Raw genomic sequence first — 250626 nt, forward strand, 5'->3', positions numbered from 1 at the left:
CGTTACGGCACCTTTGTTTTCAATCCAATCACAGAATATGAATTCTTTAGCGTTTTCATAACTTATGTGACATTTCCATATCATAACAAATGGGCTGAAATATTCCTTGTGCTTTGGAGCCAATGCCATTCGGAATAACCTTACAATTTAGTCTTCAATCAGTCCGTAGCGCTGCTCTGTTTGGCTAAAGTGCTAACTTATTTAAAAACCTGCGGTGAGTGCTTCTGAGCGTCTGCTAAAGAGGAACAAGGAAACCAAACTGGTTATCAGCGCACTGCTGGGAGAGGAGAGAGTGCACACACACTGAAGGGGCCCTGGAGTAGACTGCAAAGCCTATCAAAAATGTATTAGTACCATTTTTGATAATTTCGGAGGAAAAATAAATCAAAAAATGGTTTGTTTTCCAATTATTTTTTTAGTAGCTTAAATTATATTAATAAGAATCATAATCATAATAGTGAGTAGAAAAAAATAAAGGGTGAGAGGATCAGCCTTAGTGTTTAAACTGAATCTCACCTGGTATGACAGAGATAGTTTTCAATGCTCGGAGAACTCTGAATGTTCTCAGCGCAGATACATTGCCCAGGTCCACAAACTCTGTTATATATCTGAAAATAGGGGAAGGATCACACAACAAAACACCAATGACAAAAACCACACACGCAAGAGCACGACACCACCGGACCAGGAAGAATGACACCACTCACAGAGCCTGTCCACTGAGGAAGGGGGGGGGAGGAGAAGAAGAAGAAGAAGAAGAGAGAGGAAAGGAAAGAGACGCACACCCAACACCGACCCGGCCCCCCCCATACACCCCCCCACCGTCCTGTCTTACCTGGAATAACAGAAATAGTTTTCAATGCCCTCAACACCCTGAACGTGCGCAGAGCTGAGACATTGCCTAGGTTTACAAACTCTGTTATATACCTGCGGGGTCAAAACCAAAGTTACAACAACTCATTATTCACATGCAGGGCTAAAAAACAGAAAAGAGTAACGCTAATAAGCATACAGATCATCATGTTTGGGCATAGGATTGCATGTAAGCTCTCCATGTAAATAGGAAAAGAAACAGGAATAAAATAAACAGATGTTAGTGGTAAAACTTTGCTGGGTCTGCTAACTTTCTGGATACATTATGGTCAATACAATTAAATCCCTGTTAACGGCTTTGGCCTTGAAATCGGTTCTTGCGGTCTTGGACAGAGAGCGAGAAAGGAAGAAGAAGGAGAGAATAGGCAGGAGTTAGAGAGATCAGATACACTGGTCACTGGGCTGGGGACATTATGTTTCCCTAAGGGAGGCCAGAGGGGTCTCCGATTAATAGACAGAGAGAGAAAGACCATAACATCTACGGTATATAGACAGAGAGAAGGACAGAGCTCAATAGAGGAAAAAAAAGGAGGAGAGAAAGAAGGCTAGATCCAAAGACAAAACAGATAAAAAATAAATAAGACAATAGAAAAAAAGAAAGAAAGGAAAAAATAAAGAAATATACAAAGAAAGAAAAAATCGGAGAAAAAGGAAAGCTTTTATACAAAGAAAAGAGAAAGAAAGAGAGGGCGAACGAAAGAAAGACAATGGAAAGAAATAAAGACAAAGAAAAAGAAGGAGAGAAATACTTACGCCATAGAAATGACCATGAAATCCAACCAGTTCCATGGGTCTCTGAGAAACGTAAAGCCGTCTATACAGAATCCTCGTGCGCAGATTTTTACAAGGGACTCAAACGTATAAATTCCAGTGAATGTGTACCTGAAAGAGAAGAGCATTGACAGAATCAGGCAGATGCTACACCAGATAAAGCTACTTGTCTCTCTCATTAGTTGGCAGAAAGGCCCAAAAACCTGGGAGGTCAAATGTAGAAGTCAGATAAAGTGTGCATTAGCTCAATCTCATAAAAGCTTGTCAAAAGCTATTGTTCAACCCATAAAGTGTGAAAGAAATAAGCGGGGTGTGCTATATAATGATAAATATACATGAAGTGTATACTTACTCTACTTGTTTTGACCACTCGGGAGGGTCACTAAAGGTCATGAATATACAGTTGGTCAAAATAGTACACATAATGATCATGCTGAAAAGAGTGAGGAAGCAGTTAAGGGAAAAACACGGAAATGGCAATTACATTTAATACTTTACTGTCTATTCATAAAGCACTGACACTCATCACATACACTCCACCATTGCTTCTTACTACAGCACCTATAGAGTACTATGTGTTTACCAGAGGCTAGCTGATAGCATGTCATATTTGATGACAGAACCGCCCACTAGCAGCACTTAAGACGCGTGGCTATAGGCCACGTCGAACACCGCCACACGAAGGCCATTATTTATCCGGTTAAATATTTTAACAGTATATATATTAAGCGGAACTGTATGCAGCTCTACTCTTAGTGCAGTGAAAACCATAGCACATTTTGACAGCCTTTTCTTTGCAAAAGTGTATAGTATATGAACCACGAGCATGAGAGGCAGGCGAAGGGGGTCAGGGTGGTCTTGCGGACAGTATGGGACCAAGATCAGGATGCACTTCTATTGAACATCTCATCCTGACACCAATAACAGTATAACGGCTACAGAGCAAAGCATAACTATACCCTATGGAAAGTAATAAAGAGTAGCTTCGCTGTATAAATGCTTAAATGTCACTTTCTGCGTTGTGCCAATCAATGGGTCAACGCTTCACAGGAGTACCTTCTCAGATCACGCCCCAGTGGTTCATTCATAATTTCTCTTATAGTGCATCTAATTGAAAACCGTTCTCTGACACAAATGAATGGTTCAAGGCCTCTTTGTGTTTTGCCTTGTATCCCCAGAATCCAAAACAAGACCAGTGTTTACCCGCTGTGCTCATTGAGGAAGGGCGGGGGTTAGCTTAGCATCATGGCTATATCAATCAATGTGATCCAATCTGTTAAGTATGAATTAATTCACCACAGGAATCCTGTGCTATCGGACACCTTCAAATAACATCAAATTCAACCACCCTGGCAGGGAACGCGTCGCGTAGCACATGGCTTAAACACGTCAATATCCTATGTATTCAAACACACATAAACATCAAACACGGCTGACTTTTAATAGCTAGGACAGCAGGGCCATATCATCATCTATAATCATTAATAATCTGCAGGGTTATCACAGGTTACAGCTGGCAAGTCGGTCTCGGTCAAAGGGAGCATTTGAAAAGGATATGAGTGTATCAAAATTTTAATAGACATTCGCCTAGCAAAATTTAAAGGACTTATGAAGTACAAGGCAGGGTTGGCACTAAACCGGAAGATGGTCTTCCCTCGGTTTAGCACTATAAACGTCTGTGGAGAGAAGAGCAGAAGAGGGAGGGAGGGAGGGAGGGAGGGGGGGAGGAGGGAGGAGGGCGGAGGGAGGGAAGATCATTAAATACAAGCACTGCTAGGTTTAATGTTATATATAACACTGTACATTGTATTTTATACAATATATATATTCTGATAATATGTGTCAATAATTTAAGACAATAAACAATATATACATTATATTATATTATAACATAATATGTTTGTTCAATAACATTCTTGCATAAACGTTTGTAGTGATAATAGACACTAAGATATAATACACATTGCAGAAAATTGCAGTAGAACCGAAAGAAATACAAAGAAATACAAACAACAATCAAACACTCTTTTCCATGGTGAAGCAGCTTCCAACCAATCCTGGACAACAAGGTTTCATATTTCCTTGTTAACCAATCACGCATGTTTTTAGATACTTCATCGGGAGTGACTGGTGGGGGCATTTAAAATGTGCACATGTTTTGGAAGTTTGCTCTGCGCCTGCCCTCCATCTCCATCTCCGTCATGTGTGGTGCTGGTTCTTCTGAGGGGGGGGGAGAGCTCCCGAAGATGGTCTAGCAGAACCTCTTCCAGGAGAAAACCTCATCATTGTTTAAATAAAACATGGCCATCGGAATGAATGATTAATGATACTCCCTGTGCATTTGCAAAAGTGATATAGCCTTGTGCTTTTAACAAGGCTCCCCTCCCTGGCCCTGCATTAAGCTTCCGAGAACCCTTCCACCCAACAGTTAAAGCTGATAGCACTGGACTCCAAACACAGAGAGAGAGAGAGAGAGAGAGAGAGAGAGAGAGAGTAAGTGAAAGAGGATGGGAAAACCGGAAAACCACATTGCCAAGAGCTATAAAGATAAACAAAATGAGAAGGCATGCCAACGATGGAGAGAGAGTGAAAGAGCAAGCGAAAGAGAGAAAGAGCGTGCGAGAAGGAGAGAACGAAAAAGATGGTGGAGGAAGACCAAAAATGATGGACGCAGGCATAGGGAGTGCATGAGAGGAAATGAAAGGGTGTTTTAATGACAGCGAGGAATGAATGAGGAGTGACTACAAAAGAGACAAAGCAGAGGCAGCACAACACCACCTGCTGTAGCATCACCTACAGATACAATCCAAACCACCAAATCACGCCCAACCCAGTTGGCATAAGCATCCCCTGCAGGAGACACCATGCCAATAAAACACGCCGCTTAGCAACCCAGACACCCGGATCACATGACCACCACCCCCTTTGACGTTCATTTGAGTGAAACTCATGGCCCGCTCGCATTAGGCCGGTTGAGTAGCAATGGGTTAGTCATGCTCAGACGATCTGATATAGCCCTGTCCTACTTGTCTATATTACGGGTCACAAGAGCAGGTCCCTAAGCTTGGCTGTCGTACCATACATGTGTTCGTGTGTGTGTGTGTGTGTGTGTGTGTGCACGTGCATGTGTGCGTGCGTGTGTGTGTGTCCAAACACACGCTGTCACCTGCACTACAGCACCATGGCACTACCGTGGAGAGCAGCAGTAGCGGTGATCGGCTTGGAATCGCCCCAGTGGCCATATGGAGAAGTCAAGCATGCCAGCATGACATTTCGGTTGAATGAAGCTTCGGTGTGTGAGTGCTGCATGCATATGTACCACCACCAGCACAAAAACACATGCACACGCACACGCACACACACACACACACACACACACACACACACACACACACACACGGTGTGGCAAACCACCACATACATGGCCGGCAACACACACACGCACACACATGCACACACACACACACACACACAGACACACCAATATTATGTAACATGAGTACGAATGCAATCTGTACTATGGACACAGGGATACATATGCTTTGTTTGTTTTCATCTCTTTCTGTCTTTGGCTCTCCCTTTCGCCGCCTCTATCCGTCTCCAACACACGGGCACGAGAATGCCATGTATGTAGGAGTACTTTTCAGTAATGCATGACTAAACTGCTGCAAAGCTACTGAAAATTTCATAATCCACAGCTGAGCAGAGAGCAGAGCGGAGAGCAGAGGAGAGGATGGCAGGAAGGAGAGAGAGAGAGAAAGAGAGTGAGAGAGGGAGAGAGAGAGAGACAGAGAGAGAAAGAGAGAGAGCAAGAGAGAGAGAGAGAGAGAGAGAGAGAGAGAGGGAAAATGTGAATGAGAGAGAGAGAGAGTGAGAGAGAGAGAGGATGAGAGAGAGTGGGAGAGCGAGAGAGGCAGGCAGACATGCAGGATGGCATCAGCTACAGAAGAGGCAGCAGACTGAAGAGAGAGAGAGAGAGAGAGAGAGAGAGAGCGAGGTGGAGGCAGGGAGTGAGCGGGCTGAGTGGGAGGGAGAGGGAGGTAGGGAGGGGGAGGGGATGGGCGGAAGAAGAAAGAATAGAACGAGAGAACGAAAGAGAGAGCGAATGTAGTGCTCAAGATCCAGCCCTCAGCTAGAGGTTTCTGCATCCTCTGCATCGAGAAGTGAAGCTCTAGCATCCAACCCCCCCCCCCCCCACACACACACACACACACACACACACACACACCAAACCGCGCTTCATGCACTTCCCTCTCTCCCCATCCTCCTTCCTCTATTCGTCCCGCTCTCCACCCTGACTGCTTGTCCACTATTATCTCATTGAACAGCGCTGTGGAGCTCATGCACACTGGGAGACATCTGTGTGCTTGTCGTGCGTGTGTGTGTATGTACAGTATAAAAGCCATGACGAACACCAGATGCAGAGGAGCGGAGCATCCTTCCAGCAACGCACGCTTGTCTACACGGGCTGTACGACAACAAAATGTAAATGATACATTCCTGCACACGCCTTTTCATTCTCCCCCGTCCACACCTCATAACTCTCTCTCTCTCTCTCTCTCTCTCTCTCTCTCTCTCACTCACTCCCTCCCCCTCTCTCTCTCTCTCTCGCTCACTCCCCCCCCCTCTCTCTCTCTCTCTCTCTCTCTCTCTCTCCCTCCCCCCCCCCTCTCTCTCTCTCTCTCTCTCTCTCTCTCTCTCTCTCGCTCTCTCTCTCTCTCTCCCTCCCCGTATCCCCAGCAGGACTCACTGGGTGGGTTCAACAACGCCCTTCACCTGCCGATCCCATCATAGGCGAGCACAGCCACCCTGATCACCACGGTGACCCAACCCAGCAGTGGCCCACCCAGCCCAGCCCCGCCCCCGCCCCTGCCCCCCGCCCCCTCTCCCCTGCCTGGGCTGAATAAGGGTGGAGGAAGGGTGGAGGAGGAGGGGGCGGATTTTTCTAATTGCGTCCCGGACAATATGGCCAGCCGTGTCCCTCAGTGCCTGGCACCCTCTCAGAGAGAAGAGAAGAACAGCCAGCGCCTGATTCATCACCCAGAGCTGTCAGGAGGCACGGCGGCCCGGAGGAATGGTCGCTCTCCCCCACCACTCCACTCACACACACACACACACACCCTTCTGTTTCTCTCCCCCCACCGGGAGGAAGCAGAACGCTCCGACACCAGAGTCTGGGCGTGGCAGGCCTGGCATTCAGCGACAGGGAGAGAGAGAGAGAGAGAGAGAGAGAGAGGGAGAGAGAGGGAGAGAAGAAGAGAGGGGAGAGAGGGGGAGAGAGACAGAGAAAGAGACAGAGCTAACGAGAAGGAGGAAAGACAGAGAGACAGACCAAGAGACAGAGAGAGAGAGAAAGAGAGAGGGAGAGAAACACCCTCTTCCATTCAAGGTCGCTACCTGGCCTGATGTCACGGCAGCTCTTGAGGAGTCACCACTGCCGCACACACACACACACACACACACACACACACATGCACACGCATTCGCACACACACACACGCACACACACGGATGGATGGATGCTAGCACTTGAATATTAGCATTAGCAGTAGCTCAAGGGCTGTAACTAGGTCCGCCTGATGCAGGGAGCCGATTGGCTGGTTTGACTGTTGAAAAAGCAGGGGCCACCGACTGGGTGAGACGGGGGGGGTAAATAAACGGTATAAATAACAGACGTATACAAGGCAGGAAAACAAACAGCAGGCGAGAGCGTGTGTTAGGACACGATGAGGAGTGTTGTCGCAGACAGGCTCCCGTTCCTCCCCGTGCACTGCTCTGGTGGTTACATAACTGTTTCACGTGCGCGCTCTCAAGGCGAGAGGAGAACGTGTACATGGATGGAACTGATGCACCGAGCAGAAGACATATTCACATATGTATACACACACACACACACACACACACACACACACACACACACACTCAGACGATCCTCACAGAGCTTGCCAAGGTGCCATTTTCTTGTGCTCATTATTGACGGACTTAGTAGTTCGTAAAAAGGGGAGGGATAGGGGAGGGGAGCAAACTTTATTTGAAGGTGGCCATTTAAAAATCGAAACGATCCAAAATAGAGCCATACTACCAGATCAATAACACTGATGTTGTCAAACACTATCTTATCCTAGAAATGATGGTTAGGATGGTTTACAAATGATACTATATATATGGGTAAGAATTAGGCCTGGGCGATATGGCTGAAAGATATGATATAACTTCATCATATTGATCGATATCGAACTATTGATAATTTTAATGACCTAAAAAGACTAAGAATTACCATGCTGGGTTTAAACACTCCTGTTCAACACTTAATATGACCTTCCACTCTTCATTGATAAAAACTCCAATATCGATACAACAATGAAAAATATTGTAAATATGTATGGAACCGTGTTTGTGTTACAAACCCATTTTGGCCGGAACATTGTTTTAATTTAAATATGTGAAAGTGAAAACAAGGAAACATTTCAGCGAATCAACCTAAATGAAATGTTCTTCGTCAGGAATAATGTAAAGATCATACAATGTTCATACAGCATCCATTTATTTCCCCGAAACAAATACAACTAAATATAGATAGAGAGCAATGCTGTTGTCAGAACATGCATGTCTTCTGTATAATATCTAACCCATTCAGATAGATCATCCCACCAGCACTCGGACTTCATCCACCGTGTCAAGGTCATTGTGACAAAGCAGTAAGCCAGAGCTTCAGTGTGGACAAGCCCAGCGGGGTGGGGGTGGGGGGGCACTCCTTAAAGACTACCACAGCAAACTCTCTCCACTGCCCTTTATCTTTCCCTGGCAAATTAATTTCTGAACAATTAGAAAAAACCCTTCATGTGGAACCACCGTCTTCCAATGGTTACCAGCCATGACCTTTCCCCCAAAAGCCCAGGAGCCACAGAGACATGGAGCAACCTGCGCAACAACACCAGTACTACCCAGCTCCCCGTAGGCCGCTCAAGGAAGAAAACATAATGACATTACACCACCTCATCAAGGAATTAGACAAGAAGACGCCCTCAGCCTACCTGCCTGTTCCACCGACTCAAGCCATCGAGTGATTGTGATGATGATCTCCGCTTTGACGGCTTCGGTGTGTTTTGATTTTTTGTAAAATTCATTCACAAATCATGTTGATAATAATGTCACTACTAATGTATTAGCCACAATTGCAACATGAGATTATTGTTGGTGTCAGAAAAATTCATATTGCTATGGTTGTTGTTGTTGTTGTTATTAGAGACATTTCAGACAGTTCAGGAGGGAGAGATTGAGGGCGAGAGAAAGAGAGAGAGAGAGAGAGAGCGAGAGAGAGACAGAGACAGAGAGAGAGAGAGAGAGAGAGAGAGAGAGAGAGAGAGAGAGAGAGAGAGAGAGAGAGAGATCAACTAATAATAATGAATGTATCGGGATTCTAAAGGATGGGCAGCAGACTGCTTCACCATGAAAAACAGTGTGCACTGCAAAACAAAGACCAGGCGCCCAGCAGAGAGAGAGAGAGAGAGAGAGAGAGAGACAGAGACAGAGAGAGAGAGAGAGAAAGAGAGATCAACTAATAATAATGAATGTATCGGGATTCTAAAGGACGGGCAGCAGACTGCTTCACCATGAAAAACAGTGTGCACTGCAAAACAAAGACCAGGCGCCCAGCAGAGAGAGAGAGAGGAAGGGGGAGGAAGGGCAACTCACTTTCTGAGTGGCCGCGTAGAAGGGGTCGAGGTCCTCCAGGGGTACTGCCACCAGCCCTTTGGGGATCTCCCCGTAGATGAAGGGCAGGCTCTTCCCGGCCTCCAGGTCGCTGTTGGGCTTGGGCTTGTTCTCGTCGTCATCGTCACGGTAACTGCTGTCCTGCCGGGGAGGCTTCTTGTTCTTCTCATCCTTGAAGCGCAGCTCGAGGTTCGCCAAAGACTCCAAAGTGAACTCCTTGATGCTGTTAGGGCCTGGGGGTGCGAGAAGGGGTGCGGCCATGTTTTCATCCTGTAGCTACTTGGGTCCTTGGGGTCTGAACCATCCGCCGGGCGGGTGCTCTGGAGGAGGAGGAGGAGGAGGAGGGAGAGAGGAGGATGATCAGTGAGATAACACGTGCACTCATGTTGAACAGTAGAGCAGGGGCCAGCGGGAAGACCGGGATGTCTAAAGTGTAGTGAACCTTCTGCCTCAGCTCAAATTAGAACCCTCCTGAGGGAACCTTCCCGAGGGATTTATCAAGTCCCTGTTGTTTTTTATTTAAAAAAACAACGTTTTGGGCTGAGAGTCTTAGGAAGGAGGGGGGGCGTGTTATCCCCATGGTTACGAACCCATGGCGACTTTTTGATTGTTTTGTACTCATTTTCTAATTGTATTTTTTTGTATTTTGCACTACTGTCATCTTTATTTCTTTATTTGCACTATCGTCTTTTCTCTTTGCTGCTGTAACACTGTAAATGTCCCCACTGTGGGACTAATAAAGGATTATCTTATCTTATTGTGTATGAGTGTTATTAATGAGCGACGTACATGAAATCCGCCACATATGTAGAGTTGCACTATAAGTGTCGAAGAAGCGTTATGGACGCTTTTGGACGCCAACATCCGAATCAACCGCTGGCCAGACGGAGCTCAACACACACCGTGACTTTAAGGGCCCGAGCAGCTTAACCCTCTCTCCCTTAACAACCGCTGCCTGGACGGAGCTCCAAACATCCACACACACCGTCCCTTGGTTGTGACATAGAAAAATGACTGCCTTATTTCAGGAACAGTGATATAATTGCATAGATTAAAATGTTAGTAGGCTGATGTAGGCCATATTAGTAATTCAAAATAAATAAAAAGTATGTTCACAACCCCTTTAATGTAGACCTATGGACAGAAATATTGTGGGTCTGAGCGAGGGCATAATATATGATGCAATAATACTATAGGTAAAAGTGATTTCCTTTTGTGTATATATTTGTAAAAATGTAATATGCTTTATATATCTTATATATGTAATCATCTTATAATTATTATACTACCAGGTACCAAGTCAATACAGACAATCTAAATAATGTATGTGTGTTTAATATGCTGTTCATTACACTGTAGCAATGTAAAAGTCCAAAGGACTAGCTTATTCAAGAATGCTCTACGCAGACTAGTCTGGTATTGTACTGGTTCTACAACATTTAGATCAGCCTCAAGCTTAGCCTGTTGGTTTTAAAAATAATGTGGTTAAAATGTTTCCCTAAAGTCAACTTTCCACTACTAACATCAAATAAAAGCTTGAACTAACCAACTAGCAACAATTTTTAAATCTAGCCATAATAGCAGTGTTTGTTTGTCAAACACTTTGCCTCAAATAATCCATTATTATTATCCTCATTACTAATCGTTTACTCATCCTGATTCATCCAAAAACACGTGTGCAAAGTGACAGCGAGGAAGACGAAGAAACAGCAGCTTCCTCGCGCCCTTTGAGCTGCCTTGCTGTGTCTCAACATACACATTGTGGACGTGCGTGCTGGAAACATGAATGATAGGTATTGACTCTGCTGAGCAATGCAACGGGGCGGCTCTGTGACTGGTTGTAATCATAATAAAATAGCGATAATCTACTCGAGCGTGCACGTGAGGAGCAGTCGGTTTTTTATACTTGTTGTTCATTGGCCATGAGACAAGATAAGAAGATAACACAGAATTGTTGCAGTCATGTCTTTACAAGGGATTTCCTGTTTATATTGCTCTTTTGATAACTGAAAACAGTCCTTCGGTATATATACAGATTTTGTTGATATGATATAATGACAGCATCTACCATGGTAGTTATAATAGGCATGTCTGTTTAAAGGGCACTGGGGAATGGGGATGCCTACTAAATGTCATACACAAGCTCAATACTCCATTCATCTATACAGTTTTTTAACAGGCTTCTTGAAAACAGAGATGTTTAGACTAGTGACAAAACCTAACTCTGGATGGTGGCTTGCTGCCCAATACAACATATCACTAGCAGACCTTATAGGACAATTGACATTACAACTGCTTATTAAAACCACAATTAGGGCCTACACTAATATTTATTTACTTGAAGCAACATACTGCTACACGCCCAAATCGACTAAGGATTTCAATAAGACAGAATAAACAACCTAAACACAGACTTTGACATCTTGTCAAATCAGCCATCACCGGAGTAGCGATAAAATTAGCATCAGAGAGTTCCAGCCTTTCACACTCTGACACATGCCTGTGTAATCTGGGAGGATATCCATCTCATGGATGCTAATGGATATAATCGATCGAAGAGCCAAACGGATGCCAGGAAAAGGGTAACCTAGGACACAGTTCATGCCTCCCATGTGAGGGGACCCGAGCGTCTGTTTAAAACGGGTTCCGGAACGTTCCGGTCCCCGGAGCAGCGCTTCTTCTGCTGCTGCTCACGGGCGCTGTCCGTTTCAGCACCACACCACACACACTCGACCTAGTTCTGACTGAGACGACACCAAATAACAAATATTGCATTCCCACTCACGTCGGCCTCAGACAACACACAACACACACACACACACACACACACACACACACACACACACACACACACACACACACACACAGACACACCCACTAACGCACGCAAACACACACACACACACACACACACACACGAACATGCGCACGCACACACACAGACACGCACGCACGCACGCACACAAAAACATAGCCTACACACACACACACACACACACACACACACACACACACACACACACACACACACACACACACACACACACACACTACCCGGTAAGCAGCGTCTAATGAAAAGGAACCATTTCACACGATCGCCTTGTCTTGGTTTTAAGCAGTCCTAAACGGTCATGATAAGTGATCCGTACTCCAGGATGAGCTTATAGAGGCCTATCGTTGGAGTTGCTAGCGTCGTGCAGGCCTAGGAGGCTCGACACGGTCCTTTCTCGCCGACAAGGCCAATACCCTTCACCGATAGGTGATGATGCCTATGTGATGCTCATAATATAGCTTCCCATATAACCGAGGGCTAGGCCTGCCTGTATCCATGCGGGCTTCACTATTTACATCGCCGCACATATTGTTCCCTCGTTCTAATTCGCCATGGATGAACGGTGAATTGTTTTGCTATTTTCCCCGATAAGGACACCACGCTGAACCCCATTCTATTAATGGACATACAGCTTACACTGGACGGTGTTTCTGTCCAGCAACCAGCACGGTGGAGCACCACATGAAGCAGCAGCATTGCGCACATAGCCCCTTTACACCAAACTGGCCGAATTACCGCTTGCTGCAGTGGGTGGAATCTGTTGGACATGTCCTGCTGTGATTTGCTAACCTGAACGAATCCAAGTCAATGGTCTGATAACGTCGATAGATCGTCAAGCCTGAATGAAATGCCATCCCGTGGGCATGTCGTTGAACGCACCTGGGTGTTTTTCTCCCTTCTATTCTTTAGGTTTCATTTAGCGTGGAGAGCCGTGCACCACACCCGGGGTCCGCGTCGACCACCCGATCAATACGCTGCTCCATACGGGGAGAGATGGCATGAAACACGAATAATAACGTCTCTTATCCCGAAATAACAGCAATTAGATTAAACATGGTTTAATCTAACCTGAGACGATGAACGACTGATACACCCATAAGAGCATTTAGGAAGATGATATCGATGATGGAGGTATCGCCTACTCACACACCAGCCACATATTCCAAGCCGTATGGAGTGACATCATGTAAAAGATGAATTAAATATTTATTGACTGATGAATTGGCATTGTAAAGCTTAAGATTACATCGAGAATGTTCTCAGCCGGCCCGCTTACCGTTTTGAATGAATCGGTCCATCCAGCTTACACACACCTCGGATTTGTTTTCCCGATATCTAATTCATGCCTTAGAAAGGATGATTAAATTGAGCTAAAGACATATACCGAAAACAATGTTCCCAAACGATCGGTATTTTTTTTTTCCTCCACACGCCAAAAATAAATAACCTACCCATGTATATTTGACACGCATGGAGTCTTATTCCCATTCACCTGGAAGATGAAGACCAGCTCTGCGACATTTATTTATGCAAGCATATTGACGCGATGGAAAAACATATTTCCTCACGAAAAATCGTCCTCGGGTAAAAGAAAAAGAAAATACTTACTTTGTCACCGTTACAGAGAATCCAGAAAGGCGTTGTTGGACTGCAGATGTGGAAAAGATTGGGGAGAAACTGCGGTTGTCGCCATATTGTTGCTGGTATCCGTCCCCTACATAATTGATGACTCTCAGCTAAATGTAAGGGAGCATCGCCAAGTGCGTTTCTTAGAATCACGAAGGGAGTGTCGCCAAGTGTGTTTCTTAAAATCACAGGTAATTTGAGCCATCGTGTTAAGGTTTTGTACATCAGAATGCATCATGGGATGTTTTGTTGGAGAAAGGGCTATTTAAAGAGGAAGAAATTGAGAATTGTAAAGGTTGAAATGCTGTGGAGGTTTTAGACCTAACAGTCTTCCTGTAACAACAAATCATTTCACGATAAATAACAATGACCAAAAAACTTCAGACCGAATACACGAAAAGTAGACTGAAGGAATAATAACAGCCTAATTAGTAGTCTACGTTTTCAAATATATTATCAAATACATTTGTTGATATGTCATATCCCACACAATTTAAAACTAGAATCAAATAAAAAAATTAATGCAAATTTCCATTGTCCATTTACTTGATTTCTACCTCATATGGAACACAGTTCTTTAGGTCTATTTGCAGAGTAGTATCTTCAGGTAGGCTATGTGCTGAGGAGGGCGGCAGTGCACCTGCCAGGTCATTCTAGTTGTGGAAGTCGGTGGACTGAACAACTTGCTTGAGGTACATTTTAGGGAGTAGTTGAAGTACTTTGAGGAGTCCAGTAGTGATGGGCAGTTCATGAATGAGTCAGTGCTACAAGCTGGCTGCTGGAGATGAAAGATGGGAGCCAACTCGTCTATCTGAAGTGCTGAAAGAGCCATGTTTTGGTTTTATAAACATTATAGCAGTGAAGTGTGGGAAAGTCAGGGTTAGGGTTAGGTTTAGGGTTAGGCCTGATTTTAGACCTGAAATATAGGCTATTAACCCTAACCCTTAGATCCAGCCATGTGTAATTTCAGCCAACAGAATTATGCTACAAAACAAAAATGTCATAGAACAAAGACCCAACCATCGACCATTTTGGACCTGAAAAAGCTGGCTTCTATTGGTGAGCTGAGCCAAATGATCTGAGTCACTGAAAATAGCCGGAAGGCCCATTACTGTAGTCCAGTGACAAATGTTGAATTTGAAAGCATGGTTGTACTCCTTAAATGGTCTTCTAACCAGGGACAAGGTCATAAAAAAATCTCATTGCCATTTATTAAAGTGGATATTTCTATGGTTTGTTGAGGATAGGATTTTGCCACAACGCCTGATTCAGTGTGACTCTGCCCTGGGATTGCTTTGGTCAGAATTCAAAACAATATTACTTTTCATCATTCATCGATCCTGGCCACGACGTCGGCGAAGCCATTTTCAAAGAGGCCTTATTAGTGTTTGTATTGTACATCAACGTCAACGCATATTTTAGCGGCAAAGATTAAAAGCTCTGGGTGTTGAGGGGCTGTCATGGTTGACACGCCTATTCAACATTGCGTGGGAGTCTGGTACAGTGCCAAAGAAGTGGCAAACCGGGGTGGTGGTTCCCCTGTTCAAAAAGGGGGACCAGAGAGTGTGTGCCAATTACCGGGGTATCACACTTCTCAGCCTCCCTGGGAAAGTTTACTCTAAGGTGCTGGAAAGGAGGGTTCGGCCGATTGTTGAACCTCAGATTGAAGAGGAACAATGCGGTTTCCGCCCTGGACGTGGAACTACGGATCAGCTCTTCACTCTCGCAAGGATCCTGGAGGGGGCCTGGGAGTATGCCCATCCGGTCTACATGTGTTTTGTGGATTTGGAGAAGGCATATGACCGGGTCCCCCGGGAGAAACTGTGGGAGGTGCTGCGGGAGTACGGGGTAAGGGGTTCACTCCTCAGGGCCATCCAATCTCTGTACTCCCAAAGCGAGAGCTGTGTTCGCGTTCTCGGCAGCCAGTCAGTTCCGTTCCCGGTGGGTGTTGGCCTCCGCCAGGGCTGCGCCTTGTCACCTATCTTGTTTGTGATATTCATGGACAGGATATCGAGGCGTAGTCGTGGTGGGGAGGGGTTGCAGTTCGGTGATCTGAGGATCTCATCACTGCTCTTTGCAGATGATGTGGTCCTGATGGCATCATCGGCCTGTGACCTTCAGCACTCACTGGATCGGCTGGCGGCCGAGTGTGAAGCGGCTGGGATGAGGATCAGCACCGATAAATCGGAGGCCATGACTCTTAGCAGGAAACCGGTGGATTGCCTTCTCCGGGTAGGAAATGAGTCCTTAGCCCAAGTGAAGGAGTTCAAGTACCTCGGGGTCTTGTTTGCGAGTGAGGGTACGATGGAGCATGAGATTGGCCGGAGAATCGGAGCAGCGGGGGCGGTATTGCATTCGCTTTACCGCACTGTTGTGACGAAAAGAGAGCTGAGCTGCAAGGCAAAGCTCTCGATCTACCGGTCGATCTTCGTTCTTATCCTCACCTATGGTCATGAGGGATGGGTGATGACCGAAAGGACGAGATCGCGGATACAAGCGGCCGAGATGAGTTTTCTCAGGAGGGTGGCTGGCTTCTCCCTTAGGGATAGGGTGAGAAGTTCAGTCATCCGGGAGGAACTCGGATTAGAGCCGCTGCTCCTTTGCTTAGAAAGGAGTCAGTTGAGGAAGACCCAGGACTAGGTGGAGAGATTATATCTCAACACTGGCCTGGGAACGCCTCGGGATCCCCCCGTTAGAGCTGGTCAATGTGGCCCGGGAAAGGGAAGTCTGGGGCCCCCTGCTTGAGCTGCTGCCCCCGCGACCCGACCCCGGATAAGCGGATGACGATGAGGATGAGGATGAGATTGGCCCGTCGGCCTAATCGAATACATGCATGGGGACCTGCATTTTTTGTCGATAAAAAGGACTAGTTATGCACTAGTTATAATTCTCAATAGATCAATGAGTCCTTTTTATTGAAGGGTTTGTGAGTAAAAGTACGTGAGTAAAACATTTATTTCATATAAAATATATATAATATGATTAAATATGAACATAAAAACGATTTATTTAAATCTGATGAGAAATATAAACATAATAGTACCCAAATTTGTGTCCCAAAAAACGTAGCTCCCCATTTACTTTAACTGTTTCCAGGCAGTTGCCTGCAATATGGCGGTTACGTTAACGTTTCGACGTTAACGTATCGTAGCAACAGTTCGAAGCACTCAATGCGGCCTTTCATAGGCCTACGCGTCGTTTCAACCTCCCAACATGGTCCTAATGTTGGATGAGAATACGGGGTACTTTTACTTTGAAGTAAAGTACCATAGTAAAGTATTTTAATATATTTAGTTGTTAGATAATTTAGAATAAAATACGATGTGTACGGTATTCCTTTAAATCGACCAAAACGTGTTGTGCTGTTCTGTTGCCAAATTCAAATTTATGGTAATCTGGTCGTAACGCATTTATCCAACGATTTAAAAAAAAGTAGACCTACTCACATGGATTGTAGGACATTTATCAAGATCGTTTGTGTGATCGTTATATTTTCTCAAGTTTCGTCGCACGGTAGGCAATTAAGTAGCTAATCTGATCAAACAAAAGTGGCCTACTTGAAAACGAACGGAATATAATCGATCTTGTTATGTCTTCAATAATTTGATAGAGCAGGCTGTGGGAAACGGAGCCTGGTGGCCCCGCCGGGTGGATCGCGCATCGTGGGGGGTCGGGAGGCCCCCGTTGGGGCCTGGCCCTGGCTGGTGAGCATCCAGATCAAGGCGAGGCACCTCTGTGGGGGGACGATCCTCAACAGTCTCTGGGTGCTCACAGCAACCCACTGCTTAGAAAATTACCCGTAAGTAACGTCTGTGGATCGACATTCCTAAAATGGTATTGTTGTTAACGGTAGATACACCTTGCTCGATACACATCTGACACTATTTGTTCAATAATACACATTTCAATACATGTACTGTTTATACAAATACAAACATAAGGAGCTAGCCTTCTCCATTCTCTGTCTGCCTCTACAACTCAGTTATCTATCCCTATCCCCGTCCACAGCAGGGGCTCACCTTCAAGGTGCAGTTGGTAGAATTTAGGGGCATTTAGTGGAACCGACTTGGGAGAAGTGGCTTATAATTCATAAGTATGTTTTTATTACAGTAATACAATGGTTAAATTTGCTCTCTTAACTGTAATAACTGGCCTTAAACTGTATCTATGTGCTATTCTGTTTCCAGCACTGCCAGCCACAGATACTTTAAGGTGGTGGCCGGACTGGACGCGCTCTCTGCGCCGGGAGAACACTCTCAGAGCCGGTCCGTGCACAGAGTGAGAGTGCATGAGGGTTTCAGCGCGGCCACGTTCGACAACGACGTGGCGCTGGTGCGTCTGGCCTCTCCTTGGACCTTCGACGCCTACGTGCAGCCCGCCTGCACCCCCCACAACGTGACCCACGAGCTGGGGCTCAACCTCAGCCTCTGCTTCGTCACGGGGTGGGGGAGCATGTCCTACAACGGTGGGTGTGTGAGGATGTAGTAGGATCCAGGCCCAACTCACTGAGGCCACAAAGATCAACTGGTTATGCACACGTTCAATGTTTTCTGTAGGGCAGAACGCAGATTCTCTCTGTTGAGCCAAGACGATCTGCTTAGCAGTTTCATATTGGTTGTTATAAATGGACTGCATTCATATAGCGCTTTTTTTTTCCAGCGGCCACCCAAAGCGCATTACAATATTGCGTGACATTTACCCATTCATGCTCACATTCACACACATGACGGCGGCGTCAGCCGTGCAAGGCGACAGCCTGCTCGTTGGGAGCAGTTAGGGTTAGGTGCCTTGCTCAGGGACGCCTCGACACTGAGCTAGGAGGAGCCTGGGATCGAACTAGCATGAGCTACATGCCGTGCATGAGCTACATGCCGTGGTTATGGTTATGGTTATGATTGAACCGGGCATGGATAGTCAAGAGGTTAGCGTGGGTTTTTTTTCTCCCTTGTCAAAAGGTTCTGGGTTCAAACCCCAATGTCTGTATTCTACCTGTAGGCATCCTTAAGCAATATGCCCTCTAACCCCTACTGGCTCAATAGTGACATGCATCTAAAATAGTGTGAAACAGTGATATTGCGGTGGGGCGTCGTCTGTGAAGGTGTGGCCGTGGACAGACTACAAGAGGCGGAGGTGGAGATCATCCACACCTCAACGTGTAACCGGGCAGACTGGTACAACGGTGTCATCTCAGACAACATGATCTGTGCCGGCTCAGAGACAGGGGCTGTGGACACGTGTCAGGTGACCCCATCATCCGACCAATGAGGGCGGAAATCTCGCAAGACAAACTGAAAAAGAGAAGTCAATACATTTGTTTGTATTGTAAGTATGGTGGTTGTTTCCAGGGGGACAGTGGAGGGCCCCTGCAGTGCTACAGTGAAGACGAGGACAGCTTCTATGTGGCCGGGGTGACCAGCTTCGGGGAGCAGTGTGGGCTGCCTCACAGACCAGGCGTGTACGCCCAGACCAGCAGGTTCAGCACCTGGCTGGAGAGAACCCAGGCGGAAGCCTCGTCTGCACTGGCACGTCGCCTAGCAACAGCTGCCTCCATCACACTCCTCGGCACGATTTGGATGCTGGTCTGAGGAGAAGGACAAAGTCACCTACAAACCACTTCAATGGTCCAATGTCTGAGCGTTTAATGAATATATATATTAAAGGTTCTCAACCATAGCTGGATTAAATGTGATCATGAGTGTCAGTATCAAATAACAGTGAGAGTGGTGTAACTATATGAAATATATCCATACAGCATTTTGTCTAGAAAGTATATAGTTTTCAGAATGCTTCACTGTTTTAGACAAATAGTAAACATTTTGTGAATGTTTTGAATGACTACCCCAACAATTTCGAAATGTATACTACATATTGCACATAACTTCTCAACACATGTTATTTGACATAAGATTATGTTTAGACATGGTTATAATCTGCCACAACAATCTTGAATAACCGCTTTGGATCAAAATCACAATTTCTTGATTACATATTTGTATTCATAGTTCTTCACAGATTAATACTTCTAAAGAGTCTTGTTTTATAAGGTTACTTTTATACATAAAATACAATTAGATTTTCAGCAATTCCATCAAACCCATCCTTATGTAAACCTAATTTTGAAGCCGAGATGTGAAGTGAGATATGTTCTTCAGTCACATAATGACTGCGGAATATATTAGTTATATCCACCTCAATGGAGCTATAATAAAGCCTCAAGGTGAAGTTAAATTCAGAAAAAAACTAATGTAATCACCGTGGAACCATAGCTAGTTGAAACAGCGCGCATTACTGACACCTAGCGGAGAAAAAGAGAAACTCTTGACCTGAGCGCAGCTTTTGGTGCTGTTCATGTCACGTATCATATGTTGCATTACTAAGCAACTTGAAAATAAATATAAATATGGTTTGATCTTTGGTTAACATTTTGGATAGTTATATATAGATGGTATATTGAATAAATCGATATATATATAAATAAATAAATTCAATATTCACTTACTTCATGACACCAGCCTTATGGGCTCGATAAACCAGATAAAAACGTATCACTGGGCTGCGGAGATGTTTCATCTTCTAAATCCATAATTAAGAACATGTGAAACCAGGGGATCTTTAACATTAGACAGGTTTACAGTAAGGGGCCAAGACATTTTTGACAAAGCCTTTTTTTTATTTTACACGAAACATCAACTGACAGCATAACAGTGTTTGACAAGGATGTACTTTCAGAGTTAGAAGTTTTTGCACCATTGACTATTTTGGGACATCTGGTTGATGCACCTTGACAATGCATAGTGTACAGACTGTTGAGGTATACATTTTTGGGCCCTTGATATGTGTAACCCTAACCCTAGTTTCATGACCTCACAGGTACAACAATACAGACTGATGATGTGCTTACAATATTAACTTTGGAGGCTACTTACGCTCTCAATTCTACATTAAGTTTGGCGTGAATTAAAAATAAGATTTTAAAAGAATTTAAAAATAACTTGAGAAAAGATAGAAGTGTAGCAATAATTGTGGTCGAGTGCAAAAGGTAAAAAAGTGAAGGAAAACCCCACTGATATTTGGCTCATTTGAGCCCACTGAAAAAGTGATAAATGTTTAAAATTGTTCCGACCCCTGGCCTAACTATTCTCTATATATAGCACCATAGTCCATGAAAAAGGCTTCTAGGCCGTTTTGAAATTATAAAACTTTATTCAAACGTGATGAAGTAAAACAATAGCAACAAACAAAATAACATAAAAAAACATAACACCTGTTGCTATAAAGGCTTTAATTACAGTTATTTATGAATTAACCAACTTTGTTCAAAAGACTAGCTTGCAAACATTTCAATGTCTGCCAGTGAAGTAGTTAAACTACTTCTGTGTTACAATCTTTCGTAAATGTGCAGGTTCTTAGAAAGAATCGTGAAGAATAACTGCTGAAACTCACAGAATATATTAAGTTCCAATTTAGATGGAAGAGTAACGAGTAAAACTACAGTGGGGGCGACATGAAAAAACATGATAAAAGAAAAATACCATTTGTAATGAATGTTTTCAAAAGTTTGCTTTTTTTGTTGCGGCATAAAAATGTATACTGTAACTTAATGTGCACTGTAACTGAACAAATAGTCTCCCTCTGACACTCACACAATGTATTATGAAATAGGGAAAGTGCATTTTCACTAATTGCCAATTATGTTTCATTTTCACTCCTGTAAAGTCCTACTGTGAAAATTACGATGCATCAATAATTCTGTCAAGTGTGAGAACGGTCAAGTCATCAAAAATGTAATGCATACAATAGAACCAGTCCGTTTTCAACCTCAAACGTATGGTACAGACAACATTCTCACCCTCCTTAAATAACAACCTGCCCTCCCCCTTCAGAAGGAGGATTTGATCTTTGTATGACACACCTTGATTGCTGTAGATTTCCTATGGTGAGGGTATGTTGTTTCAGTGTAATTGACATTCATAAACTATGGGTTTCAATGGCAACGGCCAAAATGTGAACATCATTTTAGACTAATCCATCCTGCATAAAAAAATCTACAGGGAAGAAAATGGGTGGGCCAAAATGATGGAGCCCTCCATGGGGGATCCACACGTGAAAGCTTTGACCAACGGAAATATCTCTTTTAGTTCCACAGGTTTAATAAGGCAAAGTTCAGTCCTCATTCTCGTCTTTGCACCATTAAAAGAAAAAGGGTAAGGATCACCAGTGTGTCTTCAACGTCATGCATGCCGTGATGGTCCGATACAAAAGGCACTGACTTGCCTTCAAATAACCAACGTCTTCCTGGTCAGCTGTGACGCTAATGGGGGGTTTTAACTGCTTAACCATTGAACATGATGAGTATATGACTATACTTTGTGTTAAAATGTGTTAATGAGTAGTTTCAAAGTTAGCCCTGCATACTGACCTGTATGGCTGCCAATAGTCATTAATACCCTTAACATTGGGTGGGTACACAATCAATTCAACATCTAATAACAGCTGGAGTTAGTGTGTTTTAAGCCCATGATTAGTACTATAACAATTATTCTTACAACTATTGCATTATTAATACTCCTATTCTTACTATGCTATCCATGTATTGCAATTCTCCACATCCAAGAGAGAAAATGCTTGCATTTTATTCATGATGTAGATTTTTTTTTCCCCACGCACTAACAAATCTTAATTCAGATGTTCTTTATAACACACCACAGGAATAATGGATTTGCACCTCGTCGAAGTATTTTGCGGTTGCTGTCGAGTTCTTATGAAATCCATGCTGCGGGCAGAAGGTCATGGAAAGGCGCGTGTGTACTTAAATGCAGTACTGCCGTACTTTAAATCAAGTATCGTAGTACTCTTTTGGATGAAGGCTTTGTCCAGGGGAGCTGCGTCTGCTGGTGGTACTGCAACACTGTGACGTGAATTGTTTTGAGTGTTTTTTTTGTAGAGCACCAAAGGGGAGGGGGGGGGGGGGGGGGGGTGATGATGCAGGGGTGTCTTGTGACTCCGGTCACGGGTGGGATGGGACAACGTAAAGTGCATGAGGAAGGGGTCCAGGTCCTTGCACTGGTGACCTTCCTGTGGGGGAGCTGGGGAGGGGCACTGGTGATAGACTAGGCTCAGTTGGGTGGGGAAAAAGTGACCGAAATGAAGGAATGAAGGAGGCGACAAAGACTTTGAACCGAGGGAAATCCAAGTAATTAATGTCTAGTTAAAAAAAATCTAAAACAGCTAAAATCATAACAAACGACCAATGTATAAAATAGTAAATCGAGTGGAGCAGTGGCGGCGGAGAATCGGGCGAAGGCCACCTTCCTACAGTTTATGAAAGATATGTCTTATCAAAAGAGGAGGAAGAACTCTTTTTCTTTTCTTAGAACCCAAAGTAAAACTCGGCAGCGGCCAGGGTCACCCACTGCATAGTCACCAAGAGAGAGAGACAGAGAGAGAGAGCGAGAGTGAGAGAGAGGGGTGTGCTTAAATCTGTGCTGCCCCTCCCCACCCCCACTCTCACATGTGCCGTCCTGTGCTGCAGTGTCCAAGTTTACATACTGGGTCTAAATAATTGTGCACACAATCTCCTCCCCACCCCATCCACCCCTCCCCCCCTCCCTTCTCCCCTGCCCTCCCTCTCCTTTCCCACCCTGGTTCCTCTCCCATGTGTGTCTTGTGGCTCAGTTTCCCACCTCTTCCCCCCCCCCCCCCTTTCACCCTCCACGTACTCCCCCTCCCCCCCCCCCAAACGAGGGGGTGCCCAGAGGGTGGGCGGGGCAGGTGGGGTCTCACATGTTGTAGGCCACGTAGATGGGGTCCAGCTGGTCGGCCAGGAAGGAGTCCCGCAGGTGCATGCGTTGCTTCTCCCCCCGGGAGTTGATGGGGATGACGCCGGGGTCCACGATGACCACCACGCCCACGATGAGGTGGTGCTCCTCCAGCACCACGTTGGTGACCAGGGGCACCAGGTCCAGCGCCTCCTGCTCCGAGCCGCTCAGCTCCGCCACCACCACCAGCAGGTTGGTCCATGTGAACACAGCGCTGTGGGAGAGGGGGGGGGGGGTAGGGATTAAAAGGAGCCGTGGTGGGCGAGGAAAAGTGGCATTCTGCCCAGTGTTTTTTTTCTGTTGGTTTTTTTTATGTTAAGTTGCATATAAATCTGCTTTCGGTGCACATAAGATGTTTGTGTCTTTCTCTTACATCTATTTAATGTGAAGTACATTTTTTGGTACAGCCCTTAAATCACAGTTTAATTAGGATTTACAGGACCAGATAATATTACGCCCCCTTGCCCTAAACCCACTAAAGAGCAAAGGGGAAAAGAATCAAACAAATCCAGGTGAAGAAACCGTGAGGAAGAAACCAAGCTCTCTCCTTCCTTATTTAAATGACTGCATCATCCATAAGGTGTCAGCAGCATCCCGGCCCCTGCATGTAACATACGAGTGGTCCCCACGCCTTTCAACTCGGACACTTTGCTTCAAAGATTTTCAAGTGAATGTAAATATTGGTGTGGTGGGTCGGGGTGTAGCAGGCGGACCTCTCAGCGATGCTGCGGTGGGCCCGGGACACAGAGGTCTCGATGTCGATGGGGTGATACCTCAGCCCCCTCAGCTCCAGGGTCTCGTCCAGGGAGCCCACCACGAACAGGGCATCGTGCAGATCTGGTGGGGTGGGGGGGGACACCAGGTCCAAGAGTCAAACGCATGTCCACCACGGAACACAGAAATATGTAACAAGCATGCAGCAAGACTTTACGGCTGCAGCAAGACAGCAAGAATTTATGGCTGCATCTACTTCAGTGTTTCTCAAACCTTTTCGGTCGTCCCCCACTTTGGACAAGGGGGAATTTTCAAGCCCCACCTGCCCCCATCGCCCCAACACAATGCTACTGAAATAGCCAAGCTTAACATTTACAAATTTATTGAAGTAACATCAAGTTACATCATGTTGTATCTAAATTCTAACTCAATAACATCAAATAACAACAAGTTCAACAATAGAGAAAATAAAAGTGCAGCTGTGTCATAACTTGCATCAAGTTCAAAAATAGAGAAAATAAAAGTGCAGCTGTGTCATGACAAAAATAACTTATGAGACCTATCCCTGCTTGAGTGGCTGCAAAGCTGCAAGCTTAAAATGTTAAAATGGAGGCCTATTTCAAATTTAAAAAAAAAGCATTATTAGTGACACATCTACAAAATATGCGAGCAGTGCCCCCGGCCGAGAAGCGAGCTCGAGTGTCAGCGGACACACTATCGGACGTAGAGGACTCCAGCGATGAGGCTCCGCAGCATCGGGACGAAGCTGCTGCTTGATTACAAAACACCTAAAGACGACTCTCTTGGTGTGTGATCGTGGTGGGGAGAGCACGGTCGTTCATTTCCCAATATCGCTCAGATTGACAGATTTATCCTCGCCATCCCTGCTCAGCGCATCCAGCGCAGCAAGCGAGCGAGACTTCTCCGGTGCTGGATCTGACATTCAGGAGCGGAGGAGTCAAACAGAAAACTAAAACCGTCAACAGTGGATGATGTGCTTTTTTGCACGGCAATCTAAAGCACCACGCCAAACACCGCTAGTGTTATTCCCCGGCGTTCCATCTTATGTGTCTAATTTTCCTTCGGGTGCGGGTCGGGCGTCAGTATCAATTCATAGCGGGTCTGGTCGGGTGTGGAATGTAAATCACGCTACTGTCGGAACACGGGTCGGATGTGGTTTTAAGTTTTGTGGGTAAGGACGGGTGCGGACGGGTTTGCAAAATAAGACCCGTGCAGGACACTTTTTAAAATCCCCTTCAGCGCGAAACATGTATTTGCCACATCTTGCTCCGACTGTTTTTGACTAGTTGGAAAATGTTTAGCTACCCTGGCCTACACCCAAATTTAGGATTGAGTTTGCAATCAGCAAGTCAGGTTAACGAGCACAGCGACGCGGCGCCCCCGATATAGAATGACGAGTTGGAGCGCGGCGACGGCACCTATTTTATTGCATGAACAAATATTGATATATATCTTATATCGACATTCTGCTTGAAAATACGAGATATGACTTTTGGTCCATATCGCCCAGCCCTACTGTCAAGCTTTTGCTCCTACCATAAGAAATATGGAGTTTTCAGTGAAATTTCCTCCCGTTTGCGCCCCACCTGTCACGTCTCTATTCCCCACCAGTGGGGCGCGCCCCACACTTTGAGAAGCGCTGATCTACTTAAACCCCTAAAACACACAAACACATTGAACTGATTTGGAACAGCTCATGGGTCCCCCGATACCCCCGTCCGGGACGGGTCAGTGACCCGGGTGAGATGCCTTACCCCCAGTGGAGTCCAGCAGCTCCGTCCTCTTGACGAAGCCCAGGTAGCCGGTGCGGGCCCACAGCGTCTGGGGCTCCCCGAAGCTGAGGGTGGTGTTGAAGTGGTCCGCTTGCAGGCTCTCCTCACCGTAGATGGTGTAGTAGCCGCTGGCGCTGTGGGTGCTGCTCACCCAGATCTACACACACAACCACCGCCACATGGTCAGGACTTTCACAGGGCTTTCCTGGTTTATATTCCGATACTTGAACGCACTGCATCTTGACGGTGACGAATCGGAGGAACGGCGAGGGAAAATGTTCCCTGCAGTGATTCCTTTAGGTTAACTGTCTTTGCACACTATGATAGAACACATTGAAATGATTGGATTTGCACATATGCAAACAAGGATCTAGGTTTGGTCACTCACCTCCCCGAGGTGGGAGTCTCCAAGAGGCCCTCTGGTCTCAGGGTTCACGATGATCACCCGGACTCCTGGTAAGATCTGACCACCAGAACACATTCATTTCAGTTCACTCGTTCAATAGTCTATATTTATGTGACGACGTTATCACATTTATCTCAATTCTAGGCATTTCAAAGACTACACAGCCCCAATCCTTCGGTGAGGCTCCTTGATCATACTTTTTAATACCAAATAATAACTTTTCAATATTGTTCTGATAGCTCTATACTTACAGTGCCGGACTCCATAAGAGGCAGACTCTGCGGCGCCCCTCTCTCCACCAGCCTTACCCTGAAACAGAAAACATGTTAACCATGTGCTCTCATTAGGATTACCCAGGTTCCCCTTGGGTGGTCTCTGGGGTTGGTTTGTGTAGTTACCGGTCTCCGGGTATTACCTGTCATGCCGCAGAGACTTCATGTCCACATAGACAGTGGAGGGGTCTGGACCAGCCGTGCCCTGCTCATGGAGATACAGAACAAAACACACACTGCCACCATTAATACATTCATGACTTATTTGAATGTTGCATTATTTTCACTAGGGTCACTTTGATGCCTTGTCATGATTTTCCATGCCGATAATGCTCTTTTGATTTTGATTGTCAGAGATAGAGTCAGACAAAGATAGATAGTTAGAGATAAACAAACAGACAGAGTTACAGAGAGATAGAGACAAATACATGGAGAGATAGATAAAAAAGAAACAGAGACCGACAAAGACAGACAGTTATAGAGATAGAGACAGAGAGCGAGAGACAGACAAAGAGACAAATAGAGAGATATAGACAGAGAGAGAGAGAGACACACCGACAAAGAGACAGTTAAAGAGATATAGATAGATATAGATATATATATAGGGACAAAGATGGAAAGCAAGAGAGAAAGAGACAAAGAGACATGAACAGCGAGGTAGAGCTAAAGAGAAAAGGAGAGAGATCAGAGTTCGGGACAGCAGACCTGCATGCAGAGGGCCAGGTTGACCCTGGAGCCAAAGGCGGTGCTGACGGCCCGGGGTGAGAGGCCCAGGTCTTTGAAGAGCTTGGAGAAGGACTGGGTCAGCAGCAGGCGAGGACGCTCCTCCGCTATCACCACACAGCTCCGCACACACGAGAGGTTCAGCCCCCGCGCCTGGAAAGACACAGACACACGTCAAGTCATGTTTCAATTTCATTTGTTTTTAGCCAATGTATTCAATGTACATAAGACACACAAATAAGTCATATCAATATATGCACACAGTATATATGACTTATATTTTGCGGCGTGGGACAATACGTGGTACTTTTTATTACATTAAACCATGAAACAAGGAGCTCAAACCACAGCCATATTAGCCACATGATAGCCACAGTGTTTCAAAGCAGGCCGATCGGTGGTGTGAGCCTGACCTTGAGCATCTCGGTCTGGGTTCCCAAGCCCTTGGTGCACAGCTCCATGACCGAGTAGGAGCAGAAGGTGTCTCTGATCTTGTACTGGCTGAGGGTGCTCAGCCACACGGGCAGGGAGCTCTCCAGCTCCAGAGGGGGGATGAGGATGGACTGGTGCCCTGAGTAAACGCTGAGGGATGAGAGCAAAAAGCTGTTGGTGAGGATCCCTTCCTGTGGGGATACGTGATGTGCATGCGTGGTCTGATCTCGGCTGTGTGTGGACAGTGGGAGTTTATGAATACGTTGAAAGTGTTTTGAAGTAACTCTCTTGAGAGGAACAGTTTATTTCAGGGGGGGTCCACAAAACACACACTTCTTATGTGCCTCAGAAGAAAGACACCACTACATATGGAAATATACAAGATCTGCCCTTTCTGCCCCATTTCACATATCACCCAAACCTTTCCCCTCAAATTGAATTAAATTCAAATGCATGGAAACAGTCATGGACAAAGACTTGTGTGTACGCCTGTGTGTGTGTGTTGGTTACCTGGAGAGACACCACAGGACAAAGCCCAGGCCACAGTAGGGGTCCAGGCAGATTGCTATTTGGCGAGAAGAGTAGAGCTCACACTGGAGCTTGATAGAGCGACAGAGAGTGCTGACGGCCGCGTGGGACATCTGGGGAAAAGAGCATAGCGGGCAGTTGGTGCTATGAGCATTCCAAGGTATCATCTATCTAGTGTTTGGATACGACCATTTAAAAACAATACTAAACTCATCTTATTGTAATCAAATCTACAGATATTAAACTGCACAGTATTCTTTTTGCAGTCCTAGTTTTACATTGCACGGTATTATATGTATTTAGTTGTTACCTTGACGCCGGTCAACATGCCCGTGGTGGACACACTGAAGTCCAGGTAGGCCAGCATCTCCGCTGTGGGGGGCTTGTAGATCTGTGGAGGACGCTTTCGAGGGAGGTCATCTGGGAACGGAGGGAAGTCAAGACGTTACAGACTTATTATTATCTTAATATATTTCAAATTGCAATCTGTGGAAGAACCTTTAATTTACTTTTGATTGAACCAACAATAATCTAATAAAAAAAACATGTGCTGTTGACCCTTTGGTCATTCCTAGACCCAGTAGTATATGCTTTATATACCTGCCAGGTACCTTCATCTTGCAGGATAAGATATGGTTCAGTCAGGTGCCATACCTGTGTCTATAATGGTGGGCCAGGTCTTGATGTTGACGCTGGCAGCGGCCTCCCTGGACCGGAGTATCCTCATGAGGGGCTGGGTGGTGAGGATGCAGGCTGCTTTGCTCACCTGGGAATCACAGCATTATGTTTGGTTAACCTCATTCAGATCCAGTAAAAATGCATCACATAGTACAAGAAGAGTGTTGTGCAAGAAGAAGAGGAGACTTGATGTAAAGGAAAAGGAAAAACACAATCTCAACCCATTTGCTATGCTACTCTGATCAAATTCAACCATAACAACTTAAATACATCATGAACAACACAGTAAGATACAAGATGGGGAACTGGGTTGCTATGTTGCACTGCATAGTGGGAGAATCAGAGAAGAGGGCATGTTCTGATATAACTGACATAGATGGGCTGTTTGCACTCTTGTTTGCGTGTTGGGAAAGGACTAGGTGCAGGACTTACATCGATGATCATACGGACGGTGGGGAGGGTAGCAGTCAGGTTTTGTGGGTGGGGGGGTCTCACTGTCACCGGGACCACCCCCGCATACAGACAGCCATAGAAGGCAGCGATCAGGTCAATACCTAGAAAGGAGAAGAGAGGAACCAGGAAGGAAATCAGTGCCTAATGCCAATTATCTAATTGCAGTACAGATGAATGAACCAGAGTGTATGTGCACGTGTGTGTGTGTGTGTGTGTGTGTGTGTGTGTGTGTGTGTGTGTGTGTGTGTGTGTGTGTGTGTGTGTGTGTGTGTGTGTGTGTGTGTGTGTGTGTGTGTGTGTGTGTGTGTGGGCAGATTACCTGGGGGATAAAGCAGCACCACGTTGTCTCCCGTGTTAAGGCCTCCTCTCTCCATCAGGGCAGCGGTGATCTTCTCTGCTCTCTTGTGAAGCTGGAGACAAGTGGATGTGCACACTGCTACTCCCTAGAGGACAAATGGAGAATGTTAGGAGGAAATATCATAGCAGAAAATATTAAAACAATGCACATATCCAACAAAGCTAAGAATACATCAATGAATTACATTGAAGTGAGTGTGCATGTGTATCGGTGTGCGTGCGTGCATGTGTGTGTGAAATACCTTGGCATTTAGCAGCACATAGAGGACATGATCCGGGTCGGTCTGGGCTCTCCACTGCAGGGCTTCAGACAGGAACTGGTGCTGAGGGTAACACCAGGGAGAACCAATCAGACTCCATGCACAACTTCCATGCATCAATCAGAGTCTGTTAATGACCATTTAGGGGATGACTAGGGGATGTTTAGTCCAGTGAGTTAAAGGAGGATGAAACATAATGATATGAGTCTATGGTATATGTATTCCATATGGCTCGAAGATGGCTGAGATGAGTGGACAGGTCCTTTTAGATAAGATGAGTAGTAAATGGCCAATGCGAAAAAGCGATCCTATGTATTTAGAGGACTCAATAATGGAGTTAAACTATTTTATCCAATTTGAAAGTGTCTAATGATATTAATATCTCATCTTTCCTATTATTTCAGTTTCAGTCTGTTTTTCAACAATATGATTGCTATGGTGACCACATTGCAAGGCTGGCTGTTTCATAATGAAAAAAAACATTGAATTGATTTGGTTTCATCCACCTTTAAGAATTTTCCATTACATGGCCGACTTCCAGAGGGAAATCACACAAGAAGCGTACAGTCAACACTACCCAGAGAAAGGATTGACAGGACAATAGTCAAACAGGACTACAAGACAGTGTTTATAACCAAGTGTAGTACACGTACGTGACACTACAGCACAGTACATATAAATAAAAACAAACACTACATGTGTGACACACATCCACACAGAGCGATCACTAGCTGCTCCTTGGTGCGATCCACACACTCTGGTTAGTTAGACAGAGAGAGGGACTCCGGGGGGCACACACACACAGTAGAGGACACCATGCAGGCTGGCTGCCCTGACCACGGGCCAGGCCATGGGAGCAGAACAACAGAGCTGTACTGATGCAGCAAAGCACAATTGCACACCAACAGGCCCAAATGGAGCGCTTGAAGCCATTTCCCTATTTGAGTCATTTTATGTACTAGCACTACTCTTGCAATTTTCTGTATCTTCATGGTTGAGTGCACGTATTGTGAGTCACTTCTGATAAATGCGTCAGCTAAGTACATTAAAAGCGTGTGCCTGTAAAAACAGGCACACTGGTATGCTAATCCAGTCATCACTACTACCCTTAGGCTTCTGAATTAATAATGACTGGTGGAATCCTCTATAGATCTGTAAAAGAGGCAATAGTCCAGCTGTCTATTGGTTTCTTCCATGTTTTAGGCCGTAGTTAATATAAACAATTATAATAGTGATGATGCGAGTGGGTTATGATAATAAAATCATGAAGTGTTAATGAACAGAATTTACCAACTAGTTTATATTAATTAAAAGTTCAACTGCATGTCTTACATGGAAAATGTAACTTTATACAATGCATTGTAGATACTAGTTAACCCAACCATTTGACTGTATATCTAACTGGTGGAGCCCATTCAGCTTTAACACGGTGTGCTTCAGACCATTAGTTGTCCCCGGGGGCCACACACAAACACACACATCGGATAGACAGCAGCAGCACAAGCAGCAGCGACTGGTGCCAAGCTAGAGCCTTACCATTACTATTGGCCACATATTGAGCTACATTGGCCAAAAGGAGAACACAGGCAGAACAACCACAGAATCAATGTCAAAGGATGATATATCGACAGCCATCTTCTTTGACAGACACTGTCTTTAGCTGGTGATGTGTTTGAGTGGAGGTTTCAATACAAATGACAGATGCTGAATCCATTACTTACATACACATTGCGGAAGAAAACAATCAATTTTTATGCTGTGTGATTTTAATCCTAGTAATATCAACCATACAGTAGTCCAGCTACCGTTTAAAATGGTAACGATAGTGTATTTAAATGCACATCCATCTAACAGTACCTAGTATGAGTCAGCCCTACTCTGTGGAGGTCAGCTACTCTGTGGAGGTCAGCTACTCCGTGGCTTGAGGTTTTGTGTGAGGCCGGTACCTTTCTGATGAGATCCTGGTCCTCGACCATGCCCAGCTCTCTACCTACAGCCTGGGCCATCCTCTTCCCCGCCACCAGGTTCCCCACCATGATGGAGGCCGGACCCACGCCCACTGCACCCAGGAGAGGCCCAGACAACAAGCTTTAGATTCTATGCAGCACATATTGTAGAACACCTGACTCAAAACTTAATAAAGTATACATTTGATCATGTTAATGGTCATAACCTCTTATAGTTGTTGTTCTAAAAATTTCTCTTGAATGATTCAGTGATTATTGTATTTAGTCAGTTTCATTGGTTGTCCTTCAAATTCACTTCTATTAACTTCTATTCACTTCCTTCAAGTTCTCTGAACAGCCCTTGTGTTTGAAGGGTGCAACATACATGTTTCTTTAAGAGCCACAAACACAATTCTTGATGACCAACTCCTTTGGATAATGAAAATGATTGTTCAGTCATATTTTCCATCTCAGTGGCACAACAACAGTACAAATCACCGGGATCCTGATGGTTGACCCAACAGCACCCTCACCTGGCTGTTTCTGGCGTGGCTTAGGCAGGTTGGTGACGCAGGTGTGGGGGCACAAGAGGATGTTGCAGGGGTGCAGGTTGCCCTCCAGGAAGTTCTGCTTGGTCTCACAGATGTGGATGCCACCCAGGGGCGTCTTGGGGAGGGTATTGGCTGGGACCAGAGCCAGGCAGTACAGCCCCACCTGGTGGATACTGTCGATTGCCTGCAAACACAAACAAACGGACAGACAGTTAGAGAGGTTTAAAAGATCCCCTTAGGTGTGGCTTGGTGGTTCAGCATATAACGTCCAATATACATTGGACGTAACAAGGACATAATGTGGAATCCCAGCAGCAGAGGTCCTAACCCTAACCCATCTCAGCCTATAATCAACTGAAGCTGGATCTCTTAATCAATCTCTATTTTTGCATGGCTGGTCTATTTTCAGTCACACTACGTGCTGCTACGTGACACTGCTAGGTGAAACCTTGATATAACCGTTATAAAACTAGTACAATCTGTTTGACAATGACCTAAATAAATACCTCGTAGCCGAGGCAATGCAAAGCAGCCTCAAGGCTGTTTTTACATTACACATTAGAATACATGAGTCAAATAGATGTGAATCCATGATCCGCTATTTGAAACCATCTAGTTAATTAATTCGGTACCAGTTAATGTAACCCAATGCTTAACACCTTCGGAAGTATCCTACTTTAAATCTCCTTGGAAAACCACAGTTGACACACAACCACATGCTACACAGTCAGAGTGTAGCATGTGAATGACAAAAGTGAAGGTATATAAAATGGACCACCAGTGATCAGTGTATACAGCTTTCAGTAGTGAGTGAAGGGTCAGACCTGCAGCACTCGGCTCATCCACTGGAAGCTGTCCTCCTCGCTGGCGTCGGGTCTCTGCTCTGCCACGACCACAATCCTCTCATCGTAGAAGGCCGTCACAGAGAACACCGCAATCCTGCACAACACAGTGTTAACACACTGCAAGACATGGATATAGACACACACACACAAGCACACGCACACACTGCGAATACAGAAACACATCCTCGGTTTAAACTGTAAGTGTAACAATCTGGCCTTGCATTTCATGACCTCCATCTGTACTCCCAATGGGCCTAATGCTGGGAATTAGCCAGGTCTAATCCCAGAAAATTGCTGGATTAACTTTTCTGGGATCACAAATCTGTGTTCAAACATGACCACAGCCTGGTAAACTGCCAGAACATTTAGCTGAAGGCATGGGAGAGGCTTTCATAGTGATTTCACATAGTTTCACCATAAAAATGGTCATGGTCACCACACTGAAGTAAACACTCTCTCTTATGTTAGAGAGTGAGTGTGAAATTCAGAGTGTGAATATCTGTTGAATATCCAATATCTTTCCAACAAGATTTATCTTAAAATGAATTGATTGACCTGGACAAAAATAGACACAACATACAACCACGTTCAATGTAAAAGGAACTTCTTCTCCCGGTGACTTTTAATCATCTGGCATTTCTAGGCACTCCATAACGCAAATTGACGTTTGATGGGTACGTTTATATCATTTATATCGATCTCGTAACGTGGTCCTGCCCTAGCGACTCGCCTTCCTCTGTAAACGGTTTTGACCGGCTCCACCGCCAGCGCCGTGGCAACCAGGTCATCAGCGTTGTGTCGACGCCCGCTCACAGACAGCAGCCCCTCGATCTTCCCAACCACAAACACCAGGCTGCCCTGTGGGGGGTGAGGGGAACACACAGAGGGGTGAGTGAGTGAGTGAGTGATCGAGTGATGGATCAAGTGAGTTATCGAGTGAGTGATCGAGCGAGTATGTGAGTGAGTGTGCGAGTGAGTGATCGAGTGAGTGATCGAGCGAGTATGTGAGTGAGTGAGTGTCCTTACCGGTCCTACGAAGCCAAGCAGGCCTGTACGAGTGAAGGCAATTTCTCCAATGGGCGCACCAGCCTGGTTCACAGGGATCACCTTAACGACAGAAACACAGCAACACACTGTTTACTAGATGATTGACATATTTTGTTTGCCATTGCTGGATGTAGCTTGAACACGTTCTGTCCCCCATGTTAGCGGTGGTGTTACATGATAATGAAGGTATAATAGAATAATATTTTATGTGTCGTGACCATACAAAGTTGATAGCATGGAAAAAACAGTTACATAACTGAGGCAAACTCAGCCTTTATGAAGTGTGACTAAACAGATCCCGGAGGATATGGGACTAAAACCAGTATGATAGCTGGTTATATCTGGAAGATGATTACAATATTTTGATCCACTTTATGTTTTTGGTTCTGATGCCTGGATTCAATTTTTTCTTACAGCAGAATGCATATTACCTGATGTTAGCTGCTATATGTACTGTATATGTGTATGTACTGAGACTCTCTTGCTAGCAGCACAAGCCTTTAAATAATGAATGCTTCATTGTGTGTTTTCAGTTGGGTGGTTGTGTGCACCATAATGAAAGAGCCTTTGCTGGCGTGTCAGACCTCAAAGGTGTTCTTGGTGACCCCCGGCAGGCCGTAGTACATGGTTCCCCCAGCCCGCGAGTTGAGCACGATTTCCCCGATCTCATCCGTCTTACACAGCTGGGGAGGCCCGTCCGGTTTCACGATACACATGAGAGCTGAAACACACACACACACACATCAGAATTAAATTTAAGTAAGTTACGGGAAGATGCTGACTCCTCATACAGAGAAAGGTAAAACAAACAGGAAGACAGGAAGAAGGCAGCACTGTCAAGAACAATCGCACCGCTCTATCAAAATCACAGAGGAAACAAGCGGGGGTGCGTATGTGTGGGGCTCACCGCCAGGCATGACGTGGCCCACATCCTGCACGGTGAGGGCAGAGTTCTTGTCTTCCGTGTTGACCCTGATGACGCCGTGGCTCAGCCCGGCCATGGAGAGGATGGCCCTGGCTGGTAGGGGGGCTCCACGGGCTCCGGGTCTGGAGAGCACGGAGAAGAGACGTGAATAAACGACACACAGGACGGGGACAGTGCCCCACTTTATCCGGGAGGAGAATCAGTTCTAAACTGATATTGTTGAAGATCGGTTTAATGTATAAATATGTGGTGGCTAGGCTGGGAGCTTGACCAACCGAAAAGGTACCGGTTTAGATCCTCAACGCCTGGTGTAAATCTCTCTAGTCATCCTTGAGAGATATGTCTAGTCCCTTAATCACATGTATCTGAATCTAGCTCCTTAATGACTTTCTATTCCCGTGGGAAATCTATTCCCACGTTGAGGATGAAGTGTGTCCTAAATGACTGAAGTAGTGAATGGTTACAAGGGAGAATAAATACTAAAGCAAGTGAGGACTGCCTGGCGATGAAGCCACGCATGCTCTACATGATGGGCAGTCAGTACTGCACGTTTTTGAATGAGTAGCTCCCATTAGTAGTGCACTGAAGACCTACCTGCGTATGGCCACGGTGAGGGCCTCAGGAGAAGAGGCACATGGACAGATGACCTCTGGCTTCAGACCGTGAGCCTGGAACACGTTCAGGAAGGCGTCGCACGACGACACCGACCCTGGTACACAGAAACACACGAGGGAAGTCTTTAGAACAACATGGTGAGGCATGAGTCATCCACAATACCGCATTGCACTTGCATTTGTTTTGAAGAAAACAATTAGGAGATGTGGTAGAGGAAAACCGCTAAGTGGCTGTATCATTCTTTTTTATCGTTGCATTTCTCCATCCTATTACCGCAGTGAACGTTATCCAGTTGCAGCGATCCAAATTAAATTAGATCTATTTGAATGCAGTCCAACTTGGAACCTTTTTAACTTGGAACATCATTCCAATGGCATTAGCATATGCTGTCATTTGCATCACCTTACCTGCCAATTAAAATAGGGTAAACAGAACTTAACTCCTCAAAGGGCATTAAAAATAGCACACAGTTCTTTTATAGGGCATAATGATGTGTGTGCCGATGGGGTTGTGTGTGTGTGTGTGTGTGCCTACGGACGCGTGTGTGTGTCTAAAGGAGTGTGTGTGTGTGTGTGTGTGTGTGTGTGTGTGTGTGTGTCTATGGGCGTGTGTGTGAGTGTGTGTGCGTATTTGCGTGCGTGTGTGTCAGAGGACTAACAGGGGTTGGCTCCGTCAGCCACTATGAGCATGCGTATGGAGGAGAGGTTGGTGTCCTTCTGCTCCCGGTGGGCCATCATGGCCCAGTGGAGGTCTCTGCACTTCACCAAGGCCACACGTGCTGCAGGGAGACCGAGAGAAAACTGCATTAAAGCGTGGTACAGGCCACTGGTTTATGAGGTGTTCCCAGAGCATCTGTGGATACCTATTGTTATGGTCTTATTATACTTAATAAATATTTTACCTAGATTTTATGTCAAGCACTCAATTACATATTTTGTACAAACTGTTATGCAGGCATAGGAGAGAGGGAGAGAAATCGGGCTTGGAACAGAGTCCTACCTTTGTGGATGTGAACTCTTTGGACCCAGGACATAGGGCAGGCCTTCATAACGGCGTAGGGCACGGAGATGGTGTGGATTCTGTTCATGACACTCTGCAAATCAAACAGACACAGCTGGTCAAACGTGCACTGCAACACACCACCAAGACATTAAAGTATAACACATGAAGTGCAGTTCAGTCAAACAGGTATATCAAGACTCACGGTTAAGACCCCATGCCACAGGCCCATGTCCTTCTTGCAGTCCAAGACGTTGACCAGTGTTTCCCCTGAGGAAGGACACACTTAATATTAATATATACATATTAATTGATGAACCTGCCTTGAGTGCTTTCTACTTAATTTAGTTGAAGTAGGTTGAATGATATTCTAAATGTGGCCACACTACATGGCTGCTGCCACTATGAAGCTTAGCTGATCTTCTCCAAGTCAAGAGGAGGCTAATCTAACATTGGTTTATGAAGAACTACCTTAAAAGCCAAGTGAGGGGGAGGGAAGGTGGACGGATAAATAAATAAGGAGGACAAAACTCTATAGTGACAGCTATCTTGCAGTAGAGTTTCAGAAGGTGATAAGGGATCAATTGTTGAATTGATAGCTGCTCTTAAAACTGTCCGAGAACAGGGTTCGGTTCAGACATCTCAGGCCAGACTCTTCACAATGGCACCTTGTATTGGGTCATCACGAGTTGCCTTTGTACATTGTACATACATTGTACCCTGTGTGATCTGTTCAAATAAACTGTCTACGGTAATGGCTGTATATGGGTGGCTCTCTATTGCTGGGTCTTCATGATCTCAGAGAGGTCTTACCCTCGCAGTAGTTACAGGCTTGTGTGAGTGCCTGGCAGTGTGTCAGCATGGAAATCTTGGAAACAGCCACACCCATCACGGTCCCCTCCTTCGTGGCCTTGTACTGAAAGAGGGATGATGAGAGAGTCAGAGATACATTAGATTGGAGAGAAAGTCAGAGTCACCCTTAACCATCCTAATAGAGTGGCCCCTGAAATGTTGTGAATATTGGCCTGTGAAGCGTTTGAGACGTCGATGAATGTCTGCAGAAAGTCCAGTCGGGGTCATTGCATTTGTACAGCCCTGTTACAATCTGAAAGGGCTTCACAGTATCACACTGCTACAAAACATAACACATGAAGGAACTCTCACCTCTATGTAGGCAGTGTCTGTGTTGGCAGTTGGGATGTGTGGCTGCCAGTCCTTGGAGGGTTTGGTCAGGTACTTTGTGTCCGTTACCACCCACTTCATCCTGGGCCATCCTGAACAAAACAACGACACAAACAGTGTGTCATACACAACATGGGAGATACATATATCTCTGACACATCATTTCAGTACACAAATGATAAATGATGAAACAGGAACATTTCCAACCTGGGAATTCCTTTGTTTTTTTGTAACTTTATTTTTTTTCTTATGATAAAGCAGATACAATAGAAAAAAAGAACAAAACAAACAAACAAAAAAAAAGGAAAAGGAAACAGAATAAAACATTTAGGTCACCGAAGGCAGGGCATAATAAAGCCTAACATCTACAATCAAGACACATGTTACGGGTTACCTCCATTGTATTTCTAAGAGGGGATGGGCACAAAATCAAAGTATCACCAGCATGTCATCACAGTTCAGATAAAGTCATTAGGGTCCAAATTAAGTAAATCCAGCATAGGAAACCAAAGTGGCCGATTCTTTATGGCCTTTTTTTTTTTTATCCAAGAAGCATGCCTCAAAGTCCAGTGTAAATTCGATCAGACCAGACACAAATGTAAAAAGTAATTTGGAAAATCTAATCTAAATAATATTCTCATGTGATAACCATTTCAACCAGTACTTCTGAAATTTATTAATACAAAGTCTAAGGGTGAATGTAAGCTTTTCCATCTCGTTTATTTCTTTTACAATTACTAACCACTCTCTTTTGGTTGGTGGTTCCTTGTTTAGCCAATTTTTGGTGATGGCTTTTTTACCGGCTACAAGTAATATTTTGAGAAGATATTTATCTTGGTTGTTAAGATCAGTTGGTATATTACCTAAATATACAGTGCAAAAATTAAAATTGATCTCAAAGCCCAAAATAGATTTTATTTCTGACATTATGTCTAACCAGTAGAGCTGGATTGCCGTGCAATTCCAAAATATATGATAGCGGTCAGCCTTTGTATTGTTACATTGTCTCCAGCAGTGTCCAGAATCTGCTATGCCATTCTGTAAATACTTACTTCTTGGAGTAATAAAAAACCGTACAGCGTTTTTCCATGAAAATTCTCTCCATTGGCCCGAACTGGTGGTGGAAGAATTTATTTGACATATATTTAACCAATCTTCCTCCGTTAAGGTTATGTTTGCTTACTTCTCCCAATTAGTTTTAATATAAAGTGTAGTGTGTTTCTTGGAATGTTGTAAACAGGAATATAATCTTGACACTAGTTTCTTACGGATTTTGCCTCCATAAGCATCAATAAAGACTTTGATGAGATTCAAATCAGCTTTATCATCGTTTATCATCATTTTAATGTTTGTCAAAATGATGCCTAATCTGTAAATATCTGTAGAAGTCCTGTCTGTCCAATTTGTGGGATTCTTGAAGATGTAGGAAGCTTTCCAAGCCTGTATTGGTCGAAATTACACAGTATGATGTGATGCCCTTCCTGGTCAGTTGTTTAAACCTCAAGTCTAGCTGTGCTGGTTTAAAATCATCATCATGTTCAACCCATCTCAGCATTTGTGTGTTTCTCTCCAATTTTAGATTCTTACATTCTTTAAACGAGATATTGAGAGGAACCATTGTAAATGTACTTATTTTTTCAAAATAAATGGTCTAAAGCTGACCCCACACTACAAGATAAATGTCCCGATATCGGGGCCGATTTGCCCCTTACGAGAATCGGGGTGGCGTTCCCATGGCAGCCGAATCGGGATGAAAATCGGCCAAGATTATCCTGTCTGCCGTAGTGTTCTAAGATAGAATCTCATAAACTTAAGACCTCCCGATCTCAAAATCGGGGTTATCCAACATGTTAGATATTTTCAGCATGTTGAGTGTGTAGTCAACATAATAGCGACGCACGCACACACAAACACACACGCAAAACACACACACACACGCTGACCCGAAGGTGCTCCATCATGCCAAAGCGCATTCAATTCTCACTTTTAAATTTTCGTTTCCAAATATTTATTTAAAAACGAAAATATCTGTTTTAGTGCGTGTGTGTTAAATTAAATGTTTTTATATCCTAAACAAATTCCGTTGCAAATAGGAGGCGCGCAGCATCAATATCCTAACACAGACACATTTTGCAGATTGTAAATTGACATGATACATTGTAAACGTTCACAATCCTGCTCTATGCTCTGTGATATTTTGTTTATCATCATTTCTATTAACTTCTGCGAGGCGCATAAAGTGGTCATGTAGATCGGTCGTCTGCCCGTCTATTGCGCGTATCACACATGAGCAGATCTTGCACACAACGTCAGTCGTGTCCCTTGGCTGTCCTATTTGTTGTATATTTGTTGATGTTGTTATTGTCATGCGTGTTCTGGTTATTTGCGCATGATTAAACATGAGTCTTTATATGGCGATAAAACAAAGCTTTGTTGCGTTTTTTTTCCTTCTTTTTGAAGTGGGGATCGGGGGTGCGCCAACTCGGTTGGGACGTAAAGGGGGTGCGCAGGAAAAAAAGTTTGGGAACCGCTGCTCTAGATCTACCATCTCTTGTCTCTCGATCTCTTGTCTCGTGCTGGATGACGTAGCCTACACGGCTGAGAATCGGATAAGATTATCCTGTAGTGTGGGGTGTTCCGTCTTGTGTTCTAATCTTATGTCGGATCGGAGAGCAAAAATCGGCTGCGATTCTCGTTAAGTGTGTGGTGTACTCCGACTCAAAAATCGCATAAGATAAAAAAATCGTGTAGTGTGGGGCAGCCTTTAGACTTTGTATCACCAAGCAAGGATTGAAGTGGGATATGAAGTTGGTTTATTTCTAGTTCTTTCCATTTTGCTTCGTAATCATTGATACACCAGTAAACTAAATATTGTAATTGTGCTGCCTTATAATAGTCTTCTAGACAAGGTAGAGACATGCCTCCCTTTTCTTTGGATAACTGTAGTGTTTTAAAACATACTCTCGGTTTCTTACTCTGCCATTTGAACCTAGAAATCATCCGATTCCATTCAGTAAATTGTTTAGTCGGTATCTGTACCGGTAGGGATTGGAAAAGAAATAACAGTCGCGGCAAAATTATCATCTTTATAGTCTCTATTCGATTATGCATACTAAGTGTTAGAGGAGCCCATCTATCCAAATCTATCTTTATTTCTTTCGTGATAGGGTGATAATTTGTATTATATATTTCAGTTAGGTTTCTCGGTATATTTATACCAAGATACTTCATAACATTAGTTTTCCATTTAAAATTATATATTTTATGTACATTTTCTTGTGGGAAAAAGTTATAAGAAAGGGTTTGGGTCTTATGTACGTTTAATTTGTAGCCTGAATAAAGACCATATTGTTCAAGACTGGACATGAGTTTGGGCAGGCTTAAATCTGGCTCGGAAATGGGAATTCCTTTGTGATATCAAAATAAACATAAACCGCAGAGCCATCAATAATCCATTTCCACAGCGGGCTCATCAATTCACCCCCCCACACCCTCAGGCAGATAAACCAGCCAAGATACAAAGTATTGTCTCTTTTTAAGTCGCTCTAATGAGTCTCGATGAATCCTGATGAGAGTGTGCTGAGTATGCGTTGTCTGTGTGTGTGAGGGCCGGGGTTGGGTGGGATGGGAGGCGGGAGATGACTCCGCATGAACATGCTGACCTTTAAACTGCATGATCTCTCCGTTGGGGGTCTTGGGGAGTCCCTTGAGACACACCTCGCTGGTCAGTGCCAGGCCCACGCCACAGCTGCCCAGCAGGAAGCCTATCTGCTGGCTGCCAGAGTCCTGTGGTGACAGAGAGGGAGAGACAGACATGGAGAGAGAGACAGATGGATAAACAGTTCCAATCGATTTCCCAACTGTGTCAATATACCCGCAGTATGATGAATGTCTTTGTTATGAGGGTTATGGAAGCAGTTATTCACAAAAATAATAGATTGATTAAAAGTGCTTTTGAGGTACTTTTAGATAAAAGAAAGGGCCTAATTTATTTTATAAAATACAGATATTAATCTACTATGTGACAACTGGTTCATGCAAGCGTATGAAGTGAATTGAAAATGACTGGTTCATTAACGTTGTGATGACTAAAAACCTTAAAAAGTACACATCTACAATCTTCAGGCCACTCAGTGGTGTCTGTGCTGTGAACCGTCTACCTGTCGTGACAGTGGGACCTCAATAGGTACAGGGATGACCTCGGCCAGCAGACAGCCGTAGAATGCCACCCAGAACATCCCTGGGTCACTGTTGGGGTACACCAGCGCCACCTAGGAGAATAGCACATTATCAAACGTCATTGTGGTTAAGGTCCACCAGCAGTTCTCGCGCACACACACACACACACACACACACACACACACACACACACACACACACACACACACACACACACACACACACACACACACACACACACACACACACACACACACACACACACACACACACACCTCCTCTTGGGCAGTTACAGGGAAGGTGTTTTGCTCAAGAGCAGGAGGACTGAAGTAGCAACCCTGGGGTGGACCCTGACTCTTACCCGGTCTCCAGGTTTGAGGACCGGCTCCGCCTTTGTGCCCAGTTTGTTCAGCAATGTGTAGGCCAGCTTTAGACTGCGACTCCATAGTTTACCTTTGGACAAATAAAAGAGTATTGTCACCGCTGTAATCATTGGAACACAGGAGCACATTGATTTGGTTGATTCGACTTTACTAACAACTTTAGAAAAGTAATCATGAGCAATTGGGAGACAAATTACATTTTCTTAAAGCTGCTGTAGGTTAGAGGAGAAGAGAGCAAGAATTTGTAAACTAAACAACCAAAAACATTTCTAACAAATTACAAAAAGATTACAATTATTTCTAACCAACAGTACTCAAATAACCGTTGGTCAGAGTGGCGGTGCGGCTCACCATAGGTCAGGGTGTAGAGAGGCTTGCCGGTGATGTCCAGGACGCTGAGTGCGGGGCTCTTGGCCTGCGTGGCCCCCCAGCGTGCCAGGGAAGCCTGGAGGGCTGGGGGCCAGTTACTGACCACCCCGAGGGGCTCGCCCTTCACCGGGATGATCTGACGGCCCTCCGGCTTGGGGGTGTTGGGGTCTGGCTGTGGCACTGGACCACCGGACAGCAGAGAGGACAAAGCGTATGAGAAAATAGCCCCTTACATAACCTAGTCTTTAACTGTAGTAGAGTATAGTTTTTAAGTATTTAATATTATGTTTTAGACAGTATATAGTATAGTTCAGACTAAAATCTAAAACAGAGTATAGTTGAGACTAAAATCAAAGTGAGTGGACAGACGTATGCATACAGGCATTTGTGTTTAAAAAAACATATTACATAGATATTTTCGCAAAAGATAACACACACACACACACACACACACACACACACACACACCTTCTACAATCTCCTCCGAGTCATCGAGGAAGAACTCGCTGAGTGGGGGTCTCTTCGGCCGCTTGAGGGTGTTCAACAGCTGCTGGATCTTAGTGGACACCCTGCTGTTGACTGGCACGCCTAAACAAACAGAGGTAACAACCATATTTATCACTACACACACAGATACACAGAGGTTCAGGAACACAATCACTAGCAGAAAGGTTTGGAAAAGGGCTTGCTACGACTTTGGAAGACACAAAGACGGTTGAAAGTTTGCAGCATGACACAGACGGAGACTGGAGAGCTAGAGGGAGCACAACACATCTACGGCTAGGACACGGGACAGACAGACAAGGCACGGGGCACACACAGATGGGAACAGTTGGAAAGAAAGGGAAGCTTGACAGGATCTGGTCGGCATCCCCTGCCCTCAGCCCGTTTTATGGTTGATATTACCTTTTCTCTTTCCTTTTTATTAAATGAACAGGGGGGGGTGGATTAATGGTACCCAAAAAAAGAACAAAAACATCCGTTAGCTGCATCAACCACACAGTAGCCTGGAATGAGGATAGTGTTGAGATCCAATGGATATGAGCAGAACAACACACCTCGGTACAGTGTCACACAATGCCATCAAAAACGCACCAAAATCCACACACACAAAACAGGATGAATAGATATGCAAATGAGAACATATTAACATTATGTACTAATTATTGTTTTCAAATGAACCCAAACTAATTGTACATAAAGTAAAGTAAAGGAAATGGATAACGCTGGTGCTCCGCATCGTTGGCTTGGTACCAACCAATCATTTCAGGGCGTCAGACTTGGTATGGCAATGTAAAGTGTATTTTTGTTTCAACATCAGCGTCTATTACTTTAAACAGTGTAAAGTCATCATGTTTAGTGGTGGTGGGTGATTCAGAGCAGGAGGGATCGACTGTCAGACGGAATTGCATTACCCCCATCCATTAAGGCTTTTAACTTAAAGATTTTGGACCGTACTTGAACGGTCCTCAACAATATCCATTTATGAGTGACCGTTTTGTGCAGACTCCAGGCTGATTACTTAAGGACCAGAAGTGGATGATGTTAATGTTTGATGAAATATATTGCAATATTTTGCAATATAATTTGGCATCCTAACAAATTAAGATGACCAGGGCTTTAAAGCCACAAATAAAACTCATTCTATAGTAAGTAAGTAAAATGGGGAACTTTAAATAGATGATAGAGCAGTGTATACATGTGTACGTGTATGGCAGGTGTAAGTATGTGTACACCAGTGTGTGGGTGTAGGTGAGCGTGTGTACCATCAGCGGTGTTATCCAGCATGCTGCAGCGACTCTGTCCCCGGCTCATGCCCTTGACAGCAGGGGGCAGGTCCAGCCTGGAGCTGGAAGACGTAACATCTGGAGGAACGCTGTTCTCTGGGGGAGAGTGAACAGGGAACACCAATGATGTTGTAACTAAGGAAGCGTATTTAACAATATGATTAAAGAATAAAGATGAGATATACTTTATCAATCCCAGACGGGAAGTTAAAGTGACACAGCAGAAAGTAAGTGCAGAACTGCAATAGGAATTTAAAAAAGATTAGCGGAGAGAGTAGAGCAACAAAAAGGCATATTTAGCATTTGAAGCATCAAGAACCACCGTTTAAATTGTTAGCATAGTAAAGCAGCCCATTGTGCATACGACACAAGCCTATGAAGCACATCCCATGAGCAGCAGGTCTCGGGATGGAGTACCTATCCGCAGGTGGGCCAGGACGTCAACGATGGCGGTGGAGGGTTGGGGCTGGGGCTGGATCTTGGGCTCTCCGTGGGAGAGGGTGGAGGAGGCGGAGGAGGAGGTGGAGGAGCCCTGGAGGGAGCGGTTGATCCAGTAGTCGGGGCTCTGCAGGCTCTGGGCCAGCGCCACACTCAGAGCCGCCTGCCGCCGCAGCGAGCCTTCGTCCTCCGACGCCGAAGACGTGTCTGTTGGGGGGGGGGAGAGGAGAGAGGGCCGGTGCATGTCAGGATGGAGCTCAAGCAAAAAAAAAAAGCACCGGATACTTCTGGAAAGCCCTGGCACTCATTTGAAAAAGGTGCCGTCTGTAAGATTTAGGAGCGGTTATTTGAGTGCGATTTGTTGGAAAACGGCATAGCCAGCCGTCGGGTCTTAGCATTTCGTTAGCTCTGAATGATTGTAGACCACTCCCGGCTGATTTCTGACCAATCAGGGGATGGCTTACGTGATTGGTTTGGGACATCCATCTTGCCTGTCAATAACAGGTGTGTGAAATGCACCACTTCTCAAAGGCAGAGAAAGCCTGTCTTGTAATCAAAGATAAGGTAAACATGATAGTTTGCTTCCACTGAAAAAGGAGTGTTATGTCTCCCGGAAGCAGGCAAATGTCACCATTGTTCACTGACCTCAGGATTGGTGACACATTCATACATTTAAAAACCCAAGGAGGTGTACCTGGAGGTGTGCAGTTTTCCACAGGAGACTGGACAAAGGCAGAGCGTCTCTTGGTAGGCATGGGCAGCCCCATTTTCTCTTCTTTGTGCTTGGCCAGCGCTGCCTGCACCAATTCTGTGTGGATGTCTGGAAGAAGAAGAAAAAGCTAATGTTTATGTGTGTGTGTTCCTGTGTGTTTGTTCATAGGACTGGACGAGTACATTGTGAGGTGTATTTGGTTCTGAAGGTGTATCGGTGTGTGTTGCATTACCTGATCTGTAGCGGTCGTCCCGGGTCCCTCCACTGCGGTGTGCACGGTGGCTCCTGGGAGCTGAGGAGGTAGAGGGCCCCGGGGCCTCCGGACTGGGGCTGGGCTCTGCGCTGTGTCCCGGGGTGAGCTGCACATCAGGCAGAGACAGCTCCACACCTGGGGAGCAACAGAGAGAAACTGAATTTGCCGGCAATAGCAAGGTTACATTGCCAATGCTATTGTAATGGAATAGGTTAAAGAATATTAAAGTTTGGTTCACTTTGAGAGCCAATTTGTTATGTGTTTTGATGTAATTCATGACTGGTATTGTACATCGTCTGGTTTAAATCCTACTTCAAACAAATCTCATTAAAGTTTAAAAAAATAGAAATTATAATTTTGCGCCAAAACATTTCTTAGATACACTGACACACTGTCTTGTAAGTGAGTTTCATTGACCAGCGTAGCTGCCGGGCAAAGATATTCCATTCTCATGTTCCACAGCGAGGCCCACTCCTAACAATCAGAGAAGCTCAGAGAAACAGCACAACCCCTGGCTGTCTTTCAACTTTGTGCATGTGATTCAAGGCTAGCATAGCTTAATGAACATATAGCTTGCTAGCTAGTAGCAGTAGCTGGTTGGAAATATATTTCTTGGTCTGATAAACATGGTTGGGAAACAAAAATCTTACCCATTGCAGCTTCTGATAAGATGGAGATTATACTTCAAAACTTTTTTATTTTCATGAAATGTTCACACTGATATAGTCCAAAATGTTCATAAAGTTGATGCATTCCTTTATAAACAAATATAGACAAAAGAGTAAGGGAAAATAAGAGAAAAACTAAGTTTACGGAAAATTATTTACAGAGCTGTAACAAAGTCTTTACAATGTCCCCTAGATTCTAGAAGGAATGCTTTTTGCCAACTATCAGAAGTGAAAGGGGGGCCTAGCAGAATCCTGCAGAGATGAAGGGCATGGAGGCCCGTGGAGACTGACCCAAGGAAAGGAGGTGATCATTCAGCTTTAAAGCCTCCCAAATACCAGCTCCGGCCAGAAGAACAAGCCATCATAGACCGAAATCCATCAACCGTGTTCATTAAATAAATAAAAGCCCTGATAAACCAAAGATTGATTACTAGATTGAGATATATTTATATTATATATGTGCAAGCAAACATTTTGCTAAATAAATACAGATTCATTTTAAAAGGCGGCGCTAGTACTAGGGTGGAAAAACACAGTCACAGATTATGAGCCATGATTTATCCTTGAGGCAATATGTAGAAACATAAATCTAATGCACAACTCTGCCACAAGATGGCAGACCAAAGCCATTGGGAAAAGTAACAACCCAGCCGATGAGTTACAAAATGTTTCAAATACAACCCAATTAGTTTACTTTACCTTTTTAGACTCCCGTGGCAAAATACAAAGATGCCAACATTTATGTATATCACCAGATTAATCTCAACACAACTTATCACAGAGAATACGTGGCGGGACAGTGTAGGGAGGGGAAGATGCCTCTGGGAGGGAGGGGGCCTTACTTGTTATGTGAGGGATGTAGGGGGTCAGTAGCCTGGATCTCTTCTTCTCATATCCCTTCTGGGTGATGTCACCTAAGAAAGAAGACAATACAGCACTATTTGGTCAGTCAGAGCAATGCACTCACAAACTTAAGACAGTGAGTGCACATGAGCAGTGTGTCTGAACATGAGCAAATACATACTCTAATCATATAAATTAACCCAGGCAGACAGTTGTTGCACAGAACCAAAATGACACACACACACACTCCTTCAGCTAGCACATTTCCAGGGGGTTGAGTCATAATAATCCTCTTTGGCCAGAGTCTGGTTAACGGCGATCGGTGGTTTAATTAACCCCCCCCCCCCCCCCACACACACACACACACACACACACACACACACACACACACACACACACACACACACACACACACACACACACACACACACACACACACACACACACACACACACACACACACACACACAGTTGATTAGACCATTGTTTTACCGAGCATAAGCTGTGGCGGACAACATGACAAGAAGCAAGGACACAGACACACACACACCTCAAAAACACGATTACTGTACTGGCTGACACTCAAGCTGGTGGAAAACAATAGCGCCGGGGAGATAGCAGGTCGACCGAGAACAGCTGTGGGGCAGTCACCAGAACCCTGAAGGAAGCCATGACACGCCGGTTCACATGGGAAACCTGCCTGCCTAGGAAGGGGTGACGCTGGGCAGGGGTGATGGGGTGGTTGGGGGGAAGGGAAGGGGAAGGACGCGGGAGGGGGTGTTTGTCCTTGGACCGGCCAGAGAGGGGCAAACAAGGAAAGTCTGCTGAAATGCAAATACACAAGCGGGGAATGGTGTTGTCTTGTTGTATCAGAGGAAATGGGTACACACAGCAAAGCAAACTGAATTTACCCAAATAAATAACACAGATCTGCCGACAGTACACACACACGACCCCATGTTCTCTGCCTCTCCAGTTGTCCCTGCCTGCCCCATTTTTGTGCATCCATCTTTAAAAAAGTCTTCCTGTATGCCCCAGGGATATCCCTGCACCTACTGCTGAGCTCTCCCTCTTCTCCCCCACCCTGCACTGCTTTCTCCCCGCCACCGGCCCCTAGTACAAGTCAGGGTTAGACAGTCAGCAAGAGAGAGAGAGAGTAGTTGTGAGGGTGGAGTTTGGAGAACACACGTGTGAAAACAACAATGGAACAAAAATCTGAAGGAGACAGGATTGTCAGCTTCAAATATGTGAGAGAGTTTGGTATCAATGGAAGGTTTCCTCGATTCAGGTTCCTTCTACAGGCCAATGGAACAAGGCCTTGGGTACAAGTCTGAACAATATGCCAATCCTAATCTAAAAACACACACACACACACACACACACACACACACACACACACACACACACACACACACACACACACACACACACACACACACACACACACACACACACACACACACACACACACACACACACACACACACAGGCTGAAGACAGTGAAGTCGGGCAGACTTCACTGCCCGACTGATTGAAAAAGAAACAAAGTTTCAGTGAGCATAATGAAATAATGTGTCAGGCTAATGGGGTGGAACAAGACAAAACAGAGGAGGAGAATAGAACAGAAGAAATTTAAAGTAAGAGAGTGAGACTAAGCAGGGGGTCTGTGTTAGAGAGAGATGGAGAGATGGACTGGGAGAGAGATAGACTGTGAGCGAGGGGAGACTGCTTTGTTATTATCTAGTGGGGAGGACAGGCAGCATTCAGCAGAGTTCATGCCCGGCTACACACAGGCCTGAGAACCTGGCTATCCTGGAGTGCCAGAAAATAACCCCTGCTAGAGTCAGCATGTCCAAGATAGCCTGTCTGTCCGTCTGTCTGTCCGTCTGTCTGTCTGTGGTTCAGCTTAGAACAGCCCGTCTGTCGTTCACATCGTCCGACTATGACAGCCTGTCTGTCTGTCTGTGTATGATGACCCGTGTGTCTGTTTTTGATTGTCCGTTTGTCTCCATCTGTCCGGCCGTCTGTTTGTCTGCCAAAGACCAGAGGAACACATAAGCAAGCACAGACAAGCACATGAGAAGTTGCCGAACAGACACACACACACACACACACACACACACACACACACACACACACAAGAACACTGTAGCCCCATTGTCATCGGACTGCTGGGTTCTCCCAGGCACTTCACAGCACCATGGCCCCTTGGAATGATGCAAGGAGAGAGAGAGGAATGAGGGATGGAAAGATGGAGTAGGGCAAGGGGGGGAGCGTTGGTGGTGGTAGAGGTAGGAGATATCATTGAGGCAGACAGAGGTTCTCTGTACGCGCCGGGACAACAGACACAGAGTGGCACAGAGGCCGTTAGTGGTCAGACCGCGTGGGTTGAGCTTTAGGCTTCAGAATACAACATGAGTGTCAGTGACAGAGGGCCAGCTGTGGCAGCTACTTCAAAACAACAGGGAAAGATGTGGTCTTTGAGAGGGCTTGGTCCTGTGTTGTTTTGAGGGGGGGTGCACAAGCTCAGGCAAATAGTGTGTGTGTGTGTGTGTGTGTGTGTGTGTGTGTGTGTGTGTGTGTGTGTGTGTGTGTGTGTGTGTGTGTGTGTGTGTGTGTGTGTGTGTGTCTGTCGAGTGTGTGTAAGTAAAGCGGGAGGTCAGGGGGACAGGATATGAGCCTTACTCCACCCTGCGGTGAGCAAAGCCAAAACCTTCTCCCTGTGTCTGTGTAGAAAAGAAGGAATGTGCTGATTGGAAAACGGCCTGTTAACGGACTGGGCCAACTGGCCAGACACAGCACCCCATTGGCCAAGAGACCCTCTGCAGGAACTGTGTTCTCTGTGTGTGTGTGTGTGTGTGTGTGTGTGTGTGTGTGTGTGTGTGTGTGTGTGTGTGTGTGTGTGTGTGTGTGTGTGTGTGTGTGTGTGTGTGTGTGTGTGTGTGTGTGTGTGTGTGTGTGTGTGTGTGAGAGAGAGAGAGAGAGAGAGAGATCGGGAGCATGTGTGCGTGAGTCTGTGTGCACAGCTGGTGCGGGTTAGGTGGTACTACAACACCGTGAAAAAGAATTGCTGATTGGCCTGAAAGGGGCAGGGACAGCCCAATGACAGTGAGATGTATGTCAGTGTGTCAAATCAGCACACTGTGTTATGTTTTCTTGTCAACATTAGAATACGACATCAGCTGAGGTTTGAGGGTGTATACAGAATTCATGGATGCACACACGGACGTGCCAACACACAGGGTGTCTCCTGTTGTACAGTACACCTCTATGGATGCAGATGGGTGGACTGAGACAGCTGTCCAGGAGCTCATTAAAAAGCAACACGACGGTGACCCAGTGATTCCTCCCTTAAGCGGCTGTTGTTGACCCCTGACCTCTTGGTAAAAGGAAGATGCATGGTCCTCACTCATTGCTGACAGACTGGCCTAAGTTGTGGCGCACGCACACGCACGCGCACACACACACACGTCATTATTGACGTTTAATTTTGTGACTTCATTCGTCTTGAATGAAAATGATTAGCCAAGGCGGTATGCACTTAATTTGGGGAAACCGACCTTTAACAGAGGGCAACCCTGACAGCAACAAAGCACAATAACAAGGGGGTAACAGCAAGGGCGGTGGGCCAAGTAATAAACAAAGGCAATTCAATAAATTCAGCTGGGAGATGAGCGATTTTGCAAAAATGATCAGTCAGTATATTCAGAGGGAGTGAGGGACCCAAACTTATGCTTATTTGAGAGGGGAGAGTTTAACATGGAGACTCAACATCTAACCATCAGTCCTTCACAAACTGTGACAGACCTGCACTTGCGTCTTTTGGAGGGGAGGTTCGGGCACCAGGGTTGCCTCTGAATGGTGTTATGGCCATGTTTATAATCCATGTTTATGACCCATTATCCTGCAAGAGCAACGACTGCTTAGAGGCACAATTATTCCAAACGACTGCGTGTACGACCCTTCACCCCCATTATTCAAACTGAAGATACAAAAGGTTATTGTTTCTGCAGTTTGAAAATAGGGCTTCATGCTAAATAAAGAGGCGTCTTTTTAAGTCCACATAAGGCGCCAGCCCTCATAATGCAACATGTCAGCTGATCTAATTTGGTCCGTCCTACAATGTTAAGCTCACAAACACGTGTCATGTTTGCCAATTGCATTTACATGCAGAACTGGTGATGACCCTCCTGGCCCTAACACACACACCTTTTTGTTTCTGCAGGATTTACAACCAACCATGACAGCTCAATAATTACAGTAGAGGGATGGAGGCTTTGGGCTCTGGGGAGGAATTCACATCTCTTTCATTTCTTCTAATTTTTATGTGAAAATTTTGACTGAATTGGCAATTGTAAAAGCCCAAAAGGAGAAGAAGTACTTTTCTATTGAAAACACATTGGGTGAGAATGATCCCTCATAGGGCTGGTCCTAATAAATAATTCAAGCTTGGATAAATATTCGGTTTCCCCATCGAATATTAGAATATTCTGAATTTGTTTTTCAAAAAGTGTATTCATAGTGCTCATCTTTCCCTGCCTGAATTTGAGCCTGTGAAACCTGTTCTGTTCATGTTTATCAAACCATTATTATCAATAGGTGGAGTACTTTTTGATCTCTTGACTTCGTTTAAACATTGAAATATATTTACGAAATACGTCCATTATTCAAACCCTTCTGAAACCATTAACCCTGCGGCTTTCTTCAACCTCTTATTACTATGCGTGCAACTGACTACTGGGAGGGCCACCATGAAAAACGAAATCCTGGGGAGAACAAGAAAATAAATCTGATTATTATTACAACCAGTTGGTTCAAAGTCGGTCGATCTCTGTCGGACTTATTCTCACACTGGACGGCACGAGTCAACGTTCTACCAAAGTATTGGAATAATGTTCTTGTATCCGAAATACAACATTAAAGAACGATCATTTGGTTATCCCATGTTAGGCCAGGCCATTTTGACTATGGCTACTGTAACCTCCACCTAAGTGTTGATGTAAAGTGTTCTCAGACTTATTAATTGTTTTATCCCTAGGATATTCAGATGAAATGTTAACTAGCCTACTACCTGCAATTCAAAAATGCATTAAAAAAAATATTGAAAAAAATATATATAATTTTGTATTTAAAAAAGCAAATTCAAATCTTGAATTGAGATTTGAATTCTAACTTACAAACAAATACCAGAGTATTCAAAATTCAGGTTCAACACTAATCCTTGAAGATCTTCCCTAATCGGTAATCTCAGATTACATTAACAACATAGGTTTACTAGTTTCCATACAATCCAATCTCTCCATCTGGCTATAGTAGTAAAGGACGTGTTGAAGGTCAAATAAAGAGTAATATCATCCATCTTCTAAACTGTGATGCAGGACTGCTGTCTGAAAATAATAGGGATGTATGTGTGATGTTATCTTGTGAGTAACCATGCAAAAAAATAAAAAAGCCAGGACATCGCAACACTGAAGAATTTACACAACATAAGACAAACAAACAAACAATCAATCGACTTGCTAATAAAAGTTGGATTGACACAGAGCAGTGGAAAAGTAACCGTCTGAGGTCCAATGAGAGTACTTTATTTAAGAAATTAGAGAACTGGACAGATGTCAGTTATGTGGATATGGTGTGTAGGTTAACATCCTACCTTTATCATTATAGCTTTCGGTTATAAAAAGTCAAGTACACATCTCATCATAGGATGGTGATGAGGGATTAATCAGACCACAAAATGATGTATGACACTATGTTGTTTAACTGGAATATGAATCCATAATTAGATACATGCCAAATCTAATAGTACTGACATTTCAGGTATTGCTGTGTAAGTTGAATGGCACGACAACACTGTGAAACAAATCATCACATCCAGTTAAACATATCTTGATCTTCACTAAATCTTATCTTCATTTCACAACAACACAGTGAGTCAAGTCAGTCAACCTGCCATACTGTTGAATCTTAACACAGAAAGATATCTGCGGCTCTAGTTTACTTGCTTATGACTAAAGCCAGACAACGTCTGTCATTGACTTTAATTTTATTAAAAGAGACCATTTATCGTTGAAAAGTGGCACTCAACCACCACAGAAGGCATTAACCACTGTTAACATTAACAATAACTGAAAACACACAGAAATACATAAACACAGTGGACAGGCGAAGAGGGTGTCACCCGCAATTGAGCCGACTATTGAGCCGAGAACGAGGCAGACTAGGAACCAAAAAGAACAAACAACATTATCCAAATAATGTGTCCAAACCAGATGCTGTCAGCCGCCACCTGCATATTAGTCAAGAGGGTTGTGTCATTTCACCATAGTTACCATGCAAGGTTAACAGAGGGGTGTGTGTGTGTGTGTGTGTGTGTGTGTGTGTGTGTGTGTGTGTGTGTGTGTGTGTGTGTGTGTGTGTGTGTGTGTGTGTGTGTGTGTGTGTGTGTGTGTGTGTGTTTAGGACACCTAATCATGCTGGTATTTTTAATGCAGGGAAAACCCCCATAGGTTTACTGTACTTCATAGCCATTAACAGACTACTTAACACCGATATATTATAATAAAAAAAGGGCTGGTTCCAAGGCCTCTCTCGCCAGAGTATGTCCCACTTAAAAAGCAGGCTACAAATTAGGGATCGACTGATATGGATTTTTTAGGGCCGATAGCGATACCGATTAGTTTTCATCAGCCTTAGCTGATGACCGATACACCAAACGCCGATTTTCTTGAGCCGATATTTGGAGCTGATACTGCTTTTGCTCCCTCAATTTACATCATAAAATTGACACAATTATGATAACAAATGTTACAAGTCTCAAATTAAAAAAGGAAAATGTATTGAACCGTCTGTAAATAAATAAAAATCTGCAAAAATAGTAGGTTAGAGAAAAACCATTGGTTGGCAGAGCTGGAGAGGGTGAGTGAGTGAGAGTAAGAGAGAACGGTTTCAGCCTAGAAAAGCCTCAGAAGCATGCATAAAACCTTTAAGTCCTAATTGAGTCACACTGAAAATACTTCTTGACCATGTGAGTTCAAAGCCCAGCTCACTCTACCCTTCCATGCAAGCACATATTGCCACATCCCGATTAAAGTAGTCCGTTTACTTGGAGCATTCCCTGGATAGCTGTGGCCTCGCAGCAATTTAAGGCTTATGGCAAACCAAAGCTATATAACTGACATATATGAGAGTGTCACGATGACAGGCTGATACATGTAACTGAAGAATCTGGAAAACACAAATGGCTGAAAGTAAAAGCCGAGATGACTCGTGGAATAGGTCATAACCAATAGAAGGGAGGAAGGAAGGAAGGAAGGAAGGACAGAATGAGAGAAACACCAAAAGGCACTGCCAGCCAGCAATGCAGACTAGTCCGGCACGCCAGAACGAAGCATGAAATCACTTGAATAATTATAGCCTTCTGCTAAGAGGAAAACAACAAACTAGGTCAATTGTGTGGGGTTTATTAGATTAAGTTGAAGATCTGCAATGTAAACTCAGTCAGGCCGCTTGGCTCTTTAACAAGGCTGTATTCAGCATACACAGTATAAATATACCTAAATATTATATCAACCTCATGGGGAAAATTATGTTTCTTTCAGGCTTTTGAAGACACATTGTGACTTTTGGGATTTAGATTTGGCATCCTGGCCCATGCAGGGCTCTTTTTAAGCCTAGATGCGGTGTGTGTACATTTTGTAATGGCTGAGGCAGCACTTTTAGATCACAGCTGTTTGTACGATTCGGAGACTACTCTGGAGACTATGGAGAATAGAACAGTTTAAATAAAAGTGCACCTGACCTGTGAAGATGAACTTGCATATTATATTGACAGTAGCAATGACTGCCAAACCAACTGACGACTCTCGCCCTTCAAGATATTCCCCGTAAACAAGTTTGACCGTACTTAAAGTGGGACTTTTTTCAAAAAACAACATTCAGAGCAATCATCTTACAACTTTATCTGACTGAATGATGATTTTTATCTATAATGTGTTCTAGTAGGGGTGTACTGTATAAGCGGTATAGAAAGTACACCAGTGAATTTGCGCTACGGTATGGATTTTGACCATACCGTGAGACTGGTGTGACCGTAAGTAACGTAAATACAGTAACGTAACTCATTTTTCATGTGAAAAGTAAAGTTAAGCAAAACTACTGAAAATATGGTAACGAAACATAGTTCCTTTTTCAATTCGGCGCAACGTTACTTTTCCCAGGGACCGATTTGACAGCGGTACTGCCTTCTCAGGCAGTATGCTATTGTGCAAGCACGCAGGCGCACAGCGTGCGCAATAGTCCCTTCACGAGCTCTCATTCACCGTACGAGACAGACACTGGTAGCGTGAAGCTGTCTCTGCATCTCAGACATCTCTTCCACAGGCATTTTCAAAGCCAGTCCTTAGGACAAAAAAGCTAGCGGTGGAATGAGATAACAAACGCTGTCACTGTTTACCTGTGTAAGGACATGGTTCCCTTTCAAAATGTCGATAGAAAGGGCTTTAAAGAGATGATCAAAAGACTCAATCCCAGGTACGCATTACCTGCCCGCACACACTTCAGCCAAATTGAGATGCCAAAACTATATGGCAAGGTCCGCGACCAAGTGGAGAAAGAAATCCATACTATCCATACTGGAAGTAACTTAAAAAAAAAGAAAAGATTTAGCATTTTTTTCTATTGCAGTTTTGCTCAATAAATGTTATTAAAATAATTATTCTATACAAAAGTAGCTGCCTAACCAGTATTTTACCCCTTCAGAAGCATTTATATCGAAATTAGAATATAAAATTAACATACCGTGATATAATACCGTACCGTCTATGCCTCAAATCATACCGTGATATGAATTTTAGTCCATAGCGTACAGCCCTATGTTCCAGTGTTCAAAAGTAGCCGTTTGCAAAGAGGCAATGATTTTGGAAAGAATTGTTTTGTGTCGAGTTTGTAAATAGGTCTCACACTGGGTATGACTTAATAAAGAAAATGATAACAAGACATTGCAGGCACACACTGTTCCATAGAGATAGTCTATGACTAGTCTAGACTAGTGGAGTAAACAATACATATCGGTTTTAATGAGAAATGTCTTAGCGGTGCTAAAGATAGTGGCACGGAAACCGTCACCACAATATGTAGCCTGCGAAGCTTCAAGGAACCGATAAAGAGCTATACAAATATAGATGAGCTTACACTGAGTCATCATTCATTGAAATGGAAAAATACATAGAGAGATCAATGTGTATGGCATTTTACTGCAAAATAACTTTTATTCAGTTAACAGTGAACTTAAAAGTGCAGTGATGTTTCTAAGGCAACCGAATGGCTATCCATCAAACTACATGTACACCATTCGTGCTTCAGACATTACACATTAGGAAACGGCCGCCCTTTTCAGCACCTTCGCACTGCAGTACAATACCACAATGAATCAACTGTGTTACTCAGAAGAACACCAATATTTGGTTTTGGGATTCAAGATAAAATTTAAAAGCTTTTACAAAGAGATATCACCAACGTGTTGTACGTGAACGGTGGGGGTGGGTTGGGGGGGAGGAGGGTTATGGATGGTTAATCACTGAGTCAGATCAGTAACATCATACAAGCATGGACGATGTACAAGTTCTGCTCCACGTTAAGAGATAAAAGCTAAACAATGTCCTCTATGTATCACTTGATGGAGGTTACTGCTGGTCAAAGGAGCCACACTGTTACCTGGACACATTCCAAGGACATTCCCCAGTTGGCGTTTAGGAATAATGTTTAAGATATTTTTAGCGTGATGGATGAATAACGTGCAGTCATTGCTGCTCTCATTGTGCTTTATCTTTGCTTTTCATCTTTGTGGAGCTGATGTAGTGGGCTTGCAGGGTAGTTATATCTCCCCCAGCATTGGGCCCAAGTAATATTTTATTATTCTAGCAGGCTAATAGGTTACTATACGGTAGGCCTGGGCGATATGGCTGAAAGATATATCACGATAGAACTTAAATCATATTGATCGATATCGATAACTATTGATAATTGTAGTGACCTAAGACTAGGAATTACCATGCTGGATTTAAACACTTCTGTTTAACACTTAATATGACCTTCCACTGTTCATTGATTAAATACTCCAATGTAGATACAACAATGGAAAACACTAAAATATTGTAAATAAGAATGGAACCGTGTTTGTGTAACAAACCCAGCTGCTAGATTCGGTGGTCCAGTCTCTTATTGATAAATATTGAACATGTTTTATATTGATATTGATCAAAAGTCTATCACGATACGATAATTTATTGTTTTATTGCCCAGGCCTACTATATGGCCATTCACGGCGAGTTAACAAAACTTTGGTGACCTTTTAGAAAACCCTTATCAGCCTGCCATTGTTTGCAGTGTATCCTTTTAAGCTGAGGGAAAAGCTGGTCGCAGTTATATTGGCACGGCAATTAGTTCCTCCACTATCCACATGTCCAGCTATGACAGGTGGGTCAGCGTCTGTATTCAGCATGGTGAGGGTCACCCAGTTAAACCCCCTGTAAAACAAATACTGTGTCACAAGGAGAGTCATTTAAAAGTACATAAATAGGTTTGAAAAGTGTACGGTTAGCATAACAAAGTCCGGTAGCCCCATGGCACCGGTTCCTTTACGACTGGTACCTACCGGAATAAATTGCGGCTCCGATTTGGGTGGCTCATGCCATGCCCGAGCTGCTGAAAAAGCCGCCCTCTGGTGCTCAGAAACCACCATAAGGGCCTTTACTAACATGGTTGTTTGAGCGCGCCACTTGGGATCCTTTGTATGGGGCACCGCCACTTCCCTCTCCTTTGCGACTCGCTTTCTGACTTTGAATCAAGAGCCAAACAGCCGCAACGCCCGAACTTGACGCCCGTCACGTGAAGTTCGATAAGCCAATCAGACAAGAGGCAGGTAAAAGATTTCTACTACAGATAAATTTAGGTTAATTTAAAAACAGTTATTTGTTAACATGTAACAGGGAACAGAGAAAATGTACCAAGGATAAATGGGTTCAGTTCTTGATGAATTTTTAATTAATGTAACTTATTAAAAATGATTGCGGTTGACTTGTTCAATTGTTTTAGCCCTAGTATTGGATAAAACCTATACAATACCTAATATTATGAGTGAGGCGGTTGGATCAGAGAGAGAGTGACATCAACGTGTCGGGTGTCACAGCAGACCTGGATCGAGGGTCAGTAACTGCGTTTACATGCTGGAGCATAATCGTGTAATGAACGTATTGAATAAAGATTGGATTCATGTAAACAGGTTTATTCGATCTGCTTCGCCAAAAGGATCGTCTCAGGACCGGATTTGCGAAGTCTATAGGATAGCTGGGCTTGAGCCGGTCATAGACGGCTATCTACCTGCATGTGTACTCGATCGTATCATATTGCCGGGAGTTGGTGTCCTGCGCATGCTCGAGAATTTCGGCCCTGGATTTCACCCGGGAGTTCTATCGCCGCCGCCGCAGCAAAACATTATTATGTTACACCTTTCCTGCTGTCGGCTCCCAGACAGTAGTCGAGGAGCACAGAGGAGACGTCGATGTTCTCTCTGGGTGGGGGGGACCACCCTTCACTTTGACCGGCAGTGGGTCTGCTTATAGGTCGGAATGAAGCGGCCGCCCATTATTGAAAGGCTGTGTACTTTATTCTTAGTTTCACTAACTTTACAATACACGTTTGCTCAGACACAACCAGACTTGTTTGTTACTTCACTAAACTGACACACGCTTCCACTCACTCACACACACACACACACTGCCATCCCCGCGCACACACATACACTACTCTCGTAACACTTATTATTGACAGTTAGCTGAACATTATAGGGTCCCATCCTTCCACTCCCTGTTTTCTCAGTTAAACACAGATATCAACTACATTTGTCCCAGTGTTTGTTAGATGTGAAATGAAGCAAAAGAAGACGCTCTCTTCCTCCGGTAACGCAGTCGTTCGCGAAGCCTTTCTTATTCATCGTTTCTTCTATTTGTCTGTAACTCATGCTCCAATCTTTCATCGATTGATGCGGATGCAACGGAATATATGATGCATCGCTGCAGCAACATTTAAGATGATCGCGATGAGTTCTGCCCATTCTGCCTCTGTTGCTGTCTGCGGTCAGACCAAAACACACCTGAGTGACAGGTGCCGCCAGATAGTTTGTTGTTGCTTACGTTGCCGTGAACCGGAAGTGGCTCTAGTACCTCTTGTTGAAAGGACTACAGCGCCACCTAGCATAGCGGAGTCAGCCAGGTCTCCCGACCATTATTCCAATCTGATCCGATGTATGTATACTCAGACAAGTGACAGCCCCGCCCCCGTCGAGTGGCAACATCGTTATATGGCTTAATCTGTGATAAGTCGATCTGGTCCGACCATGTAACCACAGTCTAGTGGGCCAGCACACACCTGTCCTGGGGTCTGCAGATCCTAGCGACGTCAACAGCAATGTCCCTTTACGATGGCACAGATGAGCTACATCCCGTAAAGACACAAGATCAAACAATCGCGTGGTCATGAAAACAAGAACTCCCTTGGCCTAGCATGGATCACTGGTGGTTAGAATAGGTGACTTCTTCATCTCAACCTGCAATCCCCTTCCCCACCTCCCCTCAACTGTTTTGCTTCCTGTTTTTGGGAGAAATTTACTGTAAACTGACATACCTTGTAATCTAGTTACTATCTATTACTTGAGTATATTAACTCTATCCGAACATGCCAAACAGACAAAGGTGTAGGATGACTTAACTTTTGATCAATAACTGATCTCAGCAGGGACAAAGATCGCAATTAACAACATTAAACAGCAAAAAGAGTTGTCCCTAAGAGATGGTTTGAGTCTAAATGGCAGCAGAAGGGTTCATTAGATGAGCGATAAGATAAAATGGTACCTTACTTATCAAAGACAGGACATGTGAGTTTTAGAGGGCAGAATATTTAACGGCTTTGCTGAGTCTCTAAACCAATATGGAAAGCTCATAGAGCATGCTCTAAAAAGGCTAATATGAAACACCAGCTATCCGGGGTGTCCCAAGACGATATCACAGCCCATCAAGGGGAGACCGAGGGAACCCTGCTGAACACATTCTAGACTGGGCACGTTCTCGTCAACCCACCTGCCATTGTATACCGTCATTATTAAACCAACGTCCCTCTGAAAACCAACCTCCCACCATGGTTACACAGGTCTCCAATAACTAACTAAAAGAGCCATCAAAGAGAGCAGAACATTTGCCCTCACTGACAGATGAAAGCAGCATCCCCTGGAAAGTAATGCAGTAAAATGGTTGTCATCATAACACAAAAGCTCTTCATGACTTCGTCACCCTGTGAGTAACACTGGCTTTATGTTAACTGCAGTCTGTCTGCAACCAAACTGCCAATTAAAGTATGAGAGAAGGGTGCCATTATTATTGAGTATACAGTGAAACCTGATAGTTCAGATAGCTATAAAAGAGTTATTGGAGAAGGCGGTTGGAGTAGTGGGGGGGGTTAATAGGAGGTTGGAGGATGCATCAGGCATTGATGAATCAAGAAAAAATTGACTTGTGCTGCAATTAGGCAGATCTTAGTTTTGAGAATATCCAGACAACAAAGGACTTATTTGAGTTGGCACGCGTGAAAGAAATAAGAAGCCAACAACAGCAGAGATGCAAGATAAATTGTTAACTTTAATGCTAACTTTGAGGTTTCCCTCATCAATCAAGGTCGGTCTCACACACACACACACACACACACACACACACACACACACACACACACACACACACACACACACACACACACACACACACACACACACACACACACACACACACACACACACACACACACACACACACACACACACACTTCTGGTCTAAAAGTGCTCATAGCACAGAACAAGCTGCCTAATCTCCGTTTATCATAAGGAAATGTCTAAGAACACAATGTTACATTACAAGAGCTTAGTTGTTAACCCTTCCCACTATTCATTCTCTTAGAGAATGTGTTTAAAATGGCTGTGGTTAGTAAAGAGGAGGGAATTTAAATAGTTCAAGTTTCTCAAGTTATTAGGGGTGGGGGAGGGTTGTCAATGAAATTAAATGTATACGTAAACATTTTAATTTCAAGAAAGTCACATTGAAGAATTGAATTTCAAATCACATTTAAAATTATTAAGAAACTATCAGATTTATATTCTAATGTTTGTTAGACACAGTTTATGTAAAACAAAATGGCTGGATCCTTCGAGGTCCCAATATAAATCAATGTAACATCACCACGTTGTGATTCCAATGATGTTGAAACATGATGCTGGTCTTCTCATTTCAAGTCGATGAAAAGACAACAGGCCCAGAATGAACAAGAGTTGTCGGCATGGAGGGGTTAAAGAAGCAGAAACCACACCCATGTGTTTTCATGGCCTTTGTTTTACCTCGTACTCTGGAGAGCTGAATTAAAGGGGTCCATGACTACGAGCTAGCCTACAACACAATGTGTTCTGTGGGGCCAAGAAGGGAGATAGAGATCCCTCTGGGGTGGGGGTTTCCTGAGGACTTTCTGGAAAATGTATTGTGTCGCCACTTTAAATCTTGGGCTTTATGATATTACAGAAAATAAGAATTGGGCTGTGTAGGCCTACTCGGAAAATGCATGTGAAATAAACCTTTAGTTTAGTTGACCCACAAACCCTTCCTGTGACGTGGGTTGTTTTTATTTATATAAACTGAGAAACTCTCATATTTTCCATGCAGTCAGCGGTGACCAGAACATGCGGAAGCTGATACAGAGAGAGGGTGCAAAACAGACGGGCCGAGATAGTGAGAGAGACGAGGAACTGGTGATGCTCAAGAAAATATCATCTACAACCTCAAGCCCTGGGGTATAAGCTAGTGAAAGTGACCTGACCACACCTGATGGTGAACAGTCGTGAGTGGATGCCAGTGTCTATTTACAGCCCTTCTAATTCACAAGCGTTCAATAATTAACAAGCATACAGATTGTTGGTTCCGGCTGGACGAAACAGCTGTACGACTGGCCCAAGATAGGCAGCTCTTCAAGGGCTGCAGTATTTCACACCAGGCCATCGGGTCCCCATGTGACCCACATGTGTTAGATAGCCAGTTAAACAACTCATGTAAAACCATGTTCCCCTGTGTTGCACCAGAGCTGGCCGCTCCCTGGTCAGTGGTCAACACAAGCATGAGACTAAGATTTGCCACCACACAATTAGAAGTGACTTCTCAGACTTCCAAGAAAGAGTTTGGGAGATGGGGGTGGTGGGGGAGTCTTATAACTTCAACAATCGCAGAGCTTTTGTGTGGAAGGGGTACGCTTGTTTTTTCATTCTGAGCCATGAAAGTGAATTCGCCCAGCCCGGCGGGTCTATTTATATTCACAAGAGCATTCTTCAGCATTAGCGCAGTCACAAGCACTCCCAGGCAGCGAGTAGAGCCTGGCGATAGCATGGAGGGCCTCTCCATCAGCGTTCCGTGTCTGAGAGCAGCAACAGCACAACTCTATACAGCTTCATTGTGAACCAAGAGCACTCCATTCTGTCCAGGAGGCCTCCGTCTTGGTGGGTTTAATTGAGAGATGCATTTAAATTTGAGGGTCTCAGTTAATCTACTTCATGCAATGGCTGGAGATGACACGGTACTATTCATTATTGATACCACAGAGTCATCCAAGGAGACACACAGTTACGAATAGAGTTTCAGGAGATCGAGGAGTTGGGCTTCTTGCTCAAGGATGTCTACAGTAGGCTGCAAACATTGGGGATCGAACCCAGCCAAGTTACCAGCACTATCCTACCTGCACTAAGTATCTAGTGGTCTGGCTGTTATGGGAGAAAGCAAATGTCTTGATTGTTCTATCTACCCTCCAGGTGACTGCAGGATACTAGAGCAGCAGGTTGGAGGGTGGCGCAATCGCAGTGTCAGCCAGGTGATTCAACACGGTATCTAATCCCATTCTTCCAAGTTGGGAGGCCGGATTGTATAGAGGCCAGTTAACTGGGGAAGGGGGCTCTGACACTGGGGAAAGGGCCATTCATCCATTCAGCACGGTGGTGACTCATGGTTTTGTTGCGAAAGGTGGGCATACTGCTCGCTGACTGAGTACACATTAGGGCAATACAGCCTTTCAAAACAGGTTCTCTCACTTGGGAGTGTGTGTGTCAGCCCCGGAGTGGGGGACACACCTAACTCTGGTGAATCATGGATCAGCAGGGTTTCCTGAGTGTAAACATGCCTCATGTCTCCACACACTCATGGTTTGGCTTGGGAGCCCATGTGGTATTTGAGTATCATAAATGTTAAAATAGTGCTGGGTTAAAGGAGCACGCCTAGCACTTACACAACCATGTTTACATAGACTCCAAGGACCCCCCGGAATTCAACATTTTCAAATTATTTGTACATATTTCAGAAAGGTTGTTTCTTAATAATCAATTAACCAACTTTGGTTTTGAATGAAAACAGTTTGCTGAACAGTTTTCCAGAACTGGTGACAGTACAAACTCTAATATTTCCAAATTGAAGAACTTAGGAGGGATGATTCTCTCAAGGCAAGTTCCCTTACATTTCAATGTGAGTCAAGACACCATCAGGAGGAAAACAGGTTTTTCTTACAAATGTGTAAGCTGTGTGTCAGCAATTTGTTTGGAAATGACATAAAGTGGGGGATTTGTTGCATTGTATGCCTCTACCTCAATTTTGAAGGAAGGAATATTACCAGCAACGGACACAAAACCAAGTGATGGTCCAACACTTTGGTTCTCGCATGTGAATAATTCAGCCTACTGCAGGGGAAGATGAGGGGTCCACAGTGTTCATTAACTATTCACACACATTCAACCTAACCCAAGCTCATGATATCTCTCACTCACACACACACACACACACACACACACACACACACACACACACACACACACACACACACACACACACACACACACACACACACACACACACACACACACACACACACACACACACACACACACACACACACCCATCTGCTAGGGCCTGTGGTTTTGGCTCTGAATTCGACAAAGAAGATGATTTGTCCGCAAGACCTACTCAACCATAGTTTTCTTATTAACAAAATGCTGATTATTCCAATTCACTAGGTCAGGTTCTTGTGAACTCAGCCCTAGTATGACATAGGCATCACAGCAATCTGGAACAAAAGTATTAGCATAACGCATGGTTTAATAAACAAACATAAACTGTTTATTACCATGTACAACTTGGTGTTTCAATATGTTGTATATGATACAATGCATCACTTAACATTTAAAAAGGTAATTAGAATGAATAACTTTCTATCTCAAAGTTGTATAACTAGGCCCAAGGTGGAAGCCAAGTCCTCAGAAAAGCCAACCAGACGTGAGCCATGGCAGCAGTTTAATGGCAGTTTCCATTTCGACAATGCGTCATCTTTTTTTATTCCTCTTTTGTGCTTCTGTTGATGACAACCCAGCAAGGAGAAGCTGTGGCTGTGCTGTAACAGATCTGTTGAGCAAGAGGAAGTGTCCCGTCTGTCACAAATCTAATCAACTAATCTCTCTCATAAAGCACAACACAATGAATGGCCAGCTTGCCTCTAACCCCGACAATAAGCAGTGCTGAGGTGGAGAAGGCTTATGACATCACCATGCTCTGATTAGGAGGCATTGTCTTCGTCTCCTCAAAGCGGTTACCTACTGTGGTTAAGGACACAGTGAAACATCCACATCATGATCCCACATAACACATTTCCAATAGAAGCCGGACATTATAAGGAGACTTCTAAATGCTGAGAGGGATTTGGGGAGAGGTGTGTGCTGACTTTTATAGCAGGAATACTTAAAGGAACCCCCAGCGGTGAAACGAAAAGGACTTGTTGTAAAATGTTATACACACTCACACAGACTTGGGTGTCACAATCACAGAAACTCAGAGGAAATTAGATGGCAAGGTAAAGAGTCGATTTCCGTTTCATGCTTTCTTCAAGGGGGCAGAGGGCTTGTCAGACTGGGGACCGCAGGCCCCCAGTCGGTAAACAGAGACATTTTAGTTCTGTGACTTTTTCACCTCTACTTAGGGCCAAAGGAACCCACTCGCCTAATGACACAAATGGGCACAATCCTTTCCTGCTCCATCCATACACTGGTTGACCTACATACAAAGCCATTGGCAAAAGAAAGTGTAATGCAGACATTACGATTCCCTTGACATGGCAAAGACCAGTTCAGTCCCTGCTGACCCTTTGCAAAATTCCAATTAATCATTCAAGCGTCCACAATAGCAACACTATAGCTTTACTATATACTATACTATACTACAGTAAAATACCCATATTTACAAATCCAATAGCAAATTTTAAGTAATGACACATACGTTCTCATACACTGGAGTCAACAGAATAGAGAAGATGAGCAATGTCCGGTCAACCTTAAGGCAGGAGGAAGACAGACGACAGTGCCTACCTACCCTTACACTGGTGGAAAGATGACATCACACAAGACGGTGGTATGGGAGACGTCTGCTGCTGGCTGAGCTCCCACTGACATTATAAACACTACGCATCATCCTCCACAAGTATGACTGATGACCAGCTCCTCCCTTCCTATGGAGATACCTCTTCCCAGCTTGTGCACAAAGAGCCAGTTCAGCTGAATGGCCTAAATGGCAGCAGAGCTCCTTGCCACGGCGGCTCGGACCAGCTGAATGGTGCTCATTGTGTCCCCAAAGTCACTGGGGGCTAGTAGAACGGAGTTGTTTTTAAGGGAGCATTTGATGGGCCTGTGTTCTTCTCCAAGCAGCCCGACAACAGGCATTTCTGCATGGGTTTGCTATGAACACAGCAAACCTCAAATAATACAACAAAAACACTTGTCAAGTGTGCTTGGATAACAACTCAAATGGGAGGTACACCCAACAGAAGTAGTGGGTTGTTCTGCCTTTATTCTGTAGGCAAATGTCAAGCAACCATGTAGGTTAGGCAGTAAGAGGATTGTGACTTGGGTAGGTGAAATTGGTTAATTTAAACAAAATAGTGCAGTCAAGGTGTCACCATCAGGGGGAAGGGCTAACAGTGACGTGATAGTGAGCAAAGTAAGGGATGTGGCCAGCTGTTTTGGGGGAGGGGTGGGCTTTGATTTCAGCGGTTGACACGTGTGTAAACAGAAACAAACAGACAGTCAGCCCCACACTCATGTGCTTGCATAAGAAAACGTAAACAAACAAACGTGTTTACAGGCACGTATGAGTATACAACCATTGTATTATCAAATGTTATTTCCTCTTATAAAAAAAAAGAAAACCTCATATAGTATGCATCGAGCAATTTTGGAAAAGGCAAGTCACAGGTGCATTTACAGATGCATGTAGCTCTCTGGTCTCATCCCCAGTTTCTATGAGTGATGTATATCGAGTACGATACTTGGAAACAAGGCCCATGTTAGTCATTATAACAGATCCCACCTCTGGAAGGCTAAGCGGATGGCCGCAGGGCTCATCTCTCCCCACTAGCAAGAACCCAAAATGTGAGTCACAGCCGTTGAGCAATACAGTGTGTCAGTTCAGTGGGAATCTGTACTCTCCCCTTGGTTCAATTTGGAATACAAGTCGACCTAACCTACTGTAGACAAATGATACCATGGTGAATGTATGCACCGTTATATATCTTAAATTGGCATACATTGTTTACCAATTTGAGATCAATTTGAAATAGACCAATAACATTCACTGGACTGAAATAAGAGTGTGAGCTTAACATGAATAGATTGTCGCTGAGAACGTCTCCCAGACAGCTAGACAGAGACACGCCGGGCGGCGTCTTTGACATTCACCTCAATTAGTTGACTGATTTGACCCAGAAACCTGATACAATGTGCATATCTTTAACTTGTAATGGAACGGCGGCGTGACATAGAGAGGTGAAACTCGAGGCAACCATTAGTCCTTTCTTTGCCCCATTCTGTACCACTGCCTGTCATGTAGTGTTAGCTTATTTCCTCAGCCTGCTACCACATCTTGTATTAGCTTACAATGAGCCGGATGGCACCGCGTTTTCTCAAATACTGTGAGTCCGCGTCGGCTTTTACTTCTAAAAGGAGTTCTGTATAATACGAAACGATAGGTGGACATGGTAAACAACTTCCTTGATGTCTTCACGTTGCTAGACACTTACAATGAACAGCTAGCTTACAATCTGCTGTAGCATCACCCGTCACCCATCCTTACCTTCAGATAGCTCCAAATCCAACTCCGCCAATTGGTCTCGAACCTCTTTTGGTACACCAGACAAATCCATGGCACGGTCTGCCATGACTGGTAACATAAAAACAACAGTCCTCAAATAAAACTTCAACCTTCTACTGTGAAAAATACTCCTTGAGACGCAAAACAAGCAAGGAATGAGCGAGACAATCCATTTGCACGACTAGCCCCTCCGCCATAATGGGGAAACTCACCAATGGCAAAGAACGGTCACGTGACACCATTTACCTTGCCTGTACGTTAAACACTGCATGCGGTCGGAGGGAAAACGCTCTTGCGCCCTCTTGCGCTGAGAGGAACGCATTACAGCTTCGGTCTGTTACGAGCTCCAGGCTGAGCCAGGGGCGTGGCCAGGAATTTATTTCATGGGAAGTTGGTAAACAAATTCGAACGGGAAAAGAATATGTAGCTGCACTTGTAAGAAAATGTAATATAGATAACTAAAAAACGTTCGCCCACTGTTTTTTTTATTAAACTGTAAGTGAACTCCCCGTTTCAGCTCGAATTAGAAGAGAAACTGAAGGCAGAGAGATCGGGGACGTTGTACTGCCTCGGGATAAGCACTTCGACATCACTAATACCAGAGACATCTAATACTGCATGACTTGAGTTCAGTTCATGGTAGAAACTTAAAGTTAGAAAACCGCTTGACCGTACACTATGTTGAAGATCATATACATATTACTAATATATGTACAATTAAATTAAAATATATAAATGGTATATCAATCTTCTGCTGATCTCTTTTTCTCCCTTGTTGGTGATAGGGTTGACATGCCATCTTCTGTCTCCTTGTTACTCTCACTTCCTTCTCTCCAATCCTCCGGTTCCACTCTTGTCTCCTTAACTCCTCTCCCCTGGTCCTGTTCACCCCCTTTATATTATGTCTATCTAAATCTATGGCAATATGTCCTTTCTAGAAATATACATGTAAACATTTAACATACAGTAAAACATTTATTCTAGTAGTTCAAAAGGTCTTGTTCCTGATCCTGACCCATCCCAAAAAAATCAACTTCAGGTTAACTAAGCAAAAATATTTGCATAATGATTAAAAGGTTAAAAAAAAACATTAAGATGTTGTGTATTTAATTAAAACCGCAGGACTGTAAGTGATCATTTGGACATGCATGGAAAAGTAAGTAAATATATTCATATAGTACAAGTACAATACAAGGACAATTCTGAAATGGGAGTGTGAAAAAAACATTAAAACACTCAGGGCAACATTCACGTTGTTGCGTTCTCAGTAAATTGTTATTTTCAAAAGAATTCTAGTTTTTGTTAATATGTCAAGAACGCTTTTAACAATTTGCATATGACCAATTTAAAAAAACATAACTTATAATAGCTGACTTAAACTGACAGTCAAAAGGCATTGCAGAAATAATCTCAGACGTTATAAACTATTGGGATAAAATAGGTCTGATAGACAGGTCTAACAACATTACTGAGTTGGGAGAGCGAAATGCTTGTGTTAAACAAATTAAGTTTCTATATTCATTAGTACAATGAGATAGAGTTCAAGAGATACAACAGCAAAATGTATAGTGCTTAACATAACACACAATGAAAGACATACAAGATGGAAAAGAAAAGTGCCAATGACAATCACTTAAGCTAACTATAGTTTGCATTTTCATTTCAGATGAACCATTGTCTTCAAAGAACTGCCAGCAAAATATAGTGCTAGCACAAGTCTCTACCTTGTATGAAGAGTGAAATCCAGAAAATCCACTTGAACAGAAAAAAACTCCACAATAAACGTGCATATTTTTAGTGCATAAAGACATGTCCTTATGTTCATGAACAGAAATCCTACTTCTGCAATGTTTCACATTGCAAATACATCACTGATATCGGAGTAATAGGTGAGGTGGAGAAACTTTACTGATTACAAAACATAAAATTCCTTGTTTGGGAGGTTTTATCGACATGGTAGTCCCGACAGCTTGGGCCGTTCCCATGTAAATGTCTTTGCATTATTTCTCCACTAGGAGGATCGACAAGTATTTATCACATCATTCAGGGGTAATTTAAATCAAATTAACCCCAGTTCAAAATGTGCATTCTGTATCTGACTGAAATGGATTTTCATTCAGAATAGAAAACATCCAAAATTGACAATTGATTTCATTCATAAGGCTGTTATTCATGCAGGAAAATGTCTTTTTGAATGGGGTAGTCAGAGGCACCAATGTGATTTTAAGGCAGAATTATGAATCTCTGAGTGTGAGTGCAAGAGCAGTGATAAAGATTGTGAGCTCTGAACCCTAAAAACAACAGTCAAGGCAATCGTTCCTGCATTGGAAACAAGACAGGAGTGGGGGCTCTCTAGAGATGGAGATCTGATGGGTAGTCACTATGGCTTAGTTAACATTTGGTTTGTTCACTGAGAGGTTAAGGGCTGTGTTACACCTCACCAAGCAGACAGAAGAGTAAGGTGAGAGGTCACACAGAGAAATGTCAATTCATACAGTCTCACAAATATAGAAATGGCATACATTTAAAAAACAATAAATACCATTAATAACCTGGTGTAGAGAGGGAGCGATAGAGCGGGTGTGTAAGTGACATACCGGATGAATTCCCTTAAGGCTTGACAAAAAATAAGTAAAATATACTGACTTATTGCAAAAAACTGTAGCAAGCGATTATAAAAAAAACCTTAACTTGGTTGATTGTAATTTTTGGTTCTGTGGCCCAACTGGTGAAGATATGAGAGTTAACTTTAGAAGATAGCTGCCCATGTGGAGAACATTAACACAAGCAAGTAGAAAAGGTCACATGCTAACAACCTAGCTATTAGTGTATCAGACCTTTAGTAAGCCTTTAGTAAGCTTCTGATATACTTACACATATACACAGAGCCACTCACAAAGTTAATACATCTTATAAAGGGGTTTACATGAGGTAAGTTTTGGGGGGGGTGCAGGTTGATATGATCTTGACACAATAGGTTACAGGCCATACAGGACACTTTTTAGTGTATCCAGGCTATTGCATCTTTGATGGTTGAGTGCATTTGGATAAAAACATTGATTGAGAACAAAGCCCCCTGCTGCATCTGTAAATATAAAAGCCCTGTGTGATGTGTTTGGTTACTCGCTCAAACATAGAAAGTTAAAACAGTTGCGGTGTTGCCCATGTGTTACAGAACATGCGCAGGTGTGTAGTACTTGTCCACGGGGAGAGTGTTGCTACGGCAGTAAACTCGTTAGTGATGCAGTCCTATTGAAGTCCAGTGAAGTGTTGTATTGACTGAGGAGGAGAGGGAAATAGAGATGATAGGGGAGGAGAGTGGGATTTAAAGGGGGGAGAGCAAGGTTGGAGTCCAGCCCCTGTAGTTTATGGCAGAGTGAACAGGAAGCTCTCTCAATAGTCTCAGTCTATTCCCAGAAGGCTTGCTGCTGAGCTCCAGGCTTCAGCAACATGGCTCCACTGGAGGGGTAAAAAAGAAGGAAGCGGAGGCAAAGGAGACAGGCAGTAGTTCAGGTGTTTGGACTCTTTGGGGTCAGCCAGGTTTCTTTTTCCTTGCTTCTACTCTGCTGCCCCCTGGTGGTGAAGTGTGAGCCATGCCCGGGTGGCGGTGACCTGGCTCATCATCTGGCACTAGAGTGGGATTGTACAGCCATGATGACGTGGGAGGCTCCGCTTTCAGCCCTCTGGTGGTGGTGGTGGTTGTTGTGGTGGTGGTGGTGTTGGTGACGTTGCTGGCCCATGCCCGCCAGCACAGACATGGCCATGGCCTCCGCTGCCGCCCGCGAGCTCAGGCCGTTGGGCCCTGCCGAGGGGCTGGGGGCCAGGGAGCTGTGCTGGATCACTGGAGCCGGGGAGCCAGTAGGCTCGCTGGACTCCTTCATACTCCCCTCTGCTGCCACATGGGGGGACAGTTGAATATACAGTCAGTCAGTCAGTCAGTCAGTCTCGGACATTCATTCATTTCTGCACAACTAAAGAAACAAGGAGAAAAGGGTGGCTATTTTGAAGCATGCAACAGGTGGAAACAGAGCGAGCAACCACAAGCACATTCATCTGAGTAGAGTAGCTGTAGGAGGAAGGGAGTAGGAGAGGGAGCCCACCTAGGTAGGCCGTCTTCTTCTGCATGTTGGTGACAGGACAGTCCTTATGAGCCAGCAGCAGCTGCTTCAGATGAGCCACCTCGTTTCGCAACAGTGACACCTCATTCTGACAGGGACAGTAAAGCAAACACGTCAAGTATTGCATAGAAATGTGTTGTAGGACTTGCTTGAGCCACACAGCTAAAGCTGTAAATAAAACCCAGTTCCAGGTTGTTCTACTCCCAGCATTCAAGTCCTGGGCTTGATTCCTAATACTGCAATCTACCTAGGCATCCTCGAGCAAGAGGCCTCAACCTCGAACCTACTCCTCAAGGCCAGGAATCGGAATTGGCTATCAAAAGGAGTACGTTTCCCAGGCCCACTCACCGACAGCGAGACGTTCATGGAGTTCAGCTCCTCGGCCTTCTTCTCCAGGGAGCAGACCCACACCTTGCGCTTCTGCCGGCAGCGCGAGGCTGCCGCCCGGTTCCTCTCCAGGAAGCGCTGCCTCCGCTCGTCCGGGTCGTCCTCGGCCGTGCGTCGCCGCCGCCCGCCTGTGGGCTGGGCCGGGGAGAACTGGTGGGAGGGGAACACGGTCAGGATGACACCCATGAGAGGTGGAGGAGGGCGGAGAGGTGGACGGATGACCCCCATGAGAGGTGGAGGGGAGGAGGGTGGAGAGGTGGACGGATGACACCCATGAGAGGTGGAGGAGGGCGGAGCGGTGGATGGATGACACCCATAAGAGGTGGAGGAGGGTGGGGGAGCCGGACAAGAGGCACCCACTAAAAGGGCAGGAAGGAGGGTGAGGCTGGCAAGGGGCACCCACTAAAGTAGGAGGAAGGGGGGTGAGGCGGACAAGTGACACCCATAAGAGGGGTACGAACCAGACAAATGACACCCATAAGAGGGGGAGGAAGGTGGGGAGCTGCAAAAATGAAACCAACATGGGGGAGGGGTTGGGCGGGCCTTGAGTCACACGGTCTGAACCAGAGTACAGTCAGGAGTAATGAAAGGTTTACGAGAGTTTAACACACACACACACACACACACACACGCACACACACACACACACTTGAGGACGAGTGAAAACTTGAGCCCAGTGTCTCTCTGTCATTGGGTGCCTGCTGTGTACCTGTGGCTGTGCGGGGGACGGGGCGTCTGGGTGCTGCACTAACAGCTGGCTCTGCTCGGCCCTCTGGGGCACCATGGGACTGCATCCCATCCCCATCATGCCTCCCATGCCCAGGCCGGATGGGCTCTGCTGTGACAGCGCCGCCTTCAGACGCTGCAGGAAGAGGAGCAGGAGAGGGAAGTGAAACCACATGACTCAAGCGTTCCTTTGACAAACATCTACATAGAAATCTTAGGTTATGTTGTTTTTAACTTCATAACACAATCATAGTGAGCACATAACACTCTTATGGGATTATTAGTACAACAATTATTTAACATTTTGAGGGAAAATTATGTGTTCATCATATGTTGAATCTAATGAAGCAGGAAGATTAAGAGGAAGCATAAAAAATATGCTGACACTGTATGTCGGTTACATTAAGCAAATTATTTCTCAATACGTTAATGCAAATTCTGGCCACGCCGTTTTTTCTGCCACTAACATTTGCTGAAATTTTGGTTTTCTGACGAAATTTCCTCAATTTAGTATATTGCAGAGGTAGCTAAAGAAGTAATTCTAATGGGCCATCAAATCAGATTTAGACCGTTCTACTAGCAGCCAATGGGCAAAATTTAATATCAACAGTGACAGATTAATCTTATGATTCTTGCTTTGTTCCAATAAAATAAATCCCATAATAAACATTAACATGACAACTTAACTACCCCCCGTGCTTCCTCATTTTCATCAAGCACCACAACTAGTTACAATGTTACATATTTGAAGTGTGGCTACAGTGTGTGGGTTAAAAAAACACCATTTAAAGAATAAACGCAGTCATATGATGATGAAAGCTAGACCACAGGATGGCCGGGGGGGTAAACCAGTACACAGACAGAACACAAGAGATCGAGAGAGGAGGAGGAGAAGGAGGAGCAGAGCAGGAGGAGGAGGGGGGGGGGGGGCAAGAGAGAGCGAGAGACAAATAAAGAGGGAGACAGAAATAGACAGAGCCAGGAGGAGAGTGTCTGGACGTGTGCTGACCATCTTTGCCTCGGAGTGGATGCTGTAGCCAGAGGGGGAGCTGGAGCCACTGCTGCTGCCTCCCATGGGAGGTCCAGGGATCCCAGGAATGTTGGGCACCATGCAAACGGGCCGGGCCAGCTAAGGAGTCACACAAAATAATATGCATAAGCGCTCTCCAGCTGACGCAAATCAGGAACTTGTTCTGATGGCTGAAATATGCATGTAGAACCTATTGGGCTGTGTATTCATGGTTCAGTAAGGATTCACCAGGACTGCATACTATAGATTTAGCATGATTGTTTAGGCTTACGTTGATGACAGAGGGCATCTGCACTGGTCCTGGGAGCACAGGCACTGCATGCCCATTGGGGAGCATCATCATGGGGTAGTGGCTGGTGGGAGAGCTGTATACACATAGAGCAGAAGTGATGTTATAGTGTTGAACTGCAGAAAAGGCTTCATTCAATCCAGGAGAGGAGGAACATCAGGGGACCATTTGGTTGATAAGCTCACCCCAGGGTGCGATTGGAGGGTGGTGTCTGGGTGATGACGGAGGTGGGGGAGGGCATGGTTGGCTGAAGGGCGTCGAACCCAAGGTGGAGCGGGAGGGACCCTGGCCGAACGATGGTTGGGGTCGGGGCGGAGCTCCGAGGCGGGGTGTCCTTGTGGAGAGAACCGGTGTCGACAGTTAGGTCAAAACATTAACGCCACCTGAGTGATAACTGTATACTGATCAGAAATTATATGAATCTAGGGGGAGTACGATGTAGATTGGGGGTTTAAAGCTAAGTATAATAAAACATTAAGCCTCAATTTAATGATGAACGCACCAACAGACAATGCATTTCAGGTTTTAAAATTTTAGATTTTTCTTTTCACCCAGTGTCATCCATGCACGTATGGCCCCCTGGAGAGCACCAGGGAGACTGGGACATGCAGGAAGCCTGCGTGACTATCGCTAACACGACTGTCCCAACCGTTCCATTGCAGCTTCGCCCTCCTACCCTTTTCATGGATGGGGGATCCCCATAACCTCCATCTGAATCGCTGGAGATGGAGCCGGGACTGCACGGTGGGGAGGAGTCCACCTCCACAGGATCTTCCTCCTTCACCTTAACGTCCGACGGCGTCTGCAGACCCTGAGCGCCGGCGTGGCTGGCTGCCGGGAGCTGAGGAGGAGGAGGGGGTGAAATAAAGCAAGGGCGGTATTAAGATCCCTGCATCCCTACCCCGGCCCCGGACCTAGGGGACTCAGGGACTTTGTAACTTAAGATAGCCTCTCTCTTGGGTCATAAGGGGCAAAGCACTTATGACGCATCACATTAGAACCGCATCCATAGGCATAGAACACAAGCCCAATTGGAACGCGATTCTAGACATTTGTTCCAAGAGCGTGTTCATTGAGCAGCTGTTGAAAGAGATGGCAAGTTAAAAAGCGTATTTCCCCGAAAGCATCGTTTTCAGTGATATTCTTGTCAGCTCTAGAAGTGACTTATGAATGGGCCGATGAGTTCACTGCACTATAGATGGCGATGGTTTCACACAAGGGGTTAAAACTAATTTCTCTCTATGCAAACCACACATGGGGCATGCAGACGTGCAGGACTTTTTCACTATGGTTTCAATTATGCCAATAAAAAAACTTCATACTCCACAACCAACCTTACATTTTGCATCCATATTAGAGTTGGAAACATACATTTAAGGATCTGAGCTGTTCTGTAAGAGTAGATCAGTATTCAGTATCTGGCATAATAAATGTTAGACGTCTGCATCAGCGGTGAAAAGGTGTGATTTCTGCTTCCTGACATTGAACACAGACATGGACCCGGCCTCCGGCTCTTACAGGGTTCTTGGACCTCTTGTCGTCATCCTCCTGCGCTTTGCGGAACTCGTGTTCGAAGGAGCTGGCCAGCTCATTGAACAGGCCCACCTCCTCGCAGTTCTTGAGGAAGCGGGTGGGCGTAGGAGTCTGGTCTGGTGGAGGAGAGGAGTGGATGGGAGGAAACGACAAGAACAAATGACTATTCAATGAAGCGCCTTTGCACTCGGATCACACTCTGCCGTTCTGACGCCGCTAAATATAGAACGCTCCAGATTCATCTGGTTTGGATAACAGGGACACTGTAAAACACAGGCGATTGCTGGCTTTGTTGGTTTTATTTATGGGAAAGCTAAATTTGAATATTTTGTTACTTGTTGTTATGCTTTAAATAGATTTTACTACCCCGGAGCAGGGCCACAGAGACGCGTGTATAATTGAGCCTTTTGCATTCAACTCCTTACCTGCAATAATGACCGAGTCCGTTCTGGCTGGTCCAAACTTTAGCGTCATCTCATGCTTGTGTTTGTGTACCGCCAAGTGGTCCTCGTTAGTAAAGCCCTGCAGTAAGCATCAAGGGAGAAATGGGGGGGAAGAAAGGACGAGAAGGGAACAATACATGAATTAGTCTTCACAAGGTTGGCTACAGCCAACTGAAGAGTCATAGTACCTAAACCCATAAATATCAAATGTCCGATAATCAGAGAGAGAGAGGGAGGGAGACGTTCTCTCTGAGATGTGTCCCAACAGATGTATACTGAACCATTGTGCGTTGGCCCACAAAGAGGAATATCCGTGTTGAATAGTAGCCTGCGCCTCAGACGCGCGGTATCAGTGTCTCCTATAGCCCCGGGACACGGCCTCAAATATCTTGGCTGCATGCTACACCAAGCCAGGAAGACAAAATAAACCTGGGAAATGGCACTATGCACTCAAATAGTTTCCAGGGAATATGAATAGTCTTTATTTTTACCACAAAGGAAGTCGTTGGACTCGTTAAGCAGTTCAAATTGACAAAATGGTGGTACAACACTGGCATGGATGAGGTCCCACACACTCAAAGGAGTTGACTTAGGAAAATGGGCTGTGGCGGTGACACCAGCCTGTTCCTCATGGCCTTACAGCCTATTCCTGGCCTCGCATTGGCGTAGTGAGTTCAGTCGGTTGCGAGAGTGAAGTGGAAAACAGTCAAGTGTCGGGAGGATGGGGGGGGGGGGGGGGGGGGGACGCCTTATTTTTAGCCACGGCGAGCGGCATCACCACCGATACAACCACAGGTCTCGCTCGTCTCTTACAGCCGAGCCCGTCGGGGAAAATAGGAAACTATCTCCAGCTAATCTCTCTGCAGCGCATACTGCCAGATACCATTTCCACTGCCCAAACTGTAAATAAATAAAGGCTGGCGGAGAACAGGGTTCCTAGTGAGGTTGTCAACACGGTGGAAGGAAATATTCCCAGCCCAAGACGTTCCCAAGACGTTCTGTAAGTCCTGTGCCTCCAGGTCTTATCCACGTCCCTAACAAAGCTCTAGGTTTTTATTTGACTTGTACTAAGTGAACAAAGTGATAATAAATCACAACATCATCTATAGCTAGCAATGTATAATATATTAATATTATCACATGTAGATATACGTTTTTAGATAAAACTCATAACTCTTCCAAGGATAATAATTATACTCATCTTTACTTCATCCAATATGATAATCATCACAATATAACACTTGGTTATGACCATGAAACTGCATTACTATGCCCAGTTATAGTATACCAAAGGCACACCTAGACATCCAGACCCAACACACACAAGCCCAGGTGTGTTTACCCATCAGCCAATTCGCACTTAAATAACCAAGACACTTCAAACTTGAGGGTGAGAAAAGCATGCCCCGTTAAACCAACATTGACAAGACTCCGACGTCCAATAGGAACCCATTGTCTACACATCCGTCAAACTGCGAAATAATGAATGATAAACAGATGAAAAAAGCAATGATTGTTTACATGTTTACATGACAGTGGAGTCCCTGGGTGTCCATAAAGTTTTGAGGGGAAAAGGAAACAAGCAAATAAATTATTTACTGCACTAGTTTGCGTGTTGCATTGCCTTACTGCCTAGGGTCACACCAATATCACTGGAGGGCAGGCTGAGACCGCTTATAAACAACAAATGCTAAAACACACTTCAAAGTAATGCAACCATAACCGTTCAATACGTCACAATAAAGTGGTTATCTTAGATCCATGTATCATGTTAGAGTATACCGTCTAATATGGCGATACTGTCTGAGCTGTGTCATCTGGCTCATGTAGCAGAACAACCCAGGGAGAGGGGCCAAACCTCCCATACCGGTATCAGATCTATTGCATCCCTCACACACAGGCTAAAAACCAACCAGCAAACCGTTTGAGAAAGCCAACTTCACATTACTCAGGTGGGGGCATTCCCACCTGGGCATTCAGTGGTTGAGAGTCTTTGTGACAAATAGACAGTCCACTTGATACCAAGGTACCGCCATGTGGAGACATGGCTGGCACAGGGCTGATTCATACCCAGGGCCCAGACCTGTGTCTGCAGGGAGCAGATGTCTATGGTGGCAGGTTGAAACAATAATATTCACCCATTACTCATTTCAAACGCTGGTGAGTCACCGTTAAATTGAGACACTGTTTGTTTCACAAGACGGAGGGTAACAGACAAGACAGAATGCCGTCAGAGGGAAGCTCAAAGTGAATGCCGGCTAGCTCTGTAGGAAGCGTCTTGAACAGTTGGCAACTCGAAACATAATATGATGAACCGAACAACAAAGCTGTTCCAATACATTTATTTAAATGGACAGTAAACATTTGAAATGGAATCAATATCAATTCCAGCTAACTTCCCCAAGCTAAGCAGTACACAGACAATACAACACTCCCTCCCCCTCACCTCAACAGCTGAACCTAAGGCAAGGAAAGAAAGAGAGGGAGAGAGAGCTTACCTGTCCACAGCCAGGGGCAGCGCACACAAAAGGTCGGTCATCCCCCATATTTGCAAAGAGCTTGCAATGTAACTGTGGGAAAAGAGAAGAGGAAAACATTGTTGTGGCTTTTCTTCTCTCGTTTTCTTGATTTGTGAGTCGCGCATCCAGCAAACAACAAAGCAGGGATGCTGTGGTTTGTTGTCGGTAGTCGGGAGCAGGAAGCAGAAAGGCGTTTAAAAATATCCCTTTCAAGAGGGAAAACACACACACTCACACACACACAGAGGTAGCAAGACAAAGTTTCCCTGGTGACACTTCCATTCACGCAGGGGGCTTCTGCTTGGCCAATGAGGACAGTTTACAGAGAGGGCAACGGCTACGGATTACAGTCATCTCCCTCTACCTCCCTCCCACTCCCGCCCGCTCGCTCGCTCGCTCTCTCCGTCAGTCTTCACCACCCCCTCTCAAACAGCTCCTACCTTCTCTGTACGAAGGCAGTTAGGTAAGTTTCCCCCCCTTAGCCATCTCAAGGTAAATAGGCTCCTCTCTCCTCCACCGACTTTTTGCAAACCTAATGCAATTCTACAGCACATATTTTCTTTGGTAGACTACCAGTGAACCCTAGCTCCGTATATCTCTTCCCTGGGTTACCATCACATTGGTCCACGTAGAGTGTGCGCAACACAGAGGATCTTGCGTGTTTACTTTCATGTATGGAAGCATGTGCCAGGTTGTCTGCCTAGGAACATGGACCCATGTGGCGTTGGAAGGTCAATAGACACATTTAGATGTTATTAGACCTTCTTAAACACTGTTCATGGAGAACATTTATTACCATTGCTGGCACTAGCATAAAAAATGGGGAACTTCACTTTGTGGGAAATTCCACCATGAAACCCAGGTGGACATACTGGAAAGATAGCCCCTCTCTGAAACTATTGCCCAACACCATGGAATATTAAACATCTGTGCATGTCAATGTGTATTCTCAATGTATTGTCAATGTGTGTTCTCAATGACAGAACTCTTTATTGTATTGAGTTGGTAAACTCAATACAATAATGGTCACAACATGGCCACAACATGGTCACAACATGGCTTAAAACAAATGATTGAATCAAAAGTATACCAAAATACCAACCTTTTAATTGTAGGATGTCAAATTACTACACAGAAGAACGGGGGAGCATGCCCTTGCTTTGTGGTATAAAATGTAATGAAACAAAGTTGGGGTTCACAAGCCAAGAACAGGGTGGAAAAGTTAGCATGGCAACTTGATTTGTTGTTTTAAAATCCAAGCTTTCCATCGGGTGACAAACCAAATATTTTGCCCTTTTCCCGGAGTACACGCTATTGACCAGAGTTAAATATGCACACGGCATTGTTTGAATACGCCTCTACTTGCGACCGACACTGACCTGGCACCAACTAGGGCCGAGCAGCCCCTGCAGCCTCTTGCTGTCTCCATGAAAGAGCAAAATTGTTGCACAGAAACAACACACACACACACACAAACAACTCAATACTATCCAACATAAATGAACTTGCACTCTGGACCACGAGTCAGGAATTTTACAAAGACAACTTTTAAATATGGGAATGTTGGAAAGCATGGAAGGTTTCGGAGAATTAATGTTTTAGCACACCCAACTGGCTCAAAGTGGAGTCCAGGTATTACACAATAACCCATTCCACCACTGATATAACACAAGATGTACGCCAATGATTGTGCTTACTGTGCTTACTGTGTTCGCAAACAGACATTAAAATAAACAAATACCATTGACATATTATGGTAATCTATTAACAATGCAAACTCTGCCAATGTTGACAAAGTCACATAAATTAACAAGGGCGATAAGTGAACAATCTGTGCAAAGGCTTCTCAAAAGCCAAGCCATTGAGAAACCCCTTTACTTCAAATAGCCTAACCATTGCATTGATTTCAGCACACAAGTGGCACCAATATGTTTGAGTGGGACAGATTATTCATGTTGTTGGCACGGTTATAGCTTTATGAATGTTTTCCCAGGGTTGAAGTCAGGCTATTTTCCTCGTTCCATCAGTACTGCTGAGGAAGACCGCTGTACTGTGCCAACACATGATTCTTGGTCTCATGCACTTCAGCTGTATGGCCTTGCTTGCATTTATGCTTGTTATATGTTTTATCAATTGTCTCTCTCTCAGCATACATTCCTTCATGGGAAGAAGGGGACTGCATGTTGTTTGGCTGTAAAAGCCCCGATCCCTCGGCCCAATGATTAAAGGGCTGATGCCGTTGTGCCGTTTGATTTCTTGCAGACCTCCCAGGTTCTGGAGAGGAAGGCAGCAGGCCAGTGCGAGGGCTCTCGCAAATTGCTTCCAATCCACTGAGTCAACTTGGGCAGAAATGCATCTGCAAACGAGATACTGCAGCCACCTCATTATACCAAGGGTGTGGACAACATATGGAAACAGAACCATCTGGCATTGATTGGCCGGGGGAAGTTTACATTTCGCTGCAGGCCTAGACATGGAAGAGGTCCACATGGCCTGGCTCACGCCGACATGACATGTAGGATGACAATTTTGGGGGTGGAAGACAGTTCTGGCAAGAACCAGACCACCTTAAATCAATTTTGTAATAATAAGCAATAAGATGTTTCAATGTGTCCATCTCCTACTATCCCCTTCTTTACATAGTATCAAAAAATATCATGTAAGTAAACAAACTAAATTTCAAATTTAACTACTTTATTATTATGTTGTTGGCTAGTTCACAGTAGTAACAGATGGAGAGAGAAATAGAGTAGGTACTACTGCTAACAATAAGTGCCATGGTGAATGGCATTGAGCCTAACGAGCTAACTAAATACACCAAACCCCAAAGATTTTGGTAAATGGTTGAGGATGAGTGCCCACTAGCAAAATTCAGCCTTGACCAACCTCAAGAATACACTCTGGTCCATAAATCATTGTGATGCCCTTTTGACATGATTCACATGATTGATTGATGATGATGGAGCCACGGATTCCCCCCTACACCTATTTATGCCTCCATTCATCCAAGGTGACACAGATTCCAAAAGGCCCCAATTCTATCTCCATTACCACCATTGAGCCCACCGTCCTGCTGTTAACTTGGATTTCTCCTACTCAGCAGGTGTAGGGGAACGAGGCCCGGCTATAATCAGCCACAGCCATTCAGTGTTTGATGGAGACTGCTAGGAAACTGACTAAACAAACTGTATTAATAGCTCACACTGCAGCCGCGACTCTGGAATCTGAGGCTTGAATTGCCGGAGGGTAGGGGAGACCCCCACAGAAAAGAGGGCAGAGAGAGGGGAGAGAGAAGGCAAAAGACAGAGAGTGTGATTGGTTTAACATTGGATCAAGGGTATTGGGTATATCACAGGTGAAGCTGTAGTAAATAGAAGCTGTATACACTGGGAGACAAGAGCTAGGCTGCAGCTTGCTATGAGCAATAGTTAATGTGCATTATTTGTCCTTATAAGTAAATAGAAGCCGAGATGTGTTCACCAGTGAATAAACATTAAACCCATATGGAGCCAAAATACATGCATGACCCTATGCAAATGTATAGGATGGAATGGAAACTCTCAGCCAATTCACTCGTAGTCATTTTGAAGAAGAATTGCACATTTGGTAGCAGCCCAACAATGTTAAACATTTACAGTCACTTTCAAATTGATTTAAACAACAGCAGAGCAAGAGTACAGTACTAACAGTACTATTGCATCTTTAGTGATATTTGAGGTCCATTGAGATTGACCTGCTCTTAATAATTTAGAGTAATAATGTCGATTTTTTTTATCCATCTCTAACATTTATATTATTATTGTTTGCCCCAGTTCAACACTTGTGCGTGTGGTGGAATTATATATTTTGGTCTCAAACATGACCTACATTTATAATCAAGGTGTTGACAGGCACAGAGGCGGGTGGTGTTCATGAGCTCAATTGCAAAAACAAAATCCTCATTACTTGAGACTAACAAATATTTTAGTGAGGGGTATCCTGCAGACCGCAAATTAACCATTTGGCATCGTTTTGGCTGAGATCTACAGGTAAACAACCATCCAGTTAGTGTAATAATCATGTAACAGGTCAAACGTTGCCTATTACAACGTTAGACACCTTTAGCCGTCGTGTAAAGTTGAGTCTAGCCTCCATTACCCTCTGGCTGTGCACGAGCACGAACTTAGCCCTGCCTTTTCCCGTACAAGACCGCCTATTCTTTTCACTAATTGGTTATAGCCAAATCTAACGAAAACCAATAAGTTAAGCATAAAGTTAGACCATGTCAATAACCGCAACAAGTTGAATGTCATTGGTAAAAGAGAAGCAACTTTTCCCTCTAACGTTATTGAAAGGAGTTAGCTGAACCAGCTAACGTTAACTACATGCAGGCCGCTTTGGGGGAACATCACAGATTGTACTAGTGCTCATGCGAATTTACAGCGTCGTCGGGGACTCGGAATAAGAGCAATGTCAACAAAACATCAACACGTTACTTTGATCACCCATGCGGTTACTTTTTGGATTTGATATAACACTCGAGTACCAACTTATTGAGTAGAAATAGCAAAAGCTAGCAGTTAGTTAGCAGTCTGACACTTAACGGCGAGCGAGAGTACAAGCGAGACGTTGTATCTACCACAACAGTTTTGACAACTAATTGAAAAAAAACGATTTAAAAACAGACAATAGGACAGATTTGAGCGCTTGGTCGCACTTTGTAATACTTCAAACTGAATTAAACATTGTGTAGTAATTTGAAATGGTAATCAATTGTTTACAAACTCACCTTTGCGCCCCTATCTCCGACTCCCTCTCCTCTCTCCTGGAATTTGACACTCCCCTCCTCTCTGAAACATCGCGAGGCCCACGTCACGTTTAGCATGGACAACATGGCGAGACATGACATTTCAGACATTGGCACGTTAGGTATGGGTCAACTTCAACGTCAAACATAAACACACGGTGCGCGTCAGGGCGATGGCTAAACATAAATAATTGAGAAAAATGATTTGCAGGCATCTAGTTTTGACTTAGTCTTTAACTTAGTCTTACCGTTTTTCTTCCAACATTGATGAATCACGTTATGTTGTATGTTTTTAGGTTGTTCAAGATTGTCTGTTGAGTTTTAAGCATAGATTTTAACACAATTCAATTTAATATTTTGTTATCTAATATCTAGTTCATCATACAAACAGAACAAATTTAAGTGTCATATTTATGCATGTCGATTTTTGCATTGTCATATTTGTTTTCATTTGCGCCACATTTTAAGGCTAATGAAGGACGATTGTATGCCCATGTTGCATACATGTCTACATTAACAATTGTTCTATATCAAGTGTTAAAACAATGAGTCCTACACTTCTAAATATTTGCAATCATGAAGTCTCATTTGCAATGCAATCATTTATACAGTAATGTATTGCATAAATAACCATGGCCCAACACAAGTCTTGCATGTGATGAGTAAGTGACTGAACCAAGGGCAATCTAGAATTCAAGACCAGGGCCCTGTTTCAAGGGGCTGGAGTTACAGGTGAATATGGTCATGTGATCAGGACGGTCTCCTGCCTGGCCATGACCTTCTTGCAGTAATAACTGTGTATAAATGGGGAGCTGGGACCCTTTGCTCAGCCACTGCAGGTGTATTTATCTATTTTTTGAACATCTGCAAATTAGGTGGTCCGCGAAGGGTCTTAATGAGAATTAAGTGCATATCTAGAGTCATTGGTTTGAATCATTTGAGTAGACAATGGCTATAAACAACTTGATATGGTTATATCCAAAACTATTCTTCTGTTTCCAGAATAACAATTCAAGTGTCTCAATGTTGTAGCCTTGGAGCCCTGTTGAAGTACAGTACTAAGGGAAAGCAGTACGTTCAGCCCATAGAGTTAAATCACAGGATATTTGCTTTACTGCGTCTATCACTATAAATCCCCATATTGAAATATGTCAAAAAATGTTCCTCTTTTTAGGCTACCTTTGTTTCAACTGAACTGCTGACATTACACTCTGGAGGAAACTAAATGTCTGAGCAAGGACAGGAGTGGGGGCTCGTCTCAGTGTTCATGGGCTTCCTTCTTGTAATACTCACCCTCAACTTCTTCTGGAAATAAATGTACTTTCTCAATAGCAACAGGGGAATTATGGACACCTAAAAGCCTTTAGAATTATCTGATTTTAAAAAAGGACAATAAAAATAGGTTAGCTGGGAAATTAACAAACTGTTGACAGTTTGCTTTCTTGGAAGAAATCATTCTTGACCAAAGTCATTTGATATTTACAAACAAGTTACTTTGAATTCTTTGGATTTAAATCATGAGACAAAGTGAAAGAGAGACCCTGTGTGGAGACATGGAGAATTTAAAGAGGTGTCCTCCCAAGCATGGTATTTATCTTCAATCAATACCATATTAATAACATGTTGCTATTAAGAAGATATGCAAGAAATATATGAAACTTTGCCCATACAATGTAAACAAGACTCATGGTATTTCATTTTATAACTCCTTTATCAAAAGCCCAGGCAAAAAATATATATTTTCAAAAACAGTGAAGTTAGTATTTTGAGGGTTAACAAACAATATATCAAGTAATGGTTTGCATCAAGACTGCTAAATAACTATTGGGTACATTTCCTCATAAAATGTGTATACGTTTAGACATAAATTTGTGAGGGGCACAATTTTTAGAAAGGTTAAATTCACATAGATTTTGAAAGCACAAACATAATCAATTGCCTAAATATATATATTTAGTCAACGCAAACATAAACAATCCATTTTTAAAATAATTTGACTTGGTTTACCCTTAAAAAAACATCACAACGCCTAAAGTAAAAATGTTCTAGTTTCTTTCACATGTTGCATATTGGCTGATTATGAATCAAATTGACCTCCCTTAACCACAAATTCACTAATGCATGCTTTGTTAACACGTTCACCTTCGCATTGCTCACAATATTATATATTGATTTTTTTAATTTATCAAAGCATAATAAGACTAATGGCTGTACAGTTCATTTCTCCTTTATTTTTTTTGATAAAATAAATAAACTGGCACAGTCATCTATATTATAAGACCAAAAGATAAGATTGTTATAAGTTTCAAATAATTATCGTTTCCTTTTAATAGCTTTTCGGTTCTGAGGGAAAATTAGTTAATAAAATGGTTAATAACTAAAGTTGCAGACAAAAATAAACTGCCACACATATATAACTTCCAAATTACAAAGTACCACTTAATCGAACTGCATATGCTGATGGCTTGTGTGATCTGTGATCATCTTAACAAATAATCTCTAGAGAAATAATACACGTGTCATATGCCTTCTTACATTAGCCAGCAAAATCTATGAGGTGGTCCCTGTGGTCTCCTCCCTCTAGTCTACCAGGAGCACATATTCCTTGATAGATTCTGGTAAAGGGAGTTCTTTGACTGCAGTGGGTAAAAACTGCACCCCAAGGCACTCCCGCACAGCACAGCGTGCGAGCGAGCTAAGTGTGGGTGCCTTGGCCGCCATGCCGGTCAGCCGGGCCAGCAGTTCGGGGTTCTTACTGAGCTCTTTGGGGAGGGTGCCGTCAGCCCGTCGGATCTCGAACCTCCCGGCCGCCTTGCACAGCAGCTCCAGGCACTCGTCCTCCTGCTCCGTGCCCAGCCCGCGAGCCAGCAGGGCCACAAGCCGAGAGATGGGGGTCTGGCCCTTAAGGTTGGTCACGTGCACCTGGGCCCCATACTCCAGCAGCACCTTAACGCTATCCAGGTTGCCCTTCATTGCCGCCCAGCTCAGAGGTGTGTCGCTGTTGTAGTCCAGATTGTTGGGACACGCGCCGCTCTCCAGCAGGGCCCGCACGCACTCAGGGTTGTCTTTAAAGGCGGCCCAGTGGAGCGGGGTGTCCTTGTTGCCGTCGAGGGCATTAGGCAGAGCCCCGTACTCCAACAGCAGCTCAACACAACCCTCATCCTTCTCTGCTGCATAATGCAATGCGGTGCGGTTATACCCATCCAGAGCGTTGACCTGAAATGAAAACAAACAAAGCAAAACAAGACTTTTAAACATGTATCCGATAAACACCCCCGGTACACCAGGATTGATCTCTAGCTGTACGCTAAAGGTTACCTCTGCCCCTTTCTCCAGCAGCAGCTCCACACAGTCTGCATCGGCTACCATACAGGCACAGTGCAGGGGTTTCAGGGTCCCATGCATCCGATTAACATCGGCTCCCTTGATGCCAAAGTAAATGTACACAGACTACATGAAATACCATATTAAAATATAATTCAGATCCATAACGATAGTTATCATCACCGTTTTTACCTTGCGAATCAGATCCTCCACATTGTCGTGTGGGAAAGAGCGGATGGCTGCGATGGTGCGGATGAGCCGCTCGGAGAGAGAGTATTTACTTTGAATGCTTTGCATGATGTACCACATAGTAGAGCTCATGTAGGGCAGGAGGACATGGCACCCGAAGTTGGGTGTCACCGCACGACAGCACACGGATCACACTGATTAATGGTACAATCTGAAAGACAAAAGTTTGTTAAATTATAACATGTTATCATTAATGATAACATGTTTTGTTTTTGAATGCATATTTGAAGCTGAAGAAGTGTCCAGGCAAAAAGAAAAGGTATCAAATGCGTATCACCTTCAGACACATCGTTTTCTGATCATTTCTGAGAACTGTACAACGAATTGTGGAAGATTACACAGGATAGCCTTTTAATTTATTGTGTCGTTTTGTTGATAACCTCTAGTTGCTTTGAGTGGCTGACTAAATAATTTCCCTGCTTGAATAGCCATGCCCCCAAAGAGTAGACGTAATAGAGTTAGCGTACATTTTGCAAGCGGTCAAATCATTTATATTGTTAAAACAACTAAAACACGAACTTTCACGTTAAATAGCCTCATTGCCAAACGATACCTTTTAAGGCTGCCAACAATGTGGCAACGCTAGCTGAGCGTGTGGAGGTGAGGAAATGACAGCTCAAGCTAACTTGTTAGCTAGAGACTAGAATCAAGCAAAAGTAACCATTTTACAACCAAACAATTTAATGTCACAGCTTTAAACATCTTTCGCTCGTATCTGTATCTTGGCTTTGAAATGATTACAGACGACGTGCCATATGACTTTGTATACATACCGTTTATTGTTCACGATTACTGAATCGGTAGAGCACCGTTTTTCTTGCTTGTTGGACGTAAACACGGTGACGTGCATGCCACGGCCACGCCCTCTATTTAAAGGCTGGCCTGCGCTCGTCCCTGCCGCAGATACATGTATGTATCGTACAGTGATCGGTTATATAATCGGTTTCCCGTTATCTTCTGACAGCGCCTGTTGGTTATTTACACTGCCTTGCCAAATATAGGTTCGCTCGTTCGATGGTCAAATGCTCTGAATACCATAGCCTCTTATAGACGGCACGTCCCTCACAGCAAATAGCTCCCTGTGGAGCAGGCAATTCGAGCCACTGTGGTGGTTAGAATGTCATGCTCATTTGGAGAAATGTTCGGCAGAATAAAAGGCGACCACAAGAGGCAGACAAAGTGAACACATTCAAATGCCAAATCAAAATAATTTATTTTTTTGTGACATTTCATACAGGCCTAGAATTGTGTCTCAAACACTTAAGTCGATCCATTACTATATTTCCTTTTGCCACCCAACCCAAATCAACAGAAAATAAACCAAACATGAATAATAAAAGAAAAATTCCTGCAGTTTCTTGCAAGTCTGTCAACATCAATATCATTACCATGTTTCTAAAATGATTTCACATTTCTTATGAGTAAGATTCTCCTTTAAAAACAAGTTAGTGCAATTATTTTTATTACACTAAATCACTAGCTGCTCCAACGCAATTAAAAAGTAATAACAGCCCCAGTGATCAATTTGTGATATTTACTGCATCACTAAACCCAAAGTGAACTCAGTTATTCGCAAACAATACCATATCTTGAGTGATTTTGTTTTGCGGGGAGGGGGAGGGGGGGGGGGTCAAACATTTTTTGTTTGCCAATGCGATTTCACACAACTTTGGGGAAACCAGCCTACCAAGATTGGGGGAAAAAGCGTTGCACTGCGGGATTAAATAAAACAAAACATACAGTGTGTCAAACTGTAAAATCTAAGTCAAACTGAAAACTCAACCTAAAAACCACAACACAATCTGGTGAAAAGCTTTCCTCTGCAAGCTCAGTTAGAATACATTCTCCCACACATCTCTATTGAAGGGTTATCACAATAAAGCATAGGCAGCTATACCTCTATTTTTTTTCCAAGGCTCTAGTTTAACTAGGCTCAATATAACTCCTGAAAGACTACCTTACTTTGCAGACTGTCAAAAATGTTAATGTTTTGTAGTTGAAAGAAACATAACCTTTATTTATCCACTATGATCATAGGCAGCTGGCACATAGCACATGGAAATGGTCAGATCTTCGTGTACCCTTGAAGTGGCGGCCACATGTTTGTCATTGTCCTTGGCAACAGAAGTCTACAGCCTACTTTTGACACTATAACCTTGTTAAGAACAAATACACAAATATCAACTTAACCTGGATAGCCGGGGTTTCATGTAGATAAGCCAAGTCTAGACCATACCATTGAGCGCATTACATTTATATCTGATCATTAGCATACTCCTTAGTTTCTTTAAAAAAAACAAAAGTTACCGTCCTATTATGTGGAGACACGTAAACAGAGCTTGACTGATACCATGTGTACGTTCCAAATCCATTAGTGGGAGTAGATTAAACTACCTTCGATTAATCTACCTATAACAATCAAATTCTGGACCCAACGAGTAGGCTTGCTGGGTTCACGTAGGATTTAGAGGCTTGTGGATTTAAGCTTCAAACTTAATCACCCTCCTGACAGCCACATGGGTAAGGGGTTTTCATTACCATTTCTCACAGGTGTGTTGATGCCCATCTTACCCTGGCTAAAAATTACCGCTTTAGCACACACTTCATTATTATCTATCGTACATCAGACAACCACACTGTCCAGTTTCAGGACAATGATTCAGCTTTGCGGCGGAAATTTAACAAATTTGAAGAAAAAAAAAACATTAAAATCAGCCATTTCATTATACTCAGTGCAACAGCAAAGTGTAGCACTCCAAACTGCTCGCTTAACAATCAATGCATACATCAACATCAGTAAACCCTTCTGGCAACCACAAGCACACAGGGAACAAAGAAAAAGAAAAACTGATGTCTCATTGCGCATTAGTGATATCTTTGTATATGTACATAACATTTATGCATCTCCTTTTCTTCTTAGTGCATATGGTTGTTGCAGACCAACAGCTATTCTTTCAAATCAAGCGGGTGGAGGGCCGTTACAGGGCCAGCTCCCCACCTCTCCCCAGCGGAGCTGAAGGGAAACCGCCCGCAGAGAAACCCAACCTCTTTTAGTTTTTTTTTACCTTTCCTTTTGGATTGACTCTCAAAAGTTCCCCCTTGCTTGCTCTTTAGTCCTGGATGTCCCCAGTCTTACTGTCATTTGAAAAGCTTTTCTTTGGACAAAGTTCCAGGGGCAGGGGGAGGTGGCTACCATAAGGTTGTTGCTTTTATAGGTTATTTTTTTAATATATATATTTTATATATATATATTTATATATATATATTCCAACATCTTTCATAATCAAGTTTGTTTTTGTTTTACTTTGGCGATACAGGCGGGATGTTCTGCTCTTTGCCAGTGTGTCTGTAGCCCCCCTGCGGGGAGCTTCGGCGGGCCGGTGGGGGGCGTCTCTGGTCTCGGAACTTGAGGCCCCCGGTTCCCCGGGGTCCGTTCCTGCGGTAGTGGCCCTGGCCGTCACGGTCCCGTGGCGGTCGGCTCTCCTTGCACTCCCAGCCACCCTCTCGGTCGTGGGCCCTCTCCTGCTTGTCCTCGGGGCCGCTGCTGGAGCCAGGCTCCTCCGCCTTGTTCACCCGCAGCTCGCGCAGTGGCTGACCGGGGGCCGTAGGGGAGGAGGCGGGGCCGGCCGAGGCGGGGGCTGGTGCCGTCGGAGGGGGGTCTTTAGGTGGTCGTTGGCACACCTCGGCATAGCTAAGCTTACGAGGCTCCTGGATCCAGGTAGAGAAACAAAAACGAGTGTCAAGTGGGTATATGTTCATTGAATGCATTGATCATCAGTTTGTCTTTCTCTTTTAAACCCTCAGATCTCATAATCTGAACGCTCATTGGGATTGCTTTGAAAGTTTCCAACTTTGGGGATAAAGGGGAGATGGAGAAAAGCAAGAGAGTTCAGAGAGGAGAGTAGAGAGCAGGGCTGAGTAAGAAGGAAACCCAAAGTCAGTCATCTCGCAGCCATTTTTCCCTCTATGCGCAAAAGTTTGTCTTCATCGGGTCAGAGTTGAGAATCATTCATAATTCATGTTCAAAGTACTCCTGAGTACCACGTATCTCCCAAGTAGCAGGCAAAGCCACACATGCAAATAGAATATTAGGAAACATTCTGACCTGTGCGGGCGGGGCGATGGTGACGGTAGCAGGGCTCGGAGTGCTGGGTTTAACCGGTGTGGGGGCAGCACTGGGCTGAGGCCGGGGGGCCACGACGGGCTGCACAGAGACTGGGCTAGTGGTCACGGCTGGAGGGGTCGGAACCACAACGGTTGCTTTCGGAATCGGAGGATCGGGCTTCTCGATTTTCTTCTCCGGGCGTTGGGCGCTGTTCAAAACAGGATATTTAATATGTGCAGGTTTACGTTCCAGGGCATACTGGATTTCTGAATATCCTGAATGCAACGTTGAAACCAATGAGGCTTCTTACCTCAGTACTGGGGGTCCAAGTGGCTGGGCAACAGGTTTGTTTGTGCTCTGGGAAACCGAGGGGACGTGGACTGCTTCCTCCACCACAGTGCTGTGTGCAGGGGCTGCCGTCACAACGGCTTCCTTACTGGGCTGCTCCGTCTACGGGAAACAGTAAGACATGGAAACAATCAGTTTCTTCCATTGAGATCAATAAAAATGAACCACAACGTTGTTAATTAGAACATGGGAAATGGCATTCTTCGTACCTTGTCCCTGTTTAAACCGCGTACAACGTCGGACATGCGGTTCTCAAGCACAGGCTCGCCCTGCGTGCTGACCACACAGCCAGGGAGCGGGGGGAAGTTGTTGGCCGCCAAGTCGAACTTCGGTGGGGACGGCTTGACCTCGATGGGCACCGCAGGCCTCTGAAAGTGAGTTTAACTGTCAACATCAAAAACGTTCACAGGTCCACAGTATGTCCTCCAGTAGGCTTCCATTTACTGAATACATTGGTTTTTCAAACCCTCAGATCTCATAATCTGAACGCTCATCGGGATTGCTGTGAAAGGTTCCAACTTTGGGGGCAAAGAGTAGATAAGAGGAAAGAGTACATAGAGTGGAGAGACAGCGAGAGAAAGAAGGAAACCCAAAGCCAGTTATTTCACAGCCACATTTTCCCTCTATGCGCAAAAGGATTTCTTCATCGGGTCGGCATTGTGAAAGACTCAAGAAAAGGTTCGAAACAGGCAACGTGTTGAGTCTAAAAGAGCATGTACCGTGATGCGGTCGTCCTCCCGCCGCCTGCGTGTTCCTCGGTAGGTAGTGCTCCTCCTGCAGATGAAAGACACACCAAGCACCAGCATTGGTAGTCAGTAACAAAGTCAGTGTTTTTCGTTTACATAATGCAAACTCATGCCATTTAAAAAAAAAAAAATTAAATCCATCACAAAAATCTTAAGACATCCCATTACATAAGAAAACTGACAGAAATCTGCAGGAACTTTACAACACAATATTTTTGTCAATATGAAGCATATTAAAATTCTGTAAATACTGCAAGACTACATTAAGATTTGTATACCATAACCGGTTTGGAATTTACTTGCCAAAAAAAAAAGATGCTCACCCATAATTAATACTATAGAAAAACTTTTTTTTTTGCGTTAACCTGAGGATACAAGTGGTGTGGAAGCAAATAATCCTAATATTTGCAAGACTCGCTATTCTCCTCCAACCCCAGAAAAACATTACCCACTACAGCCGTCGAGCCGAAAAGCTTACCGGCCACGCCCCGCCATGCTGCCGTCGTCGTTTAGGTCCAGAGGGGAAGTAGCAGCAGAGAGATGTGGGAAGGCAGAGGCCAGGTCAGTGGGTGTCTGGGCATGGTTGTTGCCGTGGTTGGTAGTGGTGGTGTTGTTGGAGACACAAGATAGGGGCTGGGGACTCCGCAGGCCGGTCAGACTCTCCAGAGGGACTGGTGTGACGGAGGCAGGGGCCACTTCGCCCGTCCTACCCTGGGGCTTCACGTGGTTCCTGTTCCCAGAGGGGAAAAGAGGGATGCAAGAAATCATTGTATGGTTAAAAATGGTACAATAATCCACTGAGACTTAACATTTGAAAAATAAATACAGCCTTTTGCAGGTAGGAGTAAGACAACATGCCATGTCAGAGGGGAAATGTGCAGGCATGCAAGATATTTTAAGTTGCCTTTGTACTTTATGTAATTCCCAAGCAATAAATGGAGCAACTTAAGCCACCTCAACATTGAACTGAGCTCAAGTTACTTCCCATTTAGGATACATAACAATTCACCATGTCTCCTCAAACCCTCAGATCTCATAATCTGAACGCTCATTGGGACAGGTGTGAAGGTTTGTGACTTTGTTGGGCAAAGAAAAGAGAGGGAAAAGAGGGTCTAGAGGGGGAGGAGAGGAAGTGAATAGAGACAAAGCCAGCCCCTCCACACCCTGTTTACCCTCTATGCGCATAATGATCTCATCATTGGGTTCGAGGTGAGAGATGCAACCTTTAACCTTGCGAGTTGGAAAAAGCAAACATGTACCAATAACCTCATTTTCAAGGTTGCAAGTTCTTTGCCTATAATCTAAAAATGCAGCTTTTAAATAATGAAAGCCAACAGCAAGGCCAATTTGGGGTCACTAACATTTACCATCAGAGACATTAACGGAGAGACATTAACCCCACAGAGACATTAACCCTTTGCAGAAATTCGTCTTGATGGTGTGAGAATGCATTACCATAGAGCCGGCACAACACAAAAACCAAATTGCCCAAGTGATAACAGAAGAAGGGTGTTACATGTTACACAGGAGATGAGAAGTTAAATTCCTTGGAGCCAAGGTGAAAACTGAATTAATTGGTCATAGCCAAACGGGCCATAGCAACCTTGGGCAGTACAAAGCTATTAAGATGATTGAAGATGCATGATGTTCACTACCTGGGAACAGCCAGTGAGAATGGTGAAATAAATGGTGATCAGTTCTACAATAGTTAAACTATCAGAAAAGAGGGCATTTGGCTGCAGTTACATGGTGGGATGATAGAATGGGGTGAAGCTTATTGTATCATAGTTTGTACCTGAAGGCATTTATTACATTCTTTCTTGAATAGAGGGGCACACTGTGGGCACAGTAAGAAGATAGGGAGCACAGAGATTTAGGTCACAGGCGGGGAGACATTTTGACATTGTATTGGTGATTGATGATCCTTTTGATGTGCAACACTGTAAAATGGCAGTGCATGTTGCAAGACATTCCCATTAGAAGGAGGTGAATGGACAGATTCTGTGTAAAGACCACAAGACCGGGATTCAAGCGCACCACAGCTAGCGGAGAAAGGACTGCTTACCGGTTTCTGTTGAAGGGCCGAGTCATATTCAGTGAGTTTGATCCAGTTTTGTAGTGTCCAGCAGAGCCAAAGCCATTCACAAAGCTATTGTTGGGAAAGGGGGCCTGCAAATTAAAACAAAATCAAATTATTAAAATTCTGGACATTCTGAGAAAAATGGCCACCAACTATCAGGAATTCCAACATCCCAATAAAAAAAGTTACTATTGTCAGTGTTACTAAAATAACAGAAGTATATAGAAACATACAATATTAACTGTTGGTTGTTTGCTCAACGATAGCTAACTTGACATCCCATCTGTTTCTCTCTCTTGTAACCCTCAGATCTCATAATCTGAACGCTCATTGGGATTGCTTTGAAAGTTTCCAACTTTGGGGGTAAAGGGTAGATGGAGAAAAGCAAGAGAGTTCAGAGAGGAGAGTAGAGTGCAGGGCTGAGTGAGAAGGAAACCCAAAGTCAGTCACCTCGCAGCCATTTTTCCCCTCAATGCGCAAAAGTTTGTCTTCATCGGGTCAGAGTTTAGAAACATTTGTAAATGTTCAAAGTAGTCCTTGTCAAAATAAGTACCACGTAAACTCCCAAGTAGCAGGGAGTTTGGTTGCTCATCGATAGCTAATTTGACATCCCCCTGAATGGTGTACTTTGTAACAGTTTTGTAACAGTAGAAACATAACATTGGATTAACTAAACACAATATGTTTTAACAAAAATTATAACGACTGAATCATACAGAAGGACAGGTTGCCTTATTGAGTGTTTGGTTGCTCTTCATCGCTAACATTACTGCGAGTCTTACCAGAGGGGTTTCAAAATACGGGGTGGGGGACTGCGTCCAGGTGGGGGGCACAATGCCGTAGACCGGGTACTGCTGCTGTGGGTAGATATGTTGCATGTAGAGAGGCGAGTTGAACTGGGACTGGGCCTGCGATGGCTGGGCGTACATGCTGTTGTCCATGCTCCGGTATCCATTCTTCGCAAAGAACGTGTTGATTGCCTTTATCCTTGCCTATTGGGCATCAAGGTTCATGAGGAAGAAATAAACAAGAGCAGTAGAAGTTTAGAAAAATAATAATAAGCAGCCAGTTGAGCCTTAGAGTACAATAAAGACCAATTTAATGTAGTCTACCAAGCCATATTTTATCTAAACATCTGAAGACGGCAGACTAGCTTAAATCTGAGTGAATGCTTTATTTCCTTTCACTTGAAATGTATTAGTAAGTCATGTTGCTTGAGGCGGGCTCTATAGACGCCCGTTACATAGATCGGGTCTTGACTGAATGCCACAGGACTGGTGAAACCACAACAAACATGATGTGGCCGTTAATCTTGGACGCAGCTGACTGATGTGTAATGTCTAAAGGTTACAAATCATACTCTTGTAGTAGACTGCCTTCTGAAGCCTTCTTTTTCACTGCACACAAATGTGATTATCCTCCCTAGACAAAATCTGTACACTTAGCCTTCGTCATAACGTGGTCATAACATGGCCCTTATTTCACATTTTTTGGCCAGAAAGTTAAAACTTTGTTTTAATTTAAGTGCACGAAGAAACAACATTCACACAGCTTAATGGTATTATAGGAAGTACGAAACAACTTGATGAAATAGGCGTGGACATAAAAGTTTCAAAAGGTACAACTGCTTTGTCCAGTGTCCTCATTTGGTTTTTTTAAACCGTTTTGTTTTGCCTACCTTTGCACTATTCCAGACTATTTCACTATTTAGAGTTTATTTATTGTAAAAATAACTTTTATTTCATTTTACCTAATTGTATCCTTTTATACTTAATGCACCGTGGGTCAGAGACAAACTCAATTTTGGTTCTTCTATTTGTCTTGTGCTGTCAATGCTTCAACGTTTCATACTGCTATTGCCTTTTGCAAAATCAAATAAATTGCGGAGAGAAACGTTGCAAGTTATATCATGCCTCTTAATTTGGGTCTAAGCCAGCACCACGTTAAATTGGAGAAGCATTATAGCAAAGGTAAAGTAACAAAACAGGAAACATTGCACAACTCCGCCCCTCCCACTTTCTGGTTTCCTGCCCAGGCACTGTGCAGTCCTCCCCAGAACTTTGGCCATTGCATTTCAAAACCTCTGGATCTGAAAATAATCTTAACATTACTCACCATGATTGGTTTTCCCTGAAATGTTTTGACTTCCTCCCTCAAGTATTTATGTCCCTAAAAGAGAAAATGTTGGATTGTCAGTCAACTCAGAATACCAAAAATTGAATGCAAAATTCCTTAAAAGAGTGAGAAAAAAAGAGCGAGACCGAGTTGCTTACCTGTTGAGCGTCCGTATCCGATTGGAATGTGATGTACCAGTTGTTGTTATGCGCAAACTCAACGCTGATCACCTTCGGACAGTTCTCATTTTTGAAGAGCGCTTCGACTTCCTGAAAAAAGGTAGGGGAAAGTCAAATGTTATGGGGCAATGACCTTGAGGGACAGACAAGCCAAAACGTTATTCACATATTTTACAGTGCCACAGCCCCCCCCCGTCCCAAATTACAAACATCAGTAGTGGGTCTCACCTCGACAGGAGTGGTTTCCGGCACCTCCCTCAGAATGATGATGCAGCGCTTGTGATTTGGACGCACTTTCTCTCCCTTCTCGTCCACTTGGACCATCGGAGAAGCTGGAAGTCAAGCGGTCAGACGTCAACATTTACAAGTCATGGACAGGCCAGGTGGAATACATTTCTGACTACCCCCACCCCAAAAGTGTGTAATATCGCTCATTGTCTCACATCTCAAGACGTCCAGGATTAGATCCATGTCCGTGGTGAGTGCCTTGATGCCCTCCATGCTCGCTATGGTCCAAATGGGAACAAACTGGTCACTGTCCATCTGGGACATCAGGTACAAGTCCTTCGAGAGGTTTTCTCTAAAGGACAAAGGAGCAATAAAATCATTGTAGGGAAAAGGCTCTGCATAACAGAAAACAAGCGTCATAAATCCTTCTTGAACTTACCGGGAGAAGTAAAACTCCAGCTCCTTCTTCAGAGACTCACGCAGGTTCTCAGAAGAGATTGGTGGCTCCTCTGCCTTGGGTTCCACTAAATAATTACATTAATAAACAACGTTAACGGTTTCGACTTGAACTTTAGCTACGATAATAAGCATTCATGAAGGTAGCATAGTTTTGATGCTCCACAGCTGTAGCCCAAAAGGGAAGGTCAGTGTATCCCATCTGTTTCTCTCTTGTAACCCTCAGATCTCATAATCTTAACGCTCATTGGGATTGCTTTGAAAGTTTCCAACTTTGGGGGTAAAGGGTAGATGGAGAAAAGCAAGAGTTCAGAGAGGAGAGTAGAGTGCAGGGCTGAGTGAGAAGGAAACCCAAAGTCAGTCATCTCGCAGCCATTTTTCCCTCTATGCGCAAAAGTTTGTCTTCATCGGGTCAGAGTTTAGAAACATTCGTAAATGTTCAAAGTAGTTCATGTCAAAATAAGTAACACTTAAACTCCCAAATAGCAGGGAGTTTGGTTGCTCATCGATAGCTTAATTGGCATCCCTCTGAATGGTGTACTTTGTAACAGTAGAAACATAACATTGGATTAGCTAAACACTAAATGTTGTAACAAAAATTTAAATAACAGTTCCAGATCGACTGAAATATACCGAAGGACAGGTTGCCTTTTCAGTGTGGTCAGTGTGTTGAAAAATTAGCGAGCAATATATAGACACGTCGAATGTCTCCACCAAGGAGAAAAAATAAGCAATAAATGTCTTATAGATGGGAACTGACCCGAGGTTCCGGTGATTGACTCGGCAGGGGAGAAGCCTAGCTCCGGTGGGTCCATTCCATTCACCGTAACCTCGGTGGCGTCAGTGGGCAGGCCATCGTCCAGAGCAGTGAATCCCACAGCGTAGGGCTTGCACCCACTAGACTCAGAATATGCTGTAACAAAGGGCAGACGGTTTGACAATGGTTAACCATTGATCTGAGTTGCTGATCATATATTGAGCCCAAAATGATAAACCCTTATTCGATTACAATGTCAAAAAGTTGCACACAATTAGAGTTCATGTTTCAGAAAATTGGGGTGTCTTGTTGCACGTCTCACCGTCATTGACATCTGAAGGTGACCAGGGGCTTGCATCAGCCGCCACCTCGCTGGAGACCACAGGGATCTCCTGCCACACCTTGGCGTTCGGGTTCAGACCGACTCCCTTGGAGGTGACCTTCAAAAGCACAAGAGAGAACACCAAACATGAAATGCATCCGTTTGTCCAGTAAAAAGAATACAACATTCAAATTGTGTTTGTAAATGTGTAAGCTAAGCTTAACAAACTGAATAAACTAAATAAACAGGGATTACAAATTTGCTAAATAGTCACATCATTATGTTGGCAAAGCAAACAGTTTTTAAATTTTAGTAATTCAGATGAACTGTATTCTAAAACATGGCCCTGAAAATTGTTACTAAACAATCCCACCATTTATTACCAGATAAGTGACATCAAATGGAAAATGTACTTTGTGCTCTCATTCATTAATGGGACTACAATTTAAAACGCTGCACATTCCCTTGAACTGTGAAAAATACACTGAAAACTTGCAGAATGAATATTCAATTGCTGCTATAATTTACAACTCCATTAAATATAAAATAAACAGTTCACTGTCGTCCCAAAATGTATATGCAATTTTGGCAAAGGTACATGGATGCAAACCACTGTGTGTGTGTGTGTGTGTGTGTGTGTGTGTGTGTGTGTGTGTGTGTGTGTGTGTGTGTGTGTGTGTGTGTGTGTGTGTGTGTTTCACTTTATTATATAAAGTAGAAATCGGTTTAAAAATGGATTAGGTGATTAACAGTATATCAGGTCAATTATAAACATTAACCACGCAGCACAAATAAGCAAGAGGTTGGATAAAAATTGACTTCTTACTTGTCTTTTGCTACCGAATAAAACAAAATCAAGGATTATTTTTGAATTAAATTTCTAGAGATATTAACTCAACTCAATGTTGTAGTATGCAAGAGTTTCCTTGACCAACCGACCCACCCTCTTTTTACAAAAGCCCTGGCCTGACAAGAACAGCTGCTAAGGCCAAGTCAATTCTAATTATTCTTACAAAGACACTACAAAATAGTAAGGCCCTGATGTTAAAGGTCGGAGTGTAGTCTAGGTCGAGTCAAAATGTATATAAAATCAATTTAAACCGTTAAAAAAAGCACAGGACTGACATTTATGTTCCAGGGACTAGGAAGCCCAGTGTAGTCAGCTGACTGCACTGCGTAGCATAGGCCAGACACTTGCAGCGCATGTTATGCAGCTAGCCGTCCCACTGCGCGCTAGCCGTAATGTCAGCCGAATGAATGGTCGTTTATCCTTTAGTTATCCCTCGTTCACGTCCCATCGACTATCAACAGCATTCTTAGCAACCCCGCACTGAACCTCGAGTAAAACATATGCTGCCGTGGTTACACACTAATTGCATAACTTCAACCACGCTAATGATTACTCAGCAAACTACTTAATGAGCTTGCTCGCTCCTGCAGGTAGCTAAGCTAACGTTAGCCATATGGGGACCTGTGGCTGGGACATAGCTAATAATATGGATCTGGCTCTGTGGTATAGTCAAACATACACGAATTCAACGTTTAGTTGTTTTGTGAACAATCAACCCCACTGAATTGAGTGCGACGCCAAAGCAACGATTGTGCGAATGAATAAATTACATGTGAATGAAATCGACGACACAGGGGGATGCAACTATATAACGTAATACACGATATACACCGTGTCAAAGTGAACGTTAACTTTAATATACACATTTATCTAATATCCTACGTTGTTGAAATATCGAGCAGTTCTACATGTGCAGTGTACTAAAACAATTATGAAGGTGGTTTCAGGCTCCGAGCAGTTGCTAGCATTGAAGGCCTCAACTCACCATGCCGCCTGACCCTTCCTCGGTCCCAAGTGGAGCCTCGTCCTTCCCACCGGTGGTCGGTCCCGGATCAGCCTCCTCCTGCAGCAGCGGCGGCTCTCCGCCCTGATCCGAACTCATCAGCCGCTCCTGACGCACGTCTACCCCGTCGCGTTCTCCCAACCCGGCTTGCCACCAACCCTTCTGGAAATATCGCCTGTGTGCAGCAATCGAGCCTGTTCCAACTGGCTCGACTGGGTAGTCCAGCAACACACGAAGACTAGCTCACTAGCTAGAGACTTGCCAGCGCTAGCAAGTATGCTACACACAGGTAGCTTAGCGTGCTATGTGTGATTCTGGGGAACTAGCTAACCCGAGCTAGCGGCTCAAATCAAACTTTGACGCAAGATATTAGTTGCATGAACAATACCCAAGCATGGTTTTTCGTAATTCGCCGCGTCGTACAACGTCTATTGAAACATATCACCGACAAACGAGTTCGTGAGGCGCATTCCTAACCGGGCGACCGAAGCGGACACTGGGGACACGCACCTTGCCTCAGCGCAGGCAGACAGTCCTCCAACGTCCCGACTGGCATTGCGACTTCTATGACCTTTACAATCAACGTTTCCTTTTCCTGTTCTCTGTGTAACTGTGCAGCACAAGTTGTATATTCAACCTACAAGTCTATGTGCTCAACCTAGTATGGACTTGTGCATACAAAACCAAAAATGTTAGCTATTTTATAGATTATTTTTTGTGAGAAATAATTCAAGGGTTTTAGTCTGCTTTGTTTTGGCAGAGCACATTGTAATTGTAAAGTGGATGATTGTTGACACTGCCCATTCTAGGAGATTAGGATGATGAGGGGGATGAGGGACTAAAATCCTATAGGTTTGTTGTAATGCTGCAATAAACAATACAAATTGTGTTTAAAAATCCTTAATTATATAAACAAATACAGACGAAACAGTCACTCTTTTTTTGTAATTACAAAAAACATTTAGCAATTCAAAATGTAAAAAAAAAGGCATAGTTCTACTGTCTATACTGTCTTTTTTGTATATTAATCTTTTCAAATGTAAGTTTTCGTAAAATGTAATGAATGCAATAAACTATGTTATTATTTAGGACTTGGTTAATTTAATTGGTATAGAAGTTCTAAAGACATTTAGAAAAACTTAAAAATAATTATGTTTTGCATTGCCCTAAAACAAGTGTGTAATGGTGATATTACTTGTATGCTGAGTTTAGATGCAAATGTTTAACATATTATTTATATCTAGACACCTTGAGATACTAAATGATTGAAGGTGAGTGAGTATTAGCCTAAAGTATTAAAAAGGGCCCTGATCGTTTGTGTGGTAATATTGGTAGTATTAGTAGTATAGGAGTATAATATAGGAGTATTCCCTGTTGTAGGTTTGTCCTGCTACATTTAACGTGTGATGTTCACAATATAGAAAAAGGAAGACAGCTTAACTGGGTGTCTTAGTAATAAATAAAAAAGTAATGTTGTAATTACTCCTAACAAAAAAAAGACACCTAGTCATAATTGTGATAGACATTTAATACGGTTCTGGAAGTGCACAAAAATAACCGTTAACAAAATGTGTTAATTGAACACAAAGTGTGAGCCATGAAAAGGGAAACCAATGTAGACAGAAGGTCTCGTCATTAAAGTCGCAATGAATAGGATTTAGGCCCTCCAAGTTAGTAGGCGGCGCAACTGAGTGACCTGAACTAGTGTAGCTTGGCTGGCTGGGTGGCGTGAGTAGGAGGGGTTTCAGAAGTGTAGTTATTGCAATTCTTATAAACAAAGAGCGGTACGGACTGGACAGGATTATTTATTTGAAGAATATATCTGTTATAGGATGTGATTTCATTGATAACATTATTAAAATCCCTAACGATTACCATTGACATTGATATGATATTGATATGATATTTCCAGATTATTTAAAGATAGGAGCTAGTTGAAATGTTACACATTGCGACTTTAAGGCTAACGGGAAGCCAAATAGAGATCACGAGGATCCTCAGTAGGATTCTCTTGTAAGTGCTACTTTTCTGCAGACTACTACAGGTGACCCGTCTTCTTGATCACGTGCTCCATGTCGGCATGCTCAGATGTGTCCAGTTCAATGTTGTATTTGGCCAGGATCTTCATGATGGGCCTGATCTTCAGCCACCACTGAGTTTTGGGGATGCGGTGCCTGGAACACACACACACACACACACACACACACACACACACACACACACACACACACACACACACACACACACACACACACACACACACAATGTTATGTTATGTTATAAGCTATGACCTAGAGTAGTACCCTGGACGAACTACAAGAATCAAAGTAAATCACTTTGTTTATGTTAATGTTGAAATGGGTCTTACTCAAAATCGGTCTCCTGTTTCAGCTCGGCAAGGGGCTGGAAGAAGAGTGCTCTTTTCTTCATGCCCAGCAAACAGGCAGAGTCTGGTGTGTTCGCATAGATGCGCCCTGAAGAAGGATTCAAATGGATCCATTAACACTAGATTGAATCGCTGAAGCAACACAACATTATCACGATCCCTTTGTGTGGAAGGATCCCGATCTGTGAAGTTCACATGATCTCACTGAAACTCACCGTGTCTAGAGCAGGTCTTCAGTTTCTCAGTCAGCCATAGGACAGACTTGGCACCCATTTTTGTGCCAAAGTTTCTATCAAAAGGTGTTGGGGTTCCGCCCTAGGCAAAGATGTTCATAATTCAGAAGCTATGAGCAAAGTATTGGTATTATTATTAATAATACAAGTGCTATAGTTCAAGTGTGCAAAATTAAACTCTAGCCCTGCTAACAGACCTGCTGCATATGTCCCAAGACATTCTTGCGGCAATCGAAGACCCCCTTGCCTTCCTCTGAATACAGGTTAAAGATGAAGTCTGTGGTGTAGTGAGCATTGGAGTGCTCATTCCTATGATGAAAACAGAGATTGGTCATAAATCATACAGGAGTTTAAACAGTGTTGGATTTTATCCAAGTTTGGACCATGATCACAGCATGTATATGTGTATAAGCACATACCTTGATCAAGACCAAAAACATCAAACATACCTGAGAATCAGCCCTCTCTTCACTGTTGTCTTCATCTTTTGCACAAGATGCTCCACGTTCAGCTGTAAAGAAAATTGAAATTAAATTTCAAGTTTAAACCCTAAACAGACATGTCTGTCTATTAAATAATGCCGTGGTGTGCGTGTACTGCTGCGATCCCACCTCCAGGTCCTTAATGTTGAATTTCTCTTCATAGATATAGGCCGCGTCTGCTCCGGAAGCCATGCCGGCCATGGTGGCCAGGTAGCCACAGTAGCCGCCCATGGTTTCTATGATGAACACGCGACGCTTGGTGCCAGCAGCGGACTGCTTGATCCTGTCACAGGTCTGAGGGTAAAACAAAGACAGCCTTAACTGGTGTAATGTGCGGTGAGATAAGTTTTGAAAAGTAATGTTTCAGTGTGCTGTTTGGATTACAAGGCACACATGAGTTACACATGAGGTATTGTTATGTTGATTGTGTGCTGTGATAGGTTTTCATGTATTGTTGTTACCATATTTCAGAATTAAATGTCTGATGTTGGATAGTTGTAGTTATGAACCTTGAATCATTTGTAAATTAAATAAAACATAACTATTAAATGGTTATTTCATTACATATTTATATTCTGGAAGTGATTCAAAGTCTTGTGTGTGTTTGTGTGTGTGTGTGTGTGTGTGTGAGTGTGTGTGTGTGTGTGTGTGTGTGTGTCTGTGTGTGTGTGTGTGTGTGTGTGTGTGTGTGTGTGTGTGTGTGTGTGTGTGTGTGTGTGTGTGTGTGTGTGAATGTGCCGTGGGGACAGTACTGACAGCGGTGATGGTGTTGAGAGCAGTGTCAGCGCCGATGCTGAAGTCAGAGCCGGGGACATTGTTTGAGACTGTGGCAGGAATGACCACCATTGGAATGCACAGCTCCTCGTACTTCTCCCTGGCCTGGACCAGCTCCAGGCCGCCCACAAAGGCCTGCAGGTGGGGAGGCAGTGGCCGCAAGTCAGTTTCGGTGGGAATACTTAGATAAGATGCTGAAAAAAAAATATCAAGACCTCTCCAAGGACCGGTTTAAAGGTCCCATGACATGCCACCAGGTGTGACCTTTAAAGGTGACATATTATACCACCAGGTGTGAGTGTGATTAGCCATTACAAGCCGTTTAGAAAATCTACCTCTTCTGACATCACAAGTGTGCGTGTCCACCTAGTTGTATGACGGATATCTATCCAGCACACATCTAGGTGGACATGCCCACTTGTGATATCAGAAGAGGCAGCTCTTCAAACGGCTTGTAACGGCTAATCACACTCACACCTGGTGGTATAATATGTCACCTTTAAAGTGTAAAGGGCATGGCAGTGACAGGTTAACTGGGAGATTAGACGAGGTGGACCAGGATTCCATACCTCAAAGCCACCGATGATCACCATTGCATGAATATTGAACTTGGTGATATTCAAGCTGATCTCCTCCATCATCTTTCCTGGCAAGGTTCTAAGGATTGAAACAAGGAGGAAAACAGAACGATAAACTTGGTGAACGGTAAGATGTGTCTCGTAATACCATCCATCATATATTTGAAGTATGATAAACAATTTTGTACCTCTTAGTACCCAACATCGACCCTCCCTTGCCGGTCCAGCCACTCACATTAGTCCATGAAAGTGGCTCAATCTGGGACCAGAGATAAGTGTTATGAAATGTATTATGATAAGGCTAATACCTAACCAGTAAGTTAGTTGGACGCAATCTACTCAAAAACACAAAGTATTGCTGACAATGACTATTTGCATAACAAACAAGATGTATATGGCCTTTGGTGAATACTCATTTGAGACCAAATGAGGTCCTCCTTACTCCTTTCCAAACTTTGACGTGTGTCGTTTGAGCAACAGTTCACTATTTCGGACCAGACAATTATAGACGTATGTACGTACGTTTCCGTGCGCGAGTCCGTCGAAGCCGTCGTGCACTGCCAGCATGGTGTGTCCCTGAATCATGCCGATCCTGACGGCTGCGCGCACCGCAGAGTTCATACCGGCGCATGGCGCGCCGATGTTCATGACGGCCACGTTGATGTTGCTCTGGGAAACAGAGAGACAAGGAAAGGGTTTAATTAAGCTGGATGGAGGAGGAGAAAGCGGGGTGGAGGGGGTTCAATTAGACTTTGACGTTTCATTCACCTTTACGTCCGGCGGGTTGATATGGGCAAGAAGCTTGTATGTGTTCCAGTTGTTCTCAAAGCTCCTGTGCAATGCAAACCAAACAAATTACTCGAGTACTGTATTTACGCAATGCAATCAACAGCAGATCTAAATATGAGCTCTTCTAGATATCAGTCAAAAGCCCACTTTCATACTTTCCACGCAGCTTGATCGCGTCCTCAAATCTGCCCTCTGCCATAGCTGCTGTGACATCCTTGGTCTGTGGAGGAGACAGAGTGTTATGTCACACCTGGCAGAGGAGGAAGTACAAGATATTGAAGGGATGTTTAGATGGCTGAAGGCCGGGCGGGGGGGACCGGGGGGAGACGGGACGACGACGACGACGACGACATACCACTTGTACACACTCCATGAGGGGCAGTCTGACGGCCTGGTTCCCTGAGAGACTGACCACGCAGGCCGGGGTCTCTGGAGTGGCCTCCAGGAGAGCCATCACAGCCTCCACTCCCATCCTGCTGCCCTGGAGACGAGGTGAAGGAAGGACATTAATACTTTAGAGTATTGTCTCATGCCTAGTTAAAGTAATAAATTGTAGTTGGTAGTCCAAAGTAAAATGTACAATGCACAAAGAGGTATTACAGTAAATCTTTGAAGATATCACTGTATGATCAGCCTATCAGGACTGCAGTAATGTATATGAGTATGTATTGTATTATGGGTATGTACAGGTAGAATCAATACAGAGGTCTAACAGTGGAATGTGCAGTTTATAAACAAACGATGCAAATGGGAAGTCACAGGAGAAGAACGTTTTTTGTTATTTTATCTGGATGCCTACCAGGATTCTGTCAAAGGCAGAAGGCGTTCCACCTCTCTGTACATGTCCCAGGACGGTGGCGCGCGTGTCAAAGCCCAGCCTGTCAGTCACAAGCTACAACACACCACCTGTATTATTGCAGAGCATGTATACAACATATACAAACGCCATGTTTTGCCTGTGTGTGTGTGTGTGTGTGTGGGGGGGGGGGGGGGTGGGCTACCTGCTTGAGCTGTTCAGAAGTGATGGGTTGTCCAGCTCTTGTCATGGCACCCTCAGCCACAATGATCACGTTCAGCCGACAGCCTCTTCCCCTTTGCTACAACGTCAGACCAAAACAATCAAATGAAGAGGGCCACATACACACATGTGTATGGATATGAAACAAATGTGCTGAAGACGTACGTCTGCCAGCCTCCTGCAGAGATGCTCCTCCCAGCCCAGTTCTGGGGGCATCTCAGGGATGAACACCCAGTCGGCACCGCAGGATAGGGCAGTGACCAGGGCCAGGTAGCTGTGCAAACACACATTAGGGCAAGGTATTCGCAACATTAGGTAAATATGATACCAGCCCAGAGGCATGTTTACACATTTCTGTTACATGTCATACAGTTCTGACAGTGGTTCACTCCTGCAGACAGGCATAACTCTGCATACACATACAGTACACACACTCACACGCAAAATCACGCACATACACATCTATACACACACACACACACACACACACACACACACACACAAAAGCATGCACATACATATCTATACACACACACACACACACACACACACACACGTAGTACGAGTTCAAGGTCAATATTAGGGCAAGGTATTCGCAACATTAGGTAAATATGATACCAGCCCAGAGGCATGTTTACACATTTCTGTTACACTGACGATGTCATACAGTTCTGACAGTGGTTCACTCCTGCAGACAGGCATAACTCTGCATACACATACAGTACACACACTCACACACAGAATCACGCACGTACACATCTATACACACACACACACACACACACACACACACACACACACACACACACACACACACACACACACACACACACACACACACAAAAGCACGCACATACATATCTATACACACTCACACACACACACACACACACACACACACTGTGTACAGAGAAAAGTACTCACCCACAGTGTCTGCCCATCACTTCCAGAATAAAAGTCCTCTGGTGGCTGTAAAAAATAGAATGAATATTCTAAAGTTAGACACATGGTCCATGCAATGTCAACTACATTTTTAAATAGTAGTTAAAAGGGTAGTATAGGTGAAGGAGCAAGAACAGTGATTTTATGATGAATTAAAGGTGCAGTGTGTAGGATTTAGAGGCATCTAGTGGTGAGGTTGCAGAGTGCAACAGATAGAATAACCATCAGCCCTCCCTTTCCAACAACGTAGGCGAAGCTGCGTCGAAGCTTTTCCACAATACACTAAATAAAACATACTTGTTCTGTTCCGGTAGATGCCTCCAAATTCTACGGACCGCACTTTTAAACGGTCAACTTTGTAGTCAGTTAGTAAATCATATCGAATAACTAGCTACATCTCATCCTAAACCACATCCTTCAGTGGTGTGTGCATGATATTATGAGGGGCTGAGGGACCAGTGTCTCTGACCTCTGTGCTGTGGTGGTGATGGCATCCACCACCTCGATGATGCGGTGCAGGGCCGAGTCTGTACCGATGGTCATGTCAGTTCCGCAGAAGTCATTGTCAATGGAGCCCACCATGCCGACGATGTTGAGGTGGGAGGACTTGCTCGCCTCGTCCTTGGTGATTTTACCTGTAGTCACCAATTCAATCACGGGTTACTGTACACACAAATGAATCGACAACATGAACCAATGCATGGGTCAGAGTAACTTTGAGATTTCAGGCTATGACCCGTATTTCCCTCGATTCCCGCCCCGGTCTTGTCGCTCACCAGCCTTTACCAAGTCCACCAGCAGTTCGCTCCAGTCCGTCCTGAACTGGTTGGCGCCGGTGAGGCTGCCGTCACCACCGATCACACACAGGTTGGTGATGCCAAGTTTCACCAGGTTGCCAGCGGCCTTCATGCGGCCCTCCCTGGTTTGGAAGTCCTTGCAGCGGGCGCTGCCGATCACGGTGCCACCCTGGCATTGGAAGATGGATGGGGTTAATGAAGTTGTCTTGTGTAGCCATGATTGATCAATGAAGCTCCTCGTATGACTCTCTCACTCTGCTAACCTTTTTTGTTAATGATAACAAGTTGGACGCCATTAAAGGCTGATGACTATGTCGAAAGATGGCTTCTGTTACCAAGGTAAACTGGTTGAATATAGACCTTGACTTAAGGTATTGGTGCTGACATTGGTTGGAAGATCTTCCTCCCCTAAATGGAGCCCCAAATATCGCAATCTTGAAATGTCTACTGCATTAAACCAATACATAAAACCTGAATGTAAATGTTGTTGTGTTGTTGCCAGAGCTTGAGTTTTCGACCTCTGAATGCCTTTTCACAACCTGACACCTTTAAGTGGGATGCTTATGATATGTGCTCTGTTTTTTGCTCGGCTAAATACACACCAGCTGCAGCATCATGGACACACTCTCCCAAGTGGCCAGCTTGATGTTATCTCCTCCATCCACCAGTCCTTGGTAGCCCTGGTGCACACAACAACATGGTACTTCATGGTATTATCCAACAACTATTGTCTATTTTAAAAGCAACAGCAATACTCTGTGTTGCTTTTCAATCTGAAAATCTGAGAAAAAAAAAAATAATACTTTCGGTGTAGTGAAATAGTTTGCAATGTTTAATATCAGATAATATGATATACCTCATGGACAAAATAGACGCTTGCTCCAGTGTAAAGGCCAACTCTGACGGTCGCCCTCACAGCTGCATTCATACCTGTTACACACAAGTCATGGTGCAGGTTCATTATGTTGGACATTTTGGGGTTTAAAAGAAACAAACAAGCAGTCAAACAAGGAAAATCACAGGTTTAGAATAAAGGTAAATAAAGGTACATGGTGATTGTCTGCTGAATATAACAAACATTCAGACCCAAACTATTGGCTCAACATATCAGGATGGACTTTTTACATTGTGGTCCTCGAATCTCCACTTCCGTAACCAACATTTCAAAATGAAAGCAAGTTCCATCATATAATGTACACTGAAGCCACGGCTAAGGCAACAACATCACGTATCAGTTCATCTATGACCTTTTGAAATGAAAAGGTCCCTCAATCCCAATGATATGTAACTTGAGAGGACATTAGGCACCTAAAGGGATACTTGGTTATTATAACATGGTTATTGAAGTCAGGTTGGACAGAAATAGTTTAAACCAAGTCCAGGAAAATACAAATGTCAAAGTGCGGCTATGTAAACCTAAAGGCCATAGTGTGAGTCTTCTGTAATTGCAGTTTGCCGTACAGGCTCTGATTTCAGCACATGGCAGCTGTGGACCCGTCCATTCCGGAAAAAGGTCACAGTCACTAAAATTAGGCCTGTAACTTTGACAGAGGGACGAGCCAATGGACAAGGGCTCACTGAAGATCGAATGCAAAAGGTTAGAGGGCAACGCCAAGCTCCGTAACTATGGTAACTATGGTCTAGCTATGCACAAGGCAACTATACTAGAGATAGAAAGAAGAGAACACCAAATCATATAACCATCAAAAGGTTAGATGATTAATTACTTAAGTTTAAGGTACAGGTTTAAAAGTTGATTTGTGGTTGTTGCTTGCAGACACATTAAAGGTTATCAAGGTGTAGACCTTAGATTGAATGAACTGTGATGGTTTGCAAATTGTTGCTGTTTACAATGTTTGTTTAATTCATTAACCAGATAAAGCCATTCACATTCAAATTCAGTTTGTCTGGAGCTTGTATTGGGATGCATTTGTTAAAACATTCCCCTACAATAGAGTATAATGTTTAACAACTCTTGAAATCTGCTCTTTAACCTCAGTAACCATTGTCAGCTCCACAGCAACTGCTTCACTGACATCTTTTCTTAGCCATCATCTATTAAAAGGTGAACTTCTGTGGCAAAGCCACAACAACAACACTGCTTCCTCCCTCCTCTTCATTGTGGTACAACCCGCCTCTTACCTTGGGCATCGCCTCCCGAGGTCAACACAGCAATGGAGCGACCCACGCCCATTTTGGTGGGGTCCATGGTGCTTGACTGTAAAGTCTTAACCAAACAGAGCTTGGTTGAGAGAAAGGAGCAGAAATCGAGTGCTACTGCTTCTCTACACACTCTTTGCCTCTCAGCGCAGGGAGGGGTGAGGGACCGGGCTTTATAGGCATCTCTTCCCAAACCCTGGCCCCGTGACTAATCCCCAACACAAGCACTCTGTCACACATCCAAGCTAAATATACATGAGTCGTGTCTGACCACCTGGATTGGACGGTTTCAGAGCAAGAAAAAAAACCTGGAACAGACTGTAAACATAAATAATATGCAGAAAACATTTTACTTTCACTTTTGATGTGAATGGAGTTGGGTAAATATCTAGAACAAAGTCATTGTTTTTTTTAATATATTTATTTTGGACCTTGACCAATGGCATACAGTATGTCCTAACACTACAGACTACATGTTCTCCCCTATATATACTCCCCCTCGTTGAAGCATCAGTTTCGTGTCAGTCTCAACATACATACTCATCCAATAGACTACTGTAAAAACATACACAAAACAGCAAATTTAAACAAACATTTATTTGAACAATTTACATATGGAAGAATCATATTTTAGGTCCACACACCACGTTTGAGTTTCACAATATAAAGCATAATACATGAAGTACAAGATGCAGGGCGATTTAAGCCTAGTGTATTACAGGCTCCATGTAAAAAAAGCTTCAATTACATTTTATATTTAACATTCTCCTAAGCTATAGATCACTATTGAGTAAGCCTATCTGACTCATAGAGAACAGTTCAAATTTAAAAAAATGTGCAGAGTCTACAATTACATTATTTTCAACATGTTGAATGTTCTGCATGTAAAAAAAATGAATTACTACATTATTTAACACTTTTAGGCACAGATGTCAGATGTATACTGTGATGAATGAATATAAATAGAGGAAAATGCATTCTGAGTCAAAGTCTGCTGTGGTTCTTTCATAGTGTGTGTGCTACTACAGTGTTTGACAAGCATAAGACCGTAACACAAGGAAGGCTGCTAGTGCAAAGATTCATCTCTCCCTCGACGGAGAGGCAGAACCAGGAGAGCCTTCACATTCTACAGGCACAAAAGTCTGAAAGACAAAACCATAACACAGCAATACAAGTTTAAACAATATGGTCCAGACTTTATATTTAGTGTGAGCATTTCATTTGATCTTTTCTATGAAACGTTATTATATTTGAGAATTCTATTGAATGAAATGTGCCATTACCCGTCATTACCAGTCAAATCAATCTGAATTATTACTAGGGTTATCAAAAAACAAAAAAACAATGTGCAATTGATTAGTATGTTGAGAAAAGATGATGTGGAGCTCACGGTCGAGTCCTGGAAGTGCAGAAAGGAGGCCAGAGGGTTTCCACAGCGGGGTCTGGGCCGCTGGAACGACTGGGTGTCAGGGGCCGAGCAGCAGATGTAGGTGGCCACTTCCTCATCCAGGCGAAGCTCTTCCAATAGGAGCCGGCGCTTGAGCAGCAGGGCTATGGCGGGGCTCGCAGCTGAACTGGTCTTTCGGATTAGGAAGTCTAAAGAGGCAAACGCCGGGTGGACATTTAAAACCACATGGGACGGTAGTGGAAAAACTTAGTTACTTAAGGACTGCAGAGCTAAAATCCGGAAAAAAAGTAGTGATTACGATATGTAGTATTATTACATGGTTGTAATATTCAGACACACACACACACACACACACACGCCACCTCTCTGGAGACTGGAAGCAAAGTGCTTTCCGGGGCCGGGAACGTTGAACTCGGGCCGCGTGCCGACGGGTCCCGGCGCCGTCACTCTCTGGGCGTCCGACGGGTCTCCGTGTGGCTCCGACTGGATGGGGCCCTCCGGCTTCTCGACACGAGGGGCCCGGAGCAGCGTCTTCCCCGTCGAGAAGAAGATGACCGATTCCCTGTGGGGCTCCTGGAGGAAGGGCCCCCGTCCTGCGCCGCCCTTCTCCCCCTGCTCCACCTCCGCCTTGTCCGCCTGGGGGCCTCCGTCACCCCCATGGATCCCACCCTTCTTGTCAGTGCCCAGGTCAGTTCAGGAATGAAAAATAACATAAAAACCTTGTGTCAGCAAATGTGGGATTGGCTTGGGTCTCCCTCTGTGGAGATTAGTTTGTGTGTTGGGTTTGCGCGATGGGTTTGTGCGTTGGGTTTGTGCGATGCGTTGGGTTGGGTTGGGTTTGTGCGTTGCATTGGGTTTGTGTGTTGGGTTTGTGCGTTGGGTTGGGATGGCTCACAGAGGGTAGGTCAGCGAGTTGATCCTTGTGCGACTCTGGTTCTCTGTCAGAAACAGTCATGTTTTCCTCGTTGTCTGGATCTTCAAAAAGTCTTTGGACAACATCCTGTCAATAAAAAGAACAATAGTCTGAATGTTCATCTTTACCAGCATCCTAGTGATGGATCTGTGGCGTAATGCAGAAACATGCCATATATGTAACTTTTCCCCTTTCCGCTGCTCACCTCATGCTGCGGCTGGGGTTCTGAAGGGCAGGCCAGGTGATTGTTTGGCAATGGGCGTGCGGAAAAACACTTTTTCTAAATATATAAAACCGAGACAAAACCACACAACTGCCATGTTAGGGAGATGGGTCTGCTGTAAGAGAGCCAGTGCTAGGACCACATGGGCAGAACCTGCAGACGTACATGCAAACTGGCCATGGCAGACATGGGCTGGTTCCTGGTGTTCGGGACTCTCTGGGGGGTCCACGTCATGGCGGGGGTTCCTGCGTGTGGCATGGCCAGAGATGATTGAAAAGAACACAAGAAGCCATGTTTACATTGCAATCACAAGAGATGAAGCAAACTGGTTTCAGGGAACAACAACAACAACATTGGTCCAACCTGCCGGCCCTCCTGCTGTCTCTCCTCGACGATTGGTCACAGGGACTCTCCTAGCCTGGGAGCACAGCATCACGGTGAATAAAGACCCACCTTGCTTGTTACATTCGTATAATGTCACATCAGGGACCACATGTATAGGCACTGACTTACTGTGTAGATTGAGGTTCCCCTGCCCGTTTGACCGGCTGTGTTGCTGGGGGTTTTCTCCAGGGCTCCCCCAGCCTTCACCCCCTCCCCATGCATGGTGATTCGCATGGCTGCAGGGTCTAGAGAGTGCAGGGCCACCCTCATTGGTCCTACAAGGGTAAAAGAACATAAACACAGATTATGCGACACAGAAATCAATTAAATCATTGCTACCATCCCTGAGATTTGCTGTACACCAAACAATACTTAAATAGCTGTTGAGATTACAGGCTTTTAAAAAGAGGCAGTTTTAAACAAAAATATAAAGAAAAGTAATAATTTTCATAATAATAGTAAAACAAAGAATAGTAAAACAATATCAAGCTAACCTATTTACTAATTAAATGTAGTGGCTATTTACCCTGTATCGTTATCATAGAGTTTTAAAGTTTTACTAATTTGAAGTAGCGGTGATGGATGACAACATAATATTATATTTTTCTGCCAACCTGTAGGGGCTCCAGCCTTTGTATGGCTCTTCATGACAGATATCCGCTGGAAAAAAGATAACATCCAGATAAACTTGTGTTCGGAATTGCTTTTCAATGACAGAATATTATTCAAACCAAAAAAATGGTTGCCTGATCACTGTCAATCATGAACAGCAAAATACAATATAGGTTTTCATTACACAATGTTACATCACTATTAGTTCCTGTTTGTTTGGGGCTTCCTCTGGTGACTTCGGTTGATTTCACCTGGTTGTCAGCACCTGCAGACAATTAGGCTGAGTCTATTTAGACAAGGCCTCCTAGTTAACCAGTCGCTCTCCCCACTGCAGCATGGTTCCAGACACCAGTTTTGAGTTCCCTTTGTCTTTACAATAAACTTAGTTAGTACTCTATGTTGCTTCCCTCAAGCCGGGGTCGTAACAACAAGGTAAACAATAGAAGACTAGTCCAAATAAGACGTACTTGATAGTTACAGGGCTTCGTGGACTCTGGGGTTGCAGAGCCCACATGCTTGGCCCCGACCCCTTCGTTTCGCAGGATACTGAGGAGGGATGCATGGTCAAGGTTGAAGGCCTCTTCTTTGCCTAAGTTACAAAAATAAAGATTTTTCAAAAGTGGTTCTCATTCTCATAAAAACAAGATTTGAGGGCAAGATTGACCATACATACCATCTGAATCACTAGAAGAACTAGCAGCAACAGCAGCCTGCTTTTTGTAAGGGTCTTTGATACTCAGCAGATCCAGATTATTCAAACAGGCCTCTGTACTCGCTTGGCTTGCTGACGTCTGGGCCAAGGCAGCGAAGGTGTTCTGATGCATAGTTTTAGTATCCGGTTGAATGGACACCTGCGATGAAGTGGTTGGAGCCACGGCCATTTGTTTAATAGCATGAGACGTTGAGGGCCCAGTTCCTTTTAGTGTCTCCATGCTTTCCGTCAAATCTCCATTCCGAGCTTGAATAATAGATGACTCTGGTTTTCTTGTTGCCAGTTTTTGTGCGATAGAGAGCTGCGATGCAAAGTCTACACCAAACTCTTTGCTAGGGGTTTTTCCATTCATATTGTTTCTTTTTGAATACCTAGAGTTTAATGTTTTTTCATCACTGCCAACCCTTGGTGTTAATGTCCTGAGAACTCTTTGGTTTTGGGGTGCTGTTCCTTTGCTCCTCGGCTGGGATAAATTAAAGGGCACAGGCTTGGTGCATGGCTGTTTAGACTTGGATTTTCCCTATGAAGAAAATGCAGGGAAACAGACATTGAAAAAAGCTTGTGGTAATAAAACATTTGGGTTAATAAACAGAGGGACAAGATACACTTACAGCCAAAGGTTTATCCTCCCAACTCTTGTGGGATTGTGCAAATTCCTTTGAGACCTGAAGATTGAGGGACTTTGCAAGGACTGGAAGTCTGCTTGAACCCGATTTAACAGTTGTCTTTTGGCTATTCCCAGCGCTCCCTGGGTTCTTGTTCTCAACATCTTTCTTAAGGAACTGAGGCACAGATTGATTTTTAGAAGACCTGGTGTCTCCAGGGAACCGATTTCCTTCATTCTTCAACCTGTGTAGAGAGAAGGTAAATATATTTATGGATTTCAAGCCAAACTATTTACATTATGACTGTTCACCAGTTGTATTACACAAAGGCCGTCATACCTGGTGTAGTCACTTTGGATTTTGTTTTGACTTTGCTGACCAAGTACTGATATTGGGTCCATAATGACTTTGGGAGCGGGAATAATCTGTGGGCTGTTTAAAGACTGCAAAGGTAGTATGAGATATTAAAGAAACAAAATGCAACTCAGTGATACCTCACTGTCACTTTAAGCATGCACTAGAGAATGTATGCAAAATAAAATGTGTATGTGGGGATGTGGGAGGGTAGAGGGGGATTGTCTGTGTATAGATGGATATTGTATTGTTTAATATTCTTTTTAGAACTAGAGGACTGCCATCCAATTTCATTGTATCCTGTGCAATGACAATAAATAATTATATTCTATTCTATACGTGAGCTGTTGTTCGAATATACAAACATCAGTAAATGCATTGGTCATATGCTACCTGGAAAACGTGTAAACACTACAAGTAATGGAATACAATTGAAAATGAATCTGAATGCATGTTGGTAGAGCTAGCACCTAGCCCGATAGTATCTCTTTGAAATTAAGTTATATCGGGGTAAGCTGCATGCAAACTGAAATTATCCAAAAAGAAGACACATTTTATGGTTAACCAAAGACAAGTACAGCCGCTGCTGAGACACTTCATTACCGTGAAAACATAGCTTGAAATTGAAGCCCATTGATGCTACAACAACACTCGCGTCCGTTGTGTAGTGGCAGATAGGATAACAGTTACAATACACAACACTGGTAGTACAAGTGGAGGTTGCGATGCGATATTAAGTTACTTTTAAATACAAATACATACTTTCCAGCTTGGAGGGGGTGTACCGTTCTTTAGTTTGTCCTTGCCCTTTCCCTATTGAAATAAGTCCCAAGTAATGGCTTCTTCGTTTGAGTCTTTGAGATGATTTAAAGGTCTCGTTTTGTTCTTTTGCACCAAGGACCTGTCAACTTCCTGGACATGGAGTAGTTTGTAAAAAGCGCGTTTTTGTATTGGTATTCAATGGATATAAAAGGAACCAATCAGTGAGCTGTGCTAGCTGTTTGGTTTTTCTGACCAATCAGACAGCGATTCGAGTAAACATTTCCATGGTAACGAATCCAGAATGTTTTACCACGTGATTTGTTTGCCACGGTTGGTGTTTTTAACACCGTTGAAATATGTTGCTTTTCTGTAAAATAAGAATAGACATACCCAAAACGGGTAGCTCTAGTGGTATATTAACCATATACCACGGCTATAATGTATAATTCATTTGCACGGTTCAGTATCACTCCGCCCCCGAGGAAATAAACCCGTTAGCCTTATTATAAACCATGCTAGCTACACAATTGTCGTTTATCTTCACCCGATAGGAAAGGTTACCTGTGGTAAGGACGATGTTTGATAAGTAAGTTTGGCGAAGTGCATATATTATTTTAATAGCTGATTTGAATGGCTACTAAAATTTAATTGACTGTGTTACAGGTAAATACAATCGAAAACCGTCCATCACCTTGCGACAATGTTGCCCAGAATATGCAAGCAAGCAGGAACGTCGCAATAACACAACAACGTATTCCTCCGCAGCGCCATGAATCCAAAACGATGGGATGCGGGTCTTGACACCGGATAGATTATGGCACAAGTTAGAAACCTCTCTCCAGGGGTCTCTGTGTGGAGCTGACATGCTCCACACATGGAAAAATCCATCATGTTTCCCCTTCATCATGTAATCTCCGGCTCATATTCCTTGCACTGTCTAGCCACTCTACTTGTTCCTAGCGTTATCTAACGGTAACCTTTGTGTCTGGGGTATACCAGTCATGAGGGAGATCCCCTTATGCATTCTTCTCCTTGATGAGAATACAGGAAACTCCTTTAAGAAAACATTATTTTATTTGATCATTGTGGTGTCATAGTGGTGACTTCTCAGTTAGACCTTTTGACCCTTGACCCTTATCAGCGAAAAGGCACAATCAACAAATGGCAGTTAAAGAAACAGAATGTGAAAACATAATTTTCCCATTACATCAACTAATTAAATCAATTTAACACAGTTAGCAACAAAGCGTTGGATAATAGTGTCTTTAATAAAAGTACTACTATCTTTGTAAATGTAGACCTTAGCCCAATTCCACACAATATGCAATGCCCACCATGGTAGAGTTAAAGACAACTAGGCCTACCACAAAAAGTCGGTTATCTTGTCAAATAAAGAACGACAGTGGACACATTTACAATAACAAGTACCAGTACGTACGACCGTGGGTACTTGTTGCGCTGGTTGTGCATACTTACGCACAATCATAAAAGTAACAGTTCAATACCAGAAGAGGGCGCTGAGAATAAACTGGTACAGAGGTCTGTGTTACACCTAGTGGGGGTGGCTGTCACCGCAAATAACAAGAGTAGGGGGAAGAAAAAAGTGTGAAAGGAGTGAACAACAGAGTGATATTGCTGCAGTCATGGAGCTTCGCGCAGAGCTCCTCAAGTCTATTTGGTATGGTTTCACAGCTCTGGACCTGGAGAAGAGTGGTAAGGTGTCCAAGTCTCAGCTCAAGGTGAGGTCTCTTACTCAAATTAAATAAGATCATATGTACACTATTATTGTGTGCCCTGAGAGTTCAGTTTCTAACCTTGTAACAACATGTGCTTCTTGCTGTAAGGAGTATGGATGTGAAGTTTATGCATAGAAACGTAGTCTAGCCAATTATTATTGTAATACATACCATACTGCTTTAGAAAATTAGTCTACTAGCATATCATATTTGTGAAACATATATTTTATGGCACTCAGCTCTTAAACAATGATTTTGCTGACTATTTGTTCCTAGTGTCGAGTAAAATGGCCTCTGTCCAAAAAGAAGGGACATACAATAAACATCTCTGTTTCACGAATACTAAGAGTGGGAGAGCCACAGATTGTTTTCAGCCTGTATATGAATGGGATCCCTCATCTCAGAGTGGTGCCTATACATGATGTAACGGCGTCAGGCCGAGCAATCAGTACGCTGGCACTGGCCAGAGATCTGCCCATCGACTACAGCATGTACGTCACACATGGCAGTGTGAAAAAGTACCAGGACGGAGCAGGCTGGCAGGTTTAGAAACATGTGGACACGACGTCCATCAGTGAAAGAAACCGCTGTTCTGTTGATTTCGTAGTGATGTCACTCTGGTGGGGGTACATTCAGCCGTCTCAGCCATTCTCTGGCACTGTTGTTCAAAACAGAGCCCTGTGACTCAGCTTATCCCTCGAACACATGCAGGCAAGCAGCCGGCTGCTATGTCTTTGTAGGCCCAGGGGCCACCGTCACCTCATTTTCTCCGAATTATCGCATGGCCTGTTTCATGCAGTAGTCTTGGATCCATCAGATATGTCTTTGACACTTGACAGGATGTGGTTGAGTTTCAAAACATGGAGGTGGTGAGTCTGATAAAGTAGCAGATACCTCCTCCGAATGCAACTTCTTATTTAGGTTAACAAATTCAAATTCAATGTATAAGCTTATATTTGCCAGACAAGCAGACTTTAGACTACATAATACATCAATAAAACAAGATTACAACATTGGTTGATATTTAATGCAAAATATTCGGATGAAAATGTATTCAAAATGATAAGCTTTCATGATTTTGCCAATTATTTCCTAAAGTCAGGACATGACCAGAAAACTAAATTTTTGTTTCAGTTCCATGTAAAAGTTGATCATAAATATTTCAAATGGTTCTGAGGAAAGAATGAGAAAGTGGTATTGGTTAGAGGAAGGGAAGGCAATTCAAGAAGCATTTTTTATATATATTTGTGGAAACAAAAAAAACCACAAAAAAAGGAAAAATCTGGTTTCTATTGCTGTGTCATTTCTGTAATAAGCCCAACCAACCACTTCTTTCGGCCAAATGAAATGATTGGATAGCTTATCGCACACTCTTTCTGTGAGTTCCACAAAGCTAAGCAGACCTATTGCCATACGTTTTCAGTTTCATACTTTTAATCTAGCTTACTTTAACTGGTTTCTCCAAAATTAACTACCCCAGCTTTAATGCCTTGACAATGCTGACTGATGATCTTCATAGCTAACTCATTACTTCATTGCATAACCGCCATAAGAGGTTTTTACCCAACACGTACAAATATACATACACACAAACACATAGATTCTATATGTTGACGCGTTGAGTCATGTATTTCCCAGGTGCTGTCCCATAACCTGTGCACAGTCTTGTCCATCCCCCATGACCCAGTAGCTTTGGAGGAGCACTTCAGGGATGATGATGATGGCCCGGTGTCCAGCCAGGGCTACATGCCTTACCTCACCAAATATATCCTCGACAAGGTGGGGACGTGTTTCAATACAGCTTGGTGCCCTTGTAAACCTCTACAGTTTGCCATGATGATCGTGGTGTGGCCACTAACATGATGCTATGTGAATGTGTGCCTCAAGGTGGAAGAGGGTGCATTCAAAAAAGAAAACGTTGATGAGCTGTGTTGGACCCTCACGGCGAAGAAAAACTACCGGCCAGACAGGAGCACCACGACTGTGCTCCCGGAGAAAGATGCTTTTCGGCTCTGGTGTCTTTTCAATTTTCTCTCGGAGGATAAATACCCTTTGGTGATGGTCCCTGATGAGGTATTGAGCTTGAGCATTGATCATGGACACCCCCTTCATAAATTGGATGTATAAATACCATAATCAGCACACTGATTTTACTAGTTGCTGCTGATAATTTATATTCTGATGCCTTTCTTATTTAATACTGATTGATATTGTATATGTCTCTGCATACTGTATGGATCATTTGGGGTTATAAAAGTGTCCATATGGCTAGCTTTTTAGAATGGTCCAATGAGAAAGCTACGTGGCGACATTATGAAACGCTCTGCCCTTGTTATGCAGCATGTGTGGTTTTTTTTGTGTTACTTGCAGCATGCTTTCTGGTTTCCTGTAGTCAAACTATCAAGATGAATCTGATAGCAACCATTTTTTGTAAGACCTCTGTAGCTGCTTTAATACAACACCTTAATGCTTAAATCATAATAATACATTTAATTTCAATAGTTGGGCTGCTTATGCAAACTGTCAAATGTCTCATCTGTTCTATTTGCAATGCTCAGATTGTTTCTCCTCCAAAGCTGCGTTGACTAAGACATCAACTTCCCCTTCTATCAGGTGGAGTACCTCCTTAAGAAAATATGCATGGCCATGAGCATAGAGTTGAACTGTGTTGAACTAGAGGACTTCACTTCCCAAGATGCAGTGCAGCGGAATGGCTTCAGTGTTTGGGGTTTTCTGGAGATGATGAACTCTGGAAAGATAACCAGAGGAATCGATAAGGACATAACCAGCATGGCCATTGAGGAGATATACAGAGAAATTGTCGGGGACGTGCTCAAGGAGGTAAAGAAACTCCCTTCATCTCCTTTGAGTTCCCATGTTTGGTGCTTTTGCTTATCTGTGGTTGACTGGGTTGGGTGCACCCAGGGCTACCTGTGGAAGAAGGGCCAGCTGAGAAGGAACTGGAAGGAGAGATGGTTCACTCTGAGACCAAGCAGCCTGGCCTACTACTCTGGAGAGGACCGCAAGGAATGCCATGGCAGCATCACTCTGGATGGGAACTGCTGTGTGGAGGTGTGGCAGCTGAGACAGATTCTCAGAGAAAAATAACATGCTTGACCAGATGTGTTATCATCTGATAGGAATATTTAGTTTTGTTTTCCTTTTTTAAGCAGTAATTACTAATTATTACAAAGGGCTACGTTTTTTTTTTTATTTGACATTTCTGTGTAGGTATTGCCAGATCGAGATGGGAAGAGGTGTATGTTCTGTCTTAAAACTCTTTCCAAGACTTATGAGATGAGTGCCTCAGACACCAAGCAGAGACAAGAATGGACCACTGGTCAGTGACCTAATCTACTAATAGAAATCATATATCTTCTCTCTCACAGCTCTTCTCTTCTAATTTCTCCTATATTCTCCTCTCATAGAATTTCTGTTTATTCAAACAGCCATCTATCTAAAGAGATGATCCATCCATCAAAGCCATCAAACCTTTCCTCTTCATTCCTCTCCTCTCCGTAGCCATTCAGACAGCCATCCGTCTGCACGTGGAGGGAAAGACTTCCCTCCACAAGGACCTTAAGCTGAAACGCAGGGAGCAGCGGGAGCAGCGCGAGAAGAGACGGCTGGACAAAGAGGAGGAGCTGCAGAGGCTGCGGGCCCTGCAGGAGGAGCGGGAGCACAAGCTGGCCGAGCTGGAGGTCCTCAGGGAGGCGCAGAAGCAGGCCCAGGTGCTCCAGGAGCAGGACGAGCAGAGGCGGCGGCAGCAGCACGAGCAGCTCCAGCGGACCCTGGAGATCCAGCTCCATGAGGCAGAGGAGGTGTGGCAAGGCGCTGGGGGGCGGCACTTCAGAGGGGAGGGGGGCATTTCCTGTGAATGGGTATGGGTCTGGCGGAACTAGGAGAGGGAAGGGGGTAAACTAGTTCCACCAGAGAGGGTGTTGTTTATGTTGGTGGAAGGATTGAATCAGCAAGTGGGGGTTAAAAAAAAGGAAAAGTAATAATAACAGACAAATAGTCCAAAGCATAAAAATACTTTGAATCTACTTTGAAAGGATTTACAATGTAGAGCACTACTAGTGTTCACAACATTACACTTCATACTGAATGCTGTTGTAAACAGTCTGTAGACTGATTTGTGATTGGTCTGATTGAAGGCACGGGCCAGCATGCAGGCGGAGATGGTTCTGAAAGAGGAGGAGGCAGAGAAGCAAAAGAAGAGGATCCAGGAGCTGGAGGAGATGCAGAAACACCTAAAGGAGGCCTTGCAGCTGGAGATAAAAGCCAGGATGGATGAGGAGGCCTTCCGCTACGCCCAAACCGGGTAGGCCCTTTCACTAATCACACTGTCACATTGACACACACAAATGATCTGTCTATAGCAGGAATACACCGTTTGAGATGTACAAATGGGACAGTGGTATGGAATGCCTTGTGGCACTTTTTTGGGGACTTTGTGTCATACTCTGGTGGCATTAATGATGTTATGCTGTGGAGCTCCTCTGAACAGACAAAGGTCCCATTGGGTTGCTGAGGAAGTACAGTACAGTTAATATGGGAAGTTATCATGTGCCTTGTAGTCACACCTCATTCATTTGTGCTGCAGTTCTGGTATCGATTACGCATTGTAAATATATTTTGATTAAGTTAAATTACCACAGTAGGTTTCAGTGTGTTTCTTCAGACCTTTTTATCTGGACATTGGTCAAATAAAACAAAAAATGCAATAAATACACAATAAGAGTCTGAACCTTTAAAACTAAATATTTCACAATATTCACCCCACTTCCAGGCTGTTGGCAGAGGAAGAGGAGAAGATGAAGGCTCTGATGGCCCTGCAGGAGGAGCAGGAGGAGTACATTGTGAAGACCCAGCGGGAAAAGCAGGAGCTCAAGCAGGAGATGGAGACCAAGTCTCGTGCCCTGGACGAGGCCCAGAGGCAGCTGGAGGAGGTCCGCGCCAATCGCTACCGGGTCGACCAGGACGTGGTGGTAAGAGGCTAGATAAACAACACACATGATGTCTACAAGGTACCCACAGTGGAAACTGAGGGGGACAATAGCTATACTTTCTTTTACTTTTTGTCAGATTGAGTTAATCCATGATAATATATGTATAATCATTACAGGTCACAAATAGTGAGTTTCTTTAAATTTTTATTTCTTTAAATATATATGTATTTTTTAAGTCACTTCCACCAAAGACAATACGAGTAATGTCTAAAATGTGTTGTTGAAGTAGTTTTTCTAGCTGAACTTAGTATTAAGAGCTATTTAGTATTAACAGCTATATATATATATATATATATATATATATATATATATATATATATATATATACATTATATAGTAAAGTATTGACATTATTGACATAAGACTGTTTTGCTGACGTGCATTGTTAAAAAAGTCAAAGGTTCAACTTCATCACTTTCTCCTTCTTCCTGATAGGCTGCCCAGAGGAAGCTTCGCCAAGCCAGCACTAATGTGAAACACTGGAATGTTCAAATGAACAGACTGATGCGTCCAATTGGCCCAGGAGGTATGGGTTTTATTCAGTTCCACATATGATCAAGAATCATTATAGGTACTCATTAGACTGGGTACCCCCAGCCCGTTCTGCTGGCGATTTGAATTCGCTCTGCAGCAGGGGCTGGAGAGGAGCAATACATTTCTTTCTGTTTCCGATCCACTTTTCAAATGCTTTCAAATGAAGAAAAACAAAACTGGTATCTGTGGCTGGCACGGCCTGTAGTAAGCCTTTCTAATAATTGAATTCAACCCGAATTATGGTTGGATGGCTTACCTGTCTGTCTACCTACCCACCCGGCGGCCTGCAGTGCACTCTACTTGTGCACCCGTTGCGCATGACCAGAGTCTTCAACAAAGCTAAGCGGACCTACTGCTAAAGCTAGCCAGCTAGTCAAGTGTTTTTGGGGAGTGGCTTTTGAGGGAAGCCTTAAGAGGAAGGATTTGGAGGTTTTGTTTTATACTAAATTAATTGTATGACGATGTTGCTATGTGGAGCACTTTGAGTCTGCCTTGTGTATGAAAAGTGCTATTGCCTTGCCTTGCCTTTGTCCTAACTGCTTCCCCTATCCCCCTATCCCCCTATCTCCCGTTAGAGAAAAGACCATCTCTGGGAAGCTCCTTCTCATCCTTCCCGATGCCCTGCCAGAGAGACCCAGGGCTGCGTCTCCGGGTGCGTGCGGAAGGGAAAGATGAGGAGAGCAAGGAGAACCTGGACACCGGCGCTGGCTGTGGAGACGAGAGACGCCTTTCGCAGGCGTCCAATGGAGAAATGGACATCCCCTGAGAGAGCCAGCATCAGAGACTGTGGTCATTGTGGATCAAGTAGTCGATTTGGAGCCAAAGTGCGAGAGACTAGGCTATGGCACGACGTTCCTACCATGGAGGTTTCTGCATGGGAGATAGGTGTGTCCCTACACACCTATCTCCCATGCAGAAACCTCCATGGTAGGAACGTCGTGCCAACTCAAGAACTCAACAACTCAAGAAGGTATAGGTACACCAAAACAAAACTGAGTTGACTGACATTTGTGCTAAATATTGGATTAACCTTCATCACCTCACACTATTTTATGCATGTTTCATGCATATAATTGTTGCTTAACTAATGTTTGTTTTATGTTTGGTTAATACATGGGTAATAGGAGTGACGAAGTGCCACTCTGATTAATATAGCATTTGCAGTAAAAAAAAAAAAATGTCAGTGTAGTTAGTGTATCATGGTACTTTTAGTCAGATGTAAACTAATCTGTCCTTTTATAAGGCTGTAATATAGATTCATGCGGTTATATCAATTTATCCTGTCAAATGTCTTGACTTTTTCTAGTCAAGCTGACATAATCTCAGACGCTCTCTCACATTTTAATGTCATATGTAGCTCCTCACATACACAGGAAAAAGAAAGAAACTGAACTAAAGAAAAAAGAAGTCTTCATACTTCCTGTTTCCATTGTCGGTTAACAAACATGTAAAGAGAGTTAACGTCAGAGATTCCTCGGTATTCTCGTTGTAAAGAAAATGGGTTAATCCTTCAGTGTGTTCTTATGTTTAACTGGATCTGTGTCATCTAACTGTTTTTATTTGGATATATTAAACACAAACAACATGTAATTGTGTTATTGAAGTGTTAAACAGTCTTGGCGCACGACGATTTGTACTTCCTGTGTTTTCAAGTGGGCTTGCATCACAGTAAAGAAATGTGTCATCATTGAGTAATTTAATGCGTAGTTTTTTTTAATCAAGCAAACAGGGACATCATCTGTCAATGAGGGCCAACTGCATGTCCGCAAGTCAAATTACAACGATGGTTGTTTGAAGATAATGACTGTTTCAGTTAATTTTGGAGATTTTGTTGCAAATAGTTGCATGTAAAAAAAAGTGTATAGTTTGTATGTTTAAGGTGTTTTAATATACCGGTATTACGACCCTGTACTATTGGTGGATGTATGATTTTATTGAGATAAACGATGGGACGCTGTTCTCTTTACTTGCACTGGGCGGCAGGCGCAGGAGAGGAATGAGGCAAGGCAACACGAAGAGTTGGGTTAGGAAGGCACAGCTAAGGATATCAGTTGACTTTGCCTTTGGTTGTGTTATCTCTGTATGATATGGTAGCACGTAGGAGTGCAAACACTTGGTTTTATTCTGCTGACGTAAGAAATGAGAGTATCGTCATTATGTCTCGGAGCTCCAAACGCTAGCTCTTAATGCTAAGTCCAGCTAGTCACTGTCTACAAACAACTTGTCAACAATCAGTCTTCGACAGTGCTTGAATTGTATCTTTGGTGGCAGCTACTTGTTTAAACCGGGGAAACTTCTCGTACTCTACGCCCTTTGAAATGGCAGTAACACTGTGAAAGGTAAGCAAGGTAGAAACTAGGCAATTTAATGCTAAAAGCAAACATTGGAATTTGGGTCAGCCACGTTAACAGTGGACTGCTGCTAGCTCGTCTTTAGTCAATAAGGCTCGTAGTGTTAGCTTAAGGCTAGCTGTCGTCCACTAACTCAGTCCTGCATGCTCCACTGACACGCATACGATACTTATACAGCTGTTGAGTGATTTAAATAATATCTGTCATACTTTGCAAAACTACACGTCAGGAAATCCCACAAAGTCCTGCATTCAGTCACTGAATGATTAATACAAATAATGTAACTAGATGGCCATTGTTAGAGCAAGTGTGACAGGTTGTTTTCTGCATGGCATGGCATGTCTCAACAGACCCACTGTTCACAGGATATTTCCATGCAGATAGATTGGCAAAACCAAATGGATAGCACTGGGTTCTGTCAACAGCTGATTTACGATTAGAGAAAAATTTTCATTTTGCGAATGTATTGAAACGATAACGTTCAAATAGACGTTAACAGCCGATCATTGTTTACGTCGTTGTTGGTGCAACGTTAGGCAGTTAATGTGCATCTGCTTCACGAGTTCCAAGGACATGCCCTTAAGGCGGTCACAGCCCCATGTCTGACACATACACACGGGGTTAAACGGGTCTGTTTACTTTAAAATGTTAAGTTTGATAAGTATCTTCAAAAAATGTGCATTGTTTTATACTTTTGATTTGTGGTCCCTTTTGTGGGGTTAAATGTATTCGCGTAACGTACTCATTGGTTGTGGCGGGTCTGTCCTTCCAGGGGCCAGACTTAGATTGAAGCATAGGGGCAGCTACGTGTAGTGGAGAGTGGTGGTACTGCACCCTAAAGACCCAACATTAATTTGTCAACCAATTTACTTTATAATAAAACAATAATAAAGAGATATCATCTTGATGAGACAACGACATATTTATCAATAATTATGTTTATAAATACAAATATTCAGTTTCTCTTTAGCAAATATTAACCTTAGTTGTACCCTTATTAGTGTTTATTGATTAAAAAAAGAAGAATAGCATAGGTTTACTCGTAATAACATAGTGTGATGATCTGCGTTCTAAAGAGAGAGACATATTTTATACAACAGAGAGTTGAGTTGTTTAGTGTCCCTGCCTCTTGGCACTATTCATACTCTATAATATATATACTTCATTTGTTACAGCAATGATGGATATTTATTCCTATGATCATTTCATTAAGATTCAAGAGCGGATAAAAAATATGCCAGTTATAAACTGAAATTATGATTTTGAATTTATCCCATATAATAATTGTGTGACTTTGGAAGCGAGGCACCTCTGTTGCAGCTGGCTGGGCTACAGAATTTCCCTCAAATTCCAGTGTAAATTAGCCCCTTGGTGTTACCTTGAACTTTCTTTGCTCTTGAAAAGTGTTACCTACTATTTGCTAATGGGACAAATGGCTGTATTTAAAGACTAAACAGACTAGCTAGTGCAGTTTACATGATGTCATGGATAGCTAGAATATTCTTCTATCAAAGTTAAACCGAGCCACTGGAATGTTATATTTTCAACCAAATCTAGATGCGTCCTTGCTCTGATAAAACAGTAGACGCGTGGTCCCAGGTTTTTACCCTGTTTCTATGTGTCATCGTTGTCTTTAACTCGACCCATCAACAACCTTTGCCTTATGGCAGACCTTCTCCCTTCTTCCCAGGGGAGTTATGTCGGCGACGTGACAGGACGGTAGCTTCTGTACCACCCTGAACAGGAGCCATGGCTGCGTCTCATCATACTGCCACCAAGCTGCCCGATGGTGTCAACGGAACACGCGAGCCCAAGTCCCCCCAGGACCCAAAGTCGTCGGGGGCCTCTAACTGTGCAAATGGGCCAGACTCGCCGGAGGTCCCCGAGTTGCAAGAGCTGAGAACCAGGGAAGCAGTTGATGATGAGGAAGAGGAGGAGGAGGAGGAAGTAGTGAGCAGAGAACGCTCGCCTGTATCTAAAGGGCCTAGGCATAAAGCTAAAAAGGAAGTCTCAGAGCAGGATGGAAAAGAACACGAGAATCACGTCAGCCGTGCATCATCCCCCAACTACACAGGTATGACATTAACTATTCCCTAGCATCTGGTTGAGCAGCTATGAGTTGATTCACGCCAGGAAATCAACATTCATTGCCAGGTGTGGACACTCCCAGGTTGCAACTTGGTCACATGGGTATCTGTTGTGTGAGAGTATCTGGCAAATCTGAACAAGAAGAGTTTAATTGAAACAACTAATCCAGGCCTTTCATTAAACAAGCTTTGGCCTACTGAAAGCCCTGACACCCACACACTCTACCTTGATTTCTCCTTATGCAGATCTGTCCCATACCTCATCCCCCTCCTTGTCAGAGCAGCTTCGCCTGGGACAAGAAGAGGCCGCAGGGGCTGGGATTAATGTGGAGTGCAAAATCTGTGGGGACAAGGCCTCTGGCTTCCACTACGGTGTGCATGCCTGTGAGGGCTGCAAGGTACGGGTATTAGTGAATTACACTGTGATGGCAGACTTTCAGAACAAGACAGTGTGACAATAGGTTCATTGTTGGTTTGGTTGAGCCTATTTCTATTTGTGACCCAGGGCTTTTTCCGACGGACCATCCGAATGAAACTGGAATACGAGCGCTGCGAGCGTGCATGCAAGATACAGAAGAAGAATCGGAATAAGTGCCAATATTGTAGATTCCAGAAGTGCCTATCTTTGGGAATGTCTCACGATGGTGAGATAACACATTCAACTTTTTCATGAAGTGCCAATCCAATTTAGTTGAGTGACTCCTTGACTTTACAATATTGTTGCATCATTGTGTGTGTGTGTGTGTGTGTGTGTGTGTGTGTGTGTGTGTGTGTGTGTGTGTGTGTGTGTGTGTGTGTGTGTGTGTGTGTGTGTGTGTGTGTGTGTGTGTGTGTGTGTGTGTGTGTGTGTGCACATCAGCAATCCGGTATGGACGCATGCCTGAAGCTGAGAAGAAAAAGCTAGTGGCTGGCCTACAGGCAGAGGAACAGAACCTTCGCAATCCTAAAGGCGCAGACCTCAAGACGTTGGCCAAACAGGTCAACGCAGCTTACTTGAAAAACCTCAGTATGACCAAGAAGAAGGCGCGCAGTATCCTCACAGGCAAGACCAACAGCTCCTCGGTATGTCACATTCTTGATCGCTCCATCCATCCATGACCCTGCACTCATTCATCCAATAAAGACTATTTGCGACTTTAATTAATTGGAAAAATGTCTAAAATGGTCCCTTGTTCATACATATTGAATCATTGACATGTCCATATTTACCTATCAGAGTTGTCATCCTCTTGTAGTCACTTGCAACCAATTGCAAACAGCTGTGATGTAGAAATGAATAGGATAGTGGGCCTCAGCTGCGTTACAGTAACCTGACTGATCACTCCCCTCGCAGCCCTTTGTCATCTATGACATGGACACCCTATGGAAAGCGGAGAGTGGTTTAGTATGGAGCCAGCTGGTGCCAGGGGCGCCCCTGACCAAGGAGATCGGGGTACATGTGTTCTACCGCTGCCAGTGCACTACAGTGGAGACTGTGAGGGAGCTCACAGAGTTTGCCAAGTCCATTCCAGGCTTTGTGGATCTCTTCCTCAATGACCAGGTATCGTATGTAATGCCCAATTAGTTTTTAAAATGTTTTTTTCTGTTTTCTCTTCTTACTTGTACTAAAAGGACTTTGCTTTCTTCAGGTGACTTTGTTGAAGTATGGAGTGCATGAGGCTATTTTTGCCATGCTCCCCTCGCTCATGAACAAAGATGGACTTTTGGTGGCCAATGGCAAAGGCTTTGTGACCAGAGAGTTCCTGCGCAGTTTAAGGAAACCCTTCAGTGAGATAATGGAGCCCAAGTTTGAGTTTGCCTTAAAGTTCAATGCTCTGGAGTTGGACGACAGTGATCTGGCACTGTTTGTTGCGGCCATCATACTCTGTGGAGGTGAGTGGGGCACATGTGACCAATTGCTGTGTGTGTTGTTTTCGACCTATCAAAGGGCCGCTCCGTAATGCCATCATGGTTGCGGCTAATGCTGTGGGTGTCTGTTTGCAGATCGCCCGGGGCTGATGAACGTGAAGCAGGTGGAACAGAGTCAGGACAGAATACTGCAGGCTCTCGATCTGCACCTCCAGACCAACCACGCTGACTCGCTCTACCTCTTCCCCAAGCTGCTGCAAAAGATGGCTGACCTCCGACAGCTGGTCACGGAGAATGTTCAGCTGGTTCAGAAGATTAAAAAAACAGAGTCTGAGACCTCGCTCCACCCTCTGTTGCAGGAGATCTACAAAGACATGTACTAGTGTTTAAACTCTACAAACGGTTGTTGTGGGTTTATGAGCAATATGGTTACGGACTGAAGTGATTTTTTTTTTTTTCAAACTGAAATTCTAGAGAAGCACTGCTCCAGACGTGGGGGGGGGGGGGGGGGGGGGTGTGTGTGTGTGTGTGTGTGTGTGTGTGTGTGTGTGTGTGTGTGTGTGTGTGTGTGTGTGTGTGTGTGTGTGTGTGTGTGTGTGTGTGTGTGTGTGTGTGTGTGTGTGTGTGTGTGTGTGTGTGTGTGGCTGAGGTGCTTGAGTGGTAATACTGTAGTTACATTGTAGGTTTAAGGTAATCGGCAAATACCCCTTTGATATCAGAATTACCGGAAGAATAATAGTGTAAATCATTTGTGTGTGTGGAATCATGTTTCGCAAGTCCTCGTTGTGCAAAAAAAGGTCACTGAACTGTTGTGAATGGTATGTTGTGTTTGAAGAGGCGCTGTTTGTCTTGTTCCTCAGGGGTAAGCTCCCATTTCATTCTGACCCCAGATCAGTGCCCTGAGAGAGAACCTGGTCTTTCAGTGGCAGTGTTACTCTGTACTCTGCCAATGTTTGTATACAATATAAGAGTATTAGCACAATTGATCAGAGCTGCCTGTTTGTACTGTATGGAGATGAGACATGCCAGGGTCTTTGGTAGCAGAGTTATTTTCGGGCTTTACGTAAAAAAAAAAAAAACTAGGTGTGAAATGTATTTTTCTTGTTCATCCGCATTGCACTAAACAATGTTGGGTTTTTTGTAGGCAGAATAGCAAAAAAGAAAACTGGGCAGGCTCCAGCAGGGTAAAGCTCTCACAAGTGGCTGCATCTATGTGATACCATTATACTGTGTAAATATTTGGGAGAACAGTGTCTTGGGTTGGGTGATTGAGGTCATTGAGGCGACCTAGTGAGCTCACTGAGCTGTGATAAATGGGCTATGCTGCACAGATTCTACTTAGAATTGGTGAATAGAATTGCATCACTCCTTTATTTTGAGGGGGTATTCTCTTTAGCCAGGCAAATAGTACTTCCCAATTTATTTTAAGATTCCTTAGTTATTTTCCCTATTATGAGTGAATGAAAAATCTATTGGATGTATACTGTACCAAGCATAGATTTCCCGAGTGCATAACTATTGAGTGTAAGAATGCACCAAATATAAGTGTAACCTAACAATTTCTTTAATCTGGAGATTACAAATTTGATAACTTTGACAGGAGTTTGACTTAAATCAATGTAGCATGATATCCCTATTAATTTGACAATTATTAGATCAATATATTGATAGAGTAACATTACAATGGGTATATGTACTGTCACAACTGTTGACCACAATACCAGAGTACCATTTTTCGAGTTGTCTGTCTTTCTTGTTTTTCAGAATGCACAATTCTGTTTTTGAGAGAGTTCCACAATTCAATGATTTGTATTGTTGTAAAAGCAAATGTTTTTTAATATATCTATTTTCAAATACATATATAGTTTGATGGACTATATCATTAATGTATAGAAACTTGATATGTCTATCAATATAAACAAACTTTACTTTGAAAGGTCAATGAAAAAAATGTGTTTTATCTCTTAAACCCTAACTACCTCTATATGTTGTATGTTTCCTTCACTTTATCACATGTACCAATGTCTGATAATATGGTAATATGTGGTAATATCTGACATTTTGCCTTAAATATTATCAGTAGGCTACACATTGCAAATTTTATATTGTAGTGTATGTGCAATGTGCCAAAACAATTCTGTGAATAAATGATAAAGGACTGAGTTATCACATATTTCCACAGGTTATTTGATTATACAAAATAAGACATAAATGTATTTTGAAAATGCATTCTTGATTTGTATTAATTTCGGTTTTCCACGTCATAAAAGGAAGTAGAAACACATTTCAATTGGTTCATTGACGACATCAGTAATTAGCAAACACATGGCCTGACAACTATTTAGTTGATGAAATCTAAGCCGGGCAGAAGCAAATCCGAAAGCTGGAGATAATGGACTCGAGGGCAGATCAGTTTTCATCTATGCGCGCTGATCTAGTGTGTCGGTAAGCATTTTATGTTTCACTTTTGAAATCACTTATGCCGTCTTTATACCCCAATGACACGTGTCTTTGAAGTTTGCATGTCTTCTGGATGAGACGTTTTGTTTCATCGTGCTTCTATGCTCAGCAGGCCCGAGATCGCTTGGATATGCTCCAGAGAATGTGTGACGTAAAAGTTAACGGTTGTTGACGGTTGATGCAACTGTCCCCTGTCCCCTTCTCTAGACATTTGCGGCACATCAATGCTAGTAGCCAATGATGGCGAACTATGGATCCTTAAATCATTATCGACATTACTTTAAGGATAGGAGTGGGATTTGCAGGTGAATTGCAAGGCTAGCCTAATTATGGGGAACCACCACCAATCAACTTGTTTGACTTGTAGCCTAGTAACCTTGTATCCCCCCCCCCCCATTTGGATATAGCCTACTGATGTGTTTTGCTTGTGAGATCGAACTAAACGCTGAGATTTGTGGGCCTTCTTCTCTCCATACTGTTTTCCAGGCACTATTTGAACGGTTCCTGCAGATATGGTTCAAGGTGTCACTATCAACATGACTGGCCAGCTGTGCCTTCTGCTCAAATATGTAGATATTTTCAGAAGGGTGGATGCTGGTACGGCCCACGCTGCAGGTAATCTAGACACAAAATGTCATTGACTCGGGTAAATTAAATAATATGGTTTGCAAACAAGTAAACCCTATCTTCCCTCTAGATATCTTCATATCCCTGTGACTGAACGGGACGCATCCCTCAGAAGCAGAAGAAGTTCTGTACCTCAGCTCTATTTCTCCAGCTCCAGCAACAGCCTGCCCAGCCGACGAGGGTCTGAGCCGGCACTCCCTCAGGCCCGTGGTCTCGTCCCCCGAAATCTCCGGGAACGGCACAATGCCTTGAACCCACAGTACATCGGGGCCACACAACGGCCACTCGATCATCTTATAGAATATGGTATGTGATTTTCAACCCCTCTATATTGACCATGTGTCCCTCTGCCCGTAATTTGTAACATTATTTATACTTCTCGTCTTTCATTGGTCAGGTGCTGACTCTGCTCTCGAGGCTTGCCAGGAATTGCTTCAGAGTTCAGAAGCGTCTGAGGCATGTGCAACAGATATTAACAAACCAGTCTCCATCTTTTGACATTACATACCCAACAGCATGGCTAATTTGGCTCTTTAATTTGTAATTCAAATCTTTTAGGAATCCAAGTCTACAGAAGGTAGTGGTGATGGTAACAGCAGTAGTGACAGTGGTGTGGGTGCTGCTGCTGCTTCTGAAGACCAGGAGGAAACTGAAGCCTACTTCCAAAGTAAAGAAGTGACCTGTGGCATCTGCATGGATAAAGTCTATGAAAAGATGAGCTCAGATGAGCGACGCTTTGGCATCCTTCCCAGCTGCAATCACTCCTTCTGTTTAAGGTGTATTGTTACGTGGAGGAAAACAAAAGACTTGCAGGAGGAGGTCATCAAGTAGGTAGTCGTATTGGTCTCCAGATAGTGGTTTGGGCTGTTGGCAGGGCTTTGACATGTGATTTATTTTTTCTTTCTTCAGGGGTTGTCCTCAATGCAGGGTGAAATCTGCGTTCTATGTGCCTCATAATTACTGGGTAGAAGGACCAGAGAAGGAAACTCTCATTGCATCCTTCAAAGAGAAATGCAGGTCAGTCTTTTTTTATTTTATTGCAGATTTCAACTACATATGAAACTCATTAGGCATTGCGGTCTTCCTCAATGGCCTTCAATGACTGATGGCCCATTTTTAATTAAGGGCTTTTTTCCCTATTGTGATTTAGTAAAAGAAGATGCAGTTATTTTCTGCGCCATGGATGCTGCCCCTTCAAAGCGGAGTGCATTTATTGGCATGACGAAGTGCAACGTCGTCGTTCTGCACATTTGGTAAATGCTAGTTTTGTTAAACTTTAAATGAATAATGTTTTGAATGAGTTGGTATATCTTGGGTGTCTGGTTTCTTTCCTCAGCTTCAAGGGGACTACCTTGAAGATATTGACCCCATGCAGATCCTGGATTTCGTCATGTCCATCACCTTTTTGCATATTGATGAGGACGATGACTATGATCTTCCTTTTCACGTGACCCATGGCCTCAGCTTTTGAGCCCTGTTGCTCTTCTGTACTCATGGGACTTGTATGAGCCTTTCTGCACTTTAGCCTGGGAGCGACAACATGTGACTAACACTTGATGGCACATTTATTTCCTCCTGGGAAGCACGGCAATAGTCCTCTTCATCCTCTGGTACCCAAAGAGGAGGTTTGGTTTGACCTTTTTTGGGGAAGGGAGGGTTATCTTCAAGTAGGTCTGGTTACTTTGTAATTGTTATACAAAAAATATATCTTGCTAATTTGCACCAGTTTTATTGTATTTGGAAGGCATTTTTATTGTCTCATACTTACTATATTGTACCCAGTCTTGCTGATTTTTTTTTTTTTCTTCAGAATTTGTAATGTGTAAAACTGCTAGTTATGATAAATTGATCTGTCGTTTTATAGTTTTATGACTAATTGCATGCAAACAAAAGAATAAACATTGTCTCACATTTTGCCAAATCTGGAGTATTTTTCTTGTGTTGTACGACTGCAAGTGAATTTCTGGGTTGGCCACTAGGTGTCCTTCTAGGATGATGGAAGTAGAACGAAGAAGTAACTTAGTGAAAGCACAACACTCTGAATCTCTGAAGGGGTTTTGACTTTCTACCTAACCTATCTATATTTGAGGACAAACCCATGGACGTGCTTACTGCTAGGTTTACCGGGAAAGACAAGTTACTAGTCCTGGCGCTCATGTCGGGAACCTCTGGCGCTCGAAGGGCTTTGTGCGTTTTCGAAAAGCAGCAACGTTACGACCTCAAACTTTCGCTAAATACATTCCTTGAAATGCTCTGTCAAAAGGCTGTTTCCCCAGAAAACCTTAGCGAACCCATTCTGCCGTGAGTATATTGAGACTCGTCAGTCAGTTCACGTAGACTATTAAATGCATGATGTAAGTGTTACCGTAAAAACGTGCAGGACTTGTAGCGAACAAGTGTCCATTAACGCCCGTTTTCTTTCATTTGTAGAAGACCACTGGTGTGCCTGTTTCCAGCAGCTTTTAAGAGGAATTTGTTATATTTTCTTCGCCTGGTCAACCAAGTTCTTCCTCAGACCAGGGTGGTTCAGCTCCTGGAGTGCCTGAGCAAAGACCCTCGTCAGGATCACTGGGTCACTGCTCTGATTGGACAGCTCCAGCGAGACTTGGGGTCGCTTCAGGACATGCCCCTCTACACTGAGAGTTGTAGCCAGCGACTAAAGATGATTTCTGAACGTTTAAAAGATACGGGTAGGAATGACGGCTGGGCCAAGTGCTTCACAGAACCACAACTAACTTATCAAAGTGGAGGGGATGTTTTAGAAAAGCAGAAGAAAAGGAAAAGCAGCTCTATGACCCCTGATACAGAAGTTGAAACTACACAGCAGCATAAACGGATGAAGATGGATTTGTCTTCTGTGGATGAGAGCTTGGGTGCTTATCTTCATGGTTCTTTTACATCAGAGGAACCTGTTTTAATGGAAGAAATTGAATGTGACTTACAAAAAGCTGAGTCTGGCGAACCATCAACTAACAATCTGTGTGATGACCTTCCTGAAAATATAAAGGTAAATAATATATAGGGTGACTAAAGGTGGAATGCAGTGAGAGACTAGCCATCTACTTCTTTTTAGGACTGAGAATGTTCTCAAACTAATATGTCCACTTTTTCTTAGTTCAAAAAACCTAACTGTATAAATAACCACTGACTTATTTTTGTGGATGTTTCAGGCATTTGTCCCTCAGATAAAGGAACTGTTGGGGTGTCAATCAGAGGTAACACACTTTTGTGCAAACATTGGTTGGATTTGATGCAGCAATATTTCAATCTCTGCTAATTGGTTTCTTATTTCAGTGGGACCAGCGCTCCACAGATGTGTTCAAGGTGCTGAATGAATGTGACTCTGCCCAGGTACACATTGTAGTGATGTACATTTTGTTAAAGTGTTGGATTTTTATAAGGGTGATTTCCCCCCAACCAGTTGGAAAGCATTAGCAGATGCTGAGTGAGCGTCAACGGACTATGGCAGAGGAAGAAGGATGAATAGACGGGGAGGAACAGGTGGGGAAGAAGAGGGAGGTGGAAGATATTGCACAGGAGGAGAGCAGGAAGAGGTGTAGAAGGAAGAGGAGATGCAAAGTTCTAAAGCACATAGTAAACCTCTTCTGTATGGGCTGACAAAACAATACAAAACTTATGTTTAGAAGGGGTTCATGAATTTAAAAATCTTCTTGAGTGTTCTTAGGTTACTTGTGTTTGATGCCAAGTTGATGTTCAGCTCAGTGGCGTACTTAGCCCTTTGGGGGCTCCAGGCAAGGCTGAACGAAATTGTTGACGGGGGGGGGGATGCCGTAGCGGAGTCGCGATCGGGCGGGATTGTTGACGGGGGGGGGGGGGTGATGCCGTTGCGATCGGACGGTATTGTTGACGTGGGGGGGGGTGATATTTTGGGGGCCTCGATGGGGCCCCCATCGGGCCTGGGGCTCCAGGCAAGTGCCTGGTTTGCCTAACAGTATGGTCCGCCCCTGGTTCAGCTTATGCTATGCTGGCTCTCATGTTCAGGTGGAGGTGCTGTGCGGTATGCTGAGCCTGGCTGACACACCAGAGGAGACATTACCTAAACTCTGTAGCTGCCTGTTGGCCCTCTCCCCAGAGCTCAGCTACAGTACCGCCTCCGCTGTCATTAAGAGCCTCCTACTGGGAAAGGTAATTTCAACGATGCTCATGGGTATTCAAACAGATACTGGCTAGCTGTTTATGTCCCCAACCTGTTTGTCTCTACCTAAAGGTCCTATGCCTCTCGGAACCTGCCTCAAGATGCCTGGTGACAGCAGTGACATCACTTTGTAGTCAGTATCCCAGAGCAGCTTGCCACGCCCTCATCGGACCCATTCTACAGGAGGAAAACATAGGTAACTGCAGCCTATTGGATTGCGCCACACCAGGTTGTTCCACACATGCTGGAGTTGTCATGCCTTTTGATTCATTGATTATATTTCATATTCTAATTCTCGCTTCATAAGAAATTGATTTCCTTCTCCTTTTCAGGAACTCAACAGGCCGAACTGTTAAATAGAATAATAGAAGACTGCTTGGAACCCCACTACAATCTGCTGGTGTTTCAGTAAGAAACCAAGTCTTTGTCTTTGTAAAACTCATACTCAATAATACTATTGAGGTTTGTTGCTTATAGTTGACATTGTGAGGAGATGTTTTCAATATTTATCTATCTTTTTTTTTTTCCCCCCTTATCAGGATGACATTTACCATTGTATGGAGTGAATCGATGCTTTCAATCATTCATAGCTTACTAGACTCCAAGGTGAGGTCATGTGTTTATATATTGGAGAAAATCGTACTACATAGATTTGGATTTCCATAATTCACTCAATTAATTCAAAAACCTAACATTCCTGTTTCATTTCAGCTTGACATAGATGAAAAACGTTTCTCTGACTTTATTGCACAGCTAGTAAGCCAGGCTCCACAATTCATAAAATCCATGAAGTACGCAAAAATGATGCTAACTGTACTCACCAAATACAGTTCTCATGTAAGTCGTTTATGTATGGTTATAGTAATTATTAAACAAAAGGATTAACCAAATAATTATTTATCAATCAATGGGTTTTTGCATTTCTTTATTTTTTAGGTCACAGCTTCACACAAACCGTCCCTGTCACATTGTTTAATGTTGAACCAGACGTTCCTGAAGAAGTCTCTTCAAGCTGCTTTTAAAAGAATTACACATGAATGACTTTTTGTACGTTTTGTAATAATAACAAATAAAACAATGCTGCATTTATGCCCATGACTTATGTGCATGTATATATAAACATATCTTGATACATCTTTATAAATGGACTTCCCGAATGGATGTCCCATGATGATACAGTTTACATGACTCTTCCAATAATTCATTTTCAATAACAAAAAATAAAAGAAAATTACTCTTCCAATATGGCGGACTTTATCGGACGTCCCCCCTGCGCAGCCTTTATTATGCGCAACTTCCGTTAGCTCGGCCTTTTCACTTGGTAGCGACGGGAGGAACGCACCGTCAAAATGAGGTCAGATACAATTTTGTAAAATACGATTTATTGACCATGTTTAATAAGCTTATTATCTCGATAGCTTATGTATACACTATGTCCAGCCTCCTAGTTGAGAGTTGTGATGTTTGGAGTGTAAATGTCAATAGCATACGGCACACCGGTTGAGCCCCGGTGTGCTGTTTAGCATTGGTGTTGTAAAGTGATACAATCCATTGCCATCGTCGCATTTAAAATCTATTTCCCATCACTTCCATACATTCAACGCTTTATTTAGACATCCTCGTTACAATGTGTTGAACATTAACGTAGTTATTATTGATTTACGTACGATAAACTTCTCACGCGGAACATGCACCGATTAGCATGGTTCCTGGTTACTGTGGCTTACGTTTTGGGAATTTAAGAACAGTAGAACATTTTCATGTGCCTGACATTGTTTTCCACCTAATTCTGCAGTAAGGTTTCGAGGGATATGCTATATGAGGTCGTCAAGGAGGTCCAGCAGGGCGCCTTGGCCAAACCCAGGAAGTAAGTTGTTGTTAAACTCTTTAAATTAACTTCAGCATATAAAGCAATGTCATTTATTTATCACTCACAATGTCTTCGTCATTTCAGGTTTACGGAGACAGTGGAGCTTCAAATCAGCTTGAAGAATTATGATCCCCAAAAGGACAAGCGTTTCTCTGGCACCGTCAGGTTTGGCCCTTTACTGTCTCACCCAACCTTCTCCTTGTTCGCGTTCAGCCCGGTCTTGAGAAAATGTGTAAATTAAATAACCTGTACTTGTCTACATGTAAGTAGAAGCAAAGGCATGTATGATAAATGACAATGATAAATTATCAGACGGGTCAGAATCAGACATGGAGAAGTACTTTGGGTAGTCTGACTGCGCTGATCCACTTGTGGAAAAGCAAAGCAGACGGACCCCTACCCTGGGTCTTAAAACATGAGGGGAGGCTAAATGGCGACTGGACTTTATTGTTCATGTCTCTAAGCCGACCATTTTTAATTGACGGTGTCAACGGGAAACCAGCCCTGGTTGCCCTCGTTGGTAAGGCTGTCAAATTTTTACAAATACCAGGGATTGGTAGCAGAAATAAGGGTTGTCACTTAAACCATTTGTTTCCCCTAGGCTGAAGAGCCTTCCCAGGCCCAAGTTCTCAGTGTGTGTCCTGGGAGACCAGCAGCATTGTGACGAGGCTAAAGCCGCTAACATGCCCCACATGGACATCGAGGCCCTCAAGAAGCTCAACAAGAACAAGAAGCTGGTCAAGAAACTGGGTAAAGCATTAGACATACTCTGAATAGCCCTGAGGAAAAGAAACTGGGGAAAGCATTAAACATTGAGTATTTGGTCTGTATGTGACTAAATGATGTGTGGTCTGTCCCCAGCCAAGAAGTATGATGCCTTCCTCGCTTCGGAGTCTCTGATCAAGCAGATCCCTCGTATCCTGGGCCCTGGGCTCAACAAAGCCGGCAAGTTCCCCTCCCTGCTGACCCACAACGAGAACCTCAACACCAAAGTGGAGGAGGTCAAGTCCACCATCAAGTTCCAGATGAAGAAGGTAGGCTCAACTCTGGATTTAACCCTGTCCTAATAATGTCATAGTACTACGATTTTTGCCTGGTGAATGTGCAATGCTTCAAGAAAACATTGAGGCTTGATTTTAAACGTGACTTAATTTAATTAAAAGCATCAACATGCTTTTAATGTAGTTAAAATGTTTAGGTCATTAACATTGAACTCAATTGGTTAATGCGTTAACCAGCAAACCTGACGTCCCTATGACATGATGAATGTTTTTCATGTCAAAATCAATGGGACTTCCTTCAGACTTGTTAAATCAAAGAAATGCAGCCTATGCCCAGAAAATCTATTTTTTTTGAAGATGAAGCGTTTTCAAAACTACCATTTCATACACATGGGAAATGGTTCTGGCACCACAGTAGTCTACTATAATCAGGACAAGCCAGATGCCCTCCTGTGACATGTGTTAATGTCTGCCTTCCATTTTCAACAGCTAAAAGTCACAAATGTAAACATGGCAATTTATTTTGTAGGTGCTCTGTCTGGCTGTTGCTGTTGGTCACGTCAAGATGACTGATGAGGAGCTGGTGTACAACATCCACCTGGCTGTTAACTTCCTGGTGTCTCTGCTGAAGAAGAACTGGCAGAACGTGCGCGCCCTCTATGTCAAAAGCACCATGGGAAAGCCCCAGCGACTCTACTAGTGCTTTTCTACAATAAAAAAACGTGGATTTGATCCAACTTTGTTATGACTTGAATTCCTTTTTCCTCCAGTTAGTTCAGTAGTGTATTGGTCTGGTTTAGGGCTTGTTCCTTGTCATTTTTACATTCTTTAGTCATGGCTTTCATATTCCACAACACTAAATCAATTTAATCAGTATTTAATCCAATATAATTCAGCTAAAACGAATCCAACAAAGCTTACTTTCAGTATGAGGTTTCATTTAGTACTGAATGTATATCATACAGGTAAAATAAGATGTTAAAGACCTATTGATGTCAAAACATTAATGGCCTTGGACAAAACTGAACTTTAGAAAGACTGCAATGAAAGGCATTAACTAGAAAACCACTGCACTGTTTCTGGTAGGGTGAAGTTGCCTTTTGAAGGCAAAGGGTCTGCCTTGCTGCATGCATCTTTAAGCAGTTGCTTTTAAGGTTAATCAAACTTGGATAAATTAGTTTAACATCCATAGTTGCCACCAGGAATCTGAATGTTGCCAACGTCTTTGCCCACCTTGGTAATGTTTCACACCTGCCCACTGGAGGCGCCCTTGTGTCCATGTGTTCCAGCTTAGTTTCTGTGGATCCTTTAATAGGATTATCTACTTTCTACGTACTCTGAATAACCATAGGGAACGACCACAGTGGAAGAATGACATTTTACTTTGAGCTATTACTGTACTGTTAACTGCATAGGGGTTCTCTCCTTTGGGGTCACTGGGACCAACACGATTTCTGAAATGATAATTGAGGTGAGTAACACTGCTAAGGGTTACCCTCTTTATTAAGGATTGCATTTCTAGGAATATTTATTCTTGTGTGGTTCGTTTGGAGCCTCATAGCATAGGATTACGCTGTAGACCGCGTAAATGCTTGTATTCCATTGCGGTAGACCGCAGTTAAGGCTTGTTCTTTCTTACTATAGACTTCTACAGAAACACAAACTGGTAATCATCTCATCATGGCATGCAGTGACAGTGATGAAGGTAAGAAGAAGCTACTGTTGGGGCTGATCTTATTAAACTTTTTCACATGATGCAATATAAATAATCAATAGGCCTACATACCATGCCGAGGTTCAACCCACCAACATCTTACACAGAATACAGTCACGTGGAGCCTCCTGTTACACCTTGGAGCGACCTTTCTATTGTAGAGCGAGTGGGCCTGAACACGTAAGACAATAACATTTTCTGTGTATTGTAGGCCTATCTATCTGGGTATCCATTCATTAATTTCACTATCCAATTAACGCTTTCAATTTCTGGCAGCACACAAATGTCAGAGGACGAAATCGAGGTAGTGCTGTTCACTTTACTTTTCACATATTATGACAATACAAACCTTTTCCAATTGTAGTTGACAGTCTCACTCTTACTGCATCCTCTGCCTTCTGCAATTCGTCCAGTCCGCCTTCTGCCAGATAACGTTGGCCTTCCGCACGGACCAGTACACCCTGAAACAGAGGCTCCAGGCGGAGGAGCGCGCCCGTAACATGGCTGAGGAGAACATAGAGCAGGAGTTGAGCCGAGGGAGGGAGACCCTGGAGGTAAACTTTGGGCACTGGTGTGGTACTCGTGCAGTCTAAGTCTGAACTACATGGGAGGGGTGGCACCTGGGGCTCGTTGGTGACAATTTACTTAAGAGTTGCCTACTTCCCATTAGAGTCACGTTTGTTAATGTAGGCTACTCGGTATTGTTTGACACTTTCCATAAAAATGTCTACCAAATGGCATATTATATGCAACTGTGTGCATGCGTGGGTGTCCTGGTAGCCACAGTGTTGCCTAACCTTAATATTTGTGGCTGTGTTTTGGCAGACCCTGAAGGGTCTGTGTCTGGACATCAGGCGCAGCGCGATCCTTCAGAAGCTAGAGCTGTCTCTGGACATTCTGGGCGGGACCGTTGGACGGATCTCCACCACCGCGGAGCTGCTCGGCTCAGTACACCAGGTGAACCAGACCCGTCCATACAGGGTCTTCATGTGGTATCAATGTTGTCATGTTTGTCATAGGAGATTTTCAAGGTTTTTGGATGATGAAGGCTGAGTATCTTCAGTATTTACTGTTTCAACTGAGAAGTAAAGAGAGAAAGCTTTTCAGTTTTCAGTAATTTTCAGACATGTATTTTATAATAGATGCTGCTTACCGAGTGTTTTCTTCAACAATAGTGGGCATATAGTGGATATCATCAACCTACAGCAGCTAGCATCCAGTATTGACTCTACATCAGAAGTTCATCATTCATTGAATCTCTATCACCCTGGTTTAGGGACACTGGTGTCCTGCGTACGCTATATAGTCACAGGTCCGTGTGGACGCCCTGTTTGTCCAGGAGGCGCGTATCTGCAGAGCGGTGGAGATCATGGTGTCTCACGTGGAGAACCTGAAGAGACGCCACGAACGAGAAGGACTGGAGCTGGAGCAGACCAAGAAGCTGGTCCACCGCATCTCCCGCAGAAGCCTCACTGAGCCAGGAGCCCCGATAGGTCAGCTGAGATAATTAATTAATATATATTATCAGTGGGGCTGGTGATAAAAATTGTTGGTGGGGCGCAGTAATAGAAAAAAATTAATTTGGTAGATTTGATTTCCTGTATTCTGGTGCATTTTGGAGATGGCCACTACCTATTACTTACTTATTACCTACTATTCATTCATAGCCTACATCCTGACTTGCAGGGCCTAAGCTTACAAGCTTACCCATTGTTGTTATTATGATATTGAAGCAAATCATGATCACTGTCCTATAGCGTCCATTTTTGTGTCTCAATGGCTATTTCAAATGCAGTTAGAAATATGGGACAGTTTCTTTATATTGTTTATATGCTACAGGCCAAAAGACTCAATTAATATGGAACTTACTTGCTCCTTTTAAGTATAACATTGCTTGGGGAGTCCAATTCCTCCACTGAAATGGGTGGAAAGTGCTTTTACAACTCTCTCCTAGTTAGTGATCCATCTCTTCTCTGCTGTAGTTGTGTTGCGCGAGTGTTGCTGAGGGAGGTAGCCTATTTGATTGATTCGCTGAATTGTCCAATCATGTGGTGATAAAAAAAAACAGAAAAGCCAATGCGCCAATGAAAAGCCGTCTCTGCTTGATAGACAGCAAAAAGTTTGCGAGCTTACGTTGACTTCAACTTGGCCGGCGCCCCTGACCTGAAGGAGGGCTTTATTTCGAATGACCAATAACTAGCGTAGCCCAAGACGTTCAGACGCATTTAAATGGTTGCTGGCAGTTGCAAGTACGGTCTATCACATAATTAAACGAGGATAAACGCTATGTATTTTTGTTGATTTATTTTGTATGTATAATAGTTTATTCAAAGTTGGCAGATATATTTGAGTGAATATTTCACGGAGTTCTTCATTTATAACTTCTTATAAATGAAGTTATAAGTTGTAAGTTACGTAAGTTATGTAACTTACGTAACTTACAACTTGTAAAACTTACGTAACTTACAACATGTAACTTACGTAACTTACAACTTGTACAACTTACGTGACTTACAACATGTAACTTACAACTTTTAACTTGCAAATTATGTAACATACGTAAGTTGCAAGTTACGTAAGTTAAATTTACGTAAATTACACTTACGTAATTTATTTAAATTCAACTTACGTAAATTGCACAAGTTACGTAAATTACGTAAGTTAAAGTTACGTAAGTTACGTAAATTAAAGTTATGTAAATTGCGTAAGTTACGTAAGTTAAAGTTACGTGAATTGTGTAAGTTACATAAATTATGTAAGTCACAAGTTACATAAATTGCATAAGTTACAAATTACGTAACTTACTTGTAGCTTACGTAACTTAAGTTACGTAAGCTACAAGTTGTAAGTTTCGTAAGTTACAAGTTGTAAATTACGAGTTACAAGTTGTAAGTTACGTAAGTTACATAAGTAACAAGTTACAACAAGTTGTAAGTTACAACAAGTTGTAAGTTACAATGGTGTTGGGAATCATTTGACACCATTTGATTGACGGCTGTGTTTTTATTTTTTCCTGCAGATGTTGATGCGATGGAGCTCCAAAAGCAGGATAAGACCTTCCAGCTGGTAGGCGTATGTGGCCGCCGTAGGGTCAGCACATCCATCATCACAAAAGAATCCCAGGTAAGGTTTTGTTCTGTTCTCATCTTTTTGGCCTTTATGTTGTCTGCTTTGGAATGGACACATAACTACCATTGAAGAGACATAGGCCATGCCCTTGGTGACACACCTTCAAATTACGAATAGCATTTCCTGAGCTGTCCGCAGTTACAGTGACTGGGGGCAGCAGTCAGTTACAGTGATGCACATCCTGTGTCCATCCTCTCTCCAGGAGAAGAGAAAGCGAGAGCTGAAGAAGCAGTTGTCCCTGGGTGATGGACAGTCCCCCTTCCCCACCTTCAGCTCAGAGTCCAACTGGTCCGTCCTAACCAGGGACGACCTGTGCTCGTTCGATGGCAGGTCAAAGGAACCTCTACCCCCATCTATCATAATAAGGCTCATTCAAATGGAGCATTTCAATTGTTTGATACAGATTTTTATTCTATTATCATTAACTTTATTATTACTTGACTATTGTGTTTGTGATGTGAGACACCGTGATTGCTTTGTTTCCCCTCAGGGTTGAATAACGTACCTATCTACATAGCTTTCAATCTCTCTATAATGTCAGAGATCACACAATTCAACCTTACATGACCCATCCACCATTCAATGTTTTCTTCATTCTGATGGAAGGCTGCTCGTCAAGGCAGAAGATACTCCTCGGGAGATGTCCATGGTCCGACCTGTCCCGGTTCTGTCTCCGCTCCCAAACCCACAGAGTCCTCCACCACCTCCCCCTCCAGTCGCAGAAGAAGCAACCAGGAAGACCCGAAGCAAAAGGTGCTGCTTAGAATAACAGTGTGAAGCCTGGGGTATTTCAGCTGATTGACTCATATGTGTGGCCGTGAACGTGGTGCATGTTCTCTGTTTGCGGCAGTTGTACAGTGGAGACTCTGAGGCAACGACACAGGGGCAGAGCCTCATTCTCAAAGAAGAAGGGACTCAACCATTTTCGGTCTTCTCTCAGCTCGTAAGTATTTTTTATGTATCCCTGTGAAGAGAAGAGACTTCTTCCTCCTCTATTAGTATAAAGAAGAGTTATTATTAGTTCATGTTTTGAATGATTGTAATTGTATTGTTACAAAATCAACAAAATAACCAAATCAACCAAATTAGCCAAAGTCCACCAAACTATGTGATGGAGTTCAGCCTGTAGATGGCAGCAAACTCGTTTATCTTTGGTGATTTAATGGCGAAACCGGTCTTCTCCACAGGCCTAGCGCACCGTTGAGAACATTCCCTCTGGTTCACTGGTTCTTCCACTCCCGCTGGGCCATCCTCTATGTTGCTCTCCTTCTGATTCTCTGTTCCGCAATGGTGACTCTGTTCTCCTAGAAACTTCACTACATAATTCACAAGTAAATAATTTCTTTTGAGAATTCCATTAAATTCATATTTTCTTCTGTATGGACTATGCATATTCATTCATCACTCCAACTGGAATGAACCACTGCTATACCATGCATAGACGACGTGTATGTCAAGAATGAGAACTGAACTTCTCTTACATACCATACTGCATCTTTCTAAAGACTGTATACAATTTATTTAACATTTATTGAGGGTCTGTATCACTTATTTGTTACTTTGTCGAGTAAAATTAGGAAGCCATTAATCAGTTAGATGAATTGAAGGGGTGCTTGGAACTCTTAAGCTTCAAACATGCAAGGCAGAAAATTAATGAATGCTGGGAAAAGGAAAACCTTTTGATTGACGGAAGGAATGCGTCATGCTGCCACGAGGGCTACGGCGTTGCGTCTGGTGGACCTCATCTGATTATAATAGCATATCAGGAACAATACTTTGTATTTATTAATAATGCATACAAATGTTTTATAAATACATACAATATAAAAATGATACAATCACTTGGTTAGAAACACCACACCACAGTGCAGTGAACACACCAACACTCCTTCACTCAGTAATAAAAGGCTTAAGATATTAATAGGAATTCATAGTCAGGCCTAACGTTATTCTTCTCAATTCACATTGTAAAAGGTGTGATTCTTTTTCTTTCTTTTGTTAGATTCAGAAAAACATTTCTAAAGTATATTAATATTTTCATTCAGCCTTCTTAGCAAGAAGGAATTTTGTTCTTTTTTTTTAAAATAATAGATAAATATGGGAATTGAGAGTTAAATTATGAATGGTCCTGCAAACCTGCAATATGTGTACCAGCCACATAAAGGCACATGAATATACACTTAGTATATATGATGTAAAAACCTGTGTGGCACAATTTGGAAAATGCAGAGACAAATGTTGACGGTGTTGAGTCACCACAGACATAACATCTATCCAGAAAATCTAATCAGAAAATATTGATCAAATAAATTAACCATACTGCAGTTTTAAATTAAGAAATAGGAGCAGCAATCATAGCCTCAAAAAGGTTAATATATATATTTTTTCCTCCATAAAAGGATAGTGTCCTGCCACTTTAGGACATACAAACTCTGAGTCCATCGGCTCAATAAATACAGCAATACATAGAAAGGAATACACATGATGACTCCTAGGGAGCATACTTCAACGGGGACCTCGAGGTTACACCTGACTAACTAATTCAGCATCCTCTTCCACGAACCACTGAACTGGAGTTCCATCGGCAGCTCTCTGCAGGACGACACGGCCTGACCCCTGGAACAACAAGATCAGAGCGGTCAGCGACAGCGCTCCATCTCTCTATGCACGTCTTATGGCGCATCACACGACATCTTCACAAATCCCTGACACGCTTTAAGTAAGTCAAAGTGTTCAAGGTAAAAGGCGAGACAGTGTTTGGACCCACCTGCTTGTAGGGCGGGGGCTGAGGCGACGCGGGGCCGCTGGCCCTCTGGGATCGGCCCAGGCTGTCTCCGGATCCTGGCGGGAACCTCTGGAGCTTATTCCTCTGGTGCCAGGACTTGAGCTCCTCCGACACCACCTCCCGGGGCATGACCGGGTTGCCGTGGCTGGGGTACTCGTTCAGGGAGGGGGTGCGGACCAGCCGGGAGTACGGAGGAGGAGGAGCCTTCATGGCCCTCCCGGGAGAGGAGAACCCTTCCTCCGGCCTCGCTCTCTGCGGCTGGGGGGTCCGACACATGTTTGGAGGGGAAAGCGGGTACTGGAGCGAACGGGCGCTTCCTCCCTCGACGGAGGCCGGGCTGCTGTAGTTGGAGTTGTTCTTGATGTTGTTCATGCTGTTGTTCATGTTGTTGTTCACGTGGTTGTTGTTGTTGTTCTTGTAAGCCCCCGGGGGGGCGGCGGTGGCGGGGCCTTTCCCCTGGGCCCCGTAGTGGAAGCCGTAGGGCGGCGGGCAGAGCTTGGGGATCTCGGTGGGACTCGGTGGGGCAGGCCAGCTCCCGGGAGAGCTGGCCTGGGAGGACGCAGAGTGCTCCGAGCTGCTGTCCTCCGAGCTGGACTGGTAGAGGCGGCGCGGGGAGTACTCCGGGGAGCGCACCATGAAGTCGGCTGCACAGCGGCGTTGGGGCAGCCGGGGGCGGGCCCGGCCCCCCTCCGAGCCTGGGCGCGGCACCTCCACCGTCAGCTTGTTCTTAGGAAGTCTTGGGAAAAAAAGATAAATGAAAATGAATAAAAGGTTTCGTCAGCGTGATGATTTCAACCTTACAACCCCCCTGCCATTATGGTTTTCCTGTTCCAGAAGCCTTCATCGGACGATGCTCTTCTAGGTGGCGGGTTATAATGTGAGGCCAAAGGTCAAGTGCCGTTGTTACTCTTGGTTAATTTACCTTATGTTTAAACCACACAAATCCAATTTTATAACACTAATAAAAATCTGTTATATCTGTCTATCTAACGAGAAAACAACACTTATCAGCGGGGCTTGATTAGAGGACGTGGATAGTAGACACAAGCTGGTGATGGTTCAGCCTACATTTAGCCAGGTCGGATTAACCAGGCCTATATTTTAGGGGTGCTGTGATAGGAGCTCAACCAATGATTCGGAACAAGCTGTATCAGCTTGGTCCCGTGAGTGGCGTCAAGTTAATCTGATTGGCTGAAGGTGATGTCTGTCACGGCATGGCTTAAAATCCACTGCTTACATTCACATTAACATTAACATTAAGGGCATTTAGCAGACGCTTTTATCCAAAGCGACTTACAATGTACATATGACAGAAGCAGATTTGAATTAGACCAGACTCACCACTGAAAATACTTTGCATGAATTCCATTGTCAATGTCAACGCTTTTCCTGGTTACTACCTGACCTACCTGAAGGACAGAGTACTGCCTGCGTACGGGTGTTGTCTGGTTCCTACTAGACCCACCTGAAGGACTGGGAGTACTGCCTGCGCACGTGCAGCTCCGGGGTGGAGGGGGCGCTGCAGGAGTGGTTGTGTCTCATGGTCAGGCTCTTGATGAACTGGGAGGGGAGGATCCTCTCTGGGTAGACTGGTGCCCCGACTGGACTACTGCAACACCACACACAAACACGAGCAGGCTGGGGGTTATCCTTATACCGTTAGACGGTTGGATTGTAATGGAGTGGTGGAAGAAATTCAAGGATTCATCCCACACTGATGAGCTAAGGGTCTGTGCAAGGATGGTGTTCAAACGTTTTTGGAGTCATTATAAACCAATATGTGGAAGTTCCACATATGTTTCCTGGTTTGGTTTGATCTGTGGGCTGGGGGGCTGGGGGGGCTTTACCTGGATCTGCTGCTGCACGCCGACTGAGGCTTTGGGACCTTCTGGTAGGGCTGGTCCAGACTGGATTCCTTCCACGGAGAGTTCTGGATTGGGGAACGCTCGTGTTCCTCTCCGGTCTGGCCTTGGGACTGCTGCAGGGGGTCCAGGTAAGAGGAGCCCCCCACTGGAGGATAAATGGCGTCAGGGGGGTCCATGTCTGAGGAGGTCCGATAGAGACAGGAAAAGAGAGTGAGACAGCCTCCAATGAGTTCAAAGTGAATCCTTTTGTCTTGTTCCAATCAGATATATAATACATGTGTACATACAAACAAGTACAAGTAGGACTAGAAGACTAAGAAACGTGCTCACCATCATCCAAAGCCACCACGTCAGAGAGAGAGCTGTCATCAGACATGCAGGAGTCTGCACACACAGAAAAGAAACATCAAATCCTCACTCAAAGCAAATCTCAGTCAAAGACTGGCCTTCTTCACCCGGCAGACATCTTGGTTCTAAACACTCAGGGAACCGCATGCAGAATCAGCTTAGTGTTTAGAACCAAGATGGCCGCCAGGGGACAAGGCCCATCCAGACCAGTTCTTGCAAGAGGAGGGGCTCCTCATGTGCCCTCACCTTTCAGGGAGTGGGCCGACCCTGCGGTCTGAGGGGAGCTGCGCTCGCTCCTGGCCCGCTGCCGGGTCACCGCCTCCTGGAGGTCCTTGAACTTCTTCTCCTCCCTCTTGCACTGCTGCAGGCGGCTCTTCTTCTGCGGCTTGCTGAGGTGGTTCTCCAGGGAGAGCCTCCGCGCCGCCTCCAGGATCTGGCTCTGCAGGGCCAGGTCGGCCGCCAGAGAGTGCAGCTCTGGGTCCTGGAGGTGAAGACGCACAGTTTGAAACATCCATATCCGGCCAGTCTGCAATGTGCTGCTGAAGCCATAAGTCTGGTGCTACCTATGGGTCTCCTGGAAAAGTAACATGAGCCCAATATCTGTTTTTTGTTTTCTGGTGCATTATATATGAAATAAATGGATAAACAACGTAATTTGTATTGAGAATGATGCCAAAACATGCAACCGATGCACACAGCACTGAGACACGCAGAACCTCTGAAGTAAATTTGTTGAATGAGAAAATAAAATGAGATAAAAATAAAATAAGATTCCAAGATGTCAACGGGCATACGAGATGAAAACTGAGGAACTGTGGATAGCGGGTAAAAGATAGAAACATTTGATGGCATAAGCATGTACAGTATAATGGCCATGATGGTCATGATGGTAATTGGTAGTCACGGTAACAAACCTCGCCCTCCTGACAGATGAGGCCCTCGTCGAGCTTGAAAGCCGCTCCGATGCGTCTCCGTACGCGTGGCGGCTGCTCCTCGGGCATCAGAGGATAGTCTGAGGACAGCTCCCCGGTCAGCTCCTGCCAAGCGAAAAGCCTGGATTAGCTGTGCTCTTCATACAATGCAATTACTTTCCCCTACTGCTTGGCCACATCTTGTACGTTCATGATTGATTTTCCATGTGCCAAGTATACTATTAATCCAGAGCAGGACTGCCAACGCTGCAGATTTAATAGCATTATTATTTTTTATTTTTTATTGTGCATCAATTATCTGATTAACAGTGCCTGAGAACTCAGATGAACATGTGAAGCCAAGTACGACTCATGGAAGACATATATCTATATCGATATATACAGTAGATAGATATATAGGAGCCACGTACTGCTTCTCTGAGGCAGAGCTTTCTGAGCTCCAGCAGGCAGAGCTCCAGGCTCTCCTCCAGGGCCTGGTGCTTCAGCTTCAGGGCTCTGGTGTGGGTGCTCACATCCTTCAATGGGGGGCTGGGGCTGTCTGGTCCTGGGGGGGCGGGTATCGTTAAATTTAAGGTTAGCCGCAATATTGTCTTGAGCAGCATGATCAGCCATACTTAGTTTAAAAATAATGGAGATTACAACAATGAGGTACATTATATTACAGGCATGGGCATATAGTATATATCATTTATAGTTTAAGTTGGTATTGGTAATGTTAAAAGCAACTAATTGTTCATTTATTGACTGTACCCTCATTGAACCTGGTGATACAATGTTAAAATCCATTATAGAGTCCTAAAAGGTTGTTTGTTGAGGAGTGTTCCTACCAGAATGCACAATTATCCCACTATCGGTGTCACTGACGTCCGTGTCTTTGCTCTCGATGGCCGTCATGGTCACTTTCTCTGCAGATATACAGACAATGTGCCTGTGGAAGGACAGTGATCCAGTGGTTAAAACAAGTCACAATCTACTGTGAGAGAAAGCACGGTCCCAAAATGACTTCACCAAGGAACCCCCCCCTCTCTGACCCGCCCCACCTCTTCTCAAGTCAATCCATGGCGGGTGTCCTTTCACACGCTTATCTATGCAGCCATCACCCTCCTCCACCCCCCCCCCCCAGGGCCAGCACTCCCCCCCCCCCCACCCCCCGGCTCACAATAGGCAGCAGGCCCCCGCGCTTGACTCGGCACATGTGCAGGGGTTAATCCGGAGCGGGGTGCCATGGAGACAGGGGCAGGGCGGCGGCTGCCAAGGGGGGAGTGTGTCGCTGTAAGGCACCCGGGGGTCGGGGGTGGTGGGAGGGAGGTGCTTTAAAGAACCCAGTCTCAGAAAGGGAAAGCAGATGGCAGTGGGATCCCCCCCCCCCCTCCGACCCCGCCTTCGTGCTGTGCACCTGTCTCTTTACTCTCCCCCCGGCACACCCTCCTCCATCCCCATCCATTCAACCAGTGTTCAGCCAGGCCTCTGGGGGGCTTTTGAAGTGGAAGAATGTCTCAATGCAGGCCTTGTCCCCCCCAGCAGCAGCACACACACACACACACACACACACACACACACACACACACACACACACACACACACACACACACACACACACACACACACACACACACACACACACACACACACACACACACACACACACACACACACACACAGGCTCCATGCTGATTCATGTTCCACAACGCCAGCTTTTACCACAACACTCTAACAAAAAAAACGAAAAGCACTAAATAGACCACAGCTCATATTTACGACCCTGTCTGTCTTTCAATCTCGTTTCATTCTCACGACAAAAGACAAGAGTCAACAAAGAGTGTTGACACCACGGCAGAAGGAAAACAGCAACAACAACAATATGGAGATACGTTTTTCGATTTTTAAGTAGGCCAGACTTTGCCCAAAGAATAACAGAATACCTTTCATAGAGTAGACCATCCGCTCTTCGCCTGGTTTTCCACAACTAGTTTGTTTGTGACCTTGCATGTCGTCCCTCTACTCCGGGACTCTCCGACAACATTTCCGAGGATCACAAGTGACTGCTTAAGCTCAACTCGATAACATGATTACAAGATATTTTTAGCTTCCTCTGTGTCACCATCAATAGAAAGGCCCTTCAGACTGGAAAGTACCAAACAGCCCACATTTGATCATATACACGATATAGTCCTCTGACACACACCCACCAAAGTCCTCAACAAATATGCGTTGTTGTGTATTGTCTCCTTCCCTTTGTTTACAGAGGGAGATCACTGTCTCTTCCTGCGAAGGCCCAGGAAGGAACACACTGGGCCCATGTGGTAAAGAGCACCTCCTTTGAAAAGTGGGTTGACTTGTTGAAACCCAGGGGCTGGGCCCATTCACCACAGTTCTCCGCTCACTCATGTGAACTGATCGGAGCTGTTTTTTGCAGCCACCAGCACAATGAGGAACAGGCGGCTTGACTGTGCGATGCTTTAGTCAAAGCATGTCCAACAAAAGCCCTGTATCCGCCACCCGGTCCTGCTAATCTGCTGTGGGCATGAGATCTGCTGACACACCTCTGGCTTCAGCAGCAGCATCGGTGCTGCTACTGTTGTTGTTGTAGGCCAGCCCTGGGTTCGTATGAAGACAGGGATGTATAGATAGACATAGGGAGCTAATGGAGAGAGATTGAGACACTTGGTGTAGGTAAAGGGGCCTGAGATAGGGAACTTGATGAAAAAACCTAAAACCTGAAAAAAGGCATTAACAGGAATTCCTTCCTGTAGGCAGGGTAACTTGAAATCTTACTCATGTTGCACACTCTATTACTCTCTCAAGACTTTAACAATGTTGTGGTCAGACTTCTACTGTGCTGACTAAATGGGTGTGTTGCCTTAGCGCAGGAGTTGCCAGTAAATTCTAAACTATTGTCTTCATAAGAGTGCAGTGGAGAGAGAATACTGCGGGGAGGGCAGAACCAAAAGAGTTCTGCAGTAAACAAACAGGAACAGCCCATTTCCTGAAATATCTAACGACTGATGCCATCTCCCGAGACCCTATCACCAAATAGACACAACTTTATTGCTGTTGTCCAAACATGCTAATTGCTGCCTCTGTGATCACCGCTCACAAGAAGCTATCTAGCAACAAGCGAATGTCGATGACGATTGAGGATGATGATGATGATGATGATGACGAGGATGGCCCACCCTCGCTGCTCAGCAGACCATGAAAATGAAGCATCTGCGGAAGCTGGCATTTATGTCAGAGAGATTACGATGTGGATCCACTGTCTCCCAGACTTCCCCCGCCACCCTTTCCCATGAGGCCGCTGGAGTTGGGATCCCCTGGAACCCTGCCACCACTGTGCTCATTACCGCTGTGGTCGGCACTGGAATTACCAACGGGGACCAGTCGAGCCTCGGAAACAGTCAGGGGAGGCTCGAAAGACCAGGCTGAGGCCTATGCTAACCCTGTAATTAAGATTCTCCAGTGAATGCTGATTCTATGGAAGAAACCTAACCACTTTATAGTGTGCCTTATTTCAGAGGCTGGTGAGGAGCCAAAATCCATTCAGCAAAATAGGTCCACTCTGGACACAGTGTTGGGCCACGGCAGGAAACCCAGACCAACGTGTGAGAGAGAAAAACATATTGTGTTCCCAAAGCACGTCACTGGGGTCTGGTCATAGCTAGAAATAGGCCACCGCTAAACAATGAACTGAAACACAGGGCAAAATGTGTATACAGTGATAAGGGCAGTTTAGCAGCTTTGTTTTGTATTAAATGTCAAACTAAAAGAGAACAGCTGCTGAGCACTGCTCTGCCTGGACTTGGCTTCCGTGAGATCAGGAATCAGGAGACAATGCAGAGAATAATAAAGCCCACACCAGCCTCTTGTTAGTCAGTGGAGGCCATATGCTGGCCAGACACACTAGCTCTGTCACAGCCCACAGACAACGTAAATACAGAGGGCCAAAGAGATGCGTCATTGTTCTCCATAAGGTTTAGGACCGGGCATTATGACAGCTAGGTCCAGAGGGCACTGAACGGTCACGCATCCAACTCACTTTTTCTTTGTTTTTACTTAGGTTTTTAATGTTTGATTATACATTAGACATTCTTAATACGCATTCACCCCATCTTTATTCATTTTTTTGCTCCATCCCCCACGAGTCGTTGATACAACATATCCGGGAAATGACTAACCAGCAGTCCAGGAATAATGATTCAGAGGCAAATCTTATTTTTAATGTTGGTCCTAACACCGCAAATGCCTACATGTGCACGCCTCATCTTCTGAAAAGTTAGCAAACTAGGTTGAGGAAAGTTGTATCATATCAAGCTAGGTCAGAAATATGTAGTAATATAGCGTAGACTTACCTCGATTGTGTTTTACTGATTCTCTCAATGTTACAGGCGAAGCATCTCTTCGTGAAGCTGGAGTTGTGACTTTCTCAAGTCAGACGTGAGTGGGTCGGCCAATGAAGTGGGCGTTGCGTTTGCGACATCTATCCCAGACTATACCAACATTTCCAAAAAAAAAAGGGGTTGGCTAATTTCCAAAAATAGTTTACTGAAACACTGCTTCTGATTGGAACATTAGTGAAACACAATTATGTTATAGCTAGTAACTTTCACGTGATACCATTTTTTTTTTTGCAATTACCGGTTGTCACTGATCGTCTTCCGTATATTTAAACGTATCTGTAACACCCCTTCCCAGTGCAAATGGGTCGGTCCGACGCTACTTTCTCTCCGGACACCCTCTGCATATTGACAGCAGCACGCGACGCACTGTGGGCCCTGGTGGGTGGGGGGTGCTTGAATAGAGGGCAGAAGAAAGGCCCGAGGGGGTGTTCAAGAGTTGTGGTTATTGCGAGAGTGGGGGACAGCTGGCGGGTGGTGAAGCCCACAAACCTAACCAAAACACTTTTTAGGACCACCATATCCAGTGGTCTTCATCCGAGTATTTACCTCTACATGAATCTATGTTTTGGTTTATCCGAACTAGACTAAATGTCTTGGATATCTTAACCAGGCCCTAGGGAAGGCCTGCTCAATACAGTCGTCTCCAGATGGCCTGCTTTCATTCTCGTCCCGTGATGGAATGAAAAGATCAGCTAATTAAACAGAGAGACCCATATCCATGTGAATGACCCTTGTGAGTCCGGAGGGAGGACAATTTTCTGAGAGGTCTGCGATCGATTCTTGTTGTTTTGTTGTTTTGAATATTACGCCCCAAATCATCGTCAACTTAATTAACATAGCATACGGACGCTAGAATCATACATACAAAGAACAACGTTTATTTCGAATTTTCGTACAATGCTCTCTTTTTCGAAGTATTGGCCTCTGTTATTAAGCAGAGTTAGCAGTTAAAATTCTGCAAACATTACATGACCCTTGCAAGAAACAAACAAAACAGCAGTACCACACTGTCGTAAACCGAGAAACACCATAAGACACCATTGATAATAAACACCTAACTTAAAGAAAGCAACACCATCAAATCATCAGCAGAAAATAAAAATGGGATACTTCCATAATGGAGGAGGACTTAAGTAAATCATACATTTATCCATCCTCTAATTACAACATACACTAAATATGAAGATCCTGCATTGTGTGTGTAACAATTCATTCTCTATCAAATGCTTTTCTATAGAAACATCACCCTCCGGCTCTGACTGCTCCCGGCTGGGTGGTAAGGTGACTACAGGCCTGCTGTGGTTAGGGAGAGGCTTCAGGGATTGGTGGGCTCCATCACACCCGAGAGGTCAGCTGTTTTGGTGCGCCGCAGTTTTCTCCTCACCACGACAAACTCAGGGATCTTCTCCTGGTCCTCCCGCCTCCTGATCTCCTCCTGCTCATACTGAAAACACAACACAACACAATGCATGCACGCACACACACACACACACACACACACACACACACACACACACACACACACACAGACACACACCGTCAACAATGACCAGTCTGAGAAAGAGGGACAAAAACACAAGGAGCTATTTTCTCGTGGAAATCGCCATGTTCATGCCATATGTCTGGCCTATGGCATGTTTATCTAGTGGACCTCAGTGTGTGTGCTGACCTCTTGCAGCTTCTGCTGCCTCTTGCGGAGCTCCTTCTCCAGGTCTGAGGGCCTGTGCTGAGCCTGCTCCTCCTCTCTGTGGAGCTCCAGTCTCCTCTGCTCCAGCACTCTCGTCAGCTCAGGCTTCTCCTCCAGCACCAGGCCTCTACAGAGTGAAACAATATTGTAATCAAGAACAACAGCCTAGTCACAGACTTCAGACAACAATTCACCTCCACAAAACCATGCTCGCTTGTTCGATTCGGCGCACTTGTCAATCGCTGGATACATTCATGTGGGATGTCAGGAGATATTGGCTTGAGGGCGTTTCTGGTGCAGGGCCGACCTTTTGTGGCTGAGCAGAAGCTCTCTGTGTAGATCCTGGTGGCTGGGAGTCTCCACAATAGAGCCATTCAGCTTCCTTGGCTGACTCAGCTCTGCACTGTCGCTGTTTGTTGAATACGGATGGGTCACAAACAAGTGACTCTCTGAGGAACACACAGAAGATCAATTTTGGTGAAATAAGTGGCTGTATATTTTTTAAGCTAATTGGGTTTGATCAAGTTGTATTTGGATAACTGTTATTGCATCATTGATAACATATATATCAACATGCAAGATACTTAACATTTCTGTAACAGATATGTCTGTATACTTTAGTAACCATATGTATCCTTTAGGATTTCTGAGATAAGTAGTTTACCAATTTTGTTTGTCATTTAAGGAAGTTCACCAATATACCTCTTTTGTTGTGTGCAAATGCTGGCCTCTGATAAAAAAGGAGGAGAAAAGCAGATTTAATATTAAACATCAGACCAGTTATATTTAGACAATGCAAGATATAATAAACAATAAGACAAGCCGTTTAATTCCTCGGGAACCTGTATTAATCCTCTTTACTCTTCATTGACCTGATTGTTGAGGAAACTTACATACAAGCTACAAGGAGAGGTATCTGCTAAAGCGGGATGGTGAGTTTACTAATGTGACAAGACCGAGTCGACAAAAGGCCCAAATAGTAAGTCTACAACTTATAGTAAGTCTACAACTTACTATTTGATCCTATTCTTATATTTTTGACCCTTTTGTATGTGATAATGTCTCTGTATGACAGGCTTCTTTGTTAACACACAGTTAAAACCTGAGAACCAAAGCTTTCCTTAAAAAACGTAGGACAGGATACAGATCGGGTTAGGCAAAGAACAGATGGTAAGCTGTTGTTTTGACTAGACTGACAAAGTTAAAGGCACCCCATCTTATGTCAAGCATGATACCAATAACAAACCAATATCGTTCAATTGGGAAATCCTACCCCAATAATACATGGTGGTCACATAGCATAACAATAATAAAGCACTCCATTCTTCAGAGTTTGGTATCTGCATTATTAGGAGTGTGACCTCTGCTCTGCCTGGGCTAGCTTGTGCCTAGAGCTTAAATTAGTAGTGTGGTTCTAATCTATGGTGAGACCTTTACTGTGACTTGATACTGTTATCTTTCTCCAGGGCCTAGGTCTAGATGTATGCATGACCATCTCACCTGCAATGCCACAAAATAATCCACAAATACCTGTAGGTTTATGTGAATATTTTTGACATTCTTTTTTCATATTACTTATTTTTGTATTTTATCTTGCCTATTTACATTGAATGTGTCTGAAGTCCTAGTATGTGTAAAGCAAACCTGGCCGATCATATGGTTTACCTACACTGGAAACAATTGTACAAAGTGACAATCTGAAGTGGACTATAAAGAATAATAAAAAACCAAATCATAATAATATTGCAAGGGTTAATCTTAACCATCACAATCTGGCATACTATTGTGTTCGTTCAACAAACATACAACGGTGGTTTGGATTTGTTGCTTTATGAGACATTAAAGCCAGAAAATGCCTAAAGTCACCAACATTATTAATCTATCAATGTTGCTATGTCAACAAGATATAATAGTAGAAGTCCCACTATGATTCACAGAGAAAGAAACATCTCGTAAAAACTCACTTTCCTAGCACTGGACCCCTCCATGGCAGGATAACACTAGAGTCCACAGGTTTTTATCCTGCAGCTCGTGTGTTTAATAGTCCATTGTTAAAAGCAATGCACCTCACATACAGTCACCTCTTTCTTTCTTCCCAGTGGCAGCAAAGTCGCACGTAGTCCTGGTAATGAACCAGAGCCGTAGTTGTTATCAATAGTTGTAGTAGACATGCGCTGAAATCTCATTAAGACGGTTAAGATTACCTCACAAGTCCCCTGCAGCACGGGATGTCGGATTAACTAATTAGTCAGGACACAAATGCTGCTTTCTACCAATATAATGTCACCAGTACAAATACCATAGTCTTGCCCTGAGCCATGCCTTACAGTCTAGCAGTCTGAGATATATAGTGCAGAGAAATATGTTAGGCTAATAAACCCCCTCCACAAGAATTAGAATACTCCCTTGTTTACTCAATATTTATTTTTATGTCAGATGTGCATTATATTTACAGATTATTCAGTCAGAATGTTGTTGTGAATATTGACATACAACGTCCTTCTGATCATTTAAGGAATTATGAGAACCAAAATGACAAACATTAAATTGATGAGCCGTCCATGACCTCATGGGGGAGATCTCTACTGAAATGCTATCTACTTTACAGGTCACTGTCCATCTCGTGCATTACGTCTGGACAGAGACTGACAAAGTTGTAAATTGAAGAAGTTTAAATATCAGTCTGAATCACCATTACATTCCTGAAAGGGTTTGTCTAATGTTGTTGTTGTTGTTTTTTAAGTACACATCAAGTAATTCTTGAAAAAATGTCATGGTACCATGACATTTTGAACTGGCGTAAAGTATGGCTAATAGGGAGCATTAAACCGCGGGATTACATTTGGTGACCCCTGTTTTCATATCTATGGGTAACTAGACTAATATAGTCCGTTTCTGTAATTGTCTGTACATACAAAGTTGCATGCCATTTTTTTTTCAATTTAGAATATTTATTGATATGGAATTAAGGTAGATTTCATGAATAATACGATTAAAATCGAAACGTTGTAGATTTAGCCCCGATGACTCCTATGCAACTTTATCCTTTGCAAAGATCCATGGTTGACGAGTGGGCGCGACGAAACCACTCTTTTCGGTAAATAGAATTGACCTCCGAACCAGTAGGTGGCATCAATGCACATGGCGGCGAGCTGCTTTCCCCGCGATGTCGTATGCGGAAGTTCCGGGTCATGGTCTATATATTGAATAACCTGAGCATTGTTTAACATTCGTGCGGGAGTGAATGGAGTGTGCCCTGTGTCTGTCTGTCTGTCTGTCTGTCTGTCTGTCTGTCGAATGAGTGCTTTTTGTTTCTATGTATTTAAAACCTACACACTGATCTTATTTGATCGACCCGGATTCGGCCTTGGTCCGACGTCGAGATGATAAAATGATGCATGCTAGCCTCTATGGCGATGTGCGTACGAGATCCAACCTCCAGGGCTTCCACACGAAGTTGTGGTCAGACGTGATGATTTGATCAGATATACTAGTCTTGAGTGGACATGACTAATCCTCAAGTTTCACAACAGACCATGAGTATAGAAGCGATTCTGATCTAACCACAATCGGAGGAAGCCCTGCTTATATTTGCTCGTCAGCCCGAAACTACGATGGAGCTTTTATTCAGTTCATCCGAAACACGTTTTGCAAACAAGGGACTGCAAAGACAAGGGGCCTCAGAGAAAAGGCTTTCACGTCTTTCGGTCCTCCGTTAAAAGGATCAACAGAAGACTAATGTCGGATAAATGTCTTTGTTCGACAAGAAACCATTACTATTATTATTAGTGATGACTGAATACAACGCACACAACCAGCATGATTTCACTTGAATTCAACTTTTTTTAAAAAGTGCTGAATGTGAACTATTCTACTCGGTCATTTGGTACACGCTTAAAAATAAAATGGAGAATTGTAGATAATAAAACCCAACCCATCCTGAATAGTTTCGATACGTGTTGTGATTGTTTCCTGCCCAAAACTGCCCGCTCCAACATAATAGCTCTGCTGCATATACGTTGGTATGTTTGGCTACAACTTCACATTAAACGAGCTGGTAGTACTTATGGTTGGTCTATATGGTTTGCTGTGTTGACATACTATGATACGATGTAAACATTAAAACGAGTAAAATCCCAGTGTGTTGCTTTGATTCTTCGAGACGAATCTCCGGTATTTTCTATACACACGTGACACGGTTTCATCCAATCACAAGCCGAGCTCATCTTGAGGAAGGCGGCAATGCAAGTGTGTCACTGCGTTCTGCGTAGCTTGCCCCCCAAAACACGCCTGCACTATGGCAGACCGCAGCAAAAGAAGGAGAATAAGTCACGCCACTTCCAACTCTCAAGTGACCAACAATGTGCCACCTATGTTTAGCGGTAGCCAGCCTGACGTTCGGGTTGCCAGTGATGGGGCAACGGGTAGTTTTGTTGAAGGATCCATACTTCGTATTACGATGAATAACTTCCTGTAAGTTTTTTTTAATTATACAATACACACTTGTCGGTTAAACTCCGAGCTAACGTCCTATATGCATCACCATACACATAAACCAGATCCAACTTTCTGTTATACATTCACGATATGTAACTTAGCCAATACTAATATGTTTCGTTTTGCTACAAGGCTAATGAGCTATCGACCTGCGGTCTGAATCCGACAGTACGAACAAATTGGACATCGGTTCTAGTGCTCTGTTTATATTTTAACAACACTAGACACCCAGGATACAGTTAACTAGATATATACGCCTAGTCCAACAAGTAGAAACTGCCCAGTCCACGGCACTTCCTTAGATTCCCATTTTGTGTTTACAATGTCTAAAGAAGTAACAAAACAACGTCGTCTGCTGTGTGTCAACTCTCTGGCAGAACATATGAACTCTCTGTCGTTTACCCGGGATCTAACCTCAATATGATTGTGGGGGCCAACGGAACCGGCAAGTCCAGCATTGTGTGTGCCATATGTCTTGGTTTGGCTGGAAAGACTGCCATCCTGGGTAGAGGAGATAAGGTAGGGTTGAAACGAGGGTCTTGTGTTTTGTCTGGCTGATGCACACAATGATGAATGAATTCGTAGGCTGAATGGAAAACCTTGTAACACAAGGTGTTACGTCGTCTAATCTTTATGACAATTGTTCCTACCTTGTTCACATATGTCCTTCTGTTATAATACTTCTGCAATACGACACACGTCTAAAAGTGAAAACCCTTCCTAAGTACTATGTGTGTCTTCTGTTCCAAAGTTTATACCTATATTAATATATACTTCTATTTTTTTTCTTACAGGTTGGGCTTTTTGTGAAGCGGGGATGCAGAAGAGGATCGATTGAGATTGAATTGTAAGTTCTATGACTCTCACTATAGGAATAAGAATAAATAATTTGGCACGTTGGTCTTAACAATACGACATTCACAACTGTACATTTAGTTTAACCCTGAAGCTTGATCAGCTTTAATATTTGTATTCATGTATTTTTTTATTTCAATGAATGACCGTATTTTAAGAGGTGGCTGGAGAACACCAGTAAGGATTATATGTTTAGAGGACTACATCCCATTGTAACTCAATTTACAGGTACAAGAATGGCGGTAATGTGGTGATAAACAGAGAGATCAACACAGAGAACCTGTCAGCATGGACGCTAAATGGAAAATCCACCAGTCAGAAAGCAGTGGAGGAAGAGGTCAAAGCCCTTCAAATCCAAGTCAGCAACCTCTGCCAGTTCCTTCCCCAGGTGGGTTTATGAATTTCGATGAGTGTCTTGTCTAAAACCTTAATCTACCCTGGCCCCGATTCTGCAAACAGGAGAAATTTATTCAACTACACCTTAGACACTCTATTATGTATGTATGTATGTATGTATGTATGTATGTATGTATGTATGTATGTATGTATGTATGTATATGTGTGTGTGTGTATCATAGTCTGTTTGAAAAATCAAGTGGGTTTTAAAATCCACTGTTTACTGTACCATACTCAACATGCTTGCTGATACGATGGCATATATTCCTGCAGGAGAAAGTGGGGGAGTTTGCGAAGATGTCCAGGATAGAGCTTCTGGAGGCCACAGAGAAGTCTGTGGGGCCACCAGAGATGTACACGTACCACTGTGAGCTGAAGAACTTCCGTGGCAGAGAGAGAGAACTTGAGGTGTGTAGTATAAGCCAGTGGCTTTGAATAGTTTAAGTGAATTCCCTTTCTGCCTATTGTTGTTGTTAAACATAAATAATGATTTCATCCTTTTGTTTGTGATGTATTACAGAGAGCCATAATGCAAAGAATATTCTATAATAACAGTGTACAAACTGTGACATGAAATTACAATAGTGGAATGGAGTTACAATAGCTGAATGATCACCAGGACAGATGTTAAACAGACATTTATTTTGATTTGACAGAATACTGTGAATGAGAAGGCTGCCTTTCTGGAAAGAGCGAAGCAGAAAAACGAGAGCAACAAGCTTGACATGAATCGCTACTATGAGAAGAAGAGACATCTGGACATGATTGCATTGCTTGAGAAGAAGAAACCATGGGTGGTGAGCAGTGGTTTGTTTGTGGATTATACAGCATGGATGAATGGTTAGATTGTGATTTGTGGTTTGAATGAAATTATTAAAAAGCCAACATGTAATTGGTCTTCTCTCCAGGAGTTCGAGGCTGTTCGTAATGAGCACGAGTCTGTGAAGAGGGATCGGGAGGAGGTCAAGAAGCGTCTGTCCAGTCTGAAGCAGACCCATGGGCCCATGCTGAAGAAAATTCAGTTGATCAACGACAAACTGCAGCCAATTGAGGCACAGATAAAGACCAAGGTCAGACCCTTCTGTCTTTACTCCCCAATGGGGAAAAAACATTCCTTATAAACTGATTAAGTGCCTATGTTCTTCTGTGTATTTTTAATATACCATAAAAAGGCAAGGAACTAGGTCAAAGATGTATTTTCTATTAAATAGGAGTCGATATAGCTTCTGTAACATCTGAATTTCATCCCGGGATTAACAAAATGCGAGTAAATGTTGTTTATTCCTCCAGACCACCAACATCAAAGATGCCGCACAGAAGTGCAAAGTGAAACGGGACCAATTGGACCGAAAGCAAAGAGAGGTGAGGCCTTGCTTTCCGGGGCCCGCAAACCCAGTTAAAATAAACAAACGTGATTGGTCGCCTGCGATTTTGACTCGTAACCCCTCTGCGGACGTCCAACCACTCCAGATCGAGGACATCAAGCAGGCTCTGAATCTGAAGCACACTGAGAAGGAGGACGAGGAGAAGCGCATCGCCAACACCAGGACCATCATCCAGGACCTAAAGACAGAGCTCGCCAACATTGGTGAGCAGCCGGACGTGGCACCACGCATAGACGGCGTCAACGTGGAGCTGAGACGCCACCAGGAAGAGCGGGCCAGGCTGGAGGGGGAGAAATCCGACATCCGCAGGGAAAAGGACAACTTGATCGCAGAGTCCAAAAGTGGGTATTTTTTATTTAATATACCAGCAACCACCTATTTATTTTCCTCTTTCTTAAAAAAATGATATATCCTTGAATCAATCCTCCTCAAACCATTAGTCCTACCCTTCTTTACTAATCATCCCCATGCGCAGCCTACCCACCTACACTAAACCCCATGTTTATAGTCCCCCTGTACTATCCTATGAGGATATCCCAGCACTAGTTGACTGGAGGGACTGTGTCCGTGTACTCGCACAGTGTTTGCGAGGAGGCTGAACGACATGAACAACATGATGAAGGCCAAGGAGGACAAGCTGAAGGTTCGCCACAAGGACACTCACACCGCCATCCAGTGGCTGCGGGAGAACAGGCAGCGCTTCAGCGGGAACGTGCACGAGCCCATGCTGCTAGTGGTGAGTCTCTGATAGAACAGTGACTAGTGCTTGGTGCTTGGTTCAATGTTCAGTGTACCTAGGCAGGCACCCAGACAACGTATAAACCATTGCCAACAAACGATTTCACCATAACAAAACTGCCCAAGAGGGAAGGGAAGTTTATAACAGTTGAATTAAAATCCTTCATCAGTGATTTAATAACTCCAAAAGTGATGCCCCTAAAACCCCTTCCTGCTCCTTGCTTATACTCTTGCATTAATAGGTCTTCTGAATGACTCATTTGAATGCTTAATTTCAGCTCAATGTGAAGGATCCTCGCTTTGCTAAATACGTGGAGACTCACATCGCCTTCAATGACCTCCGCGGCTTTGTGTTTGAGAAGAGGGAGGACATGGAGGCCTTCATGAAAGAGGTCTGTGCATTGACTCTTTGCAGGATGCATGCAGCAAGCAATGTTTCTGTGTCTACAAAATGACAATTCAATAAGTGTTATGTACTGCCAGATACAGCAATAGATCGATCGTACGTTATGGAAAGTGAAAGTAAAACAGAGAGCTGTTATGCAACTAACTCAAGTGGCCGTGGCTATTTTCCATAGTCCAAAGCCTAGCTAACTAAGGTCAACCCTTTTGTGCTGACATTTCTTGCAATGTATTTTTTTTTTTAGTACACAGATGCATTTTATACTCTATATATACTCTATACTCTACTATACTATAGGTGCGTGACAAATTAAAATTGAGGGTGAACTCCATCGTGGCCCCAACAGTGTCCTGCGCCAACATGAAACCGTCTCGACCCATCGAGTCCCTCAGGTGAGCTGTTTCTGAGGGGCCTCTCTTGGAGAAATACTTCCAGAAATATATTAACCACTAGGTGGAAATTTGCCTTTGTCTCCATCCAGTGGTTTAAAAAATACACGCAACAATTAATACCATACATTATAATGCTGACAAAACAAAACAGCAGAGGCAGGCGTTCTAAGACCAAGGACAACCTGTACATATGTAGTGATACCTTCTACAAGGTGATGACCTGTGGTAGGAAGGACCGTTCCTGTCTGAAACAATGGACTCTGTGTGCAGGCGCTTTGGCTTCTACTCCTACCTGCGCGAGATGTTTGACGCTCCAACTGATGTGATCAGCTACCTGTGCCACCAGTACAACGTCCACGATGTACCCGTGGGAACGGCCCAAACAAAAGCCATGATCAAAAAGGTCTGTTTTGGGCGGTGCATCCATGCCAATCAAGCCCTTGAGGTCACCCTCATTTGAATGAAGTGGAAGATTTGTATAAACCCCAATGATTGATTGATACATGTGCGGCATTTATTTATGTTGTCTGCTCAGTGCAGCGTCGACGACGTTCAGAACTCAACCCCCTCCCCCCTAGGTCATTGAGGAGCCCTACCTGAAGCTCATCTACACGGCGGATGAGCGGTATGTGGTCAAGAAGTCGGTCTACTCCAACTACGTCAGCACCAGCAACTCCATTCTCCGGCCCTCCAAGTTCCTCACCATCTCGGTGGACGCCGAGGAGAAAGGCCAGCTGGAGCAGCAGATCAAGGTCTGCATGTGATATGGACACACCTCTTCAAAGCAGGAGAAGAGGGAGGTCTTTCATAAATGACATAAATGATATACGTGCCCATACCACAATATGTAATAAATCCTTATTTATTACATATTGTGTTCCCTTTTTTAGTTTTTCTTCAATCATGTCCTCCCCTAACGCTTGAGTTGTCAATGAGCCAGTGTAAAGTTATGTTTTCAAACTTCTATTCAAATAATTTTAACTTTGCAGTCTTGATTTGGGTGGCAGTAGCTCAGGAGGTAGAGCGGGTTGGCTGTTAACCGCCAGGTTGCTAGTTTGATCCCCGGCACCTTCTAGCTCCTCCTAACCGAGGTGTCCATGAGCAAGGCACCTAACCTTAACTCCTCCCGACGAGCCGGCCTTGCATGGCTGACACTGCCGTCGGTGTGTGAATCTGTGCATGAATGGGTGAATGTTAGGCAATATTGTAAAGCACTTTGGATAAAAGCACTATTTTGATTTTGATTTAAAGTTTGAACCCATTATTAAGCAGAAGTCAGAAGTGGTGTGTAGGTGTGCGGTATAAGACATGGAGTTTGTGTCTCTGTGTCAGGACTGCGAGGGGAAGATCAAGGCCCTGGATGAGCGTCTGGTGGGGCTGCAGCAGAACATTTCCACCCTGGAGCGGCGGGACAACGAGCTGAGGGAGGAGAAAAAGAGGCTGCTGGAGCAGAAGGGCAAGAAGAGACAGCTGGAGCAGAAGATCGCCAACAAGTTAGACAGGTGAGATGGACTCCATGGCTATTTCTTCCATCTGTCCATATATCCAGACATGTCTATATTGTGGTCATTGTAGCTTTAGGCACCCTGTTATGTCACTAACATCGGCTTTTTAAAGCTGGTGTTCTGTGATTCCCTCAGCTACTCTGCACTCAATACAATTTGTATTGTATGCTTTGATTGGTGCACAGCCTTACTTGTAAGTCACTTTCGTTAAGAGTGTCCTTTCTGTTCACTGACAAAAGCTTATATTGTCCCTTTTTGCTCTTGTATTCAGTCTTAGGCAAATAGAGAAAAATAGTGTTGACCTCAAGAAATTGGAGGAAGAGACCAAAGCCAAAATCTGGGCTGTCAATGCCAAGAAGGTGTCCATAATGTGTGAAATTATAGTCCAAATAAAGGTATGGAGAACTAGGCTTATAATAGGCTTACTACTAACCCTAACTACCACGTGTTACTGTGTTTCTGCCAGTTCCATTACATTAGCTGGTAACCCTTGTGTTTAAAATTACAATTAACATTTTGTAATAAATGTGTTTTGGTTGCAAACTTGTCAATTCCTGAAAAAACAATTAACTGATTGACTGATATGTTTGTCACTCTGTGATGGTTTTAGCTGAGAGCCAGCCTGAGTATGTTGAAGGTTCATCTGACCCTGGAGACTCTGGGTCTCACTGCTGAGAAGAACCATCTGGAGGGGAACTGTAAGGACAGACAAGTGGAGCTCAGGACTTTGGAAGTAGGTTTTGAATTATGATATACACATACCCACATAACCATGTCAAGTATTGAAAGAATCAATATAAAAGGAACATTGAAATGGATACCATAATTCATCCCTACCCTTTAAAAAAAAAGAAAAAAGGATATTAATATTATCTTACTGTATGTATTTGTATGCCATTATTGAGGCATTGTTTTCATTAGACTTGTACATTTATTATTTCTGACCCTTTTTTAATGTATTTTTGTTCACACTTACTTCTCCTGTCATTGACCGTGGTTTTTCCTCACAAAGGAAGCCGTCACTCGTCTGGACACAAAGAAGATCCAGCTGCATGAAAAGTGCAAGGGCCTAATGAGGAGCGCCAGGAACATCTGCAACATGGACCCGGCAGGGGTGGTGCCTGCAGAGCTCAAGGCGGTCAGTACCTGGCCTGCTGCGCTGCTCTTCAACAGAGTAGTTCTGGTTCGGAGCTTGTGCTCAGCTGTTGTATGAGAGAGAGAGTGGATGCTAGTCTGCGGCCCCTTGATGCCCATTGTGCCCAATAATTTTGAAGTAGCTTGTCTTCTGAGGTTTGTCATTAAAGAGTCATGGCTTGGAAGTCATTTTGTTGTTATTATTATAAACAGGCAACAACCATGACTATGAGAAGATAATCCTGGTATGGCTACAGAAAGTCACTCACTGACCCTTTTTAAAAACAGGTTTACAGTTTACAGTAACCTATAACATTATAGATCATCCAAAAGGGCCTCAAACATCCAAAATGTAATGGGAATACGCAGTGTATATTCCTGCGTACTCTGATTGTAGTGTCTATTGGTTCTCTGTGAGGAGTCACAGAGTTTTGTGTCTGTCCAGGCCTTCAGCAAGCTGCCTGACACCCTGGACGAGCTGGATGCCCTGCTGAATGAGGAGCGGTCAAGAGCAGAGGGCTTCACTGGAATCAGAGAAAACGTAAGCACTACCATTTGCATACTATTTTGGTTATGTAGCAGATGCTAATTTGGTCCATAGCGACTAAACCTGAATTCAGATAAGAATCGTTAGGAAGTGGGTACTGCTTTGGCGTCTTCCACAAAGATGCCTTACTGGTAAACTGCAGACCTTGGGGATTGAACCTGGTTCATTTTGAAACACCATTTGATTTTTTCACCATAATTATTCTGTGACTGAATCGTGGAAATGGGGTTATTTTTAATGAGCAGGAACAAAGCAAAATACAAAAACTAGGCCACACAAAGTTGTTTTCATTATTATTGTCTGCAACAAGCGTGAGTTTCTCAGATTTTCTGTTCAGTAGATAAGGTATTAATTATATAAAGTGATTTACGTAATTAAAAGGCCTACTGAGCTAGTGTTAAAGGATGCTAAAGCTGCCCATTGAGTTTCTCTGACGGTGTGAAATGGTTCTCCTCTCGCTGGGCCCCAGGTGGTTGAGGAGTACAACAGGAGGGAGCAGGAGATCCAGAACCTGGAGAAGGAGCTGGGCGATCAGAGCGAAGCCCTGAACACCTACCGACTGAACATATCTGAGGTACAGGAAAGACCTGAAATGGTTGGCCAGCAATGCTTTATGTGGCCACTACAGCGCACTGTTTTACATTAAGCCACTGGGCCACTCTGGAGCTTGTTGGACTCACATTGTTGGCCACAAAATTGGGCAAGTATGTGGTATTTGTCCTGTTTTTTCTGCTATGTTTACTTATGTGCATGGATAGACTTTGAACTATACGATAAAAGACAACAACCACAATAAAAGTAAATATGTACCTATAAATACATGTGGCCTGCTAAGGTGCTTTTTATATGTCTTATCTTCTTTCTGCCCAACTAAATGTCACTTCTTGCTCTGTATGGTGCCTCATGTGGTAAAGGTCTCTGCCTCTGTCTCGGTCTCAGGCTAAAGAGCGCTGGCTGAATCCTCTCAGGACGCTGATTGGTCAGATCAACGAGAGGTTCAGCGATTTCTTCCGCTCCATGCAGTGCGTGGGGGAGGTTGACCTCCATTCAGAAAAGGAGGTAACATGCCCCCCTAGCTCATGCATTCAATTGACCAGCTAACATTATACAGGCATGCAAACTGGTTTGTGGTGAAAAAGATGAGAATGATGCGTGAGCCAAGGAAAACACAGACCCACTAGGGGGGGTGTGTGTGTGTATATGTATGTATGTATGTATGTATATATATATATATGTATATGTGTATGTGTATAAAAAAAAAATAATAATTTGACCTGCGCACATGGTTTTTTTGCACGCATGTATTTTTTTTTTTTGGACCTGCGCGCATGTTTTTTTTTGGACCGATGGCATTCAACACTAAAACCTGCGCGCAGGGTTTAAAAAAAAACAAAAAAAAAAAACATGCACGCGCAGGTTAAAAAAAAACATGTGCACGCAGGTCAAAATTTATTTTATATTTTTTTATTTTTTTATTTTTATTTAAAAAAATGTAATATATATATATATATATATTAAAATATTTAAAAATAAAGATAAAAAATTATATAAAATAATAATTAAAAAATTATATATATATATATATATATAATTTTTTAATTATTATTTTATATAATTTTTTATCTTTATTTTTTAATTTTTTTAACCATTTTCTAAAAAAATGCTATGCTATCGCCCATGGTTAAATAAATGTTTAGGGCTATATTTTAGAATGTGAATTAATTCACAAAATGATTCTATGTACATAAATATATTTGTGTGTGTGTGCGTAGGAGGAGTATGATAAGTATGGGATTCGCATCCGGGTGAAGTTCCACAACAGCACGCAGCTGCATGAGCTCACAGCGCACCACCAGAGCGGGGGAGAACGCAGTGTCTCCACCATGCTCTACCTCATGGCCCTGCAGGAGCTCAACCGCTGCCCCTTCAGGGTGGTGGATGAGATCAACCAGGTCTGGTTCACTCCACATTCACATCGTCAATGTTCAGGTTTTAGTGTTGAATGCCAGCCGCTGTGTGGAATGTGTATTTACGGACTCAAACCCGCTTGCATGTCCTAATACAATAGTCTTCATCTTGAAGAGCGTGTTTCTTTATTGTCTTTGCGGATGTCCTCCACAGGGAATGGACCCCATCAACGAGCGGAGGGTTTTTGATATCGTGGTCCGCACAGCGTGCAAAGAGACCACCTCGCAGTACTTTTTCATCACTCCAAAAGTGAGTGTTGCCTCTCTGATGGACGGTGTTAGGATGTGTTCATGGGCAGCCAGCCACCACCAGTCTATCCGCTAAACATGCATGCATGCATGCACGTGAGCACACGCACACGCACACTTTTATTAACATAGAAAGACAAACTGCTGTTGTGTCGGCCGTGTCTCTTTTCCTCCTTGGCAGATGATTACTAGTTTCATTGTTCTGTATTTTTCCGTCTTCCATGGTTACACAAGACGGCTGGAAAATTGCTTTGGGCAATTACTGTCACACAGGTTATGCAATCATAAAATAACCCGATAAGTAGTCCCATCATTGTTGTGTTTTTAAACCAAAGTCCTCTTGCGTTGATTCATTTATGTGGCATCTCCGACTAAATATACCTGCTGTTGTACCTGGGGTACCGCCAACACTGAGAATGTGATGCCTTTTTCCTACCTACCATGTCCAACGCCATGTGCTCCCTGTGTGCCCGCAGCTTCTCCAAGACCTCCAGTACGCGGAGGAGATGACCGTCCTCTGCATCCATAACGGATCTCAGATGCTGTCCCCGGGGGAGTGGAACGAGAAGGCCTTCCTCAGACGTCTCGCGCGGAGGAAGACTTGTACAAAGTCATAATAAACACTAGAATCTGTGTATCATGTGTGTAGTGGACCCACCCATCCTACTCAAAGTTATTTATGTTGAGCCTGTTCGGTTATTGCTTATCGACGAGATTACAATCTTGTGTACATTTGATGATGACAGTAATCGTCTTTTGGTTTCATTCTGAACAACGCCTCCTTCCAGAGGTGTCTGAGGTTAATAACAAGAGCATTACAATCATTGCATCTTGAGAAGGACTTTATTTCAACTCCTCCACCATCCATCTCCCCATAGTTTTAGAGAGTGAGAGGAGCCTTCAGGTGGAGTAGAAGCCCCCGTCGTGTTTCCTCGAGTAGCCCCTGTTTGCGTTGTGGTGAGACTCTTGGGAAGGGAAAATATTGTAATAAAAAAGGAAATAATTAACAAGGCACCCATGCGTTTTTCAGGGTTGGAACAGCCTAGTTGACTAATTTATTTAATTGTTCATCTGTTTTGCTTGGATGTTTTTGCAATTCACTTTGTTAATAAACACTGTTGTTTATAACATACCGGTACTGTTAATTCATTACCAATAAAGTGCACCAGCTGTAGATGAGTATGACCATGTATAGCAGCTCACCTATGGTTCCTTTGATGCTGTAAATGGAGCACTTCTGGGGAGTTATCCACACCCTGATGCTGTCGTTTTGCAGCTTGTTTTGCTGGACTTCTTGCTTTTCACGTTCTTTTAGTGTCCTCCTGTTGGTTGACATTAGATAAGAGTACATCGAAGAGAGATTTTCATTTGGGGAGGTTATACAGTCATGGATTAAATTAGCATATTCCTGTTTGCGTACCTAAGGTCGCCTGAGACGGTCTCTGGCTGGTACAAGGTCTGGTTCCTGGTGCGGAGGAAGTCTTCATGGTGGTCATAGAGGGACTTCAGGTGGAATTCGAGGCTGTCATTGGGAACCTGGAGAGAAGTGGCGGGAGAATCCCATCAGATGTGCTTAAGGGGGTCAGGTGACGGGTTACATTTCAATGTAGTCAGTTCCTGATTAAGGTCTGCAAAGCGTATCGGTTACATAATGCACTGCAATGCCAAGATTGAGCAGTATCATTGGAAATCGGTTGAAAGCTTTGTTGACTCCAGGCAATCTAATCAATTCACAGAAAAATGACACGGACACAATTCATTATGTGTCAGTGTCATTTTTCTGTCAATTGAATCGATGATGATTTGACCCAGAATTTATTTTCTCAAGTGAATGCACTACGCTTCCGTAGCCTGCATAGTAGTCAAACGCAGTGGAATGTAAACAACATCACCTTTCGGCCGTGGTGCGCCACGGTCCTGCTGCGGCTCGATGACGTCGCCGTGACGTAGAGGCGGCTCCACGGCTCTTCGTACTGGGCCAGATGAGTTGGTTTATCAGAGGTCTCTCTCTGTACAGTCAAACACACGGCGCTTTGTTTTGAGTGTGTGGTTTCTTGACATGGTACAAGCATGCATGAATCTAAACGTACTCGCAATGTCCTGATAGCTAATGTATTAAGTTAGCGCCGCATTCACAGACACAACAGAGGTGACCTTAGGCTCGACCAGACTCAATAAAAATGCTCCTACCTGTGATGGCTTGGTACCCGTGAAGGTGTTGTCGTTCTCTGGCTGAGGAAACGGAAAGGGGTCTCGGTTTGACATGTTCTCGTGACAGGAAAGCAGGCCAAGAGAGACTTGTCTCTTGGATTTTTTTTTCTGGGTCACAGGCTACGATGTTTACAGCCTGGTCTCTAAGCAACCACTGAACGTAAATAACCTACTCAGGCCTTTCTCAAAATCCTCACAGCGCTGCACTGTAATTTAAACATGAGCCCGGAGCTGGAATGACCCTCTTCTTCACACGCTCTCACGCCACTCCGCCTCTTTCTCACCCAAATGACGCTCTATTTCGGTATTACGCGAACTTTTATATATATAATTAAACGATGCGCTCCCAAGGTTCAAAGCGTACAGATCTTTGAAACGTGACCATGCCCGAAACAGAGCAGAGCGCACCGAGCTCTGCTTAAACTTAAGCGGTCCTAGTTTTCAGATCACAGTAGTTTTGGACATAAGATAATAACGCGGTCAACGTCAATTGCTTTTACACACACACACACACACACACACACACACACACACACACACACACACACACACACACACACACACACACACACACACACACACACACACACACACACACACACACACATATGTATAAGCATATACATACTTATACAGCATATGTATATGTATAGAATACATTTAAAAATAATAATAAAGTGCATCTTATTAAAGATCCCAAAACATATATTATTATAGATTCATTGTAAATAACGAATTGATTATTCACCACAAAACGCTAGTTAAAGATCCCGAAATTGTGATGTGTAGATACAAAGCCAGACGGCCAATCAGAAAGGAGCCTGTGTTTACCTGCGTTCAAAAAAAAAAGTAGAGCCGCGCCTACCTGTGGCCCCTCTGTCATGGCTCGTGTCGCGTCATAACTACAGAAGGACCGGGAGGACCTGGGAACAGCAACCATGCACATAGCGCATTTCGGTTATTTTTTAATATGGCATTTATTTGCTCATATCAATGCGGAATTGCCTTTGTGTAAAGAGGTAAGATGTCAACAATAATAACTTTCTCTATGTTTAGCATTTGTTTTATATTGTTCTGCATGAACAAGGAACACAACTGTTAAACGGTCAGATAGAGCTTGTGTGAGAGAAAGACCCGTGTTCACCTCTTTTTAGTAATGTATTATCATTTCATTTTCAAAGGCAAATGACTGCAACTTATTAGGTTATGGTTGGCTTTAGGCCTATGCTTGAACTGAAATTGAACAATATCAGATGTAATATGTGAGAATGAGCAAGAGGGGCCTATTACTGTAGAGATATTGAAGTTTGAATTTAATATTCTATTTTGTTGTATTACAGCATTTAAAAAATATCTGAAATACCATGGCCATAGGCCACATACACATACATACACTTTCTGTTTGTAGTAGGCCTAAATATAATTTTAAAAAAATGGGGTCGTCAAACAGCTGCGTCTTAAATATCCTTATTTTAATGTTTCACTTTCAGATTTCATAATTTACCTAGAATTTATGTATTTTTCTAAAAGGGTTCCTGAAATATAGTTATTTGACTGAAAGGGGCTTGTTTAACACTTCTACATAATAGGTGACACATGTGGGAAATTAACATATGTTAGCATGTTTGTTAGCAATGTTTGTGTTCAGCAATCTATCGAATGTCATGACTCATTGGTTTGGTGAAGTGGGTCACTGGACGGTTTCATCAATACTTTTGAAAATAAGTATAGTCGTGAAGAATATTTTTGATGTTGAAGTCAAGCCACTATATATGGATTTACAAATGGATTTTGTTTTAACATCATTGTGTTAACATTGTGTTACCAAATATGGTACTATGCTGTGTTCTACCAGACTTGTAACTCCTAGTTGTAACACCTAAAGTACAACTCAGTACTTATCTGGTATTCTACTTTTAAATATTTGCATTACAACTGCTGCATTTGATTAAGTAGTAGACTTCTTTATGGCAGAACGTTTATGGCAGAAAGATACTGTGTCGAGGCTTATCTGCATGGTATTGACGCCAAAGGCCCTCTATGGCAACTCTAGCGCCTACATTTCAAGGGGACTGAGCTTAAAAGTGAAATGTCAGCAAGCTCGTGGGCAGCAGCTGCTCCTCTAGGTAAATGGGTTTCCTACCACCAGAACTCATTTGACCATGAGTTGATCCCAATGTCCTGTTGCCCTGGTTTCCTCATGTTTGTTAATAGCAAGCGGTTGGGGCTGTGAGTGCCTATTCTTATTCCTATTTTCTATTCATATTGATCGCTGGATCCTCGGGACGTGGACCCCTTGGGTAAGGAGATATCTCAGCCCCAGCAGCACTGATCAGAAACATAACTACCATCTGCTGATGCATTTTGGTCAACTATCAAACTGTTCATCCCATGTGGTTTGAACTGGCCTTGAGTGGCTTTAATACCTACAGCAAGGTAAAGCCAGGCTGTCAGTAACAACATCTTAGGTCAATCTATCTGCCTACTCTGCATTTATGAAGGGTTCATATGGACAAAATAAAAGCGATGAGCATCATTTGAGTGCATTGCGGGTGGGGTGCTGTTTGTTAATGAACCACTGTTACTGCGTCTCAAAGCAGCGGTGTGGTGTTTGTTGTCTCACCGTGGAAAGGCCTCTTTTCTACAACAACAACAACTGTTGACAAAAGGACTGGTTCACAAACAACATCTCCCCCCGACTCATTCAGTAAACCCCGGAGGGATTTAGGTAGAACAGATGTACTTCCTTGATTAGAGAATAGAAGAAGAACTTATTGGGACAACCGGTGAGGCGGCTTTCTTGGGTAAATATTGGCTCCCAACTTTATTTGGAAAAGAGGTTGACTTGGTTTACAGCAAACTGAAAAACACATAATAATAATCACCCTACCATACATTTACAGAACATGTTTTTTTTAATGCTCAAACTGCATCCTCCGCTCTTATCATGTAATTTAATTTGCATGAATTGTAATTCTCTTTTTCCAGTCGGACTACCACTTTGAGTACACAGAGTGTGATATGCATCAGTCCAGGTGGAGAGTGGCTGTCCCCAACAAGCTCGATACGTGTACAGGCCTACCTGATCCTGTGAAAGGCACCCACTGCAGTGAGTTTCATCCCTTGACTACGTTACCCAGGACACTTCATCCTTTGAAGGTCAAGGCCAGAGTAATGTTTTTCCAAAATAAATGGTCAGCCTTTTGCCCCATTATTTGACAGAAACTTGGTGCCATGGTCTTTAATTGTTGTTTATACAGTAATTAGTCACAATGAGTCACGATTTTTGGACTACTTTTGAGCAGTATCCATGCTGATGATCTTCCATCTTATCTCTGTGGAAGCGGAAGCGAGACAGGGGACACACACACATGTTCATCTTACAGAAATTACCTCCTGTACGTCTCTGCACTCTTCCCCACGCACCCATTTTCTGTCATTCTCTTCTTACTTTGCGCAGCCTTCTCGTGTATGGATGGGGAGTTCCTGGAGATGAGCAGCCAGAGCTGCCAGAAGTGTGCGGCAGGGAGCTACTCTCTGGGCACTGGGGTGGCCTTTGACGAGTGGGACAGTTTGCCGGCAGGCTTCGTCACGCACGGCGTCAGCATCGACGATGACTCCCAGACCAACTGCTCCAAGTGAGTCTGTCCTCACATTCATTTCATATTTTCATTTAAATTTAGCAGACACTTTTACCCAAAGTGACTTGGAGAGTGAATTTGAGACAGATAGACGATTTCAGATAGATGTCATCAGGCAGAATGTAAGGATGCCTACTGGTATGTTCCCCTCATCAGGGGTGGATCCCAGTACCATTAAGCAGAACCCCCAGCACAGAGGTCAGCTACCTGCAGCTCTGGAGCCCCATGCGTCTCTTCCACCCCTCTGCAGTGGCTCCCCGTAGCTTCAAAAATAATAATATTTAGATAGTTATTTTTCGTTTTTCTAGAGATCAAGGTCATACTAGTGACACAAACAAAAAAAAAAATATATATTTTTATATATATTTTGTCAACCAAAATAAACTAAAATCCTACAACTACAAATTTCAAACTATAGGCTATTGGTTATTTTATATATAGTTTAACTATATACAACTTTATAGACTGTTTTATCTTCATTTTAGGGGTCAAATATGTTTTGTGTCTCCAGATATATTTTATTTAGTGGGAGAGGGACCAAAAATGTCTCTTTATAATGAAGGTTGCAGACACCTAGCCACTACTACAGCATCCTGCCCAGTGTCATATACAGAGACATGTGTAAAGATAGTTTCCGGACATGTACCAAACAGCTTGTGGTGCCTTCCCCCAGGTCCTCGTGGGTTCCCATGGGGGATCACATAGCCTCAAACGTAGACGAGTGCACCACCACCTTGTCCTTTGCTGTGAACCTCAAGAAAGCCGGAGCCGTCTCCTTTGAATATCTATACCCCGACAACAACATCTACTTTGAATTCTTCGTAAGTAACAGTCAAAATATTGTCGTTATCGGTTAGATTAGGTTGTTGGGTTTGTTAACTTCTTTCTGTCCGTCTCTCTCTGGGTCGTGCAGGTCCAGAATGACCAGTGCCAGTCGACGGACACGGAGAGCCGGTTCGTGAAGCTATCCGACGCCGACTGGAGTCAGTATAATGTAAGCCTGTGAACCCACAACATCTCGTCCTACATGGCTATGGTCTGTGGATGCTCTTCAATCTGTTTCACTTCCCTCTGTGTCCAGGCGAAACTAAACCAAGGCACCAACGTCCTGTACTGGAGAACCACAGCGTACGCTCTGCAGGAAACCTCTGTCAAATCTGTTCTGCTGAAGAACATCGCCATCTCAGGTCCGTTATCAGTGATTTATAGAGAAGTTATCATGTTGCTGTATCTAACCCTATACCACAAGTCTGTTTTGTTTGACTAGCTCACGCCACTAAATACATACCCCCCCCCCCCAACACCAACACCAACACCAACACCATTGTCTGTTAATAATTACATCTTGGTTCCTGTTCATGGTCCAGGGGTGGCCTACACGTCCGAGTGCTTCCTCTGTAAGCCGGGCACCTACAGTGCTAAGATAGGGTCCGCGCGCTGTGGCCCCTGCCCCACAGACTCCTACTCCAACAAGGGCGCAACCGTGTGCCATCAGTGTGAACCGGATGCGTACGCCGGTAGGTTTGTTGTGAGCAGAATTTAAAAAAACGCTTTCATTCTATATTTTCATTAATTCGATGGTAAAGTAGATATACTATACTATACTATACTATACTATACTTAACTATACCACAGGCTTGTTGTCCTGCATGAGTCCACATAAAGGCCAGGTTATCTCCATGCAAATATGCACCTGTAAAGTGTGTGTGTGTCTTATCTCCGAATCTTAATGTATGAGATGTGTTTTTTCTGCATGCCCACAGGCTGTTTTCTCTGACTGTGCCAATGTTTCCCCAGAGGCTGGTTCGGGGAGTTGCAAAGCGAGACCTGCATGCACAAACAGTGATTACTTCTACACTCACACCCTGTGTGACTCCAGGGGACAGGTACTAAGCTCAAACCCTGTACGACCTGCATGGGTCGTGACGGGGAGAGTTTGGATCACAATTTGGATTACATTTGCATTTTCGATACTTTCAGTCATTTAGGGTTAGACTTTCAGGAGAGACCGGCAAGAATACAATCAAAATGGGAGTAGCTGTTAAATAAAGTTACATAAAAACTAAGCACTAAGCAACATCCGTTAAATAAGTTAAATACAATGCAGAAACAGGAGCTACAACAAAAGAGCTAAATTCAAGTTTCAGTTTAAAGGTCAGCTTATGACATATTCAAGGAAAAAGACAATTATGGAACAATGTCAATTATAAACCTGTTTGTATGTGCGTGTGTGTGTGTGTGTGTGCATGCTGTTCAGTGCACCTCAGCTGCGACCATCTGGTGTGACTATTTGGTGGCCTTATCAGCTGTCCTGGCAAACAGTGCTCATCAAAGCTGTTCATCTGGCTCCGTTCACACATTAATTCTCCTACTTTAGAGTAGTGTCAATGTGTAACATTTCAACTAGCTCGTAGCTTACCACAACCTGGACATATCTGTAGTCAATGTATGCCACCCAAGCCGAGCCGACCTACCCTAGGTCGCATCACACTAGGGCTGTCAACGAATATTCTAAATTTGAATATATATTCGAATAGTTTTTAAAAACAGACATTCAAAGGTGAAAATCAATATTCAAATGTGGAAAAACACACACCCACGGCAGCTGCGGTGCTGCTGTCTGCTTTGCGAGTGGGCGACCAGAACACTACAAGACAAGAGACAAGAGTCAAGCGACAAGAGTCGGGACCTTAAATTGCTTGCACAAAACTCTTGATCAGCACTCAGCATTTGTTTATTGTTGTTGTTTATTTAAACCAGTATGCGCAGAGAGAGTGAGGGGGAGCGAGAGAGAGAGAGAGAAGTGAGCTAGTGAGCGAGCGAGAACGAGGTCTGCGGTCTTGGCCATTAGTTAATTTACTTATTTTTGTGTAGGTAATATGTTGTCAAATATGTTTGAACTTAAATAAACTACCTATACAAGTAGTTATGTCTCGTTGTATTAGTTTGTCCTGTTATTGACGTAATGCGCGTCATTGACATAATGCACAAATATAGATATTCAAATAGTTTGAATATATGTGTTTTTTTTAGAGGGAATATTCGACCGTCATTTTTTAGCAATTTAGACAGCCCTACATCACACTGCTGCACAGCCAGTTAGAGTGGACAGTTATTGAGTCTACTGACTTGGGGCTCTATGTTCGACGTTGTGATTTGAATAAGCCGTATTCATTAGGCCTATTAATCTAAGACTCAAAATGTGGGTGTCCCAACAGAACGACAACAATTAAAGGGTTAGGGATTGTAATCAAATAAACAATGGTTGGTGATTTCCTCCCGTATCTCTCGTCAGACCCAGATCATGTACAAGTGGATGGAGCCAAAGATCTGCAGTGAGAGTGTCCCTGGAGCAGTGGCTCTTCCCGCCTCCGGCCAGCTGACCGCCTGCCCTCCCTGTAACCCAGGCTTCTTCCTGACCAACGCCTCCGCCTGCCTACCCTGCTCCGATGACTTCTACTCCAACGGAACAGGTGGGGCACCTCCTCGACCACCATCTCTGAAGCCTTCAATCGTGTGTCTCAATGGACGCATTGAATAACATTGTTTAATATGGTGTAATATGTCATGTGTTACCAGTAAATTCATAACTTTAAGTTGAAGCACTCAATATAATGCAATATACAATACAGATTTGTAATGCTCTGTCAGTTTAGGGTCCTAGTTGGAACATGGATGAATAACTCCTTATTGCCTTAATCATTTTTTCAATTTGTTTTTTCTTCTTGTGTCTTTCATATCCTCTGCCTCGATTCCCAACACGATGCCAGATTGTGCGAAGTGTCCCGCTGGTACGGAGCCTGTGGTCGGCTTTGAGTACAAATGGTGGAACACCATGCCCAGCAACATGGATAGCTATGCCTTGCGTCAAGAATACACCTTCAACATGGAGAAGAGCACAGGTGAGGCGCGCTTCCACCTATCAGAGCCCAAAGAGCTGAGAGGAAGGGGCTACGACATACGTGTGGTGAAGCATTGTGGTTCTTAATTGATGTCATGATGTGTGGTTGTGTCAGGGTGGGAGGTGGCCGGAGACTACATCTACACCGTCCCCGGAGAGCAGGACTCCGACTTTCTGGTCCTGACTCTCGATGTCCCGGGATACAGGTGAGGGCCAGCACACACCTATGCATACACACACGCCCACGCCCACGCCCACACACACACATGCACGCTCGCAGGCACGCAGGCACGCACACACGCACGCACAAACACACACATAAACACACATACATACATACAGTACATACATACATACATACATACATACAGTGTGCGAAATACGGGGGGGTCCAGGGGGCTGGGCCCCCCCAATTAACCCATGAGACCCCCTGAAAGCCTCAAAAGCAAAATTTGAAGGGGGTCTCAAATTTCGTCAAAAAAAACATATGTATATATATATATATATTTTTTTTTTATTGTCACTAATGGTAATTTAAATGTGTTTAAGCTCACCATGTCCAGTATTCAGAATTTTATACATTTCTTCACAAATATGTTCTATTTTTTGCCAAGCAGAGCAAGCCAGTCCTGTGCGTGTATGCAAATTAGCCATGTGCGCCAAACAGAAGAAGGGCCCTATCGTGCGCCCGGTGCAATTGACAATGGTATATATTATTATATAATATTATTTGGCCATAAACTGAGCCATTTGAAGTTTGAAATTCATGTGGTCATGCATCTGTCTCAGCGGAGACTGCAAACTCACTGTCAAAAATCAACTCCGCCCACAAAGTACTTTGACGTCTGCTAAGTATGCTATAGGCCTACTGCATGAGAAAAATTTAGATTGATATTGCGCAACAATCGGGAGATGGGGACCCCCCCGAATATTGAAGGGTATTTCGCACACTGCATACATACATACATACATACATACACATGAATGCACGCAAGAGCATGCACACGCACGCATGTACGCAAACACACACACACACACACACACACACACACACACACACACACGCATGCATAAAAACACACACACACACACACACACACACACACACACACACACACACAGAGCTATATCATATGCCAGCTGGTGTGCATAAGTTGGCTTTTATAGCAGCAAAGAGCTCTCACAAACTTATATAACATCTTGTTGAAAGGCTGCCTTCATCCACGGCCAAAGATGATGAAGCGACCGAGCTGTCCCGGATCACCTTCGTCTTCGAGACAACCTGCACCGCCGACTGCCTGCTGGACTTCCTGGCAGTGAGGATGAACACCAACATGTCACGTGATACATAACGTCAGAAACATTATTATTATTATCTGTAAGTTGAATGTGTTCAACGTGGTATTTGTGGGTCTGGTGTTCAGGGGTACAGCAAGATGAACCAGCACATTGTGGAGAAATGGCACGGCACCACGGGCAAGCAGTCCTACTCATACGTGGTCCAGGACAACATCACCACCAGCTTCACCTGGGCCTTCCGACGCATGCAGTCGCATGGCACGGTCAGTCCCACACACATATTCATCCTTATACACACATGTGTACACACATATTCATCCTCCCCCTGCTGGAAGGAGGATAGCCGTTATACCCAAGGAAGGAAAGGATATTCTTTATTCTTTATTTGAAGGATAGCCCCTTGAGATGTATCATCTCATTTTCGAGGGGGTCCTTACAATAAAAACAATACAAAGATAGCAAAAGTAAGTATTAAACATAAATCCAAACACATAAGCACAAGGACAAACACATACACTCACACACCCATGCACACTCCAACACTGCTCCCCAAAGCTACCCCCCCCATCCCCACCCCTCACCAGCCAATATTACAGAGTACAATCAAAAAATAATAATAATAATAAATAAAAATACATAAATAAAAAAATTCCTCAATAAAATGAAGGTAGACATTTGTACTGAAAAGCATACTATACACCAATATAAATACATTTTCTTGCATACACAAGTCAAATATACAGTACATATTTGTAGATACACATACAGTATAGTGACAAAATGAAAGCAGGTATGAGTAGAATGAGTCCTAGAGAGAAAAGGTAAGATAGATCAGAAACAAGAGCAGGATGTTTTATAATGCGTAGCTAAAGATGATTTGAAGATATGAAAAGAAATGATAGACCTAAGTGAGGAAGGAAGGTTGTTCCACTCTGATGGAGCTTTGAATTTGAACGCCCGACGACCAATTTCTTTTTTGATTTTAGGTGTGACTAGAAACAGGTGATCCGTGTGCCGTAGACTGTATTGAGAAGTAAAAGGAATTAAGAGTTGTTTCAAATATGAAGGGAAATTAAAATAGATGCATTTGAAAGTAAAAATTGACCAATGGAATTGCCTTCTGGACTTAGGAGCAGGCCAGTTCAGGGATTCATACATTAGGCAGTGATGGGTTCTAAAAGGACATCTGAGCACAAATCTACAAAGACTATTATATAGCACATTAAGAGGACGGAGATTTGTTTCAGTGGTGTTACCATAAATAACATCAGCATAATCCAATATTGGAAGTAGTAATTGCATTATAAGTCTTTTCCGGACTTCTTGAGAGAAGCAGTCAACAGAACGATAGAGTGATTTCAGACAGCCAAATATTTTCTTGGTGATTGAGTTTATATGAGGTTTAAAGGATAGCTGAGAATCAAGCCAGAGGCCTAAATATTTAAATTCTTCAATTTGATCTATTGTTGTTCCATCAAGAAGATTAATAGACCAGTTACTTAATAACAAAGGATCAGGTCGAGTGCAAAATAACATACTATATGATTTTTTCTTATTCAACAGAAGCTTATTTGAAGAGAACCATATTTGAGCCAGATTGAAATCAGATTGTAGAGAATATTGAATTTGTGAAGTGTCAGAACTGGAAAAGTATAATACAGTGTCATCTGCATATAAATGAATTTCGCAGTCAGAACAGATTTGAGGAAGATCATTAATAAAAATTGAGAACAAAAGAGGACCTAAGGATGAGCCTTGTGGAACACCTTTATCAATGATCTTGAACTCTGAATGACTTCCCTGAAAGGAGACACACTGACTTCTAAAATGAAGAAATGAGTTAAAAAATAAAAGAGAGTTAATGGAAAGACCAATAGCATACAGTTTATCTAGTAGAAGATAATGATCAACCATATCAAATGCTTTTGAAAGATCAATAAATATAGCACCTGTAGGCATATTGCTATCAGCAGCTGACAGTATATCGTTTGTGAATTTTAGAAGAGCAGTGGTGGTTGAGTGATTAGGTCGAAAACCTGATTGGTGTGGCGATAATATGTTATGGTCAGCAAGATATTTAGATAATTGATTAAATATTAGTTTTTCAAATATTTTTGCTATGCTATTGATGATTGAGATTGGTCTATAATTATTGGTGTCTGAGGTGTCACCTCCTTTATGAAGAGGGGTTACTCTAGCGCTTTTCCATGATGACGGTGTTTCACAAGTTGCGAAAGATAAATTAAATAAGTCAGCCAGTGGAAATGACAAAACATAAGAGGCAAGTTTAAAGAACTTAATTTCCAGACCATCTGGACCAGCACTGCATTCAGAGCTTAGGCTATCAATAACCCGCTGAACATCTATTGGAAAGATGGTTTTGAAGCAAAAGGAGCTGCTACACCTAGTCTGATTCGAGGTAAGACCAGAGTAAGTGTAACCAGATGGAGAGCTGTCAATTGAAGAGAAGTGCTGGCTGAATGCCTCTGCAATTAATAAAGGTTCACTCACAGTTTGATTGTTTAGTCTAATATGCGTTGTAGGGCTTTTTGTGGATTTATTGGTTATAGAATTGATTCTCTTCCAAAATTTCTTCGGGTTTTTAAAGTCAGTTGATAAGCAGTCTTTATAGTAGTTTGCTTTAGCATTTCTTGTGTTGGTTTTACATTTATTCCTTAACTCCTTATAAGCATTCCAGTCAGCAGCATCCTTTGTTTTACGGTATTTATTCCAGGCCTTGTCTCTTTGTTTGAATAAGTGTATGAGATCTCCCTTGATCCAAGGTAGATGTCGACCCTTGACCTTAATTGAAATAAAAGGAGCATGCTTGTTAATTATCTCGACAAACTCGGTATAGAAGAAATTCCACGCATCTTCAACAGATGGAATTAATTGAAATCTCTCCCAGTTTATGTTTATTATATCTTGAATGAAATGTTCAGGATTAATTTTGTTAAATTGTCTTACTTTAATCAATTTAGGAGGAAGACGAGGCACTTTGATTTTCCAAATACAAAAAACCATAGAGTGGTCACTAAAAGAGTCAGGTAAGACCCCAGATTGTAAAATTCTGCCAGGATGGGAAACTAAAATCCAGTCAAGCAAAGAGGAAGAGCTGGGACAGACTCTAGTGGGTTCAGTTATGAGTTGAGTTAGATTTATGCTGTTGAAGAGGTTCCGATCTTTTTGAGAGGAGCGATCCAGCCAATTAGAATTGAAGTCACCTAATATGATTTTTTCACTGGTACAATCTAAAGAATTAATGGTAGACAGGATACAATCAGTAGTTTCTGCTGAAGCAGATGGAGGTTTATAAATATTTCCAATGATTAGTCGTTTATTTTCATGAAAAATTATTTTAACGAAGAGGCATTCAAAATGCTGGGGATTCTCATTTGGAAGAACAAGTTCTGCAGTCAAATTTGAGGATACATATGTTAGGAGGCCCCCACCTCTTGAGCCTCTATCGTTCCTAAATTGAACATAATTATCGAGTTTGACTTCATCATCAGGAATATTACTGTTTAACCAAGTTTCAGACAAAGTGATTACATGGGGTTTATTATAGGTAAGCCAGGCTCTCAGTAAATCAATTTTAGGTGGTAAACTCCTAATGTTCAAATGAATGATATGCAGCCCTTTAGCACAATTCATTAATCCAAAATAACTGAGTAAACATGCATATGATGTGGAAGTAGAAATGCACACCAAGCATCATCGCATGTTGTGGTTTGTAGCAGGCAGGGACAGGTGGTGAGAGAGGCAGAAGGAGAGCAACAAACACAAACATAAGCACACACACACACACACACATACATACACACACACACACACACACACACACACACACACAGGACAGGAGAGCACATACGGCATTGCAGAAAGCACATATGGCACTAACCAAGTAAGTAATTATAATGTATATATATATACATATATATATATATATATTTTTTTTAAATTATTTTTTAAAGAAAAAGGTTCTGAGCTCAGTCTACATGGCTCAGCATAATGCAGGTATATCAAAATGAAAGGTCCATGTCTACTAAAAGTAATATATTGGGCCTTTATGAGGCCATCAGATGACAACAAACAAAAATAAATTATTAATAATAATAATAATAATAATAATAATATGCTTCAACAGCTTCTTAGTTTATTAGCTACAACAACCAAAAGTATTCAGTAATTATTCTAAAATAAATATTTATAGGCGTCTATCATTCCCTGTTTACATAACTTAGAGATCAACCCATATTTTAGTGTTACGCCATTTTACGACACTTGTGATATGCTATACGGCAAACAGTAGTAAAGCAGCTGTCACTAGGATATGATGGACTGTAAAGGATATAGACCTATCAGTGTCTTAAACAGACTGTAAACACTACGCCATCATCTCAACACAGAGGACGGCCTTCCTTAGTAGATACGGACCAAATAGGATTCATAACAAACAGACAACTCAAGGCAATGTAACAAGAGCCTTACATATTGTAAAGCAGATTAAGGACTAAGTTAGCTCTATTGTTCTCAGTATAGATGCTAAAATAGCTTAGGAGTTGGTTTGATGGGGATTTGTCTATCTAGTAATCAACAGTTGCGGCTTTAGTAGAGTTTGTATACATTGCATTCAGGCATTTTACTCCTCTCCCACTGCAAGAATAGAGGTTAATAGGAGCCTTCCTAAGTCCATTACTCTGCTACGATGCTGCGGCCAAGGTTTTCCCGCTAGCCCCAGTCTCTTGAATTTATTCTTCGCACCTCTGGCCCAAGCATAATGGACAGAATGATAGGATATATCTATTGGAGGACCACAGTATGAAGTATATGCTGTTTGTATGCAGAGGATGCACTGATCGCAATCATGGAACCAGGTTTTGGCTGGTTCCATGATTGCGATCAGTGCATCCTCTGCATACAAACAGCATATATTTTGGGCTTAACAGGTATTCACAGCTTAGTGATTATTTTTGTTTAAAAAGAAGGTTCTAATCCAAGAGAGCCACCAATTGTTATTGATATATTTATTGATGCTTATAACTCCGGAAGTATAAAGGCCGCATAGGCAAGTTATACCATGGCATCACTTCACTGAAAGAGAACACTACCGATTATGTGAAACAACTATGGGGAACCAAAGGAACTACTGAAGACATGTGCAAGCACATGCGCCCACACACGTAAACCCTCTTGCGTTGTGTCAACATCCAACCATAACTCTACCTTTACTGTCAACAGAGGAACCACACGAGCGACGTCGCCAAGATCTACTCTGTCCTCATCACCAACGCCGTTGACGGCGTGGCCTCCCGGTGTCGCCAGTGTGCAGCAGGGTCGTCGGACCTCTCCGCCTGCGTGCCCTGCCCGCCCGGACACTACATGGTCAACGGCACAGGCGTGTGTGAGAGCTGCCCGCCCAACACCATCATCAGGCCCCAGCAGACGGTGGGGAGAGAGGCCTGCATCCCCTGTGGACCCAACACCTCCAGCAACCAGGTCAGGAGCGGGGAGCACAGTGGGGACCGTTCACTAGTGCAGGCCTCAGGCCTTAGGATGAATGTGGAGTTCTTATTTACTGCTATTATTATATGGTTCATATCTATATGGTATATATCAACTTCTTCTTTAGCCTAGCCAAGCAATTGTATTCATTCCCCCAGGGGAAATGAAGGTTTAGCAGCTGCACCCATCAGTATGGAAGCAATGCGGCCACAAAAAGAGGAATGATGCCTTATCCGCGGTTACAACTCTTCAGATCCAGAGAGGGTCTAACTAATCGAGGTCTGTTCCTCCTGTTTGACCTCCAGGCCTGCTCAGCCTGCGTCAGCGACTGTACCCTACAGGTGCAGAGCGGAGCAGGCCAGCTCCTGCACTACAACTTTTCCTCCCTGGCCAACCTCACAGGCTTCAGAAGCAGCCCCCGCTTCACCAGCCGAGGCCTGCGATACTTCCAGCACTTCCACCTCGGGCTGTGTGGGAAAGAGGTGGGAATTCATATGGATTATTATAGATTCATATTTAACGTTTCATCTTCATTTTAGCAGACGCTTTCATCCATAGTGACTCAGAATTCAGATACAGGACATTAAGACATTGAGCAGGTAGGGCTATCAAATGGAGGTGTGTAGTCCATAGCTCATTTTTGAGCAACTACAGTTCAATTCTTAGCAAAAAGGCACTGAGTTTAATTCCCCATGGTCCAGCACACAGACAGCCACCCCCAGCCTAAACAACCCACCTCCAGGGCCCACTGTCTCAACCCAAACTACACCACCTGAACATGATCATTCAGGATCCAACCCTGTACCTTTTCCGACCACCCGAGGTACCACGCTACCCTGCCCTGCAGCCATGTCATTATGCATGTTTGACCACCAGTGGCCTCCTCCTCTCCCCACAGGACAGACAGCTGGCCGTGTGTGTGGACAACGTGACGGAGCAGCGGAGAGAGGTGAGAGGGTACGCCTGCCAGTCCATGGTGGTCCCCTCCGACACCAGGGGCCAGGGACTGGTCTCCTCCCAGCCCTTTGTGATCGCCGACATGTTACTGGGTAAGGCTTGAGAGCTGCTTCATGTTATCCTATGCTAGTACATCTGTATATGTATCTATCTGCCTGCATGTATTTCTGTTTATCTATCTATCTATCTATCTATCTATCTATCTATCTTTCTCTCTGTCAGTCTATATAAATGTCTGTCTGTCTATATGCCTGTCTAAGTCTGCAATGAAAACATTTTATGTAGCATATTGTACATGAGTAATAAGTATAGCAATGTACTGATGTAAAATATTTACAAATATGTATATTCAGATGACATATATAACGTGATGACATGTGTGTCTTTGTCTTTGTGCAGGAGTGACCACAGAAAATTCCCTAGATCACATTTCTTCCCTTGAGAACATGTTCCCTGTGGACATCGGTCTGCCTGATGTCATATTTTATTACAGGTTACACAGCTGATTTCTATTTTGTCTATTATGCATGTTTTATTGTGACGATGCAAGATTAATCAATGACATTAAAACAAACTAAATTGCTTTGGATATTATGAGATGAATGGATCATTGTGTCTGTAGGGCCAGTGAGACGACGCAGGCTTGTAAACAGGGCCGGTCGACCACGATCAGAATGAGATGTGATCCTACTGTGACGGCCAGCCACCAAATCTCTCTACCCAGGTAAGTAAGTACGCCTACACACCTGATCAGGGTCATTGAATTAACAAAGAATGTGATGTATTGCAAATGTCTGACTCTGCAGCATTATGCCATCTTGTGTACTCTAAAAGGATAATGGGGAATTTGCCTTAGGGGTTTTCCATAGCCTACATAAAGAAAATATGATTTTCCATTATTAACAATGCCCCTTGTGGTTAATTTAATGAACAACAGCCTGAGAAGACAACACCTTTTTATCTTGAATTGTGTCCTTCCACAGTGCCTGTCCGGAGGGGACATGCAACGGCTGCTCCTTCCACTTCTTGTGGCGAAGCCAGTTTGCATGTCCGCTCTGCACCTCAGACCACTACAGAGAGATCGTCAGTGCATGTGTCCAAGGAATACAGGTAGGAAACTAAAACCACATCATATGTACAATACATTTAAGAAAATATTGGAGTTACAAATAAAAATGTGTGTGTGTGTGTGTGTGTGTGTTGTAGAGAACGACCTATGTGTGGCAGCAGCCCCTGCAATGTTACGCTGGGGTTTCCCTGCCAGCACAGCGAGTCAATGCTTGCGTGAGCCTGGATTTCTGGCTGAAGTTTGGTGTTTCCACGGGAACAGTGGCTGCTTTGCTGCTCATTGGGGTGATCTGTTACTTCTGGAAGAGGGCGCGCAAGTAAGACCTCTCTCTCTCCCTATCTCTCTCTCTCTCTCTCTCTCTCTCTCTCTCGCTCGCTCTCATCCTCTTTAACTTTCTCTCTCACTCTCTTTCTCTTTCTCTCTTTCTCTTTCTCTTTCTCTCTCTTCCTCTTTCTCTTTTCCCTTCCCCCCCACTGGGTCTATACTCTTATCTTATCTTTAACCAGATTCTTATTGCATGAGATGTGACTTGCAGATACCCTTTTTATGTTCATGTTGCACTAAAAAAAGAATTGGAAATCGACTAACAAAGAAAGACCGTAAAATCAAAAAAGGACCGATATGAAAGTGCAAACTCAACGCTATTAAAACATTTGAAGTCACACCTGTGACGTCTGAAAGCACTTTAGCCTTTAGACTTAACTGTACATTTGCCATAGTGCCATTCTTTACAGCAGGTCAGAGAGCAGGTTGTGTTGTGAGGACTCCTCCAGAAGGTAAACGCTGTGTGTGCTGAGAGACACCGCACACACACACACACACACACACACACACCGTTTACCAACTGGAGGAATCCTCACAATAAAGGGCAAGAGAGCAGGTTGGCCTGTTTAATGAGGACTCCTCCGGTTGGTTAACACTGTGTCACCGTGTGTCTCTCCCCAGACTGGAGTACAAGTACTCCAAGCTGATGACCGCTGGAGACAGAGAGGAGTGTGAGCTCCCAGCGGCCGACAGCTGTGCCATCATGGAGGGGGAGGACGCAGAGGACGACCTCATCTACCTCACCAAGAAGTCCTTCTTCCACAAGGCCAAGATTTACTCCAGAGAGGTCAGCACCAGCCCCCCAAACACACGCCTGCGCACGTTCCCACACACACGCCATACATACACACATCATACACACACAGACACACACACACCAGGCGTACACATCATACACACACACACACACACACACACACACCATACATACACACTTACACACTGTACACACACTCACTATATATCACACCGTATGCACACACACACACACACCGTATGCACACACATCATACACACACACACACACACACACACAATGTATGCACACACCATACATACACTCATGTCCAGGTACACACACATATATAACCAAGCATAGGAACAGTGCCGCCGCTCCCCATACGCAGAGTATGCAGAGCGTGTAGGGCCCCAAGGGACTGGGGGGCCCCCCCCCAACAACAACCAGCGGACGTACAACCCCCCCACGCCCCCCCCCCCCCCAAAAGCTTAGCGGCGGTTCTGCATAGGAAGATACTTAAATGTTGTGTTTGTGATTCTTTTGTTTAGAGGACTTCAGATGGATTTGATTCGGTTCCATTGAAGTCGTCTGCATCGAGCCTGCTGAGAAACGAAGAGGACATGGATGACTGCTGAATAAGAGGAACAAGCAGAACCTGTTCTTCAGACCACATTTAGCAGGCTTTGCGTGGGTGGTTTCTAATAAACCAGAGTAGAGTTGCATCTGTAGGGATGGCTCGAAAAGGTCAAAGATTACACAATCTAAAACAATGTCACAATACTTGAGAAAGTATAGGATTTTTATTTTATTTATTGTTTTTTAGTGTTTTTCTGCCTGACGAAATTTGTATTATTTCAAAAGAATTGTAGGCTACATGTACCAAAACGTGTAATAGCCTACATAAGATATTCAATACAAAAGAAGACCTATCTGTATTGGGGAAAATGTACTTTAAAGGTATTATAGACCTCATAAACTACACAGACGTTTATGTTGGACAATTGTCTCGCACGTTTTATTATTGAATATTTGATTTTCACCTATAGGCCGACTGTGAAGATGTCGGTAGTCCTATGTGTGGTATAGACTAGTATTTTAGATTCGGCTGTGTCATCCTGTCTGTCAGCGGGTGATAAAATGTTGTAACCGTTTTTTTAAGTTTCCATTATTTGTATTTTATGAACCATAAAAAAAAGTTTTATAAAAAACTGAATGTCGGTTTCCCTTCTTCCTACATGGCTTCTAAATTGTGTCGTTGTTCCATTCAACTTGTAGGCGGTTTTATGAGTCGATGTTTTAGGCCTACTCCAGTGTCCAGTGTTTTTTTTTTTACACGGATCCATGAATCATTAGACGAAACTAATAATTAACATATATTTTTTAACTATTGTGATTAACCAAACAACTGCATGTTCGTTTGCTCCACCTGCAGCACACACCCACAGTACATAAGATAGGATGGAAATATTGCGCGAGTGAGCGGCATGCGTCGGATCTGAGGAGCGTCTGGTCTGGTCGCTGACTTGTTTGTTCTCTGCGCTCTTCTGATCCTCTGATCTGGTCCATCGACTTGCTTGGATAGCTGTTATCTCGCGATACTTGGTCACACCACAGTTTTGCAAGTCGGGCGAATCATGGTAACAGCATGCGTGTAGATTTAGGCAAATTACATTCTAAAACAAACGCCCGGATCCATGTGGTTATATCGGAGGATTTCGGAAGGAAATACACATTGGTGGATATTCTAAAATCACGACAAAGGTTCCTATCGCACCGTCTGCAAACTTTTGGAAACTTGCGTTGGTTGCACGACTCCCACTAGCAGGCAGCCACCTTACGCCAGGGAAAGCAGAAGTCAACTCGGTGAGTGGTTCTGCAGGAATGTCGCAGAAAGAGAGACCCATGTTCTACCGGCAGGAGGTCAACAAGACCATCTGGGAGGTTCCGGAGCGGTACAAGTGTCTGCTTCCAGTCGGTTCTGGAGCGTACGGATCTGTGTGGTGAGTCTCGTTTTGTGTGCGGAACACTGAGGTCCTTCTCCCCCCGCTTGACACCCATTCATTTCGGCGAGGCCTGCCGTGGGTATGCTAAAGTTAGCCTTCCAGCTCCACCAGCGAGCTAACGCTAGCTAAGGAGCCACGGTGTGCCTCCGAACGAGCAGAAGGATTTATTTTTATGTCTAGACATTGAGCACAGTAACAACAACTTAAACCTCCTTGCATTCCGCTTGTATTAATTGCATCTAGCCAAAATAAAGTAACGTTGGTTTGTGGTCTGCAATAATGTTGGCCGAGTGAGAGATTGTTTTTACTGAGACCGTTGTAAGGATTCAGCTGGATCAAATGTTTGTCTTCAAACTAAACCAAAGTGAAGGTTTTATATATGTCCGTCTATTCTTGGCGTTAAATTTACATATTTTATTTTTTTACACATACATGCATAAATATGATGCGTTGTCTGTTTTGGGATGCGTTTGGCCTGGTTAAATGGTGTTTGACTAGAAAAACCTTTTGTATAATTATGTAAAACGCATAACTTGCCTATTGTGGCACGGTATGCTATTGCGTGCGTTCAGTATAATGAAAAGCATTGTAATGAATGTAGACTGACAAGGACTTGTTGAAATTCCAAATTATGCCTGGGCAGGACAGAAGATCGAACAGTGCTGCATTTTAAGTAATTTACTGATTAAAACGATTCAAATCCTTTTAAAGCCTTATGTGGGAGATTTTTTTATTCAGCTGTTGTTGGTAGGCAGATGTTTGTTTTGCCCATTTACTAGACAGCTGTAGCCTACTGTTGCTAGGGAATCTGGTAATCTCTTGCTGGTCAGATTATGAGCTCGCATTACGGTGGCGGTGTATTGCTTTGCACCCTAGACTAGACTGATGTACTGCATGGACCAAACCTCTTGTTTTTCCCTCCATTATCCCTCTGAATAATTTGGGAATTTGTATTTATGACAATGATAGTACAGCTCTTATATGCGTCTCTTTTGTCTGCTTTAATCATTTATTTCTTAAAACCAGGCATTGTTAAAACTCTTTGTGTAGCTATTGAGTATTTTGTCAGTGCTAAACCATTTGTCAGTTATTCTACTGACAAATCCATGACCATGATATACAGGCAGGAAGTGCTTTGAGGCTATTCTGCAATGGGGTTTCCCTACAGACTTCAGCCAGATTGACAGCGGAAACTGAATGTGCTGATTAATAATATTTTTCTTTTCTTGCAATGCCTTTTTCCCTGCACCTGATTTGGCTTTCAAAGTAACTTGTTCAGCAGCCACAAGTCCTCAGCAGCACATTAGTCATTTTGTCTGCATTCCAAATATTTAATCATAATAAAGCCTCAGTTGAATTCCAAATGTTCCTTCCTTGTTCCTTCCTTGTTGAACATATCAAAGTATTTGTGAGACACCCAACTTAAGACTCCGTATCATCCCCTTTTCAACAGTTCCTCATTCGACGAGAAGACGTGTCGGAAGATTGCAGTGAAGAAGCTTTCGAGGCCCTTCCAGTCAATCATCCATGCCAAGAGGACATACAGAGAACTGCGGCTGCTGAAGCACATGAATCATGAAAATGTGAGTCTCTCTATTTTACTCTTACTGTGTATTGAAACCGAAGGCCCGCTGACCGGCACAGATTTATTTCCATGCAAACCCTGTTCGCGCGAGTGATTGGCTGATTGTGTACTTTTGCATGGCAACAGGTGATCTGTCTTCTCGATGTCTTCACCCCCGCCACCAGCCTGAAGGAGTTCAACGATGTGTGAGTTGGATGCGTTTTACACCATCATATACTATGCCGCTCTGCTGACCTTTAATTAACACAGAGATCTCCGTTGACCACGTGTGAAGGTTTCCATCTTGATCGCGCCGCCACAGTGTTTCATTGTCTCACGAATGCGCTCCAACATATCTGGCCTGGGCGCCGCTGCTGCAGCAGACCCTGTCCCTGGTGCCAGGAAAACACCTGGAGGCCGGCCAGTAGACTAAACAGACTGGAATGTGTCTCTGACTGGCCCGCTTGTTGGTTACTTACTCAGTCAATTGCAGCTACAACAGTTGTTTCACAGCTGGCTTCCTTCCCTCCCTGTTCAACCTCCTGTTCCTGGCTTTGTTACAATGAAGGCCCATTTGCTTTCCAGGTATTTAAATTATTTGTTGCCGGTATATTTGTTCTTTACAAATTCAAAAGAAGTTGGCCGCTTGAAATTTTGTTTGTGATTGGCCTCTTCCCTCGTCTCCTCCTGGTTTCTGAGGACACTACAGAGAGAGGGTGTTGAGGCTTGGGCCTGCAACAATGGAGTGTTGTGCTAAACCGACTCGTAACTAGTCGGGGCTCTCACCCTCGAAGTGGCTCCATTAACCTGCTCTACACTTGACATAATGGAGTGGAGTTCTATTGCATGGAGTGAACTACAATGACACAATGCTGTTTGTTTTTCTCTCGACTCATAGCAAACAATCAGGCCGTCAAAAACATTTGTAATATCCCCGGCCTGGCACATGTACTGGGCCATATTGCTGCACTATCATGTTGGAAGGGTTTGTTTACAACTGTAGTTGCCCCACTGTCCCAGATTAACACGGTGTGGCTCGCAGGACACTGTGTCCCGGAGGCCGCGCAAGGTCACTTCCCCTCGCGGAGTGGGCGTGTCAAATGGAGGATGAAAGGGTTGCCAAGGAGTATTCTGAAACGCTTTTAAAAGCAGGTTTTCTGCACACATGTTATGTAACGACATCGCTCAATTCGTCCATTTTACATCGCATCCACTTGATTGTGATGTGGTTATGGCAAATGCCCAGAGTTCCCTGGAATTTTGTGCTGCAAGAATGATCTAAAAAAAACAAAGCGTCAGAAACATAAAGTGACTCACACTGATGTGGCAAGACTCCATTTGAGTTCAAACCAGGATCTCTGGTTGGACGTGCTGCACCACCCACTTGTGGACTCTGCTGCTTCTCTATATGCCGTCTATATGCATATGTTGCTGCTGTCGTCTGATGTCTCAAAGAGGATCTTGCTGGGAACAAGTCAAATCTCCACCAGATGCTATTTAAAGATCCGCTCTCACTGCTGTATGAGAATAGATGAGCGTTCAAGAAATCCCAGAGCGGCAGAATGCCTACACATGCCCCGCGGCAATAGGATTAGGGTCTCCCACTTATGAACTCTTGTTACACACACTTATTGGGAGCATTCTGCTTAATGACATTAGTCATTCAGTGGGTGTATTCTCACTCTAGAAAGGATTATCAGAGAGAGTTAAAGCTTAACCGGTTTCAAAAAGACATGGCCAATAGAGAAGTGTCTGTCCACAAAAGTTTCCAGTTCCTGAGTACATAATGATTTTCTAATACATTACAGAAATGGGGGCCATTGCGGTTTTTGATATTCAAGTATCCTTCCCTGTCATGATGATGCTACGTGATTATTAAATGAGCGATAAGTACATCAGTGAAAGAGAACTTTGTTTGATGAGGCTCACAATAAACAAGTATCTAATTGCACAAAAGTGCAAATCAATATGGAGAATACATAGTATTCTCTGTAAAGGCACAATTCAGCTGTTCTGCTGTTCAAATTTGTATCCACAGTTACTTACTATCCTTAGTATTCCTGTTCATCACTTCTCAACCCCTTGTGATCCCCCAGGTATTTTGTGACCCACCTGATGGGGGCCGACCTCAACAACATAGTGAAATGTCAGAAGCTCACAGACGACCATGTACAGTTCCTCATCTACCAGATACTACGAGGTTTGAAGGTGAAGCCACGTGTAATGCTGTCGTAATTGATCAATGGATCACAGCTGTGCATCACTTTGCCTTTTGTGGTGAATCGATGCACTTCATAATTAATGAGGTTTATTTAATACACACCTTCTCCTGTCTATTTTCAGTATATCCACTCAGCGGACATCATTCACAGAGTAAGTGGCATGTTTCGATTTTTCTTTCTGCATATCAAATACCTCTCCTGTTGTATGTATCGGGACACTACAAGGGAAACGGGGCCCTCTGTATAGTGTCCGTTCCATACACAAGGCCCCTGGGCCCTCTGTATTGTGTCCGCTCCATACACAAAGCTCCTGGGCCTGTGTGTAGTGTGAGCACGGTTTATAAACATAATCATTACCTTGTTTTCCACACATTTATAGAATAACCTTGTGTTTCTTATTTGGAATGTGGTATGGCATTTAGCATTTACCAACATTATATGGTCCTAAATATACATACACAAATACTCTTCTTTCAGTATGGGTGACATGGCAGTATTTGTGTTCCCTCTAGGATCTGAAACCCAGTAACCTGGCTGTGAACGAGGACTGTGAACTAAAGGTCAGTAAAACACCACCTGTTGTTCTTCATGGCGAGCAACCTTAATTACAAGGGGCTTGTTTAGTGGTTGCTGACTCAAGTGAGAGCCTTTTCCTGTCGCCTTTCCCTCAGATTCTGGACTTTGGTTTGGCGAGGCACACTGACGATGAAATGACGGGCTATGTGGCCACGCGCTGGTACCGAGCCCCGGAGATCATGCTGAACTGGATGCACTACAACATGACCGGTACGTGACTGCTGGTGTTATTATAATTAGTTGTATTTCTTAGCGCTGGACTTTCACATGGTTTTTGAACAAGGGTATTTCACATATCTTGTGCGTGTTTGTCCCGTCTTGTGTTTCAGTGGACATTTGGTCTGTCGGGTGCATCATGGCAGAGCTCCTAACGGGAAGAACTCTGTTCCCGGGTACAGACCGTATCCTTCCGCCTGGTTTTGGTTTAGTGAGATTGAAGGTTCACTGGAGCACCCTACACGTTGGCATGGTTCACCACTTCTCTTATCACTCTGTGTCAAAGCAGGCTGCATTTAAAGATTTATTTGTGATTTCAAACCTCTGCAGCTTCTTCTTTTTTTTGCAGAAACGGTTGCTGAACGGACACAGCTGACGATAACTTTTTTTTTGCTGAATGTTGGGTTTTCATGTTCTCTATTTAAACCAAAGATGAATCAAAGTCCATTCCACTCTTAACCTTCTGATTGCCAGTCCCCACCAAATGCAATCCATTCTCATTCTCCCGTACCCCTTCTTACCAATTTTGATAACCAGCGGTCAAAGCAGGAAATTGGATTCCACAACGTATGTCCAATGAAATAGCTAATTGTGCTGCCAGCAAAATATTTATTTTTAGTTAATGGGATTTGTGCTCTCCCATCAAGCCCAATGTAATGGGAACCGAGGTGACGGAAGGGGCCATGAAATGCATTTGGTGGGGCGGTGCCCTGTACTCTTTCAAAAGAAAGCTGATGTGGTGTTTGCACAACAGAGATATTGTGCTGCATGTGGCTGTCAAAGCTGTAACACTCTTCACCCCTGAACTGCAGCAGGACGGCTTGTTTAATTTCTCGACTTGTTTAAACACTTGTCCTCTATGTCCATGGCCTGTGCCCTTTCCCAGCCTATGCCACACCTCATGTTTGTTTGAGTAGATCAACCAGCCGAGACTGCATGTCCGGTTTTCTCTCCTTCTGTTTAACTAGCTCTCCACCTGCCAGCTTCCTTTTCTAATAAATTGCTAACTTGTATGTGACTCCTTTCTCCTCCTGGCTGGTTGCTGAAACGCTGCCAATCGGGCATAACCAACCACTTCCAACAATGTATTGACCCTTTTTGTTTGTGTTTCTCACCATGACTTTAATGGAGACTGGTGTCCTCAGGGATACCGATATTTGAACAATGCCGATAGTGCCTGAGTTTTGTTGGTTCCCCATGTATGATGCCGACTAACGGGAGAGAGATTCCATGGTCTCCCATGTCCAGCTCCAGTCTTCCTTTACCTCACACGGGTAGACATTGATCAGTTGAAGCTTATCATGCTGCTCGTCGGAACGCCAGGGCCTGAGCTTTCGATGAAAATATCTTCTGAGTCTGTGAGTCCACGTCGTCATGCAAGGGTTTTGTTTTCCTTTTTGTCTTTTGAACCACAAAGAATCTGTGTGTTTGTGTTTGTTTGTGTATCGGCTACCAAACATGTTTAGTGGAAAAATTCTTGTCTGGGTGTTTTTGTTTGAACTGTGTATGACTTTTGCTTCTGTATCTATGTCTAATCAAATGAAACGACAATCTCTTGCATTTTTCTGCCACCTCTGTGACTGACTGCTAAGGACTCCTCTTGCATCGTCTTTCAAAGCATGTGATGGTGTTCTCTTTTTCTCTGTCTAACAGGCCTTTTTCGGGCCCTCAAGTTTTTCTCAAAACATTTCAAAACCGCAAAGTTTCCTGGGCAAATGAAAGCGTGTAGAGAGAAAACATGCGGCGCAAAGCCAGTAGAAGCTGCTACTTAACCATCTCTGCTGTATCGCTACACTCCCCTTGACCCAAGCCTCGTAGATATAAACCAGCTTCAGCAGATAATGCGACTCACAGGGACGCCCCCAGCGTCTCTAATAAGCAGGATGCCCAGCCATGAGGTGAGCAGGAGCCACGGCTGCCTTCTGGTAGAGCCTTGGTGGGCCACTATAGCTTGCTCTCACGCCACTTTCCCCGTCCCTCCATATATCCACATCTGAGTAGGGTCCACGGCAATAGTGCAGCAGTTAATAGTTTTTGCCAACTCGAATGATCCAAGACAAATGACAATTAGTTTGCTTTATTTTTATATTTGATAAATGTAGTTAGTGTCATGGGCATGCTTGATGCATGTGTTTGAAATTACTATTTCTATCGGCTAACAATCTAACTTGTTTGCTAAAACGGCACAGTTGTTAACATCAGTGTTTTGATGGGACAAGTTGTTCGTAGTTTTTAAATCAAGAAGTGTTAATCAATAACTTATTACAAGCACATAATTCTTTCGGAAATCTATTTCCTTTATGGTTCTATGGTACTAATTACTTAAGTTATTCCAGACGTCTTGCTACATGGTGCTTTGTCTATTTTTCGCTTGTGCATTTACACAAAATATGCCCTCTCACCTCTCGGCAGATCTCTGTGTAATGCTTAGCTTAATGATTAAGTGATATTATAGAGATCTGTTGTCTGTCTCTAAAATATATATATATATATATATATATATATATATTAAAAAAAATCCATAATTTAGAGGCATAATATAAAATGGTGTAGAAATCTATATTGGTTTATACATTGATTACAATGAGGGAATTGCTTGTTTCCAGGCCAGGAACTACATCAACTCTTTGCCGCAAATGCCCAAGAGGAATTTTGCTGATGTGTTTATCGGTGCCAACCCCCAAGGTAATACAACGCATGAGTTTTAATAAATGTAAGTAGTATTGTTCTATACATCACTGTCATCAAAGGTTAACTTCAAGTCTGACAAGTCGTTTTAAAATTACCTTTTGGCCCGAGAGTTGTATTGGTAGGATGATTTTACATCAGATATATATAAATATGTCAGACATATCCAGAGTTTCCAGGAGTTTGCCATAAAAAAAACACTGCACAATTTTTCCATACCAATTTCTCACTGGTGTAACCCATCTATGCTCAAAATATATGCACTCTAAAGGTTTTTCTTTGTAAAAACATAGTCATCTCTTTAGAAAACAAATGTGGCAGTGTATGGTTATTGCAATGCATTGACCTCAGACGTTTCTTCTGGACTGTTCCAACAGCTGTGGATCTGCTTGAGAAGATGCTGGTTCTGGACACCGACAAACGGCTCACTGCAGCCGAAGCTCTGGTCCATCCCTATTTTGCCCAGTACCACGACCCTGACGATGAGCCCAACGCCGAGCCCTACGACCAGAGCTTTGAGAGCCGGGAGCTGGAGATCAAGGAGTGGAAACGTATGTGTAATCATCAGCGTATTCATGATTCGTAGAACCCGGTGTTAGCTAAAAAGACAGAAGCTCTTACTGATTAGAAGGTATGGGGTATTCAGCTATGGGTTAGGCCTTGCTGTTTCTTGACTCCACTTTCTGCTGCTTTCTCTGTACTGTGTCTTTATTTTGGCACCCATGTTAGACAGTGAAGCAGCCACACCTGCTGTGTGTCTAGTGTGATCAGGCGTCCCAGGTGAGTTAATGCAGAGTGCATTTATAGTTTTGGTTTAAGGCCTATTTTTCACCCATTGCTGCATTCAGAGGAAAATTAAGCTACAATCATGCCAGAGGCTGTTCACCTTTTGAGAACTGCTGTGGATATGAGTACGACCTAAACAGAGACTAAGATTAGGATGCGCACTGATGTGACGCTGGTTTCTAACTAACCCGTTCCATTCCACAACAATCCAGTCTAGATTTTCAAAACTGGAAGTTTCACTAATCTTTTTACTGTAACAAACATGGCGGACGAAAGTCAGGAGCTAATTTTTTTTATTATTTAAAATAGACCAAAAAAAAGTGGTTAAAAAAAAGAAAATGAATTAATCTGTTTATAAAATGCCTTCCCTAGTACAGCTTTTTCTTAACGATGCTTATGCAAATACTTTTTTTTGCGTATTTATTTTTCCTTTATAGGGCTAACCTATGAGGAGATGATGAATTTTGACCCCCCTACTGAAGAAGACGTCATGGAATCGTGAGCGCTGTCCTAACCCATCTACCAGAGCATCCAGCAGTTTAATACTGACTCCAATATCTTATCAGAGTGCCTGCAATCCTTCAGCCAATCACTTTTAATCAGAGAAAACATTCACTACTGTTGGTTTTGTTTTTTATTAGAGGGAACACAATCAAAAGTGGAGATGGCAAGAGACGTCATGCTTTTCTATGAACCACTAGTGCTCTTGGTGTATTGCTGGGAAATGTCCTCCATCAAATTTTCTTTTTCTTTTTTTTCCTGTAGCTTCAATAGTTGTATATCGGTCTCAAGTTGTATACAGACTTGTACGACTCACCACTGTGACACTCAGAAAATGAGATGCTGAAACGTCCTAAACTATAGCTGTGCTATTGCGTGTGTTTTACAGATGTAGGAATGAATAACTTATATTTAGCTTTTACCTTCTTTATAATTAAAAATAGAATACTGTATTCAGTCTCATTCTGCCAAGGTGTACACACACACTCTTGTAATATTAAATGAATGTCTGTTAGCTTTTTATTATAGGCCCTGTTCTTAATTCTGTACATTGATGATGAGATTTGCAGTTGTGGGAACATGTCGCAGCCAATAAGAATGTCTGTTCTCCATAAGTATTTACATTTTCCATTGTCCATAGCTTATACATTCTGTGTTTGTTTCAGGTCTCCAGTTGAATTGTTCTTAACCTAGGTAACTAGAAATAAATCCTATTTAATCCATAAGAAATAATCAAACCCCTTGTTCAAGAACCACACATGTTTATATGACACAGGAAAAAGTGTCACATCCACTCAAATGTGTAAATAGCATTTTCTTATGTCACGGTTCACAAAGCAATCACTATCTTTGTGTTTGTGTGTATGTATGCAAGAGTGTGATGTTTGTTTACAGGAATTTGAAGTGTCCAGCTAAAACGAATAGAAATACACATGAAATAAGGGATTTAGATGTATTTATACATTGTTGAGGTGGTATTTATGAACAGCAATCAAAAAACCCCAGTAAACTATTTTTAGTTCAGCAGAGTTACTATAATTCTACATTTGTTTATCAAAAATAAAACTTGTTTTTCAGAGTCTCATGTCTCTTTAATGCTAATTATTATCTAATAGACTTGGTAATATACGGTTTGAACCTCATCGGTCTTGAGACGGCAAGATCTGCCCAAGGATCATAATCAAAGATACACTAGACTCGAAATGTAAACTTTTCCCTTCAATAGTTTTTAGGCCTATCTCCATTATATTGAAGGCCACTGAATATGGCCTCAGTAAACTAAGGAATTGTATTCTGGCCGAATAAAATAACGGCAAGAATACAATTGCACAAGGAAGTACAGAAACCAAACAAATCAAGTTTGGAAGAAAATTGATTTAAATAAGGACTATCTATTAAAACCAGTTTTCGTGCTTAGTAGTACTTATACCAAGTCCTTCTGCTGCTATTTCAAACTGAAAACGAGCAACGAGCGTCCAAAGTGCAGTTTCTCAAATTAGACAGTTGTAAAGGAGGGGTAGGGGGGCGGGGGGGTCTAGACAGCCGGCGACCCCGCATCATATGTTTAATGTAGGCCTAACAACTATCATATTTTCCGACACGTTTGGTATAAGAGAAACACATTTGCCCTTAAACTATGAAGTATTTGAACATAATATTTTTGTGACAAATGCCCAGGTACAGTAATCTTCATACGTACGCTCCTTAGGGTGGAAGCCACTGCGCATGCGTGGATCATTCGATGACTGCTAGTCTGGCTAACAGCTAGCTGCGAAGCCGACATGGAGAGAAAAGGTAATCTTTACAAAGACATAGCATTTCTGCATTCCAGCAATGTCAGGCTGTATGGCTCCACATACGAAACACACACTATGGCATGTTCTCGGGAATCCTTAACAGTAAGGTGTTATCGTTTAGCTGGTGCTGAAATTGAGCACGTCTGTCACGCACTGTTGAGCTGAGGGAAGCTAACGTTAGCTGTCTACCTTGACACCAGCTCCAATCAAACATGTACGAGCTGGCTTTTAAGCAGACGATTTTCCGATAACTGCACTAGATATCGATATATACACACACATAGACACGCCGACGCGTCGATAGCGGTTACCTGCTATCGCTTCGTGTTTTAACTAGCATGACAGCTGACTCGATGTGATTATTTTGCCACGCACCTTGCATGTTGAACCCTCTTTCAGCATTTTCTAATGGTGAGAATGTAAATCAGGTTGGCTTGTTTCATGGACAAAACACGTATTCTTGCCCTCTTGCACATTGAATGTGAGTGGGCGTTTTAATGTACATCTTTGCAGACATGATCACGTATGAGATCATGTCAGGGTAAAGGAGGGTGTCACGTACTAGAGATAACACATTGTGTGTGTTCAGTTCAGGGACATATGTTTACTATACGCCTTATTGAATAACCGTTAATAAGGGGCAATCAACATCATGTTTCTTGACAGTTTTGGCACTCCAAGCGAGAAAGAAGAGGGCAAAGGCAAAGAAATCCAGCAAAAAGTAAGTAACTGCTTTCTCTCAGTGTCGTCGGTAATCAATGTCGTGCATTGGATCTCTTCCATCTCGAGCCCTAACCCCAGCGCTCCAGTCATGTCGCATCCGGAAAAGCACGTCGTGAGAATCTCCGACACACGTGCTGCCGTCCGCGCACGCTAGAGCTTCTGATCTTATAATGCACGTCAACTATTCATTATTTATGATGCATCCTCGTTTGTCCAAGTGTCTGTGATCTTCTATCAATTAGTCTTGTTGCGAACTAGTCATAGCCGTAGGGCTGCTCCTCCTCTTTGTCCAATACTGGCCGTTGAACTACCTACCTACTAATAATTCCATCAGAGGCATCCGCCAGAGCGTTACATAATACCCTGTGCTATATTTAAATTGAAGAGAATGAAGCCTACATATATAGGCTCACGGAGACATTGCGTTTCAATGGAAACAGCACCCTTGGAAATAAACCCTCATCTTCTCTGTGATCTCCATGGTACATCTGCCAATGCTAAATTTAATGTATTTTAACAAACCATGTCTTCAATGTCATGCTGGGATTTTGAGAATCTATTCAAAGAATCTGTATATACTCTCTCATGCATCTTGAAGACTGTGTAGTGAAAAGGCAGCTTGGTCAGTTATCATTTCAATGAATGTCAATTTTAGTTGAACCTTTATCTCCAGAAAGGAGTATTAGATAACCCAAAAATAGCTTTATCTTTTATTTTTGAGCACATATACTCAAAGGGTTATATAGCTGCATGCAAAAATTTACACACTAACCCAAATAAAGTCCAATCTAGTTTGCCTTTTAAAGATCGGAATTGTTTGATAAGTTTAGGGATCCAGTGGTATACATAACCTAAACAGCAATTATTGTATTGCTATAATATTTACATACTACTGTTGCATTGAGTTACCAGACTCTAAAGTGCTGTGAATTAATGGCTGTAGAACTAATTAAGAAAATCGTCTAAATTGTAATCTGTAAATTGTAATTTATTTTGCTTGGTGGTGGGTCTTGAGTCTGAGGAAAAAGGGCAGTATTGTTAAATAGTTTAGATACATTTTGAAGATATTTTGCTAAAGAGATTTTAATGAGTATGCCAGTATCAAGCAGTAAACCAGAGGGTCCACTCCATTACAGCTAGCGCTGAGATGATGCTTCTATGGCGGCGGTTGAAGCTCCTCAGGAGGCCTTGGTGTTATTGCCTCAACTAAATTAGATGTTTGACGAGTTGGAAACGCCCAGGCCACAGGATTCATTTGCATACTTGAGCTAAGTGAAGACGTGCCTATAATTTCACAATTTATTCAGCAGTCCTTTATCCAAAGCGATGCGCATTTTATGAGCATTAAGGAAGGCGAGTAGGATTTAGGTGCTTGCTCAAGGATTGATCGAGAAATGGGAATTGAATCCAGAATCTTTCAGGTTGGGATTTCACCATAACAACTAGATTGTGCCCCTGCAAACGGTCAAGTTATATTCGTGCACAATATGACCACACACAATGCTAGCGGATTGTGAATGACTTGAAGGTAGGAGTGGAATTGCCTTTTCAGAAGCAAAAGCGTACAGGGAGGCTCTCAAATCGATGCATCAGTGTGTGTGTTTTTGTCGATCACGTTTTCACAAAGTCTGCGGTGGATCAGGCTGTACCTCGTCGCTTGCTTTCACTGATCACAGCTGTGTGCCCGAGGGCCAACTCTAGACCTCTCTCGGGACTTGAGTGACCACTCTGCTCTATCCCTGTGTGTCCCACAGGCAGCCGGCTCACCCCAGAGCTCTGCCCCAACCGCAGCCAGAAGCCTCTCCACAGGAGCCCGAGGAGGAGATCCTGGGCTCCGACGACGAGGAGCAGGAGGATCCCAACGACTACTGCAAGGGTATGCCTCGCTTCCTCTCAACCCCCTCCCCACTCAGTCTCCCCCGGTCCCATGCGTAATGGTGCAAGGTGGAATTTAGTCACCTCCAGCGAAACAAACTTGGCAGACATGGAATACAATATTCATGAGTATGTTTTTAATTAGTGTGTAATCCCATGAAACACAAGTATTCATTACCTTAGAATTCACTCTTTACATCTACAAAGAGACTGGGTCCCCTTCCACAGAGACCACCATGTTTCTGCAGTAGCCCAGAACGGACAAACGACTCTAGAGAGGACGCAATTTTAATTAGCAATCATAATTTCTACCTTACTTGTCATTCAAGACTTGTAGACTTAATACAAATTGTAAATCTACCAAGGAACCTCACCAGTTTGGCTTCTCAATGCTGTCGTAGACGAATATCGTCATTTTGGAATACCTACTGGCACCTTACATGTCAGTACAGGCCACCCTAGCTTATTCTACGAGGTTGGAAAGGTAGAGGAATTCACACTGTCGCCATTTGCAATCTCCCCAGTAGATAGCATTCAATTCTACACACTGCACTTTTAAGAGCATCTTCTCTGTAGGATCAGAGTTTTAAGCCTGCTGCTGCTTCTCTTTTACCCAGGTGGATATCACCATGTGAAGATAGGAGACCTTTTCAACGGGAAGTACCATGTCATCAGAAAGCTGGGATGGGGACACTTTTCCACAGTGTGGCTGGCGTGGGACATCCAGTAAGAACACTCTTTCACCTACTCTTGTATTTTTATTTCAGTGGATTACACTTGGTGCCTATTTTTGTGATTTCTTTGTATTTGATTGTCATTGATGGCCCTCTCTGGTCTGAGTGGTACGTGTCATTTTGGTTTGCAGGGTAAAGCATTTCGTGGCAATGAAAGTAGTGAAAAGCGCAGAGCACTATACAGAAACGGCCGTGGACGAGATCAAACTCCTCAGATCTGTGAGTAGAAATATTAACTCATTGAAATAATTGTAATTTGTAAATGGACATGAATGGATGAAAATATTTCCTCTCATATTTCTTTGTTTTATTTTTTTTCCCCCACTAGGTACGAAACTCTGACCCCGACGACCCCAACAGGGAGATGGTGGTCCAGCTGCTAGACGACTTCAAGATCTCCGGCGTTAACGGAACTCGTATCCTTTCTGCTGCTCTGCCCGGTGTCTCCCAGCCGTTCCCGGGCTGCCGTGAGACGGATGCATCTGATCCATTGTTCTCACCGGTGCCCCCAACTGGCGCTGCTGGACTCCGCTAATCCCTTTTGGAAAGTACTTTGTCAGCCAGAGGATAAGTCCTCCACACCGGTGTCATATTTAGCTGGAAGTCGACGTGCCGGTGACATTGTAAACAGGTGACCGCCCCTCTGAATGGAGCCCCAAGTGTCCCAAACAGACCCCGCCTATCAGCTAACCTGTGAGTGGTCGTGCAAGGTCGGGTTGCTGAGGGCAAGACGGGGCCATTGACGCTGTCCCTGCCCCTGAATGTAGTGCTGTAATGTGAGACCGCTTGACACGACGCAAGTATTTTTTTCGCCCCCTCCAAGAATGTTTTACTTACATGCTGCCCAATGACGTGTAGTTTATATACAGTACATCACAAAAGCAGGCTTAGAAGATGTGACTTCTTTAAAGTGTATTTAAAGATATAGGGAGATATAAATTGCTCTACACCGAGAACACAAATTAGTACTTGGGGCCCTGAAGTCGTTCAAATCGGTATCCGAAGAATTCATTTTGCATTTAGTTTCAGTTCAAACTTGAGATTTATGCTCCCCTCTTTTACATACTCCAAATTGTGGCGAGAGTTCAGGAGAAGCCGCTGCTGTACTTGGCTCTGTCAACTTCCTCGGCAAACTTGAAAGACAAGTGAATATTATGGCATATATGGAATATAAAAAAAAATAACTTTAATTATTTGGCAATGTATAGTTGTTTTTAACAGTGCAGCCCTTAACTGCTGTGTGTGTCAGATGTGTGCATGGTGTTCGAGGTCCTGGGACATCACCTGTTGAAATGGATCATTAAGTCAAACTACCAGGGCCTGCCGCTGCCCTGTGTCAAGAGCATCATACGACAGGTAACCCAACACCACCTCCTCTCACGCTTAAGTATGGAGGAGACTCCTCTCCCCCTACCTGGTTTTGAAGAGTGGGCGATTTAGTGTTTACTCAATTTTCATCCCCATCTTTTGTTGCTTTCTGCATGCCTGAATACCACTTTTGGTATAATCCACACAGTGGATTATACCACTGTGTGGATAACACACTACATGAGTAACGTGTTACAGTAATATCTTACTTTTAATTGTAACTTTATTTTTGGGTTATATTATTAAGCTACTATGTCAAGTAACACGTTACTATCCGGTATCAAGTGATGTTTTTTAATTTTTATGATGAATAAGGGAAAGATTATCTGTTTGTTTGTGTGTAAAAACATCCCACAGAGTGGCTGAGCTAATAATTAAAAATAATCACGTCTGGATTAAAATTCAGGTGGTTGTTTTTTCACCCAGCTGCTGCTATTGAATATGTCAGCCTAACGAAAATGAATGGATCACAGACGTGAAAAGATTTACAGTTTTTGCATACATGTTTTCTGTTTTTATACTCGATAAGGGAAGACATGGGGATTTAGCTTAATGATCAGGCTAAATAATAACACAATTAAAAAAAAACTTGCCTAGCGTAATAATAATATAATTAGTTACTACATTATACAGTAATGGTAACTTAACGTTTTACTTTAAAATGGAAGTAATGAGTAATATAATGCATACATCTTGAAAATAACTTCCACATCCCCCGGTGTATAAATCCACCAGGTTCTGCAGGGCCTGGACTACCTGCACACCAAGTGTCAGATCATCCACACGGACATCAAGCCGGAGAACATCCTGATGAGTGTGGACGAGCCCTACATCAGGAGGCTGGCCGCCGAGGCCACCGAGTGGCAGCGAGCTGGAGCCCCGCCCCCCTCCGGCTCCGCAAGTACGTCACACGCAGATTTAATCCACATGAGGTTCTGAATAGTGTACTGAATAACACTGACTTTGAACCTATTGTCTTTTCAGTAAGCACAGCACCGGTGCCAAAGCAAGTGAGTCCCCAGTACCCCCTTCTTCCAGTCAGTTCTGCGTATTTCATTAGAATGGACTCCTGTGTGTTCACAGGAAGTTCCCATAACCCATCTCCCTTTCTGCGTGCTTGTGTGTGTTCAGACACTTAAAATGTCCAAGAACAAGAAGAAGAAGCTAAAGAAGAAGCAGAAGCGGCAGGCGGCGCTGCTGGAGAAGTGCATCATGGACCTGGAGGAGATGGAGAAGGTGGAGGAAGAGGAGGACGATGACGATGACGAAGACCCCCAGTCTCCCAAGGCGCGGGCCTGCGCACCCCTCCGACAGCTGTCTCTACGGGACATAGGAGAGGAGGAAACGGCAGGTAGGGTCAGCTTCATTGACAAAAAAAAAAAAATCATGCAAAGATTTCAAATGTACTATTTAGTCATTTGTCCATGGATGGATTGGCGATGGATGAGCAGCTAGGGGTAAGACCTATTGCTCAGGGATTCATACAGGTAGGCTGTGGACATTTGGGGGTCCGAACCCAGACTCTTTCGTCTGGCATGCAAACCAGTCAGTGACGAGACTCTGTGCATCTCCCCTGTGTCCTCAGAGTGCAGCGTGACTGCAGATGTAACCAGGCTGGGGCTAGACGGGCCTGAGAAGAACTGCAACGGCCTCACCTGCTGCACCGAGGTGGTGGAGCAGCAGCAGCAGGAGGAGGAGGGCAGGGAGGAGTCGAGGCAGCCGGGTGGCAGGGAGGAAGACCAGCACAACGGCAACACGGAGCAACGCGCCGCCCGGGACGGAGGCAAGAGGCAGCGGCCCACCTGCAACGGGGCAGCGGCCGGCGAACGAGGGGACGACGCCGCTGAGGACACCCAGAGCGGCAAGGGAGCGAGGAGGGCGACCCCCAGTGGCGGACTGGAGCAGAGTAGGACTGTAGAGGAGGGGGAGGGGGAGGAGGAGGAGGAGGAGGAGGAGGAGCAGCAGCAGCAGCAGCAGCAGCAGCAAGAGGAGGAGGTGGAGGCCGGGGAGAGGGCTGGCTGTCGGTATGGAGCCCAGGAGAGCCTAAGAAACGGTCAGTGCTTGTTTGTTTGTTGTTTCTGGGGTAAAAACAAAAGGGTGTCCGGTATCTTTTGTTTCAAGGCCGATAGCAATTACTAGTCGTCACAGAAACCACTTGACGATGTTTGGGGCCGATTTAATAATTCAAGTAAATGATGAATACATAAAAACATTGCAAACACGTAAAAATGAGTAGTAAGAAACTCTTCTAGAACATTCAAGGACAAGCTAGTGGTACTTGTCACAAAGACATTGGAAAGATTTATTGGACAATAATATGGGGTGGGGTGTGAAAGTGAACACAAAAATAGAGCTGCAGAATGTGTGCATGAAAAAACAAAGGTGTGTGAGAAGCAGAGCTGCTGCGATGGTGGGAGAGAGAAAATAAATACTCTTTTTTTATGAGGTCTTCCAAAGTCCAGTAACAAAGCATTTTGGTGACAATACGATGAGTACTATAAATGTATTATCCTAGCCAGCACCATGGCTACCTGCCTAGCAATACTGGTTCTTCTGGAAGCTTAGCAGGGCCGGGCTGGTTCATCCTTGCCAGGGAGAGTAGTTGATGCTGGTCGAGGTGTTGGATGGCCAGCAGGGGGTGCTCATCCTCTGGCCTGCGTATTCAAGTTGATTCAAGAGTACAGACTTTCTAATAAGACTTTAAACCGAGGTCCCGGCTCCCAGTGGTCACTAAAGATCCCACAACACTCATCGCAAGAGTAGGGGTGATAGCCTTGGCGTCCGGGCCAAACTCACACCCCGTCTGTTGTACCAACAGGGCCCCCTAATCATCCCCCAGTCACTAATTAGAGTGTCATCATTCCTCACCTCCCCACTGCGACAGCCAGTGTGTGGGGAGTGTTCTGGCACAAACTAGCAGCTGTGCATCACCCAAGTGGGTATATAGTGGATCAGGTGTCATAACCCCTCTACTCACTCACTCACTCACTGTGTAATGTAATTTGGGATAAATGTTATTATCAGCATGAAAATGGCGATACCGATAATTGGAGATATGACTGTTGTAAGAATGGGCCTAACCCTAACCCCTAGCAGAGACAATTTAAATCCCTCTAGCTTACCTTTTTTGTCTTCCTCTGATTATTATCTGTGCAAAATGAAATTGAGTACAATATTTTATGTTTATGAAATTCATGTTTGTACTGATTTACATTATATTTGATGTCTTGCATTGATGCTTATATCATGGTTTCTAAGCCATTGATGGCTATTAAAATGCATATTTACTCTCATCTGCATGGAGGTTTTGTTTCCACGGTTTGCATGCCTGAGCTAACTAAGAGGTCACTCTCTCCTTGCTCTTTGTCTGTCTCTCTCTCTCTCACTCTCCATGCTGTCCTATGCTCGCTCTCCGCCTCCATGCTTTACCGGTAAGCAGGCAAGCTTTCAGCAGGTGCGCTGCTAGTCAACCCTTTGGAGCCAGTAAATGCAGACAAGATCAAGGTGAAGATCGCAGACCTGGGCAACGCCTGCTGGGTGGTGAGTAGGCTGCTAATGACTTCGGGGACTTCCTGTGGGGGACTATATTTCTATAATCTTTTGTTTAATCAGGAAAGCATAAGAGTAATGGTTGTTTCTTAATGTGTTGGCTGTGCCATGTGGAGGAATGTACTGCATTTTGGATCCTTGTAGCGTTATTCAAGGATGGTATTGTGGCGGTTATATGGCGGAGGGGGTCTCGGGGGACTACGCGTTTAATCCCTCTCTGTGCTCCTCTGGCTTCCTGCCCTCCCTCCCTCAACAGCACAAGCACTTTACAGAAGACATCCAGACCCGGCAGTACCGCTCCCTGGAGGTGCTCATCGGTGCTGGCTACAGCACGCCGGCAGACATCTGGAGCACGGCCTGCATGGTGAGCGGCACAGCCAACACACTGTGTGGATGAACAGGGTTGCAGCGCCGAGCCTACCCTCACAGGGCTGATGTCCGCTCATGCTGGGGTCCAGGGGGGTATTCTACACAGGGGGAGGGGACAGTCATTGTACAGTTTCAACACATTTATTTTGTGCACCCTTTGGATCATGGAGATGCCAACTTTTCTCTCTTATTATTATTGGCCACTTGTGGAATATAGAATAAGTGTATATAAGTGCAAGTGTATACAAGTGGCCTGGATATCTAAATGGAAACATCTAATTAAAGGAAGAAAACTTTATTTTGTAGCTGGGAGACATACATTTCTTGAGTTTTAGGGCTGCAGTTTGTGGTGGTGTGATGATTCCTCTCTCTCTTCCCAGGCCTTCGAGCTGGCCACTGGGGACTACTTATTCGAACCACATTCTGGGGAAGATTATTCCAGGGACGAAGGTATTGTTCCTTCAACTTTAACCCCTTCCTGTCAAAGCTAGTTTTAACCACAAAGTACCCTTTCTCGGTTTTTACTGTATTGGATTGAGGTAAATAAAAGGTGCCTTCTGTGAAATGCACCACTAGTACTGATTGTCGTTTTAGAGCCAGTGCTTGTGTTTGGTGAGCTATTCACAAAGACACTTGAGTAATCATTTTGCAGATGGGAAAGGCTGCTTAAGCCAGCCATCAATCACACACACACGCCAGCTTGGTTTAATGATATTCCTACACCATCACTTCTTGTGTGTTGTCCCAAGTCCAAGGTTCTTTTCTGATGGGTCTATTGGAACAAATGTGTTGCTAGTGGCATGCCTCCATGATATACCATTTCATGCTGTCTTTGAAATTTTAATACCTCTCTGCTTTTATTACATTGACTTTAAAAGACCTCTCTGCTTTGATTACATTGACTTTAAGTTGAAGTTGTCTGTTTAAGACTAGATCTGTTGTAAAATGCCCATTGTGTAATGTCGAGTACCTGCATTCCTGTGACTATTTCCTCTCTAACATCAAAGTGAACCATCCCCGTCACCCACTGAGGTTACACGCAACAACGCACATCTCCACATGCATGATTTAAAAGAGAAGGAGCCCTGAGCTAACGCTCAAGCGCAACGATTTAGTTACCACAACACACACACCAAACACCATGACTTCACTCCTCCACCTCTCACCCATCCTCATCAAGCTGCTCCTGCTCCTCCTTCCATGTCGAACCCTTCCCTGACGCTAAGCATGTCTGTCCTGACTTGTATCCACCTCGGGTGTTCGATCGTAGCTAATTGGCACTCCTTGCACAGCTATAAACTGTGACACTCGAGTGCAAAGTATGCGCTGCACCTTTCCCCCTTGGCATGAGACCCTTCTCCAGCTCCGCCCCCTCCGTGGCTCGGCAACTCATCTATTTTTTTGCATTTTTATTTGGCACCAGTCGTGTGTGTGTGTGTGTGTGTGTGTGTGTGTGTGTGTGTGTGTGTGTGTGTGTGTGTGTGTGTGTGTGTGTGTGTGTGTGTGTGTGTGTGTGTGTGTGTGTGTGTGTGAGATGTACCTAATTTAGCTGTTTAATTCAACTAGCAACATAATTGTGTGTCTTCAATGCTGGTCATACTTATTTTTGTTTATAATCATCATTCTTAATCATCTTTTACATTCCATCCGCCTTGTTTGCTGTCATGATCAACTCTTATCCTCCATCTCGCTGCTGTTTTTTTTTTCTGCTTTCCCTGACCCCTTATCCCCCCCCCACCCCCTCCACCTTCGCCCTCCTACATCCTCGGCGTCCTTCCTCTGACGCCCCTCATCTCCAGACCACCTTGCTCTCGTAATAGAGTTGCTGGGTCAAATCCCACGCCATCTTGCCCTGAGTGGGAAATTCTCACAGGAATACTTCACCAAGAGAGGTACGCCAGCCTGTGTATGCAAGCCCAGCTCTGGGGGGGGGATGGTGGGTCAAGGGAAGAGAGGCAGAGGGGCCATGGCTCCCTGGCAACACGGCTATGATGACTGGTGCTGGATGCCTGGGGGCAGGATAACCACTAGGCAGGAGTCAAGCAAATGGACTCAAACATTTGTTTCGAAAGCTACCTAATCCAGATGAGCTATGAGATGTTTTATTGCTCTGCGTTCAGTCCAAAGCAGGCTTTTCTTTAAAGCTTATTCACCCTTGATTTAAAATAATCATGGACTGTTACAGAGAACCCCTGCATGTCTCGGTAGTTGTTGATGAATGGTTGTGGTCATATAGGCCAGAGGTTAGTCATCAGTAATCCAATTGGTCTGTCACCCAGGGCTTAACCGTTCGTGTTGATCGAAGGGCTTTAAACCTGTCAAGGGCACCTGGTTTTGCTAAACACCCAGAGGCACACGTGTGAAAGCTGGGTGGAAGGGGGGGGAGGGGAGTCATTAATCTCTGGTGGGTTTAATGTAAAAAAGACAAAGCTGTTGGTGTCCTGCCAGCCAGACCTCTCTGCTCCTCTACCCTCCTCATCCTCACCCAGAGCGGGCCGCTGACTAGAACACTGTATGATGAATCTGTCTGTTTGTCTCCCCCTCCCCTCTCCCCCTTCCCCCTCCAACCACACCCTTATTACCCTCCTCTTCCTCGTCTGTGTGGTGGCCCCCTGGCTGGCTCTGTGTAGACCATATAGCGTTGATCATTGAGCTGCTGGGGACTGTCCCACGCAAACTCGTTTTGGCGGGAAAACATTCCAAGGACTTTTTCACCAAGAAAGGTAAAGTGTCGGCAGAGTTTGGCTTTCATCGAGGAACCCGCTCTCATCCTGTCTCCCGCCCCCTTTTAACTCAGAACCTGCATTATGGATCTCTGTCACCACCAACACTTTTTTTCTGCAGACGAGATATAATTTAAAGAGAAAAGTCCCCCGGCTAATGTTTGTCGTGGTTGGGGAAGTTTAAATACTTTTGAAGAAAAAAGTGATTGCCGCAGTGACAAAGTTACACAGTGCAGGTTTACATTTTTGCAAAATATATCCTGAAATGATGGATGTACTAGCTTAACATGGCTTTTTAATCCCTTATTGATGGGTTTAGTGAAGTACGCAGGCAGTAGACTAGGAACTGAACTGGAACTGTCAGTGATGCGTTAATGCGTAGTAGTTAAAGTAGCAATGTACATAATTTCAACTAGCTCATAGCTTAAAATAACCTGGACATATCAATGTGGATCCATAGTGATATCAATAAAATCACATCCTATAACCTCCAATGTATACTACAAATAAAAACAATGTACGCTAGTTAGCTGCATAGCTAGTTAAAGTGCACGGATAACAGTAACTCCGTTATTAATTCTACTAACTAGAAGGGTCTCAATCTTTCACGTTGCGACTCTAAAGAGACGCTGCATGCATGTTATTGTCTGCGTCGGGATGTGTGGCGCTGACCCGAGCCTGGTCTCCTAGGTGACCTGAAGCACATCACCAAGCTGAAGCCGTGGGGGCTGCTGGAGGTGCTGGTGGACAAGTACGAGTGGCCCCGCGAGGAGGCCGACTGCTTTGCCGACTTCCTGCTCCCCATGCTGGACCTGGTCCCCGAGAAGAGGGCCACGGCGGCCGAATGCCTACGCCACCCCTGGATCGCCATCTAGTGGCGCCCTCCCGCCATTGCACCTCCCCTCTCCCTTCTCCTCCTCTCATTCTCCAGAGACTGCAACAGATCACTTTCCAGTTTGGGCATATCTGCTAAATATTTATTATTTGTTTGTTAGTTTTTTTGTTTTGTTACCTTGTTCTTATCATTGGGGTGTTGCTCGTATGTACGTTTTACTTTTCCCTGTGTCCGTTCATCTCTCCCTTTGTATTGATGGTGTGGGGATCCCAGTGACTTAGTTACTTCATGCTTGTGAGTGGTTCATGCTTCGTAACCACCCCCCCTCCCCCGGCTCCTCCCCACCTCCCCTGTATATCATTTAGCCGTTTCCCTGTAATTGTAGTCGCTCATCCTTGGTTGGTTTTCATTCTGCACTAAAAAATAACAAACAAACTTAAAACCTCAAGGATATGTAGACTAATGGCTCAGTTTAACCTGTCCCTCTCCTCCATGGAAAAAAAGAAGAAAAAAAAAAGGTCTCAATGTGTTTCTCTTACAGTTTCATTAATGTCGTGTTCTCTCCTTTATTACTTGTTTTATCTTGTATTCGATGACACACTTTTTTTGTATTTGTTAGAGTAGGGTATGGACATTGGACGACAGGCTGACCATCTTCACATGATACGCCGTAACAATATGCAGAGATTATTTTCCAATCATAATCACTTGTTTTCAGTTGAAACATTAACATCTGTTGCTGTAGGTCCTGTTTAGGCTTAGCTAAATCTATCAGCTGACATAGTGTGGTTGGTTGTAATGAAATACTTCATTCTCATGGGAGGCTGGCATTCTCATACATTTATAACATTTCAGCAATATGATGTTTGGGAAGGTTTCAATAAGATGGCATGTTAAGAAGCCCAATATAAGGTAAAAGGAAAAAACAAGTAAAAATAAACTGTCTGTATATACCTGTACCAAAGAGTTTGCCTTGTTATGTATATTACAGCTGTGTACAGTTTTTAACAGATCGCACTATGTCTTAGCTAAAGTACTTTAGCTAGGTAGTATTGTTTTAATAAAGCATTTGGAAGAACTGTCCAAGCTCATTTGTATGTAAGGCCAACTGTTCCATAATGTCTTCTCCCCATAGAAATGGTCAAACTTGAAATAACAATGTTCTCAATTAAACAATTCTACAAAGACTCCATAGACCCAGTTTCTAATAATTCCTTTTATTATCTCAACACAATTATAACATAGCATATCGGCTTTTGTTTAATGTCAATTTATATGCAACACGCCATGCAAGAAATCTAAATAGATAACGAACATCTTGTCATGGTGATGAAAAAAATAACTCGATTCTTTGTGGTATACTATGGTCGTTTCGGACTAGGTATGACTCCGAGAGGTAAATGTTCAACACGTGGCTTATTCCAACAGAGACACAAGGTAAACTAGCTTGCGTTCTGAGGTTGGTTCATGAGGCATCTCTCGAACACAGGTGAGAATTATATTGGATTATTGGAAGTGGGGCGGAATAGTAAATGCCTACAGGTTTTAATTACCCAGGTAAACCTTTGGTCTGTCTTGGCTTTGACGGAAATGGCAAAGAGGCAACGTTTGTAGTGTTGCTACAAACTCATAAAAACATATATGGTGTTGTCCATTATGTGGGGAAGAAACTATTCACGACTGTTTGTAAATCAGATACGACGTATATCTTCGTTTAGCCGCCGTAATATGAGTGCGTGGTAATTGGTCACTGGCTTGGCCAGGTGAGTGTACGGTAATTGGTCACTGGCTTGGCAACGTGAGTGTACGGTAATTGGTTACTGGCTTGGCCACGTGAGTGTACGGTAATTGGTCACCCACCTGGCTACTTAGCCTTAATTGTCAATATAGCCTGCTGGGAAAATAGACTCCATTAAATCAGCCTTGAAGTAATAGAAATAAATTGATAGACTGACATTTCATGAGATTGCATGGAACATAATTTTCTGAGTCTCAACGCACACCTTGTTAAGCCTTAATAACAAAATTAGATGTGATTTATGGAATTCCGTTGGCACCCACTTTAATTTGACTTCACTTTGTTAAACTCAATCAAAATCAAGTAATATACCTTCATAGAAAAAATACAAATTAGGACATGGTACAAAATTGCTGTTTAGTGCAGATTTAGAAGAAAACATTATGATGGGAAGAAGGTAAATGGCTATAGCCATATATAAAAAAAGTAAAGAAGAATAATCAATATATTGGTTATTCTTCTTTTCCTTTGTAATCAGTTTCAGATGTCAGAGTTCAGAGTTAAATAAGAGATCAAATGCCTCAGCAATTTCTTTGTCCTCTTGGGTTTGAAGAGTGATACAAATTATGCTGTAAAAAAAAGGCAAACGCATTAACAAAATGAAAAAAATGAATGAAAATTCAGCAACATTGCTAGCTGTTAGCCCTCAGCAATTCAACACACTTCCATTTGTTATCACACTGATTAGTCTAGTGTTGGACAAAAATAAAACTTAGTTATTATTTTACATTTTAATACTTAGTCACTTTTTGAACATTATCTATGTCTGCCTGTCTGTCTATATCAAATCAATAGCTCCAGACTATGTATTGTATATTCAATGCATCCCCCATCCTAGTTTCACGGTTCTACAACTCACCTTGGCCCTCTACCTACTCTAGTTCACCTGTTCTCCACCTCCCATAGTCTCCCTGTTCTCCACCTCCCCTAGTCTCCCTGTCCCTCCACCTCCCCTAGTCTCCCTGTCCCTCCACCTCCCCTAGTCTCCCTGTATTGCCTCACCTTGGCCCTCCGCCTCCCCAGCGTTTTCGGACACCAGCTTGTCCTGCCGGTTCCCCAGGGTGAAGGCCAGGAGGGACAGCATCAGGGCGTCCAGGATGCTGATGATGGCCAGGATGTAGGCCCAGCGCACGGTGCAGTTCCCCAACGTGTACTTGTCCGTCATCAGGCCGCACATCCTCCTCACCTCCGGGGCGTCCCAGCCGTCCGGGTAGATCAGGCAGCCCCCCACCAGCAACCCCGCTTGTAGGCAAGAAATATGACAGTTGGGTGAAGAGGTGAAGGCAAGCAGCGGTTATCTGAGCAAGGCTTCCATCGTTAAACATTGACAGTGTGTCGCCCATGATGGCCCTTGTAGTTCAATCTCGTCGGTTCAAAAGGCCAATGACTGTGTCATCAACTGCAGCTGAAAAAGTTCCACTTCCTGCGATGCAGTTTATGTGAGGGGGGAATTGTTATCAGCCATTCAAAGCATACTGTATACTGTATATCTCCCAGTGACTTTGCCTGTTGCTATGACAACGTTGTTTAGGCTGTAATCAGCTGACTGGTCAGTAATTCTGCATGATTGTCTGTCTCTTATCTAGTCCCTGGTTTGGTATTACTGTTGCGCATCACCATTTCCCAGACACACAGTTTTAACCGGCTACCTTCAGAGTCGTGATGCGTCGGATGGTGTCACACCTGTTTGCATTGTGTATTTATTATAGATGAGTGCAGCAGACTCCAGCAGCTAACACCTGATCGTTCTCCATGTAATCAATCCCTCCTCGGAGGTGTCAGAGTCACGCCTGCGATGGGATAATTAGTCTTCCACAGTGTTGTTGTCACCCAGTGCAACAACACGCTACACTCTAGCCCCGTAATTCACTCTTGAAATTAGAGACAAGTAGATTGGCCTCAAGACATTTCACAGCCAGGATTAGCATTGCAATCACATCAAACATCTACATACCTACGGAGGATTAAACATTTTTTTCATAATTTCATGAAATGATGTGCTAAGGAGAAAAGTTCGAGTTTACAATGTATGTGTCTTTTGAACCTTAAAAAGCACATGAAATAAAAAGTGTTATTATTACTGTAACCTAATTCACCTACTGCTGCAGAAAGGAACGATAAGAGACATAACATCAAGGCAAATGTGTCTTTGGCAGAAGCATATGTAAGTGTCGATTAGTTTTGGATAAGGATAGAATACTTCTTGAGTAAAACCCCCATCTGTCATATTCTCAGTGCTCAGTCACACTCAATCTTAAAACATTTCAAAATGGATCATGCACAATATGGTCGTGCAGTTGATGACCCCAACCCTAAATCAGTTTAGGCCTATAGTTGTTTTATTTTGCCCTACCCGAGGCGAGCTGCATCCAGGCACATATCTTGTAGACGTTCCCAGCGTTGCAGAAGAAGAACAGACTGAAGCAAACGATGGTCCCGACAATTAACAGCATGGAGGTTCCTATGAAGAACATGCCGGTCCGGAAGGCTGCGGAGGGAATGGAGCCGAAGTCGAACACGGATCCTTTGCAGATGAGCTCCGAGGTCAGAGCGTTGCCGATGCAGTAGTGGAAGAGGCCAAAGTAACCCGCCTGTGGCGTGTTCACACTGTCGCCGATCCAAAAGGGCTGGATGAACACCACCATGATGATGATGGAGAAGCAGATGGTGAAGATGGCCCACATGACGCCGATGGCCCGGGAGTTCCTCACATAGTTGGTGTGGTAGATTTTAGCCGCCTCCTGGGCCGGCAGTAAGTTGTTCATCTTAGGATCACTTCAGGTCCTAAATCAAGAGAGTAGGCTAAATCTAAAATAAATAATAAATTAAAAAATTAAAAAAGACTCAACTGAAGTTTTTACAGCAAAAGTTTCTTCACCTGTTAAAAAAAAGAAGGTAAATCTAGTCAAACAAGTGTGGTAGTGTAACCTACTTCAATGAGTTTTACCCCGCATGCTACCCATGTGCCTGCAAGTCTTGGTCCTCCCGACAGCTTCAGCACCACGGACAGCACCCTCCAGTCTCCCTCTCCACGGTGACCTGACTGAGGAGGAAACCCCGGGTCGATGCCAGACCAGCAGCTCACCGTCTGGCAACTTGATACGGAGAAGGTCCTTGCCATTGGTTATAATGAGAGGTGCTATATTTACTAAAATATAATTACTAATTATCTCCATAAGTAGGCCTATCAGTGCAAAAATATAAACACTTTAGATTGAATAAGATGGACATTTTCTCTGTTTTGAAGATGTTAGGCAGTCAGAATGAGCCGCTGTGTGGGCGTGTCACTGACGGTGTAGCTGACGAAAAGTCCCCTGCTGAACTGTAAAGTCTTGTTTGTGAGAACTTATAGGCTATATTAAGGACGGATATAAAACATGTTATTCGCCATGTTTAGGCCTACTGATTGTAATTATTTGAGATAGTATCAATGGATTTAAAGACCGCTGACCGTAGAGCCAATTAACCGCCTTTCATTTCGCTTAAAGTTCTTTCTTTTCGCTTATTTTCTTTTTACGATCCGGAAACCTTTCACTGACCAATATTTAGTGTTTTCTTTCGTTTGATTACCTTTAATCAGCAGCGTGGGCCACCGCTGCTGGTTAATGTGGATATGTGTGCATACGTTATCCACACGCTCAGTGCACGTGCACGCTCAGTCTCTGGATGGCGATAAGGGGGATGGGAGAGCCAAGCTATCAATAAATAACAGCGTGGTTTTTAAGCATTTTAGATTTGGAGAAAGTAGTGATCCGGACCCTCCTGCATAGCCTTTTACATTTTGAGTGTGCTCCCATAAAGGCCGATCACACAGATACCACTATGGCAGAGAGCTCTATCTCTCCTATGAATGCTATCAGAGTGACTTTACTGCATTGTTAGTTTTTCATAGCTCACCGACAGTCAACGTCGCTATAAATATCACCAATGCTAAAATTGCGGTGATGGATTCTTCTGGGCTTTAGATTTGAGTGAATTACTGGCTGTGTACGCTGGGCAGCAGTATCACGGTGGGCCTGGTGGCTGTCAGAGGACTGAAGGAGATGATTGAAAGCCTTAATAACAGGATATAGATTTCTTAATGTAGCAGTATGGGCCTTTAATTAGTGCTGCAGTACCGGTGTCGTGCCAGAAGTTGATTTTTGCCAGAAACTGATTTCCGGTCCGCTGATTTTTACATTGTAATGGCCCTTTACACATTATTCAAGCACTGGTTGACATCAAATCTTGTCAGTATTACTTTGCTGAGTGATATCAAGCCATTTTGAGGCAGAAACACAACTTTAACAGACCGTGCGCGCTCCCGCGGACCGGAAATCAGTTTCTGGCAAAAATCAACTTCTGGCACGACACCTGTCTATCACTGTTGGGTGCGCTGCCTATAAAGGTGAGTGGTTGCACACTGGGAGCCCTCTTGCCTGGGAGCTCCTGGCTGCCCCGCCTCCTGTTATCACCGCACCTGGCCGCCTCACCTGATCGCCTTTTACCTGGATCGTGCAGCTCGCCGTTGTTTGGTATGTAGTTGTGTGCATCTGTGTACCTTCTAAACTTTGCACAAGTCCTCAACATTGGCTTTCATCCCTCAGGCAGTTCATTGGCCGGGTCTTCCCTCTCCCGTATCGGCCCAAATTGTAGGGCGTGCGAGTGTTTTCCTCCTCTACCTGTTGCAGCGGGGAGCGATCAGCTGATTGATCGAGTTGCACTTGTAATTGTGCTGCTCGGTGCAAGTGATCCCCTTCCTCCCCTTTGATGTTCATTCAACTCCTGACGGTATGTGGATAAGATGACGCTAACTCAAGTTACTACAGTTGTTGTTCAGCCTCTAGAACAAATGTATTTTTCTATGGCAGGGTTGACGTGTGTGTGGGCGGTTTCTGCCAGCACGTTCCCCCCCCCCCCTCTTCACGCTGCTGTTGGCCGGCTGCTGTTTTGTCCACTGGTTTATATAGCCAACACATCCATCCTACTCTGCATCTCCTACTGTGCTGTACCTGCCACCGAGTATGGTGATTGCTGCCTCATCCTCATTCTCATTATCTTAATCTATTAATTTAACCGACTTCTAACTGATCTTATTGATATTATTTGTGTTTTGTGGGTTGCTTTGCATGTTTGTTTTGGTTGAATTAGTTTTCTTAGTTATTTTGGTCTGGCTTAATTGCTTTACTTATTTATTTGGATTTATCAGTTTGGATAAATCCATTACTTTTGATTTAATTTCTTTGTTAGTTTTCTTTTGTTTGCATTTATTGGGTTTGTTTAAGTTGTGGGTTGAAGTGATTTAACCCTGATTTAAACCCCATTTAGTTATTTGCCCTCCCCTTTTTGTGTATTTTGTGTTTTGTGTGTGTGTTCGCTTTAGTGTGGTTGTGTGAACATATTTTATTGAGAAGTCATGTTTAAAGATTATATATATATTGTTAATTAAAAGGTATTGAATTTGTATGCTGGACCCAGTCTCAAGCTTTCATTAGTAAACAAACTTGTGTGCTTTAACTTAGGTTAATCTAACTCTCCAGGTGAAATTCCTGGGGTGGCGTTGTTGGCAACTTGTCACTAGTTCTTTAACTAAACTTTCTTATTGGTCCCTCGACCGTCGAATGCCACATTAAGTTACAACTCAGGTATGAACTATCTTCGTATTCCTCTGTGGGAACTCATCGTTAGTATCAGCGATGCCAGCCAGGCCATCGCTGTACCAGGAGAGGGCTAATAGACCACGTGGCCCATTTATACACTTCACCGTTCAGTGTTTGACGGGGGGCCACCCGGGCCTCAGTGCGTATGAGGTGAGGGGGCATCTAGGTTGTGTTTCTGGTTAAAAAAAGTCCAAGCTGGCCCTCGGTTACTCAGGAAACAACGAGGCAGTCAAGGCACAGCGCCCCCAGAGCGTGGAGGGCTTGTGGACCACAGCAGGGTGGACCGGTGGTGGTTGGGGTTTAGCAGGATATAAATAAAACATGAATGGAGAAAAATGCAATAAAGGGGCTGTGGAGGCAGTAGCAGAACACTCATGAACAATATATGGTTCTTTAGGGAGGGGATGTTATGGAGACTTCTCTTTGGCCTCGGGGGGTCCAGTCTGCTGGCGGACCTTTAGCGTTACCCTTAGTGGTCTGGCTTGGTATTACCGGAATGGGGGATCACACTCACAGAAAGGAGAGCTCTGGTACGTGGGGGCGTGGAGATTAGGTGTTTCCACGTATCTTTTGCAGTGAAACATATGTTGGTGTCTGAATAAATGTGTTTATATGTGCAATACATAGCAAACCGCTGATTCAATTCCTGAACCCTGTGAAAAACAAATGTTATATCTCTGTCTACCGTCTATAATTCAGTGAGCAGAGGGGTGATTTTTTTTTTAGATTTTTGGGACCCACAGGAGATCATAAAACGACTTGGAGATCTTTTTATATTCCATGGGCTGCTGTAACAAGTGAATTTCTCATGTATGGGATGAAATAAAGTTATTATTTTGGATCCCCAGCCAGTGCCACACAGCCTAGAATTGAACACATTGGCCAGTTTTTTTACTATCTCACGTATTTATTTAGTCATTTATTTGTCCCCTGCTCTGGTGCTTCATCCCAGCCACACTAAGAGCATTGTTGCATCATTTATTAGATTATTCCACCAATTGCTATGATAAAAAAAACAGCATGCCATTGGGCAACTTGGAAGTCACAAATAGACTAATCCCAGTCTGTGTATGTATAGAGACCATATTAACTGCATCTACTCCATCTCGCTCTAATTCAAGGCAAATTTTCTAGTTCAATCCTCCTACCATGCCACTTATTTCAGTGAAGCCTGCACTACCCGCTGCTCAAAGAGGCAACCATAAGGTATTTTAACTTTATTTGCTTTATGACTTCTACAAGCTAGGGCATGAAGCCAGCACAACACAATTGAAGTGGAATATTACAGGACACAACCTTATTCTCCAAGGCACCACAAATCACACAGCGCAAGGTAGAGCAATAAACCAAACTCAGGGAAGCGTGTGGGTGTGATGTTGCTTGTGTATCTGCAGTGGCATTCATAACAACTAGGATCTACTTCCCCCTGATCCAACAACACCCACGCACTGACTGTTTCGAGATATTTGGGAGATGTTAAGAATAGAAAACCCATTATTGTTTCTCAGCGTCATTAAAGTGTTATTATTATCATTATGCAGTTGCAGTTGCAGATGCATCTAATAGGCAGGGCAGATTGTTTTGCTGCATTAAACTACTGTCAAAATACAGTATGGTGTGGTGCTAAGGGCCAAGGCACATCTTGCAATATGTACTGATGTGTTCACCCAACAGTAGCCACTTGAGGAACCAATGCGTCCCTCTGTCCATTACTTAAGAAGACGAGTCCTGAGTGATGGGAAGGTCAAGTGGATGTGTCAGCATTAATGCTTATGAATTGTCCCTTAACTAATATAAATGTGAGTTCAACTTTCTTGGATGTCACAGGGGTCTCTCTATAATTGGATGTTTGAGTGGCTGCAGAATGGCCCCTGGCACTCATATAATAACCGGGGAACCTTTATTACATTTATGGTCAAACTCAAACAATGCATCAAACCCTCATATGACTTTGCAGGTAATACATTGTTATGTGTTGCAAAATGTCCATAAATCATTTGAGTGTAGGCTACAATATTGCATTAACCTTATTTATCATTGTGTTGGGCTGAAGAAAGATGTGGGCTTGATTACAAGCCCACATCAACCCTCTTTCAGTGTTGGTTTCAGCCAAAGCTTGGGTTGATTGTGTTCCTGAGAGTGCCACTACATCTGCTGATCATAATTCCTGCAGATGGAGTAGTGGTGTATTTCAGGGATTCTCAACCAATGGTACCCATGTCCTCTAGGGAGAATGTGAGCAAATTCCAGTTGGTGCTTAAACCTGCACAAGGTAACTTTGCTACTGCAGCTATTTAGCCTACTCCATTAAAAAAAATATCTGAACTAGAAAGTAACTCAAAAATTAAACTCGCCCATCCACGTCAGGTCCATCCAGGTTTTCGGAACTCGGTTGCATTTCTCTCCGTAGTAAATAACTTGATTGTTGATGTCGTTCAAATGCGTCAAAATGATATGGCTATAACGGCTATAACTGCTATAGCTATAACTGTAGCTACAAGTTCAGCCACTAGAGGCTGCCAATGGGAACACTTACGTGGTTCAAGTTTAAGTGAAGGTTTTGATATGTTATACCTACCAAACAAAAATGTTGCTCAGAAATGTGCATATTGGTTCAATTAGTTAAATATTATATATATAGATTTTTGCTGATTAATTATGTTATTGCACTAAATACACCCTCTAAATTATAATAGCAGGATTATACCAGCTATATGGGAAAACATTTAGTAGTTTGTGTAAATGAAGGGTGGGAAATACTGCTATAAAGTATGATTTCCTCAGAGAAAGGTATAGCTCATTTTATCAGAATCAGTCAAAATGAAGTGAATATGGCCCAGTGGCATTCTGTTCAGTTGACAGCAGAAGCCTGGATGCAGAAGCCTGGTCCCCTGGGGTGCAGATCCCTGCAACAGAATGGATCCCGTCAAAAGTCCCTTTGCTTTAATAATATAGAGAAGTGGAACCCATCTGTGTGTATCTGATATAGGTGACATCTTTGGGCCGTGTCTGAAATCAACAAAGCATCCATCAGATTGACGTAGCTAGGGTGTGAGACCTAGCCCATAGGATCAGGGTTCAATCCCAAATGTCGGGATTGAATCCCAAACGGTCTATATGTAAGAATCTAGAGTGAGCATGTTGGCATTTAACCCCTGCTTCCTAATGGTCAGGATCAGTATCTACAGCAGGTTGCTGTGGATAAGGCATCCACTATAATGAGTAGTATGAGTAAGTATTATGGTCTCAAGGGAGGGAGACGGGCCAAGCAAATAGAGGTATCCAAGCTGTTCTACCAGCATGGCCATGTCACTCTTAGCGAGTCATATTTTCCTGATGCTTGACCTTCAGGGCTCTTCATGACAGCTGTGTGGCTTCAGCCAGGGCTCGTCCAGTGAGTCAGCGAGGCATGGGGACAGCATCTCCTGTATGCTCCACCTCCAGATGCATGCAGGACTCACTTACCACACAAACCCACCCACCCACACACACGCGCACACACACACAACCAAAGCAATCCATGCAAGCACACACATACACACAGACACACATACACATACAACCCCACACCCACCCACACACACACACACACACACACACACACACACACACACACACACACACACACACACACACACACACACACACACACACACACACACACACAAATGGACACACAAACACACACACACACACGCACGCACGCATGCACACACACAAAATCACACACACACACACACACACACACACACACACACACACACACACACACACACACACACACACACAAGCAAACACACACAAACACAAAAACACACGCATGCACACACGCACGCACGCACACACGTAGGCACGCATGCACACACACACACACACACACACACACACACACACACACACACACACACACACACACACACACACACACACACACAATGAGAAATCAAACAGGGACCAAGCCTGTGGAGCAGGCCAGCACATCTTATTATTTCCAGAACCAGGAGAGAGTACAAATGGTGAGCACAATGGGAGAGCAGTGTCCTCAGAGAGCAGTGTCCTCAGCCAGTGACAGCTCTGGGACATCAGGACATCTACAAATGAAGATATGTCTTGCAATATGGGGAGTTATTCGTTAGAGGGATTTCACTTGGGGTGGAAAAACCGAGTAAATGAGAACATGTCAAATACATCTGCGGGCTTCTCTTTGTGAGCGTGGACACTGATGGTTTTGATGAATATTGTCCTTTTCAAGTTCGAGATTGCCAAAAGGGGGCAGTATGCTGTTAAGCGTGTTGAGTGATGAAGTCGGTCCGCTCATTAGAAACACTGCGATGGATCAGACACAGAGGATGAATAAACGGGGAGACAAAGAAAACTGTCAGACATCAATTGTAGTCGGTGTCTGACAGTTGGGCTCAGATTCTTAATCTTACAATGATGAATGCTTCAGAAAGAGGGCAGATATCAAGACATCTGTACACTCTTAAAATAGTCCTTTTAAGTTACTTTTATCTGTGGGCGGCTATGGCTCTGATGTCGGCAGCGACGCAAGGATAGTTCATATATAATGTAGAACATTTATATTATGAATGTTTAGTGGGGCAAGGTGCTTTGAAAAGATCTGGCCTCTCAATGCTTGTATTTGCATCATGGGTGGATGAATCAACCAATTCTCTCTTGGCATTGTGTCTCATATTCAAACTTCTAAATCACAATCTTCTGCTATTGTAACTTGATGGTCTGGCACCTGTACCAGTAGTAATAAAGTTCTGGGAAAGAAGCCTATTGGATGTGTGTGTGTGTGTGTGTGTGTGTGTGTGTGTGTGTGTGTGTGTGTGTGTGTGTGTGTGTGTGTGTGTGTGTGTGTGTGTGTGTGTGTGTGTGTGTGTGTGTGTGTGTGTGTGTGTGTGTGTGTGTGTGTGTGTGTGTGTGTGTGTGTGTGTGTGTGTGTGTGTGTGTGTGTGTGTGTGTGTGTGTGTGTGCGTGCAAATATGCACCCCCAAGTGTATGCAAACCTGTGACTGCATCAGTATGGACGTGCCTATTACAGATAATAAGTATGATATAGTGTGCATCCTTCGGTTGTGTCACACTTAATCTCTGAGATTAAACAGCCAGGAAAAAGACAGCTATTCATCGTGTTGGTAGAAAGCAGCCATTCCTTGCCTGCCTTCACTTGTATACGCTGTGGCATACAAACCGCTGAGGCTCTGAATTTTGATCTACGTATGCTTCCCCCCTTTAGCAAGCTTTTATCCGACGTCACCCGTCTTCTCAATCATGATTGCTGATGCCCTTTTGAAATGCCATCATCATCAATATGGCTGTGGAGCATCCGATGCAACCTGACATATGACTTTGAGTGTGTGTGTGTACTCTGATTCCTTAGGATGGGCACCGGGACGTAATTACTTCTCTGTCATTGCTGGTGGGTTAACCTGCCGATCCTGCATTAGGTTATCATTGAGGTAATATCGACCCGTAAATACACCTGTGTGTGTGTCTGTGTTCATGCGTGCCCGTATTTGGCTGTGTCTGTGTGTGTGTGTGTGTGTGTGTGTGTGTGTGTGTGTGTGTGTGTGTGTGTGTGTGTGTGTGTGTGTGTGTGTGTGTGTGTGTTGGAGAGAGAGGCAGATCCTCTGACAGTTATGTAACATTGCAGAAGACAATATAATGGGAAGAAAGAAAAAGTGATGAGGCGACATTGACACTACTGAGGGGAAGTTCTGCTCTAAATTGGATTGTGAGATTCTCGCTGCACGCTCAGCCCCAGAATCCTTCCTTCAGTTCACACTGGCTGTTATCCAAGTTCCCTACTTGTGTTGGATGGGGTTCAATCCCCTTCAACCCCTTTCCCTATCCTATCTCACTTTGTCATAAAAAAGGCATTTATTTATTTATATTTGTTTTTTCTCTGTAGATGGCAAGACACACACACACACACACACACACACACACACACGCACACATTTTGTTTATGAAGACAGAATGTGCAGCGCAAAGGAGAAAAGAAATCACACCATCAATATGGTGATTGATGGTGATGTCACAGCGAGAAGCCACAGCCAAATCCGAGTGGGAAATGGTTTGATAACGCCTCTTGCAAAACTGCTGGGCCAGCTAAGAAACTATCCCCTCAACTGATTACAAGGTTCCATTGCGGTGAAGAAAAAAAAACATTTTATACCATACATGTATTGTAAATTGTGTTTTTTCCCCACCGGCTCCTAAAGGATTAATGCTTTGTACTTGCTCATACTCAGACGATTCATCATAACCGCTAACCACAAGATAAATGGATTTTACAGGAAAGGAAATATCAGTGCTTCCGATCACAAAACGCCACACCGTTTGTTTGGCAAATAATTGCCCCATTTCACCCGCAAATGAGAGGCCCTTCATCACACACAGCTCTAACTGCAGTGATACATTAGCGAACGGTGACATTAGTTCCTCGATGGCTTAATGAATGCTCATCGAGCGCGTTGTTAAGATGTGTGTAGCTCTTGCAATACACTTGTTTATACATGCGTAGATTATTGCGATTCCCAGTCATGCTTGAATAATGCTTCATATTTTCTGAGCCCAGTCCTGGCGGTACGCGTCGAGGTCATGAATCCAAACAGAGGGAACAACACCCAAAGGTGATTAGTAATTAGTGGAGGGGAGAAATCCCTGGTTCATGTAAGTGGGAAGTTATTGAGGCCATGTTTGTTGAGCTCAGCTGATTCCCTTGATTAGTTGTGTCTTTGGGTTGCTGCTGATTACCACATCTACACAGTTGACTCTGGCTTTTATTTTGTGAACTTAGAAATGTCATCTGAGCAAGAAGTGCCCTGAAGTGCTAATTTCATCAGGGTATGTTTAAAGGACAAGGCAGGCTGTTCAGTTTTTCTCTTAACAAACACAAGTGAGTTGTATGTGAAATATCATGCATCATTTTGTCATTAAATCCAAAAGTCCAATAAATTGTCCCTTTCCCTCTGAATGGACGTGGCTCAAAACATGTGTTTTAGGGCCATTTTGGGCCAAACTGTGGATGTTTTTTTCCAAAGAACCAGAACAGATCTGGGACTGTGTTTTAAAGTACTTTCAAGCAACAATGGAAATCCCAAAAATATCTACTGTTCCCTAGATGGTTGGTGCTTGAGAGCAGCAGAAGAAACAAGGCCGCTTTTGGTCGTTAAATTGGGGGGTTTAAGAGATAAGGAAATGAAATAACCATGCCAGGTTTGTCCTTTAAGACTAGACATTGGAAAGGTTCTGTGCTCATAAACCCAACAATCTCTTGGCAGATCTTTAAAGTAACAGAAGGTGGATTTTCTGCGCCAAATACATTATTGGTGACTTAATGACTTAACCACCTTCCCCCCACACCCAAGCACCAACACCCACCCAAGCACCACATCCTCCACCACCACCACCACCCAACCAACCAAACCACCACCACCACCAACCACCCATCCACCACAACCACCACCACCGACCCAACCAGCACCACCATCACCCACCCAGCCACCACCACCAGCAACACCACCACCACCACCATCACCACCACCATCACCACCACCATCACCACCACCACCACCACCCACCCAACCACCACATCCTTTGCCACCAACCCAACCACCACCCACCCAACCACCACCACTGACCCAACCAGCACCACCATCACCCACCCAACCACCACCATCCACCCACCCACCAACACCACCCACCCAGCCATCACTGTCATTAGAATGGAGATTAACCGACAGGGGGGTGGGGGGATGCTGTCGTTAAGTAGCACCATCACAGGCATCTGTACCATTGGACAGCGCCCTTCCTCCTCACCGCGGCGATGATGACATCCCTGGGCTCCCCATGAGTCTGCCCATCAGATCACCGGGTTCCTGCTGTCTTTGTGATGAGCAAGCCCCTGATGGCCAGTCGCAGCCGCGAGCATCCTTCGGACCACAAGCATTGCTCTGCCACTAAGGGGCATGGGCCCAGATCACGGGGAGGCTCGGCTGCCGAGGAGCAGAACCAGTTAGTTATCCAGGGATGAGCGCTAAGATGGGGTTAGAAAGGGCTCTGGGTTCACGGGTACATATATTACACTGTCATGCCATGTGTGTTGTATGGAGATGTTATGTAGGTATCTATATCTATATATATATATACATATGGATGGCTCCAGAGAGAGCAGGGAAGCAGAGAGAGAGAGAGAGAGAGAAGGATAGAGAGAGAGGGGTTCAGATCAAATTACACGTGATACTGTTCCTCATTATACAACCACCAATTAAGAGCACCCCGCTTCGCTGTGCTCAGAGAGGATGGTTATGCAATCGGACGGGGGTTGATATTATTTGGTTGGGTGGAGGAACTGTATCAGTGGGGTTATTTCGCCATGGTGGGACCATAGCGGTTTGCCTTCCCAGTGTGAGTCTTCTCGGTAGGCAGGCGGTCCCAATCCGTGGCCTCTCCTCTGCTGGCATTACTTTTTTATGTCTACTTTAGTGTGGTTTTACTGTGGTAATGTTCCAACATTACTGTCTCTGTTTTCTTTCCATTCAAATGAGAGAGAGAGAGAGAGAGAGAGAGAGAGAGAGAGAGAGAGAGAGAGAGAGAGAGAGAGAGAGAGAGAGAGAGAGAGAGAGAGAGAGAGAGAGAGAGAGAGAGAGAGAGAGAGAGAGAGAGAGAGAGAGAGAGAGAGAGAGAGAGAGAGAGAGAGAGAGAGAGAGAGAGAGAGAGAGAGAGAGAGAGAGAGAGAGAGAGAGAGAGAGAGAGAGAGAGAGAGAGAGAGAGAGAGAGAGAGAGAGAGAGAGAGAGAGAGAGAGAGAGAGAGAGAGAGAGAGAGAGTTGAGGGGATAACATAAGGATTTGCATGCATATAGCTCTGAGAAAATGATGGAGGGGGATAGCGAGAGAGAGAGAACGAGCAAGAGAGAGAGAGAGAGAGAGAGCATGCACACGAGAGAGAGAGAGAGAGAGAGAGAGAGAGAGAGAGAGAGAGAGAGAGAGAGAGAGAGATAGTGTGCAGGGGGATAACATAATGATTTGCATGGATATAGCTCTGAGAAAAGAAAAAGGAAACAGCTGAAAGATGCAACTCCCTTCCCTTGGTGGGGGAAAGGGGGAGGTGCTCAGTGGATACAAGTCTCTGGCTTGTCTCTTCCTTCTCTGCGTCCCCTAGTTTGGTACAATATACATCATGGGAGCAGCAAGGATTAATGATCGCGATAGAGATCCTTTTGTTTCCGTTATCAAGTTCAGCTATAGTTGTAAAAAATGCCTGATGTAAAATGGATTCGTGTTCTATTTGTCGTAGGTGTTAATTATCTGAACTATGGTATACTAATTGGAATCCTGGGTTTTAATTAGGAGATTAAATAGTTTAATTGAAATAGGTGTCCTCCAGGAGAATAACAATTAGTGACATCTGGTGGCTCAATGCTTTATAAAACCAGCCGGTTAATGATTACAAATACATCACGTTAATGGGCCAAATTTAGAGGACACAATATTGGATAGGTCTTCTTGATACTTTCCTATTTGTATGCTGTTTGTGTTTTCGGTGAATCTTGTGTGTTTTTAACGTAAACTATTAAAGTAAAATAACAAGAGAAAAGATCCTATTGAAAAAAATAGTTCTCCATTATGTGTCAAAGGCACAATCTGGCAATCAGTTAGGCAACATGTTTGAAGAGCACTGCCATTATATATGCTGTTAGATTATGCTCTGGCACAATCATCAATTATGAAAGAGTGTTGTAGAGTTTCCCTAATCACTGATTTATAGCTGTAAATTACTTCTTAGAAGATGCTGATGATGGTAATAAGGAAGATGAGGATGATGATAATGATGATTATTTTTATTATTAGATCTCAGCCTTTCATAAGAAAGCCTTTAAATCTTCCTTTATCTGCCTTTAGTTTCTTCTGAATTGGCACCAATTTGATACCATTTGAAAACTATTTTTGCAATTTCTGTATAGATGATTGTATAAACAAATGTTTATTTGTATATACAAATTCTTTGGTTTTGATACACATAGTACACAAAAAGATGTGCAGATGCAGGCATATTTCCATTAAATGTAATCTAGAAGAACACATTCAGCATTGTAAATTATGTATAGTAACATAATATCTGGCTCCATACATATAAGCGATACCTTGTAGACTTAAAGCATATTTCCACATGCATACAATGTTAATGATCTATGTCCTGAAGGACTTTCTCTCTCGCCATTAAAAAAAACTCACTTACCAAGCATACACTACTCACACTTCACAGAGCAGGTCAGTAATGGTACATATCAGTTGCCTAATGTCATACAGATATATCTAAAAGAAGAAAAAACACAGACGTTGGAGCCAATATTAGCAGCACAGTGTTCTCATTTAAGATGATGGCGGCTCATCAAAGGGTTTCAAGGCTCCACTCCAGGATCTCCTGATGAAGAGTGACCTGTGTGAATATATAGATGATGATGATTATGATGGTGATGATGTGCCCAGGAATGGCTGGATATGGGTCAGGCTGCTGTGTGGAAGCCAGGAGGGGAGAGGCTGTTGAAATTCAACTTTTGTTAAGAAAAATCCTCACGGAAAGATAATGGACCTCAACCCCTTCCTTATTACTCCAAACCGTGCTCATGGGCTGTTCTGTTGTCATTATCCAGTATATACAAGTCTCCTATTCCTCCACTGAAGGAATCATTGACGAGGGCTCTTCTTTTTGTGTAGGTTGCTGCTGAAATCTTGGCATTTGAATGAAGCGACACAGTGGCTGCTAAGAAAGGTTGAAGAGAAGGAGATGAAGCAGACTGCTGGGGGGGGGGTGATTTGTCTGTGTTTCCTCCGGACATGAGTGTGTGTGTGTCATCTGAGGCCGAGCAGAGTTAGTTCTACATCACCAAACTGCAAATATGAAACATCAACCTGCAATGAAATTACCTGGAAACCCTCCGATCGGACCAGAACCCACCAGGAGCCATGCATCACAACCTGTTGTTGACCATTTGCCAATCTTGCTCGGAGCAAACGGATGTGCAGAGTGTAATGAGGTGCTACGCCTGCAGCTGCTCTCCATTGATACTGCCACCAAGAAATTGGATTTTTTTAGTAACATCATTTCGACCATTCATTTCTACCAACCATCCGCATCACTGGCTGATTTCACAGATCACATCCATTGAATTGCTTTTATGGGAATTCTGTGGTTGGTTGCCATTTCAACCTGCATCTACTGGGTACACTACACACATGGCCGCAACATTGTCAGTCTTGGTTAAAGCTTGGTTTGGAGTTGTCATATGACAACTCCAAACCAAGCTTTAACCAAGACTGACAATGCATTGTCTTGGTTGGTGGAGTGCTCTGTCTTGACGACACCCTTGGTACCCTTTGCTTGACTTAGACTAGCAGGGTTCAAAGTGAGGCACCTATATACTGCAGATTTAGAATCAAGGTGGCTGTCATTTCTGAACCAATCTCATGGTCGTTCCAGTCGGTGGGCTCTTCTGCTGAATCCTCCGAGCTGTCACATATGGCTAGCCAGTAAATCTGTTAGAGGATATGAGATGTGCCAATATTATTTTATTTTATTAAAATGTAGATGCATTTCTGCAATCACAGTGCGGAATGATGAAAGCTTCTGCTTTCCATATGCAAGACAGCATTCAATAAACACACCGAGTTGTTTATTATCGAAAAGTGATTAGAATGATCCTGTCCCGAGAAAATCACAGACATTTATGTAGCAACCTTTAATATTACATTCCAAAACTCAACATTGAAATATTGTCATTTATAAGGTGATACTAGCATGCACTACTATCTGTCTTAATATGATTCTTAAAGATTTTTAGTTTGCAGTCTTTGGTTTAATTCCCCAGCAACACTTTATTTATCCTTTGACTTTTACTGACAGCCAATTGTCCGTTGCACGTAAGTGAGTCACATGTGTAATACATTCAGTGGACTCACAGTAAGACAGTGATAGGGAGCTGTGTTAATACGGTGAAACAAGGCAATTTTCTGCCGCCAACATGAACGGACACACCATGCTGCCCCCGTGACAGCAGTCCGGGCTGTGCACACAACCACTGCTCAATCAGAGAGAGGGATTACCTCTCTGTAACAGGGTCTGAATGATGAGCACTGTCACACACACACACACACACACACACACACACACATACTCACACACACACACACACACACACACACACACACGCACACGCACACGCACACGCACACGCACACGCACACGCACACGCACACACACACACAAACATCCTATTCCCCCCTCCTCTGATGCTTTCATGCTTTCTTTAAAGCTGTGTGGTTGACCGGTTGTCTCACTGTCAATTGCAAGATGAATGAGCCCGAGCCCAGCTTTGCCTTCCTTATAGTATGTGGATGGTCCATCGGTCTTCAATAGCTGGATCTTTGTCGTTCCCCCCCTTTTTTCCTGTCACTAAGCCAGGCAATACAACAGATCAATGGAGCAGTTAAGCATATCGTGTAGTGCAGCTCCCGATACTCAAGCTATGGATGTACTGCCTCCGGCACTGCGTCTTGTGATGTGCATTGCGCTGACTACTGTTCTGTAAAGAAGTGTACGGAGTGTCATCAAGCTGGAGGGATTAGCGCTCAGCATAGAATAAGTAAATGAGTAAATAAACAGGTTTCATGTTTCCATAAGCAAAGGGGCCTTATCAATTTATAATGTAAAACAAGAAAGGACATATCCTTCAATGTAGTTGCTTTGTATTAAATGTATCAATGCAAGACGTTTTTATTTGAGCTTGGTGAGTTGCAGAGAATTCTTTGTTGATGCTTCCCTTCTACTTTACGAACACCGGCAGAGGAGACTAATTTTCTCTCTGTTTTCCACTTCAGAAGGGAGAGGTCTTTGGGTTAAGGCTCTCCTCACATCCACGCTCTCTTGGTTTCTGTATTTCATTCTTCTGCCCGAGGTTTCTGGACCTGGAGTGGGGGATAAAGGTATGACTCCACTGGACTGTGAAACCTGCACAGAAATGTGTCTGAAGATTTCAGTCAATACAGTGTTCACTGTATGCATTGAACCGACGATTGGAGAGGCAATGTAGAATGTATAGTTTTAGAAAGGTAAGTTACTGCTATTAATATATAATTTATGTGTATGTATTATACATATATATATGTATATATATAATTCTAAATTCATTCATTTTTGTCAGTCTGCCCTTCAGTTCTTCCACCAGCTGAGCTCTGGGATTCCCGTTCCTGGTCCATTCCATTCCCACGGTAAGGTTTAAAGGCTATCAATACTTCATCCAGAGGGTCTGGGGGTTTTATCCTTGCATACTTCCAATGGCTAGTTGGTCTCAGCTCCGGGAAGGAGGCCCCTAAAACCGTTCACGAAGCCAACACCCCCTGCTGAGACCCAAACAAGGTCCTGTGTAATTACACCTTCCCCCAGGCAGGGGAGAGGGATCAGTCCGCCCCCCCCCCCCCCCCCGCTCCCACCTTGCCCCCGCCGTGGTGTGATCTGGGGAGAGGAATAAACGAGAGGCTGTGCGGTGGGGGTTGGGGGTTTAATGGAAGCTTTGAATAGTAGGTTTCTCGACTGGCACCAAGGGTCCTAATTATGCAGGGTATCATGAAGCAGAGTGAACGTGCATCCAGGAGCCGTGAGCAGTGCTGACCTCCCAATCAGCTTGCACACACGGATCCCATGTGCATGGTAAGTGGTGCATTTCCACCCTGTTCAGCCCTCCCTCAATGCCTGCCAAGGCCCACTGGGCCACCTGGAGTGTGATGGATTGCCTGGGGAACTTGCAGTTTAATGGAAAGGGCCTGATTTGCTTATGTGTGCTTATTTATCAAAGTGTGTGTGTGTGTGTGTGTGTATGTGTGTGTGTGTGTGTGTGTGTGTGTGTGTGTGTGTGTGTGTGTGTGTGTGTGTGTTTGTGTGAATATGCAAGTGTGTGTACTTTTTCCTTATATTATGTAGCCGTTTTTCAATGGTCAATGCATGCATTATGAAAGTTCAGGCAGTTAAGAGCGTCAAAAAAATTATGAATAACGGAAGGTGACGTCGTAAATAGATGAGAGTGGATGACAGAGGCGTCACTAGGTTTTAAGGACAGGGGGGGCTTAGCCCCAAGGAGATGCACAGGATGTTTCACAAACAGCTAGCAAAGACTGAGAAATTATTTATTAGTTACTAGTAGTTATTTATTAGTATTTATTAACAGTCTTTTTTTAATACAGTAGAACAATAAACAAAGGTTTGCAAAGTAGCAGTATGTTTACAGCATTAACAAGAAAAAAAATTGCTACAATTACAAGTTACTTGGTGGAAGCATAAAAGAATGCCGTCTGTTTTTAAGGGTGGCAAATCGGTCTATCATTCTGTTGTGACTCAGATGCTGAAGCTCTGCTTTTTCAATTGACATGACTGCAAGACTGTGAAGTCTTTTCTGACCCATTGTTTGACGCAGCCAGGAGTGCAGCCGACGCAGTGCACTTAAGGACCTTTCACATGAGCAGCTGCTTACAGGCACTGTTAGGGCAACTTGGATGGTTGCCTTCAGAGAGGGAAACATGTCTGAGTCAAGAAGGTTGTGCACAGACAAGATATCTTCAGGTGAACATCCAGCCTCTGTTTTCCGGGCAAGAAAGTTTCTGGCCACCAGAACCTCCTCTGTTTTCAGGTCAATGCTGTAGTGTTTTGCAAGTTCATTCAATGCAAATAATCAATGCAAATGCAATAATGCAAATAATAATAATCAATTATCAATGCAAATAATAATAAATCATCCACTGGATGATTTATTATTATTTGCATTCCAGTATAACTGTGTTTGCATCACTAAGGGGATACAGTGTTTGCACTGTTTATGTTAAACATATTCTCATTATATGCGGAGAAAACAATCCCAAAAGTCCCGAGGAATGTAATTGTCTGATGTAATGGGGGAGTATGTTCCTATAGCGCTGTATAAACCGATCCGTATACACATACATGTTTCAGATGTGTCTAAACATCCACATAGGTTGATGTTTTCCACGATGCCTTCGGCGTCTGAAAACAATATAGGCAAATGGAGACTCTCACACTTCCGCTTAAGTTAACGAATAACTAGTTACGGGATCGAAATAGGTTGCAATAATATACGATGTATATAATATGTTATAATATACCCTCGAGTCGACACATAACCAGCATATGACATTTCAATAGATACGACTCCATAGGACAACTTCACAGTAAAAGCACCGCTCGCGCGGAGCTGTCCAGGTTCTGATTGTGCACGGACAATCAGAAAATTAGTTTTAAACCGCGGTACTTTATCCATATGTATTTCGTCGTGCACAACAATATAACAATATAAATGCTTTCACGAAGAGGTAAGCTTTTCATGGGTCTTGCATAGCCATAATCTACACCGATAATTGTTAAACTGTGTAGCCTAATGTATGTGTGAGTAGAAGTCACCGCCGCATGTGAAAGAATGCAGAAAGTGGGTGGAGTTCGGGAGAGGGAGGGGGAGACAGGGGGGGGGGGGGGGGGGGGGGAGAGTTTCCAAATCCTCCACCGCCGGGAGAGACCAGACCAGTCCTTGCCTGTAAACTGCCAAGTTCACACACAGAACTGCCCGCAATTTCCCCATCGCCAAGTCAATTGGCAGATTTTTGCTGGTTCCCAATTGAACCGGCTTTAATGGTGTTTACACTCCGGCGGAGATGACTTACATCTGACCGCACTCTCTCTCCGCGCCCTTTCTCCACTCTCTGTTCATCACTCTCGGCTCTCGTGGAAACACACTTGTGGCGAGGCTGTGCGAACCGGGGAGCAGTCCCGGGTCTCCCGCACACATGGAGGGAGACGTTATGGACAAACTGGAGGCCATGGCCACCGTGTGTGACTTCGATCCCATAACGGGCAGCATCCCGGCCACCAAAGTTGAAATCACCGTGTCATGCAGGTAAGTCCGAGACGCTCATGTCGCCGACCCGTGCCTCTGCGTCAGGCTTTCGGTCTGGGTCCGTGCCTTCTGTGAGCGTTGACGAGAGATTCAGCACTAGCTGGGTAGTAATGGTAGGCTTATGAATACTTCCAACTTATTATGATATAGCCATTCAAACTGTACAATATTTTTCTTGATTTTTAGGGAAAGGGGGTATTTCGACCCCCTCAAGCTAGTGTCTTAGCAGTGTACAACTTGGGTAGAGGTTACATTTGAACGTGTTTAAGGTTCAAATGAAGTATCCTAACGCATCGCTTGGTTGGCTGTAGTCAGTGTTTCCCGCCTCGAGAGTCGCGTGCCACATCGACCGTTGGGAGTCGGTCGGCCAGTGTCTCCCTTGAGGCAAAGTGCATGCAAATGTGAATATGTATTTTTACCCTAAATTACCAGTATTAACGTGTTGTAATAGTACTTCAGTAGGCTATTTGATATTCATTTCTGTAGTTTTGTCGTTACTTCATAAGGCACTTGCCATCGTTCAATGTGGGTGTGGTGCAATGAGCGCTGGGAACACCTTTAAAATCCAGCTGAAACAGCTTGATACAGCAACGTCTGGCTATTCATTACAGTAAATTAAGTGAATACAACGTTATAAAGGGAGCATAATCGATACACATTGACAGGATTATTGACATCATTACATGTATGTATTGATTTCCTCATAAGTTTCAATAGCAACGTTTTGTTCTCACCGGAGGCGACACCATTACAGTACCTAGGCCTATTCAGTATTTGCAAGTATGTGCAAAGTTATGCACTCCAATTTACACCTTTCTATTTGTTCATTTCTATGTTGCAATGTCTATTTTGAAATTCATTAATACGCCACATTTAATGTATTTTATTTAAACATTCATCAAATCTTTACTTGAAACCATTGTTATCATCTTTAGTTAAACCTAAATATCATAACCAGTGTGGCACACAGTGCAACAATACAGTAGGAGACAAGGAGTTTACATCTTGAATACAAAATATGCATTTTTCATACAATATAGGCCTATAATGGAGGAGTAGGCCTATATATACCTCTAAGCACAGTGGGACTCATGCCAGAGTAGAATCTGGCATAGGTTTCTGCTCTACTGTGCATTAACACAAAATGCTACATAAAGTGCACTTCTGGAGCAAGAGTGGGTGAACATATGTTGGGTTGTGTTGAGAGTGGGTGTGCACTTGTGATGCATATGTCTTAACCTGTAACCTAACCATGTGACTGTGTTTCGGATTGTTATGTATCGATTTCTGGTGTGTGTGTGTGCGTGTGTTGAGCATTCTTTGTGAAACTTGAATATTTCTGAGTGTGCTCATTATGCTGCTGTGGGCTCCTGTGTGAGAGCCTTCTGGCGGTGATCTGTAATTCCCTTTTGCCTTGCTCCAGGGCACCTCGCTATTACAGAGAAAATCTGTTTTCATGGTCTTAAAATATCCTCTGCTTCAGATGACTATTATTCTGTTTTCACTCCATGTAGCTTTTTTGGTAATGTTTCAATGCAAAATAATATGATTGAATATTAATAACATTTTTTAAAAAGAGTTTAAAAAGCAAACCAACCCAATTGAATTATTAACCTCCTGAAATACCTGCACATGGACCAAATAAACAAAATAAATGGACCAAAGTCTTTCCATAGCCTCTCCTCCAGGGGTTTCACAGCCACTAGTCTGCATAACAAAGAGAAAGAAGCGCACTCCGTAGAGCAGAGCAAACAGCACCACACCACTGTGTAATTGATTTGGCGCAGCTGTGTGCTCTGAGATTGCGGTGGAACAGAGAATTGCACTGCATCTCTCACCTCTTCCCCGGCGCCCCTTCATACCCTCACTGCAGTTGTGCTGGCTGACAAACTGGAGGCATTGAAAAAAAAAACACATACTTTCTCAGTTGATAACAGAGCGATAGCCCAGTGTTTCTCCTTGCTCTGTCTCTCTTTTGCTGGTTTCTCCCATATAGGTCAGCTCACACAGTAAGCCCAAAGCTACTACATTTGGGAGGGTTCGTTTGCTAACATGAAGATGAAATGACTGCAGGAGACTGAAGAGAGTTCCCTTTATGTGTGTGTGTGTGTGTTTGTGTGTGTGTATGTATGTGTGTGTGTGTGTGTGTGTGTCTTGTGACATGTGGCAATATGGCGTAATACGGTCTTTACTCTCTCAAGTATTGATAAGTGGGATTTGTCTAGTAAGGTTCTAGCTACGGTTTAATGGTGTAGTTGTGAATTGTCACTTTATGATGTAACAGATTGTGAAAAAACATAAACTATCTTACATCTAGTGTCACAGTCTGAAATAACATGGACAAACAATGGGATTCAAGATTTTCTGAGATTTTTGTTTCACTTTAATACACACCACAATTAATTAGATCTCAAAACCAGTTCAGATGGCACGACTAACTTATAAAATACAATTCATCCACATAATCCTTAGTTGCAGTCCTTAGTGTAACAAATACAAATCTGTTCTAACTAAAGAAGCTGGGCCTGGATCTTACAGCATTCTCCACTAGTTCACAAAGGCAACCAGCAACCAGCCTTTCAGTAGCCAAACCCGACCAGGGTGATTCATCAACACCCTAGGCACCCGTCTGCAGGACTAATATGGTGTTTACGGCTTACACAAAACATTTTCTGTTCCCGGTGTTAATGTCAACATGTTCACTAATGTTTTCCTACGCTGCCTCCGTGCTCCAGCATAGCCATTCATTTTCCAGGATGGATTGGTTAGAGGACCACTGCACCAATCAATGTATTCCACAGCTGGGAGGATTTAATGGGACCGGGCCACCCTGGTCCCCAGGGATTCATTACCTACCAAAACACAAGATTACGGAGGTCACATTACTTCGACCATCCACTGATAAACACCAGCTAGGGAAAAACCCATAGCCCCCCCGCCCCCAATGTGTGTGGAAGGCGGCTGATTGCTACATTCTCCAGGGTTGGTCCAAATCTTGTAGAATTCCTCTCAATTAAACCTCCCCCCCACACACAAGCATACACACACACATCCACACATACATACATACACACTAGGGCTGTATAACCAAAGAAAATCTTGGTTGACTGAAATTCACCAACTCTACAAACGATTGAAAAATTATAAAAAGTATATACAAATTAAAAAATAAATTATCTGCAAGTTATCTCTCCATTAACCTTAATCAGTCGTAGTACACTCTCCTCCTGACAGCCTAAATTCAGGTATGGCTTTTTGGAGTAAGTCACTGGGTTTCAGCTCTGCTCATGGTCAGAGTCTGACTCGGTTAGTGCAGAGCTTCTATGTAACAAGCTTGCTGTTCAGTCTGTATGGTCCATCAGTAATCGCTGAATGGTGATTGTCCAATAACATGGCCGCCCTGCGCCCTGCACTACACGCACATTTGCCTAGTTAACTGAAATTCAACTTTCCTCCCCTCCCCCTTCCTTCCCTTCACTTCACCGCAAGCCTTTGCACAATAGCTTGCCCCATGCGATACTGCGTCCAATACAATTTGACACATGGGAGGGAGATGTTTGGAGGTGTCACCAAACGTGAGGCTAACTTGTTTGCTGGGGTCGGCCCATAGAGCGGGTCACACCATGCTAGCTATGAAAGGCTGCACCGAGCAGGTTCAGATGATTAAATTAGGGGTTTTGTTCTGTGTTTTATGTTTTGGGTCCCAAGGTACCAAGTCTGATACATTCATACTCAAAGCCTACCGGGCGTTAAACATGAAAGTTGGCAGAGCATCACAGACAACATGAAAAAAAACATACAGTTTTTACTTTTTTGTCATCCTCTTTAACCACATGCTGCCAGACATGACATGGGGTCAATTAGTTTGTGTAGCCGAGTTAATGAGTAGACTAGTAGTCACCCTTAAATTGAGTGAAAACCTCCTGTCTTATAAGTTTTAAAGTCTATAAAACCATACCGTTATTATAACAGAAACTACGGAGCCTTGAATATTATTTATATTGATAATTAATGTTATTTTAAACAAAATAAACAAATCACTCAAAAATAAAATACATCGGTCTCCATATGTCCCTCCTGAAAATAATGGATTAAGAATAGTTTTTTTCATGATGAAAGTACCACCAGCGATTACCCGGCCAATGAGTATTTGGTCGAACAAATGAATCAATCAACCAATCGACCAACCAACTACACCACACACACACACACACACATATGCACACACACACACACACACACACACACACACACACACACACACACACACACACACACACACACACACACACACACGTAGCCACAGGGAATCAATGTGGTGCTGTAATGATTAGGACATGTGACTTCACGGCTAGATCTGTCAAAAACAATTGTTGGTGTGCAGGAATGGGAATTCGATCTGCGTAACTAACCCAGTGTTTATTTCATTGTATTTTCTCTCACCTCCTTGACGACATTCATCTGCAAGTCTTTGCTCGATACATTGAGCTTCAGATTATGCGTATCAGCTCTCTATACAGAAGTCTTGTGTAATTATTCAAATCAAACTATGTGACCTGGTTTCTTGGATGAAACGCCCTCTTGTGTTTCCGCGACTATAAAGAAAACTCGTAAGTTGAAATGAATTGGTTTTGTGTTCTATCACCAGAGAATGAAATATGAATTGAGGAGCGCTCCGAAGTAGAACACGTTTTGCAAATAGCAATGGAACATGAAGCATGTGTAGGGTTGGGGGGGGGGGGGGGAGACGACACAACTGAGAGTGTCGAGCTCTCATGTTTAGTAATGGCCCTCCTCGACACTGCACCAGTGTTTTAATGGCGGCGAAGACCCTCACAGGTCGATGGAGTGAATAATTATGCATGAACCCGTGACACAGTGAAAATGAGTTTGGAGCACAAGAAGTGTTGCCCATGGGAGTGTCTATGTTATTAATATATTCTCATTTAGGATGAAAGGCATATGGAACGGCGGCCAGGGGAGGCATGGGGGGTGGGGGGGCTACCCCTGGCGAGACGGTGACGCTGTGCCGGTGGGTTATGACACTTTGCAGGTTCCCCGGTGCCATCCTCGAGTGTAGATTTGGTCTGGGGTAACGGGGAAATATTGCTCACAGTTCAGTTCAAATCACTCCAGGCAAATAATGACGGCGCCTTTCATTTTTTAAATTTTTCCTTGTATTTCCAGGGAGCTTCCAAAATAGTTGGAGGGTGTTGTGGTTGGCTTTGTGTAGTTGGGAGGGGGGGCTTTGCTTGACCTTGTTTGGCTTTGGGGTGTGGAGCAGCTGATGCAATGTCTGTGCTGGGTTTTGGCAGCTGAGGTTTTGTTTCAAAGATGATTTCACCACTTATTATCCGGATGGTGAATGCTTTCTGATTGGCTGAGCACAGCGCTAAGCGGGTCTACTCTTCTCAGGTTACACTCACACCTGTCAATGTCTCAGTGCTTGGAGAGCTGTCACATCACCTCGTTCGCTGTGTGTGTTCATTTGTTGACGGGTGGTTCTTGTGGGGGCTGTGCGCAAGATATTATGGGTGGTGATCGCATTATCATTTGATGTGTATATTTAAAATGCATGCGTCTTACAATTCTTCTAGTAGTCAGCGAGTCATGCTAATTACAGTGCTTCAGCCATCTCCTATTGCGTTTTTGTCACCCAACTTAGCTCATTGCGGGCCTACACTGTGTCACCACCACTTACACACTTCCTCCTCTCGGCTACTTCCACATGTTTTTCACTGCCCCCCATCCCCTCCCAACCCCACCATCTCCTCTATCAGTGTTAGTTCAAAAAGCCAAATGCTGCACACGCTTTGGAAGCTTAAATGTTCTTGACTCTCAAGTTAGCTAATTAATCTCGGTATGCAAATGTATGAGTCTGTGTATGTGTATGTTTATGTGTATGTGTAAGTGTATGTGTTAGAGTATGTGTGAGTTGATCAGTAGTGTTAGTGTCTATGTATGCATATGCAAATATGGTGTATATACATTTATGCATGTGCATAATTTTGCATAGAAAGGGGTGAAAACAGATTGACAGCTCAGGCATTTTCACACTAACAGACACTGGATGAGGTGTAATTGGGATGCATTTACAATAAGCTTTGTGGAAAGTACCCTTCAAGTGTCATAGTATCTACACTTAAATATTCCCCACTAACTCTCAGATGCCAGCAATCACCACACAGACCCTGGGCTGTCGCAGCACGCAATTAGCAAGGGTATTATTCCTGGTCCAAACATTAAGCAGACGCAGTTACGGCATTGGTGCACGCATTGGAGCTTATCCGCGTGTCCACATTTACTGGACCAGTAAAGAGCTGTTGGGTTTTTATGTGTGAGATTCGCTCTTCTTACAAGATGGCCGTGGAGGGATTGTTCTTCTTTGGATAGTGTACACCTGGAGGATCCCATGATGACCAGAACCTTAATAATTAAACAGATGGTGGTGAAGGAGACACCTGCTGCCATCACGGTGAAGGTTAGCAGATGTATCCGTGGCTAATAGAGACACCAGAATGTCTAAATATCCTGGGTGTAATGACAGAAAGGCCTGGGGGACGAAAGTAGCATTAACAGCTGCATGATCTGCATCCCCATCACGCTTGAGCTAGATAAACAAAATCCAATTAGCCTCATGCAGTAGAGAATTAATTTAGTAAAGCTTTTAGGAATATGTTATTTTCTCTGATATGGTTTCTCTTCAATGGAAAACGAGTTTGATAATGAAAACCCAGATGCATTATAGGTAGTACTAGCTGTTTATCTTTTTGTTACACAAATGGCTCTACTTTAATGGGCCAAATGTAGCTCCCCTCACCCTGAGGTGTATGAAGCAGTACGTTTGTGAACATCCGTGTCTTGTCTCACATGACACAGATCTTGGCACACATTGCTATGGAAACATCTTTGCTGAACTGCCTGCATTTCAACCCCAACGTCACAACCAAGTGTAAATACAGTGTTTCGATTTTCTCAGGTGCAATCATTATATTTTTGTCTGTGGCTGTTGATAACAAAACAAATCACTACACTTGTTCCCTGCTCGCCCAATCCGTGATTACTTCCTCCACAAAGAGGGAGGACTCATTGCAAATCTCTGTCATCAACCGACAAAAGGCCCATTTAAAGTCTCTGTGTCTTCATGGGTCTTTGCATACATTCAGGATGCAGAAGTTTAATTATGCTTTTAAAAGAGAGAAAATGGTTGTTCTTGAAAAGAAACATAAGAAGAGTGCTTGGAAAAAGTGACCGCCTAATGAGAAAGTGGAAAGCCATCCTTGCCTTGCTCTTTATATCAGATTACAGAGCTACACTAAATGTGTGTTTGCTAATGCAGGGATATACTCTGATAAGTCCTGTACTTTTTAGGAACCAGTGAATAGGAACATTGTAATGCCCACATTGTAATGCTCACCGCACATTGTTATGCCCAATCATATTCAGGTGAATTATCTCCACTATGAAGGAGCTCTCTTTCCTTACCATTAGGACTTCGACGTTTCGCAGAGAGTCTAACAAGGCCTATAAATAGTAGACTTGTCAGAAATCATTAACAACCAAGCACAAAAACGGGTGACAAAGTGCAGTGAATTCAGGAATTTAAGTTTGGTTTGTATTCCAAAAAATATGTTTTCAAATGAGGGCAACCATCAAAATATATACAGGGGTGTGAAGGGTCTACAGCTTTATATGGTAAACTCCTTTGCTTAGAGGTATTTATGAGGGAAGTGAGGGAAAATATTTCAAAATGCGATTTTTGATGCATAAGGTCAGTTGACTTAATCTTTACTGGATGCATGGGTAGAGACAGAAACTCTTTGATTGAATCAGAAAGTCCATCACACATCTTACATTTTCACGCTCAATTTTCCATGGTGGAAACAAATTATAGCATACTTGATGCACATTTAAAAATAAGAAATGAAGATATACAAACTCAACCTAATGTACTGAAAATAATCACATCGCAATGTCCACTGTTGGGCCAATGGAACAACGATCAGGTCTATGCCTCTTTAGACTTTAAATAAAAGACAACATTATTACATTCATAGCAAAGCGGAACAGAAGTAGTGCCTGCATTATTGTATAATAATTAGCGCTGTCAAAATGAGTGTGTTAATAACGCGTTAACGCAATCTTCTTTTAACGTGATTAATAAAAATTGACACAATAACGCACTTTTACTGTTTACAATTCCCAAACCTGTGGTGCTCCGTGTTCCATAAGTTTCATATTCAACCCACACTGAGTGAGTCAATAAAACTCCCTCAATATCACTTGATCTAGTCATTCCATTTGAGTTAACTCACCAATAATATGCGATTAACATGATTAAAACTTTTAATTGTTGCCCAGCCCTAATATATATATATAATATATATGTACTTTATATATTATAATATTAATGAAACACAAATAGCTATGAACTCAGTAAGATGGAATTAAGGTTGATGGCGACAACAACATTGTGCAGCCCAATGTTGGAGCCTGTTGTTGTCTTTAGGTTAATTTTCTGTGTTGGTTGAAATGGCATTGGTCATTTCAATTTTCAATTATCCCTCCCCTCTGTTCCGTGTGAGTACATAGACTGAAGGTGATGGACGGGCTAATTGGATGAGTGGAATGAATGGCAGACAACACTCAGGTTGGTCAGACATAAAGGCCGCTAGTGGAGTCCGGCTTTATTTTTCTTTGGCGATAATTACAGTGACAATGTACCAACTGTGTTCAGGTCAGCCTTTGGCTAACACTGTGACCCAAATGAAGCTGTCTCTGACGTCTTTGTACAATTCTACCATGTGACAACGGGTTCTGATTCCGGCATGACAGAATTATGTTTCAATAAGTGATGACCGCTGCTTGAATCGAGTTTTACAATGTCATACATATTCATCATGGTTCTATTGTTCACCACCAAAGAGAAAGCGATTTTCCACTGCACTGTTATTTATCATCGCTGTGCAGAACACATGGCAGATTTATTGGTGTATCATTCATATGATTCCCCAATTTTATTGCTGAAGTTGTATTCTTCTCATCTGCCTCTCGATCGGAACCAGAATTACATTGTTTGATTGCATTGATGCTACACATCACACTATTCATTCAAAATGTATTTAACAGTTTTTTTTGACAGTAGGCAACTGCAGTGGCATTTAAACGGAGGATGAGTAAGGTATAAACCAGAGTTAGAGTGCACCTCCTCTCTGCTTTGTTTACTAGCTGCAAGCTACACTCACGCTGCATGGAAAAACCTTCACAAAATCTGCAGACAGATTCTTATTCCCCTTTGTCCTTCTTTGAAGACATGAGGGTAATGTACTGTCCTGAAGTACAAATAAACCACCGATAAGATTATTTTCAAAAGAGTTATTAAGAAAGTATGACACTAATAACCCTCATCAGTTTTCTTTATTGCTTCATGTATTATAGACATTTGCAAATAAATCACCTAGATTGGTGCAATTTAAAAAAGATAACTCACCAGCTCCGATTGATTGAATATAATTTCTGACCTCGCCCTCTATGTTATTCTTTCTCTTGCAGGAATCTTTTGGACAGGGACACATTCTCCAAATCGGACCCACGTGAGTCACCAACATGAACATTAACTTCATGATATCCATATCCGACAACACCGACATAGTTGAATAGAAAACTTTGGTGAACATTCAGGAGTAAAGCGACGGAAAGGCATCTCACCTCTCATTACCTCTCGGCAAGTGAGCGGTTTCAGTGAGAATGCAACGCATTAACAGCCCTTTCATTTCACACGTATCCTCAGATTTCAGCCGCCTTAACTGAGATTCAGTTCACCTCCACTGTTTCAAAGGGTTCTTTCAATAACCGCATTCCATTTGCACGATGATGTGACAGGCCCCTGCTTACGAGAGCCACCAAAAGTACCTTAATGCATGCAGGATATAGGAAGTCAGCCTTTGAATACAAATAGGCATCTTTCGGTAAGACACCGAGCCACCATCTTGCAGCCCCCCGGGGTTATCCCCGTTAAGCCATTACCTTACATGCATCGTGGGAGCGGGTGAACACAGGAATCACGGAATGGGCTCGGGAGTCAACCTTTTGTTTTTTCTTACCTTCATTTTGGAGGTAAATAGCATCCAAGGGATGAATACCTCCCTGGAACTGATTTGTATTCTTGCGGAGGCATGGAGGCCCCCGTAGGACGTGTGACAGGTCATGTCGCCCTTGTACGCACCCTTTCCCTGACTCCATCCCCCCGACCTAACCCAAGTCACGGCAGCCGTAGGAGCCGGGCGGACCCCCCTGTTAAGGAGCTGTTGTGTTCTAATTGTGTTGCGCTGTGTGACTTCCACCATAACCGGCTGTTCCTTGTTAACCCGTGGAGATCACGCCTATAGGGCTTGACACGCACCGGTATGACAACCTCTTCCGCACTACGTGTGTCAAGGCATCAGGGTGTATTGTGGGGGGAATTTATGATGAGAGGTAAACAAATACAAAGCCTTTTTACACAGTAACCGTGCATTCATATTTTACAGCTGGTAACTCCTTTATCATCTGTGAAATATGAATACAGCTGAAAACAGGACTTCATGATCTGTGAACTGCTCTGTATAGTGTGTCCTAGGAAAGGGTCATGTTTATCATTTACTTATTTCCCTCTCTCTTTCTATCTCTCTTTATCTCTCTGTCTCTCACTCTCTCTGTCGCTGGCTCAATCTCTGTGTCTCTCTCAGTGGTCGTACTGTATACCCAGGGAGTGGAGTGCAAACAGTGGAGAGAGGTAAGTCAAGACAGCCTTTTTCTCTGCCGGCTCCATCAGCTAGTCTCTCTATTCTCCCCTCATCTGACCTAGAATCTGCCAGCACAACCCTCCCCCCAATGCCCTGCATTCCCCCAACACTTGCAATCACTCACCATTGATCCACCCTATGAATATTCATGCATTGCTGGGCCTGGGCCTTTATTCCACCATGTAAAACCGTCTGGGTAAGTCTTTGACATTTGCCACAACCCGAAATAACCTCAACTTCTAGGGCATCATGTGCTTGATGATTCACACTTAAGATTATTTTTGGTAATCACCAAACCCCCGCAACCATCTACTGGATGAGGAGGACGATCCAAGGTGATGATTCTCCCTAGTGGTGCGGCCAGGCACCAATGGACTGATTAACATGCAGAGGAAACTTGCGCCCGTTGACCTTTTGCTACGGCTTGTCAGCAGGGAGGCTTTCGCTCAAACAAACACACCTATGGCATAGTAATGACACCACTGCCCCTCAATATTCGGGGAACTTGGCGTTAACTGAAAGGCGCACTGTAAAGGAGCAAAATAACAACGGGTTGCAAAACGGACAACGCACTGTTTATTTTTGTATGTGCAGCAATGTGTTCAGCAAACTTACATCCAGCCGTCCCAAAAACAACAACAGTCCGTCGGCTCATTTAACTCCTCTTGCCTTCATTCAGCTGTTCCT

General features: G+C 43.6%; 23 protein-coding genes and 1 non-coding gene across 37 annotated transcripts in view; 13 read left to right on the plus strand and 11 right to left on the minus strand.

The window, feature by feature from the left end:
- scn8aa (sodium channel, voltage gated, type VIII, alpha subunit a) overlaps positions 1-9618 on the minus strand; it is a gene marked incomplete at both ends in the record, with an annotated part of 39760 nt that extends 30142 nt beyond the window's left edge. For 4 of the 7 annotated variants that reach the window (XM_084479108.1, XM_084479106.1, XM_084479103.1 and 1 more), the window contains 5 exons: positions 836-927; positions 1627-1755; positions 1997-2086; positions 3202-3320; positions 9340-9618. In XM_084479108.1, the coding sequence (XP_084335234.1) occupies positions 836-927; positions 1627-1755; positions 1997-2086; positions 3202-3320; positions 9340-9618 (709 nt within the window). Of the gene's footprint in view, positions 1-516; positions 609-835; positions 928-1626; positions 1756-1996; positions 2087-3192; positions 3321-9339 lie in introns of all 7 variants that reach the window. The other 3 variants (XM_084479107.1, XM_084479104.1, XM_084479105.1) reach the window with 2 other exon arrangements.
- A 7644-nt stretch (positions 9619-17262) lies between these two features.
- Positions 17263-19401, plus strand: LOC311359349 (acrosin; the record flags this gene model as incomplete). Its single annotated transcript, XM_084479356.1, has 5 exons — positions 17263-17329; positions 17432-17615; positions 18004-18281; positions 18915-19057; positions 19162-19401. The coding sequence occupies 5 exons, from the start codon at positions 17263-17265 to the stop codon at positions 19399-19401; spliced, it is 912 nt and encodes a 303-aa protein (XP_084335482.1).
- A 4123-nt stretch (positions 19402-23524) lies between these two features.
- dip2ba (disco-interacting protein 2 homolog Ba) lies at positions 23525-68428 on the minus strand. Its single transcript, XM_084479283.1, has 38 exons — positions 68227-68428; positions 47992-48063; positions 46461-46616; positions 46211-46336; positions 45496-45723; positions 45058-45174; positions 43760-43879; positions 43274-43471; positions 42901-42992; positions 42521-42631; positions 42023-42146; positions 38343-38452; positions 37992-38094; positions 37384-37448; positions 37179-37272; positions 36838-36957; positions 36159-36273; positions 35547-35686; positions 35224-35360; positions 34619-34699; positions 34323-34450; positions 33572-33686; positions 32730-32931; positions 32197-32309; positions 30233-30313; positions 29953-30076; positions 29613-29734; positions 29157-29268; positions 28813-28922; positions 28485-28615; positions 27956-28124; positions 27525-27695; positions 26963-27024; positions 26799-26856; positions 26530-26604; positions 26124-26298; positions 24348-24471; positions 23525-23848 (listed from the first exon to the last, which is right to left on the minus strand). Exons 1-38 carry the CDS (start codon positions 68321-68323, stop codon positions 23596-23598), a joined length of 4731 nt encoding a protein of 1576 aa, XP_084335409.1. The 5' UTR covers positions 68324-68428; the 3' UTR covers positions 23525-23595.
- An 820-nt stretch (positions 68429-69248) lies between these two features.
- On the minus strand, positions 69249-84186 carry atf7a (activating transcription factor 7a; the record flags this gene model as incomplete). Of its 2 annotated transcripts, XM_084479189.1 has the most annotated exons (12): positions 69249-72133; positions 72345-72450; positions 72711-72899; positions 73459-73611; positions 74485-74604; positions 74777-74870; positions 74980-75128; positions 75471-75635; positions 76313-76443; positions 76753-76849; positions 79269-79340; positions 84058-84186. In XM_084479189.1, the coding sequence occupies 12 exons, from the start codon at positions 84184-84186 to the stop codon at positions 71865-71867; spliced, it is 1674 nt and encodes a 557-aa protein (XP_084335315.1). In that variant the 3' UTR covers positions 69249-71864. The 2 variants fall into 2 exon arrangements, with proteins under 2 accessions (XP_084335315.1, XP_084335316.1); XM_084479190.1 differs by lacking the exon at positions 84058-84186 and having other exon boundaries at positions 69249-72136; positions 79269-79382.
- Positions 84187-86239: 2053 nt separating this feature from the next.
- Positions 86240-88694, minus strand: asb8 (ankyrin repeat and SOCS box containing 8). Its single transcript, XM_084480227.1, has 4 exons — positions 88422-88694; positions 87592-87799; positions 87394-87498; positions 86240-87291 (listed from the first exon to the last, which is right to left on the minus strand). The coding sequence occupies exons 2-4, from the start codon at positions 87718-87720 to the stop codon at positions 86656-86658; spliced, it is 870 nt and encodes a 289-aa protein (XP_084336353.1). The 5' UTR covers positions 87721-87799; positions 88422-88694; the 3' UTR covers positions 86240-86655.
- Positions 88695-88842: 148 nt separating this feature from the next.
- Positions 88843-101370, minus strand: larp4aa (La ribonucleoprotein 4Aa). Its single transcript, XM_084479674.1, has 16 exons — positions 100820-101370; positions 98985-99102; positions 98666-98818; positions 97889-97973; positions 97665-97801; positions 97450-97553; positions 97201-97311; positions 97043-97096; positions 95710-95919; positions 94913-95016; positions 93326-93577; positions 92821-92875; positions 92311-92469; positions 92064-92203; positions 91754-91961; positions 88843-91356 (listed from the first exon to the last, which is right to left on the minus strand). Exons 1-16 carry the CDS (start codon positions 100934-100936, stop codon positions 90949-90951), a joined length of 2415 nt encoding a protein of 804 aa, XP_084335800.1. The 5' UTR covers positions 100937-101370; the 3' UTR covers positions 88843-90948.
- Positions 101371-102350: 980 nt separating this feature from the next.
- On the minus strand, positions 102351-111158 carry pfkma (phosphofructokinase, muscle a). The gene is made up of 22 exons (XM_084479938.1): positions 110979-111158; positions 109693-109766; positions 109439-109516; positions 108816-109005; positions 108509-108674; positions 108022-108066; positions 107263-107371; positions 107081-107176; positions 106879-106971; positions 106435-106560; positions 106235-106299; positions 106059-106122; positions 105813-105959; positions 105479-105549; positions 105282-105369; positions 104695-104847; positions 104068-104232; positions 103906-103967; positions 103654-103765; positions 103439-103538; positions 103206-103311; positions 102351-103011 (listed from the first exon to the last, which is right to left on the minus strand). The coding sequence occupies exons 1-22, from the start codon at positions 111043-111045 to the stop codon at positions 102876-102878; spliced, it is 2313 nt and encodes a 770-aa protein (XP_084336064.1). The 5' UTR covers positions 111046-111158; the 3' UTR covers positions 102351-102875.
- Positions 111159-111556: 398 nt separating this feature from the next.
- troap (trophinin associated protein) lies at positions 111557-117106 on the minus strand. Of its 2 annotated transcripts, none has more exons than XM_084480383.1 (14): positions 116970-117106; positions 116193-116296; positions 115860-116097; positions 115210-115768; positions 115004-115125; positions 114539-114584; positions 114054-114199; positions 113904-113958; positions 113706-113785; positions 113523-113597; positions 113300-113404; positions 112767-113073; positions 112387-112592; positions 111557-112138 (listed from the first exon to the last, which is right to left on the minus strand). In XM_084480383.1, exons 2-14 carry the CDS (start codon positions 116252-116254, stop codon positions 112076-112078), a joined length of 2064 nt encoding a protein of 687 aa, XP_084336509.1. In that variant the 5' UTR covers positions 116255-116296; positions 116970-117106; the 3' UTR covers positions 111557-112075. The 2 variants fall into 2 exon arrangements, with proteins under 2 accessions (XP_084336509.1, XP_084336508.1); XM_084480382.1 differs by having other exon boundaries at positions 112767-113076.
- Positions 117107-118606: 1500 nt separating this feature from the next.
- Positions 118607-126239, plus strand: LOC311360005 (differentially expressed in FDCP 6 homolog). Of its 2 annotated transcripts, XM_084480076.1 has the most exons (11): positions 118607-118708; positions 120344-120484; positions 120593-120778; positions 121319-121546; positions 121631-121777; positions 121937-122045; positions 122228-122526; positions 122863-123029; positions 123498-123696; positions 124153-124243; positions 124827-126239. In XM_084480076.1, the coding sequence occupies exons 1-11, from the start codon at positions 118613-118615 to the stop codon at positions 125015-125017; spliced, it is 1854 nt and encodes a 617-aa protein (XP_084336202.1). In that variant the 5' UTR covers positions 118607-118612; the 3' UTR covers positions 125018-126239. The 2 variants fall into 2 exon arrangements, with proteins under 2 accessions (XP_084336202.1, XP_084336201.1); XM_084480075.1 differs by having other exon boundaries at positions 121319-121777.
- On the plus strand, positions 126236-132685 carry ppardb (peroxisome proliferator-activated receptor delta b). Of its 2 annotated transcripts, none has more exons than XM_084480077.1 (8): positions 126236-126590; positions 128273-128676; positions 128936-129087; positions 129195-129333; positions 129549-129751; positions 130023-130229; positions 130318-130561; positions 130673-132685. In XM_084480077.1, the coding sequence occupies exons 2-8, from the start codon at positions 128352-128354 to the stop codon at positions 130918-130920; spliced, it is 1518 nt and encodes a 505-aa protein (XP_084336203.1). In that variant the 5' UTR covers positions 126236-126590; positions 128273-128351; the 3' UTR covers positions 130921-132685. The 2 variants fall into 2 exon arrangements, with proteins under 2 accessions (XP_084336203.1, XP_084336204.1); XM_084480078.1 differs by having other exon boundaries at positions 128293-128676.
- A 241-nt stretch (positions 132686-132926) lies between these two features.
- On the plus strand, positions 132927-135095 carry mkrn4 (makorin, ring finger protein, 4; the record flags this gene model as incomplete). Its single annotated transcript, XM_084480390.1, has 8 exons — positions 132927-132982; positions 133484-133612; positions 133695-133930; positions 134022-134080; positions 134183-134451; positions 134534-134641; positions 134775-134877; positions 134961-135095. Exons 1-8 carry the CDS (start codon positions 132930-132932, stop codon positions 135093-135095), a joined length of 1092 nt encoding a protein of 363 aa, XP_084336516.1. The 5' UTR covers positions 132927-132929.
- Positions 135096-135655: 560 nt separating this feature from the next.
- On the plus strand, positions 135656-138844 carry fance (FA complementation group E). 2 transcript variants are annotated; one of them, XM_084479346.1, is made up of 10 exons: positions 135656-135925; positions 136055-136631; positions 136795-136839; positions 136919-136975; positions 137627-137770; positions 137853-137976; positions 138113-138188; positions 138320-138386; positions 138492-138617; positions 138717-138844. In XM_084479346.1, exons 1-10 carry the CDS (start codon positions 135723-135725, stop codon positions 138819-138821), a joined length of 1524 nt encoding a protein of 507 aa, XP_084335472.1. In that variant the 5' UTR covers positions 135656-135722; the 3' UTR covers positions 138822-138844. The 2 variants fall into 2 exon arrangements, with proteins under 2 accessions (XP_084335472.1, XP_084335473.1); XM_084479347.1 differs by having other exon boundaries at positions 136919-136948.
- A 239-nt stretch (positions 138845-139083) lies between these two features.
- Positions 139084-141383, plus strand: rpl10a (ribosomal protein L10a). Its single transcript, XM_084479362.1, has 6 exons — positions 139084-139134; positions 139576-139647; positions 139735-139815; positions 140252-140400; positions 140512-140684; positions 141181-141383. The coding sequence occupies exons 1-6, from the start codon at positions 139130-139132 to the stop codon at positions 141349-141351; spliced, it is 651 nt and encodes a 216-aa protein (XP_084335488.1). The 5' UTR covers positions 139084-139129; the 3' UTR covers positions 141352-141383.
- Positions 141384-142110: 727 nt separating this feature from the next.
- Positions 142111-146802, plus strand: LOC311359757 (uncharacterized protein; the record flags this gene model as incomplete). Its single annotated transcript, XM_084479801.1, has 12 exons — positions 142111-142122; positions 142296-142356; positions 142473-142545; positions 142642-142669; positions 142779-142919; positions 143191-143322; positions 143705-143858; positions 145385-145488; positions 145697-145824; positions 146101-146247; positions 146345-146437; positions 146682-146802. 12 exons carry the CDS (start codon positions 142111-142113, stop codon positions 146800-146802), a joined length of 1194 nt encoding a protein of 397 aa, XP_084335927.1.
- Positions 146803-148010: 1208 nt separating this feature from the next.
- Positions 148011-155817, minus strand: inavaa (innate immunity activator a). The gene is made up of 10 exons (XM_084479639.1): positions 155774-155817; positions 152252-152352; positions 151835-151968; positions 151407-151529; positions 150739-150973; positions 150475-150528; positions 150127-150322; positions 149745-149888; positions 148262-149015; positions 148011-148110 (listed from the first exon to the last, which is right to left on the minus strand). Exons 2-10 carry the CDS (start codon positions 152316-152318, stop codon positions 148018-148020), a joined length of 1800 nt encoding a protein of 599 aa, XP_084335765.1. The 5' UTR covers positions 152319-152352; positions 155774-155817; the 3' UTR covers positions 148011-148017.
- A 1319-nt stretch (positions 155818-157136) lies between these two features.
- LOC311359758 (protein FAM107B) lies at positions 157137-158794 on the minus strand (the record flags this gene model as incomplete). Its single annotated transcript, XM_084479802.1, has 4 exons — positions 157137-157265; positions 157491-157635; positions 157816-157957; positions 158782-158794. 4 exons carry the CDS (start codon positions 158792-158794, stop codon positions 157137-157139), a joined length of 429 nt encoding a protein of 142 aa, XP_084335928.1.
- A 1940-nt stretch (positions 158795-160734) lies between these two features.
- On the plus strand, positions 160735-161071 carry LOC311360310 (small Cajal body-specific RNA 2). Its single transcript, XR_014638404.1, has one exon.
- Positions 161072-161793: 722 nt separating this feature from the next.
- smc5 (structural maintenance of chromosomes 5) lies at positions 161794-172709 on the plus strand. Its single transcript, XM_084479229.1, has 24 exons — positions 161794-161981; positions 162383-162524; positions 162800-162852; positions 163089-163248; positions 163530-163664; positions 163913-164053; positions 164165-164326; positions 164547-164618; positions 164727-164982; positions 165223-165377; positions 165658-165771; positions 166080-166174; positions 166445-166577; positions 166753-166926; positions 167507-167676; positions 167951-168074; positions 168290-168412; positions 168692-168817; positions 169259-169354; positions 169830-169934; positions 170300-170419; positions 171133-171312; positions 171482-171577; positions 172053-172709. Exons 1-24 carry the CDS (start codon positions 161806-161808, stop codon positions 172191-172193), a joined length of 3249 nt encoding a protein of 1082 aa, XP_084335355.1. The 5' UTR covers positions 161794-161805; the 3' UTR covers positions 172194-172709.
- Positions 172471-173841, minus strand: cfap276 (cilia and flagella associated protein 276; the record flags this gene model as incomplete). Its single annotated transcript, XM_084479803.1, has 5 exons — positions 172471-172541; positions 172780-172898; positions 172997-173112; positions 173469-173585; positions 173767-173841. The coding sequence occupies 5 exons, from the start codon at positions 173839-173841 to the stop codon at positions 172477-172479; spliced, it is 492 nt and encodes a 163-aa protein (XP_084335929.1). The 3' UTR covers positions 172471-172476.
- An 884-nt stretch (positions 173842-174725) lies between these two features.
- Positions 174726-192166, plus strand: elapor1 (endosome-lysosome associated apoptosis and autophagy regulator 1; the record flags this gene model as incomplete). Its single annotated transcript, XM_084479632.1, has 22 exons — positions 174726-174806; positions 176776-176896; positions 177248-177425; positions 178102-178249; positions 178342-178422; positions 178510-178615; positions 178796-178945; positions 179226-179314; positions 180724-180901; positions 181199-181330; positions 181445-181535; positions 182540-182645; positions 182754-182891; positions 187870-188127; positions 188439-188615; positions 189032-189182; positions 189490-189583; positions 189713-189814; positions 190074-190200; positions 190297-190475; positions 191105-191270; positions 191771-192166. 22 exons carry the CDS (start codon positions 174726-174728, stop codon positions 191855-191857), a joined length of 2940 nt encoding a protein of 979 aa, XP_084335758.1. The 3' UTR covers positions 191858-192166.
- A 538-nt stretch (positions 192167-192704) lies between these two features.
- On the plus strand, positions 192705-202854 carry mapk14a (mitogen-activated protein kinase 14a). 2 transcript variants are annotated; one of them, XM_084480165.1, is made up of 12 exons: positions 192705-193222; positions 194679-194808; positions 194937-194995; positions 196886-196997; positions 197133-197162; positions 197524-197571; positions 197683-197797; positions 197917-197988; positions 199622-199701; positions 200410-200488; positions 200869-201042; positions 201715-202854. In XM_084480165.1, the coding sequence occupies exons 1-12, from the start codon at positions 193104-193106 to the stop codon at positions 201777-201779; spliced, it is 1083 nt and encodes a 360-aa protein (XP_084336291.1). In that variant the 5' UTR covers positions 192705-193103; the 3' UTR covers positions 201780-202854. The 2 variants fall into 2 exon arrangements, with proteins under 2 accessions (XP_084336291.1, XP_084336290.1); XM_084480164.1 differs by lacking the exon at positions 199622-199701 and adding an exon at positions 199082-199161 and having other exon boundaries at positions 192711-193222.
- Positions 202855-203508: 654 nt separating this feature from the next.
- On the plus strand, positions 203509-216829 carry srpk1a (SRSF protein kinase 1a). Of its 2 annotated transcripts, none has more exons than XM_084479130.1 (16): positions 203509-203572; positions 204241-204295; positions 206052-206173; positions 206790-206898; positions 207038-207125; positions 207235-207322; positions 208156-208262; positions 209010-209175; positions 209259-209284; positions 209406-209625; positions 209860-210327; positions 211714-211814; positions 212080-212187; positions 212573-212642; positions 213992-214084; positions 215606-216829. In XM_084479130.1, exons 1-16 carry the CDS (start codon positions 203560-203562, stop codon positions 215788-215790), a joined length of 2019 nt encoding a protein of 672 aa, XP_084335256.1. In that variant the 5' UTR covers positions 203509-203559; the 3' UTR covers positions 215791-216829. The 2 variants fall into 2 exon arrangements, with proteins under 2 accessions (XP_084335256.1, XP_084335255.1); XM_084479129.1 differs by lacking the exon at positions 213992-214084 and adding an exon at positions 214823-214915.
- A 1698-nt stretch (positions 216830-218527) lies between these two features.
- lhfpl5b (LHFPL tetraspan subfamily member 5b) lies at positions 218528-220313 on the minus strand (the record flags this gene model as incomplete). Its single annotated transcript, XM_084479804.1, has 2 exons — positions 218528-218790; positions 219902-220313. The coding sequence occupies 2 exons, from the start codon at positions 220311-220313 to the stop codon at positions 218528-218530; spliced, it is 675 nt and encodes a 224-aa protein (XP_084335930.1).
- An 18732-nt stretch (positions 220314-239045) lies between these two features.
- cpne5a (copine Va) overlaps positions 239046-250626 on the plus strand; it is a gene marked incomplete at both ends in the record, with an annotated part of 35832 nt that continues 24251 nt past the window's right edge. Inside the window, 3 exons of the mRNA XM_084479805.1 lie at positions 239046-239155; positions 248708-248748; positions 249883-249929. Coding sequence (XP_084335931.1) covers positions 239046-239155; positions 248708-248748; positions 249883-249929 — 198 coding nt within the window. The remainder of the gene's footprint in view (positions 239156-248707; positions 248749-249882; positions 249930-250626) is intronic.

This window comes from Micromesistius poutassou (assembly GCF_964030765.1).
Source record: "Micromesistius poutassou genome assembly, chromosome: 15".
Lineage (NCBI taxonomy): Eukaryota > Metazoa > Chordata > Actinopteri > Gadiformes > Gadidae > Micromesistius > Micromesistius poutassou.

What these genes read in the sequence shown, in the direction of transcription:
- srpk1a (XM_084479130.1), top strand. An exon ending in CCAGGAGAGCCTAAGAAACG is followed by an intron (nt 210,328 to 211,713) that starts GTCAGTGCTTGT and finishes ACCGGTAAGCAG; the next exon opens with GCAAGCTTTCAGCAGGTGCG. An exon ending in GGAATACTTCACCAAGAGAG is followed by an intron (nt 214,085 to 215,605) that starts GTACGCCAGCCT and finishes CTGGTCTCCTAG; the next exon opens with GTGACCTGAAGCACATCACC.
- LOC311360005 (XM_084480075.1), top strand. Translation starts at nt 118,613, where the DNA reads ATGGAGCTTCGCGCAGAGCTCCTCAAGTCTATTTGGTATGGTTTCACA. An exon ending in CCAAATATATCCTCGACAAG is followed by an intron (nt 120,485 to 120,592) that starts GTGGGGACGTGT and finishes GTGTGCCTCAAG; the next exon opens with GTGGAAGAGGGTGCATTCAA. An exon ending in AGCTCCATGAGGCAGAGGAG is followed by an intron (nt 122,527 to 122,862) that starts GTGTGGCAAGGC and finishes GTCTGATTGAAG; the next exon opens with GCACGGGCCAGCATGCAGGC.
- mapk14a (XM_084480165.1), top strand. Translation starts at nt 193,104, where the DNA reads ATGTCGCAGAAAGAGAGACCCATGTTCTACCGGCAGGAGGTCAACAAG. An exon ending in AGATACTACGAGGTTTGAAG is followed by an intron (nt 196,998 to 197,132) that starts GTGAAGCCACGT and finishes GTCTATTTTCAG; the next exon opens with TATATCCACTCAGCGGACAT. An exon ending in TATCGGTGCCAACCCCCAAG is followed by an intron (nt 200,489 to 200,868) that starts GTAATACAACGC and finishes CTGTTCCAACAG; the next exon opens with CTGTGGATCTGCTTGAGAAG.
- smc5 (XM_084479229.1), top strand. Translation starts at nt 161,806, where the DNA reads ATGGCAGACCGCAGCAAAAGAAGGAGAATAAGTCACGCCACTTCCAAC. An exon ending in CGACCCATCGAGTCCCTCAG is followed by an intron (nt 166,175 to 166,444) that starts GTGAGCTGTTTC and finishes CTCTGTGTGCAG; the next exon opens with GCGCTTTGGCTTCTACTCCT. An exon ending in AGCTGGAGCAGCAGATCAAG is followed by an intron (nt 166,927 to 167,506) that starts GTCTGCATGTGA and finishes TCTCTGTGTCAG; the next exon opens with GACTGCGAGGGGAAGATCAA.
- inavaa (XM_084479639.1), bottom strand. Translation starts at nt 152,318, where the DNA reads ATGACGGCCATCGAGAGCAAAGACACGGACGTCAGTGACACCGATAGT. An exon ending in TCATCTGTCAGGAGGGCGAG is followed by an intron (nt 150,974 to 151,406) that starts GTTTGTTACCGT and finishes CTTCACCTCCAG; the next exon opens with GACCCAGAGCTGCACTCTCT. An exon ending in CAGTACTCCCAGTCCTTCAG is followed by an intron (nt 149,016 to 149,744) that starts GTGGGTCTAGTA and finishes TTTTTTCCCAAG; the next exon opens with ACTTCCTAAGAACAAGCTGA.
- dip2ba (XM_084479283.1), bottom strand. Translation starts at nt 68,323, where the DNA reads ATGTTACCAGTCATGGCAGACCGTGCCATGGATTTGTCTGGTGTACCA. An exon ending in CTACATCCCTCACATAACAA is followed by an intron (nt 46,617 to 47,991) that starts GTAAGGCCCCCT and finishes GTTGCTCCCCAG; the next exon opens with GTGTGGAGCTGTCTCTGCCT. An exon ending in AAGTCTCTGCGGCATGACAG is followed by an intron (nt 26,857 to 26,962) that starts GTAATACCCGGA and finishes TTTCTGTTTCAG; the next exon opens with GGTAAGGCTGGTGGAGAGAG.
- larp4aa (XM_084479674.1), bottom strand. Translation starts at nt 100,936, where the DNA reads ATGAGTTCGGATCAGGGCGGAGAGCCGCCGCTGCTGCAGGAGGAGGCT. An exon ending in CGGATACGGACGCTCAACAG is followed by an intron (nt 97,097 to 97,200) that starts GTAAGCAACTCG and finishes TTTCTCTTTTAG; the next exon opens with GGACATAAATACTTGAGGGA. An exon ending in CGGCCCTTCAACAGAAACCG is followed by an intron (nt 93,578 to 94,912) that starts GTAAGCAGTCCT and finishes CTCTGGGAACAG; the next exon opens with GAACCACGTGAAGCCCCAGG.
- troap (XM_084480382.1), bottom strand. Translation starts at nt 116,254, where the DNA reads ATGGACCCAATATCAGTACTTGGTCAGCAAAGTCAAAACAAAATCCAA. An exon ending in AAAGGCTGGAGCCCCTACAG is followed by an intron (nt 114,200 to 114,538) that starts GTTGGCAGAAAA and finishes TTACCCTTGTAG; the next exon opens with GACCAATGAGGGTGGCCCTG. An exon ending in TGCACTTCCAGGACTCGACC is followed by an intron (nt 112,139 to 112,386) that starts GTGAGCTCCACA and finishes TTTGTCTTTCAG; the next exon opens with ACTTTTGTGCCTGTAGAATG.
- rpl10a (XM_084479362.1), top strand. An exon ending in GCCTTGGCCAAACCCAGGAA is followed by an intron (nt 139,648 to 139,734) that starts GTAAGTTGTTGT and finishes TCGTCATTTCAG; the next exon opens with GTTTACGGAGACAGTGGAGC. An exon ending in TCAAGTTCCAGATGAAGAAG is followed by an intron (nt 140,685 to 141,180) that starts GTAGGCTCAACT and finishes TTTATTTTGTAG; the next exon opens with GTGCTCTGTCTGGCTGTTGC.
- fance (XM_084479346.1), top strand. Translation starts at nt 135,723, where the DNA reads ATGGACGTGCTTACTGCTAGGTTTACCGGGAAAGACAAGTTACTAGTC. An exon ending in TACAATCTGCTGGTGTTTCA is followed by an intron (nt 138,189 to 138,319) that starts GTAAGAAACCAA and finishes CCCCCTTATCAG; the next exon opens with GATGACATTTACCATTGTAT. An exon ending in TCACCAAATACAGTTCTCAT is followed by an intron (nt 138,618 to 138,716) that starts GTAAGTCGTTTA and finishes TTTATTTTTTAG; the next exon opens with GTCACAGCTTCACACAAACC.
- pfkma (XM_084479938.1), bottom strand. Translation starts at nt 111,045, where the DNA reads ATGGACCCCACCAAAATGGGCGTGGGTCGCTCCATTGCTGTGTTGACC. An exon ending in GCGATCAAGCTGCGTGGAAA is followed by an intron (nt 106,123 to 106,234) that starts GTATGAAAGTGG and finishes TGCATTGCACAG; the next exon opens with GAGCTTTGAGAACAACTGGA. An exon ending in CTCTCAACACCATCACCGCT is followed by an intron (nt 104,233 to 104,694) that starts GTCAGTACTGTC and finishes TTTTACCCTCAG; the next exon opens with ACCTGTGACAGGATCAAGCA.
- ppardb (XM_084480077.1), top strand. Translation starts at nt 128,352, where the DNA reads ATGGCTGCGTCTCATCATACTGCCACCAAGCTGCCCGATGGTGTCAAC. An exon ending in ATGCCTGTGAGGGCTGCAAG is followed by an intron (nt 129,088 to 129,194) that starts GTACGGGTATTA and finishes TTTGTGACCCAG; the next exon opens with GGCTTTTTCCGACGGACCAT. An exon ending in GGCCATCATACTCTGTGGAG is followed by an intron (nt 130,562 to 130,672) that starts GTGAGTGGGGCA and finishes GTCTGTTTGCAG; the next exon opens with ATCGCCCGGGGCTGATGAAC.
- asb8 (XM_084480227.1), bottom strand. Translation starts at nt 87,720, where the DNA reads ATGAGCTCTACTATGTGGTACATCATGCAAAGCATTCAAAGTAAATAC. An exon ending in TGGAGGATCTGATTCGCAAG is followed by an intron (nt 87,499 to 87,591) that starts GTAAAAACGGTG and finishes TTTGGCATCAAG; the next exon opens with GGAGCCGATGTTAATCGGAT. An exon ending in TGCTGGAGAAAGGGGCAGAG is followed by an intron (nt 87,292 to 87,393) that starts GTAACCTTTAGC and finishes TTTTCATTTCAG; the next exon opens with GTCAACGCTCTGGATGGGTA.